Source organism: Ochotona princeps, chromosome 10 (assembly GCF_030435755.1).
Source record: "Ochotona princeps isolate mOchPri1 chromosome 10, mOchPri1.hap1, whole genome shotgun sequence".
Taxonomy (NCBI): Eukaryota; Metazoa; Chordata; class Mammalia; order Lagomorpha; family Ochotonidae; genus Ochotona; species Ochotona princeps.
In genome coordinates, this window is record NC_080841.1 from 10,896,625 (window position 1) to 11,184,982 (window position 288,358).

A 288,358-nucleotide genomic window follows, 5' to 3' on the forward strand; every position below is an offset into this window, starting at 1 on the left:
ATTCAGAGGTTGGTGATCCGACACTGAATCAGCAAGAGACCAAGAATGAGCAGCTCATAAAACTGGGGAAAAATCAGGGAAGTGTAGTATCCTGGAAACCAACCACACATAACACTTCAAGAGATAGGAAACAACCAATCATATTGGGTATTATTGAAAAATAGTGAAAGAGTAAGAAGTGAGAATTGACACTGGGGTGCTTAACATGCAAGTCTTTAGTGAGTGCTCCTTATTATTGTCTTACAAAGCCTCCCATATAGGGGAATTCCACGTATTAAATTAAATTTTAAGAAGTATTAAGGTTCACAGCACACATGCATCATTTACTTTTGGGATTGATTGAAAGTTCTATTTTGTTCTTGTCCATGTTTAAATCCAGTTACCCTGTGTTTCTTCATTTTTCACAAAGCTCAGTTTTGGGACCCAGTGCCTTATCATCTGAGAAATGATCATAGCCTTTTAAACACTACATTTTTTCATAAGTAAATCTATTTGGAAACTAATGAATTTCACCAATAGTTGATGTGTATAATTCAACATATTGATTTAATTTGAATTTTACAAAGGCAAGTGATTCACTGAGGCATGACATTCATCGCATCAAAGTGACCATACACTTCTCAACACATTGGCACTTTTTAATTATCTAAATAACATTTAGAAGGGTTTAAGTCATCCCTGAGACATTTCCAAATCAGAATTTCCAAATGAAGCAAGCTCCTTGCTTATCTGACTGAATAACGTCCTTGCAGAATAAGTTCTACAAGAGCTGTCAGGAAGAGAGTGGAAGTGGGTGCTGAGTATCAATGTGCCACTCCGTGCCCGGAACCAAGGGCCCTGGAGTAGGTTTTTTCACCCTTAACAGCGACTCTCAAGGGAGCCACTTGATTGTTCTTCCCATATTTGCAAGATGAGCATCCCAATTATCTGATTGTGAAGTGGATAAAAGAAGAAAATGGGAAAAAAATCTCTTGCATTTTTAGCTACATATCCTTGTACTTTTTTAACCAATCATACTGCAGTGTGATGTGAGCAGTGTTTTAAAGAATAGTTCAATGACTTCCCTCTGCAAAATGAAAGAAATAACTACTCTCTTAAGTTAACTCTTTAGTTTTTCATATTAATAAATAAATAAATTAATTTATTTATTATAATGTTGCCTTGTGGGAGGTTTGACGTGATAGCCTCATGGTTAAAGTTCTCACCTTGCATGCACTGGAATCCAATATGGGCTCCAGTTCCAAAGCCAGGAGCCAGGAGCTTCTTCTAGGTCTTCGATAAGGGTGAAGGGTCCCAAGATTCTTGGCTGTCTTTGACTGCTTTCCCAGGCCACAAGGCGCCCAGAAAGTCGCCAGCTGGGAGGGGACAGAAACAACCAGGACATGAACTGGAAGCCCATAGGTCTTCTCTCCTTCCTGCATGTTTTTGCTTAGTTGGGCCAATGGTGTATCTATTTTGTTCATTTTTTTTCAAATACCATCTCCTCAGAGCCAATACTGTGGCATAATGGGTAAAGCCACCATCTGTGACACTGGCATTCCTTAAAAACACAGGTTTGAGTCCTGGTTGCTCAACATCTGATCTAGTTTCCTGCTAATGCATCTGGGAAGGAGAGAAAGATGGCCCAAGTGCTTTGGTCCCTGTACCCTTGGGGAGACCCAGAAGTCACTCCTGGGTTTTAACAATTACAACCCCAGCCAGTTGTGGCTATTTGGGAAGTGAACCAGCAAATGGGGGAAATATTAATATATATCTTTCAATCTCTCTCTTCCCTCAGCCCTTTCTCTCTTCATTTTTGTCTTCCCCTCACCTTTGTAACTTTGCTTTTCAAAAAAGAAGAAAATTTGTTCATCATTTAAAACAAATAATCAAATATAGTTTTTAGAAGAGCAAAAAGCTTTAGTCAAAAAAGTTATTTGTTTTCATCTGATTTCTATTTTTTTTATTTCAGTTTTACTTATTTTTTCTTGAATTTGCTAATTCTTTCCTCCTACTAATTTGTTTCTTGTTTTTTGGGGGATGGGGCTCTCGAATAGTTTTTTTTAATGATTTGATGTACACAATTTGTTCGATGCCAGTCTAAATTATTGACATACACAGTATAATTGCTAATGAAATTCCCTGTTAGCATTACCTTTGCTGTATTCCATAATTGTCTATGTATTGTGTTGTCATTATTCATTTCTAGAAATTTAAAAAAATTCTCTTTTGATATTTTTCTATGACTCATTATTCGTGAAAAGAGCATGTTCAATCCCCAGATGTTTGCATATTTTCTGTGATTTCTGAAGTTCTTACTTTCCAGTTTCATTCCATTGTGGCCAGAAACAATACATGATGTGATTTCAGTTTTCTGAGTTGCTGACACTTGGTTTATGGCCTACCATATAATCTACACTAGAGAAAGTTCCAGGCAGTGAGAAAAACTATGTGTATTCCTCAGCTGTGGGATAGAATGTTTTGTGGTTGTCAATTAAGTACATTTGATTTGTAGTGTACTGTAGTGCCATTTCTTCGAGTTTTTCATCTAGTTAATCCGTCCATTGATGAAAGTGAGGTGTCAGTGTCCTCCGTTATTAATGTACTGAGGTCCATGTCTTCCTTTAGGTCCACTAACATTTGTTTCAAACAGCCATGTGCCCTGGCCTTAGGCACATATACATTCAGTATTGTTACTTCCTCCTGTTGAATTGATCCCTTTAATTGTCATGTAACTTTGTCTCATTTAGCAGTTTTGTGTTAAATCTAGTTTTTCTGATATTAAGATGGCTACCCCTGTTTGTTTCTCTTTTGGATTAGCACAGGATTTTCTCCTATTTTTTCACCTTTAGGCGGTGTATATCCTTGCTGGTGAGTGTTTTGTAGGCAGATCCTTGATTCTTTTTACTTTTTCATCTAGTAGGTAGCTTTAATTGGGGGATTTATGCAGTTTACATTTAGGGATATTGTTCATATATGGTGACTTTGTCCTGTCATTTTCCCATAAATCTTCCTACTATTTTTTTTTTATTTCTTTTGTTCTTTTACTAGATCTTCTGACTGAGTTATCTGGTCTGGTTGAAAGCACAACTGCAGACATGGAGTGCTGTAGCAGGTGCAGAGTGGGAACATGGGTAAGCAGGGCCGACCGAGGCTGAACGAGCCCAGAGTGAACTGAGCATCCTGGGATAGAGCTGAGTGGAGGAGCAGAAGAGCCTCACTGGGACATCCAGAATGTGCGATTAGGAGCTCTTTGTTCTGCTTTCCTATCCCACCTGTTGTCTCTCAAACACCAACATCAATGGACACAGAAACATACTTCACAGCTTCTGTGCACTGAGATTCAGTACCTGGTCTCAAAAAGCTTGAAGCTAAGTTGATTCTGTTACTGCTCTAATTTTGAGAGGAGGTATTATAATAAGGACACTTTGACTCCCTCTCTCCCTCTAAGAAAATACGTACAAAAATATAACTGTCATATTAAATTTTGATGATTGTGTCTCTGGGTGTGGAGTGGTTAATATTAGTGCCTTTTTTTCTACCGGACATTTCAATGTGTATTTTAATATTGGATTCAAGCTGTGAATTTGTGACAGGCACTTGATGCTCAGGCACTCTTGAGCAACTGCTTGCTGTAACTGAAGTCTTGTGCATTGTGCGTTTTACAGGCATTATTTAATAGCCAAAACAGCCTTAGGTAGCTGGGTTATTGTCCAGAGGTGAGGAACAGAAGCACTAAAGGTTTAGGCAACTTTATCAGAAATCACAAGTATAAAATATAGAGAAATAAATTTTTATTCAATTTTTGTTTGCCAACTCTATTTATCTATACCAATCTGCTTTGCCTGTTGAGAAATGAGTATAACCTAGAATACTCCAGTTTATTCTATTACAAGCTATCCATTAAGACTGTAGTTAAGATTTTATTTAATGACTTCTTCCTTTTTCCCAGCCTTTCCATTTGAATATTCCACTATTAGCATGAGTTGATTTGTGATATAAATCCCTGCAAATTGTACCTTCCAACTTTGAAGTCTCTTTTTTAAAAAAAAATCCTACAGTAGGTGATTTCAGGCTTGATTTATTAGAATCTTGGCTTGGCACCTTGTGATTCATTGGGATTTGTTAATGCTACAACTCAGAAATGATTTGTGGCTTGCAACCACGTTTAATTTATTTCTGTCACCTGAAATTGTTCTCTACAATTCACGCATTGGGAGTCTCCCCATTGCAACAATATTGGGACTTGGAGCTTTAGGGTTCTGTTTAGCTCCTGAGTGGGTTTACTTTCATGAACGGATTAGAGTTTTAAAATGTGAACTGCATGAATGAGTCCTTTCTTGCCCATCAGCATTTTTTCTGTGTGTCATCAGACATCATGCTATTGATCATGGACTTCTCACTCTCCACAACTCTAGAAATAAGCTTCTATCTTACACATTTATACAGTTTCAGGCATGTGGCAATAGTAACATGAATGTACTCAATCTAGCCAATGTAATGGTAGGGTGATTCTGGCTTAGGCAGAAACAACCAAGCTGTGCTTTTAACTGGATACAGGTTCATGGCTCAGCCATCAAAGGTCCTAGGCAAGGAGTACGCTAATATCCGCAGTAGAGGCATGACAGAAATAGGGAGGTAGTTGGAGGGCGTAGGATGGAAGGTTAGAGGAGGTAGAGAATGTGGGGTAGAGAAAAGAAAGAGGATGCTTATAGGACTCCCTTCCTCACTTAGGGAGCATCTGCTCCAGAAGCATCTACAGCAAGGTGATCTCATTCACCTGTGACTGGTAGTAACAGGTCCATCTGGCAGTTCTTAACTCTAAGGGAACCTGTAAAAACACAGTTTCTGAGTTTTTTGAAAGTAGTTGTGAAAAGGGTGAGGAGATATGGATCCGTATAGCTTTACCAATTATAATGGCCACAGGCTTCCCACTTGATTCTGTTCAAAGTAATACATGACTTCTATGAAAAATTCATTCCATCATCCAGTTATAACATATCAGATAGCCTTCACTTCAAAATATTTTATCATTTACCTTGCCAAAAAGTTTTTCCAGTTTTGATATTTTCCTTTGGTTTCCTTACTAAGTGTGCTGAGATTAACTCTAATTTCACTGTAAAGATCCTATCTGTTCTGAACCATTCCAGTTCCAAATCTTATCCCGATCCAAACCACCACCATGATATTCAAGCCCTTTCAATTTTAACTGAATCTGAGCTTGGAGTCAGTCCATTTTTGTTCACCTTCCTCTGACTGTCCTTATTCCCAGGCAACTTTAATTCTAATTTTGAACACTGCAATAGAATCCTAGCTTATTTCCCCACTTCCAGTCTCAGTTCTCTATAATACTTGCATAATATAAGTCAGATTAAAATGAAAATGATTGCAGGAAAAGAGAAGAATGAAAGCAGAAGTCAAATTTAGTTACTCCTTGCTGAAAACTCTTTATGAACTTCCCATTGTGTAACTCCCATACTCTTTAACTGGACCACGGCTTACCAGAGTAAAAATTTTTAATATTTGATTTAAAGGGCAGAGGAGAAAGAGGCAATCTTCAATTCATTGGCTCGCTGAGCAAATGGCTGTGATGGCCACATAGGAGGAAGCCTGGAGCTTTCCACATGGATGCAGGTGTGGGGAGCGGGGTGCTAAAGTCACTCCTGGGATTGGTAGGGGCTACTGCAAGATGGTGGCTGGCCCAGGGCCAGGAGATGGAGTTGGTCTCGCCAGCAGGTAAACAGGAAGTCACAGGGATAGGCTAATGCCCTCACTGTGATTACTGGCCTATCACATAGTGCCAAGTGGACCCACGGGGAGAAGTGATTGGTGGAGAATGGTATAAAAGTAGCCGGTAAAAGCAAGGTGAGGGAGGGACAGACGATAGACAGACAGACAACAGATGGACGGACAGATGGCGGACGGAGAAAGACGGGACAAGGGAGAAGAAGGATGGGTGGGAAGAAGGGTGGCGGAGACAGAGCTGGATAAGAGGGATACAGACAGAAGCAGTAAAAGCAGTACAGAGAGACGGGGACAAGAACGGAGAAATATAGCAGAAAGTATGGGAAGAAATATGGGAAGAAGGGTGACGGAAAGAGGGCTGGAGAAGCGGGGAGGAAAGCTTAGATCAACGGGGACCAGAGCAGTGGAGATAAGGATTTAAACGCAGCCACTTTTGGCAGTGAGGAGTATGGTTTTGGTTCCGGCTTTTCCCAGACCCTCAGAGTGCGCCTTGTCGTTTTAGTGTCGCTGCTGCTGGGCTGCAGCAACATGCAGGGGCCAGGTATTTGTTCCATCTTCTGCTTCCTCAGGCGTCCTCACAGGAAGCTGGATCAGAAGTGAGCAGTCAGTATTTACGTAATCACCCATACAGTATGGAATGCCAGCGTTGCAGGTGTTGGCTTAACATACTACGTCACAAAGATGGCCTGGAAGCTATCCTACTTCAAGGGAGGAACTGTAACTAATAACATCAAACGTATTTGGCCAATGTAATGCCCTTGTCTCTTAGCTCTCTCTCCATCTCTGTTTCTCTGTCTGAGTAGGAAGTATATTAGATGATGGAATGAATACTAGATTTGCTAAGCTGTTGTCATAAGCGTTTCTAAAATGCTTATATTAGGAACTCATTAAACAAGTTGTTTTCTTCTGAGGAAAACATCCCCAAGTCACTTTTGACATATTATTTAGTTAATGTGATTATTTTTCCAAAGACACAATCTAGAATTGAGTAAGTAAAACCATGATAACCTTAAACTTTTCCAAAGAGAAAATCTAGAATTAAGTAAAACCATGATAACCTTGAGATAATGTATATGGAAATAGAAATTATCTAACTAAAGGTTATTATCACTTATGCAATTTTTGCAGCATAGTCCTACTTTAAAAATCAAAAATTTTATTGTATATGCTCATAATTTTATAACTGATTATTCTTGAAAGCTATTCTTTTAATATTTGATTGCATAAAGCTAAGTAAATAGTCAGAAAAGAAGAAATCCTTATAGAAAATAATACATTTGACTTGCTAGACACTTAAACCTAAGCATAAGAGTACATCTATCATCTGGTAGTAATATTAGATGTTTGCAACAATGTTTTCTCTGGTAGTTTCCATTTATTCTTACTAATTATTCATACAGCTTTAATGGTATTTTCTTTGGTTTTGTGTGACTTTTTTTTTAATTTGACTTTTTTCTGTTCATTTTTTTGTGCCTTAGTCTAATTTAAAATCCATGCTAAACTGAGCTAATCCATGTGAATGGTGATAATCCTCAAAATTGATGAACAAATTGGAGATAATCCCTTGTCTCCACATTTCACTCCAAGACTAGTCATTTGAAGCAATGTGTTTTAATTAAACTAGAGTCACCACAGAGTTCTTCTATTTCAATCCATGTTTACAGCTCATAGATTCAGGCAGTAGCACCCCTCAAATCGTGGTTGCCAGTTACGTAATGCCTGCAAGCCATCTTGCCTTTCTTTAAAAAATTTACACAGCAGGAGAGAGCCTGCTGAAATCAATGCACATTTGTGATGCTAACTAGACGTGGTCCTGAAATTCATCAAGAAGCCTGTTGTTATCCTATTCTATTTCTTTTCCTCTCTTACATGATACAATTGATCCTCCACATCCTATCACCTTTCCTGGTAACAGTAACATGAACTAAAAACTGCTGGAATTATGATCCCTGGTATCTTCTACTTTACTCTCCCTCATATAATGCCAAATTTATCCTCCAAAACCCAAAGCTACAAAGTGTAACATGCCATTTTAGTTGTATCTTTATTTTTTTTTCATTTTGCTAATTATTCTGCCTGTTACACAGCACTTTTCTACTCTCCATGAGGGTTTTAATTATGAGATTATTACAAATAAATCTTACTTGGATAAAAAAAATGTACATACACGATGGAATATTATTCAGTTACAAAAAAAGAATGAAACTTTGCCATTTGTAGCAAAATGAATGTAGTTGGAGGACATTTTATTGAGTAAAATGAGTCAGATACTGAAACACAAGTACTACATATTTTTCCTTATATATACACAATGAACTTTTTTCTTAAAAATTTAATCTGAACATAGAATGTTGATCACTAGAAGCTGGGAGTGATGAGAAGGATGAAAGGAATTTGGATAAAAACATGGGGAAAATTGAATGTGGTGCATTTATTGAGATAAAGGTACTAATATGAGATGTGAATAAGGGTGATGATGTGAGGGGGAGTACTGGCACTTTGTGAGCTGACAATTTTTCTTCTGTAAATCTACTATTCTTTTAAAAGAAAACAGTGCTTAGTTGCACTGATGCTTATATCATTTTATAAAACTTAAATGTATTTAGTAAAAATTACAGTCTTCTTATACTTCTTCTTTTGCTTCTGCTTCTTCCTATTATTTTACAATTTCCCTTATCTCTCCTCCAATTCCCCCCACCCCATGTCCGTTATAGTTCCTTATAAACAATCATAAGTCCATCATTGTGGGCATGGACAATGGCAGAGAGTCCAGCATCCTATTGTCAAAATATATTTAACAGCTTCATTGGGAGTCCATCTTTGATTTGGAAGTAGAAATGCGTACTGCTTTGTAGCCTCACATCTGGATATGCTAGTATCCAGTTACTATATATATCCTTAACTGAAAAGACACAAAACAAAATCAATAACAGGAAGAAAAAGAAGAAATTTACAATGACATGAAGTTAAATTACATGCTAATGAATGACGGAATTAATGTATTTTCATAATTTTGTGTCAATGTCTTAGGCTTCAAGTTTTATTGTTTTAGTTAAAAAAACTATTAGCTATTATTACTAAGTACTAGAAAGCTTTTGATATTAAAGTTTTGTTTCTTGACACGTACTTTTTTAATAAATTAACTTATAGAAGATGATCAGATTCTCATACATGAATGTATTTCATGGTCATATTTACATCTTTGCAAATCATATAACATCAAGTAACATTAATGTCTGAGGGCCACCTAGACCTATTTTAACCCATAGCATGCCAAAGTAGGTATTATTTTCCATATGGGACCAGTGAAATGTACTGAACTGGAAGTGAATTTGTTCCCAGCTCAGCACATGTGCAACTTGTTACTGTCCCGCCAGTTTCAAAGCCTTTGCCACCATATACAAAATGGTACCTGATGTGCCATTGGTGGAGCTCCAGATCTGCTGACTGTTAGGTCTTGGGGCTACCCAGACCTATTTTGGGTGGAACCTGTGGGAAGCCATGTGGGTGCAATGCACTGAGCTAGAAATGAGTTTGCTCCCAGCTCAGTGCAGGCATAGTCTTATACCATAGCCTTTACCTTCCTAGACAAAATGGCGCCCAATGAGGCTCTGGTTGTGGTCTGGGCTGCACTGCCTGTCTGGAAGCTGCTGTTCTGTCTCAGCTCCTGGTTGGATCAAACAAACCAGCATGATGAGCATCTCTTCTGGATTCACCTGCTAAGCTCCCAATCAACTCCACTTCCCACCTGGCTGCTGGTGGAGTTCTTACCACCAGTGGAGTTCAGATCATCACTTATTGACTGCCACTGGGGTATCTGATCATTGCATCACCACACTATTGTCTCCACTGCTTTCCCTTGTCCGTCAATCTCGAGGTGCCCCTCTGCCATCAGCTTGTCCTCTCCCATTTCCTGAAAAGTGCCCTCTCTGCTTCACCCTAGCTAATGATTCTATGTCTGTTTAAACATGTCATTACCCTATTCTGCCATCTTGAGTCTTCAAAATGTTTTTTTTTAAAACCTAATGCTTTTGAGGCCTAGTTATGTAAAGATCACTTTGGTTGGATTTTGAAGAGTTTTGTTTAGTGTCTTTTGTCAGTCTTTGCCTTGACAATCTTCTTTAAGGTTCTTGATTAGCCTATCACAGCTGAATGATTGACATGACCCTGCTTTCTGTTGCTTTTTGGAGCAGAGAGGTTTAGGACCCATCATAAGAAAATAGGAAGAAGGCCTGTGAAGAGCTACTACAGGCTGCCAGAGGCAACTGTCGTATTTCTCTTGCCTCTGAAAAAAATCTATGTAGCCTTTAAATCATCCACACAAAAACCAAAATGCATGGTTTAGCAGTAAATGGATTTCTCTCCATCTCATACCTATCATGGTAATGGCCAAGTTAAAAAAAAAAAAGGGCAAGTTTCTAAGACTTTTCCTTTTGGAAAGAAGAAAAAGCAGTGGATGTTGTAGCTGTAGCTCTTTCCAGAAGTAACTAGATGGTGTTCCTCTAGTTCTAGCAGGTAATCCAGTGATGCATGTGACCTCTGTGCAGTGTGAGATCCCGTCTGGAGCCATGCTTGGTGCCATCCTGGGGGTGGTGGGCAAAGCCAGAGGTGGTGGTGCGTTCTATGTTCAATGATGACATGGACAGGCTTCACAACAAAGGATACTCATCCGAAAAGATCCAAAGGGAGAAAAATGTTACCTGAGTAAACAAAATGGAACCTTTTCAACCTTCAAAAGGACTCAGAAACTTTTGGTGTTGTGCTTATCCAAGTGAGGTTATTCAGATGACTGTGTTTCATGAACAGAGAACACTTTGGTGATGATAATGGGGTAGGGAGTGGGCTGTGATAACTTTTGGGGTGCACACGAACAGGCACCCCTACATTCTGAAGGGGGAGACAGCTCCACAGGCAGACGGCAGGCAGCTCATTAGTGCTTTACAAGACCCACCTCCTCTGGGGTTGGCAAGACAGGAAGGAACCCTCAAGGGGTGGCAGAGGGGCGGGCAATTTGAGAGCCTGAGAAATACAAATCTTTGAGATGATTAAATTAAAAACATGCTAGGAAGCTAGAAACTCACTACTGAATCGGTGACCTGGGGTCACAGTCCTTGCAGGGGGGCCTCTGCTTGTTAACATGCCCTGTAAGGAGCATCCCAGAACGAAGTCAGTCCTCAGCATGTCTCTGCCAGGCCACAGCAACAATGACAACAAGCGGGCAGGTGATAAGGCCCAGGTGGGAGGTTCACCCCAGGTGAGGATTCTGCCAAGGTACACCCCAAGAAAATGGCCTGGTTGAAAATCACTTTGGATGAGGCAAAGGCCATTGTCTTTTCATTTGAAAAGCTATCAGCTTCTGCATTTGCACATCTAAGAGATTTTCCATGGACCACAGAACAAGTCACCCAGAGAACTCCCATGGTTATTTTCTCCTCAACAGTGATGTAGTACGATTGTGTAACCTGCCAACCTGCTCTCTCCTGAGGGCACTGTGAGTGCCCCCCTTCTCCTTAACAAGACCAAAAAATGCTAAAGCTACTTTTAAACTCCTCTGAGGCAAAAAATATTGCTCTTTCCTCTTGTTTTTCTGACACCCAATGCGAGGGTTTCCTTGGAGGATATTGGTAACAGCTGGGGACATTTTATGGTGCTGAAACTAGAAGGCAGTGATGCCACCTGGCGAATAGATGCCGGGATGCTGCTGGGTATGTTTGAATTCCCAAGACAGGCCACACGACAGAATTATATATGATTAAAATGCCCATAGTGTGGATGCTAAGGCACCTTGACTTCTTACAATGACAAGGGCATACGTGGTATCCAGTTCTTGGAAATTTTGAGCTATTACTATATGAAGTCTTGTTACAGCCAAGTGCTGATGATCTTGATCATGAAATGATGTTGCTTCAAATTTCCTTGGGACTTTTTAAGCTAATTATGTTGTAAGAATTAGAATATGAAGTTAGCCGAGAATAATTTGCAGCATGCACAAATATACACACACACACACATTCAGCAAAGCATATTGGTCCAAAACAGGAAATAGATTTAATTATAATGAAGTTTTGAACAGAACCCTCAAGTGTCAACTGAAATGTACAAACAAAATGAACACAACAGCTTCTGGATGAATGAGTTATTTTGCAGAAGTTAGACGTGGCAGTTTGAACTATGCCAGCAATGAAACAAAAAATCCCTTTATTTCGAAATTGTTATGGTTAGACTGAAAAATCTCAAATGTTTTATTTTTTGATTTCATTTTTAATATTGTTTACAAAGTTGAGAGGGACGCATGCCCGTGTGAGGAAGGTCAGGTGTGGAGGAAGCTGCGTGGGACACATCCTCCAGTCTTTTTTTTTTTTTTTGTTCTCCTGTGTCTGCCGCGGAGGCAGGGGACAGGGCCATTCCTTGCTGTCACGTTTCATTAGCCTCTCGGGGCCTCAGACTCTTTAAATACACTTACCTGATTATAATTTCAGGACATTCATGCTAAACCTTGTGAATAAAAATGTCAACTTAGAGTAAGTGGATACCATGCTAGTGTGCATTTGCTGTATTTAGTTGTTTTAAAATAGTCTATGTATATTTTCTTATTGCAGAAAAAAGCTCAAGTTAAAAGTCATTTCAGAAATGTGCATTTTAAATAATTTTGATTCAAGGTTTCTGCATTTTTTTTTAGCTTAGCAGAGAGTCTTGATTCCATAAAATCTAGAACTCAGCACATGGCCATATTCATTGCAAATTATGTTAACTGAAGTGCCCTGATGGTACTATTTTTTAAGGTGGGCAGCATTGGTCATATAACACTGTATTCAACATATATACTTTTTGTAATTCACCGATTTCTGACTATTTCTTATCTCTAAGTGTTTTAACTTTGTTATATTTGCAAGTGCTAAAGTAAACAAGTCACTTTAGGGAGGGCCAGCTATAGCAAGTTCCCAGATAACGGCTTCTGTTACAGGATGTAAATAAAGTGTTTGTATCAATGAAAGATGCAGGAAACAATTTTCCAATTTCTACAGGCAGAAACATGTTACTTAATAGGATATTTGAATCTTCAAGTCTGTTAAATTGTTGCATGCCATGTTGTATAAGTAATACGACAGCACTAGCTTTGAAAATTTAAGAGCTTTTTTAATGGTGTTGTTACCCACAGACTGTTTTCAAAGTTCTTTCAGATGCATTGTTTCATTAAGTGAGTGCAAGAGCAGCCAAGAGCTGTGATAATCGTGGACCTCTGGTGCCACTGGGCCAAGACGGTAACCATCTCCATTCAGAGTGATCCCAACCTCTTGAGGGAGACAGGTCTCTCCAACTAAGTCAAAATAAGTGGAAACTATTCAAAAAAATATTTTTTAGATAAGACTTGGATATGGTACCCTAGAAATGTGCCTCAACTTCTAGTCTTGGTGATTGATAGGCACTAGTTATGTGCCTCTGGGCAGACAAAACCAGGCTTCAGCTACTGCCTGTCTGAAATGAGAGGGTTGTCTACGGCCATACCACCCTGAACACGCCTGATCTCGTCTGAAATGAGAGGGTTGTGTACATCAGTCAGTTTAATTCATTAAGAAATTCCTCAGAAAATAAAATATCATTTTTTAAGATTTATTTAGTTTTTGTTGGAGAGGCAGATATACAGAGAGGAAGAGAGACAGAGAGAAAGATCTCCTGTCCAATGATTCACTGCTTAAATGGCCGCGATGGCTGGAACTGAGCCAAACCCAAGCCAGTAGAGAGGAGCTTCTTCTGGGTCTCCCATGTGGGTGCAGGGTTCCAAAGCCTTGGGCTGTCCTTGACTGACCTCCCAGTCCACAAGCAGGGAGATGGATGCGATGCTGGGATTAGAACCAGTGCCTGTATGGGATCCCATTGTGTATGAGGCAAGGACTTTAGCCACTAGGCTATCGTACAGGCCCCAAAATAAAGTACATTTTAAAAAAGATTTCGTATCTGGGCCTGGCATTGTTGCAAAGCCAAGGGATGCTCATCGTGTTCCAGCTACCCCGCATTCAGTCCCACTCCCTGGAAAGCACCAGAAGATGACCCCGGTGTTGGGCCCCCTAATGATAACAAAGGAGCTCTGCACAGAGCTCCTAGCTCTGGCATCAGCCTGACACAGCCCAGCTGTTGCAGTCACCTGGGGAGTGAACTAGTGGATGGAAGATCTTGCTCTCTTTAAAGATGGTTGAGTATTTAGAAAAATGTTTGCCAATTTTGTGATGTTAATGCTTTTCTTTTTATTAAAGATTTGTTTTTATTTGAGGGTAGATTTACAGAGAGGAGAAAGAGAGAGAGATCTTCCATTCACTGGCATGCTGTCTAAATGGCTGCAGCAGCTAGAACTGAGCTCTTCAGAAGCCAAGAAGCAGGAGCGTCTTCTGTGCCTCTCACATGGCCACAGCGACCCAAGGCTTGGACCATCCTCAGCTGCTCTCCCACACTGTAAGCAGGGAGATGGATGGGAAGTGGGACAACTGGAACATGCATTGGCACCCATCATGAGATGCTGGTGCTGCAGGCTGAGGATTGGTTTGCTCCACACTAACCTCCATTTTGCAGTTCTTTCTAATATGTTGAAGCACAGTTGATGTTTTGCAGAGAATCTCAACCTTAGAAGCTTTTGATTAAAATTTTTTTAAAGAAATGTTATTTTTAAAATATTAATACTTCTGTTCTCCAGAGATCAAAAATATTTTTTAAGAATTTATTTACTTTTGTTGGAAGATCAGATTTACAGAGAGAAGAGAGATAGAGATGAAGATTTTCCACGTGCTGGTTCATTACTCAAGTGGCCACAATGGCCAAAGCTGAGCCCATGTGAAGCTAAGAGCCAAGGAATTCTTCCGGGTCTCCCACACGGGTGCAGGGTCCCAAGACTTTGGGCCGTCCTCGACTGTTTTCCCAGGCCACAAGCAGGGAGCTGGATGGAAATTGGAGCAGCCAGGATACAAACCAGCACCCATATGGGATCCCAGGGCATGCAAGCTGAGGACTTTTTTTAAGGGTTTTATTTTATTTATTTGTTTTTTCATTGGAAAGTCAGATATACAGAGAGAAGGAGACACAAAGAGGAAGATCTTCTGTCCGATGATTCAGTCCCCAAGTAGCTGCAACAGCTAGAGCTTAGCCAATATGATACCAGGGGCCAGGAGTTTCTTTTGGGTCTCCCATGTGGGTGTAGGGTCCCAAGATCTTGGGCCATCCTCGACTGCTTTCTCAGGCCACAAGCAGGGAGCTGGATGGGAAGTGGAGCTGCTGGAACATGAACTGGCAGCCATAATGGGATCCAGGTGTGAGTAAAGCAAAGACTTTGGTCGCTAGGTTACTGTACCAGGCCCAAGGCAAAGACTTCAGCAGCTAGGCTATTGCACCTGGACCTGAGAAAATATTTTATATGAACCATGCAAATATTTGTGACCACTGCATTGATCTCTTTACTCATAAAATATAAGCTAAAATTTGTCAGTCCCTAGTAATTAAACTTAAGCTTCCAAAATAACTTAATAGGTAAGTGTAAAAAAGGTGAGAACATTCAATTTTTTTTAAACTTTTAAACTAGAACCTTTTGAGTATGTTTTATTATGATTAGTGAATAATGGATTACTTGATATTACCAAGGACAAAACTACCTTTTGAGAATCACTGTATGTATGTAAATATGTAAGAGGAACCCAAAACTAAACTGTAAACAAAAACACAAAGGGAAGGAAATGGCAGAGAATTTCAGGAACCGCAGTCTGAGTGGAAAGCCTTCCTATTTCAAAATTTATCTAACTAATATTATTTACAGAAGGGCATGTGAAACGAGAAAAACATGTAATACATGCTATTTGAGGTCTGTACCTTCTAGCCTATAACCCTTGCACTTGTCTGCAGCAGGTAAGTGCTTTAGAGAAACAGTGTGTGAACTGGTATTAGCTCCCTTGTTCTTCTTACACACATCATGGCGACGTGGCTTTTGCTAGAAGGCATCTATCCACCACGTGTCTCCAGGTGGAACTCCATGAGGTAGAGCTTCTGGTCTGCTAAAACTCCTTCTCAACTGAAGAGCAGCAGAGCGGAAGTCTCTGCTCTTGTCACACTGTTCTTCCTGAATCCACAGCTACTCACTTGGCAAGAGGTGAGGGGACTTTCAATGGGAATTCTGATGAAGGAGAGACACAAGTCTAGTGGTGTAGACACCAACAACCCCACAGACCCCGTCCAGAAGTGTTTGAAAACCTCCAGGAGAGCAGTGGATAAAAGGCGTAGGCAGTCTGCCACTCGTGTCAGGCTCACTCCTCCAGGTTTCACTGAAGGGAACATTCGCCTTCAAACCTAGTGTCTCCATAAAGGAAGATGTCTCACACCCAGCATCTTTCAGGAATTCAGATTCTTTTTTGAAAATTTCCTTCGGGTCACATTTTATGAATGATCGCGGTTGATGCTTGCTGGCCGCTTTTTCTGTAGATTTCCACATAGGGACCTATTTAGAGCTGTGCCCAGAGAATGTTGCTATGTCGATTCCGAGGTTTTTTTAAATTAAATTTTGTTTTTTAGAAATAGGTGCTTAGAAAAAGAGTAGTCTTTTCCTTCTGGCACATAGCCCAATATATTTATAGAAAATAAACAAATTTCATGGAACTAGTAATTTGTACATTATTTAAATATTTTTGTTACAGAATACCAAGAGAATACTGACACTGTACTCTCATAATTAAAATTCTTGAATTCCCAAAGTTTGTCATTTTCAAATCATTCAGTGTTCAAAAGATTATTAACAGTGTTGAAAAGGATCATTTTTTCTTAAGCTAGTACAATTGAATTGCGTTGAGTATTTTATGTCGAGGAAGATAATTCTACTGGTGAACCATTTTCTGAAAGGTCTTTTTAGTTGGATGTCAAGAATTCAGGTAAACTGAATTTCCTGCTACCTGGCAAAAATTTTACAAAATATTTTTTCCCTAAGAAATGGTCATTGGTATTTTTTGAAAGTGCCTACTTTGTTGTGAAAGTCAGATCTTTAGAACATACATAAATTCAGTGTTGTTCATCCTTTTCTCAGTTTCTATGCTAGTTCTCTTTTGCTTTCACAGTAAGAGCATAAAGCTTTTTTATAATTTGGCAGGTCTTCTATTTGCAAAGGAATACAAAAAGTTCCAACTTCTACAAATTTCATAAAAGCAAGCTCAAGTAATCATTTTGCTCAGACCTTGAGAGGGATTTGTGTATGCCAAAACCCTACAATATTTCCTGGTTTCACATCTGAGCTCTTTAAACAGCCTCATAGGAAACCTGCACTGATTCCTCCAGCGTGAGAAGGCTCCTGCTCACTCACTGGGCAAATGAACAAAGCACAGGATTCGGATGTAAAGTGCCTTCGTTGTAGACTTCTTGATACCAGATTGCAGGCTTGCCTCTGCTCTCCCTTTCCCTCCAACATCATCTGCCTCCCATAAAATCATCCACTTGGTTTGTTAGGAGCAGGTATCAATGGAGACGGGCAAGAACTTTCATTGTGTTAGATGACGGTCCAGTTCTGAATTCAATGTTGATGTTTGATGGGGAAACAACATTAACCACACAATCACCTCCCAGTTAAGAAGCCCTCTACAGGAAAGTAATAAAGAAAGAGGCTACTTTTATGACTGATTAGACTTAGATCAAACTGGAAACCTACTAGGAAATCTCATAAAATGGCCATGGTGGAGAGATTTCATGGCATACACACTCAAGCAGAAACAACCCACGGCAAGCACAGTTTCAAGCATTTTTATTGTTTAATAACTTGTCCCAAAACAAAACATTTTTATCTTTACCATAGTTTATATAACTGAGAGGGATACATACTCATGTGGACTTCTGAATAGAATGTGGAAGGTCAGGTGTGCAGGAATATGGGCAGGGTATATGTTCCAGCCATTTTTTTCCTTGTGTCCACAGGGGATGAGGGAGAGAGAAATGGTCATTTGATGATGCTCTAGATGTGGCGAAGAGTGTTCTGAGAGTGTTACTTGAGTGCTTTTGATAGTTCTGAGAATTTGGTTTTCTTGCTCCAGAGTTGAGAGAATACATGATCTACCGATTGACAAAGTCTACCTTTGGGCAGCAACAGGCCAGGAACATGCTGCAAAGCTTGGCCAAAGAACTGTCCAACCTGTCTTGCTTTCCATCCTCTGATAAGGCACTGGAAGTCCTCTGCTAGTCTAGATGAGCTGGTGCTCAGGCCCACCATGTACATCTTGACACGCTGTCCAGTGCGCAGGCATGAGTGACTGGGGATACCCAGTCCCAGTACATGCACTCCAAGGTTGGACAACAAATCCCATGATTTTTCCTTGTGGCCAAGCTCTGAGCCTAGCAGTCCAGTCAGGGTGTCGCTCCAAGAAACCTCACCTGGGGTGACCTCAGACATATGACTCTGTGTGCACCCGACAGTGCAAGTTTGGGTGTGCTCTGTATAGTTTATCCAACTCCTCATAGTAACTGATTCATCCAGAGGTGAAACAAGATTCTCAAATTCAGACGACAGGCAATTTTGCAACCTGGAGCAAGCGGCCTACAGAAGGCAGCGTCCTATTTCACAGAAACTGGAAGATACAGATGTCATATCTGTATTTCAAGAGATGGGTCTTAGGGCCTGGAGAAAGACAGCCTTTGGTCACAAAGCTGAGAAAATGTATGTCAAATTTTCACAGTTCTGGAACCCAGATCCCTGGGTGGCAGCAATGAGAGCTCAGGACATTGAGTTCCTGCCTTTTGCAGGTGAGCCTGAATTGAGCTCCTGAATTCTGTCACAGGATTTGCAGAATTAACCAGTGGATCAGAGCACAATAAAAACACACCTTCTGGCACATGAATAAATATTCTGAAATCTGAAATCCATGCACAGTTGTTTTCATGATACATATTTTGATTGACGTTTTGAAGTACTGGTTTGTATGTACATGAATATTCACTAACATTATTTTGCAGCAGCAAAAAACCTACAAATTAACCATTTGTCTTCAGGCTTATTCAACTTTTTTCTTGCTAAGTACCCTAGCCTGAGTCACTGACAAAGAAGAGAAGTTGGTGTGGTTCACGGTTGTGAAAGCACGGAAGTCCATGAACCTAGTGCAAGCATGTGCTCGGCGTCAGCGAGGGTATTCGTGCTCCCTAACAAACAGAACCTCTTGCACAGGAAGTCAACCAGGTGGTGCTCACCTTCAGAATGGTGTACTGAGAGCAAGTACCAAAACATGGGCTCTTGAGAAACTGGTTTTGGATCTGAGTATTTATTTCTTTGTGCTAACTTGGTAAAATCAATCAAATTGATTATAAGATTTTTTGCATTGTTCTGCTTGTGGGTACATGAATAAAATACTTCATGAAAAATATATTAGTTGTTAGCCGGGTTTCTTGTTTAGAAGGCCATGCATTATTCAATTTTAGCAAGCCAAAGATCTTCTCAGAATGCAGATCCCCAAACACTCAGTCTCCCAGATTTAAAGACAAGCTAAAACATAAATACCTTTTTATTTCTAAACGTTACTCACTAATTTGGATGAACACCGTCACATCAATTACATGAGCAACATTTTTTAAGGAGCCACAGGTTTGAAATAATTGAATTCAAATGCATCTCCTGAACTTTATAAGTATATTGCTTTGCTACATTGATGTCAGTACTTTGATGAAATAATGTGTATAAATTATTGATTAAAATGCTTGATGTACAGAAAATGTTTTATACATAGTAGTTATTGATGCATCACCATTTTTAAAATTATTGATACTGGAATCAGCTTCTTAATTGTGCTTAGGTTTGTTGTACATTTTTATTAAACAATCACTGCATCACTGCTATAATTCTAAGTAATATGTGATAGATATTCAATAGATATGTATGTCTTAACTTTATGTGAATCAGTGAATGATAGCCTATATTTATACGCTTTATAGTTCTAGCATGGTTTTCAGGTAATTACAGTAGCATGTATAATAATATCTAATGTTGTACGTAGGATTCTGCATATCATGTGAAATTTAGATACCAATAATAAATTATTTATATTAGTTACAAATGATTTGCAGGAAATTAGAGTTAAGCAAGTGTGTGGTTAAAATAGTTGTACATGTAAAATGTTCAGGTTAACACTATCCTTTCTGCCATTGTGAATGGTGGCCTTTCTTATGCTCCTTCAAGCATACTTCTGCACATCACCTGTGAGGACAGAAGACGCAGCCTCACGCTTGCAGCGCCTGGCTCATCTTCTTCCACCACTTCTTATCAACCTGTTCTTTCTTTTCAACTCTTACTTTAAAGCTTATTGAGAGTGTCGGTGTTGCTCATATGGGATGCAACCACTGAAATTAGTAGATGTAAGCATTGGGGAAGCTGATGTATGTCGGTTGAGGATACTAATGCCTAGGTCACGAAAGCAGATCTTATCTCACCAGAAAGTGTTGAGTAAGGGGTTGCCAGCACCAGTGCTTTGGCACCTTGCATTTGTAACTTTCAGTGGCACGTTAGTTTTAGTCCTCCTACCACATACAGGAACACAAAGAAGATGAACTCACACTAGTTCTGAGAGATTATGCAGGTAAGAGGAAAATGACAAGAGTGAGAAGCACAAGAGGGAGAGGCGACGGGAAACCTCACAAGCTGCTGGGGAGAAAATGGTTTCACACAAAACTTGAAACCATGCCCCTATATATTGACTTCAAGCAGGCTCCTGACTGCCATTGTTCTAAGCAGCCACAGAGAAGGGATCCTTGAGTCTTTTCCAAGCACACATCAATATAGAGAAGACACCTGATAGCGTCAGGGAAAGTGATGTGTCCCTCAGGGCGCTAGAGAGCAGCAGAGCTAGGGTGTGCTGATCCCAACCCCTACATCATGTCCTTCCACTGTGGACAAAAGGCCTTCCGATAAGGCAATGCTTTCCCTATCTGAACGTTTTCATTAAGGACCTCAGAGTTTCCTAAACTCAAAACATTTGTTATGCCCATTAAATAATAGAAACTTTTGAGACTTGCTCAGAGATGTAAATATAATGAGTGTCTCGCTCATTTGATGAAAGAAATAAGTGTAGGACATTCCTTCACTTGCTAATGACAACATCCATTCAGCGCTGGTTCATGACTTGGCTGCTCCCCTTCCAATTGAGCTCCCTGCTTATGGCCTGGAAAAGCAGTGGACATCGGGTCAAGTCCTTGGGTCCTGCCACCTACACAAGAGACCTGGAGGATGTCTCCTGGTCCTTGGCTTTGGATGGGCACACCTCTGGCCATTGTGGTCACTGGGAGAGCAAGCCAGAAGATGGAAGATCTTTGTATCTCTGTAAATCTCCCTTTCAAGCAAAAATAATGAATTTCCTAGGGAGAATGAATAAAGAAAAAAACAAAAATAAGCAATAAAAAGGAAACAAAAACAAACAAAAACCTACGCTAATAATTGTGGCATTCCATTATTGTTTTTTATGAAGTACACTGAGTACATTTCCAGGAACCTAGACAGGAGAAGGGTGAGACAAGTTCTTATTTTTTTTGTTGTGTATTTTTATTTTTAAGATTCCATTTTATTTATTGGGAAGGCAGAGTGAAAGAGTGCCGGAGTCCAGCTCCAGCTGAGTTCGGAGCTCGAGAAGGGTGCGTGGTTGACAGGGCTGAAGGTGCGGGATAAGGCTCAGGTCCCACATCTAGTGCCTGCTGTAAAACATTCCAAATGGCATATGCAGAAGATGGCATGCCCACTAGTCCATTACTCCGATACCACCTTTTCATGTCATTCCCTACTTGATCCCATGTGTGTAAGTCTAAAGTGCCCTACTCAATAAACCATGGGCTAACTTTTTGTACAAACTATAAAAATTCTAATAATTGCTTCTTGCTAACTTTAATGCCCTTCTTCTGTAAGGTGTCAGCATATACGCTTATTTCACTAGAATCACTCTGGCCCATTTTTAAGCACAGAGGGCACACAACTTCTCAATATAAGTTTTGACTATTCACCCCTCCTAATCTGACCTCTGTCACGGGGCCTGCAGCACCCTGGGTGAAGTCCTATCCACGCCACAAAGAGCAAGAAAAAAAAGACCTAGCTTCATCGAGCACTCACGTTGGGCACCACTTGCTGGAGTCCAGCTCCAGCCGAGTTCAGAGCTCGAGAAAGGTGCGTGGAGTTGGCGATAAGAAAAGACATGGACACTGTCCCTTGGTGCCCTCTTGCTACAGCTCAAGAAGAAGTTGTCCTTTTTATTTACTTAGACACATCACACAGTCATTTGATTTTATTTTTACTTCATGACTAAGTGAGTATGCACAGATGTTTAATTATTTTATTTTTTTACTTCATGGTCAACCTGGTGCTCTTAAAATTAATTCTGTTAGTTAGTATAATCCGTTTTTTTAAAAACAAGCTGTTATTCATTACTCAGAAGCAGCCATTAGGTGACAGTTAGAACTCCAATGCCAAAGTACAGATTGTTGTCTACTAATCAGTAAAGCATTCCTACTACATTTTATTTTCACAACTTATCTATCACTTAGTGGGAGAAATACAACAAAAGAGTAAAAAAATAAAGATCCAAGACAAAAAGTTTCAAACATTAAATCCCCCTGCAACTGCAGTCTCTACAACCTCATAAACAATCAAACAATAATCCAAAGTATATCCCTATGATGTTAATAAAATAGCCCTATATTTCCTATAGTTAAAAAAATTATGAAAGCAGTTAAAACAACTACATTTTGTATGCTCTAAAGAGTTGCAAGGACAGGCCTCCTTTAAGGTCGCTTTAACCATATTTTTTGCCATAGCAGTTTCCGCTCATACTTCCATCACTTCCATTAGTTTGTAAAATTCTTATCAAGCCATTTCCCAGAAGGCATGCTATATGTCTGGGCCAGATTCCAGGGCAATGGGTAGGTACACAATAAGGTGTCTATAAACGGCATGGATGTAATTGTACTCCTGTGTGCAGTTAAAGGCCCACTCACCAGAGCATTATCAGTAACATTAGCTCCCAAGTTCATATCAGTTACAGAAGCCATCTCACAGGGGGCAAACAATGCCTCAATGGATTACAAAATTCTTAGTGGGGTGGTTGAGTGTCCATGCAAAAAGGGGGTGAAACCGTGTCAAGGTGGTCAGAGAGACATCTGCTGGGCCCTGCCAAACAGCTGGAAGCTCCCCCCCGGACCCTGCCAAACAGAGGAGCTGTTCTCTTCACACCTTCATGTCATCCACACCTACTGCACAGACCCCAGCAAAAAGAGAGCAAGAAGGAGAAAGAGATGGAAAAACAGAGAGAGAGAGAGAGAGAGAGAGAGAGAGAGAGAGAAAGAGAGAGACACTGAAAGAGAGAGACACTAAAAGAGAATATAACTCAGCCACTGGTTTACCCTGCCCTCCAAATGGCCTCAACAACCTGGTCTGGGACAAGTTCAATGCAGGAGTTCATAACTCCCTCTAAGTCTGCCACTAGGGCAGTAAGGACCCAAACCAAAGCACGTGTGCCGTCTTGTGCTGCTTTGCCAGGTAAGTTAGCCAGGAGCTGGGTTGGAAGTGAAGTACCTGGAACTCCAACCAGAGTTCTGATGTAGCATACTGTTGTCACCAGCAGCTGTTTGACTCACTGTGTCATAATACTGGCCCCAGTGAAACCTCTTAATTTATTTCCCAAATAATGGTCCTGATTTATTCTGAGCATTGAATGCCACTGATACTTAAACAAAACTTTACAAAGTGTTCCATGTTTACCCACAATCAACAATGAAAAAAATGGCTATAGATATTAAAAATTATGAAATTCTTCTGTTTCATAAACAGGGGGAAGAGTATACACTACAGTAGCATGATTATGCTTGTGATCCTGTTCCCTTCTGCGACAGGGAGTCATGACAGTGAACACTCTGTGTGCAGAATGTGTCATGAAGGTTCAGTGAAAATCCTGACAGTCCCTGGGTACATTATAGGCGTGTCTTGCTGATGATATCTTAAAGAAGGAAAAAGGGAGTGGTTTTTTCTTTGTTTATTTGATTTGGTGCTGCTGGTAGTGGCAAATGTTAATATTGGCAACCTAAAATAGCTGAACAGGGAGCAGGTACCAGGACACCATGCAAAGGGAATTAACAGAGACATCTTTAGTGGAGATTGAACAGAACAGCCCAGAGACTCTTAGGAGCAGTGAGAGGAGATAGCAGACATACAACTTCCAGCCATGTGCCACCATGGCTTGGGCACATTATGTCGCAGACCAAATGAAATGAGACTGCCTCGGGATCCTCAAATCCTGGTGGATTTGACTGACAGAGAATTCCAAGGTCCTCACTGACTTTGAAACTGGTTGGGGCTGAGGAACTACTTCATTCCAGTCATGGAGACTTCCCAGCAAAGCACCAATCTTGGTTTTGGTGAGGTGAGGTTATAGCAGCTCTGTGCCCTCACTCAGGGTCTGACGGGTGGCCAGCAGGATGTACCCCTCGCATCCTGTGACTCTGAGAGTTTGGGGCATAGGCTGTGGAGATGAGACGGAAAGGCCTGCCTGCAAAATCTCAGAATTTTTCATATGCTGATGACAGATCTCACTGAAGGCTTAAGCCACTTGCCACAAAATAACCCAGTGTTCTCTCTGGTGTGCATGTTTGAGTGGGTAGTGGGTAGTGGGAGCAGGCTCAGTGAGTCTGTTCTAAGCTGTCGACATCGACACAGAGAAGTGTTGGCACTGTAAACATGCTAACCAGTTCCAAATCCCCTTCGCCTTCGGACTGTAGCCAGTTTTGCCTCCTGCCCCCTCCTGCCCCCTCCTCTCTGTGAAGGTAGAGCTCCCTGACTCCGGTCAGCATTTACTGCTGGAACTCCCTTGCAAGTCAAGGCATCTCACCAGTTATGAAAGAACCATTTCTAAGATTAAAACCCTTAATAGTAATTATTATTCTTTAACATTCCTCAGAGGAGGAAATATGTGACTAGTTTGAAAGCAACGTAGCTTCAGATTCATTAAAACCAGCATTGATACACAAGTAATACTAACAAGGAAGACAACATGACCTCCTGTTTGGTCACAGGTATATGATGAAGTTGGATTATAAAGAAAAGGAGATCAGCAAAATGCCTGAAAAGAAACCAAAAGAATGAGTGTATGGTTACTCAAGAACACAGAGAGGGCCTGACATGGTGGCCTAGTGGCTAAAGTCCTCACCTTGAACATGCCAGGATTCCATATGGATGTTGGTTCTAATTCCAGCAGCACCACTTCCCTTCCAGCTCCCAATTGTGGCCTGGGAAAGCAGTTGGGGACAGCCCAAAGCCTTGGGACCCTGCATCCATGTGGGAGAGCCAGAAGAAGATTCTGGCTCCTCGCTTCAGATTGGCTTAGCTCTGACTGTTGCTGCTGCTTGGGGAGTGAATCATTGGATGAAGAGCTCCCTCTCTATCTCTCGTCCTCTCTATATATCTGACTTTGCAATAAAAATAAATAAATTAAAAAAAAAGAAACAGAGAAAGAGTTATATGAAATAAAGAAATTTATGCATGATATGGACATGAAATTCTGAGAAAAGAGCTATTGAGGAAAACCAAAAGTAATAGAGACGATATTTAGTACATGAAATCAAATCAAATAGATCAGAAAATATTAACAGCAGACATGGTGAAGGAGTCGAAAAAATTTACCTGATTTAGAAGATGGGTCTTCTGAAAACTGTTTAAAATTTATCGGGATACTCTGGTTTCTCTTCAGAGCAAATAAATCTTTTGCCTAAAATTGATGGGAAACTATCAAGCAACTAAGCATGTGAGTTTCAGGGAAAAGAACATCTTAGAAAGTTACTCAGTGAAATGATAGCAGAAAAGTTCTAGAACTATAATGGCATGCTGCCTCATGAAGCACACAGGATACCAAATAAACACAATCAGAAAATGTCTTCATTGTGTCACATTATAGTCAAGCTTTCAGAGTAAAACATAGCGTATTCTAAATTATAGATCGCCATTAAAGGATTTCCAATCAGATTAATGTAGATTTCGTAACAGAAACACTGAAGGCCAGGAGAAGTTAGAGAGATACAAATTCTAAAAAAAGTCCTGTCAAGGCAGAATACTCCACCCAATGAAGTACTCATTAATACATGATGATGAAATACATACCAAGATGAATGAAGCATGAAAGATTTTGTCAGTACCCAGCTAGACTTAAGGAACGATTTAAGAATCACACACACACACACACACACACACACACACACACACACACACATGCGATCTTGGAAGAACATGAAAGCAGAAAATCTCTTAGCAACAGAACAAAAAAGGTTCAAAATAAGCAACAGGGGCTATTCATTAAAAAATGACAGGACCAAGTCACAATTTATCAGTGATAACTTTGAATGCAAACAAGCTAAATTCTCCCAGTAAGAGATACAGACTAGGCGAATGGATTTAAAAACAAAGCAGCCCCGTTTGTATACTGCCTGTAAGAAACACCCCTCACTATGAAAAATACATGCAGGCTGAAGGCAAAAGAACCGAAAAACAAATTTCATTCAAATGGAAATAAAAATTGAGCAAGGCTAGTTATTTTCACTTACAATATATTTATTATTTTCTATTGAAAAGGCAGATTCACAGGAAAGCTCTTCCATCTGCTGGTTTAATCCCCAAACAGCTGCAAGAGCCAGAACTGAGCCAATCAGAAGCCAGTCATGAGCCAGGAGCTCTTTGGGGTCTGCCATGTAAGTGCGGTGACCATCCCTGACTGCTTTCCCAGGCCACAAGCAGGGAGCTGCAAGGGAAGTGGAGCTGCCGGGACACAAACTGGTGCCCATGGGGATCATTAGCCATCCGGGAAATGCAAATAAAAGACACAGTGAGGTATCACCTTACTTCAGTCAGGTTTGTCATCATCCAGGTATCAAAACAAATGACAAATGCTGGTTACGTCACAGAGAAAATGGTGCACTTATACTCTGCTGGTGGGGATGTATAATGGTGCAACCATTATAGAAGACATTACATAGAATTAAAACTAGCTCTATTATGTAAAACAGCTATCCCACTCCTTGGGAAATATCCAAAAGAAATATCCAAAATATCGAAAAAATAAAAAGGAAAGCAGCGTATGAAAGTGTTGTGGAAACCCCTGTGTTTATAGAGGTTCTGTTCACAATAGCTGAGAAACAGAATCCACCTTTATATCCATCAACTAAACTAGATAAAGAAAACATAGGATATAAAATAATGCAATGTATTATTGTACTAATATGAGATATCAATATATAATAATGTATATGTATGCATACTTGTAACAACTCACCCATAAAAAATTAATTCCTGAATTTTCAAGAAAAAATGATTCAACTAGACATAACTTTTGCTGAGTGAAATCAATCAGTCCATAAAAGAAAAAAAAATCACATTTTCTCTTATTCGTGATAGTTAATATAGAGCACAGAACTGTATAGGTGTCATATCAATTGGCAAATAGCTTTAATTGCTGCTTTACTGAATTATGAAATGCAAATGACCATATAAGCTTTTTTCACATATTGAAGATGACACGGATGAAGGGTGGGGATACGGAGGACTCGGGCTGCTATCGGCTCTCTGTTCTTTTGGTTATTGATTATAAGAATGCTAACATGACTCAAGACTCATTGATCTGTATGTGTCAGGAAATTTCTAGGTGTAAATAATGTATGTTAATCAAACATCTTTTAAAACTAGAGAATCGATGGAAGTAAAGAGAAATAAACAATAAGAAAAAAAATGTTCGTCCGTGGGTCTTGTATTTTAGCCTAGCTACAGCAGATGAATAATTCTTTCCTTAGCTAGAGAGGAAACTATGGGGCTAGAAGAAGTTATTTACTGAGAATTTCACGTCGTTTGAAATAAAAACCACACAATCAAATTTTATCCCAAGTGGAAAATTAAAACAGAAATATGAGAGTATTCACAAGCTAAAAATAGCTAAATGCCATTTCATTTTTTGTGAGAAACTCATTATAAGTCATATACACTGAGTATACAAACTATGTTTCTGCTTAGCTGTAACTTCATGTAGTTCTCAGCCTGGGACTCACTGCTGCATCACACCGCTGTATTTGCAGATGCTATCGCCGTCACTGTGAGTAAGAAATGCGAATAAGGGCACAGAGACCGTTACCATCTGACTCGCAATACCTGCCTCTTGGCAAACCTGTTTCCAGGCATCTCTTGGCGTTTACATTCATCTTCCCTCGCAAACACACAAATACGCTGTTTCTTCAATGGAACGCAATGAAAGGTGTTCTACAGAACCTCTGTTTCCATCCATCAGCAAATTCGCTCATTTTATAGGAAGACGAGTGAGTTTCTGCATGAGTGTGCATGTGAAAGTGTCCTCTTCCCAAAACGAGTTTCGGTTACACAGACGTTTTTAAAAGTAATTATTAACTCATTTTCATTTATTTGAAAGTCAGAGAAGGGGTTGGGGAAATATGAACGAGAGAGAGAGAGATTGATAAAGAACAGAGAGAGGGAGAAAGAATGTTCGATATGTTGCCTTATTACCCAAGTGCCATCAATAGGCACAGTTGAACTAAGCAGAACCTAACAGCCCAGAACTCCAGGTGGGTTTCCCACCTGGTGACAGGAAGTCAAGTTTTGAGCCTTTAGCTGGTGTCTCCAATGGTGTACATTAACAGGAAGCAGAGTGGAAAGGACAGATGGAGTTAGAGTCCAGAGATGACAACAGGTATTTCAGGTGGTATCTTGACTGTGGCCTCAGGACCACTCACACAGTAGCAAAGTGAATAATACTGATTAATATAAGATAGAACCTTATTTCCCAGGATGAATTGCAAATAACTGTAAGACAGCATTAACTGGAAGCACAATGTGTTAAGCAACTTTTTTTGCTTATTGTGTTCACGATTTTAATAAACAATTCAATACAAAAACTTAAATAAGGTTAAAACAATTGTACAGGGGTCATTCATGTAACTGAAGCAACATTTTGTTGTATTATGGCTCTTTAGTGAATTTGTTAGTATACTTATCAATCTGTCAACTTAATTTTATTTTCTGAAGCATGATGATGCTGGATGCTACTCCTAAAAACTTCAGTCTGTCCAAAATTATGAACACTCTCGTACATCCACATTCATTTTATCATATACCATTGCCTTTATAAATTGAGAATTCCTGATTCAGAAATCTGAAATTCCACTCCGCTAAAACCCCAAATTGTTTGAGTATGGACATGATGCCACAAGTATAAATTTCACAGTTGACCTCAGGTGGCAGGAACACTAAAAAGACACTTCATGCCATGTGTGAAACAGGTATATTAAACATGAAAGAAATTTGTGTCTGTACTTAGACACAAGATACCTCATCATGGATTTAGAAATATTTTAAAGCTTCAAAAAAACCTAAATCTGATACACTTTTGATCTCATTTTATTTATTTATTTAAAAGATTTATATATTTTTATTGCAAAGTCAGATATACAGAGAGGAAGATCTTCCGTCCAATTATTCACTCCCTAAGCGGCCACAACGGCTGTAGCTGAGCCAATCTGAAACCAGGAGCCAGGATCCTCTTCTGGATTTCCCACACAGGTTCAAGCTTCAAAGGCTTTGGACCACCCTTGACAGGTTTCCCAGGCCGCAAGCAGGGAGCTGGATGGGAAGCGGATCTGCTGAGATTAGAACCAGTGCCCATAAGAGACCCTAGTGCATGCAAGGCGAGGACTTTAGCTGCTAGGCTACCACGCTGGGTCCTGATCTCACTTATTTTAGGTAAAAGAATACTTACACTATGCCACAGTCTTTAGACAATTATCACAAATTCCCTAAGATTATTTTACAACAACTGGTGTATTGTGAAGGCCTACTTGTAGTAACAGAAAATTTCTTTTTAATTATAATTGAGCAGCTCAGTTCTTTTCATACAAATTGTTGTATTAACAAGTAGTCTTTAAACGGACATTAACGATTTTCTCTTGCAATTGGTTATGCAATTTTGGTGTTACATACATACAAATACAGTAAAATGTAAAATAATAAGCCTATGTAGAAGATTATCACAATATGTTTCCTTTCAGAATGAAAAGTCTTAAGGGTGAATGCTGGTGTGAATTTGTCACACAACTTAGTGTGTCTGTAGACTATGTGCACTACCTTTGCATGCATCAATCTAAGAATTGTTCCTGTCCACTTACAGGGAGCACTGTCCCTTAGACTAGCCCCTCAGTCTTGTGGAAAAGCATACATTCACTTACATCTCTTAAAATCTATCAGCACAGTCAGCACAAGTTCACTCGTCGACACTGTCAGCATGAACCTGGTTCTTGTACAGCAAAGAAACAGTGATTGGAGAAAGCAAAAATAAAGGCTGACTTGGAAAGAGCAGTAGTGATCAAAAGGGAAAACCCTCCACAGTCTTTAATCAGCTGAGGAGGATGCACTTTCCTTTTAAAAGCTCCTTTTGTCATGGACCTTTTTTTGTTTGCATTGCAATCAACCTCCTGGGGGATTCACTCACATAGCTCTGGGCAGAGCAGACACCTTCAACCCAGCCACGTGTCCTCTCACCGTGTAATCTGTGCTGAAATGAAGAACGATCCTGTGCAGAGTTAGGACGTACATATTTGTCATGAGCGGGATGTGTGTGTGGTGCATTGGGGAGATGGATGTTGTTGGCTAGGAGGAGCTGCCCCGATCTAAGGCACAGACAGGCAAACCTGTACGTTTGCAGCTCACCTCTGAGAACCACAGGGGGCTGTCATCTGAGCACTGCACTCAGCTCCCATAGGTGGGTGACAGCTGGCAGCTCTGCAGCACCTCATCCGGTGTGGTGCAACTGAATCCACTGGTGCCTGGCCCAGTGAGCTCCCCTCTAACCAGACACTGGAGAGAAGGGCAACAGGGAGGCAGGGACGGCAGAGTGGGCAGCCAGGGTATCTTACTGAGCACGCAGAGGTTATGGACGAGAGTTGTGGAAGACTGAACTGGGAGCAGACATTGTTAAAAAGGGAACCGCTAACTTCCTGTATGCACGGGTTCAGGCCTCACCCCTACTCGGCAGAGCGGGCTCTGCTCAGTTCATCAGAGAGGAAGTGTGTCAGCTCCTCTGAAGGTGCTGCCCCAAGGTGCTTTCAGTTGTGGGTCAGGAGGGTGTGCCCTGGTAAAACAAGGGGCTGAGTTCCTATTGTTAAGGTCTGCCTGGCTCCTCTGGTTTTATAGGCTCCCAAGTTATGGCCACAGGTCATGGTTCTGTGGCTCTCAGATGTGAGCTCACAAGGTTCGGAGCACACGCTTTGCAGCTGCGCCTCCCAGCGAAGGGGGTGAAACCAGTGGAGCATTCTGGGCTGAGTTCACTTCCGCCCACATCAGAAGTGAGAGAGAAGTTTGTGCAGAATAGCTCTGAGCCCTCCATGAGCTGCTTTACATCTTCTAGGCCAAGATGCCACTCCCGAGGCCACGTGTTGGTGGGAGAGCACATGAACAGAATGGTGGAAAGGACGCTGCTCTAAGAATGCCTACAATCTTGGCATTCTGTCCTTGGCGACCCTCACTTTGCAGTTACAGTTCTCTTTTCATCTGAACTCTGCTCTATCACCACCACACCCAGCTCATGCCCAGGCTTTTACGGTGCTGGACATAAGCTTGAATGCATGGACCAAAGTCAAAGAAAAGAGTGTGAGAGTAAGAGCAAGCGCGTGAGAAAGAATGGGACGGTACCAAGCTGGGCTTTAGCATGGAGGGGTAAGAGAATCAAATTTATAGCAGAGGGAGAGAAAAAGGAGAAATTTGTAAGACACAGGTTGAAGTTGGAATTGAATGAAAGTAAGAATTTGCTTCTATACTTTTCTGCTTTGTTTTACAAGTTCGACTCATATCAATACTAGGGAATCACCAGGTATCTGTTGCTTTCGCCCTGTTGGTGCTTCCAAGTACATTTTTGAGATGTTTGTCGTGTCTTTTGCTTCTGGGTCCTGCTGCAACCTTGCTGCTGTTTCCTTGTCTTGAGCTTTATTATGATGTGATCATTGTCAATGACATTCACTGAACAGTTTCATCAAACACCCATTGTAGCACGTGGCTCCCATGCTCAGGAGGTTCTGATGATCCTGTATGGCCCACAGAAGAGCAATCCAGATGGCTGAGTACCCTGTCCAAAGCTTTCGTGTCTCTCTGAATTCCTGTACATTGTGACCTGCAAAGTTGAACGACTTGTAATTCTTCAAATACCACGTTTCTCTGGCCATGTCTGTGCATCCGTTCCCGCTGTGGCTCTGTTTGGCATCCAACAGGTGTCCCTCCCCCACCTGAGTGCCGAGTCTCTGGGTGAACCTCTGCTGTCTACTCAAGCATGGTGGATCACTTCCTCCTTTGGCCACAATGCCATCCCACTTTAATCACACTGCATTTTAATTATTTGTTTATAAGCCTGTTTTCACTGCTAGGTGGTGAGCTGCTGGTGGCTATGGACTTTGTCCCTACTTACTTTTGTTTTCTGAGATCCTGTCACCAATACTTTGAATATACCACACACCGCTTTAAAAATACTTACTAAAGGGTAAGCAAATGCATATTGTCATAGAAAAAGAAGTCTTTTTCCAGGTGGAGAATCAAGGCACTTTCTGAGTAACTGTTATTAAATTTATCCAGTTTAATAAAGAACCAATTTATTGGATGAGGCAGATAAAACATTCAGGGTAGTCACTAGATTAGATACTACTGGAAGGAGCATACAGTGTATTTCTCTACTTCCCTTAAATTCTCAATTCCTTGCTTGAAGTTAAGCTACTTTGTCTTTAGACTTTGAATATGTATGGCAGCAAGAGAAGACCTGAGATTCACTGTTTTTCAAATCTTACTATTTGTCAAATATGGGAAGGGAAAACATGCAAGGGTCTCCTTCCCAGATGCCCCAGTTTAAATTCCTTGAGCTGCAATGACCGGCGTTTGTGTCCATTGAGGAAACAGCTTGTGAATGTGTCCTAGGCCATGGGAATGCTCTTCTTTGGTGTTGTAGGTCTGAGTCGTTGGCTCCATCTCTACCACTAGCTTCTCCAGAACTACAGGTCCGGAGAGATGGAGGACAGACTCAAAAGGCTTACCAGGGATGGGAGCATAACTGCTGCTTAGCAAAACAATAGGGAAGTTCTAGAGGCAAGTAAGGAAATCATTTATCCCCTTAAAACTCAATTTAAGATATCAAGGTCTTTGTGACCTAATTACAATGACAAAATCAGAGAACTTGCTTCCCATTTGGTTTTAGAACAACTCAGACCTTTTAATGTCATGGGAATTTTGCTCACTTTGACAATGGAGCTCTATCAAAAGTACAAGGAAAGTTAACCATTGACCATCAGTCAAAGCAATCAGACTGTTGATTTGTAAAGGCCACTATAACGTGTAAAACTAGTGACGTGATCACAGAGTTAAACATAAAACTACATGTGTTTTTTTATTACTCCCTTTTCTGTAAGAATCGTTATAATTTTTCTTTTTATGATTTATTTATTTTACTTAGAAAATCAGCAAGAGGTGCAGACAGAGAGATCCTCTATCCACTGCTGGTTCACTGCCCAAAAAGTCACAACAGTTTTATCTGGGCCAACCTGAAGCTGGGAGCCAGGAGCTTCTTCTATGTCTCCAAAATGGGTGCCGAGGCCGAGGATGTGGACCAACACCTCTGCTTTCCCGGACCATAAGTAGAGAGCTGGATCAGAAGTGGAGAAGCCAAGAGATGGACCAGCTCCCATGTGGGATTCCTGTGTGCCACCATGCAGGCTCCTGACTTTTCTATTCCTATTCCCTGAATTAGGACTTAATTACTATTATCATTTCTGATGATTCTTGGGAACAATAATGTACGTAGTGTTCAGTGTGTGCACCTTACCTTGCCCCACAACTGGGACTTCACCTTGCATGACAACAGTTTTGGGGACTGGAACAGTTGAGAACCAGCTCAATAGTACTTTTGCTCGTTCTCTGTCAGATCCAGTCTGCCAGCTATTTTTGTGCAATCCACAAACAGGAATGTTTTTTAAACCTGAAGAAGAATAATACTTCATGAGGTGTGAAACACTAAATTGAAACCTGTGTCTCTAAATAGATATTTAGTGGGGCACAGCCATACACATTGGCTTAAATACTGTTGATTTCTACAAATTTAGAGTTGAATAGGCACAATAGAGACCATACATTCTGGAAAACCTAAAATGTTTACCCTCTGGCACTTCACTTGAGACAGTTTGCCAAGTGATCCCTTCTTTACGGGACTTTGCTATGGCCACTTATTGTTTTTGCTTCCTCACGGCCTGGCAGTCAAAGGGTAGTGAGAATCCTAACATGGAGTTTCAAGGCTTTGAGAATCACCCGTTCTTTTTCAAATGTCCTTTTTGTTCCAGGTTTGTCAAAGAATGTGCGGCTGTCCTTTTTATGATTGCATGACGTAGTAAAGGTGATTACAGCTCTTATTTAGATTTCAAACTTGGAGAAATGCTAATTTCATATAACTCTGAGATGGAAAATGAGGATCAAATATAAACCTGAAGACTTAAAGTTCTTTTTTTTAAAAAAAAGTATTCATTTTTTAAATTAAAGTTAGAATTACAGAGAGAGAGAGAGAGAAAGAGAGAGAAAGAGAGAGAGAGAGATCTTCCATATTCTGGTTCACTGCCCAAATTGTCGCAATGGCCACGGTTGGGCCAGATGGAAACCAAGTAGTCAGGAGCTTCAATCACGTGGGTGCTGGGGTCCAAGTATAAACCATCCTCTGCTGCTTTCCTAGGCACATTATCGGAGAGCGAGATCAGAGTGGAGCAGCTGGCATGGGATGCTGGCATCGGTCAGTGGCTTTATCTGACACAGGCCCCAGGAGTGTCCATTCTTGTAGTTCTCCATTTTCTTATCCTGTTCTAACAAACCTTAACAAGTCCTGGTGCTCGCTTCGGCAGCATATGTACTAAGAAGTTCTGCTTCTGATCTTACCATGGAGTAGATTCATTATTTCCCCCACATATTTCCAAGCAAAGATGGTCGATTTCTCCTTCATGAAGCAGCTGTGGATTATAAACTGTCAGTTCCTTGGATTTTGTGGTTCATGCCAAATCTCACACAGTGGGATATGAGGAGCCAGGAGCTCCTTCCTGTTTCAGACAGCAGAAGCAAGTGTGTGATAATTACCTAGATTCTTTGACCTTTTCCCCCAAAACTTAACATTCCTCTCAAAAGAACCAAAGGCCTAAACCTGTTAAAGTAAATCTAGGTGATCACTGGCATATGAAAACTAAATCCATCCATCTCCAAGCAGGTGCCATTTCCAGGCCTAGTGGAGAAGGGTCAAGTTGGTGATCCATGAAGACTTGAGACCAGCTTTGATTGTTAACTAAGAAGCCAGGAAAGATGAGTTTGTAGAGTTTTCAAGGTTTTGGCTTAAAAATCATTGAAAATTATGGGTTGAAGTAGAAAATGGATCGGAACCATCTTTGATAAAAGGGGAATATTTGACATTTTTTCCCCACGCAAAAACTAAGTTTCATATTTTTCCAATTGAAATGGTAATAAGTTCTATATTCATTAGCCGAAGGAGGCTGATATGTGAGCTATAATTTTGTATGCAGGAAGAAGGGGGTTAATTTCCTTAATTAAAGGCATTTTTTTTTTTTTTTAGAAAAAGGGTGGTTAAGTGGTTAGAGAGCAATGAAGAACAAAACCAAAAACAGAAATAAGGTCCTTCTGGTTCAGGCTCAATATCACAGGCTTTGTCCTCTGAGGGGCTGACACTCCAAAAGGCTGCTGTAAAGAAAACATCTTGCTGGATACTTGATACAGCATTTCATTAATTCACACTCCAGCTCTACAAAGTCAACCTCCCCATTTTGTATTTGAGGGAAACTACTCTAGGCAGAAGTCATGAACTTTCTGCAAGTTCTCTAAAGTTGGTGATCGGAGTTCAGTTTTTAGAAAATAAAGTTGACCTCAAAGTGTTGGCCCTGTACATGGTATCCTGCTCCTTATCAAAGAATATGTGGTATCCTTACTTATGAAATGGAAATGCCTGTGTTCATTCACTTGTTAATTCATCCCACCATTATCTCCACCGCCACCAGGTGTTCACTGGAAATCTACCAGAAGACAAGGACTTCTCTTGGCAACAGCAGTACAAAGACATGCAGCGGACGACTGTACCCTATAAAATTTACATGCAATCGAGTCAGATAAAAATTAGCAGATGAAAGGATGAAGGAATCACTTTAATTGAAAAATACAAAGGAGTTTTTTTTTTCATTTTTATGTAGTTGAGAGGCAGAGAAATGGAGAGAGAGGACTCTCTCATTTGCTAGTTCACCCTTCCCACTCCCTAAAAGCCCACAATAGAGAGAGGCTGGGCAGGGCTGAAACTAGGAGCTGGAAACTTAATCCAGGTCTCCATGTGGGTGGCAGGGACCACTCTGCTTTGGCAGGAAGCTGGAGTCAGAAATAAAAACCAGGCAATCCGATTTGGAGCTCAGATGTCTTCATATGCAGGCTAATTGGGCAGTTAATTTTTCAAGGAAATGATTGAGGCTTTGGGATGTGGGAGAGAACCAGAGTTGGGGATGCTCTTTAGAAAGGCTGACCTGGGAAGGCTTTTCTGAGAAGATAATTGTGAAGCAGTGGTGTCAAACTGCAAAGAATCTCATTGAGTAGTTGAAAGAAATGAGCTCGGTTCAAGCCACAGCACCATCATGGGGTTTATGTGGGATCAAATAGTATAGAGAAAAGCTGCAGAGAATCACATGGAAGGCTCAGGCTGGGGCTGGAATTTATTAGACCTAACTGGACTGTGTAAGACCTCTCATCCCATCTGAATTGCAAACAGAACTTAACAGCAGATTTAAAGGACATAGAGTGCATTTGCTTATGTTTTAAGAAGCTCTTGTTGCCGTGTGGGGAATGGTTTCAGAAAGAGGCACAACCAGACCAGAGAAACAAGAGGCCATGCTGGTCTCCACAAGGCACATGGCAGGAGCAGAAATGAGAGGAGGCTGAGGAAGTTGATTGAAAGTTTAAAGCAGAATTGCCAGGTCTTGCTTTCTAAATGGGCTTGAGGAAAAACTGAGGTTCCAGGGTGACTTCAGGGTGGCTGGGGCGATGGTGGTGCCCTCATAATGGCGGGGGAGTAAGGCGGTCAAGAACTCAGCCTTGGCCATGATTGTGAACCAGTCACATGTTGGGTGTCTCAGGCAGTAAGAAATAAGGGCACACAGGTGAGGTTTAGGCCAAGGATAGAACCTCTGAATGAATAATGTAATATGTGGAAATCAACAGCGTTTCTAATCATGAGAGCTGATACAGTTATCTTGGGAGAAGGTGGAGAGAAAGAATAGCCTACGTCCCCTGATTCAGAAGTCCAATGGAAGAAACAGGAAATCAAACCCCTGAAATGACAGTGGCTTTTATGCTGTGTTTGCCTCAACCTTTCTAACTTCTTAGAGACCAGGAATGTATATTTGAAGTTCAGTTCTGAAGTATTTCTTTTTTCCACAGAGTTACACAGAATTAAATCCTTTTGTAAGTGGAAACCCTTAATAGAGACTATTTGGGGGCTGGTGTGGGTTTAAATTCTTAAACTTGGGTACTAATTTGAGTTCTTTATCACAAAGAAAATGAGCTGTGGAAAGTTGCTTTACTAACCTGGACCGCTTCACTAATCTGAGAAATGATATCAATAATGTTGATCTCATTCATTCATACTGGTGCTGTGATTAATTGAGAAAATCTGTGTTAATGCTTAGCCAAGTGCCTGGCATACAGTAAACCACACATGTACTACTACCACTATTACTATCTTTTGAAAATGAAAACATAATTAAAACTGAAACCTCCCTCTTGCTACTTTCAAACTTAATCTTGTCCTATGGAGTTGTGTAGGCACCTGATATTTTTTTCCATTTTCATTCATGTTAACTACTATAGTGTCATTGTTAAACTGTTTAGCTTAGAATGATGTTTTTCATCATGAGAAATCACCACCTTGTGAATGAACATCTCAGTAATCCATTAAAGTAAAATGTTAAGAGCATTTAATAAGTAATAAAATGTCACAAATGCTGTGCATCACCCATAAAACAAATATTAATTTACTTATTTTAATTTCATTTATTTTTTATTTTTTTTAAAGATTTATTTATTTTTTATTACAAAGTCAGATATACAGAGAGGAAGAGAGACAGAGAGGAAGATCTTCTGTCCGATGATTCACTCCCCAAGTGAGCCGCAACAGCCGGTGCTGCGCCAATCTGAAGCCGGGACCAAGGAACCTCTTCAGGGTCTCCCATGCGGGTGCAGGGTCCCAATGCTTTGGGCCATCCTTGACTGCTTTCCCAGGCCACAAGCAGGGAGCTGGATGGGAAGTGGTGCTGCTGGCATTAGAACCAGCGCCCATATGGAATCCCGGGGCGTTCAAGGAGAGGACTTTAGCCGCTAGGCCACGCCTCCGGGCCCATAGAAGATAGCAACAGGTTGGAGAATTGGTGTACAAGTAATCATTTCATTTACAGAAGTTCTCTCTGGAAGAAGAGTAGAAAATGGATTGGCAGATGGGAAAAAATTAAAACTGGGGAAGATACCTAGCAGTAGGCCATTTGAAGGGTTTATTTAAGAAATGCTAGTATCCTAGAGCAAGATGGTAGTGGTATAAATGAAGATAAAGTGATAAACGCAAAATATATTTCAAAAGAAATATGCAGAGATGCTAGTGATGAGTTGCGGAAACTGTTTCAAGAATGATGCAGATTGAGAGAGAACTGTAAAACTCCGTCTCCGCCAACTTCCTCACATCCCAGATACTGTACCCAAGTGTAACAAAGTTAGAGAAGCTGCACATTACACCCAACTTTACCAATCTACAGACAAACTCAAGGATGCGTCTAGCAAAGCATAGCCAGAGCTCACACACTAAAACTAAGCAGATTAGGAAAGACAGCAGGTCAACTTAACGTGTTTTAATCATCGGCGCAAGTAATATACAATAATTTTGGAGTATAATCATTGAGACTGCAATAGACAAATTAATTAAAATGTATGCATTCTCCCCTTTGTTTGGCTTTTGTTTTATTTCGTGCAGTTTTGATTCCTTTGGTGGCGTCCACTACACAGCTCCTCCGACACTCCTTCTGTTGTCATTCGGAATGAAAAGCAAACGCGTGAAACACGAAGGAGGAATTGCTTCTACAGCTTTATGAGCAGATTAGAAAAAAGTTTTTATATTCTGCTATTTGTGTTTTTACAAATTTGAGTATTTAGCAAAGAAACCTACGTTGTGTGTTGAATATGGCCCTCTATATTTGTACAAATAGAAACAGAAGAAAAACCAGGTCTCCTAGCGCCAAGACACATGCAGGGTGACTTGGGGATGCTTTTGTCCAATTTTCCTACCCTGATTATCACATCTGTAGTTCTGCTGGTTGTATCAGAGTTTTCTTGTATCCCTGTGTATTAGTGATCAATGCCAGAACTAAAGTGTTTTCAAATGAGATTTTTCCAAGGGATAACATTGATTTTGGCATTATTTATTGATTAGAATGTACATCAAATATTTTAATTGCTAATGTTAACTGACAATCATTTAATAATCTTTTATTTCATTGATAACCATTTCTACTGTGATTATCTTTTTTTTTTAAGGAAAATTTATTTTATTTATTTGAAAGGCAGAGTTACGGGCAGGGGGGAGGCAAGAAAAGAGGAAGAGAGAGAATCTTCCACTCACTGATTCACTTTGCAATGACTACTGGTAGGAACTGGGCCAGGCTGAAGCCAGGGGGCAGGAGGCTCTTGTGCGTCTCCCACACAGGTGGCAGTGACCGAAGCACTTCAGCCAGTTTATGCTGCTTTTCCAGGCTTGTTAAGAGAGTCTTAGATTTGCAGTGCAGCAGCTGGGACATGAACTGTTGCCTATATGGAATTCTGGGCAACACATGCAACTGTTTTATCTGTCATGCTACCACACTGCCCCCGCCTCCCGCCATCATCCTTTAACGAAGCTGCTGTTCTACAGTTCGAGTTTCTCCACTAATCTGTCAGTTCCTGCTCTTGTCAAAGTCTAAGATGCATGTTGTCTGCAGTACATCATTTGGTCATTTATTTTTTAATAAGGATCTCATGTGGCAACAGTTATACCAAATACCTCTTGGACATAACGGTCTACCCTCTAGAATAGGTTTATCTTCTAGGGAGGGGAGTAGGTATGAGTGAACAAATATATAAATATCTGAATACGTAAAAAAAAAAGTTCTGAAAAAGAAAACCTAGAGGGACTTTGTTAGGTGGAAAGATAAGGTGAATTTCTTGAGGAAGTAACACTGAAGCTATAGAAGTCAGGTCAAGAGTGAGTTTTGGAGATGGGATAGGAAAAAACATTCTGAACGTGGTGAGGGGCAGAGCTTGATATTGCAAGGAACAGAAAAGAACCAGCATGCCTAGAACACATGTAGGGTAATGTGAATGAAGGCATAAAATGTTTTGAGGAAAACATGTACAGCTTTTTATTAAAAATGCAAAGACAAAAAATGATGACTCTTGCACAAGACATTCATCACCATCTGGTTTGTAGGTAAAAAAATCAGTTTGATTGCTCCTTGGAGCAAACTTTGAAGGGAAAGAAGACAGAAGCTTGAAGATCAGTAAGTAGACTGCTTTCACGGTGGTGGCGGGCTGATACCAATGCTCCAACTGGAAATGGAGCACGATTTTGATAGATGGAGTAGAAGGAACTAGTGGGATGTGTTAATGATTGCGTGTGGTTACCACAGAAGAGAAGAAATACAAAAGAAGGCTTAGATATCTGGCACAAGCCACTGTGTAAATGTTGTTACATTTACACATATGAGTAAGATGTGAATTTGCAGCAGACTTAAGAAAGGGAGGGTCGAGATTTCCACACTCTCTTGAATTGGTTGTGAAGCAATTTGGCGGACATGCTAATAATGGGATACAATATGTGAGCTTCTAAATCTGAAATATGGATTTGGCTGTAGATAAAAATGTGTGTCATCAGCATGAAGATGCTTACTCCCGGACGTGGGGCCAGGTTTGAGCTTTTTAATTGTCTTAGATGTGCTAGCAAGTCAGGCTGAGAAAGAGGACCCACCATGGTAACTGCTGAGCAAGTCAAGGAGAGTGATGGCAGATCAGGAGAGAGCGGTGGTTTGGATGCTGACAAAAAATCAAGGCTGGTGAAGGAAAGGCTGTGTGCTTAGTGTTGTGAAGAAGAGACTGAGATCAGAGAACTGCGTGAGGGCAACAAGCATATTCTTGCAAGGAACATTGAAGACCAAGTCTGTAATACTTCTCCAATAGCTTTCCAGTCTCTCTCAGGATCACACTGTGTCTCTCAGAACCTGTAGAAGTGGCAAAGCGTGCCTGTCCTTTCCCAGACTTGCTTTTGGTCCTTACCAGGCACATTAAACTTTGCATTCCCAAAATCCACTTACTTCCTGAGACACATTATCCTTCCTGCCCAGGGTACTCTTCCCTTCTCTGTGTGCATAATTGACTTCTATCATTTCAGGCCTTGGTTCAATGCATCTTATTTCAGACCAAGTTTCCAGCTCACAATCAGACCAAATCTCTGATTACATTCTTAAATAATGGTTGAAGGATGTCTTGTGTGCTGAACTTGTCTTGATTATTAGTTAATTAATCTTTGTGTCTTCTACTAGGGCAAGGAGAATGTCTGTTTTGTCATCATTTTTCGCCATTACATTGGGTGAGATAATTGTCTTATATCGAAAATTTACTCTCTATGTCTTTTGCACAAAGATGAATCAATGAGATCTGCTTTTGCAGTTACCCTCCTATCATCTGTTTCTATTTTTCTATAGCTTTTGCATAACTGAAATATCTGGAAAACAGCTTGATTAATTTAAATCACATCTTGTTCAAACTTATGGTTATAGCTTTAAACATTCTACTAACAAGTTCTGGATCAGCTTTTAAGCCTATTTTGAGTGTGTGCTCTCTTCATCTGCTCAGGAAGTACTGCTACATTTACAACATATGATGTCTGCTGTCATTTCCTGACCTTGTCTACCTTTTTTTTTTTTTTTTTTTTTTAGCTGAATACTCCTGTTCCCTTACCGATACTGAAAGTGGATCACATCAGCATGTCCTCTGTGAGGCTTTTGTGTGGCTAATGCCAAGCTCCCAGAAGCCAGGCTCACTTCTGACAAAGTAGAGATGCCTCAGACACTCTGTGGGACAGACAGCCAATACCCAGACACCTGCCGGGGTATCCATTTCAGCATTACTGGCTTACAGGAGCTGTGTTCTGCATCCTGAGGCTGCACTAGCTTTCCCTATTTGCCCTCAGGCATAACAGACTTGTGTGGTTCCATTGCTTCTTTTCTGGGGCCATATAATATTCACTTGCAATTGTCACTCTATGTGAGACTCCATTTGGCTATGCGTTTATACCATACAACACAGATTTTGTTACCCAAAAGTCAATTTTCTGTTAACACTAACCTCAATTTTAACACATTAGGATAAAATGTATTTTCCAACCTTATGCAGAAGGACCTGTGCTCACCTGCAAAGAATGGACTGGAAGTTCGTAATTGTTCGGTATTTTTTCAATGTCTTGCTTTGAAAAGTACTATTTAAATAACGCTTTCAACTTGTCACATTCAGCGTTTTCTAAAACATGCTTTAACCACTTTTTGACTTTTTGAAGACTATATGTCATATACTTTTTTCGTAACTTCTCTGCTAGTTTTGGCATATTCAACAGTCAACAAATATAGACATCTTGTTAAAGACATTCAAAGCTAACACCAAAGAGTTCTCCCTTGTAAATGTATTTTTTTTAAACTAAGGGACAGAGTGCTCCAAACCGTGAACAGTGATACTTATTTTCCATCGGATCTACCCAAATAAAAGGCTGTGCGTGCCTTCAAAGCTATCTTGGTTAAAAATGCATTTGTAGAAATACTCATGTTTACTTATTAGACTGCTTTTCAAGATATTTAAAATAAAGATAAAAATAAACAACACAAAAAGTTTTGGGAAATGGATGAGTAAATGCAGGAGAATAGTAAGACAGTAAGATGAAATGTGAATGCTAAAGCTGAAGTCTCACTGTCCTAACCTCCCGGAACCACACAGGTTAGAATGGACAATCACAATATTATCTACTTCAAGGACGTATTACAAATTAGATAAGGATTGTAAGGCAATAAGCAGAGTTCCTACATATACAAAGAACCCCATTAGGTAGTTATGATCATCATAATAAAACAAGTCACAATTATCTTATTAAATTTGTCAATTAGTAAGTCCGTGAAGTTGGTAAATAGCAAGTTATTTAATTGAACGAAGGAACCATAAAATAATGTTTCTTAAGAGCAGATTGTAGTCACTGCAGAGAGTCTGTCTAGACAGCCACCAAGAATTAACTACAGCTCAAAGTGATAATGAAAATGTATTTTCATTTTTAAGTGCAATTAAATATTTTGATAATGCTGTCAACTCATTTAGTTGTACTGCTGAATTTGTAGTGTATTTACAACATGAAATATTAATGTTGATGAGTTAATATTTTATTGATCATTAACTGTCATTAATCATTAAATTAATATTCATATTTACTATTTATCGAAAAACACTGGGACCATGTTGCTGAGAAAGAGAAGTAGTTAATTTTCATAAAACACAACTGTTTGATTCCATTGCTCATCTCCTCCTCATCAATATCACCCCAGTACCCGCAGCCACAGCAGCTCGTGTTTTCAAGCAGGATTTGCTGTGGTGGAAATGACGTCTCAGCTACATCTCTTGCTTCATAAGGATACCTCTGAAGGATCTGGGGCAATCTGCTCGGCCTCGGAGAATGATTTTGCACAGGAAATGGGTTTTTCTGCTAAAATTGTCATCACTGGATTGTGGATGCCCTCATGGCAAATGGTACTAGCTGCCAAAAATAACATGACACTTTATTCATTCATTCGATGAACTTAACGAATCACATGAATGCTAGCTTGGTTTCTCTGTCATCTTCACATCCCCCATTTTGTTACACCCACATTGAATCTGTTTAATTACCTCTTAGGTAAGCAAATTATTGATTATATTGTGGTAGATTCGACATTTTTAAAAGCTGTCTTGGAACTTGTAGAGGAATATGTTTTGGACTGTTAGAAAATCCTCTTCCTTGAGTGGAAAATGCTTTTTTAAAAAACCTACGAACAGTGTAGGTGCTTGAATTAAGGAAGTAAAGTGTCATTGCACTGACTTTGAACGACTCTTTTGACTTCCTGCAAAGAGAACTCTTTACAGTATTTTTGGAGAAGTTAGTAAAACCGAATCTGACATCACCACGTAGCAGCTCTTGTAGCTAGCTCGCGAGTGGTTTGTTCTTAGCCTAGCAGAGGAGGAAATCGCTCCTGTCTGATAAGACAACGGGGAAGAGTATGCATTTGTTTCTTTTATTTTGGATTTGATTTTACAAAGAAAACCTTTGGGAGAGATAACCATTATTTTGCCTTTCAGAAGGACGCATGCTGTTTCTGACGCATCCAGCTGATTCCAAGATTTGACCATGGACTTGTGGCTTAAACTTTTGGCCTTGGGCTTCGTTTTTCTGGATGCAGAAGTGTTTGTTACCGGTAAGTCTAATTAATCGCTCTTTACTTTTCATTTTGTTTTGTTTTGGAGGAACATTGGTTTGGAAGAGTCATTAAAAAAAAAAAAAATGGGGTTACGTGAGTGAAGTGATAAGCCCACCATAAAACGGTGCTGGTTCCTGTGGCTTAGACAGACATGGCTTGCTGTGTGACAAAGGACATTGCTCCTCTATGAAGAGGTGCAAATATTGCAGAAAAAAATCAGAATTTAAAACTAAAACATTGTCTATCGAGATCTTTGATCACAAAGTGTTCAAGGCTATTATACAATCAACCTATTTATGAATCCCTAAAGTGACATGGATGTGCTTATGAAGTCCGAGGATTTTTAAAATGAAAAAACATGTAAGATTTTAACAAAGAAATGCACTTTTGAAAAGTCATGAGCCGGCTCTGGCTGCATCTAAACTTCTCTGTATTTTGAAACCCAGAGTTTGCTTCCTCAAATTTCGATTTTTACTGAAATATACTATTAAATATTTAAGTAGATGATAGTTAAAAAGCAATCAGATATTTAATAATATACTATAGTTCTGTGTATTCATATAGCAGAATATGCTGTAAATCAAGTTTTTCATTCACTGATAAAAGTTTCTATGAATTTTTGCTTTGGAAATGTTTCTGGGGTTTGGGGCCGCCGCCCTGCTTGGGTGATGGGTAGAATTATAACTTTGAACAGAAATAGTTAAGTTGTGAAAATCATGCAAATGCCATGTCCTGTAGGAAAATGTAACTAATTGGACTTTGGGCTGCTACTTAAGTTTGGCCCCTTTGTATACATAGAATCTACTCAATGGACATTCCACAATTTTAACTTGGGTCATAGCACATTCTGGTGATTGTTATATATAACCAGTAAGTGGGTGTTTAATATTTCTCCTTATGGTAAAGCATAAAGATTTTTTTTAAAATTTAAGTGACATTGAATTGTAACTATCGCAGAAATTTCAGAAAGGTTAAAAGGGGAATTTTTAAAAAAAAATTCTCACTGGATTTTACTTTGAAATCTTTCATTTTTAACTCCTTAATATTCTCCTTTCGCTTGAAAGACGCACATTAGATTGTTAATTAATAAATAAATTAATTAATTTTTTAGTAACCAGAGTTGAAAGAAAAACATCGTGAAGTAGAATTTTTATTGGGGTGGTTCTGTAGCATATTCAAAAGATGGATTTAGAACTATGTGGAGATAAAGATATTTTGTCTTAGTAAAAAAGTGTGTGCTAAGTTTTCATCTCGTCAGTTTTTTTTTTTTAACCTTAAACAGAAACAAATTTTGAAGAAATCTAGTTTTAGTAAGGTGGCATATGTGTTTTACAATAAATAAAAGCATATGCCCATCAAATATTCTCACTCAAGGAATGTTACAAATCATTTATAGGTGAACACACACAAAAAACCCACTAAATTATTTTTAGAACACAGAATAAATCACTGTAAAACTTCAGTTCAGTTTATTAAAGAATTTCACTGTAAGAAATATATTTAAGTTCATAATCAAACGAAAAGCATAATGGAATCTGGAAACCTGTAAATTAATTCTAATGAATAAGAAATGGGTTAATGTACATGCGCTTATGTTGAAACATCACACTTATTTACAATTATTCACATAAATATTGAGGGAAACCCTTTTTCTAAAAGGCATTGATAGCTTTGTTGATATATAAGTTACAACAATTATTCTTTGATTTAGGATATACGTTGAGAAGTTATTCACACTTAATATATCTTCTTTGTTGGCAAAAATAACTTGGATTGCATAGTTTATTTTAATGTGTTGAATTAGTTTGTAACTACAGGAAGTTTGTAACTATATTTGAGCAGCGAAGCTTACATCCAAGAGCTGGACATAGAGTCTACAAGCAGAAAGAGACTGAGCTGAATGTAAACAAATATCCATGAAAGACAGATACTTCAGGAGTTTTGTTTCCTCTCCAAACTGCAAATGCAGACTAGTCCAAGGTTAAGCTTGGCTAGGGCACCGAGGTTTCTGGGTTCTGTTTCCCACTAAAGTTCCTGCTTTTCATGCTCTGCATCTCCTCTCTATGACAAACAGAAACTTTGTTGAAAATTTATCCAGTGTTCTCTTGAATGATGATGGTTTTGAGACCATACAGAAGGAATGATGTTGTTTGGCAAGTGATAAAAATGCAACACAGGCAAATCCACTAATCCATCACATAATAGTTAAGGTATATTGGTTTGAGGTGTAGCTTATGTTGTGAATAACGAACCATAACAGTTAAGACTCAGTTTTAATTTTTCCATCTGCATTAAAAAAATTCTAGTAAACTTGTGCCATTACTAGCCAAAGTGTTCAAAATACGTTTTTAGTTGAATTTATAAATACATTGACTTATGTATAAGTCTATATTTTAGAGATGTTGTGATATGATTTCTTATTAAGGCTTTAAAATATTTTGCCTTGAGTATTTGATGCTAGAATTTGCAATGCCTTTTTGTTGAAGATAGGGTGGAGTCATTGGGCTGTGTCTTATTGTCCTCTTTCGCCGTGTTTAATTAAGTACAGAGAGAGTAGTGAACTTGAGCCAGCTTCTTCACTCTCTTTGAACTCCATTTACCAGTGATAATTAACTAGTGTAGGAATACAGATATCCCTACACTGTTTGTATGCATATGTGACTCTACATATGAATACATGCATGTAGTAGTCATATGTATTTGAGTCTGATGTAATGTTTCTTTTCTAGGTAATCATCTGCCTATTAGTTTTTCACATTTGTCCATCTTTTAAATATTGGAATTCTAGGAGCTTCCTTTCTTGACCAGTCTTATTTTTGTTCTGCAGACTCTGGGTTCGTTAGCATTGCTCACTCTGTGTTGATAATCCTGAGTTTTCCATCTCCTGAACCATTTCTCAGAAACAGGAAACGTATTCGCATTTCTAAATTTGAGCAACGGCATGCCCACCAAGTTCTGAAAATTGGCTTCATCATATTTTTAAAAATCTCTCTTTTCTGTATCTTCAGTGCAACCACCTTACTCTACTGCTCTCCTATCTTTCACTTAGTGTATTTCAGTGCTTTCCCAACTTTGGGGATGCATTCAACAGCTTAAAAGAATAAAATAAAAAGGGGTGTGCTGATATTTTCTCATTTCATTTCATGAAGATTGTGCTATTCCTATAGCAACAGGTCCACCAAAAACTAGAGGCTAGGTCTGGAGCTGGTGTGGGATGTGTTTTTCTTTTTTCTTTGACTGACGGAAAGAGAACCAGTGGGAGGCGTCGCCAACGCCCAGTTCCTCTGAACTTCCGCAAGGCCTCTCAGGCACTGTCGAATCCTCTCTCCCTTCTGACATCCTGTCCCGTCAGTCTTGTCACAAAACTACCCCCTGGCATTGTTCACTTTTTTCCATCTTCCCTTTTCATTTTGCAAGTATTATGTCATGTGTCCTTGTTAGAATGACCTTGATGATGGTTCATGAAACAGTGGATGTTTTGCTGTTGTAACTTAAATGAAGCTGGGGCTCTGAGATTCTGCATTTGGCCAGAGGATGGAAGATCTCTCTTGCTCTCGGTCTCTCTCTCGTTTCTATGTAACTTAGCCTTGTAGACAAATATATCCTTTGTTAAAAAGTTAGTTTTGGACCGATCTACATGTTTATAGACTTTGGGCCCCCTCCATTTTTGTTTCTGTTCTTTTCTATTTCTCTGTTTTATTTTCTGCCTCACCTTCTTCTGGGAAGATCTTGATTTCTCAAAAATCCATTGTTTCAGAGTATCACGCTCCACTTAGCCTGACCTCCTCTTTGGGTTTTGATGCTCATGTCAGTTGTTTGGCTGGCTTAGAGAAATAAGGAATGGGGAAGGCAGTGCGATAGCAGGACTAACCCAGGGTGTCAGGAACCATCCGGGGAGGTACTGAGGAGGACGCTGGTGCGAGTGTCCCGGCCGTGTTGCTATGTACAAACAGAGGGTGCTGTGTGTGTGAACCAGTAGAAGGCAGACTGGAAAACACATCTTATGACAGTGATGACGAATGTCGGTGATCTGACACAGAGTCAGGTTGATTCATACTGTGAGCACACACCATGGCTGACCACCAGCGTTCCCACTCAGATCATGTGTGGATGTCAAGGTGCGCAGAGAAAGACACTCGTCATCAACATGGACCATTGGTGCTTGATAGCATCTTATAAGCTTTAGAGGCTATTTACATAAGAGAAAACCAGAGCAGAAATGTAACGTAGTTTAACTGAATTTCAGTTTAGTCTGAATACATTTCTCAGTAATAGATACCCCCCTGGGTACAGAATTAACATCATGATTTTTGCATGCATAAAGATAGCGCTCTTCAGTGAGTGATACATGAAAAAATGAAGTGATGAAGAGTATTCATTTATCATGTGATGTCCATTTGTACATAAGATGCCAAAATGCAGAAATTGATATTATAATAACCTTTGAAATTTTGTGTGCATGGTCCTAATATTTAGGTAGAATAATAATCATTACCTGAACTCGTTCTTAAAGATTTATTTCATTTATTTGAAAGGTAAAATTTTCTCTCTGTATATATGTATATTTATATAAAGAGAGAGAGAAAAACAGAGAACAAAAGAGTTCCTCCATCTGCTGTTTCACGCTCCAAATGCTCACAGTGCTTAGGGCTGGGCCAATCTAATGATAGGAGACAGGTGCTTCTTCCTGTATGAGTGCAGGAGCCTGAGGACTCGAACCATCCTCCACTGCTTTCCCAGCACATTAGGAGTGATGGAAATGGAGCAGCTGGGACTCAAACTGGAATGCTGGTATTGCAGGTGGCCGTCTAACTCACCAAGCCACAGCACCAGGCCCAGACATCTCTGTTTAATCTACATTCCTGTTTCTGTACCAATTTTCTATTTCAGTATTACTCTGTTTGGAGAATCTGCGGAATGACTATTGTGAGCAGAGAATTATGAATCAGGGTTGCCAAAACAGTGACGAGGGCAATAATGAAAGAAGCAAAAACTATCCTACAATTTCATAAGGAGGAAACATAAATATTCACAAAGTCAATGTGAGTGAAGTATGCAAGCATTTTCTATGGTCATTCTTTGTAGCTTCAATCAGCTCATTTCTAACAAGAAAACTGGCAAGACTGTCAACATTTTACTTTAAACTTTACCAAAATCTCAACATAAAGTTAATGCTAACATATTGTATGGTGATCAGTCATATAGTGCTTTAAAATCACACATTTGTTTCCTGATCAAAATTAAGTATCTGAAACTGAAAGTCACTTTATGAAAGTTTTAATTTCTTCTATCTATGTTATTTATAGTGTACTTTCAAAATTGATGCAAAGTGGATTTAAAACTTTAGTTTTTGCAAAAATGTTTTCAATCTATGCCTCATATTTCTTAATACACCTTTCTATGAACATATAAACCCCTCCTACCGCATTTGGGAAATTAATTGCAATGTCCAATAAAAACAATGATGTGTTTATATGAGCCATGCTAAGTTGAGGAATATCACGGCTGTAGGAATAAGAAATATGAGGTCCCTTTAAAAGGTCATTGGAAAAAAAGATAGTTTAAGGTTGTGTGGCAGAGGCTTTTGCATTTTCTTAACTTTCCATTCCCTGCTTTGGGGCTTAGGAGAATGCTCTGCGTTCTACCATCTGTGTGATTTCCAAGGCCAATGTCATCTGCACGCTTTGCTAGGACCCCTAAGCAATGAGCCATTGTAACAGCAGCCTAAAGCTTCACCTCCGTGAGGCCCTCCTGGTGTCCTTGGCTGCCACCCCCAGGCCAGTCTTTGCTGAGGTCCCTCTGTCCTGGGATATCCCTGCAGCCACATTTCCCAGAGCAGCTTCTTTCATGACTTAGATACCAAGGGTGTTTTGACTGAACTTCAATGAAAACATATGTCCAATTAGAATTCATCGGTATTTTCAAGAGGAAAAGTAAAGCAGTTTAATTCTCTCCACCTTTCTGTATAGCCCAATTAAATCATCATTTTTTAAAAATTGCATGCACTGAGCTAGTATTCAGCAACCATTTCAGTTGTACAATTAGCTATACTATTGGACTCACGAAACAACTCCCAATACATCCAACTTCACTGATTTTACTTTATAGACGTAATTATATGAATGTAATTTTCCTAGAGAAACAAAGGAAACTTGAATTTTTGAAAGCACTGTATTTATTTTGTTTAACCAGAAACGTTTCCTTTATGTAGTTTTAGTGCCATCTAGTCTAATTATTTTTCCAAGTTAGTGTTACTTTGAATAGAACTCAAGCAAAATAGCTTAATTTTGTCAAGCTTAGATTTATGTTGGCTATTCTCACATTTGTATTGCATTGATATTTCTGTCAGTAATATTCATTCTGAAATGCAGGGCTCTCACTTAGTTTTACTGTGAAAATTTGAAATTTTTATTAGTATAAAGAGAACAAATTTTATACATTCTGTAGGTTCAATTCCAAGAACATAATTACACTTTTCTCACTCCCTGCTTTCTCCCCCCCATCCCTTCTTTCCTGCAAACAATTTAAATTCACTTTTAATGCACAGGGTTAACTAGCCACTAATTATAATATTCAACAAGTGAAAAATGAGAGTCTTAAGTATTAGAATGCTGATAAACTCTTTTTTAAAAAGATTTTCTTTATTATTTTTATTGGAAAGTCAGATATACAGCAGAGAGACAGAGATAAAGATCTTCTGTCCGCTGATTCACTTCCCAAGTGGCCACAACAGCCAGAGCTGAGCCAATCCAAAGCTGGGAGCCAGGAGTTTTTTCCAGGTCTCCCATGAGGATACAGAGCCATCCTCTACTGCTTTCCTGGGCCACAAACAGGGAGCAGGAAGGGAAGTGGGGCAGCCAGGACAAGGACCGACACCCAGATGGGATCCCAACGCATGCAAGGCGAAGATTTTACTGACTGGGCTACCTCACCAGGCCTAAAAACACTTGAGGGACTGGTCCACATGTAGAATTAATCCTGGATTTTACAAAGTTTATTATTTGATTTTATTTGGTGAGTGCAATGACAAAGAGAGTCCTTTCATCTGCTGGGTCACTCCCCAAATGCCCACATCCTCTGAGGCTGGGCCAGGCCAAAGCCATGAGTCTGGAGTTCCATTCAGGTCTCCCCCACGGGTGCACACTCCAACCATCACCTGCTATCTCACAGCACGTACCTTAGATTCCTGGCATCAGCGTATGGGATGTAGTTGTCTTAAGGGGTAGCTTGACTCATTGTGCCACCATAAAATTATGTTTCAGAGCTCATTCATTTGCATGTTATTTTATTGATCGTTGCACATACTTTATACCATTTTCTTACCAACTAGTGGAGCCAAAAGTAAGAGATAAAATTAAAGTCATGCTTTTAAAATTTTATCAATATAAAATGATGAGTAGGGAAAATGTCTACACACCTTTCTTTAGTTTCTGTACTATGACAACAAAACGAACTCTCCACATTTTTCCAGCATAATATATAACTATTTTGTGACATGTATTACTCTTGTAACTTGTGTTTTCCTAAAAGTATAGTATTTTCCTGTCTTCAGAGTGTTAGTGTGCTTCCTTCCACAGCTTTTTTCTCAGGTGGGAGAGTTACACTTGCTGCTGAAAATTTCGTTAGCAAGCCGTGCCCTCCTGCTTTCTCCCTGTTTCACAGCAGCGCAGGTTCTGTTCTGCTGCAGCCGCCATGCGAGTGCTCTCGGAGCTGCCTCTCGGGGAGGCCATTTCAAGCATCACTGCCACGGTGCTGGTTTCACGTTGTCTGCTGGTCCCTGGGGCTGAGGCACAGAATTAGCGTGTCATTGGCATGGTAGAACACTGGGAAAATTTCAGCAAGTCAAAGAAGTAGTTGCACAAAGCCTTCGCTAGCTTTTGCTTCCTCCTTGGGTCTTGGTTACAGGCTGAGTATGACACTGTACCTCCCTCTTTTCACTAGGGACATTTTGGTTGTTCTAGACAGCAGGAGTAACATAGACATGAATAAATAAATAAAACCTTACAGATTCCTGGTATGTAAGATCTGAGACCATTCTGAGTATTTCATGTGATCAGACCACTTAAGTCTATTGACTTATTCATAAATGTGTTAATTATTTCATGAGCAGCTATTTTATGAATGCAAGCTGAGATTACCACATCCTCTGCCTATCCTTGAGAAACCTGTCATCTCTTTGTGGCAGTGGCTACTTGGAGAAGGGATTTTAAAACTTTCTGAAGTTCCATCATTTCCCTAAATTTCCTTCCATAAAAAAATATTATGTCTTGTTTCATGTAACTATCAGAATGCCAATCTTTTGTAGATTAAAATAAAAATTACTTTTGAAAAATCTATGTCTAATACAAAGGAAAAACTATATTTGCAAAGCTATTTCCAGATTGACATTACAAGCAGATTTTCTCTGAAATTTTTCAGCCACATAGGTTCTGAGCTAACACTATGTAGATTATTATTCAATATTTTAAAACTAAAGCCATATACAAAAAAGGCATTCACTAACAATCCTTATTCGCTTTGACTGCTTTGCAACTTATACTGACGATGAAATATTTATTGGGAAGAAATGTTAAGATATATGTATACACACACACACACACACACACATCACACAAACACACACACATCACACAAACTTATTTTTAGCTTTTAAGGAGGTTTTGAAGGGTAACGTTTCAGGTCAGTGGTTCATACCGAATGGCGATTTGAGAGAGCAAGAGCTGGGATTTTAACTTGGATCTATTTTATTATACTCCCATTTTTTTCCCACTGGGTTTATCAGTCTGGTTAGTGGTCAGTTTAGTAATTAGGGAGTTGCAGACATGACTCACTAAGACAGGTAATCGCAGCAGGACAGGACCCAAGCTAAACTGTAAGAAACTGTATGGAGAATAAATGTGAGTCCACACACTGGTGTCGACTATTTATACCCACCATGGTGTAGTAAATCTCTTCCATAACTTTAGCAAGCTCTAATTCCTTTAAGAGTGTATATCTTTAGACAAAGTACTGAAATATTTTTGATTCATCCCTAGCTATACAAGTAATGTGTGAATGATATGTTAGATTATTTTGAAAAGGGGACTAACCAAGCAAAGGGAAATCTGCATGAAGGGGAAAGATCCAACGGAAAGAATGGATTTTCCCCCACCTAACTTGGCTTTTGATATGATACAAAGTGAAAACCCTTAAATAATTCACCAAAGTATCTAGATTTTTCATTATTTTTGAAGTGTAAGGGAAGTAACTTGACCTTTCTTGAGCACTTTGATCATGGAAAATGTATGAGGTTCTCATCTGATTCCAGGAAGTGTAGAAGACTGCACATCTTATTCTCATCCAAGCTAGGTCATCAGGTGCTGCTCTGTTCCACAGAGAAGCTAGATTTAACTTTAGAGACAATTAAAGAAAGCATGTTTTTGTTGTTGCTGTTGTTAATCCTATAAATGCAAACTGACAATGAGATATTTAGGCCAAATGTTCTCTTGCTGGCTGCTTAGATGTCTAGATACTCTTTTGGCTTTTGAAGTCAGATCTTAGCTATTGTCTCATAAACACCAAGTTTTTGCACTTCTAATGATTCATGTTGTTATGTTCCATATCTCCTTATTGGTACTACAATGATGAACAAGATGGAGTGAATTAGTAGACACCAGCTCAGAATTTTGACTCTAAGCAATAATAATCTTGGAAAAGAACAACCAATGAAAGTGATTTGAAGAATGGCAGTAATTCTGGTTTCAGAAATATTTTACTTTTAAAGTAGTAAAGTGGTCGATGTTAGAAATCTTGTCTGTATTCTTGCCTATGTTTCTTTCTGAGACTGCTAGTCATAAAATAGTGAGAAAATTAGCTTTCAAGGCCTATGTTTCTTTATTTGCAAAATGGTGATAATAGCAAACTATACCAAAATAATTTTCTCATTGGGTCTATAATTGTTTATCAAACCCAAGTGCGTGTCAGGAACATAGTAGGGTGATATAGTGTAAATAAAAGTGGAAAGGCACCCTCTTTTGTGAAACTGCATCACAGCAAATAAAGACAACAGACAAGAAAAAAAAAAACTGAGAAAGTTTCAGCTACGGATACATGCTGTGAAGAAAAACAGTGCTACTCAACTGAAACATGCCTGATTCCTTGGTCAGCGCCACTCTGCAGGGTGGGATTAAGGAAGCCATCGTTGAAGACATGATTGAGACTCTTGCTGGCTGGGAAGAACATGAAGCCCCTGGGGAAGAGCAGCTGGCTCAAGGTCCTGAGGCAAAATGAAGCCACCCGGTAGGGTGAGAACCAGAAAAGTCAACTGTGCATCATGATGAGTAGAGAGTAGGCAATCTGTGTTTATGTGAAGGCAGGAGGAAAGGCCTGCAGAGCCTTGCTGGAAATAGAAAGAACTCGGACTTCATTCAAAGTATAATGAAAAGAAACCATTTGGAAAGTCAGGCAATGGGCTTGTTTAAGAGAGACTGTGGTAACTGCTGTGCATTTAATCTATTGGAAATGAGCCTGAGTTAGGAGCCAGTTAGGAGGGGACTGAGTTGGCTATAGGCAGAAAGGAGATGGTAACTTGAACCAAGTTTCTACCTTCGGGGTAGAATGATTTACACTGTCAAGATGAGTTGTTGCCTGAAAGGGAGAAAGAAGTTACAGAGGATGACAGTTGCTATTTTCCCTGTAGATAACTACAGTGAGAAAGAGTCAGGCAAGGAGTAAGCAACTGACGGTTCTGTTTGTCCATTACTAATGCCTGAATTCAGTTAGAGACCTGAGGCAGTCCAGGGTGGAGCAGGCATGTCCTGACTGGAGACTGAATGTGAAGGACAAAGGGGATGTCTAGACGGAGCAGAGCAGACGATCTGCTTCCGAACCCAGGGAAGCTCAGTATCTGGAGGGGCAGGGAAGAGGGATACCCAGTTAACGACTGTGGCAGGCTTAAGGGACATGCCACATGCAAATCCAAATCCATGTCTTGTCCTGAGAGGCTGGGCACCGAGGTTGAAGGTCCTTGCTGTGGGCACTTTGACAGTCAAAATCAACTATGAGGGAATTTATTAAAATAAGAATTAAATACCTTTAACTCATACATTTCTTGTTAGCTTAACTATTTCAAAATATGATTTAGCATAATTTGTGCTAATAGAAATTGTACAAAGAGGACTGATGAATTAAAAGCTTAGCTGAAAATCCCTTCAAAAATGATGTTTTTGAAGTCACTTAGTGATATATATTTTGTTTTCTGCCCGTGCACAAAATAGTATGAGATATTTTCTTAGTATTAAAGCCAATATTTAATACAAGTCTAAATATTTGCTAAAACTTAATTTTTCTTTGCAAAGAAACCCTGTCTTAAAAAATTTATATATTCCATTTTTTTGATCAATTAAAAGCCAATTGGTTCAATTTGACAGATATTGGGTAGGTTCTACGCCCTTTACAATCTTATAGCATTCATATAGTCCTCTCAGAAACATTTTACATATATAAATATTTACTTTCTATATGTCATTTATCATTTGTATACTTATATGTAATAAGTAAATTTATGCAGATTTATTTTGAATTCACTTTCTACATATCATTTATCATTTGTATGCTTATATGTAACAAGCGAATTAAGCATATTTATTTTTTTATTCAGTCAGCATACCATATTAAACTAAAAGTATATCAGCTTCTGCAAAAACTGGTAGCTGATATGAAGAATAACATTTACCACGTGCTATCTCTGATTGCAATAGTTTGCAAATGATATCTCAGATATCTAAGTAATTATGAGATCTGGGTTAAGCTTGCCCTTTACACAAACAAATTAATTTTTGTTTTCAGATTTTTATTACAATATTTACAGACTATTATACCCTAATAGTTTAATTTGCCATGATCGAATTGGAAGTAGCAGTGTGTCTTCCATGCAACCTCACACTGGAACACACTTCATCCTCACTGTGTTAATGGGGCTTGTATGTGTTCCTGTATTGTGTTTCTATTCCTCAGATTATTGAAGGAATATACAAATAATTCTTGAGCACTAATCTTAGTAGGGGAAGCAGAATAATGGTAAAATCACAGGAGTAAGAATTACAAATCCTGATGATATTTATATTGTATTACCGTATTTTGTTGTAATTGAAAAACCGGTGTTCTCAGTCGCTTCGACACTTTGGTGTGATCTCAACAATGAAGTAGTGAAGAGGCTCCAGCCCGGAGAAAGTTGGCAGCCTTCTCGCCTGCTTCACACAGATCTGAAGCTGCACCGTCAGCAGGTCTCCACCCTCATTTAAACAGTGACTCTGAGAGCAGGCGCGATGGCCCAGCAGTCTGAAGCAAATAGCTTCTTCGTGTGTGAAAAACATAGAAACATGTGTGTGAGCACAATCTGTGAATCCGAAGGCGTAATTTGCTGTAATGCAGGAAAAAAAATGCATTTAAATATTAGGGAAATGAAATTCTACTAAAACGAAATAATCTATTTTCAGACAGGTTAGTTCAATTATATGAGTAAATACTACTTTTTTGATCCACTGTTTCAAGAAATGAAAGTTTGATGTGGGAATGAGAAACCAAAGAAACCAAAAAGAGAGGAGAATCACTTAGAAGCTGCAGTCTCCTTGCTGAATGGCCATGTTAGAGCACACGGCATTCACAGGTTCTCCCTGAGGTTCAAGAAAGGAAAGATTCTCACACTGAGCAAGATGAAAGATACTTTTAGGGTGACCTACAAGAGAAAATCACCAGCACCTTTGAAATGAAAGCAAAGCTTCCCTTCTCTAAGAATACAAGGGCTGGTGTTATGTCAAGGGCAACCACAAGTTGTGGATAAAAGGATGATTGGGAATGGCCAGTGAGCGATCAAAGGCAAGTGGAACCTCAAAATTCTGGAAGTGGAACAAGTCAGCTACAGTTTAAGGAGTACTTCAAAGCCAAGGAAATAAGAATATAAAAATAACTTGAGTTGTTGAATGTAAAAGCTGTGCCAGATTCGTCACATTCTATTTTTTCGGGAGCTCTGTGAAACTAAAAACAATTTCAATTAATATCAAGTTAAAGATAAATAGTTTCTCATCTATCTTAGTCAATTTTTAAAAAGAAAAAACATCTGTGCTATATTCAAAGAATCCCAAATGATTTTCTTGGTTATCTTTAGTACGTTCTCTTAAGTTAAACATTAATGCTTATAATTGTAAGCGCAGGGTGGTAATGGAAATGAATGTGAAACCAGTTCATAGGCAGTGGCATAAAATAATATGAGCTTGTTATATCACTTAAACATTTGGAAAACTGTAAAACAGCACTCAAATCTTGTTTTTACTGTGGTAATTGCCTTATTTGGAATTTCATCTTAAGAGTTGGAGTAAAAATTGAAACTTGATAAAAACAAATAACTCAAATATCATTCTGCATATAAAAATACATCAGTATGGAATATTTGAGCACCATCTGTGTGGACGCCCATTATTGATTAATCTATCCTGATCACCTTTGTAGTTGCTGAAGAGTAATGAACTAAGGAAAAGGAAAAAACAAATGTGATACAAAAAGCCAACATTTGTGAGATTTTGCCTTGAGTTTATGTCTCATTACTCATTAAAGAAACATGCTTATCATACATCTTGTAAAAAAGAAAAAAAAATAACCCTTACGTTTTAGAGCAGAATATTTACAAAAATGATTTTGTGGAAAAAAAAATGAAGAGCCTTTTAAGTAAAGCATAATTCATGAAAAGCTCTATTTGGCTCATTGATTTTTCTGAGAACCAGCACTCCCTAAGGATCCAGGCAGTATAACTTGCCTGTCCTCCAGGCTCCGTTTCATGGGCGGAACATCTGGGTTTGATGGGCAAGAAAACCTTTCCTTCTTTGGCTTTTCCTTGCCTCACAGATGTTCGTGCTTCATGTGTCTCAGCAAAATTGACAGCATTTTAATATCTATTGTTATGGGATTTTCAGTAGTATTTTAGTTAAATATATTTTAAGTTCCTTAAAAAATAAAATAAGAGCTACCCTAAAAAAAAATTAGGATCTCAGATTTCTTATGCTGTTAATTGGCTTAAGGACTATCAAAACATTGTTCAAACCTCCCTAGGCTGACAATGATGATAGCACATGGGTCAGACTGAAATTCTTTTTGTGAGAAACAAAAGCAAAATAGCTTTCTTTCCTCGGACTGAAAAAAAAATCTTGAACTGGATTGAAACAGCGATTTAAGATCTAAGACTTAATTCTCCCATTTTATTGGTATAATGAAATGGATTTAAAATTAGAGATTGTGGTACACCAGAAAATACACAGAAATTACAAATGCTGGTTTTGCTTTTAGTGACAAGAAGAGATTCCATTTTCCTTTTTATCAGTTGCATTATTTTTGTAATTGTTTTTTTCTTCAACTGACAAAGTGCACCATGAAAACTTTCCCTTCCCTCCCTTTCAGCATATTATACCTACTCTCTGCTCCATTTGAACCTTTCTTATTAAAAAAATATACTTTGTAATTTGAGAAAATCATGTCAAGAGTTTTTAAAATTCAGTTAATGTATGTGTAATAATAATATGTTAGCAGAAAAATTTAAATTTCTATAGATAACAGGTATCAGATGAAAAATTTAAAACATTCATCCCCTTTTTCTATATTAAAATTGGTAATTGTGAATCACAGATTTATGATTACTTTGGGAGATGTTTAACTTAAGAAACAGGGAGGGAATTACAAGTATTTATTGAAACTGGCACTCAAGTTTATTTGCGAGATGAGCAAAATCTTCTGAAAGTTTTGAAGCAAAGGGTCTTCAAAAAGTTCATCGGAAATTGCATACTGCTATGTGGATTTCAAAACTGTTTTCAGCAAATTAGCCTATCTTTTTTCCAGAAACATTTAAAGTAAACATATATCCTGGGTAAATCTGTCAAATCCATTCACTTAATTCAGTAGCAAGACTTTGCTTTTCATGTGGCTAATTTAATGTATAATCTAACACAGGTTGGATAAATGTGTTAGTATTTACAAAGAATTTAAGAGGATAAAAATGATCTTCCTATTCATTAAGGAGAAAATGAGAAAGCCTTTTGGTCAGGTCAGTTTATTTTAAAGCAACACATTTGCATTTTATTATATTTTAATTGTTTACATAGAGCCAACTATTGTTCAGAACATTGGGAGTTTGGTATTAGCCACAATATTTCCTGCCTATACTTGGACAAGAATTCCTGTAGATGTGTAAAAAGAAACTTGGAAATTTGGAGACTATGGTAAAGTAAGAACATTATTATTTGCACAATAATGCAATGGTAGAAAAAAACAACGATCTTTCAATTGTCTATTTTAACTAATCTGCTGTAAAAATGAGAAAACTGAAAGTAAGTGATGGATAATGATTCATCCTGTACTATTCTAAAAATGCAGTAATTTGGTGTAGAATTTTTTAAACATATTATGGCCTATTTAATATTCATTTGCCTGGTACAAGGAAATGGATACTGAATTGGCTCTTATGGACACCTGCTGAACCTGAGCCCAATCACTAGTTCCTTTCCCCTGGCTTGGATTCCTTCTTGTAAATGGTGGTGGGTCAATCACTGGACTCCTTCACCCTGAGTTCCTTGCCAGAAAGATAGAGGACTTTGTCCATCTTCTCTATGTTGGCCCCATTGGCATCCAGCTGGAGAACTGAGCTGCCCTGTGCGCTGTCAGAAGTGTGTTTGCAATCCTTGCTTGTACAACCAGAGGCAGCAACATCTTTCCTCCAGGAAGACAAACAGATGCCTCCAATGACCAATATGGCCTTCCTTCATCAGCCTGTCTCAACAACTACTAGCTTAGTTGAAATGCTTTTTATAGGACTCTTCGCTGGTGACACTGGGCTATTCTAGGCCATATAACTACCAGATACTTCATCAGAAAGCACCCACTATGCATTATTCACCACAAAATTGGCTGGGTACCACACACAACGAGGAGCTATCATACAGTTTTCAGAAATTTAACATGAAAGACAGAAATATTTAAAAGATTAAAAATTAGTGAGATGCCAGTTTTTCTAAAGGCTTAAGACTATTTGAAAAAAACAATATAAATGTGTAGTTACTATAAGGGTAGAATTTCTTTTATTTAAGAATTCTTCATATATCAACTGTACTAAAGGTATATGAATAATTCAGTCACTCCTGCAGAAGGTTCATAGGGTCTTGTCAAGATCTCTTACCAGTTGTTTGTTTTTAGTATGTATTTTCATCCTTTGCATCTGGAGTAAATACAAACCTGTTTTCATTTTTTAAATTAAAGGATATTTTGTCTCTCTTGTTTCCTCCTTCATCTTGCCCACCACCCCTCATTGGATCCAGACACCTGCCAGTAGGAGATGCAGTCTTACAAAAAGAGACAGTGTACTGTGCAAGAACTACTAAGGGGCACCAGAAACTTCTCTTTGGCAGTTGATGCCAGATGAAAAAGCCAGCCTGTTGTACTTAGGTGCAAAGTACAGGGGTCCTTTCTTTGTCTTGTGTTGCCACAAGCTCCATAAGGAAACGTGTTTCGTGCTTTGAAGAAGAAGTGCATGACTTTAAGGTGGAACAGAGGAGCAGATACACAAAGGAAGCTGGCTTGCAGTAAGTGGGAGGTGAGAGCTAACACAGTTTGGTTATGTTCTGCCACAAGGAGACAAACTCAGGCAGCCACATCCTGTGAGCAGAAATTGTTCAAGTAGGTGGACTTGTATCAGAGTAGAAGCAAAGCTAATAAAAAAAAGAAGACTAAGTTGAGCAAAAAGAAACTCAATGTTTGTTTAAAATGGATTATCTAGTTCTTGTGCTTTTAGTGCATTCAAATTACAACAACAGATGAGCTGAAGAGCATCTATGCCTACTGTGTGTATGTATCAAGATTAAATACTTCAGTAGTTTACATTGGAAATCAAAACATTCAGTTCCTAGAGAAAACCAACTGAATATTCTTGCTGACCCGAAAATTAGATAATTAATCTTCCTAAACATAGCTTTTTAAGTTCAAGTTGTAAAGTGTTAATGGAAAAAAGAAATTTTCCTACTATCTTTACCAATAAGCGTAAGTTGTATTTTTCCACTTTTTTATTGAATTCACATATTAATTTTAATTTCTTTATAAGCTAAGAGATATCAAGAATACATCACTTTTTCATTTTAAATAAAAATTGACCCAGTATAGAAAGTCATCAGAAATCCCAAATATACTTTAATTAAGCACACTCAATTTTGTGGGTACTGTTGCCGATTGACATTTTTTAAAAAATAAACTGTGTTTTTCATTTTTGACTTTCTTGTTACTTCTGGATTCTGACAGAATCCGGAAGCAGAAGTTGCAAAATATTGTGAGAAAACTTTTGTTCTGGGTTTTGAGCTTTTTGTTTTTTAAATCTCCACCCAGATGGAAATACCAGAAGTCCCCCATTCTTGCTAAATGCCCATTTCAGCTTTGCGTTTCACTGCTGGCCTTGGTTGGTCTTTCTGCAGCCAGCTTCCATCTTCCCAGAACTCTTCCTGGATGAGCATAAACGCTTATAGGTTTCTTCTCATTGATTTCCTTTTTTTGTTTTAAGATTTATTTATTTTATTACAAAGTCAGATATAAAGAAAGGAGGAGAGACAGAGAGGAAGATCTTCCGTCTGATGTTTCACTCCCCAAGTGAGTGCAATGGCCGATCCACGCCGCCAGGCCCTCATTGATTTCCTTTTTGCCTCCACTACAATATGTACTAGCAACAACTTCTGTAATTAGACAGCAATAGTCTAATTTTGATTGACGCTCAAGTGAATGGATTAAGTTACACTGGGTCCAAACTCTGTTACATAGCATAGCTTCTCTCCACCCCACCCCATCCCTGAAAGAGTTGTGTAGTACACACAGATTACAATCATTTCACATGCCTTGCATTGAAATGTCATTGCTAAATTGTTCTTTTCTTTCTTTAGTTTCTTTCTACTGCATGCTTCTCTAAGAAAGAGGCTTTTGCCTGGTGGCGAATTCCAATGTTGTTTATAAGCACATGTTTGCGGAATTAATAATGAAATGGATGAATGAATGAACCCTTATAATTCTTGGATAAAAACTGGTAGCATGAGGACTCTTTAACCATAAGCTGATAACCATGACTGGTTGCCTTAGTAAGAATGACAAACTGTAAAGCTTGAGTGTTACCTCCTTGTATGAGGTTTGGATAACGAAAGCAGTGGGCTTTCCCCATAATTGTGCTCAGGAAAGAAATTTCATATACATATGTTTTACTTCTTTAAAATAGAATAAGGATAGCCTAGAATGTTTACCGTGACTTCTCAATCTTCTTGGGTGAAGATTTTATTTGCTTATTTGCAAACCAACATAACAAGTGTTTCATGCCTCTTCCACACTTTCCTCTTGTTCTCACCCCCAAAATGTGGTTAATGCATTGGTACTTGTGATCTGAAATCTGAATGTAACAGGCATATGACCACTTGATGAAGCTGCACTTCTCTTCGTATGTTGCTGTTTTCACGGAAATTATAATTTCAAGTCCCAATAGAAGATTTTATAGAGTAGTTCAGTTTTCTGATTGCTTCTCATAATCATTGGGAAAAACTTAGTTCTGCATTTTGAAGTAAAAAAAAATCTGTGGAAGAAAATGTATTCTTAATTATTAATTTGAGGATGTTGAGTTGACAAAATGACATGGCAGTGCCTCACAGAAGCATGTGGAAAATGCACGTGTGGCCACCAGTCTTCTGACTTCCTGGCAGTAACTGAGAAAGGCAATTTTCTTCCCCCACTCATTTTTTGAGGTGATTATTAATTAAATATCTTCACAATGAATTTTAAATTGAGGACCAAGTCATTTTAGGTGAAATCAAACTTTGGGGAGGTTTGAGACTGCATTTTCTTCTTGTTGGATGCTTGGATGATTCATGGAGCAGTGGAGTTAACAGGGCCAACGTCTGTGAGAGGAAGGAACTTAATGTTTTGATCTCTGCTTTCTTCTCTTGTCTACCAAAAGTGGACCTGTATGGTTTCATCATAACTTCTTGCTTGTTCTGTAAGAAAGCTGTTTGCTTGCTCTACCTGTATTTAACAGGAGTTGGTATCACTGAATGCCAATGATCAGGAGAATTTATATGGGTGAGCCATGTAGTCCCTCCCCATGGGGAACTCCCTGTGCTGGTCCTGCACAGGGAGGGCCCTCATCAGCAAGTGTTCAGAGGACTTGCACTTAATCTAAAGACACAGTCATTGAGGCTGTTAAGGAAACAGACACTGTATTATCAAATTACTGTGGTCCTAAAGGATATTTTTCATAACTTTTTTTGTGAACTAGATATTCGTTTTTGGTCAAAGAAACATAGATTGATGATTTTTCCTTTATAATACATATTCTTCTACAGAAAGTGTCATCCTTGTATCCAAACGGCCATTCAGTTAAAGTGGAGTCCTAAAAAATTTGTGAAGCCAAAATGACACAAATGAGTGGCAGTTACAAGGTCATCAGCTGTGACACAGCAGGAAAAGGGACTGTGTGTACATCCACCCAGTTTTCTGCCTGAAGGAGTCTTGTCTACACCTCTTTGGAATGTTCAGAAGAGACTTGTTAGGCCAACATGGATACCAGTCTCCATGCTGTAGGAGAAGGTCCAGTCATGACACTTTGGTAACTTTGAGCCTCCATGCCTTCTCTGTCAGAGAACCGGCAACTGCACCATGATTCAGAATGCACTGTGACCTTGCAAGGGTTTCTCACCTTTGGCTTACCCCCTACCTCCCATCCTAGCCACATTTTTATCTGCTTTCACACCAGATCCGTGAGAACAGTACTTTGGGTAAGCTTCCCTTTTTGGTTACTTTCACATTGGATCTGAGAATTCAAGCTCAAGAAAATCTTGGACATCTTTAGGTCAATGCAAATATCCTTTTACCATGCATCCTTATGGTTACAATATTTTCTAAATTTGACAACAACTGAAACAAAACAAAACAGTTCACCTGAACTGCTCAAATTACTTAAAATTCGTGTTTCCATATCTTCTATACTGTACTTGAATCCAATGGTTCTCAAAATTCGATCTCACTTTACAGGAATAACAACTATGTTTGCCATAAAAGAACATAAAATGTAAGATATATATTTTATTTAAAATATTTTAAGTGAGATTAATGCCAGCATGTATTAATATAACTAACAACTGTTATATATAAAGCAGTCATGCAATCATAAAATTAAAAATTAATAGAAAATGTGATACTGCTTTGCATTTTCATTAAAGTTTCTCATATCTATCTTGAGAGATGTTATCCAAATTCCATACCTGGTTTTTCATTCCATCTGTTGTGTTTTCATGTAGCATTGACTCTGCAAAATCCAGTGTCTACGGAAGAGAGAGTGAGGAAGAAAAAGGAACACAGTATTTGCTATAATCATGGAAATTATAACACTGATTTTGATCTTCAAGACTCCTTAAAATGTTCTTGGAGAAAACACACCTTATAAACACCAACTTAGGCCAATAGGTAAAACTTCCTTACCTCAACACAGAGTGGAATAGGACACTGCTATTTTCCCTACACTAGTGCCGTTAGCATATAAAAGTATTCAAGAAGTTAGAAAAAGGAAATTAAAAGATTTGGGGAGAGCGTGAAAATTGTTTTTGAAATCTGTGCACACTTCAGAGGGTGTCAAATGTTCACAGAGAAAATTTAGCATTGATTTGTGTTTATTCTGTTCCAAAATGAACTTAACTTTAAATTCCATCTCTACAAATGTTTTGAAAGACCTCTATATTTTCAGCTACATTATTTTTTCCTTAGGACCAAACAGTTAATATTCTTTTACATTTTCTGTATTTACCGTGCTATTGCACCCTCCTCTACCTTCCATTCCTCAAGGAAATTTCAGTATTTTTTTTAAGTTTCATTTTTAATTTTAATTGGAAAGGCAGATTCACAGAGAGAAGGAGAGGCAGAAAGATCTTCCATCTGCTGGTACACTCCTCAAGTGGGGCAACAGCCGAAGCCAATTCAAAGCCAGGAGGAGACAGGGGCCTGCCCGGGTCTCCCATGCCGATGCAGGGTCCCAAGGCTTTGGGGCATCCTCTGCTGCTTTCCTAGGCCACAGGGAGGGAGCTGGATGGGAAATGCAGAGCTGGGTCACAAACCAATGCCCACATAGAATCCTGGCATCTGAAAGGGAAGAATTAACCAGTTGAGCTATTGTGGCAGGCCTTCAGTCCTGTTCTTAATGTATGGTGTTGGGCTAACTAAAGACTTTCAGGGACACAGCACCTTGGATTAACATGCATGTCTTCCAAAAGATGGCTATTGAGATGTTACCATGTCAAACTTGTTGACCAATTAATACTATTTTAAAAATTGTTATTGACACATAATGGTACATATTTATGGAGTACAACCTGATGATTTGATACATAAAGCCATTATGTAATGCCTTTCTAACTTATCAAATCTTTGTGGTTAAAGCATTCAGAAACCTGTCATTTAGCTATCTGGAATCTATGACATGTTGTTGTTAATTATAATCACTAGCATTTATTCCTCATTGCTTCTTGTAACTTTGTACTCACTAACCAACATCCCCCCCCACTTTTCTCCCCTCTCTCCACACCAATCTTATAACCACTATTCTATTCTCTACTTCTGTGTGGTCAGCTCTTTTTAGATTCCATAAATGATTGAGGTCATACAGTATTTATGTTTCTGCATTTGACTCATTTCACTTAACATAATGTCCTTCCAGTTCACATACAGTGTTGCAAGTCACAAGATTTGCACATTTTACAATTCTTAGAGCATGTGACAAGGCAGGGATTCCAGAGACAACCTAATTAGACAGTGCAATTCCCCTGTGCTCTATTTGTTGTCGTATAATATTATCAAGAAGAATAATCATTAGAATAACTAATAATATCCAATACCTAATAACTTGATCCGAGAATCATTTTGACAAAGAGTTATATGATATGAGCATAAATACTAATGGTTTAAACTGGAATGTCACAAGAGGTGTGGCTTTTTCCATATCAATGAGAAGGATGGAGGAGGACAGAAAGAGGGTACAAAACCACACAGAATATCCAGTCTTCATGCTGGTTCCCTTGCCTCTTCTCAGCTTTCAGTCTGCCAGTGACCTTCCCCACACGACCAGCTGCCCTTGCTCTTGTTTGGGACAGCCTTCCACAAACCGCAAATGCTTGCAGTGGTTTGACAGTGATAGTTCTGTTCTGCGAACATATTTGCCTCTGTCACTGTCACATCTTGAGAATTGAAAAGGAAATATGAAAATTATGGTTTCCCCTTTGATCTGAGTACCACATGTCAAGCCTTCACTCTAGAATGGTCATTCCCTGTGTGTGACTGATGTAAATGGTCAGCTGTCCCTTGGCCACAGCAAGAACTGCCTGCCAAGGAGCAGATACAGCATCTGTGTCTGACCTCCAAGGTCCCCGTGCTCTGTAACTTCAGTAGATTCCTACACCTCTGATGGTTCAGGACTGAACCTAAGACTCTGTGTGTGTGTGTGTGTGTGTGTGTGTGTGTGTGTGTGTGTTTCCGAATTCTTTGCTTTGCAAAATTTTATTTCCAGATTATTAACATAGTCAAACCAAACTGGTAGTATTTAACAAAATAAATGAGAGTAGTGTTTAACTCTCTCTTTTTATCTTTCTTGTCTTCAAGTGCAAGATTCCTTTAATTAAGCATGCTTTATACTTTTGAAGTATAAGTAGATAACGGGTGTGTTTGTGGGAATAGAAGAGGGCAGTTCTGAACAATTTTCAGTCTGGAAAGCTTCTGAAAGTAGTTGTAGGAGACTTTAGTTAGAAGTTCATTCGAAGGAACCAAGTCTTGACCTGAACATTGGAGAGTTATAGCCTCTTGCTGAGTTTGTAGCTGACCCAGGCACCTTCATGTATAATATTGCTTTCAAGGTCATGTGTGGTGGTTGAGATTGCAGACTTTGTTGATTTATATTTGAAAGGCAGAGAAAGACATCTTCCATTCACTGATTCACTATACAAATACCTGCAAGAGCAGGCCTGGGTTAGGGAAAAGCCCACCCAAAATACAGAGTAGAGAGTGGAGCTAGAGTTAGGACCCCAACTCAGGCACCCAGTATGGACTCTGAGTGTTCCAAGTGACGTCAAAGATTGTGGACATTTGTTACTAGACGTTCCTTATTTAAATCCCAGCTCTGCCACTTTCTTTGGCAAAAGTAAGTTATTCGTGCCTTAGTTTTCTCACCCATAAATGATGATAATTAAAGTATTTACCTGAGAGTTACTGAGAAATTATATTGGCATATAAAGGGTACTGTGTGTAGTTAGCAACTATTACTACCATTCTTAAAGTTTTATTGCTTTTCAATACTATTGTTATGCATACCTGCATATTGTTTGTGACAAAACAGAGCATAAAAACAAAAATACTTCCGATATTTTCAAACTACATCTTTAAAAATTGATTTCAGTTATTTCAAAGAATAATAGAGAGAAGGGGAATGAGAGAGAGAGAGGGAGAGAGAGAGCGAGCAAGATTGGGCCATTATTTGCTACTTTTCCAGGTGGATTAGCATGAAGTTAGAAGCAGCACAACTGGGATTCAAATTGCAAGCGATGGCTTCACCTACTGCAACACAACACCAACCCCACACTTGTGGAGTATTTTGGCAGCAAAAGACATTATTTGGATAGGAAAATAGACTCAAAGATGTATCTGTTGAAGAAAACTATGTCCCTCTTCACCTTCGGAACATGTCTCAGAGGATACGGCAGGGCCCTGTCTATCTGTAAGTGTCTCTCCAGGGCATAGCTCACACATGGCTGCTTGAGTCCCTCTGGAAAGCAGAACTGCCCTCTCTGATTGTCAACTTATATTTTTAAATTAATTCAATTTCTATCTAACGTACTTGAGAGTAGGAAACAGAGAATTAGATGCTTTGCTTGCTGGCTTACACTCCTAAATACCTATCATCAGCTAACTTGGGCTTGAATGAGCTGAAGTTGGGAGTCAGGAACTCAGTCTGCAGCTCCTCCAGCAGGGCAGAAGCACAGTCTTGAAGCAGCACCTAGAGCCTCTCACATTGTGAGTTGGCGGAAAACTGGAAAGCAAAGCAAAGCTGGAGCTCAGACCCAGGAACGCTAACATGTCTGCTAGGCCAAAAGCCCATCTTAACTAGTACAAAGTCACTTAAATTGATTTCAAAATCAGGTAGCATTCTTTAACGGAAGTGAATGTTTTCCTTAAAATTTGGAAAACTCTAAGCCACATATGCCCAGACCTGTCCCCCATTTCCCTCTCCCGCATGCACTTCAGGTTTGTGAAACTGGACGGGTTGTTTTGGAAGCTGCCAGATCGCACATCGGGAACTTGCTCTCCTAGCACCCTCGGCTCCTCTGATGCTTCTAAAGGACTCTGGCACTGAGGTGATTCTTAAACATCTCTTTCTTCTTCACCTTGTGACACCCAAGTGTCAACAGTGGATTATGACAGAGACAGAAGCCATTGTTGACATCTTGTTAATGTTTCTGGCACTGTGATGAGGTTGTTAGAGAAAGATCAGCCTGATCTCTCCGTACAGTTGTGAGTCTCCAAAAACAGACCATGTGTCCAGTACTTGTGTCTGCGGTTCCTGAAGATTCACATCCTGACTGGTAAACACAGCACATCCAAGTGTATTCGGGGCAGTGTCTGGCAAGAAACCTCAACACACACAGACAGATGACTCTATTTGGCCAAGGTTGACAGGTGAATTCCTAACAGCATATAAACAGACAAGATGACATGGAAATATACAGAGGAATCTCTTCCAAGTTCTGGAAAGACAACTCAGTTGTCACATTTCTATATGAAGGCATTGGTATATCTTCACCTACAAATGAAATGTTGCTCTCTGTACTCAAGGGCTTACATATGAGGATTTATGGAGAACTGTGAGTATTCAGTCATAGATGTTTGAATATTGGAGGAAACCGTATGTATGACTGGAGGGTTTTTTTTTTTCACTTCTGTAGGAATGAAAAAGAAGGGACAGTGGGGTTTTAGTGTTGATTACTGAGCTTAGGACATGCTAGAAAGACAGCCTGTGCACAGGGCCACATGACAAGTGATGATGGCCACATTTGATCCCACTTTAGTCCTTGCAGATGCTTATGGAATAAAATATTTAATGAACACAAGACTTCTTTTTTCTCTTCTCTTCTTCTCCTTTATTTTATTTATTCTTTTCTTTTCTCTCCATCTCTATTCATGAAAGATTTTCCACTTGTTGGTTCACTCCCCAAATGGTTGCAATGACCAGAGCTGAGCTAATCCAAAGTCAGGAGCCTCCTCTGGGCCTCCCATGTGGGTGCAGGTCCCAAGGCTTTGGGCCATTCTCTGCTGCTTTCCCAGGGTGCTTGAAGGTGGATCCAGCTGAGCTGTAGATGCCCTTTTGAAAATAGTAGATTCATTTTAACTTGTCTGTATTGTTTTTTTTTAAATTTATTCCTTTTTATTGGAAATGCAGACATACAGAGAGGAGAGACAGAGAGGAAGATATTCCATCTGATGTTTCACTCCCCAAGTGGCTGCAGTGGTTAGAGCTGAGCCAATCCGATCCGAAGCCTGGAACCAAGAGCCTCCTCCAAGTTTCACACGCAGGTGCAGGGTCCCATGGCTTTGGGCCATTCTCCACTGCTTTCCCAGGCTACAAGTAGGGAGCTGAATGGGAAACAGGGTCATCTGGGTTAGAACCGGCTCCCATATGGAATCCCAGCACATTCAAGGTGAGGGTTTTCATCACTATGCTGTTGCGGCAGGCCCCTGTATAATTTTCTTGAATGCTGCATAACATTTTAATAATGATCCTATAGGTTACTGAATCAGTCATTTATACTTAGCTCTTAGACAAAGTAAAATGTGCTTATTAGTAGTCCAAATAAATGAGAAGTAAGCTTAAAAAGATGAAATCCATGACTGGTGCAGACATCAGGATGCACAAAGCAGCCATGATTTTACGGCCTTGGGCTTGTCTTCCCTCTAGTTTCTATTGCAGAATTAAACAAGGAGCAGAGCAGTTATCAACAGCTTTGGAATATTTATTGTATCCAACAGTGATAGCTTCCTATAATGAATACCGATTAGGCCATTTTTTTCAGACAAGCTTCCTAATGTGCAAAACAAACAAACAAACAAAAAACAAAGAGAAAATACTGAGCTTGTTTCAGTAGCGACGCCTTGGCTGTGGATTGACAGGATGAGTAGCGGATTCACCCTTCCTGTCAGAAACTCCAACCATGAATCTCTGTAGAGCACTGAGCTAGGTACTTGGGAGAGCACAGAAGAGAAGAAACACTTTGGTTCTTAAAACTGTATTTGCTCAGGCCTGGCACGGTGGCCTAGCAGCTAAAGTCCTCGCCTTGCATGCACCAGGATCCCATATGGGCACCGGTTCTAATCCCGGCAGCTCCACTTCCCATCCAGCTCCTTGTGTGTGGCCTGGGAAAGCAGTCGAGGATGGCTCAAAGCCTTGGGACCCTGCACCCATGTGGGAGACCTGGAGGAAGTTCCTGGCTCCTGGCTTCAGATTGGCTCAGCACCGGCCATTGCGGTCACTTGGGGAGTGAATCAGTGGATGGCAGATCTTCCTCTCTGTCTCTCCTCCATGTTTATCTGACGTTGCAATAAAAATAAATAAATCTTTTTAAAAAAGTATTTGCTTTATTCATGGAATGAGAAGTGGCATTGGTTATGCAACCAATCAATTTCCAGCATGCCATGGAAATCACAGAAACAACATCGGTGAAAGCCAGTAGGCTCAGAGCAAGTTTCAAATAATGAACAAAATGCAAATAGGTAGAAGTGTGTCACAAACACTTTAGACATGAGGAAAGATGGTGATAAAGATGGCATACGCAAGGGAGCCTTTGTTGTATTGTTTGCAGAGTAAAAGAGGAAGACCAGGAACTAGTTTGTAGCTAATCCTGAATGCTAATGTGAACATTAAAATATGATCTCCTTACAGTGGAATAATGATTGTTTAAGTGGTTCAGGGTAGCTTTGTGCAAACAGGGGACAAAGAGAAGAAATGATGAGAGCCAGCCATATGGCTACACAGGGAAGAATATTCCTGAAAACTAAGGAGATGAGCATTTGTTAAAAGCTTTTGCAAATACATACACAGAATGACATGGTAGCAAAATATTATCTTCTAACTATGGGCTTCCAATGATATTTAGGAGGGCAAAAGGTGACGAGAGCAAAAGGAGCAGCACACAGAAGAAATAGAAGACATTAAAATATCTGAGGTATACAGAGGCCAATTAGCCCACAAGTTAAGACACTCACGCTTTTTTATTGAAATGCCAGAATTTGATTCCAAGCTCTAGCTATTGCTTCCAGCCTTTGGCAGTGCAGAGTGTGGCAATCTGTGACAGTGGCTCAAGTAATTGGGTTCCTGCCATCCACCTGGGGAAACTGCTGTGTCTTCAGTGCCCAGTTTTGTCCCTGGAGTCTTTTTGGCCATTGAAGCCATTTGGGTTGCAAACCAGTGCATTGATGTTCATTTTTCCATCTTTCTGCTTTTCAAATTGATTGATCTCCTGAGATATGGACTTACACACAATCTGTGAGCTTATTTTGCCAAACACTTTTCAAACCTCTGCTAAGAATAGGTAGAATAGGTAGTATTGGGCAGAGAATTAGAAGAGAGCTGCTACATCCAGAAAGTACATGCAAAGTGGGAATGATTCCAACAGCACGGAATGGATGAGCGACACGAGATCACAGCGGAGGTAGAACTGCCCTGAGTTCCCTTGTCAGGAAAGGCCACTTAAAAGTGGCAAAGAAAAATACGGCAGCAGCTAAAAGATGCTACAGAAAATCAAAGCTTTTTTGTCATTAGGTGAAAAGTGTGCGTGTCTAAAAGCAAAAGTAGAGAGAAGACTAAAAGAAGATAAATTCTGAAGGAGCAGATAAACATGAGATTATAGATATTTAGGATTCTAAAGGGCATAGGTGCGCATCTTAGCCTTTTGGTACTGGAGAATTCATTCATTCCTTTGGAAATATTAGAATCCTTTGTTGAATGCTTTTATAAAAGAAACATTAAAATGGTGTAACAGAAGTCCAAAATTTCCCATTTACTTAAGCAAGCAAAAAGAACAGTTGAAAGAGATGGCACATTTAGTCAGAAGGTGTTTTTCAGTGAAACAATTGGTGACAAATAACACAATAATAAAAAAACATATAAAACTATTCTATTTGTACACTGTTGATTTGCCAGAGTAATTATTATTTTATGCACCGTAGACATAACAGCAGTTTCAAAGGGAGGGCTTGCACAAATAATATGACTTGAAACAGTATCCCAAAGTAGCACACTTGCAAACGTTTGAGAGACATATCTACCTGGTTGTATAGTAACCACAAAAATGAGCACTTGTTTTCATACTTCAAATCGTGGAAGATATGACAGTATTTTTGGAAATGACTAATTCTTAGTGTTTGCTCCTATGGATTCCTGTGTAGGCCTCTTCATCTCTGACTGGTTACACTCACATTGGTTCCCTGCCAATCTTTTCCAGTTCTCACAACCTGCCCACCTGCCCAAAAACTTCCTCTTATACTCTCTGCCATTCTATCTTGCTTGCAATGTCTACCATTTTATGTACTCATGAAGCTACTACATTTTGTTAAACTGAAATTTAAATGCTACTTTTTTTCTTTAGTTTTTAAAGCTCTCACGTTATTTTCATTTCTGAATCCTACATCGTGATATTGTAACAGAATATGCGATAGATAGACCTTTGGTTTATACTTTGGTTTAGCAGAAGAGCCTGAACCTAATCTAGGGATCCTGCCAGCCATACCAGGTCTCCATTTCTCAAAATAAAGGAAGAAACTACTTTTTAGTGTACACAGAGAAAATGAAATTTTAAAAAATAAAGTTTTATTTTTTTAACTTATAATTTTTTAATAGACAGACATACACATAGACACATACGCACAGAGAAAGAGAAAGACCAGCATCCAACCAGCTGGCCATTCCCAAAAGGCCTGCAGTGGCTAGGGCTGGGTCATGGCTGAATCCCACATGGTGGTTTCCATTGACCCAACCACTTCAGTCATCACTACGATTCCCAGAGTATGTGTTGGCCAGAAGTCAGAGCCAGGAGTAAAATGTAGGTACTTCGGTGTAGAAGAAGATCATTGTAACTGCTAGCCTGAACAACCACTCCATGGCTTTTTTTTTTTTTTTTTTTGTAAATTGAACTAATAGCCTATCTTTGAGTCATAGAGTTCAGTAAATAATGGGTCACTTCTTCCAAACAACAAAATTTTCTTCCACAGTTCCCAGCCTCATCGCCTTGAAAATTACATTTGTAAGATCATGTATTTAAAGCAGGTGTTTCTTTGGCATCAGCTAAGGCAGCCTAGTGAAGAAAAACAACGGTAACTCATTTTCCTCAGTTCAGAACTGTGATGTTTCCCCTTAATAATGAGGTTTAAAGGCATTCTTAATTTCTCCCTTAAATTATCTTAGAGCTTTAAAAGTGGTATACACATTTTGTAAATTGCATCTTCAGTGAAATGTACCCCTGGAGGAGCTTGGCCAGGGTCACATGACAATGTTGGGCCTTAAGTATGAACTATAAATGGTCATGTTGTTTTCTTCCTTAGAATTTTCAAAGAAAGTTATGGCAGACCGAACATCTCCAAGAGAAAATATAATTACTTATCACTGTTTATGATATTGTTAGCTATGAAAATCATATTCAACTTCTGAAATGTCTAGCATTCAAATATTAGTGCTATAAAGAAACAAGACTAAAGAAATACAGAGAAAAGTGTACATAAACAGCTTTAGATACTTAAAAATAGCAAATACTTAAATTTTTTAAAATGTTCAAATGGATTTGATATAAAATATGTTCCAGAAGCACATTATATTTTTGAAATTTGGAACACTTCTCCCATATACTCCCAAACAAACACTGTATACCATCCTGAAAGCAAAATTTTGACAGAATAATGACAATGCAATTAACAGAGACATACCATCTATCCACTGCAAGTCTCTATAATTAGTATCCTCATTCAAATCTTCCATGCCTCACTATCTTCTGAAAGATTTTTTTTCCAGTTTCACAATCTACCCTCTCTCACTTCTCCCTCACTCCTCTGCCTGCCGCCTCCTGATTGCTCCTCTCAGCACCAAGGACATCACTGCCTCTGGTCCCCAGTTTCAAATCAATGAAATCCATTCGCCCAAGTTTGCGCTTTCACCGTACCTCACCCATCAAAGGCGTGTTTGTTATTACTGATGGCTTCCTTCTTCCTGACAGTTCCGCCACACATTTGTTCCCAGGAATCTTGAAACCACGCTCCCACTTACTCACTCAGTCCCCTGCCGGCTCTCTTTGCTAGTTCCTTAAATGTGGCGATTGCCATGTGCTCATTTCTACTTCCTCCATGCTGTCTCTCTCGATGATATCACCCGCCTCATTGCTCAATTTGTCTCCCGTAACTTTGTGACTTCTACATCTGAAGGACAGTTGTATCTTCTCCTTCTTTCTTTTTTAATTTAAATATTTGTTTATTTAAAAACCAGAGAGAGAAGGAAGAGAAGTCATCCATGTACTGCTTCACTCTCCAAATGGCTCCAACATCCAGCAGCCAGGCATTCTGTCCTGGTCTGCTACATGGACAGCAGTGGTCCATGCACTTGGGTCATTTTCCACAGCATTCCCAGGTGCACCAGCAGGGACCCAGATCAGAAACACAGTAGCTGGGGCTTGCACTGGCCCTCCAATGTAATAGGCCATAATTGGAAGCAGCAGTTTAACCTGCGGAGCCTCAATGCTGCTTCCTGTGTCTTTTTTCTTAAGTTCACATTTGTCTAACTATGTACTATACATCTTCAGTTGGTATTTTAATTGGTACTCATGCTGCACATTATCAAAGCAGAATGAAAAACCTACTCTATTAACCTACATTGTTCTCATGGTCCCTCTGTCAGTGAATTATATCAGCTACCATACACTTATCCAAACCAAGATAGGACATATTCTGCATTAATCTCAGAATACTTATTTATTTCTATTTCTATTGCAACAACTGAAATTGTCATCCTCAATACATTTGTGTTTTTCTTTATTTCAAGTTTATTTAGATGCTTACACCTTTCTCAGGCGATTCTCAAATTCAGTTAGGTCTCTAAAATAGGTCCTGATTGATTAAAGTGGTTCCCAGGCACTTAGTGATGCAACTTCAACCAAAGAAACATAAAGGGGGCTTGGGAAGATTCCCACAGGCATAAAATCATTCCAAATGGGGAAGATACTGAACCTTAAGCCACCTTGACACCATCCTATATCAGAGTACCAGTTAGGGTCTTGGATACTCTGCCTCTGATCCAGCTGCCTGTTAGTGCAGCCAGGAAGCAGCAGCCAGTGACTGGAGCACTGAGTCCCATTACCCACATGGGAGACTTGGATGAAGTACCTGGCTCCTGCTTTCAGTCTGTTACAGACCTGGCTGTTGTAGCCGACTAGGGAGTGAATCAGTGAATAGGAGAGATGTCCTCTTTCTTTCTCCCACCCAAATTTCCTTCCCTCTCTCCTGCCCTCTCTCTATCATTCTGTCTTTCTAAATAAATAAATTTTGTGAGAAAGAGACACAAAAGTAAGACAAGCCTCCATTTATATCTCCAGTTGTGTTTATGAGAATGTGAGATCTGGATATTTTGACGCTATTGGAGAGCCAAGCCTGTACCTTGTGGATGTCAGACTGAAACATTGGAAAGAATCATGGCCCTCATACTTTAGTTGAGACGTGGAATTAACTCTGCTTTGTGAGATAAAATGTTCCCTAATGTTTTGTTTTGCTGTTAGTTGCAGCTGACACTATTTGAACAGCATCTTAACCACCCTGACTTGGACCCCCACGTCTGTTTCTGCTCCCTGAACCTGACTCTACACACCACACCTACGCAAAGCCCTGCACTGTCTGCTTCTGCCTCACACTCATTTTCCCACAGTGCCATCTGCACCGGGAGCACCTTTATCAGCACCCGCCCCCCTTTGGAAGCATTTCTGGCACCCTCTAGTACGCATCTGGAAGCACAAGATTTATTTTTAGAAGTCTTCTCGCTGCTCAGTGCTGGCTAACGAACACAGCTCACTTTTTTCTGAGCTCTCCTTCCTGCTTAACTGCCACATGCCCTTCTTAATTTGCACACGGCTGTTCTCAGGAAGTCTTCCACGGTCACCCCAACAATTGTGAAGTTCTACCTCTCCCTTCTCCCATGAGATGTAGGGCATGCCAGAGCTCTAGCATAGTGGAATGCAGACGGTTTGCAAAGAATAAAAGAGCTAAGTGTGGGTCACACAATCTGAGTCAAAATCCTGTCTCTCATGGGCAAAACATTCATGTCCCTTATTGTGTCTTTCTATTTCTAAAATAGGGGTACTATGATACAGTTATAACCATGGACCCTCAGATGATTACAATGATTGAAGGGATTAATATGTGTCGGTATAAACATCTATTATCCACGTATTAGAGTGTTTGTAAACAGTAAGTATTGGTGTGCATGTTAGTGACTGCAAAGACTGGCTTGTGTATTTCGCTCCTCTATTAGCTGGGAGGTTCCAGTGGCCCAGGACAATATCCACAATGTATCTGAAGAGCCTTTTACACAATGGGCCTTAAACACTTTTATGTAAGTAAATACAAAGTGTTTTTTATTAAATACATGAAGGTATTGCTTTGCTTATTTCCAGTGTAGAAACAAAACCCCAATCTCAGTTTGTCGTGAAGAGAAACGAAGGCATTCGCATTTCGTACAGCTCAGAGAAACGAGGGAGGCCAGCCCTCAGGGAGGTAGGAGAGGAGTGAGGGACAACCGTGCAAGGTGCTGCAGGTGCCAGTGCCAATGTGGAGCTGACAGGAAAAAAAAAGTTGGAGTTTCATGGATACTTTTCCATAATATATGTGCAAAGTGAGCGATTTTTCTTGAACTTTGAGGGAATCATTTGGAAAGCAAAGCTCAATTTGAGAAATTGAAATCATGAGGTGTTACTAATACGCTGCTTCCCCCAAATTGTTTTAATTACATGATTTCTGCCATCAGGGTGAATTATATATGCCCCTGGAGGCTTAAACTCCTAAAAACAAGCATCCTTAAATTATTCATGTCCCTCAGCGTGTTCATGTGGAACCCTATAAAGTAGCAGTCACCAACTTCTGAAACATGTTATATTTATACACTTTGAGATAATTCAGATTTACCTTGTTAAGGCAAAAGAATTTTTTAACTGCATTTGCTCAGCCTCAAAAACTAGCTAGAGATTACAAACAAGGTTTCTGAACTATTTGTAGTCATTTGAATTTTTCAAAATCAGCCTTTATTTGAGTATTACAGAAAAGTTGCCAGGATGATATAAGGTTAAATTTCCTCTGATATTAACGTTTATCAAGAAATGCATTTGTTGAAATTAAAACTAATCATTGGGCCTGGCAGCGTGGCCTAGCAGCTAAAGTCCTTGCCTTGAACGTGCCTGGATCCCATATGGGCACCGGTTCTAATACTGGCAGCTCCACTTCCCATCCAGCTCCCTGCTTGTGGCCTGGGAAAGCAGTCGAGGACAGCCCAAAGCTTTGGGACCCTGCACCCATGTGGGAGACCTGGAAGAGGTTCCAGGTTCCTGGCTTCGGATCGGCGCAGCACCGGCCGTTGCGGTCACTTGGGGAGTGAATCAGTGGATGGCAGATCTTCCTCTCTGTCTCTCCTCTCTGTATATCTGACTTTGCATAAAAATAAATAAATCTTTAAAAAAATCTAATCATTGGAACAAAGATATTAATGTGGATTTCTCTTGTTTTCCCGTCAGTATCTCTTCCTGCTAAACAATCCAGGATGCAATGGCGAATCAATTTCTTATATAATCAATTTCTTATGTCTCACTAGTCGTCCTTGATTTTTGAGTTTTTCAGTCCTTTGCTCATTTACTTGACACTTTTAGCAATTACAAGTTGAGTATTTCACAGTATGAACTGAATTTTGATGTTGTTTCTTGAACACAAATTTTAATCACAAAATTTAAAAGTATTCAAATGAATTTTATCATCAACGATAATTTCCTTTTATAACTGAGTAATTTCAATACCTTATCACTAGTAGTATGTCACTTAGTGTGCAAATAACATTGAATCTCAGAGAAAGGGAAAAACACTGTAGTAGCAATAAGGCATTATAAAAAGCGTCCTATTAAAAGGACTGAAACTGAGGGGGCCATGCATGCAGCATGGTGTGGCTAGGCGTGCATCCATCATACCACGAACAGCCTTCTGCAGACACTAGTGGATACAGGATGTTCTGTAGAACCTTGCAACCAGTAGTGGCAATGGCCTGTCTGAACTTGTCCATTTCCTACTTCAAGCCTGTGCCCTGGCGTTGACAACTGCTGCCTACTACTTGGAATGTTTACGTATGTTTGATGATCTTACGAATCTCTAATGTTTACCATACTATATGAAGGTAGAGATTATTTATCCAACCAGTTTTCAGATGAGAAGGCAAGGCTCACTCTCTGGGTCTGGTTCAGATAGCTCAGAACCTGAATCTGAAGTTGTTTTGTGGCCACGCAGCGTGTAGGATAAACTTAAAATATTGCATGGCCTCTCATAGGATCTGTAATAGAGAAATCATGGTTCTGAGGAGAGGATGGATTTGCAAAACATCAACAAACTCAGTAGAGAATGTGCAGAGAGCTGGGATGTTTTGTAAGGGAGGGTTTATTTACTTGAGTATTCCAGAATGTAGTCCTGCAGCTTATTATTATTTACTCAGGTATTATTATTGTTATTATTATTAATGAGACTATTTCAATTACCAGAATGAACCCCCAAATGATTTTGATTTTGATTTTTCTTATGATTTTCCTAATTCTGAAAAATTGTCTCAATATGTACAAAGATAGTGGGACAACTACAGATGTGTTAAAATATTTTTAAATATACATGTGTTCAGATATTTTACGTGTGCCTTGCTCTAAAAACACAATATAATTTCTTTAACAGTTTGTTTCAATTCTTGAATCAAAAGTAATTTGTGTAAAATGTATAGATAGAAAATGATTTGTAATAAATTCATATTCCCATCTCATGGCTTTCTAATTACAAATGTAACAGATCTATTATAATAATAAATATAACAAGATATGTGTTCTTGAAAGGTAATAATGTTAGTGTTGATTGATAGTTAGTACTGACTGTTAGTAACAGAACGCTAATACGAGCTTCTATTTTATCCCTCTTTATGCTCCAAGAAAATTAACTCAATTCATAGTTTTTAATTGCATCACATGTTGTCAAACTTCTGCTAGAATTTCTGCCCCACTTTTGAGCATAGATTGTATTAGTCTATGTTTAGTCTGCATAGTCATCAAAAATACTAATCAAGTGGCTTGTGAATTTTATCTCTGAAAATAAAAATATCTGTCTGACTAAAGGCTTGATTTCAAAAATCTGAAGCAAAGAAGCACTGTAAAAAGTTTTGCAATTATTTTTGGACATTTTAAACTATTTCTCAATTCTAGTCATTTAGTGAAAATAATAATTGTATTATTTCAACATGGAATTAATGTTGAATTTTAAGTATAATGTAACATCGTTAAAGGCTATGAAAAATATCTATCATAAAGTTATATTCCGAAGATTCATTAATGTGGCTCAAGCTTCCATTTGGCATGTTGCCAACATTTAGGGGTTTTTGTTTCAAATATATTCTATATATTTATTATATATTATATAATTATACATATTTATATTATGTATGTATTGTATATTATTTATAGTGATATATTTTAATATATAATACACATTTTATATATATTGACAATATTACATTAATGATATGAACCTTATGTTAGACCGATCATCTCCTTGACTAGGTTCAATTGGATTGTATTATAAAGAGACAAAATAATGTAAACATTTAAACTGATGAACTGTTTGTAATATTTTCCCTAAGAATTCTCACCCAAGTTTTCTCTGTTTTACATCATGAAATGACTTGCTGTGTCAAGAACTGGGCTTCCTTTCTTCTATTTCTGTAAAGTAGGCACAGGTTATGAAAGTATTAAATGGACTGAGAGTTTGAAAACAGGAACCCATTTTGAAGATTTTATTAGAACCATCCTTTCATTAATGCCTGGCGTTATTACAGCAGTAGCCAGATTCTTGAATGGGTGGGAGATTTGTGTTCTAAGTGCTAATTTATTTAAAATAATAACTGGGAGTGGCTGCTTGGCACAATGGTTAGGACTGCAGATTGCATCCCATTACAACTTAGTCCCAGCTCCATTCTACATTGAAGCCTTCTGCTAACACTTACCCCTGGGTGGGGGCAGGGACAGCAGGTGATCGCTCAAGCATCTATGCCTGGATTGAGTTCAGAACTCCTTGCTTCAACCTGGCCCAGCTCCAGCTGTTGCATGCATTTGAAGAGTGAACTTGCACTGGAATCTCTCTCTATTCTTTCCTTAGAAAAAATGAAAATAAATAAACATGAAAAAATAACAAGATTAAATGGCAAGTATTATGTGCTTTATTTTAGATCACTGTTGAGACCAAAATATCCTTCCCTCCTTAAAATATCCCTCACAATTGAGACTATGGTGTTACCCAGGTTTCAAATGACAGATTAAACTTTAAAATAAGGGAAACAGATTGTTGAAATAAGCCCGGTAATGGTTCTGTTACCTGTGTCGTTAGACACCCCCTCTGTTTATGTTGCTGAATAACATTCAGCATTTTCAAATAACTGCAGTGAAGATGTGGTGTCTGAGGACTCAGCTGGGCCCTGGGCACTGCAGAGACCCAGGGCTAATCTGCCCTGCCTCCACAGCTTTCACAGGATGGCCATTTCAGCCTGATTTCATATAAACAAAAGCTATTCTTGGGACTTTTGAAGATCCTTCAGTCAATCCTTTGGAGAAGTCTCCTGAATATAGCCTGAAAATGTGACCTGTGCTTGTTCCTTCCTAGATGAAAAACTTCTTTGGCTAACTGTTAAACCTCGGGAGTGAATATACCGTAGCTCTGCATCATCAGTCAGAGAGGGGCTTCAAGGTGGTTTTCTGGATGGTGGTTAAGAGACTGGGTTCCTGGAACTGCCTGGTCCTGGTGTTGCTCAGGCCAGCTGGTGAAGGGAGAGCTGGATTTAGTGTCTTAGCTGCATCCTTTCCTGCTGCCTGGCTCAGAGACAGAAACACAGAAGATGAGTCATGGGAAAATCGTGCGGTTTTGATGGTGATATATTACCCATCACTTGTCACTTGCAAACCTTGCCTTTGAATCCCTCCAAAGAGGGAAGAGAAGTGCCAAACGGATGTGATAAAATACAGTACCGAAGGCCATGGAGACACCCTGAATACTGCAGTCTGTGAATAAAAAAATCTCTTTCCTTCTTATTCAACACAAGTTGCATAATCACAGAAATATGATGCAGAAATCAAAACTCAATCCAGGAGGCACATTTAAATTCTTACCTAACTCAAACGCCACTGTAAAGAAATTCTGTGTGTCAATTAGAAGGCAATCCTAACATCCTCTTAAAATAAATTGAATGTTATGAATTCGTGAATCTCATTTGGAAATTACTACCACTGATGGTTGTAGAGTAGAGGTGGCAGAGGAATCCATGAACATGAACTGAAGGGGAATATTTACGTAGTATCATGTCTGTGCCTGCTATCCACATTTTTAAAGAGATAGCAAATATTATTTTATCTAATTTTCATGTTGGCTCATACATATGTCTTGATCCTAACCTACAGCTGTGGAGACCAAATTCACAAACATAAATTTTAATTTTAACTTTTACTTATTGTAATAGTTTGAAGCTATGGGGTACAATGTGATATGCTAATATACTTATTTACATTGTGTATTGATCAAATCAGGATAATTGGCCTTCTCATCATTGCAATCATTTGTCATTCCTGCATGATGAAACACTCAAAAAATATCCCTCCTTCTAGCTGTGTTAAAATCTATGAGACGTTAGTTTTGACTGTTGTCATGCCACTACAGAAAATCAGCTTTTGCTTCTCTGAACTAACCATAACCTCACACCCACTGAGCAATCTCTCCCTATTCCTCCCCTCTGACTTCTCAGGCCAGCCCCTTATTCTCTCTACTTTAATGAAGTCAAATTGTCTAGATATCACGTAGGAGCAGGGTTATGCAGAATTTCTTTCTGTGATTGATGCATGTTACATATCTCTCGTCAATTGATTGATTTACAACGGTTCCATATCTTGCTTATTGTGATTAGTGCCACAGATAAACATAAGAGCGCAGGCATCTCCAACATACTGATTTCCTTCAGTGTAAGTGCAGTAGTGGAAGGACTGTGTTAATTTGCACAAGGTCATGCTGGCTGAGCTAGAATTTAAAACTGGGTCAGGCCGAGTCTAATTTGAAATCCAGCTCTTTCTTCATCACACATATTTACATTTCTGAGTGCATTTTGCTTTTTGTTATTTATTGTAAATAGAGACATATAGAAATTAATGACATTTTGAAAGACTTGGGGGAAAATATATCACAACAAACAAATTAAAAATACAAAGCCTAGGAAAGCACCTACAGGAAATGCAATATTGTACCTCATTAGGAAATGTGGACTTACACATGCCTTATATCACAATGAGTTTCAACATCAAATTTCTCAAAGCTTTGTTGTTTTGTGACCGAAGGCACTAAATGCATTAAGATTAAATCTAAAAATATTTCTTATTATCTGATTTGTTTACTCTTGCTCTCTTTCTCTGCGACTTGGCCTTTTAATTCTTGCCAATCCCCCACCCAAATCAAACAAACAAAAAAACCCTACAACTTGAGTAACAAAATCAAGTGTGATGCTTATGGAAAACAGCACGAAGCAAGTCTCTGGATGAGGGTGAGGGCAAAGAAGGGAGAGGAAGCAGCGACGAGGTGCCTGGAGCTCAAGGTTCATGGGGCAGCGACGGGTGTGGGAACCGAGGCGTCTGCTGGAGGCGGCCTTTGGAAACTACTAGGAAACGCAGGAGAATCATTCTACATTTGATGCAGTTAATTTAAATGCTCAGTGACTTCAGTGCTGGCCACACAGGAGTATTACGTTACTATGAGGATTGTGTAAGATAATGTATCAGTATGTATTCAGCAAGGGTTCCTTTTAAAAGCCAAAAGGAAGGAGCCCCCCTTTTTGTTGTTTTGTTTTGTTTTTTTTAAGATGTATTTATTAATTAGAAAGGTGGAGTTACAAAGAAGGAGATGGAGAGACAGAGAGAGTTTTTTTTTTTTATCAACTGGTTTACTCCTCAAATTGTTCCCTTGGCTGGAGCTGGGCCACTTCCAGGCCACGAGCCTAGAATTCCATCCTGGTTTCACACATGAGCGTTTTCAAGTTCGTATCAGGCAGCTGCGTCATTAAGTGGAATAGCATGGATGTGAACAGTGCTCACATCGGCTGCTGGCATCGGCTGGCATCGGCTGGCATCAGCAGGCATCACAGACATCAGCTTAAGTTACTGTGCCATGACACCCACCCTCTGCAGTTTTTCTACTGTAGTTGTTTATGAGTGTCAGTTTATTATTTTTCTTAGTTTCTATATCATTGCAGAGTTACGTAGTCAAAACGTAAGACAGTTGGCAGAACTACTCCACATGGAAGCTTGTGACCAGCCAGGGCTAAAGGGTGTCTGTGAACGTGGCTGGATAGAAAACTGGTGGGACACATGTGTTGGTTTTTAAGCACTGCTGTTCATGAAGAATATCAAGTGTGACAGCAAGGAAGTCACCCAACTTATTTATTTCAGTACATTTGTTAGGAAAGTGTGCAATGTAATGCTTCTCACAGGTGGAGCAATGTTACACCTGTGAGTGCACAACAACTCAAACATTGTTGTTACATGATCTTGGTTTAGCATCTTGAGGGGGCGTTTGAATTGTACTTGCCCAGTCCCTGCAGTTTTTCCCTTTTAATCTCTTTTCCCCAAGTCTCATTATGCAATTCACTCACAAGTTGTTGCTGAGCCAAAAGGAATGATATGTTATCAAAGATTAGGTTTAACTTTTTTTTCTCATTAAAATATGCTTTGCAAGTGTCTTTTTCAAAAGGGGTGCTGCAGAAATCGGCAAAATAACCCTCCCCCCCGAAAAAATGAACCTTGTCTTTGACACTTTCAAAGAAGCAAAGCAATAAATCGAATAGAGGCCAAGCATTTTGTAGTCGTTACATCTAGAATCTGGCAGCTTCAACGCTAGAGAAGTTGCGGTTTGAACCCTAGATGGGGCTGATTACGTGGGTGCTATGGCAACCGTTGCACCATTTGGAAGCCCTTGTGCGCTTAACCGCACGAGCTGCACCTCTTCCTTTCCTATAAAGACTTAGAATAAGAAAAACAGAAGTACACGGAGGAGAACAAACCACAGGGGCAGCGTAGACACTGCTGTTAGCAGAGACACTGAGCTGTGCAAACAGCAGGCTCAGGAGAACCACACACTGAGAATTTGTATCAAAACGTCGATTTTCCCATTGTGCCTGGGTTCCTTCATTCAGAGATTTTGAAAGTTAGTGCAACATTATTTTTCAAAGTTTTCATGAAGGGGAATGGGAGGTAAAGGGTTGTGCATCTGTCAAATAGCCTCACTAGTGACAGACAGCGGATCTTGTCTGGAGGACAGGCACCTCCTGCCTATTGGTTAGTGTCTGGTATTAGCTGGCACTCATACAGATTCACCTGTAGCGTGCTGCTGTCTCCCTCTTGGTTCAACCAGGCAGGCTTGACAGTGCTGCTGTAAGCATCATGCGCAAAAGCAAAGGAGACATGCCATTCTCAGGCTCTTTGCACTGGAGCTTTTCTGACCTGGGCCTCGCTCACCTGTTCACTTCCCGCTCCGCCTGGTTCAAATACCCTAGGTTTGAACCTTAGTAGCCTTTGCTCAATTGTTTGTTGCTTTGTTTGGTCTTGAAGCACAGATGTAGTAAAACTATGACATTTTTAAGCATATTATGTTTTTCTTTCCATGAGGATTTGCGTAGGCATAAACAAGGACATTTAACTTTCATTTCAGTTTGTCTGGTCCTGCTCATTCCCAACCCCCCTCCCTTTGTTCTCAACAGTAAGAGTCTACCTCTTTCACAGTTACAACTCCATACATTTAACAATACATTTAAGGTACGGTTTTCTGGATTCCATTTAGATGGGTCATATTATATTGTACTCACCACTATCGGATACATTTTAGCACCAATATTACATCTGATATTAAATACTTTCCCACCACAGCAGAGTATAAGAAGCACAGAGATTTTTAGTTAGAAAGAAATGCATTTTTGTTATGAACTTACGTATTAAGGCTCTTGAGCCTTCATTTGTAAGAAGTTGATACTATCGATATTCACAGGATTTCTTTGGGGGTTAGATAGAATCAAAACCACCAGTACTTAGAGCGGTGTCAGCCACACAGTGGCTGCTTATTCAATACCAATATTATTCGCAACACTAAAACCTTGATAAAACAGTTTTGTCACTTGCACAAATATTCTTTAACTATGAAACTATGCAGGTAGAAGAAAAAAAATTATGCTTACTAAAGGATTGATATAATTAAATGGATCATGCTCTCTAAAGTGTGTATATAAGTCAGGTATATTCTTAAGTTTAGAAAAATGAAGAAATAATATGTTAATCAACTTATTCTGAAAAATGTTTCAATAAAGAATGAGTCCAGAAGCATCTTTTTCATTTGTTCGTGACCTTGGCGCTCAACATAGTCATTACTGGCACTTTAACAAAACGCCAATGTAAGCCAATGCATTGGCTCCACAGGCTAATCCTTCACCCACTATTGCTACCATCCTCTAGGAGCACCAGTTTGAATTCTGGAAGCTCCACTTCTGATTCAACTTGCTGCTAATGCACATGGGAAAGCAGTGGAGGATAGCCCAAGTCCTTGGGACCCTGCAGCCATGTGGGAGACCCGGAAGAAGCTCCTAGCACCTAGCTTAGTATGGGTTCAGTTCTGGTCATTGCAGCCATTTGAGGAGTGAACCAATGAATAGAAGAGCATTCTCTCTGCTCGTGTGTGTGTGTGTGTGTTTCCTTTTCCTTTTCTGTAAATCTGCCTTTCAAATAAAAATAAATAAAATCTTCAAAGAAAAAAATGCCAATTATAGAGATCACTGCTTGGCATAAACATACTGAATTGGGAATTTCCAGCAGTGGAACTGAGAAATCTGCACTTTGAGCACAATATACAGAAAGCATGAACACAAATGCAGGACTGAGCTTTGTATTAATCAGGATTATGATTCTTGTGTCCCATAGATAGAAACGTGTAACCAATAACAAGGCAGGGTTGCATAAGCTGCATCCTCAGAAGCACTAGGGCTCCCGGTGCTCCTGTTCCATGAGAATGCCTTCTATGTGTCAATGGAAAAGTTGAGTTTGTGACAAACACTTCTGGGAGATGCTGAGCTTGATAAAGCTGCTTAGATTTTCCTCTGCCTCCAATAAGTTAACATACTTTACAGATTTCCCTGGGGGTTCTTTGAAGTTAACTATATCCAAAGTAAATTTGATCATGGGATTCTTTTTCTTTTAATTTAGTTTTTTTTTTAAGTTGTTTTTATTTGGAGTGCAGAGTTGCAGAGAGAGAAGGAGGCTCATAAGAGGGAGAGAGATCTTCCATTCTCTGATTCACTCCACAAATGGCAGGAGCCAAGAGGTTCCTCCAGGTGTCCCTGGTGAGTGCAGCAGCCCAAGGACTAAAACTGTCTCTCACCGCTGTCCTTGGACATACAAAGGGAGCTGGACTGGAAGTGCAGCTGGAACTCAAAAAGTGGTGACATGGGATGCTTGTACCTACGGCAGGGGCTTCACTTACTACACCAGGATGCTTTTAAGACTTGGGAATCTGAGTCAAAGACCTCAGCTTGGTCATCTGTGATAATCTAGTCACCCTCTCCCCAAATTACAGATAGTTCTTTAACATAAGAAAAGACAACTTAAGAAAATTTTCACAGATATTTATCTAAGCTTTATCAAATTGCATTGCTCTTTGTTTAGCCAGTCAGCATGCCTGAAACTTACTACATGATGTTTTAAGCTAAACTCAAGTGATCAGCAGTTGCATGGCAGACAGAAGTGATGACAGTATTTTAAAATAAGAAGCCCTTTGCTTTAGTTCCATACTCAGGCATGCACTCCTTACCTTCCACTCCATTTTACATATCGATGCCTTTATGATGTGTATTTTTTAAAAGTGTGTGGGTATGATTTGAAAGTTTGGATGGGGCTGTCGGTCCCACGGGAAGAAGGCTCATCCTTTGCTTTCCCCATGTCCACTCTTGACGCCTCATTGTCACCAGGAAGCACATTGATGTTGTCATTATCTTGCCAGCTTCCACGATTTTCTTTTTATTATACCCCTTTTTCTTCTTTGATTTTTGTAAAGATTAGAGCCACTATCTACGCACCTCACTTCTCGATCTTGAACTACTATTGTTTGCAACCTCTTGTTTTTGGCTTATGGATACGGAGGTGTCCCCCATCTGAGCACTGGCGTTATGGTTGGTTTTGTGATTTCTTCTGTTCTTGGTATTGCTTCTGCTTCTTTCAAGTGCTATGGTTGGTCTTGATCTTGTCTTTCTTTTTTAGAGGCTTTGGAATCGTGTGTCTTGGGTACTCATGCGTATTTATGAGACGGGGCCCAAAAAAGTGGCTGTTGGAATTGTCCAGGCACCGTTGGAACTTGTAAATTTAAGGGTACTGACGGGATTGAGGGAAATCGGAAGGGCTGTTAAACCAATGAATTTTAGCTTCCTTATAGAACAGAAAACTGTATATCAAAAGAGATCAATAAAATCCTGATTTTCTCTGTTAGCAGAAACTTATGGAGTAATTTTTTAGTGACAAGTAGTTAAACTTTTACCCACAGAATCCCAGGTATCATAGTTTTAGACCCATTTTTGACATTGAGTTGGTATGAAGATTAAGATAAATACAGACAATATTCAAATTCACACGCCCTGTCTGCGTGTCTGTGAGCAGATTCCTTAAAGCCTTACTATTACTCCCCACAAAAAAGTTAAAACATTCACTAATTCATTGGCTTGCTGCAAAGATGAAGTGAATAAAAAACAGGAGCATGATTCTACATGTTAATAGTAATAAGTGGAATTAAAATATGGGGCTTAAGCAAAAAATATTTAAAATTCATGTATAGAAGAGGCTATCAAAAGGTTCATGGAAAATGTGCATTAAGAAACAATTCTGCATAGATTTCACAACATTTTACACCAAAATGAACTTATCCTAGAATATCATTCTCCACGAATCTTTTGGAGTCTCCTTTGTGAAGAAACATGCAATGCCTATAAAAGATGTCAGACCGCAGTGGTTGTTACGATATTTACTGATAAACCAAATAAAAGAAGATTGTTCCTTCTGCTTCACTGAAATCCTGATCAATTTTTTCTTTGCCAGTTGCACAGAGTGACAACCCTGTAGGTATTGATTAATTTGATATGATTTATTGGATTTATTGTCTGTGGGTTCACTGTGTTTTGGGGTTCACCGGGTAAGTAAATTCTTTCTTGTTCCTATTTCTGTTTCTTGTTATGCATCATGTCTTCCTCACTAAGAGGGAAAGTTGCATGTATCTGTTTGGTTGACTCTGCCTTTGCCCCTGATTTGCCTTCTCTTCCTGTGTTGATCATGTTTGTAGGAATCCAGCCTACATGCACGGCCTGGAAACCACACCCTCCTTCCTTCTGGGGCAGGTGTGGGGAATAAGTATCCATTTCATCCTCTCCATTTCCACTCTTCCGTCCTTGTACGTTTCTTCAATCTGCAGAACAAGACAGGTTTAAATCCCCTTGGACATGGCACTCCTCTTGTTTTAGGGAGGGAGTGTGCAGTGGCTGGTATTTAAAGACTGAATCTGGCTTTTGAAATGCCATTTTCACTCAGATTGATTCCCAGTTTTTGCAGAAATCTCTGATCAGGGACTTCGGGGCGTGACTTCAAGGTAACTTTGATTTGCAATCATTTAAGCATTCTGAGTTGTAAAAGAAACATATTGGGAAAGGTAAATTCAGTAACAATACATGTGTTACCAGAACACAGCTTTCAAGATCAAGCAACCTGTTATCTACATTTTCATCTGTTTAATCTACTAGTAAGTTCCATGGGTGATTTGCCACAAAAGAACCCCTTGTTGGATTATTTATATATTTTTGGTGCTTTGGTGCCACCTACTGAAACTTAACTAGAGATTCCTTTTCATAAATAAAAACAGCATTTTAAAAAAATATTTAAAATGTCACTAGAAGTATAAAGCTAAAATGTTCTATTATATATATAGACATACTATTTCTTTGATTGATTTTGATATATTTATTTGATATGTTTCTAGAATATAAGAGAATGCTCAATGCTGTGCACATTTTAGAAAGCTTGATTCCTTCAATGTATTGTCACACACCTGTACATGTGCTCTCTTAATTCCCAATGACAGTTCCTGTATTTTTCCTCATCTGTTTTCTACACCCTCCAGATATTGTTTTATCTGTAAAATTCACAGATGATAGTGATATTATTTAAATCAATATAATCTCCTAATAGAAAATAGATTATGTTCTAGATATTATATGCTTCGTACAAAAGTTTTGTATGAAGTTTGTTTTATCAAATATATAAACATGATAAATGAATTTTGATAATATAGTTCCCTTTTAAAAATTACAACAAACGTGGGCCTGGTGCAATAGCCTAGGGGCTAAAGTCCTTGTCTTGCATGTACCGGTGAAATCCCCGTGGCCCCACTTCCCATCCAGCTCCCTGCTTGTGGCCTAGGAAAGCAGTCCAGGACAGTCCAAAGCCTTGGAACCCTACACCCGTGTGGGGGACCCAGAAGAGGTACCCGGCTCCTGGCTTCAGGTCAGCTCAGTTCTGTCTGTGGTGGCTGCTTGGGGAGTGAATCAGTGGATGGAAGATCTTCCTCTCTGTCTCTCCTCCTCTGTGTATATCTGACTGCCCAATAAAGTTAAATCTTTAAAATAAAAAAACATAACAAACATAATATATGTTTTATTTTCTTTTAAAAAGTCATGATTTTTGAACCATTTGGAATAATATCCATTTTTCTAACACATGTAAGATTTATGTAGCCTGATGCATAGCATATGAAAGGACTTCAAAACATTTGTGGAAAATAGAATTTATTTTACTACCAAAATATTTTGAAACTCAAGGTGTCATTCTTTTTGTGAAAAGATTTATTTTTGTTGGAAAGGCAGGTCAGATTTACAGAGAGAAGAGGGGACAGAGAGAAAGATCTGCTACCCGCTGCTTCACTCCCCAAATGGGAGCAGCACTCAGAGCTAAGCTTATGTGAAGCCAGAGAACAGGAACTTCTTCCAGGTCTCCCACACGAGTGTGCAGGGTCCCAAAGACTTGGGCCATCCCTCACTGCTCTCCCAGGCCGCAGGCAGAGAGCTGGGTAGGAAGTAGGGCACCTGGGACAGAAACCAGTGCTCATCCCAGATCCCGGCACATGCAAGGTGAGGATTTAGTCGTTGAGCCATCACACCAGACCTGCAATAAAAAGTATCTTTATGAAATTCATGAGAATACATAGTATTAAACAACTATGCATGAATTTTTAAAACACAATTTGCAAAGTTTTTAAATTCTACAAGTGTATGATCTGTTATAAGTACCCTCATACTGGTGATAAACATTTCTATCAAGAGAAGCAGCTATACAAATAATGTTAAATTACAACAAGATAATCGTGTGATGCGTAATGGCATACTGTTTGATGATGAACAACAAACATCACGGTTCCTGCAAGTTGTACCCCCTAATGAGGTGGCCACTGCCTCAATGGGTGTGAATGCACTCTGTGAGGCTTGCACGTTGCTTTGCCTGTTGATTAATACCTCAGGCGCTGTATATATGTGTATATACACGTGTGTGTGTTTATGAATATATATATATATACATATATATATATATATGTGTGTGTGTGCCCATGTAACATGACTACATTTAAGTGTAAGGGATTAGGAAAAAAGTAGAGAAACAGAAGAAAAAAATTTCAAAAACTACATGCCACCTAAAAATACATATTATTTCAAGAAATAAGTCAAGGATGGAACCATAGATGGCAGCAGCCAGAATTCTGGGTCCTGCACTTCTGCTTTCACTCTTGAGAGGAGAGTAGTTTCCAGATGAGTGTGTGCACAGAAAACCTCAAGGCAGGACACTGACTCAAATACTAGCCAATTGCTTCTTCCCTTTGGTGCTTGAGTGCCTTTCCTGTATCCTCAGTTTGCTGTCTTTTAGAAAGAATGAGGAGATGGTCTTTTCATGCAAGAACGGGTAGGAAACCTGACATCGCTTCACTGTTGACTAAATGCAGCTCCCATCTTCCCAGTAAAGCCACTCTGTACAACTTTCCTACAGATGAGCTAGATCTTAGTAAATCCCCGGATCCTGTTGGTTCTCCATTTCCTTGTTTATACACCCTCACCCCTTCAGCCTTGTTGGTTTCTTTTCCTCCTATGAGAAAGCAGTGGTCACTGTGGCTCTCCCTCTCCCATATCCTTTGTAGATCTTGCTGCAGACGCCCCATTAGGTCATGTGGGGTCCTTTGGCTCCTGTCTTCAGGACCCACCTCTGCTCTTCAAGCACCTCGGCCCCAATATTTACTGTGAGCCACCAGCCTCTAGATCCACAAGTTGCTAAACATTTTACATGGAATCCAAAACATACTCAGTTTTTCAGTCCCACACACTCATTATTTCTTCTCCAGCTCAGCTTGCGTTTCCACAAGCAACCTACTACAATTCATTCGAATGCCAAACTATCCATGTGAATGTTTTTCTTCCCACTTTTTCTCCCACTCACCCTAACAGTCATCATTTCCTGAGATTTCCAGTCTTGATATCCACTGCCTCGGTGTTACATGGACCCATTTTCCAGGATGGACCTGTCTCCTTTGCCTCCCTGTCCAGACGTCCTTATCACAGCCTTGTCACCTAAAAACCCATTTTCCATTTCACAGAAGAGGCTGATATAGATTTCTAGCGTTTCCTCATTTGACCTTCCCTTAAAACATTCCTGTTTTGGCTATTTGAAATTTGCAAGAGAAATCTCTATTTCTTTTCTTCTCGGACTAAGTTAGGTACATGAAATAGATTAAAGCATCCGGTACCTGCATGGACACCTGCTACAAGGCCTGCAAACCACCTAGAAGCCTCTGCATGGGTTTTTGGTCTCTTTTGATTAACCTGAACTCATGGAGAAAAACGGGATTGCTGTGTATTGGTCGCATTTCATTACTAGCAGAAGATATAATGTTCAGCGCACAATAGGTGTCCAAATAACAACCATTATTTAAATAGGTGAATAGATTTGGAAACCATCTTTCCAGAAGTCTTTTCAGAGACTTTACCAGCTAGATATTGATCCCGATAGTTACAACTGAGTATTTCCTTTTTTTTACTCTGCCTAAAAATTCAAAAATTTATAATGTAGTTTTGATACACAAAAGCGTTGTCAACTTAACATGAAGTGAGGAAATATAATTTCATTGGAGTAAAAAGGATTGAATTTTGCTACTTTATTAAAGTTCTAATAGAACATGATGGACATGTAAAACTCTGATTACATTTACACTCACATAAAATTCAAAAATTTCTAAATGGCTTCTTTTTTCCTCTTTTTCAGGGCAAGCTACAAATCCCCCTACAGCTGGTAAGAAATAATATTTGCATTTTTAAGTATTTTATTGCTATGAAGTTTATATATTTAATGCTAATAGATTTTTTCCTAATCCAAGTAACTTATTTAAGAACAAATTTTATAAAAATAAAGACTTATTGAAATTTATCCATTGTAAAAATTCCTGCTTATAAAATACAAAGATTGAAAATCATCTGTAACTGTTATTGAATGAGTATACATCACTGTGTGCAAACAGCTACTACTCTCTGACTTGGTAAGCAGGATTTCAATTCCCTTTGAAGATTTTAACAAAGAAAAATTAAATTTAAGCACACAAAAATGCTGTCTAAATGGATTAAGAAATTTTCTGGGAAATTAGAGAAATATAGATGTAAATAATCTTTTCATATATGCATGTTTATGTAATCCTTTAAGAAATTAAGATATTCTTCTAGTAACTATTTTGAAATTCAAATGACTCAATTGAATCAAGTCTGAAATAAAAGGGTCCTATTCCTAAAATACACTAAATTTAATCAATGAATATGCTGCGAATAAAACCATATGCGTTCTTTACCAAGAGAAATTCATTGTCTTTACCTAGACAAATGAAAGTTCACAGAAAGATAAATCATTTCACTATAAGGTTTCTATTACTCAAAAGATAATTATTTCACGATTAATCATATAGTGAGAAAAATGCTTTAAATGGTGAATAAAACCATTGAGATAATTATGATTTAATAACGATAATGCATATTTATAAATGAGGAATATTTGACATATTCTGAAAATCAGATTTTACCGAAATCATTTTGCCACTGAATAAAACTTTGTTTTAGGTGATACAGACACAGAGCTATGTAAATATTGACAAAAACATCCCAACATTTGCAGGAGTCTCACATTCTGCTCTCTTAAAAGAGGTCAAATATTTGAACGTTAGCATCTTACAGGGTTTCATAAGGAAGTGCAAGTCACTTGTGACAGCAGATCATGATTTTTATGACTTTTATTCAGACGTGATTTACAATCTCTACCTTGTAAGGATTCAGTTCACTTCGGCCGTCTCGACTGGCGATTATTGCAGGACAGGGGTGGGTATTGGCAGAATCAGTGGGGAGTGAAGTTGCAGATTCCTCTCACCACCTTGTTGCTTTTCACTGACTCTACACTGACTTTGCTATAACCGAAAATGCAAATGAAAAGTGTCTCCCAAACATGACCAATAAGAATGCAACTAAACTGGTACATCTCCAAAGGACTTAGGAGAGCTGTTCAGGCTCAGTGTGGAATTGGCCACTGCAGCATGCATGTTATTTGTGAAGTTGAGAAATGTGCAATGAGCTTAAGGTATATGCAATAAATTACTAAGAATTCTACATAGGGAAGAAGTTCCCTGAACACTGTCTCATTTTACATCTGGGACTCCATATGTTTGAATAGAATCAATCATTAGGAATGCCGCTCTTCAAAACAACACAAAGCTATGAAATGTTGTACTTGGAGGGAGTTTACCTCTCATTTCTTTCTATTTGTAAGCAAACTTTTTTTAGAGATTTATTTTATTTACTTGAAAGGCAGAATTACAGAGAGAGAAGGAAGGAGGGAGAGAGAGATCTTCCATCTGCTGGAGTGAGAGATCTCTGTCACTACCCAGAGGGCTGTAATAGCCAGGACTACTGTAGGCAGAAGCCAGGGGGCAGGAGCTTCTTCCCACATGGATGCAGGGCCTAAGAATTTGGATTAGCTGGATCAAAGAAGAGCAGCAGGGACTCGAACCAGCATCTATATGGGATGGCAGTATTGCCAATGTATTGCTGGCCACAGTAGCATTTTAAATACCAGAAAATTACTCTTGTAACCGTGAACTGAGGGACTAGGCTTTCATGATAATGTGGGAACAAGTAATGAGAAGAAGTATATGGGAGTGAGGAAGTGGGGGGTGGGGGAGGCAAGGGATGAACTGTATCAGAAAATTAATAAACAAGTAAAAATCAAATCAAATAGAGAAAAAGTTGGGCCATTGGAATCTTGCGACTTCAAGCTGTTTAACGTAAACATACCAAGTTAGCAAGCCTGTACAATAATGATAATTAGCATTAATGAACAGAGTTTGAAGCTGTTGCCTATCCCTTCCTTCCTTCCTTCTTTCCCTCCTCTCTCGTCACTCTTTTTCTCCTCCTTTCTGCACTCCCTGCCTCCCTCTCATTTCCTATCATTCTGCCACCTTCCTCCCCTTCCTTTTAGTCAATGTGTAGAACATGAGAGAATGTTAAACGTCTGAGTTTACACAGAAGACTGAAGACAGCTGCTTGACTATCATTTAAATGTGTTTGCATATTATTGTGGGTAAATGTGTGTTAAGTGGATTTGATTGTGAGTTACTTGGTTATAAAGTTCTAGATATTAGGATTTTTCACTGTAACTATTGGATAATCAACTGAGATTTGTGAATGACAAGTGGGTCTTGTTGCTTGTTTTATGTATTGGTACTGTGGCAATTTGATATGATTCGGATGAGTTTTAGCTATGTTTAATTGCAGTTCACTTCACTTCTGCCTCATAATTAATGACTGATACTAGATTTCTCTGTGTCGCTTTTATTTAAATTTTCTTAATTTTCCGCTTAGTAATATCTCAGTTTTAGTTCTCAGTATTTTCCTGGTCCACTGCTTCTGTTTCTTTTGTAAGTGTCTGATCCCCTCTTTGCATACCGGTGCCACTATTCGCTCCATTTTGTCAAACTGAATTAAATAAAATCTGTGTACTATGTAAGTTGTTCTTGAATTAATCAAATACTGTAAGATGCACAGTTTGCTATTCAAAGAATTGTAAACATGTACAACCCTATACTTGTTAAGTCCATAGAGCCCAAGAGATTTTCAAATTAACAATTCTGTTGCATTTTCCAATTCATTTATTTAAAAATAACTTTCAAATAAAGTAACACAAAACACTGGAAAGATCTTTAATTTCCGGTGTTTATTTGCCCTATGGAATATCTTTACATATCTGCACACTCACATTAATGTGCAAGTGCCTGTTTAACTGCCATAGGGCCATGTTATTCCCCTTTTGAGTGCGAATTTGAAATGTGCCAAAATTCATTTTAGCCTAGCAGCTTAAGTCCTTGCTTTGCATACACTGGGATCCCATATGGATGCCAGTTCCAATACTGGTGGCCCAGCTTCCCATCCAGCTCCCTGATTGTGGCCTGGGAAAGAAGTTGAGGACGGCCCAAAGCTTTAGGACTCTGTATCCCCCTGGGGGACCCGGAGGAGGCTCCGGGCTCCTGGCTTCGGATCAGTGTAACTCCAGCGGCCGCTTGGGGAGTGAGTCGATGGATGGGACTCTGTCTCTCCTTTGCTCATATGTCTGACTTGCCAATAAAAATAAAAATAAACCTTTTAAAAAAAGATGTTTTCAGTGCCGTCTCTAGCAGCCCTGCTGTGGTGATGGCGATGAAGACAGTGTGTGAGTGTGGGTTATTTGTATTCCTGTTTGTTAACTGTGCTTTTCAGGACTTTACCCACATTTCTCTTACTGTAATTGAAATCATTCACAACAACAACAAAAAGTCAGTACCTAGAACTGTTGTTTCTTTTTTCCTTAGAACTATATCTCCTCTAATTTACCCTCTGAATTTACCTTTATTTTTCCAATTATGTTTATATTTTCTTTGTAAATGTTTTACGTTTTCTTTAATCATCTACATGTACTATGGGCCATCCTTCTGTGCCCAGTTGACTTTGTGTTGAGATGCAGCAGTTAAACGACAAGAAGATACTAGTGTTGAAGTCCACTTTCTCATCTTTATTTTAGCCAACTATGTATCTATGTGTATATATTTATGTATGACCATGTGCATTAGAATTTTTACATATGTATTCACACATCTGTGTATCCATTTACAAATCCATAAGTACACTATACTTCTGCAAATACATGCCTTTTGTCGTGTATATGTGGAATGCATGTGTGTGTGTGACTCTGTGGTATATTTATTTATTAGTAAACTCAGATGAGCATACATTTCAGGATGTAATTGATACATTTCTTGTCTTCTTCCATCTCCCGTTAACCTGACAGGACTGCCCTTAACAGAGACACCCAGTGCTCTGGCTTCAATTCTCCCCTCACCTGCTCGCACCACTGCATTCCCACTCACCAGCATCTCTGAAAGAGACAATGGCTCCTCAGAGGCCCCGACTCCGCTTAGTGCAGGTAAATCTTCAAGCCAGTCCTCCCTCCTGGACTGTGGACCACACTGGTGCTCTGGAGGAGACAGGACAACTCAGCATGGAAAGGTGGTCCATTCAAGCGGTTTCAGGGTACACTTGTCATTTGCAAAAAGAAAATAAAGTGATCAGAAAGTTTCCCTTTAACTCAGTTGTATGTGCAGTTTCTAAGGATGTTATTTTCTTCAGGTGCATAAAATGTACAACATATTAGGTGTCCCATAAAGTAGTAGCTGAGTGAAGTAATGCAGGCCTGTTGCCAGGGGACAAGAAGGTGGAGGAGGAAGGATACCCAGTCAGTTCAGGCAGTCAGGGTTTCTCCAGCTCCCTCTGACTCCTGTATCCTACCCATTCGCCCGGGGACTATGCACACAGATCTCTGGCAGGCCCACACTGCTCTCAAACAGACTGGGAATCCTACTGAGAGGCTCTGTGAAGCTCCTCTCCCTGGTAGGTCTCCTAAGTGGAGTCCTCCCATTTCTTTCTTCTGGCCCGGAAACTCATTATCAGAAAACTATTAAAGATAGAAAACTTAATTTTAAAAATTCACTCTGAGGATGAGCATTGTCATTTAAAATGACGGTACCTTTGATCTGGATTGCTCCAAGAATATTTGCTGCTTGAATTGCTTCCTCAGAATGTTGACGCTGATCATTGTTCATTTTCGGTTTAGTGGTAGGTTTGTCTGTCTGTTCAGGACTGAAATCTGTAGTTGTGGTTGCCCATGCTTTTACAAAATATATGCTAAAATGTCACCTTGCTGTGAACAGGTTTGTAGACAAATCCTGATAAAACAGAGAGGAATTTGAACAATGTAGCAATGCCAGTTCTCTTAGTTTTTCAAACAGTCACATATAACATCACAACAGAAATTGTATTTAGACTGCATGACAGTTCTTTAGGCACACACTCTGGAAGACAGTTGATGTAGTACGCAGTTCAGTGTCCTTCTTACATTGATTACATCATGTGCCCAGACACCATAGCAGGAGAGTGGTTGCTATCTGTGTAAACACAAACATTTCAGTCACTTGCTGAAGTGTATCCAAAAGGAATATAAGCAGGAAAGAAGATGCAGTAGAACCTTTTTTTTGTCGTTTTGTTTCGTTTTGTTTTGTTTTTGATTGGGGCAACTGAGTTCTTTATTTTAATAGTTCTACATTTCCTGATTCATACACAAACATTTTCATACACAGTTCCCTTTAATTTCTACATGTTAAAACTAATAGCAACAAACTCATAAGTTTTCAGATAAAGTTGGAAACTATAATTCAAGTAGAACAGGCTATACATCAGGATGCACAATAATAAAATGCTGAATTTAGAAATGTTTGTATACCTTCAAACCCAAGAGTCTATTTTATATTTTATGTTCCAGAACATGATTCTGTTATCAAGTGTTATTACTAGGATAGAACCTGTGTTTATTATTTTCTTAAAGGGGAAATAATTTAACTCACTTGTCTAATAACACACATCAAAGTAGTTTCTCTTAAAAAATTACAGTCAGCCCTCACGAACATAACATGAAACTTACATACGCAACATTTTTCCAAAAATACTTTCTGTATGTTGTGAAACATTACTAGTGAGAAAGTATTTTTGGCATGTATTCATGAAGAGTGTACACACACAAACTTCAACCTTTACACACACTTCACATGTACAATGGAAATGCCAACCTATCAATTCCTGTTTCTCAAAAGTAACCCGTTGTCTTACTGTACATCCTCCAGGCACTGGGCAGGACTCTGTGTGAACTTTGTGTGGGCTGATGTGTGTACGCACACCTATGTGTGACTGTTTCCACATCTCTTTCATCACTTGGTATTACTAAGCTTTTAAAATTCCAACAGGAAAATAGCAGATTCATGTTCTTCCTAATGACAACCTCCTTTGCCACATTACCTCTTGGCCATTGTATGTAGTAAATACATAATTTGTTGGATTAAAAATATATTTTTGTGATTTGTGAGAGACACTTGCATGTTGGAGAATTTCTCTTGTTCTGCCTTCAGAGAAATGTCCTTTTAGTTGTCAGGGTGGAGAAAGAATGACAAAAGCTTGTAGAGCGCTGGAGAAAGGCGGCCTCTGACTGTAAGACCCGACCTGTAGCTCCCTCTGGATGGGGAACGGAACTCCTAAAATGGCGGTGATGCTAGAGTTGGGTGGAGGTGGTAGCTGAGAGCTGTGAAGTCAACCCACGTGTCCCAAATGGGTGACAAAAATACAGCCCCTCTTGAGATGTCACCGCCACTCCCGGGATCTGTGAGAGTAGGAGGCTAGGATCCGAAGCGGAGGCAAGTGTCTTAACTCCTTCTGATATGGGACGATTGGGTCTTTTTATGGTTGGGTAAACTCCAGTAGCCGTTTCCTTCTAATAACCTCGCAGTGCTTGCATTTTTCATCTGTGGTGGGACAGAGACTAACAAAACCATCTCGCTCTCTCGCCGTAGGTGTTACACCAGCATCGGTGCCCCAGCTTCCCACGCACTCTGACTTGCAGACGACTCCTCCCGGAGCTAACACTCAGACACTCAGCACAAAAGCTGAGCTCACCACACTCACGCCGGTTGCAGACAGCAATGACACATCAGGTTGGCCGGCCCTTTAGAAAACCGTGCAAATACCAAGAGTTTTACAGCTGCCTGAATTTAAAAGACAGGAAGCCACTCAATCTGCTAGCACTCGCTAGTTTGGGATTTTGTAGCTACTGTTAGGATGTTAAACCAGACAGCAAGTGATGTTCTATTGTACACAAACTTTTAAAACACTGTGAGGTTAAAGCAAGAGCCCTCTTGATGCGAGGATATTTATACATTTCTTTATATTTGGGGTAGTTACTATGCAGTGAGAACTTCTTTTTGCTTGTAATATAAATAATGTATGACAACATGAATCTTAATATTTTAGTCCTGTCCTTGTATCAGCTAACAAAAGAGCTGAGTGACTAATATCAAAGAATATTAGGAAATGATTGTAGCAATGAAATTATTCTTTAAAGAATGAAAAAAAAGATGCTCATACTCCTTTGGTATCTGTGTAACATAACAATGCAAAAATATTTCTTTCCTGTCTTTGCAAAGTCAGTGACCAATTGACTTCATTTTGCCATTTTCATACCAAAACAATGTGTTCTACTACAGGTCAAGAGTCCACACAGTCACATAAATGAGTATAAATGTAGTTAAAGACATAAATGAAGATAATAAATGTATGAATTACTGGAACCTATTGGTCATGTTGAGCTATGAATCAAATGTGGAAGTCAAACCAACTAATTAGGATAAATATTATTTTGGTGGATGAATACTGTTCATTTGGCATAAAAACGTTTCAGGCAATCCACACGTTTTCTGTAACTAGCCTCCCCTCCTGTGTTCATGCCACGTACTCTAACTATGAATGGGAACCGCAGTCAAAAGACTTGGAGCCGAGAGTTCAGAAGCTGTGAATGGAAAAAAACTCAAACAATGAAAGATGACTGACCTCCACAGCTGGTGATCATAGAAACGACTTTGATTTTCCCTGATGAAGGAATTCCTCTTATAATGACTAATTTCATTAATTGCAAAGCTTTAGAATTGATTCTCCTAATTCCAAGTGTAAATCCCATTTCTAAATAATCACTGAGGTTACCTATGTAGCTAAAAATAATTTTGGAAAACATGGGAATGCATGCCAGGGGCTGCATGGGCAGGGAGAGTGGAGCAAGCTGGTGAGAGAAGAAGGGAGACGCAGGTTGAAGGGCAGTCAAGCAGATCTTCCTTAACTTCTGTGTGTTCTCCTGCATCTGGGGATCCGAGGTCTATGTCATTCATTCTGTACCATGGTTGACTTCAACCTGAGAGTGGAATGTTTTTTGAAAACTGAGCAGAGAATTCTAACTCAATTTTGGTGGGAAGTGCAGTTCCAATTCTAATGGAAAATGTCTATGAAAACTTAGGGACTGCTCTCTGTCCCTGGAAGATGCCTGCCTGCTCCCCTCAAAGCCCTCTTCATCATGCCTCTGCTGCCCGGGAACGTGGCTTCAAATACAAGGCTGATTTCAAATCATTGTACTTATAAACCCAGGGATATTCACAGTAAAATAGCCATGCTTCTCTTGAGTAGGGCCTTTTCCATGGCCACAAGCCAAGTCCCAGTAACGGAGTAGGCACCCTACGATTGCCCATCCACTGCCTGTCTAATTCTGGAAGGAGGAGGTGGACTGTGGATGACGTACCATGCAGCGGGTGCCCTAACTAAGTACCATGTCCTTTTCATCAATGATGACACCAGATTCTTTATCAGTTTGTAGGTGATTGGATAATAGAGAGATTATGACAGTGAAATGTGCTTTGTTGACAATTTTTTTTCCTAGCCAGGAGAGTGTGCACAGTGAATGTAGAATTGTCACTTCAACTGAGAAGGAACCAAGTATTCTGAACTCAGCTGCTGCACAGGCAGGGGCCTGATCAGTTTTATTTTAAGAAAGTGACCATTGAGCCTCTGTCCTATAGTTTTATCCTCCATGGAGTTGCATCATAGGAGGCTGTCAGCAGGTGCCAGGTTGCTCTTAGTGCTCTGCTTTCAGCTGCATGCGCTCAGCATCACGGAGGCAGCTCGCATGCTCATGCTCTGTTCCTTTAATATCACTGAAGGCATCCCTGAGCCAGGAGGCTGAGACCTCTGAACTGTGCAAGCCATTTTTAATATACCAACTTTTTTTTAATGTGTGTGCTTATTGTAATACAGCATAGGTCACCTGTTGTCTGCCTTTAAATTCACCTTCCACATAAGCGCTTCTGCTGGGAGTACAGTTTTGTGGGATGTATGTACTGTGATATAGAAATTCTTGGCTGGGTATCGTTCTGTCTCAACTGCAGTCATTATTTGTGTTGGCTGCCTGGCTGTTAACCTTGTGTGGCAGGAACCAGTGACAGTACTGATGGCCTTTCTGATTGCAGATGTCTCAACAGGGTGGACTATGCCCAGCACCTCTCCCACAGTCCCAAGTTTCACCTCCGTAGCCATCCTCAGCCCCACATACAACAGCTCTGCTGCCTTACCTGCACGCACCACGCACAACCTTTCCCAAGAGAACTCCTCAGGTTTGGTCACGATGCTCTGTATATTTTAGACTGTGGAAAATGAGATGGAAACTCAAAACTTCAATAGCTCCTATACTTCAAGCTTGATGTTATTCACAGGTTTTCTGAATTACAAACTTTCACACTGACATGGAATTAGGTGGAAGAAATGTGTCCCTAAGCTTTTTCTGTGTCATATGTTAAGAAATAAGGATATGAATATATTCTATTTTATTTTGACTTTTACAAATGTTTACAACACAGCTGAATAATCAGCAGACTTGGGGGTCAGATGGCCCTAGAATCAAATCCAGAGTCTTCAGATTTCTAACTGATTTTGGGTATTATTAATACTAGGGCACTTCACAAACTCTGTGGGAAAGAATAGATATAAAACTTAAGTTTATTTGAATGCTCTAAAAGTGTAAAGTCTATGGATAGCACAGCTTTTTCATAGCATGCGTTTCCATAGACTTTCTCAAGAGCATTTGCATACATGCAGTTAAAAAATTGAGAACAAAATAAAGCTACCTTTCATTCAGTTTCCGTGACCCTTTTAAATTATCCTGGTACATTCTGAGATTCAGTTTTCCCTTCTGTAAGCATGAGTATAAGGTGATTTGTTCTGTAAAGCTGAGAGGAGGACTGAATCTATGAAAACTCTGGTATGCAATTCATATTACAAAAGAGTCATTATTTAACATTCAAAAGAAATAGAGTGCTTAATAAGTGAGAACGAATAGTTTGAGGATGATTGCACATCAGGTAAGAAATGTATCAAAAAATGAATCATTCCCTCTAAACACAAAATATTTAGTTAAAATTAGGTGAGACTCTTAATCTGAAAAGGCTAGTTGTCGTTTTTGATTCACTTTATTTTTGAAAACAAGCAAATGTTGACTCAAGTGAGGACCCACAGAGCAAGGATTCCGTTAGGAAATCATCTTTGCTAACAAGTTTTCTCTGTTCTTCAGTATAACAAGGTCATTAACTTTTCCTCTTGTGTTCATTTCCTTGCAGATTCCAACTTTACATCCACTTCACCACCCACTCAGACCTCTGCAGCAAGCACTGTCACTCCAACTGCAACAATAGGTGACAACCTGACCCCCAGTCATGCAATCATACTACCACCATGCACCTGGGCTGGGCTTCCACAATGGGCTCCAGCCTGTTCTACCTGTGGCTGCTTGGAAAAAAATTCTAAAGCCGCGCGACAGCGGTAGCCATCTCGCCAAGTGGCAGTGCAGCTACTGTTGAGATCAGGATGTGATGTTGTAACAGCAGTAGCATCTTCCCAGACTGTGTCCTTTATGAAAATGCCCATGGGAAAGAACCAAATCCACTAGAACTCTCGTCTCTATGAGTGGGCTTAGGCTGGGGCATGGAAAGCGGGCTGCATATTCCAAGTGCGAGGGAGCAGGGCACTGATGGCTGAGCTCCATTTAGGTAGTTACAAGGCCTGGCAGTCAAGGAGATGGGCCACATGGGAGGGCCCCAATAATCAAAGTGTTGGTGGGCCAGCAAAGGCAGAGCCAGCCAGCTCACCAACTGAAGATGAGATTATTGGAGATAATAATCCACATTTGTATTTCTTGCCAATTCTTCAATTGAACACATCTGCTCATACAAGAATCTACTGAATGTGTTGAGACTACATTTATTACCCTGGATCTAATATATAAGTAACAAGCTTGCAAATGTTAGAAACTGAAGCAGTCCTTATCTATTGCCTGAATGTTTTTCACAACAAAAATATGAACTTTAGTTTTCAGGGACTGTAATCATAGGAATCTATTTTGAGACCAACCAAGGAAATTAGGATTTGATTGTATGTATTGTCATGACACAGTGAGGTATGCACCAAAGAGATCCACTATTGTTATGATCACAATTATATTTATTGTATAAAGTCATGAAAAAGTAGTATAAAACTTACTGGTTTATAATATTGGAAGCATTGAAGCCAAAGCATTGAACTAGGTATACTGTGCATTATTTATTAAACCTAGTAAAAATAATTACTGCAGTTGAAATATTGTAAAAAAAAATACCTTTAGCAGACATATTTTTAGATGACATTTTAATCATTTGTATTCTTTTTATCTCTATTACAGAACCTACTACACCTCTGCCAGAATGTGGTAAGTTTGCTTGGAAGACACATGCATCCCTCTGATTCCTCATTCCAAGCTTTCTAGATCCATTACCTATCTAAATGGTCAGCTCTTAGTTCTCACCAACAAATGACTGGCTCTACAATTTAATACAAAAGTTTTATGTATCTGTCTTATTTATTGGAAAGGTAGAGTTATAAAAAGAGGCAGAAGAAAAGGAAAGAGAGAGGAAGAGGGAGAGAGAGAGGTCTGCCACCTGCTGGTTTAGTCCCCAGTCACAACAGCCATGGCTAGGCCAGGTACAATCCAGGAGTCTGTAACTCTATCCAGATCTCTCATATGTGTGCAGGGACCCAAGTACTTGAGCCATCTTCCATTGCCCTCCTAGGCAGATTCGCAGGGAGGTAGATTGGAAATGGAGCAGTCAGAAATCCCATCAGTGCCCATAGCGTGATGATTACTTTTCATGGTGTTTAATACATATTGCTGCTTTCTGGCCAGTCTGCTCTCCAGGTTTCGTTTTGCGCCAGGCCTCCTGGCAGTCCTAACTCAAGTCTTCATGGATAATGGGCAGTGTTCCAAACGCATGCTGAGTTTTCCTGCTTCTGTGTTTACTCCTGCTTTTTTCTTTACATTGGGATTCTATACTACACTCATTCTTCAACCCTTGTTTTTTTTTTTTTTTTTTTTGGTATGTCATGCTTTATCTTTTAGACACAAACTTTGTCCAATTCTAAAAATGCTATCCAATTTGAATGAATCTCTATTTGTTTTTCGCATATTTTATATTGGGCATCTGCATTTGTTCTGCATTTCAGTCCATGTTTGTGTTCATGCTGAACTGTACTTTTCTAAAAGCTGATCTTATCTGACTTGTCCTTGTATGCCCCGTGTTTGGGACAGTCTAAAATATTACAAGGCTTTCGTCACTTCAGCTAAGCAAATTGAGTGGACAAATGAATTTTTAAACAAAACTATCTCTACCTGTCAGTTGAAATTGCTCAAAATAAAGAAAGGTAATTAGCAGCATTTGTTATCAACAAAAGTTTACATAACAAAAGCACTGAATGAGGACTTGTGGTCTCAGAGTAATTACTGTTCCATGTATTTGGAGCAACATTATTAGCTGCATTTTAGAAGACAAAGGAGATTATAAAGCATCAACCGCTAACATATCATATGAATAGAACCAAATTTACAGGCTCAGTGTAGCTTGGACTTCATTCTCATGGAATTTATAATGCATTTTGAAAGAAAGACATTGATGCAATAATCATCTTAATATGAGCTTACACGCTGGTATTTGATAGGTAAAGTAACGGTCATTATGAAAAAATGATAGGGAGATACAGGAAGTATTTCTTCTGTGTGTGTGTGTGTGTGTGTGTGTGTGTATTCCTGAGTACATTTTGCTAGTGACTGACTTTTGAAAATAAACATCAAGACTTTTGCATTTCATATAGTATGAAACTATATATAGTATGAAACACTTTGAAAAAAAAAGACAATCTTTTGTTTTGCTTTCTTTCAGTTGAAAAATATGCAAACATCTCTGTGAATTACAGCCAAGACCCAAACACCAAGTTATTCACAGCACACCTGAATGTTAAAGAGGAGGTGGAGTGCATACCTAATTGCACAAACAAATCAATACATGAACTGAAAGCATGTGACGATCGCACGGTTAGAATTTCTCACTTATGTACTGGACCACCCAGGGAGTTAGACTTGAATGTACCACCAGGTAAATATCAATTTATTCCTATTTGTGTATTTGCAAAAAGCAGGACAATTCCACGCGTGCATGTGGTAGTGGTCACAGGAACCAGTTTGATGGGAGACCTGAGCTGAGAAAAACAAAGCCAGCACTGAGTTCACTTCCTGCTCTCCAACTCTGGTAAACATCAGACAGTAACTAAGGTCTCATGGTCTTTAGACCTCTTTGCCTCTCACGCTGCCTTTACAGAAAACTTCAAGTAGATTAACTCTAACTTGCCCCAGTGGAGATTGTTCATGATCTCTCAGACAAATATGTACACGTTTATCCTGTTAGATAGGATAGCTGCTCTCGGCTACATTTAGGAAAAAAATACAAATTTAAGGATTTGATGTTTATGGTTAAAAATCATTTACTTTCAAAAGAAAGCAGTGTTAAAATTAACTGAAGGTGAAGCTCTATCTGCTGGTTAAGCCATTGCCTGGCAGGAGAAGGGGTGTAAGGTCGTGAACAGACTCCTTCAAGGAACCTATGTTTAGAGAGAAGTGTTTTTTTTTTTTTTTTTTTACTTCATTAATTACATTGTATTATGTAACACAGTTTCATAGGTACTTGGATTCTCCCCACCCCTCCCCAAACCCTCCCACCATGGTGGATTCCTCCACCTTATTGCATAACCACAGTTCAAGTTCAGTTGAGATTCCCCCATTGCAAGCGTATACCAAACATAGAGTCCAGCATCTTATTGTCCAGTCAAGTTCAACGGCTTCTTAGGTATAGAAGTGTTTTTAAACAGGTGTCAGGTTGCTGTGCAATTGAAAAGTATTTTGCAATCCCCAACTCCGGAGGGATGGTAGGGAGGAGAATCCCAGATTCTGTGTAATTACAACACAATGTAATTAATGAATAAATTTAATAATAAAAAAAGAAAAGTATTTTGCATCCTTTGTCAGTTTAACATCACTGAATAACATTTATGCTAAGATACATCTTAGAACTACGCATTTGATTTACTCATTTCTCCCTTAAGTAGTACTGAAATAAGTCATCTGTTGAAAATAGAAAATGACAATACTTAAAAATTCATTCCCCAGAAAGAAATCTCTAATGTTCTGAGCAAATAGCCATTACAGTAAAACCTAAAGGGTAAATAAAAATTGAAGCATAAACACATAAAATTAAATGATTGTTTTAAAACGTGCCAAAGCTACAATTTTCTAGATATTTGCTTGAGTTTCATTTTAAATATGACATAAATTTTAAATACTGTCAAAATAGATGGTATGAGAAAATTAAAATATTTTAAAGAACCTATGAAACATTTCCATAGCAATGAATAAATATCTGAAGTCATAGATCTGGTAATTATCCTTATTTGATCATTACACAAGGCATGTAAGTATCCAAACATTACATTATTTTCATAGACTTGTACAATCATTATGTGTAAGCAGACTAAAAGTAATAATAGTAATAAATTGAATAATAAAGGAATACCAAACCATGAGTGCCACCATATTAAAGAAAATCACAATGCTTGCCAAATTTTATGTGGTGGGTATAATGTTAGTGACTTTTAATTGAGAAGATGAACAAGTTGTGAAATATTAATCAAGTCTATTTCTGTGTCTCCTTCACAGAGCGTGAAATGTTTCAGTTACATAACTGCACCGCAGCTGAAAAAGCCAATACAACTATTTGTTTACAGTGGAACATAACCAACAACTTTCGGTGTTACACAAATAAAATTAAGTACAGCTTTAAATGTGGTAAGAACATTACACTGATCAGATCATTTCATGTGTGGTAGGTGGCTGTTTCTCTCTCTCTGCCTCCTGTTTTACTCCCTCTCACTGATGCAAAGGAAGACCTGAGAATATTTACAGTTAAGTAATTTTATTATCTATACCACTCAACCAAATTCACAAACTAGATAAATATTCATCTTGACTTGTGGATCTTTAAGTTCGTTTTTCAACATTTTCTTGGTACTTGCCTTATGCAAGCACTGTTGAAAAATGATTAAAACTGTTGTGTGAGAGGGATGTGGCACGCATTCTGTGTTAGAAAAACAGTGTACTTCATCAATCCGCCATCAACAAGCCACACTCAAGCTCAAGAAATCTGGCGCCAAAAAAATAGGAAAAGAATCCCAAGTGCTTCTGGTAATGAATTTGGTTTTATGAATTTTCATTGAATGAGATGAAGTCTCCTTTTGCATGGCAGCAAACTGCCTGCCGGGTTATATTTGGCAATGTATACAGATGTGATAATAATAGTAATGATAATAATAATGATTTTCACTATTTTGATTTATTATTTGGACAATTTTTATAGGTTTTCTTCCTGAGAGATATTAGAATCCTATAGATATGAATTAAAAATTAAGTTGTATGAGATATTATACTAATATTCTAATATGGCATAATTAATTTCAGATAATATTGGTTCATCTGACAAGAATAAAATTGAGTTAACAGCCCTTCAGCCCAACAACAACTATACCTGTGACTTACAAGTATCTTATGATAACTACCAGCTTATTCATGAACAAACAGTGATTAAAACAGATTTTGGAAGTAAGTATCTACTTTCATTGTATATAAAACTGCTTTCTGCTTTATCACCATAATTATTTTGAAATCACGGAAAATGAAGATACAGAATGGGAAAACAGATTTCAGAAATCAAAATTCTAACAGCTGAATTTCAGAACTAATTGCGCAACTCCCAAGCAGTTTTTCTTTTTTGCAAATTGTAGGCTGTTCAGAAATTGTGTTGGAAGCAAAATTTTGAGAAAAGTAAAATGCTTTGTTGTCTGCCTTTGTTCACCTCCCTGGTCTTGCGGTGGCTTTGTTGACTTACGTACACTTGCCACCATGTACTCGCCAGCATGTCCGATCCCGCCGGTCTCAGAGTGAGCGAAGAAACTAACCAAATACAATCATAAATACAAGCATTGAAGGGACAAAAATCACTACCAAACATTCCAGGAGCACAAATGAGAGTATATTGCTTACAAAATACAGTATCTCAACATTGAAATGTTTAATGACAGCAGAAAAATAACAGACTCTTGGAAGATCGAATAGGGAAAAAGCGAAAGGCTCTAACATTCTAGTTTCCATTATAAATATAGAGATTACAATTAAATGAGTATTTTGATGGAAAAATTCTGTTGTTAATGTGATGACTTGTGAATAGCAACTGTCCAAGTAGAAGTGGATGGTATTGCTGATAGGTAGGAGACTAAAGTCATGGAGTGAAAGTTTATCTGTACGTCAGGAGGAGCTGACACTGGAGGAAGGGCGGAGAACATAGACACGTGATGACAGCTGTATAGGCAGATAGACAAACGATAGGCAGAAAGAATACTACGCAAACAACAGTGGGTAAACGAACAGGAACATCACGGTATGCCAAACATCACAATGAGTGCGAATTACAAAGGTGCTTAGATTTGACTAAAATACAAACATATTCTTGCAAGCATCTGTAGCCTTAAGGAAGATAACATGATATTTTGGAAATTATCACTTTGCTACACAGTCATTGAAAATCACCAGAAAATACTTGTCTAACAAATGCAAAGATAACAAAAGGGAGGAAAAAAAAATTGGAGCACAGCTTACCGAATGAGGAAAACACTAAAGTAATAAAATTTCATTAAAAAATCCAAACCAAATTCAAATACCATAATAAAGTAGCCAGATATTTGGTAAAACAGCCTTTCCCTCCATCCACCTATTTCCTAGGATCAAATACCCTTTAAAACAATCAAGAAAAGGCAGCTTTACAGAGAGTGGAGCCAACTGCTCAAGAACAGATCATTTTTATCTTATCCAAATGTTTCCACATTATAGAAGATAGATGATAGATAGATAGATAGATAGATAGATAGATAGATAGATAGATAGATAGATACTTTTAGTTTTGGGATGAAACATGTGAGTCCTTCACTTTTGCTTTTCTATAAGTTCATTTTAAATATTCAGAGACCCATGATTTCATAGACACTTTGGCATCAACGTATCAGTTTCCACAGAGGTAAGCTGGCATTCAGAGACAGTGTTGAGGGTCTGCACCGAGTTGGAGAGTATTTACACTTAATGGTGATAGTCTTCCACTTTATAAACATGGAATGTGTTTTCATTAGTTTAAGTTTTCCTTAGTTTATATAATTATTTTCCATGTTTTTGCATTTCTTTCAATAAAATTATTTCTACATTCATTTCATTGTCATATTTTTCATTAATAGAGTATAGAAATAATATTGATTTCTTTGAATCTGTAAATGTACTTTATTACTTCACTTATTCATTATATTTTGTAAGATTATGATACATCATATAAAAGTGATTTTACATTTAATTTGTATGGGACACTTGAAGACTAAAGAAAATTGTTAAATTTATGTCTCCCCGTACTCTTCCGAAATAATTCAAACTCATAAGGGGAGTAATGTTAGACAGATAGAACTTTGTGTTAAGAAATAAAAGTATTATGGTCTTTATAAATCAATGTAAAACATTAGAAATCCCAGAAAACTTCAATATATTTGATAAAAATATGAAGATATTTCAGTGGGGGCAGGACAGCCTTTCCAACAAATGTCCATGGTATCCCCAGATGGCAAGAGAGTCAACCTTTACCTTTCAATTAGCAAAAAATTAAATAGAAACTGGCCTAGAAGTTGAAATTATAAAATGTCTCATCAAATACATTGGAGAGTAGTTTGCTGTCATTCTCACGGGCAAACGCTATAGGATACACAAAACAAGAACATCAGTAGAAAAACCTGACAAATTGAACTTCAACAAAACTCAAATTCTTGCTGTTTGAAAGCAGCCACTAAAGGAATAAAAAAGCAAGCCTGTAGATTACAAAAAAACAAACAAAACAAAGTGAAAAACTATCTACACTTAATGTTTTCAACAAGATATCTTTTTTTTTTGAAAATATATTCAGAGCTGTTTCAGGTCTGAAATAATTTATCAAATTAGCCATTAACAAACAATACAAATACTTTACATTTATACCTCACAGAAGAAGATACACATCTGCCTAGAACACATCTAAAATGAAGTGAAGTGTCGTTGTGCATTTTGGAAAGGTAGATTAAAATGAGCTGATAACATTCCACATCCACTCAATTATTAAAATTACAAAAGTGAGAACTAATGAACCAGAAATTAAACTACAATCACAAAGGACAAGCAGATTAACCTATCAAATATTGGCACCGACCCAAATGTCCATTTATAGTTGAATCATAGATAAAGCAGGTATAGCTTCACAATGGACTGCTACTACCCAGTGCAGAAGTGATTCTTGAAACACACAACGAAATAAATCCAGGACATTATGTGAAGTGCTAGATATCTACAAGTGTTGACTGTTGGTTTCATTAATCTAAAATGTAGGAAAGACACATGGATGTAACACAGTGGGATGCAGGTTAGCTGGGAAGGGGTTGCAGACGTTTTCAGGGATGACAAATGTTCTCCACTGTGGTGGTGGAAACCCCACGTTGCAGGAGCAAACAGAAGCGACCAGCAAATCAGTGGAATTAGATTCCAAAAGGCTGCCACACTGGAATGACATTTACTCTGCTAAAGTAATCTACCCTAAAGCAAAGCTAATGAGAATGGTACTTTTTATTTACATTTCATTATTAATCAAAATCTGGTTACTAATTATGAATGCCATTAATAATATTTGCTCCTTGTCTCACTTTTCATATTCTATATTCTTACACTCTTTACAGTTCCAGGTCAGCCTACAATTCAAACTTGTGAGGAGAAAGGTGCGCATGAAGGGATGATGACCTGGACTGCTCCTCAAAATGTATTCCATGGATACAAGCTTTGTAACGCAACAGGTAAATGTGTCAAGTTTAATTGATGGAGAAATGAAGAATTACTAGAAATGAGCATTTAGCCACAGAGCCGGGGAGCTCTGGGCATGGACTGTGGTGGGCACCCTAATACCTTTGGTTTTACAACCACTTCCATGTACTAAGGGTTTTCACTCCCATAAAAGGCTGCGACTCAGGTCTCTCATGCTTACGTGCCTTTCTTAAGATGCTCTGAAAGATGGTGCTCGTTTCTGGCTGGTAGACATTCATCTATCAAATCAGAAAACGCCTTCCAAATCTTCAACTATGACACATGTGGGTATGTGTCCAGTGTCACAGAATCTTGGAACATAGTTTATAGTGAGACTCCTGCAAAAATAAAGAAAATAAAAAGTACAAGCTATATAAACTATATGCATATACATCTATATCTATACAGTTTTATATACGTATAAACTAGTCTGATCGTGAAATCTCCTTGATGTATCAGCATAGACATCTGCTGGAAGAGAGACTCATCCACATCTTTCAGAAACAAGCTTGGGCCCAGCATGGTAGCCTAGCAACTGATAGTCCTCGTCTTGCATGCACCGGGATCCCGTATGGGTGCCGGTTCTAACCTTGGCAACCCCACTTCCCATCCAGCTCCCTGCATGTGGCCTGGGAAAGCAAACGAGGATAGCCTAAAGCCTTGGGACCCTGCACCCATGCAGGAGACCCCGAGGAGGCTCCTGGGGGGAGAAAGAAATCTTCGAAGGAGATAACTTAGGAGAACAAACTTAAATTGGTGGCTAACAGTGGGAGTGTCTGTGCACCCTCAAGGCACCCTCAGCTCCTTGGAGAGCCCCATCTTCACCTACACAGTGGGAGCAGGAGAGCGGCTCTTGGCACTGTATACTTGCACATGGTGGGAAGGAACCAGAGATTCAAAATATGAGAAGTTAAAATACTATTTCAGTGTGCTGTTTTATATGTTTTTAAGGATTTAGTCATTGTTAATTTTAAAAGCAGAGTGACGGGAAAGGAAGGAGAGTGGCGGCGGGGTAGCGAAAGCACAGCTCCTTCCGCCCTAGGTTTGATGATCAAACTTACAGCTTCCTACCTGCAACACTTGGAGGGGGCTTGGAAGGAGAGATGATGGAGTTATATCTCTTTTGCCTTTCAAGTAAAAAGAAAAAGATTTTCAAAAACTTAAGGGGCTACGCACCTTTAAATGGTTCCTACCAGTCTCATGCCTCCCAAGCCAACCAGCACCCATGTTTCTAAACTTCAAATCCTCTTTCGTTCATTTGCAAGAAACAAGAGCATTTCTCTCTCAACACCTAGTCAGTTTCACATGATTTTCAGCCAGCCTCTCAGATACCAGCGCCAGAGTGAAGGTTTGCCCCGTTCTCAGCACTGTAGTGATTAGGTGAATGTAAAGTAAGCTTAGTTGTTGATGAAAACAAGGATACTTCACCTGAGGCCCATGATGGTGACTCCTGCCAATGCTCAAAGTACAGAGTTTAAGTTACAGAAAAGTGTTCTAGAAAAAAACATCACGACACAAGACTACGTGGTATTCACGTGAGCTACGTTGTGTCAAAGAGTGAAGAGTTTGTCCTCTCAAAAGTGTCTGAACGTAGATTTTATGTACCAGACTGAAGATTTGAAATCACGATTTTTGAAACCGTGAGTTTATATAAATATTTCAATGGAGCTGCTTAATTAATAATGCGTGCTTTTTAAGTATCAAGGAAGAATGTATTTCTCAATTGCTAATTAATTCAGAATTTGTTTGAAATCGTATTGTATAGACACCAGACTGATTTTGTGGTGGTTCTAGCTTTTAATTGCTTGCTAACTCTTGATTCCCTTAGATCCTAACGACTGCATTGATCTGACTGATCGTGTGAGCCAATATCGTTGGCAAGGATTGAAACCTTTTACAAATTATTCTGTAACATTATATGCATATGTCCATGCAAAAGTGTTACGCAATGGGACTGCTATCAGTTGTAGTTTCAAAACCAGTGAAGCAGGTAAGCCACATATTGCAATATTCCTTCCTGTGAGGGTGGAGGAAAACAGAATCAACCTCCAGCCTACACACATCTCCCTTGGAGACACACGTGGGAAACATACTGACTTGGCATAGTGGCTGACAGCTAGGATTTGAATAATTCCAAATAAAACAATTCTAAACTGTTACCTGAAGGTCCTATTTTTTTGGTATAGAATTGCAAGAATGGAGCGCAGAAGCATATTCTACAATTTGTTAGCTTTCAGGCAATGGAGTATGTAGCCAGGTTAGAATTAATACACATATATTAAGATATATAGGTGTGTGATTGTCTATATATGTGTATCCATTGTCTTAATCATCCAGAAATAACGAAATACAATGAGATGCTTAACACTCTGCCACAAAACTGCTCTTCATTTGACAAAATACTTCATAAAATACAGTATTTTGTTAGCATTTTCTTCTGTTGATGACACTGATCTCCTCACTACTTTCTGTCACATTTTCTATTTGCGATTTCTTTTCAGTAGCATTTGGCTCTTGCCACCCTAGGATATCTCCATGGTGTCCGGGCCAAGGCTAGATCTGTGGTCAGAAGGATGTGAATGTTCACCAGGGATGGTGGGGGGCGGGGGAAGGCATGCCGTGAAGCACAGCGCATGTATGATTCCACAGAGCTGGGAAGAACGGCTGTACCATTCTTTGCTGAATGTCATGTAAATCCTGGCTTAGAGAGTCCAGGTCCTTGATGGAGCTCTACACTCTTGTTGCTTTTCCAAGTTTCAATGAAATTCCAGAAAACAGGAGTGTCATTGCTCCTCAAGAATCTAGCCAGGTGTTTAGATGTGTTATCATCACATCTTCATTGATGTTCTCTCATAACTTCTTTGTCCATAACCCCGGAATAAATACTTAAGCTCCCCCATGTAGTGCACATATCTGCAACGATGTAAGTATGCATTTACTGAATGATTAAGATACATTTTTCTTCATGTTGATAGCTCCAAGCGAGGTCCAGAATGTGTCCATCACCCAGAAGTCAGATAACAGTGTGCTTGTGAAATGCCAGAGGCCTAAAGAGATTAATGGCCTCAAAATAGAAAGATACTATTTGGAAGTCCTAATTGGAAACAGCCTAGTTAGACATAAGAATAATACCAACTGCATGTTCTTGGTAGAACATCTTCACTACTCAACAGACTACGACTTTAAGGTAAGGTCATGTTGTCTAGAGCGTTACACTACCTGTACACCACCTTGATTAGAACTTTGTGATTGAACTTAAAATAAGATCACTGCCTAGGAAGTTAAATGTGACCCAAAGCATTCCAGACTTAAGGAGTGCTGATGGAAATACTCAAATATTAGAAACAACATTTTAATGTCAAAATTTTTTGCTAGAATATCTAGAAAACCAAGATGGTTAAATTTGCCTACATTTTTGTTATTTTGCCAACAGGCAACATTTTATGCCCAATAGTTTAGTATTTTGTCTTTTTTATTAACCTTGATTTTTCATGTTGATTATTGTGAATTTTTGAATCGGAAGAATAGTACAAATATCACAGGAATATAAAATAATAGAAACAAATTATAGCATACCAGTGAACAGAGAGAATTAAAATTATGTATAGGGCCTGGCACAATAACGTAGTGGTTAAAGTCCTTGCCTTGCCCTTGCTGGGATCCCATACGGGTGCCGGTTCTAATCCCGGCAACCCCGCTTCCCATCCAGCTCCCAACCTGTGGCTTGGGAAAGCAGTGGAGGATGGCTCAAAGCCTTGGGACCCTGCACCCGCATGGGAGCCTGGGAGGGAGCTCCTGGCTCCTGGCTTCGGATTGGCTCAGCTGTAGCCGTTGCGGCCACTTGGGTTGTGAACCATCGGATGGAAGATCTCCCTCTCTGTCTCTCCTCCTCTCTGTATATTCGCCTTTCAGATAAAAATAAGTAAATCTTTAAAAAAATTATGTGTAATTTTACTGTTTACTGAACATATTTTACATATATAGATGTACTTTTATAATATGAAATATATAATTATATTATCAAATATATTATTAAAATTATAAATAATTTTAGATACAGCCTGGGAACCTTCATTTTTCATAATCTATATAACATGCACAATTGTCCCCATGTTAAATATTTTACTATTATGTGCTTCTCTATGAGTTTATAGGGCTTTATCACAAAGTTTTATCACTTACCAGCTAAAGTGATTGCTAAAACAAATAACATTCAATAAATGTACCAGCTGATAAATACCAACATTTTAACATCTTATATTAATTGTATGTGTAATTCTGTAAAAAGCATGTAGCTGGATTTCCTTTTAAAACAAAATGTGAAAGTATAGCCTACTTATTAGAACAGTTTAACCTTAAAGTATGAATACTTCCTGTGCCAGATTCTGTTTTATCATCTAGTTTCATTGATTTCTGCTGTTTATAACCGCTGTTGCTACTAAATAGCACAGTATTTCTCATGTTTTTAGGTCTTTTGGAAATATTTGAAAACAGAAAATGACATGTCCTTGGAATTCCACCTGTGAATCAAATCTATTCAGTGCATCTTAATGAAAATAATAGCCTTGTGTGAGATGTGTGCTTTAAATTAAGATGAAAATATTTACTTTGGGAAAATAATTTTTATTTTTATTACTAATATGCAGGTCTATTGTTCCAATGGCAAGTATTCCAGTTCTAAAGTCAAAGTGTCTCAATCAACATCTTGTAAGTCCTTACTAGGTCACTTGTTATGTCCATATAATGTATACATTAGCTCCTATAAAGCAATGTTATTTATGCATGCTTACTTACAGTTCATTGTTACATGTTGAAATGATGGGCTTTCTAGAAATACAACACGTAAAAATTTTATAATAAAGATAAATAAGTCACACATTATGTTAAAATGCATTTTCTGAAATTCAGACTGGGAGATAATCGCAAAAATATTTTTATTTTATAAAATACTGTACACGAGGCTTTATAATTATTGCAATATAATTATGCTTATAACATTTTTATGCTGGTGCTTTTGTGTACTATTTTAGACATTGTTGCCTATTTTTTTTGAAACATCTTTTGAAAGACTTATTTTACTTATTTGAAAGGTAGACTAGTAGAAAGGGAACAAGACCAAGATTTTCTGTCTGGTGGTTCATTGCCCAAATGGCCACAACAGCCAGTGCTGAGCCAGGCCTAATTCAAGAGCTTGGAAATTCATCGGGTTCTCCCCTCCTGAGATGCAGGGGTCCAGGCACTTCAGCCATGTACTGCTGCTTCCCAGGCTCATTAGCAGAGAGCTGGATGGGAAGAGAAACAGCTGGGACCCAAACAGATGCTTTGCAAGGGCTATGGACATCTCAATGAACAGTTTAACTCTGTGTCACACCAGCCACCCCCCTCATCCCATCACCACCCCTGTCATTTCTATTCCATTTTGCTTGCCATAACTATCCTGAAACTGAAATCTTTTCTGATTTAAAATAGGATGGGAAAAAATCCTGTAAATTAAATTTCATTGTAGTAATGAAAATAATTGTGATTGTGTTCTCCAATCTTTTTTTTTTTTTTTTTTTTTTTTTGCTTACCAGAATAACCACTATTAGCCATTTTGTTGTTCTCCATGTAATCTTCTCCATGATTGTACGAACTACTCCTCTTGGCTTTCTGGCATGAGCAGACACAGTTAGTTTTCTGAGCTCAGAGTCACTTGTGCTGCACAGTATTGCCACCAAAGTGAAGAGTCCAGCATCCTGAGTGGCAGGTGTCTGGCCTTTGTTCTTGTTGTTTAGGTTTTAGCTTTTCGTCCTGTGTTGTCTAGTCTCTGAAACATGTGAAACCTATTATTCTAACTTACCTTGTGTTATTTTGTCTGACAATATGGATTTATGCTCTTTCAGTGTTCTCAAATTGAATTTTTAGTTTGTATTACAAACAAGACCTTATTGACCCCACTACATGTAGACTTCATCATCAACAACAACAAATTAAAAGTATATTCACCTGCAGAAAAATAAGCAAGGGCAGCAAAAACAATAATTAAATAAGAAGAAGGTCTAGTTGGCTCTTGAAGTAAATTGTGAAAGTCAGAAACCCATTAAAATGATAATAGTGTAAAGAAGAGATTGGATAATTACATTTCTGATAAAATGCTGTCCACAAAATCTGGAACTAATCATCTTTAATTAATTAGACATACACAGAGGTGCATGAGATATAAATGTGCCACTATAACTGACATAATTTGACAATTTTATTGAAAGGAATTTGAGATAGAGGAAGACATGAAATACTTGGGGTTATCTCAGAAGCCCTTTTCAGTACAAGCATCTTCCCTAAATGCTTGCATTACAGTCCATCCCTTGACATCATTTTTCCATGTGTGCAGCTTGCATTAATAGTCCCTTAAAGAAGACAAGGGAATTTCTATTTTATGGACTAGCAAGCAAGGCTATATAATTTAATCAACATGCTCTCTGTGCTAAGTGCCAGAGAATTGGTAGGGTCGAACAAAGTTGAATTCATAAATTCCAGTTTTCATGCTTCTTGTGATAAAAATTTTGAGCCTGAGGCCATCGGCTCGGCAGCTGTTAGCTGCACTGTGTCATTTCCACCTTTCGGACTATAGAACTACTTCATATTCAAGCCATTCCTTGATTACATAGAAAACATCTTTCCTATTATATTCTTTCCACCTATTTTCTAGAATGAATGCGAATATGTGTATATATATATATAAACATGTAATGCAAATATGCATATTGCTTTGTTTTCACTTGTTTGCTTTCCTCTCTGTTGTCTGCTTCTTAGAGTTTTGTGACCTGGAATTGCCTTCCAATTTGTTTTTCTACTGCCCTTCTCATCTTCTAACCTACTTACCATTTGTTTAGTCTTCTCAGTGTTAGTAGTCTTTTTTTCCTCGCTAGTAAATAAATGTCACAGGCACAGAAATCTTTGTTTTTCATAGTGTCCTATTTCTAGATCCATGTTTGACAGACAGTGTGTGTGTGTGTGTGTGTGTGTGTGTGTAGTGAATAATCAATATTTAGATTCTATATCCCAGACACTGTTCTCTATTCTCACTTTGGACCAACTCATTTAAACTCATTTTAGAAATTAGGAAGCAAAGGTACAAAGAGAAGGATCCCAGCCAGGTTCCCAATTTGAAAGAGGCTAAGGCCCCAGGCAGTATCTGCACGTTCCCTCAACGTATGGGATGTGGGGCACACTGTTACAGTGCAAGGGATGATTCAGACACACTGTGTTGTTGAACTCTTCCTCAGAAAGGGGGAGGCTTCGCATTAACCTTAGAGGAAACTGAAGCCAAGGTCTCATTCTAACCGCAGAACAAATCCATTTGTCTCTTGGTCAACTGATTCCCCACCTCAGTGTCAACACAGGAGCATTTATCCCTGTTTGTGTCGCCTTTCTGATACCCTCAGGAGGCTGTTCACTCTATGCATAAAGTGCAACTGAGTGACTTTCTCTGAATATTATAGTACATTATCTCCTGGATCCCTTCAAAATGGAGTGACTGAAAGAGAATGCCATCTAAATGATAGCATGTTATAAAAAGGCATTGTTGAGCAGAGGAAGGCGAGTGCTGGCTTCCATCCTAATTACTCTCTTTTTATACATGATCTGTTTATTGGTTCCAAATAACACAGAAAAATTGCAGAGGCAGGAATTTATTGATTTCATCTTTTCCAAAGAAGTGTGGATCATCTCACACTAATTGAAAGATAATAAGTTCATCTAATCTGACTGCATAAAGAATCTAGCAAATATTTGACATAATAACCTCTCCTTATGTACCATTTTAAATTTCTAGACAATTCTAGAGCGCTGATTGGTTTCCTGGTATTTCTGATTATCGTGACATCAGTAGCACTACTTGTTGTGCTCTATAAAATCTATGATTTGCATAAGAAAAGATCCAGGTAAGAACTGATCTGTGAATGTTGAAATGATAATAGTGATAGATATTGATGCAGGTGCATATCCATAAGGCGTCTATAGAAAATGAAATACAGGAATGGGGAAGGTGATGCGATATTCAATCTGTGGCAGGAGTCTTGAACTTAAGAGGCAAAGAGACAAAGGAAAGCAGACATAGCCAGGTCCACTGCTCCACTGCCCACATGCTCACAAAGACTAGCGCCAACAACTCCATCCAAAGCTCCCATAGAGGTGGCAGGCATCCTGCTGCCTCCGTGGTTTACCAGCAGCAGCAGGAAGCAGGAGTTGGGATCTGGTACTGGAAATTGAACCTAAGCCCTCTCACATGGAATGTGGTTATCTCTGTCCCTGTCCAAACGTCTACTGCAGTGACTGACCTTTGGGTCAGGGACTTCAGTGTGGCTGTATAGATGCCATATAAGTATTAATACTTGATATACATTCCAATGATGCTATAAATGTGTTTTACCAATACATAATGAGAAGAATTCATGTCTGTCATGGCACAAGAGGGTCAGGGGCATCTATGAATGATGAAAGAAAAGCTAGGAGGGCAGCATCTGGGAAAGTGTGTGTATTGCTTGGCTAGAAACAACCATAATTGATGAAACACGGGGTTGTCAAACAAAATTGCTTGGCCACTTCTCTGAGTTTAGTAGATGACTCTGGGAGTACTTTACCTTATTCTGTTCTTCCTCCCCCTCTTATAATAACTCCCTCTTCTCTGCTTGTCTCTCTTCCCCCTCTTTCTTTCTGGGATTTGTTCCCTCCTCCCTCCAACACATTCATTAAATAAAATCAATTCCATTATAATTGAAGGTCAACTGATTTGTATGTTTTTAAGAAAAATATAATCTTGTGTTTCTTTATTTCATAGCAACTTAGATGAACAACAAGAGCTTGTTGAAAGGGGTAAGTGTGTGCATTTTTACTGGCGAATATTCCATTCCTTGCATTTGTGTCTATTCACCTTAAATAAGAATTGGGTACTTTAAAAGGAATTTCCTCTAAGACAATGCTAAAACTAAAATTACTCTGCTTGCTCAGCAAAGATCGGTGAGATTCCCAGAGTTGGTCACATGTTGTGCCAGGCACACAGTCCTTGAAGGGTTAGGGATTGAATCAGGAAAGGCAGATAGACACTGACAAATAAGATAGTATTTTGGCAAATGTCCTGGTGACTGAATGATGATGATGACCAAGACAGAAGAGAAAACTGGATGTGGGGAGGCAGAATGTTGTCTGCTGAGGCTGTGGGTAACCAAAAAACCCATAACCATCGGAGCGGTGGAGGGAAAGGTATGCAAAGCCACGGAGATGCAGAGATGCAAAATGATCCCACTGTGGTGCCACGGTGCCCACTCCCACCAAAGAAAGATTTACGCATGAGGAAAAAGAAGAGCAATTTGACTTTAGAGAAGACAGCAGAGTTCTGATTATCTCTTATTTATTTTCTACCTTGTACATTATTTTTCTCATTTCCTTAAAAAGTGTGAGCCAGTAAGAACAGATGGCATCGAAGACACTGAAACTATGTTTGGAACAAAGAAAATTAAATCTGCTCAGGCTCAAGATAGGATAAACTTCAGAATTCTTATGTTACCTTATGTTTGAAAGCTTTCCTCGGGCAATAGCAATTCTGTGAGGCGGAACATCAGGGCTAATTCTTGGGAGCTTCTTCCCAGACTTTAACTTCCTTTGCAGGATGTGCCTTAGTGATATAAATTTCCTATCTTTTGCTAGCTAGGATATAATCTGCATGAAGGCAAAGAAGCTTTTCTTTTAAACTCACTGCTTAAACTCAATGCCTAGTGAGTGAGTGAGGAACAATGCAAGTCATGCGATCATCTCTCCCAAAGATGAGTTTTGATCTGCTGAAGTTAGAATGCAGGATGAGGGAGAAAGAAAGAGAGAGCCAAAGCAGATTAGGGGGTGTCAAAGACATAGCTTATCTCAGCATTGATACTGGCACCGACTGCAATGGGAAAGCAAGCAGACTTCACTGCCCAAACCCCATAAAAACCCAAAAGTGACCTTTGGTTCAGGATGAATCAGGATCAGAGACCCTGACAAGCCAGAGGATCATCTGTATAAGGCCACTTTGCTCACCATACTTGGATAAAGAGCTTCCATGGACAGACAACATGATGGTCTATCTCCATCTTCTCTCTTCCTCTGAGAAATGGGAGCAATTGATACTTACTAAAATAAGTATCATGAGCAGTACCCTGAGAAATACAGCTGTTTACTCTCCAGTGAGTTATTTCACAAATATGGTACACATTGGGCTTCATATTTGGAAAGTAGAATAATTGAATCCCACTTTCCTCCCAGTTGGATAAATCTTGATGATCAAATTAAGCTAAGTCCTTTGTATAAGCACAATTCTCTTTACTTCAGTTATATTTTTACATTATTTCACCAGTTCAAATGTAAATATAGGGAAACAGTCATTAATAACATAATATGAGTACATGAGAACGGTAATTGTTGTAATAAAAAGTTTTCAGAAATGTGGATTTTCTTACCATGGGATTATTGCCCTGAGATCTTTGTTTTAGTCATAGAAAATGTCAAAGAACATTCTAATAGAAAGAACAGTCCAAAGTCTAGAAACAGTCTAGGTCTAGGGTTTAAGGCATTTATACAAGGGAGAATGTTTCTGCTTGTATGAGGCTTCTTCAGCATAATGCGTGTAAGAAGAAATAGGCTAATCACTGAATCTGAAATATTGATTTAATGAAATATGAATGTGTATTTGAAGAACACTCGTAACACTAGGCCTGAATGTTTGATGTCTTCTAGATGATGAAAAACAACTGATGAATGTGGAGCCAATCCATGCAGACATTTTACTGGAAACTTACAAGAGAAAGATTGCTGATGAGGGAAGACTATTTCTGGCTGAATTTCAGGTGTGTATGATTCTTCACATGTAATAACAAATATTACTCGTTGATCAAGTGATTCTATTTTATATCTATCTCTATAACCATTGCTTTTATAATTTATTCTATGTAATTTTGTAACATAATTGAAGCAGAACTTGTTTCAGACATGCACAGACCAGAAGACACTCTCCTAAAAGATTGACAAGATCATAATATTTAGCAAGTAAATGTTTAATGTGATGCTTTATTGCATATTTGTCAATGATGAAGTTGTGTTGGAAAATGTATTTGGTTGTTTTGTGCTTCTATTCTAAATAATCATCCAAGCATCTAGTCTTATACACATTTTAAGGGCTACATTAATTAATTCAAATTCATTCATTTAAATTTTTTCTGAATTAGGTCTATCACCTGTCTTTAAGGAAAAGCATTGTTGTGCTTCTACTTATAAATGTCATATGGAACTTGTTTGGTACTATCGAGATAATCTGGATGTCTTGTTTGCTTAAACTGACAATAGAAGAGGGGAAAGTTAATTGCCCTGAATCTGTTGTAATTTAAGAAATTTTTGTGTTTTGCAGAGCATTCCAAGAGTGTTCAGCAAGTTCTCCATCAAGGATGCTCGAAAGCCATCAAACCAGAACAAAAACCGCTATGTTGACATACTTCCTTGTGAGTATCCCCTGGGAATCGAATTTCTTCTTATTTTGGCTGCTGCATCATTCATTTATTCTCTTGTTTCTTTTATTTTCTTTAAACAGATGATTATAACCGTGTTGAGCTCTCTGATATAAATGGAGATGCAGGGTCAAACTATATCAATGCCAGCTATATTGATGTGAGTTAAAGTATACAGCTAATTCCTTTATATCCTTATCATTTGCCACTGCTAAATATGCATTTTCCTGCATTCATGAACAATTCTTTTACTTCCCTTGTGTCTTGGTAAAACTTAAATGCATTATTAGAAGCATTGTGAACTAACTCCATAATGACACTGTTCTAAACAACAGTTGGTAATGTCTGTAAAATCTGTTATTTGCCATGTGCCTGTTGGTACTAGTTGTAGCTATGAAACATTGAAGTCTTCTAGTTCCTATTAAGCACTGGATATCTGGTTAGTGATTGGTGAGTTTATATCCTGTAAGAGCTCCCAGTTTTTCCTGCATAGTAACTGTGCTCATTGGGTGGTGGATGGCGTGGAAGGTTGTCAAAGGTTTGAGTTGAGAGTCAAGTCAGGTTTACTAGATATCGATCTATTCAGCTTTGAGTAACCCTGCAGTTCAGCAGTGATGGATTTGACTGACACAGGCTGTTTCTTGAATTTACTCCAAAATATAAATATATATACATGGTCAATTAACCAAACATCTCTAAAGATGAAATCCATTATAATGTATCACAACAATGAAATAATCTAATAATGCAAACAATTTAAAATAGTACAAAAATATACAGAAACTTAAAAATGTCTTCTCACCCAACCTGCCCTTTGCCCAATGTCCTCACTCACCACACAAGGCAAGCTCTATGGGAAGTCTTTTCATTTATCAATCCAGAATTTATGTTTCTGTACGGAAGAAAATACCAACATTTTTTCTTCCTTTTTTAGAAAAATTTAACATGACATTCACTGTATTCTCTGTCATGTATTTTTCACCTAAAACATTAATATGGATTCTAGGTAATGACATCAGAGCTAGGATCTCCTAGAAAGCAAACATTTTTGTCCATTCACTGAAGAACTGTTGATTCCATTAAAGTATGAGTGAATAATACTGCCTCATGAGAGGTCCTGGAATTAATCATGAATTCTTGTAGCTCGCGTGCCGCATTTCATTCAGAGGGACAGCCTACCTGTTTTCTGCAGCTTCTATCATTGCTGAGATGAATGTGAGATAATTCTGGGACAAATTAGTGTAATCTTTTCTGTCCCTGTATGCTTTCTACAGTGAAAGCAGGTATTGTAGATAATGAATTGTATGCTACTGCATCCCTTATTGTAAATGACACATAAGTCGTCTAGGAAATCAACACTGTGTTCCAACAATTTGGAATTTTGGGTATACTTCCAGAGGTATTTGTTCAAAGAATGAAATAGAGTAAGAAATAACTGATTAAGAAACTGCATAGCTAGTAAGGAGTCTGTATCATTGGGGGACAGTGCCCTAAAGGTCATCAATTCATCAGCTGTTTGGAGTATTTGCACTAGCTTTGTGAATTTCTATACTACTCAGATGAGGCTGAAGTCTAGTTTTGAAAGTTATTTGGAATACACAATAGCACATAAAAGTCATGGATATTATTTATAAATGCTAAAATGATTGATGTAATTAAATACCTGATCATGATTCAAGAAAATCCCATAGTAATCTTAAAAATGCCCATGGGTAATCCAGAACCAAAAAGCATTGCATCTAGAGCAATTCTTCTAACACAACGTTTTGTATGGGTGAATAATTGAATGATCTCCCCATGACCTATCTTTGTGTATTTTGAACAGGGTTTCAAAGAACCCAGGAAATACATTGCTGCACAAGGTAATATGGCAGCCTGCTATTCTTTTTTGAAAAATTGCATCATTGTAGTTTTACAGAGCTCTTTCTGACCAGCCTTTTCATTTTTACCTCCTAGGTCCCAGGGATGAAACTGTGGATGACTTTTGGAGGATGATCTGGGAGCAGAAGGCCACTGTCATTGTCATGGTTACTCGCTGTGAAGAAGGAAGCAGGGTAAGGACCTAGAAGATTGACAAGGCAGGGTTTGGGATTGGGAAGAGAAAGTGTTAAATTGCATTTTTAAAATGACATTAGCTTGATGAACAAAACAAGATTCTCTATTTTAATCTTTAAACATTCAATTAAAATCACAGACATGTAGAAAATTGAAAGCATATATACATATATATACACATATAAATGTATATATAGCTTTCGAGATTCATAAAATGCTAAGGTGTCTGTTAATCATCAGATTTCTATTTGAAATTCTTGACATTTTTGCAGTTTCGTTATACTTGTAAGTTCAGTACATTGTGATGTGCTACCTTCAAAAGTGCTTGTGAATACGTGAAACATAACTTACTTTGGCTAGATGGGTGATATCGCATGCTAAGACATCAGGAGATTTGACAGCCTTTCTCCCATTGCAGACCCCAGAGGATATCCTTTTTAACTTGCAGATTCACAAAGGGAGAGTACCCTTCTGCTGAATAGTATAAAAGGAAAGTCCTCCTTAATTAGTTAGCTTTTTATCACTATAATGAAATACCTGAGACTGTTTCACTTTGTAAAAGAAAGGATGGATTCAGATCCCAGTTTTAGAGGTTCAAGCTCAAGATTTAGTGGTCCTGTTGGTTGGACCTATGGTGAGGACAGCAGAAAATAATGGAGAATGTGTATGTACAGCAAGTATCACTTGGTTTAGTCAGACAACAGAGGCACAGTTAGACCAAAACAAGGCCTTTACATGAACTCTCTCAGGAGAACTGACTTCAAGGGCAAGCCCCTAGGAACATTTGGATCTCCCACAGAACCCCCTGCCCCAATACTGCATACCAGGCTGGGACTGTGTGTCTGTTCTTTATGACACTGGAGATATTGAATGAGTTCTTTGGGAACTCACATTCAAACAATAAAATTTCTGTAGATATTCATGTGCGTTTCAAGGATCCCAAAGTGTAATTGTGCTGCTGGAAGAATTCATACATGTTCAGAAAATTTCAGATGAATACACTTTTTGGCTGTGGTTTTTAGAAGTTTTTCAATAAAATATTTTTTACATGAAAAACCAGACTCACTAACTTATGTTTTAAAATACAGAACAAGTGTGCTGAATACTGGCCCTCAATGGAAGAGGGTACCCGGGCTTTTGGAGATGTGGTGGTGAAGATCAATGAGCGCAAAAGATGCCCTGATTACATCATCCAGAAACTCAACATCACAAACGTGAGTGTGTGCTAACACGTGGCAGCCGTTTGGGTGATGCTTCGTGGCAATGCAGTTGTGTAATAGGAACATGGAGCTTAGAACACTTAGGGCCTTAAGGTGGAGAACTGGACTAGAGTAATAACCCAAGTTCAGGGGATCAAATTTAAGACATTGTTCACAAAAGTTTTGCTCCAATCCAAGCCAGAAATAGGTGTTCTTGGACTCTTAATGTATTTTTAAAGGAGAATCCATTAAATGTGTTGAATGAAAGGTTAAAGTGGTAACTGAATCAATATGCAGGTCTTACTATCAGTGAGTTCTTGCCATTATGGAAAGAGTAATTGTATAAAGGCTACACTACAGACCATGTTAAGAATTCAAAGGTTCTGACTTACAGTGGAGATAGAATGTTTAGGTCGGAAAATAAAGAAGTCCATGTACCTTAGGCAACAGCCAGAAATGGAGGTCATTGCACATATAATCTGATTTTGTTTATATAAAAATGTTTCTATTTCTACAAAAATATGGGAGTCCATAAAGAAAGTAGATTCATGGTTGCTAGAGACTGATAGAGTTTTTTTAGAAACAGGGAGTGGCAGCGAATGGGCTCAGAATTTCATTTTGTGGTCACAAAATGTTCCATAATGAGTGGTAGTGGCTGCACGCCTGTGTGGATGCAGTAAGAACACTTTGAGGGGGCGAAGGTTGGTATGTGAAATGGACCTTAATAGCATTGTGCAAAGCATACAGGTCATTAAATGAGAACTGAGCCCTTTGATTTGTTGGAAGGCATTCAGGGATCTAAGCTGTCTTCCTCTATTGTTCAGAAACAAACAGCAACAACAACAGGCTTGCTGAGTGTTTCTCCTGATGATTCTGAGCCTCACACAGCATTTTTGCCTGCTATACCCGGAGGGTTATGAAGCAATCCTACCAATGGTTCCTGATGAAATACCAAAGGGCACATAGGGGACAATGTGTAGAGATTGACGCCCAGTTGGTTGTATTGATTAGTCCTGGGTTACTGTCCTTTATTCCTGTCAGCAAATTGCAATCAACATTTTTTTCTATTTCTTATTCATTGCTTTTTTTTTTTACCCCAAAATGTTTGTGTTTCCCCTGTTATGCACATGTAGGTTTTCCCTGTTACGTGCATGTTGGTTGTTCTTCACACCTGGTCGCAGAATTGTGATTGAAGCATCCTCTGATGGTCACCCTGACATCGGGACAATTACGTACAGAAATCGGGGTTGATTTCTCTCTATGTCCTCTCTGCATTCAGAGTTGATAGTTGTGCTTTGTGAGGGACTAAGGAACGTGTGGACTGAGTCCCTAAACATACTTTCTGCACGTCCTCTTGTCTGACTCTAAAGAGAAGTATTTTAAACAGCTGTGAGAATGACCTTCTTCGTTTTTCTCAGACCCCTCCTCGCCACGAGCAGCCCCCTTCTCCTTGGTGTGTGCTTCCGGTTCCTTTCTGGGCTTGGCCGCGTGAAGGTTCCCATGAGTTCTTCCCTGACTTTGCCAGTCAGCAACTGCTCACAGAGCGGTGCGTGCAAATCCTGCAGGACATTGTAAACACTGTTGATTAACTGGAAAAGAAAATTCAATTGACGTTGAAACAAGCACAGGATGCCTGCTCCAAAGAGTGTTTTTGCATGAGGGCTTTTTATGTATTGGTACTCCCACACAGTTATTTGTGTGAACTTTTTCTTCTTTAAAAAATATTAATCTCAGCTAAAATTTTGTTTCTTGACCAGAAAAAGGAAAAATCAACTGGGAGGCAGGTGACTCATATCCAGTTCACCAGCTGGCCTGACCACGGGGTGCCTGAGGACCCGCACCTGCTCCTCAAACTGAGAAGGAGAGTGAATGCTTTCAGCAACTTCTTCAGCGGCCCCATTGTGGTGCACTGCAGGTAGGGTAACACCGCAGGGAGCTGGCCTGTGCAAATCAAATAACCCGGGGCGGTTAGAGACATCTTCCCCTTAGGACACGGCTGCTCTGGAAGACCTACCAGAAGAAACTGCTCTTTTCACCTCTGCTGCCCTCTTGATGGCTTTCCACTCATTTCTTCTTTCATTTTCTTCCCCAGTGCTGGTGTGGGGCGCACAGGCACCTACATTGGAATTGATGCCATGCTGGAGGGCCTGGAGGCAGAGAACAAAGTCGATGTTTATGGTTACGTGGTCAAGCTCAGGCGGCAGAGGTGCCTGATGGTCCAAGTGGAGGTACGGTCTGGCATTTAGGAACAGTTTTTGTTTTTGTGGTTAAGTTTTCCAGAGTAGTAGTAATGATCTTAAATAAATAAATAAATAAATAGGGCCCGGCGGCGTGGTCTAGCAGCCAAAGTCCTCACCTTGAATGCACCGGGATCCCATATGGGCACCGGTTCTAATCCCGGCAGCTCCACTTCCCATCCAGCTCCCTGCTTGTGGCCTGGAAAAGCAGTCGAGGACGGCCCAAAGCCTTGGGACCCTGCACCCATGTGGGAGACCTGGAGGAAGTTCCTGGCTCCTGTCTTCAGATTGGCTCCGTACTGGCCATAAAGGCCACTTGTGGAGTGAATCATCAGATGGAAGATCTTCCTCTCTGTTTCTCCTCCTCTCTGTATATCTGACTTTCCAATAAAAAGAAATAAATCTTTAAAAATAAATAAATAAATTCACCATATCTTCAAACTTGGGTCAAAACCACGTTCTTTCAATTTTGTGAAAACTAAAACATTATGTGGTCATCATCAAGGTTAGACACATTTTATGTTACTAACTAAAACACAGTGCAAGAAGGGAGGATCACAAATATTTTAAACAATAAAATATTAGTTACGGGGAAAAATAAAAATTCTTTAAGTAGCTTTGACAGCATCTCAAAATATTAAAGCAGTGAAGACCACATAATACAGTATACAGGAGCAGACTTTCGGAACTAGATTTTCATGACTAAAATATTAACCTCTATTTCCTTATAGACTTTATCCCAGGACAATCTTCAGTCCTCCTAAGGCTTAATTCATTAATAAGTTATCCACAAAATGGAAATAATGATAGTACTAACTCCAAAGATTTTTACAAGAAAGGCAGTATAGGTAGATCACTTATATTGCTGGCATGTACTCGGGGTTGAAGGACTGTAAGAGAAAATAATTACTGAAAACGCCTGTTCCTAACACAGCACTAGCATATGAATAAACTCAACTGAAACATTTGTAAACAATGCACAACCAGACACGGGGACAAGAATGTATGTTGCACTGAGCAGTCTTAGAACAGTAGAAGACTGAAACCGTTTCAAAGATAGATCAGCCGAGGAATGGGCGGACAGGTTGTAATCATGTTCACTGCTAAACGTGCTTGCTGTGATGTAACAGAAGAAGGTCGTCAGCAGAGAATCAAATGAAAACTTGAATGACTGAAAGCATGAAATGAAACATGAAGGACATCACACATGAAATTTTTACAGAAACACACAAATATGTGCAATGTTTATGGATACATTGGTATGAGTGTGGAAAATTGATTGTGAACCAAAAAACAAACTTTTTGTTAGGAAAGTTAGCATACAGAATTAAGCTCAGGGAACTAGAGGCATTAAAGGTGCTTATCAGATTCATGTAATTTCCTCACAAATATTCAAACACGATGCACTTTGTCTCAATATAATCCAGTACATACAAAAATAATCAAATAGGATGGGAGTTGGAGATTGCTAAACTTTGTATTTCATTGATTTTTATTACAAAATAACTAAGTATTTAAAAAGTTCTGGAAAACCATTAAATATGTTTCTTGGAATATTAACATGCTTCTTTTATTTCAGACATACTTTAAAGTATGCTATGTAAAATAGACACATACATTATATAAAATATGTAAAATTCAGTATAAAATGCTAAATATTATATGTAGTTTTGTTTAAGAGCAATTTGACTTGCTAATTTAGTAATTAGTCACTGAATGAAATAATATACATTTTTCCTTAATTTTGTCTCTGCCTCTGACATAAAACAAACAAACCAAAAATACAGCTAAGCACGCATAGACCTAGTTCATCTGCTTGACAAGCTATTCTATTTTTCTGTATTTCAGAGAATTATGAGGACCACGGTCCAGTTTATTTAAATACAACCTATATCAATTATCCTTTGACATATACTGTCCTAATAATAGTATGAGCCGAATTATGTTAATGTGCATTTCATTTAAATGTGACTCACAAAACTAGATTATCAGTTCATTAATTGAATGTTTCCTTGAAATTGTAGGCACAATACATCCTGATCCACCAGGCTTTGGTGGAATACAATCAGTTTGGAGAAACAGAAGTGGGCTTGTCAGAGTTACATCCCTACCTCCAGAACATGAAGAAGAGGGACCCCCCCAGTGAGCCCTCTCCCCTCGAGGCGGAATTCCAGGTGCCTGTAGGAATAACGGGAAAGGGGGCTTGGATGGAATGGAGTGCTGTCTGCTTGCCAGTGCTTGCCACGCACTTGACCCAGGTCTTGAATTTGGTCCTGACCAGAAAGAAGACAAAATGCCTAAAAGAATTGAACAGGATGTCCGATTCTCACAAGCATTGTATTGGAAACTTGTTCAAACCCGAAGTGTGATTTTACCAGTAGCGTTTTAACCATTCCTTATTCTACCACTAACACTTTGAAGCATTCCTCATTAAACTGATATTTTCACAAAGTGTCAAAATAGCATAAAGCCTCACAATTGTTCTGCTAAAAACAATGTTGGATCTCACTTTTAGAAACTGCATCTGGTTTTGATTGGTAAAGGAAACAATTAGAGGAGTTGATGATTGCTAGGAAATTGATCAGGCTGGAGCTGGTAGACAAAGTCAAGGATAACTATTGTATCCCACCTACTTTGGGGGCAATTATTCTGCCTGCTAGCTTAGGGTATAGCTCACTGTTACCACAGGATTGCAATAGTGGCTCAATTGCCAGAAAACATTTTGTAAATTTTTTCTTCCATCTATAAAGTCTAGTTTTATTGTCTTTCTGTAAACCCCTGGACAGACCAATTCAGAGAGCTTTCCATAAGGCAGGAATATGCTTTTAGTACATCACAGAACGAGTTAGATCAAACTGGGACTAAGGTAGTTCAAACCTTGCCTGAGGGAAGCAGGGAGATTGTTTTATCTAGGCTGAAGGGAGATGGAAAATGAAGGTAGAGATTCAAGTTGGCTAATAGATTTGCAGAGGAGATGTTAGGGCAGCTCTTGCCTCATAACCTGTGTTTCTCAAGAAGATAGGAGGTGAGATCTCACATCCTGTTCACAGCAGCAGGTGCAGCTGCAGCTGCAGGTACAACAGTGAAGAGTTCAATGCTTGAAGAAGAGGAGGGGTGGGGTGTGAAATGATTGCCTTTAAGTAGGAATGAAGTCTCCCTACACAAAGGTAATGAGGTTGTCAGGAATTATTGTGACTATTCAAAATACAAAGAATGGCCCATCAGACATGTGTGTGGCTTTTTCTATAACGTTGTGCTTTCTGGGTGGAGAGACTGTACAACTCTAGGTAGTGGAGTTAAACTCTTCTGGATTTTGAAAGGTAGCTATTGAAAAATAGGAAGCAAAGGGGTAGTAGGTGTTTACCAATGATGATAGCCGTGGATAAAGAACAGTGAGTTGTTCAAATGAAGGACAAGAGGAAATTTTGATTGAGTTGCAGATCATAAGGCTGAAGACACCACAATAAAGGAGGAAGAAAGAGTAAGGACATTTTCCATGCTAAAAGTGGTCGGAATCATGATTTCAGAGTTGTTGTTTAGAACAAGACTGGCAGGTAGAGAATGGTGACAAGGCGTGACTGCAGGGAGGGGGAAAGGCCGTAGCAGGTGGCGACTGTGGGACACGAAGGGACTTGAGTATAGAGCAGGATGCTTTAGACCTTTGGAAGAAAGTAAGAATGTAAGCAGAGAATGCAGTTATCCAAGTCTAAACTAAATGAGAGGAAGTGATGCAGACATCACCGCTGAACACCAGCGCCTGACATCTCTGGGTAAAGGGCAGCAGAGAGAAAGCTGTGCAATGTAAGAGCAGGAAAATGAAAGTTGTTCTGACTTTTGAAATAAAAATGAGTAGAAATAGTTTGCAAGTGGAAGCAAGGAGCTCTTTGAGGCATGCCAGCTTTTTCCTAAAAGGGCAACGGTTCTGGTGGTTTCCTCAGATGACACCAGAGTTCATTTATTGTAAAAAAAAAAAAAAAATGAGAAAGGGAATACTGGGATTTGATGATCAGGGTTTCTTAAGGACAGACCCCAACACCAGTGGGCAGAGACAATGGTACTGATTAATGAGGTGTACTTGAAAGTGCAAGAAACCATTTAGGAAAACAAAATCTGGGTATATGGATGCACTGAGGGGCTTAGCCTTGTGGTGGGGAGCTGAAACAAGCCAGGGCTGAAGAGGGAAGATGAGCTGTTCATTTTACTGGTAGTCAATGACAGTAGCAGGAAGCTGAGGTGACATGGTGGGCAGTCTCAGGAAAGCACAAGGTTGATACTTCACTTGGCATCTTGCCTTGTACATAACTCACGGAGATTGTGCAGTGACCTGGCGTGGACTCAGTGGTGATATTCTCATTCATTCATTGGACTGCACAGTTATTCTGTAGGGTTTGAGAAAGAGTGCCTTTTTAAAATTAGAATGAGGGTACCACACTAAATATGAAACACATTCATACATGTGTGTGTGCAAAATCATGCTGAATTTTCTGAGAGATTTATGTCTAGATTATTCATAATGATGCATGCTATCGTTATAAAATATTAAATATCATCCACTTGATGAAGAGGTTTTAAGAACTATTGGGAAGAGAGGTCTGCAGACATAGAGGCTTTCCTGAAGAAATGGCCATTAAACGTGATATCAAAAGTGAAGGAAGGTTACCAAAGTAGCCAAAAGGGCAAGAGTTGTCAGCCAGAACAAGCATGTGTCTACCAGGAGTTCACAAACAGACTGGAGTCTTCTGAGTATTAGGGGAGTTGGTTTGGCTCAAGTGACGAGACTCCTAATAGGGACAAGGCAGGAGCGAGAGTCAGGGAGCATCCCGCGAGACTTTGGTGCTGCGAGCCTCGCTGTTTGCTCACACTGATGGGAAGTTGCAGACAAGCCTGGGAGGAACACATCCTGTTTTGTGTTTTGGAGTGATTAGAACAAGCATGGCAGAGAACTGACTCTGCTTAAGAAACCTAGATGTTTTTCACATGACAGTGAGGGTGGACCAGGCTAAGCAGTAGGGAGGGAAGTCAGAATCTGTACGCTGAACCAGGCGAAATGATTGATCTTGTTGGCTGATTGGTTACTAGGAATGAGAAGGACAACAATCTGCGGGGGGGTGGGGGAAATGCATGGCATGTTCACTTTCTAAGCTTGCACAAAGTCTCCTTAGAGTTATTTCTGGCCAGTCAAAATAGTTTACTATCAGTTTTGCGATGGGGACAATAATCAACATTGATACAGCAGTCTCAACACACATTCCTACACTACTTTGTTGTCAAGAGCTGTCACATGGGAAACATGTTCTGTGTATAGTTGTGTGATTTTAGTTAAACCTCATCATGTCAAAACTATTAAATTCTTGAACATTTAAAAGGAAAAGTTCAGAGGTAAACTGAAAAAAAACTAGTGAGTAGTATGTGAAATTTTCACAAAAAAAGATGAGATGTTTTTCTTTGGGGATTGTCTTATCTTTCAATAATAAATAAAGTCAATATTTTGATTTTGAAGGAATTTCCTATTCCATTTTTTTCTCAGAGACTTCCTTCATACAGGACCTGGAGGACACAGCGTGTTGGAAATCAAGAACAAAATAAAAATAAAAACAGGAATTCTAATGTCATCCCATGTATGTAGTTTGTTACATTTTTTATTTCTATTGGATACAATTAAACTTTGTTTAATGTGAGCCATAGACATAGAGAGATGATCTTGAGCAGAATGAAGCCCACGTCCTGTGTATGCCTGGACTTTCCAGTCCCGGTTCTGGTCAATATTCCAGTTTCCTGCTGAAACACATGCAGGAGGTGCAGGAGGTGCAGGAGGTGCAGAAGGTGCGGGAGGTGCGGGATGTGCGGGCGGTGGTGGTTGAAACACGAGCATTCCTTTCACCGATGTGGGAGATCCGAATGGAGTTCCTGGCTCCTACCTCCTTGGTTTGAAGTTGGCTTAGCAATGAGTCAGCAGAACGGAGCTCTTTCTGTCTCTGTGTGTCTCTATCTCTTGCCTTTTAAATAGATAAATTAATAGAAATTGTAAAGCAATTTGGTTACAGCAAGTGCTTTGAACTCCAGACATTTGCAATGGACTTTGGAGATAGGTTGAACATTTCCTTCCCATCAAATAATTCAAAAGTACATTGTCAAAGAAAAAGTTCTGAAATTGGGAGAAAAAAAGACCAAATCCCCTATCCCAATTCGATCTCATCTTCTGTTTGTTTATACATACTTCCTTCAGAGTGAGTGTCCAATTGCAAACGTTAATCTTGTTTATCTTCTTCTGCTTTCTGTTAGTTCCTATATATGGGAGACTCAGTATAAGGAGTACTCTGTTATAAACTTTCAGTCTTAACATTTAGCAATTCAAACTTGTGAAGTTTCCAAAACTTTAATTGTACTATTGTACTATGTAAGCATATTGATAAGATCCCATCTGGTACTGTTGCAATTTTGTTCAGTTGCATACAGTAAAATTAGCATGGAAACAATAGAAACCCAAGTAATAGGCCAGGTAAGCAAATAATCAAATCAGTGCATGGTTGGCCTAGTTATTTTCTGCCAAAGTCCTTATAAATGAAGTGTAAAATATGGAATTAATGGTGACATGGTTTGTCAGATAACTTGTCCCATTATTATAAAGAAATGGAGAACCTATGAAAGAACTAAAAAAGTAAGAAATGATGGCCTAGACAACTTTCTGAACTAAATAATGATTAACCTGATATATCCACTTAGCTGAACTTATTAACTTAATGGAACATACCTGAGAAACAATAAAATCTAGGACACTTAAACAAACAAAAAAAAACTTTAATCAAACAAAATGATGCTATCCCAAATAAAATGGAAGTATCTGTTTCCAGGATTAAACTATGATTGGGAGTCTTCTGGGTTTTTTTTTTTTAAATGCAATTAAAATACATGCATTTTCCTGGATTTATTTGATACATTACTTTTCCTTGACTTGCTGTTTTAACAATTTCTGACTCAGTCAGTCTTGAATGTTAGGTAGGATCACATTCCATGCCGGCCAATAAATTCACATAATGTAGTCTGTCTGTTCTGAATGACTTTTTAATTTCCATCCAGCAATCAGGCAGAAATCCAATTTTTTAAAGGAGGACTTACTACTAATTTATCTCTACAGATGACTTTAACAGAGTGGCACTTAAACACGAACTGGAAACAAGCAAGGAGAGTGAGCACGATTCAGATGAGTCATCGGAGGATGAGAGTGACTCGGAGGAAACAAGCAAATACATCAATGCCTCCTTCGTAATGGTGGGTATTGAGCTCGACAGTCCTATCTATGTCATGAGGCCATTCATTCAGCAGTCCTAGAACACACTGCCTGGGACAAAAGTTTCCATTTTTAATGCTGTATTTTAACTATGAAAAGATGTGAAGTATAAAATTCTATGAAATTGACTCAAACTAAGACTTGGCTATTACTGATCAGTTGAAATGCCAAATTTACTATTATTATATTCTTTTTTTTAAAATTAAAAGTTATGTATTTAAAAAAATGTTTATACTTAACAACCTGAACTATAGACAAATCCAAATTTAAGTATTCATATAGTGAAAAATCTTTTCATTCAGGGCAATTCAATACATAGTGTAATTTTAAGAAATTGAGAATTCAAACAAGAAACTTTTTTAGTCATTTAAGACATACTAAATAATAAAAATTGCACATTTTTCTTTTTCACATTCATAGAATACCAGTTCACTTGGAAAGTATCATATGCATATGTAGAATCAACTAAAGACATAATGATGACAAAATGAAAAGATTCCCTACCTACCATTTACAATCACACGCATTTTAATTAGGGTAAAGATGGCGGGTTTTATTGGTAAATAAAACATGCTCATTTTGTAAGATAATATGTCTTCATTTTGATTTCATACTACTAGAATTATCATGATCTGAAAACACATATTAAACATAGATAGCACATTGCATTTTGGACCCCAAATCTTAATATTTTTGTATATCAACATCAATGTCAAGCTGTGTTTCTGGATGATCATTCTAAAATCCTACTGCTCTCTCTTCCCTTAGCAGTAACACCAAAGTTCTAACCACATGAACCCTTGCTATTTTATTTGCTTTTTTTTTTTTTTCAGAGTTACTGGAAACCTGAAGTGATGATCGCCACTCAGGGGCCACTAAAAGAGACTGTCGGTGACTTTTGGCAGATGATATTCCAAAGAAAAGTCAGCATTGTTGTTATGTTGACAGAGCTGAAGCAGGGAGACCAGGTTTGTGTGTTGAAGAACTTTTTTTCTTTTTTATTGCAAAATACCATTCAGCATCCTAGATCACTTTCTTGATCGTTGTATCTGCATCTTTGCTCTGCAGCACAAATCCACATGGTCAATCTTACCCTGACACTGGAGTGCAGGCTCTATGCCCCTGGGTCTCAACTCTGCCAGGCTTCCTGTCCTTTTCCAGAATGGCAGGCTGCTCACCACATTTCTAGTGTCACAATCAAACAGTAACATCATCCTTGTATTTTCTCCCAGATAAAATCCCAATGCCTTGCGTCACATTTAAAATCCTTGCTAATCAGGCTCTCGTGTAATTTTCCACATTCTGTTCCTTTTTATTTGTTAAGGTATCTCCACTTTGGCAAAGGGGTTGCCTGGGTGAATCACACCTTTCAAATGCTCCTCACTGAAGATGAGTTGATGTCCCAATTTATCTAACTGTGCTTTTTCTCCACATTTTCATAATATTCTTCTAAGAAGAAAGACGTATCGATCTCTTTTATTCCCATGTGATTTTTGCCATAATATTCTATAGTTGGAAGCAAACCTAAGCTACCTGTAATCTCTTAATTAATGCCTGTGGCATGTGTTTGATCCTTTTCTTAATGCTTCAAATAATTATTAAGTTTTCCCTGGCAGCAATGGCTATTGTTGTGGGGCTGTGGTCATGGAGAATATTGTTTGTAGAAAACGGTAACACCGTGACCATTCATCTACCCTCCAGACTAGGCCTGTGCTTACATACTCAGTCAATTGACACAGAGCAGCTCAGGCTGTGGTCACCAAGACAGAGACAGGACTCTGAAAGGGGCAGCCTTCTTCCCCAAAGGTTTGGAAGGACAGTGGGATCTGGGTCACACAGGTGCTATGAGCAACATCACCTGTTCATGTCGTTACAGACTATCCACTGGGCTGAATGGAAGGGAGGAACAAATGTCAGGACCCGCACAAGCGCAGGCAGAGGTGTCTCTTCATGTTCGGCTGCCTGACTTTTCCTGGACTTCCTCTAATTTCACAAGAAAAAAGATATTTGATAAGTGGGCCTCCAATGTGCCTGAAAGAGAGTTGGAATTTTTATGAGGAAGTTGCTGTTTTAGGGAACAACAATTTTCATTTAATAGAAAGGCAGGAAGGGGCAAAGAGGGAGATGGAGAAATAAGGAGCAAAAGAGAAGATTGATGTTTGGAGTACTTTAAAGAATGGAATATTCACATCAAAGTTGTTGAACTATCGTGTTTCTTATCCAGGAAATCTGTGCCCGGTACTGGGGAGAAGAAGGAAAGCAAACATACGGAGACATAGAAGTTGCAGTAAAAGACACAAATAAGTCTTCAGGTTATACTCTCCGTGTATTTGAACTCAGACATTCCAAGGTAAATAAACATTTCGGAAACACGTATCTTTGATGTAAGGGATCTGCTAGCAAAATTCACATGCCCTCTGCAAGCAAAGCCACCACCTGTATAAAGCCTCATTTAAAAAAAATTAGCAAAAACATATCATCACAAAGCAAATGTGCCTAGGAAATCACAAAACAGTTCAGACTTCACTCAATGCTGCCACTGCTTCTGCTTTCAGAGGAAAGAGCCTCGCACCTTGTACCAGTACCAATACACTAACTGGAGTGCAGAGCAGCTTCCCGCAGAACCCAAAGAATTCGTCTCTATGATGCAGAGTCTCAAACAAAAACTCCCCAAGAAAAACTTCGCTGACAGGAACAAACACCACAAGAATGTGCCTCTGCTGATTCACTGCAGGTGGGTGGGTTGGAAGATGACTCTAAGAACCCCCAGGATGGCCTGGCTTCTTTTTCCACATTTATTCTTGCATTGAACTTATACTGGCCGACACAGCAGGTGATCACAGGGGAAATGACTTGTGAGATGAGTCGTTCCCAGTTCCCATAGCACAACTATTATAAATATAACAGAAAAGATCATATTTTAGTGCATTGCTTTTATCGCGATGCCACATTGTCTTCGATTCTCATGTTCTGGCGGTGAATCCAGAATGTCACTGGCATGATCTGTCTTACTGGTTGGAAGAATGCATGAGCACACCAGTGAATGGGTGTTACAGTACATTCCTGCTCCTGTGTGCTTCTCAGCTCCGTTAGATGTCACAACAGCTAGACGGCTGATGGCTTTGCCTTTGATAATCATTGGTCAAATATTAGCTAAAATCCCAGTGCTCAGCAAATCTGATTTGATATCTGTAATTGGATGTTTAAACAGACCCAAAACGCAAACATAGAAACATGAAAAGGACTGTGTTCACTAGGAATCCCACAAACTGGAATAGTTGCCTACTTATCCACCTTAAGGAAAAAGAGTAAAAGAAGTATGCATGATGCTAAAAAGTTTGCATGGGGGAAATATCAGAGGAAATCAGAAGTAACAGTAAAGTAAAATGGAAAATATAAATCTAGTGAAATGCTTTTAGAGTTTTTGAAAATGTCCTGTTAGTGCTGGAATTACACATATTAGAATCCAGATGTTAGAGACATTACTTCTTGTATTTATTTGGCTTCCCACATGTGAAGCTCAAGTGCAAACAAATCTTAATAATGAAACTTTAGTCTCTCAAACGATGTATATTTCATTGGACATGGTTGAATACCTACTGTCTGTTTCCCAGTATATATGATGAAATCTACTGCAGATGACATATAAATTAAATATTCATTATGGTTTATACCCTCCATAGCTTAGTAGTTCATTTGATGGTTCTTTCTTTAATGAATAAATCTGCTGGGTATCGATTTTTTCCTGATGCAGAAATGGAAACATTTGTAAAACTGGTATAGAGAGGGTCCGGCATGGTAGCCTAGTGGCTAATGTTCTTGCCTTGCATTTGCTGAGATCGTGGATGTATACAGGTTTGTGTCCTGGCTGCTGCAATTCTCTTTCAGTTCCATGCTTGTGGCCTGGGAAAGTAGTAGAGGATGGCCCAGGGCCTTGGGACCCTGCAGCTGCATGGGAGACCCGGAGGAAGCTTGTGGCTCCCAGCTTCAGATTGGCTCAGCTCTGACCATTGTGGCCGCTTGGGGAGTGAGCCAGCAGATGGAAGATCTTTCTGTCTCCTTCCCTCTGTAAATCTGACTTTCCAATAAAAAAAAAAAGAATAGAATGTTTAAAAATCAAAAGGTGATATAGAAAAGCAGACAAAGGAGAAAAGGTTATGAAGTAATTTACAAATATATGCAGCCTAAAATTTCCAGTCTCATCAGTTCCTAGCTATCCCTTATCCCCCCAGAAAATCATGCTTCTCCGTTCTATCAAATTGGTATTAAGATATCAATCCTAACTACTTCAGATGTCAAGCAGAAAGCGCTGAAATCCAAGAAGCACATGTAGTAAAGGCTCAGACAAATATTTCCTAAACAGGATTATCAGAGTCTCAACTTGAAAAGCTGTTCCCTTCCAACAGCATTTAGCAGATGGGACTCAGCTCTTCAAAGACGGTAATAAAATCATTGTAATTAGTGAATAACTTTTAATAAAAGAATATTTGTTCCCTATTTTTTTTAAAGATTTATTCATTTTATTACAGCCAGATATACAGAGAGGAGGAGAGACAGAGAGGAAGATCTTCCCTCCGATGATTCACTCCCCAAGTGAGCTGCAACGGCCGGTGCGCGCCGATCCGAAGCCGGGAACCTGGAACCTCTGCCAGGTCTCCCACGCGGGTGCAGGGTCCCAAGGCTTTGGGCCGTCCTCGACTGCTTTTCCAGGCCACAAGCAGGGAGCTGGATGGGAAGTGGAGCTGCCGGGATTAGAACTGGCGCCCATATGGGATCCCGGGGCGTTCAAGGCGAGGACTTTGGCTGCTTGGCCACGCCGCCGGGCCCTTGTTCCCTATTTTTTACACAATATTCTACGACTACTTTTTGCTATCCTCCATAAAGTGTAAATATTTTCTTTGTTGTTGGTCTTTTTCTTCCTCTGATAGAGATGGGTCTCAGCAAACAGGCATATTTTGTGCCTTGTTAAATCTCATGGAAAGTGCAGAAACAGAAGAGGTAATAGATGTTTTTCAAGTCGTGAAATCTCTACGCAAATCTAGGCCAGGAATGGTTTCCACATATGTGAGTATGCCTCTTCGCTTTCGGCATGTGTAGTGTCTGTGATTCAAGGGTGCCTTCCTTCACATCCTCCCCTCCCCTGCCCTCCCTCCCTTGCCTCCTTCCCATCTTCCGTTTCACATTATAACCCACGCCATTTATTTTCACTATAAATGAGAGACCTAAGTCAGCTTTGTCTGCGGTTGGATGTGACAGTTCTTGAAGAGCGTTTCCTGAAATGCTCATGACTTTGTTTTCATCTCCTCCGCTTTAGTCCTGTGTCCATTTATGCTGTTGTGTAAGCAGTGGCCTCGATGATTAGGGACTTAAATGGGTAACATCAATTAGAATTCACTCATGTGTAGTTTTGCTGGATTCTCAACCTGATCTTCTCAGGTGAGCCAGTCAAGAGATGCCTACTCCTACAACTGTGACAGTTGATGGTCTGCAGGTGTCTGGCTGGTCTAACCTTTCCTGCCAGGAAGGCCAGCAGTTAGCTGCCATCTAGCTATGCCAACAGGGTTAGAGAATCACCTGTTTCTCTTCTCCCCAGAAGACGAGCAATGTCTTCTGCAGGGACAAGTAGCAGAGTTCCAAGCAGGAGAACAGATCCAGCTGACAGTCCTGAGGCTCAGGCTTCCACATGAGCCATGAGTCTCCCTCTAACTTTTATTAACCCAGCGCATCTGAAAGCCAGCCCAGATTCAAGTCTGAGAAATAAAGTCTACCTCCTGGTGCCAGGGCCTGCGATCACACTGACAATACGTTTGTACACAGCTAGAATAATCCATCTATCTTTCTATGCGGTGTTAACTGTAGATGATTGTCAGGGAATTAATCAGTATCCACAATATAAGGGTAATTGCCCATTGGAATATGTGAAGAATTGAATCCTTTATGATATTGAGCATGTGCACATGGACTTTCACATGCATTAAATGTCTATGCTGTGCTCTTGGTATTGTGAGACTCATTTGTGTGGAGAAAAGCCAAACTACATGTCCACTTATTAGACATGTAGTGAGTAAGGTACCAGGAAAACTACAAGAACGTGAGTGGGGCACTGGGTGTAAGATAGGAAGCAGGAAGGGCGTCTTCAAGCAGATAATTCCCTCCTGGAGTCCTCAGTGATGCCCTGGCATTGGACAAGGGGATGAGCAAACAACTGGCGCCGTGGGGACAGGTGTGGGGCTGATATAGACAGTAGCCTGCAGGCAAGGGAATGACACCAGTTGGGTGTCACGGTAACACACAATTTGAATGATCTTCCACAATTTGAATGATCTTTAGACTTGTAAGGAAACCAATTCATCTGGAGTGTTCTTACGATAATATACCTGAGTACTTTTATATCAGTCAGGGTTTCCACCAGTAAATGATGTGTTCTTGTTCATTTCTACCTGACAAAAAGTAATGCCATCTACTTTCTTCATGTAATTTTTGGCTGCTTTCTCTACCAGGAGCAGTATCAGTTCCTGTATGACATCATTGCCAGCACCTACCCTGCCCAGAATGGACAAGTCAAGAAACACAGCAACCAAGAAGATAAAATCAAGTTTGAAAATGAGCTTGACAAAGCAAAACAGGATGGGAACTGCATTAGTTCCCCAGATGTCCAAGATAAGACCCAGGAAGGGAGCAAAGAGGCTGAAGATATGGAGACAACAGGCAGCCCTGACGAATCAGAACATTCTGCCAATGGCCCTGCAAGTCCGGCTTTAACTCAGAATGCGTAGGCAAAGACATAGGTGCAGTATCTTAAACAGGAGGGCAGAATAGGTACAAGTGAGTTAGTGACGTGCAGCGGACTCACGTGTGCAGGAAGCTTTGGTTTTACTACTTCTGGAAAAGTATTTAAGATAGTTTTGCTAAGAAGTTTTGTACAGGCTTTTGCTTGCTTTTAGATTTTGCCTGCCACTGGGCAAACCCACTTCTCTGTGGTCTGCATGTATGTGTGTGTGTACGTGTGTATGTGTGTGTGTGTGTGTGTGTGTGTGTGAATATAACTTTCAAGCAAATCCCAGTGTGCTTGAGATACTCTGTCTTTTCATTTTTTGAAGGAAAAAACTCTCCAGTTTTATATAGAAAGTGTTACCTACACTTGAAGGATCTATTTTTAAATCATAACTTTCACATGGACTCTTTCAGAATAACAACATGTACGTTTCTAGAATGACCTCAAGATGTCCTCCTTGTTCTGTTCATATCCATCTTTAAGTTTAGACTTCCAGAAAGTGTCTATAAAAGTAGTATGTGTGAATGCTGTTACTATGAAAAATTTAACAGGGTTAATATTTGGCAATCTTATGTTCCATATGTTATCTTTTAGTTCAATAACTTTTAAGCATATTTAATCTAATTTTAAAACCCTAAATGGCTTTTTTGCTATATCACCAGAGGTTTACAATTTTGCCACAGATATTTTCTGTACACATATGAAGTTTATTGCTTGTTACTTTTGACGAAAAATGATGCTTATTACATAATAAGTTTCAACCTAAATAAATATCTTTAAATACATGTAGTAAATATTGAAACTTGTAGGATAAAAATATAGCATGAAGAAGTTTTTGCATCTTACGTATTTTTATAGATATCAACCTTGGTTTGAAAATACATTCTATGTGTATATTTCTCGTGTCAAAATCTGTTCTTTTGTTTTGTAAGTACTTTTACTTCAGACTTTCCAAATGTTTAGACTACTTTATCAGGAATTAATATCAATTTTCATAATAAAATGCTATTATCTATTCTTATTTATAGTATATCAAGCATGTTACATAGTATTATGGTAAATAGCACGCACCTATAAAAAGGCAGGTTTAATGCAATTAATGACATTGGCAGAATGATTTTGCAGTAAGTTTTTAAAGATATATTCATTTAGAAGAGTCACAGGAAAGGCAGACTTGTAGAGAGACAGAGGGAAAGTTCTGTCATCCACTGGCTCACTCCCCGAGTGGCCACAATAGCCAGAGCTGAGACCGTCTGAAGCCAGGTGCCTCTTCCCAGTTTCCCACATGGGTGCAGAGTCCCAAGGCATTGGGCCGTCCTCGATTGCTTTCCCAGGCCACAAGCAGGGCACTGGAAGGGAAGTGGAGCACCCATTTGGGATCCCAGAGCGTGCAAGGTATGGACTTTAGCAGCCACTAGGGCCCTGCTTGTTTTTAATACCCTCACTGTCCAGACTGATTTTATATGTCTTCATTCTACATCAACCAACTGCTCTCTGTGGAACTAACAGTTGTTTTGGTTTCCGACTTCTAATTGTCTCATTGTCATAAAACACAATTGACAATCCTTAGGCTATTATATAGGGAATTTTGCATTGAAGCACCACTTTCTGCTTTATATTAAGGTTACTTATGAGGTATTTACTGGGGGGGGGGGGGGGTAGGAGGTGAGAACCACCAAAATGGGCATCAGAAAGCGACACATCTTACTTTCCCTCCCGTCAGCCATGAAATCTTTCATGCCCGTTTCTCCCGTTGGAGCTTCGTCCACTGTCACTCACTGGGTGGCTTAGTGAACAGATGCAGTTCTGTTGTCAGAAGACACCTAGGAAGGGTGTCTGAGCTGTCCGAATTACTGCAAGACACAAATAGCAAAACTGCTAGATTTTAAATAATCTCTGTGCTGTTAGAGCGTCGAACTGCAAATAACACTTCCTAAAAGTGGATGCTGTGTGTGTGAAAGCGGCGTCTTTCATTTGAGGCTCCCGCGTCCTAGATGCAGGAGCCACATGCCTCCCTTAAGTTCTGTCCTCTGGGAAGCAGGTAGGAGATATTTCCATTTCTTTGGCCAGTCAGAGGCCGTGCTGGGGCAGTGATACAGTGGCAGCCCCGAGGAAGGCAGCTCTGTGGGCCTAGGCCAAGCATGGGGCCAGTACAGGAGGATGTGGCAATACCTGTTTATGAATTTGATCTTCAAAAAATGAAATAATACATGAACTATAGCCCCAGTGCAGCGCCTGTGGATTGCATTCAAGGGAATCTATTGCATGATATAAAAGCTTTCCTTGCTGAAGTTTGGCACTGGCACGGTACATTTCAAAGCCTAGTCAGAAAAATTAAGCAAAAGTTCCAAGCTTAAAAATTGCAGTACATATAGAGGATGAATTTTTGAGTCTCAATTCAAAAGTCCATGAAAAATGAAATGTAGTTATTTCTTCACAAAATTCTTTGGAAATGCATGCAGAGGTTCTTGGTAATACGCAGTTCCAAAAATTTTTGAAAATCTCTTCATATGGTTAATGGCACAATTGCTATATTTCTGTGAAATTTTATTACTTTCTGGTACTAGAATTTGTTGAGACTAAAAGGCATATTTAATCATCTTTTCTATCTACCCTTGCAACAGTATTCTTTTTCTCTTTGGCTTGTTGAACATTATGGTTAGTTGGGCATTAAACCTGTCATGACAAAGTTAATTGAAAAGCTGTTGTAAAAATTAACGCAGAAAAAGATAGAAGGAAGAGATATTGTTGAGAGAGGTAGAGAGGAAGCAAAATCATGGTTTTTTTCTTAGAATTATACCTAGAAAATACATGAAGCATATTCTCTATATTAATACAACATTTAAAAATTCAGCTCTCAAGCCAATAACTTTGTACATAAGTGCCACAAGTTTTATACCAGCACATTTCCACGCAACAGTGAGACTACGTGAGGTAACTGGAGAAGTGCCTACACAAAGGTCATTTAGAAGTGCAGGTTGCTCTCAGATTTCTGACATTTGCACAATAAAACTTCTATGTCTACTTTTGCATTTTTCTACTAATACATTGAGTATGAAGTTCATTATTTGTTACAACTAAAATTGACATTACTATTTATTCTATACTGGAGACTTGTTGTAACATGTTATATAGATAAAACATATAGATATAGCTATATAGATAGATAGAGATACAGATAGAGAACCCACAGCTTTGAAGGAAATGCAGAGGGAGCTGGCGTAATTGCCCTTACCTAAATGTGCCACACTTCTTGATATTGATGTATTCAAATGCACAACTTTAAAGCATATGAGCTAACGTTAATATTAACAGGAAAGGTTTCTCTTTCTTTCTACAAGTTTGACACCTGCAATGAACTGAAGATTCTTCAGAGACACATCAGAAACTGGGTCTTTTTAATTCCAAATTTTAATGAAAATATTTACTCCGTAAGGGTTCAGTTTTGTTTGTTTTGTTCTATTTTGTCTTTTTTATGGAACTCTCCATTTTTCTTTTTACAATTATCCTTTCCCTGAAACAAACATTTTTGTAAGATTTTGATTAATATATTTAGTACAATTCAATGTTTTCAACCAAGGAACTATTTTTCCCCTAAGATACACCAAAGATAAACTCTTCTCAAGCTATCCGCCGTTGCTTTCTTTGTGACAACTTGGAATTCAGTAGTTAAATAAAATATAAGACACTCAGCTAAAGCTGAACTTCAAATAAGTAAGAAATAATGTTTTACTACAAATACATCTCATGTAATACATGGGACATACTCCAAGCAAGTACTTCTGTCTACCTGAGTTTTAAAATATCAGTTATATATGTATGTATTATGTATATGACATATCTACATCTACATATATATGACATTTTTTTTACAAAATATTGCAACAATAACATGAAAGGACCCACCAGAGCTATTTCATTTAACAGAATATCAGAGACTAGCTTTAATGTTTACCTGTAGTGAAAACAGTATCTTTATGAAACAGCTAGAAATACAGTTCCTCTTCCTGCTAAGCACGCTGCTAGGATGACAAGTATGAATAAAAACAACTCGATCAGAGGTGACATCCTCTCTTACCACTTATGAATAAAACGTAACAATAATAATTATGAGTAACACTTTGAGGCCCAAGACTAGTGCAAGTCAGATAGTTAATTTCTCTAAGCTCTGGGCCACACAGGACAATGGCTGATGGTCAGAACAGTCTGGAAGCTTGCTGACTAACAGCAGGTCTGTGCCAGAGCCCAGATTTGAGCCAGCTCCTACTGGCCCCATGATCCGTGCTCATGACCTCCTGCACATCTGTCTTTAGGGGATCAACTTGGCTTTTGTGCTCTGAAAAATGAGTGTACAGAAACCAATGTGACTGTGCTTTCGTTGCTGTGTGATTAAAACAAAAAACCGTGGGTACTTCAACAACATTGTGCAACATAGTAAGCTTATCCGAATTCACGATGTGGAATTTGTGACATGAAGAATAAACACACTGTTCAGCATCTATGGGAAAGAATTGTTCTCCGAATGCACATAAACAAAAATCACCTCATCACCAAAGAGGGTGCCAGGAAATGAAACACTAAATCACAAATGTCATGTTCCATTGTCTCACAACGTGGTAATCAGCGAGTCCTTGCTGTTTGGATCACATTGCAGTGTGTTTGTCAGAGGATACATCAATCAGCATTTAAAACGAGTTTCTAGGACACCACAAGATGCAAACTACGTCTGAGGAGTGTGTGACTCATTTACTCCAGCTGGAGTAGGACCCTGAGTCCAGGGGACCTCTGTTCTCATGAGCGAGCTGTCCCCAAAGCTGGAATGTCAAGAAACTGGACCTAGACTTCCAATGGAAAATACCACACATCTCCCTCTAGAAAAATCACGTTTCTTCACTCATGTGTATCCTTTGTATGCAGTACAAGTAGGACACGTGGCAAACTACAACCTCACTTTTCAGAAAAGAGGAATTTGCTTAGTCAATAACATTTCTCATATCTAAGCAACGAATCAGATGCAGATAATCAGATATCCTCTTGAAGAATCAATATGGTCTTGAAGCTCGGTGGGTTGTAGTACCTTAAATTATCTGTTATGCATACTCTGTGGAATGGGTAGCTTGGCACTAGGAAGAGAAGAGGTTGCCCATTGTAACACACGGAATGACAGATGAAGAACCTGCTTCCTCAGGTCCTGTCCTCAGCTGCTTAACACCAGCCTGAGTAGGGGCTTTGTACTTCACTAACTGTGAAGAATTATTCTGAGTAATTGATATTTCTGACTTTTTTTTCATTCACACAGAGTACGTACACAATTCCTCATGAATGGTATTTCGGGATTCGTGTTATATGTTAAAAATTGTAAAGCAAGAAAGAATAAGATATTCTGTGAGAACGAAAAGTAACACATCATTTTAAGAAGGGACATCCATTTATGTGTAGGTGTTTGTTCTCATTGCCTTGATCAATGAACCTGAAAGGAGATGGAAAACAATATGGTGCAAAAGAGCTGAAGCTGAGAGCAAAGATGCTTTGTCATAATCAGCAGAACCAAAAAGCCAGAGCCACTCAGTGCTTGTCTGGACTCTGCATTGAGTTATTTCGATTGATTGGGCAAGTGAATCTGCCATTTTGCATGCACTGTAGTGGGTCCTAGTGGGTAATGACGGGTAACAGAAAAGAGTGGCTAAGTCGCCAGGGCCACACTCCACGGGACAGCTTGGCACTGATACCTTCCACATGCCTTTTTTAAAAGCACTGCTTCGCCTTACATTCTTGCCACCCAAGTGCGTTCTAGTGGGTTACCCAACTCTTCACCTGACTGTTGTCCCAGCAGCTGCATCCCAGCCTGTCCCTCCCACTATTAGTGGCCCCAGTGACCCTAAAGAAGGATTCTGCATCCATCTGGAAGGAACACATGTACATCGTGTACTTTAACAAGCAAGCAGCGGTTTTTGCTCCATCACTAGGGTCCTGTGACTTACAGGAGAACATGCCTACCAGCGACGGGAGTGCGGTGACCAAGAGTTTGGATTGTTCAATGTATGTGTAAGGCTATGGATTTCCCCTAAGACAGTCTGATGTTTCTCATCTGGCCTCACAGTCGGTTTCAGCTTTAGAAAATGACTTCTTAAATGAAACAAGTTATTTCTGTAAACAAAACATGCTTGGCAGATTTCTCTTTGTTTGAAGTAGCATTAAATCATGGAAGTCAACTTTCTCTTTGATGAAAGTCAGTGAGAAATAGACTTTATTTTTTCTTTCAAGAGGTAGCAAAATATTTGTTCACAGTTTAAATGCAGGAAGTTAAAGCAGGTCAAATTCACTCAATCAATGACAACTCCAGTTAAACTGCAAAAAATCCACTAAACTTCTCTCCATAGATTTTTGTAATGTGTTTTAATTCAATGCCTTGTAGTCATTCAGTGGATGTATGATTTCAGAAATCAAATCAATGCTGGATTTAGAGAGCATTAAAGGAAGAGATTAGTTTTATTTAGCATTGCAAGATGATACACGCTTCAGGTTATTTGTTCTGTAACGGCATTCTACAGAGATTTACATAAAAGACATTTATCAGATTTATATTTAGTGTTTTTTTGTTGTAGCTAGCTATTTTCAGTGTAGGACATATTTTGATACTAATTTTACAAAGGAATGAAGAAAGACTGTGTATGACCTGCAAGTCTTAATTTCTCAAGGAGAAATTCCAGTCCTCACGCCCTTCTGTCCCCTCGCTTCAGCGCTTCGCCCAGCTCATCAGCAACTTTCCCCTTTCGGCCAGTCTCTCACCCTCACAACCTCCATGGCTGTGTCCATCACATGCCACTGACTGCTTTACTTAAAAAAAAAAGACACCGAGTTTCTTCCTGTTTATTAAAAATACATCCTACCTTTTGATTCTTAATTTTTCTGTAGAAGTTCCCTTACCCTTTGTTGAACCAAACTTTCCGTCTGTGGTCTTTTTGTTTTTTAGGATGATGATTACAAAACTGATGTATTAATTATATAAGTATATGGAGCCTTTCCAAAGTTTATGGAAATGTGTATTCTGGAAAAACGCATGGGTTCCACTTTTGTTGTGCCCAAACATACTCATTTTTTTTCATTCTATTCTCCACAAAACTTTTGGAGGTATCCTTGCAAAAGCAAGGAACACAGAGGACTATCCGTAAATAAGTACAAAGCCACCACATAAGCAGGCCGGAGGTGGCCAAAGGAGTATTGGCTTCATAGAACAGAAGTAGGAAGGGCCCTAAATACAGAGATGCAGAAATTGATCCCAGGAAAAGCAAATCAAAACTACACCAAGCTGCAGTTCTGGAGAGCAAATACATGAAAGCTTGGCCACATCCTGTTGTCGGAATTTCAGAGAAACGAGGACAAATACACAGCCCCGCAGATGGTAATGGGCCTGCAGCTGCGGAATTACACACGTGCCTCTCCACTGTCAAGCAGAAACTCTGGCTCCAGCAAATTACTCTCCAGAAACACCTATACAGTGACAAAATTTCTCATTTCAAAGTACCATTTCTCACTGGAAGGGAAGATTTACAGAGAGAAGGAGTGACACCGAGAAAGATCCTCCATCTGCTGGTTCACTCACTAAGTGACCGCAGTGGCCGACCTGAAGCCAGGAGCCAGGAGTTTCTTACAGGTCTATCACAAAGGTGCAGGTTTGCAAAGCATCAGGCTGTGCTCCCCTGCTTTTCCAGGCCACAAGCAGGGAGGTGGAGAAGTGAGGCGGCCAGGACACAAACCGGTGCCTCTGTGAGATTCCAGTGGCTGCAAAATGAGGATTTAGCCGCTGAGCCATCACACCAGGTCCAGAAAGTGTTTCTTACACTTAGAAATTAGAGATTATTACCAACAACCAAAGGTGACCAGCTGGTTAAGGTATCTCATGCAACCGAATATCTTGACCTTACCTATGGGGGTGATGGGAGGTGTATTTCTGTTATCAAATTGCAGTGAATCTTAGAATGCAGATATATTACCGATTAGTAAGCCAATTAAAGTTTAAAAATTCCCACACAGATTTTCAGATGTAAATATCACTATGCTTGGTGGGTATTATTCCAATCATGTTTCTGTACATACGGAAGAAGAAAAGGGATGGTAGAAGCAGATAAAGAAACGGGGGGAAAGGAGAGACATCAGGAAGAAGAACAAAATCAATAATGATTATATTATACATAGATATGTTTTCAAAAAGTAGAAAAAATTAGAATACCAAAAATCTAACATAAAAAACATCGCACTCTATATCTTCTTTTAATTTTAAAGAGATTACATTAAACCCTTAAGGCTCAAGAATTCTAGCAAGCTGAAAAGACCTTTTTAACTTACAGCCAAATTTTCTTTTTTACAACCTATGTTAAATGATTTACTTGATGCTGAACTTCAGCCAACAATCATAAAATCCACAGAAGATTTTAACTGCATTGTCATACAGGAGGTCGGTGCACCAGAAAGCCCTTCCGTGTTGTTTTCCATCCTTGCTGATGGTTTTCTCATTTCTATTGCTACCTTTGCAAGACGGCACTAACTAGCAGCGCATTCAGCCTCCATTTAAATTGAATCAGAGTCTAGAATCCTCTCGAGGGCTTACCGTTCTTGCATGCTCATTTGCATCTGTTTCTAATTAGTCTGACTTCATTATCAGACATTCTGTCTGACGCTTTCCTCCCTCCCTGCCCCACCATGAGAACCTGGAAATATCTATTGCCCTTCTACGACTCGACTGACAACACGAAGAAGGTACAAAATCTGGGAGTCACATTTTTCTTCCCAGGGAAACCTGCAAATTTCATCTCGCTGAATTCTTCCATTTACTATTACTGGGGAAGGCTGCGCCCAGCCTCCATTTCCCCTTGTCGGCATTACGTCGCGTTTTCTTCCTGGGTGATTTCATGATTCATTTTTTTCATTTTTATTTATTTGTTTTTTACCTTTCCACATTAAAAATTCCTTGCTGCTCCACCTGAGTATGGATCTTTCTCTCCAAATTCTGGCCAGAACACAACAGAAAGTCTTGAGAACACAATAGAATTGTTAACATTAGATTTGAATTTATAGCATGATAATTTGAGATCCGTTCTATCTTTGCCTTCCCGCTTCATGTTCAAACGCACACCACTGAGTCTGAAACATGGCACCTTGAGAACTGGCACGGCGCACACAGCCGAGTGTACTGCAAGGTGGCTGTGGTGGCGCTGAGGGGCAAGGTGAGGTCTGGCTGTTGGTCTTCACTGGTTCTGTTGACTGCACTGTCACTATGCAGCGCATGGCTGGAGATGGCTTCCCACCGGGACGCTTGTTGGAGCCTTCCCGCAAGCAGATTCTTCCCCATCCTTAACTACAGCTCTCTTGTGCTTTCCCGCATGGAGAAATCTGATACAGTTCAGTTTCTAATACTTGGTTTCTGAGCTATTTTTGTTGGCATGGATTCTTTTTACCTCTGTGCTGGGTCCTCAATAGTGCATTATTTAAGATACCATTGCTCAGTTTGAAGAGAGGTTCCTAAGCTATTTGCTTGATCATTTTATCCCGCCCCCTTTTTTTCATTCTCCCTCAGTGCACCCCCCACCTCTTTCTTTGCACCTGTGAACCACGTCGGGTCTGCCTTCTAGTTGCGTTGAACCTCCAAATTCTCTATTTATTGTTTGCTTATTTTACTATGAAGCATTTCACTGTCTTTAAGTTCTCCTCTCTTAGAATCTTCAGCTTTGTTTTTCTACCTTACTTTTTTTTTTTAAGATCTATGTATTTTTATTGGAAAGGCGGATATACAGAGAGGAGGAGAAACAGAGAGGAAGATCTTCCGTCCGATGATTCACTCCTCAAGCGGCCACAACGGCTGGACCTGAGCCAATCTGAAGCCAGGAGCCAGGAGCTTCTTCTAGGTTTCCCACATGGGTGCAGGGTCCCAAGGCTTTGGGCCTTCCTTGACTGCTTTCCCAGGCCACAAGCAGGGAGCTGGATGGGAAGCAGGGCCGCCAGGATTAGAACTGGCGACCATATGGGATCCCAGGCATGCAAGGCGAGGACTTTAACCACTACACTATCGTGCCGGGCCCTACCTTACTTTGTTTTATTCTTTCTAAAGTATAATCTTATTTACGAGAATTCTTATTTCTTTATTCTCATGACATTCATATTAAATCACCTCCAGCAGACCCTATAGAATGAGACCGTCACTCTGATTGGAAGAGCAACATGACTTCATTACTTGAGAAACAAAACTGGCATTCAATCCTTTACAATCATAGTAGCTTCAAAGAAAACATGAAAATGGCCAAGAAGTGTGGCTGCTGCAGGTGAGTGAGACCTGGAGTGCCTGGGACATTGTCGGGACACAGGATCCTGAAACAGTTCATGGGAAACGTGTGCTGGAGAATATGCTGGGATTGCAAAATGCTTTCATCAAAACACGCTTATCTTCTGCTTCTGCGTTCTCCATGAACTTTGAAGGACCCTAATACATTTTCCTGTTCATTTTCCTCAGACTACAAAGAAAATCTTAAGAGAAGATTAAAAAATCTTTAACCTCCTCCCCCCATAATTTATATTCTCTAGATGCTCTCTGGAAACTGAATCTTCCCTGAGCTGGAACCCTGATTCCTATCTTAACCAAATTGACTATCTTCACACATTTTAGTGGCTATTTTAATATATTCTTGTTTTTTTTAAAAAAAAAAAACTTGTGAACTGCATTTACAATGGATAGGAATTTGTTGGTGTTACACTAGACTGAGATATGAGACCAGTAAATTTCATATTTACTTAATAGCTTTTTACTACTCTTATTCGGGTGTGTGTTTACAAGTGAAACAAAATATTCTATCCAATCAGTGTTGAATCGTAAATGATTCAGACTTTTTGTATGCATAAACAAATTCTAATTTCTTCCAAACCCCCCATTTTTCCTCTATGCTCAGACTATGAGTGTCTTAAATAATTTTTAAAAACTAACCAAGGTAGGCATAGATGGAAAAATCCACAACATAATTAAAGCCATATATGAAAAACCCAACGCCAGCATCATACTGAATGGAGAAAAGTTGGAACCCTTCCCACCGAGATCTGGAACAAGACAGGGATGTCCACTTTTTCCACTACTATTCAACATAGTCCTAGAGGTACTCGCTGAGGCCATAAGACAAGAAAAAGAAATCAGAGGAATCCAAATGGGAAACGAAGAAGTCAAACTCTCACTATACGCAGATGATATGATTCTTTATGTAGAAGAGCCAAGAGACTCAATACAGAGACTGCTAGAACTTGTACGAGAGTTTGGTAGAGTGGCAGGGTACAAAATTAATGAACAAAAATCAACAGCCATAGTGTATGCGAACAGCCCCAAGATGGAAAAAGACTTAACCAGCAAGATACCATTCAAAATAACAGAGAAAAGTATGAAATATCTGGGAATAAATCTAACCAAAAATGTAGGAGACTTATTTGAAGAAAACTACAAACTACTTAAAAAAGAAATTGAACAAGACCTCAAAAGATGGAGTAACATCCCATGCTCCTGGATAGGTAAAATCAATATCATTAAAATGTCTATACTACCAAAAGCAATATATACATTCAACGCAATCCCAATCAAATTGCCCAAAACATTCTTCATGGAACTGGAAACAATGATCCAAAGGTTCATCTGGAAGCACAAAAAACCACGGATAGCTAGAACCATCCTGAAGAACAGGAAGTTAGCAGGGGGAATCACAGTTCCGGACCTCTGGACATACTATAGGGCAGTGGTTATCAAAACAGCGTGGTACTGGCACAAAGATAGAGAGGAAGATCAATGGAGCAGAATAGAAACACCAGAAGGAAACCCACACAGATACAGCCAAATAATCTTTGACAAAAAGACAAACGACAATGCAGGCAAATGGGAAGTTCTGTTCAATAAATGCTGTTGGGACAACTGGTTAATAGCCTGCAGAAACAAAAAGATAGATCCACATCTCTCACCATACACTAAGATCAGATCTAAATGGATAACAGATCTAAACCTACATCCAGAAACCTTCAAACTTTTGGAAGAAAATGTTGGAAACACACTGGAACACTTAGGGGTAGGCCCTCACTTCCTAAAAAAGACTCCAAATGCAGTAGAAATCAAGACCAAAATAAACTATTGGAACCTCATCAAACTAAGAAGCTTCTGTACAGCTAGAGAAACAATCAACAGAGTAAAAAGGCAACCCACAGAATGGGAGAAGATCTTCGCACACGATATAGGTGATAGAGGGCTGATCTCCAGAATATACAAAGAGCTACAAAACAACCAAAATGTCAAAACAAACAAGTCACTCAAGAAATGGGCACGGGAAATGGGCAAACACTTCACAAAGGAACAAACCCAAATGGCAAATAAACATATGAAAAAATGCTCAAGTTCCCTGGCAATAAGGGAAATCCAAATTAAAACATCAATGAGGTACCACCTAACGCCAGTAAGACTGGCCCACATGAATAAAAGCACCAACAACACTTGTTGGCGAGGTTGCGGGGAAAAGGGATCCCTACTCCACTGCTGGTGGGGCTGCAGGCTGGTACAGCCTCTATGGAAGTCAGTATGGAGAATATTCAAACAACTCAAATTCAACATACCGTATGATCCAGCAATAGCACTCCTAGGAATATATCCAGAACACTTGTTCTATGAGAAACCAACATGCACTCCTGTGCTCATAGCAGCACAATCAGTAATTGCAAAAACATGGAAGCAGCCAAAATGCCCATCAACAGAGGATTGGATAAGAAAGCTATGGTTCATCTACTCCATGGAATACTACTCAGCTATTAAAAAAAACAAAATGCAGTTCTTTGTGGCCAAATGGGCCAAACTGGAAACCATAATGCTAAGGGAAATGAGCCAATCCCAAAAGGTTAAATACCACATGTTTGCCTTAATTTAAGATGATATGATGTTATGTATAACATGTTATGTTTTGAATGTTATATGTTGTGTATAAACTAAATTGAAGTATAGGTGAGGTGGTCACAGAAGGTGGCTGGGAACTCGCATTTACTTTTAACATATTGGTTACTCATTACTATGTCAATTAATTCCATAATGATGTAAATTTTTGCTGATGGTATGTTGGAGCTTTCAATTGACTGGGATGATACTCTGCTGGCTCTGTCTTCAGACCAGAGAGGGTATACCTAAGAAGCCGTTGAACTTGACTGGACAATAAGATGCTGGACTCTATGTTTGGTATACGCTTGCAATGGGGGAATCTCAACTGAACTTGAGCTGTGGTTATGCAACAAGGTGGAGGAATCCACCATGGTGGGAGGGTTTGGGCAGGGGTGGGAGAACCCAAGTATCTATGTAACTGTGTCACATAATACAATGTAATTAATGAAGTTAAATAATAAATAATTTAAAAAAAAGAATCACAAAAAAAACTATGTTTTGAAACTGATTCTACAGAAATAATTCTCTGAGCAAAGAAAAATACAATGAAAGCTGGATTTCCAATCCAGCACATGTTTAATATATATGTATATGACATTTCTGAATAAAACAACTTTGGAAACAAATATTGCTTACATCTTATCGATTTTTGCCTGTGTAAGGTAACATATTTTTAACAATGTGTGAGAGTAAGTTTCGTGGGACCATTTGTATTTTTTTCCTGTGTTCTGAAACTTAGGAATGTGTGGATGTTTGGAGAGCTCAATGTCCACCAGGTGGCGCAAACACCTTTGCAACAGTTTTATTATCCTGGGGTGGGGCTTCTAACACTGCAGTTACAGGTCAATAAATTGTACAGTCAGGTGTGAGCTGCTGTAAGGCTCCAAAGCCCTTCTCTACCGACACAATCTTCTGGCTGTCAGATGGTACACTGTGAGTTTAGATTCTCCAACTTTTTTTTTTCCTTTTCAAAAGGAGAATTAGTTGGTAAAAACCATACAGGAAAAAAAATACAACGGTATACTAGGAGATACTTAATAAAGAACATAGAAATAGATTTTAGAAACATACAAATGCATAATCTGTCCATAATGATAAGAAATACAACTGTTAGGATTACGTCTGAGTAATGATATTTCTTTACGAAAATTTCCTTTTTGCCAGCTGGGGTCTTGTTTTCACGTGTTCTGTTTTGGAACCCAGGCCTATCTCAGCTGGACCTGTGGCCCGTAGAGCTTATACCTCTGACAACACTCCTTCCAGATCCTCCCAAAACAAATCAAGAAGGAGCGTTTGCAAACCCAAATATCTTCAGAGCTTAGGAAAACAACATAGTTGAATGAGAAAGGTTGATCAAATATTAAGTGGTGGCGGCTTCAAAAACGTGGAAAGTGCATGCTCTGGGGAAAAGCACTCGAATTCAATTATTTCAAAAACCTGAATCTTGCCTGGCACAGCACACTCGCAGCCTGGACACGGGTCAGCTGTGGCCTGCATTTACCGGGCCTGTTTCCATTGTACAAAGCTGCCACGGCCGGCGTTCCGGCCTTCTTCCTTGTCTGCCTGTTCCTTGGCAGTGCCGGGAGGGAGAGCCTGTGTCCTCCTCCACTCAGGGAAACAATGACTTCCCTGTACTTTGTATGTTGCTCTTGTGAAGTCCCTTTAATCTTTGCTGGGCTCAGTTCCTCTTTGCTGCTGCTTCCTGTTTCCCATTGAACCTTGACCTTCATTGACATCCATTGCTCTCGTAGTTAGACTCCCTGACCGAGGAGATCTTCAGAAATCTCCAGCTATTCCTTAAGGCCAAACTTCCCAACCAGGTGAGCTTAATGAACGCCTCTCTGTACCTTCCCATTGATCACCGTAATCCCCATAATCCCTCCCAGTGTGCCAAAGCCACCGGAATGCTGAGGCTGGTTACCTGCAGTGGTCATAAGGCTCTTGGGAAGATCCTGTCTTCTCCACTTACCTCTTGGTTTCCGTGGTCCTTGTAACCACTGTCTTTTTATGCTGTGCTCCTGAAGTGATTGACTTTGAGCAGCACCTCCTTAGGGGAAAACTGTGCCTCCTTGGTCATGTGACCACGCATCCCTGGGAGCAAGTGTTTGAGGCCCTCAGAGTCTCTTAACAGGACCCATCCGCTGGTTCTCACCACCTGCATGGACACACTTGCCACTGCTGATTCACAGAGTCCAACAGTGTGGATTCTATGGCAGAGCCCACCGTGCCCCCAACCCCTGCCAGAGACCACGGTGTCTCGGCACTCCCTGCCGGAGCCCACCACACCCTACAGGTCCTGCTGGAGCACCCCCCATGTCCCCGCACCTCCTGCCAGAACCCACCGTGCCCCCCATCCCCTGCCATGCCCTAGTGCCTTAAACAGCTGCTGGTTCTGCTTTCCCAGTTCAGGAGACAGCAGATTGTCACCCGAGGGGCACATCCTTTTCTCCGGGGTCCTTCCTTCTTCCTCTGGCTCCCCTCCATGGAGGGCTGCAGAATGGCCTTGGCTTTTCTACAAATGCCTCTCCTGTTGTTTGAGCTGCTGCTGTCCCAGCAATGGAAGCTTCATTTTATCAAATGTGAGTGCGTGGGGTGTCCTGGATGAAGCCCCAGCGGCCGGCAGCTGCGTGCGCAGCATACTGTCAGGGCTTCCCACTGCTGGCCTCTCTGGGTCTTCCCTGCTCTGACTTCTCAGTTTTGTCTGTGGGTCTGGTCATTTGTTACTCTTTTCCAGCTACTTCCCTGCCCATGCTCATTTAAATACTTGGCTTGGTGCTTTTTTGGGCTCCATCTTCGCACTGATGTTTGCCTCTTCTTGGGTCGCTTGCCTGTGACGATTGCTTACCCAGAAGTCTCTGGTTCTCCTGATTCGACACTGACCCCATCCACCTTGAACTCCACTCTTGCTTTTCCAACATTTAAATGAGGATAAAAGAGACTTGCTCTCTTCTCTTTCACATTTTAATTTTCTTTTTTTCTTTCTTTTGGTGTATTTATTCATTTGGAAGTCAGAGTTACAGAGAGAGAGAGAGAACTCTTCCATCCACTGGTTCACTCCCCCGGTGGCTGCAGTGCCAGCACCGGAGTAGGTCACATTCCAAGAGCTAGGAACTCCATCTGGATCTCCTACATTGGTATCATCAGCCCAGGCCCTTGGCCATCCTCCACTGCTTCCTCAGGACATCGGCAGGTAGCAGGACAGGAAGCGAGCAGTTGGGTTATGACCTGGAACCTATGTGGGATGCTGGTGTCCAGGCAACAACCTCACTCACTATGCCACAATTCATTTTTTTTCTCTTTTACCTTCTGAGAAAATGCATTTTATTTCAAAATGAGATATTAAATCCTGTTTTCTGCTTTTGGGCCATTCTCCCCTGCAAGTGTCAGGGGCCAGGGCTGCCCTGCCTCCTGCCCAGCCAGTCCTTACAGGGTCCGCTGGAGGGGAGACATCCTTCCTTCTCTACCTTCCCCTCCTTCATGAACTTCAATGATGTGGCCGTTAGCTCAGTGGCGTGAAACTCACTGATCTCATTTTTTCAAAGGGGATGTGACTGTTCAGTTCTCTTCAGAAAGTGGTGAGATAATAGGTGTTTATTTTTCTTAATGTGGAGGCAAATGTGAAGGTCTGATATTAATTTTAAGGGGTATTGCCTTTTCTACATTTAAGGATCTCTTCTTTTTGATCCATGTAGCCTTTGATTCTTAGAGAGTTTTCTTGGCTTTCCTTCTCACCTCTAGCTAAAAAATATGAATAAATAAGAAAAATATAAATAAATGAAAGAGGCAGTTCCTCATCTCTTTCCATAGATTTTTTTTTCCTTTACCCTCAGTAGTATATCCAGTGGCCTCTCATCCAAAAGAAACCCTCGAGGGGATCTAGATGAATGCCAGCCTACTGTTTTGCTTTCTGAATCCAAACCAATTAATCAGATGATATCAAGTTGCACACGCTAAGCGAACAATCCAAGTGGGCTGCATAGAGCCATCCCAGCCGGCTTCTCTCCACCGAGTTTATCTGAGGTTCTTTGGCAGGAAGGAGTGCTGGATGAGGCAGCTTCTTGGATGCTTTTTCCTTGCAATTTGACACCTAATGGTTTTCCTCTTGGCTGAGAAACTTCACAAACAGAACTGAAACTGTGATCCCTTGATTCACACCCCAGGGGCTTCGGGCTGGGGGAGGACGGTGTGCAGGGCCACAGGCATGGAAGCTACCTCTGGCTTCTGCCCTGAGCCTGCAGCGAAGAGCAAAGAGAAGGATTGATTGGGCACACCCTGGGAGCCTGCAGATGTGAGTGCCCATCCCAGGTAGGGACAGCTTCCAGCTAGCTGCCCACTTGCAGGAAGGCGAAACATGAAGTTACAACCTACACTTTGCTCCACCAACCAAGGCACACGTATGGGAACGTTCCTTGGCTGTTCTGAGTCTCGTCTTTTCTATTTCTAAAATCGGGGTCGTAAAGGTACTACTCGAGGCACTGAGCCGAGCACCTTGTTAAAGACTTCAAGTTTTCTTGTTTAATCCTTGCTGCAAAAGCAGCATTGATGACTCGGTCAGAGGGAGGGAGCCCATTTCCTTGCTGTAGCGTGCTAATCACAAGAATTCATTCTAACCCCTTGGAGTTGTTGCGAGGATTATCTGAGATAATGTAAAATATGTTTGCAAGAATGAATGGCCCACAATAGAAACTTAGTTGGTGACAGCAAAGTGGCCTAAAATGTAGTTATCAACTCTACTTGCAAGATGTGGAAACTGGTACCACGAGTGGCTGTGAGACTCCAGCTTAGGTGCGTTGGCTATTAAAGCTTAGCCCAAGCCTCCAGGTTAGCAGAAATGCCTTGCTTGAACCCACTATTCCCTCTTTGTGCCTCTTTCCCAACTTTGCTGCACCCATGGGTCTCTGCATGTCACACAAACACTAGGTTCTGTTTGTCCAGTTCCCAGACCAATTCTGACCTGAGAGAGGAAGTTCCAAACCAGACTCAGCTGCTCCATCCTCCGAGGCAGGATATTGAGTCACGCTTCCTGTTACTGTTGGCTCGGGACAAAGAGTCCCAGCACAACCACAGAGCCCTGTCTTGCTCACTAAGGAATCCCCCACAGTGGCCACACAAAGCAGTGGAAGGCCTCAGTCTCACCCCTTACAGTCCTTTGTACCCTGCAGGGCACACACCCAGATATGTGGCTGTTCCTAGTGGCAAGCCTGGGATGGGCACTTCACTTGTATTCTGTCTGAGGATTAGCTCTGTCATGGCAGATATTGGGTCTCAAATTTCAGCTGAGGAAACAAAATGACATTGACTAATGTGCCCCGAATCATACAACCATTTGCATTTATGAAATAATGTTTTGACTGTGTTAACAACACATCGTGGTACCTAAATAACTTAGCAGGAGTTTTGTCATCCCAGCCCTGGGAAGCAGAGGAGAGAAAAGTGTGCCACTTCCTTTGCTAAAAGCAATTTTAGATCTATCTTTGTTTGAGAAAGAAGAGTGTTCTTGGGCCTGGTGTAGTGGCCTAACGGCTAACGTTCTCGCCTGCACTGATTCTAATCCCGGCAGCCCAGCTTCCCATCCAGCCCCCTGTCTGTGACCTGGGAAAGCAGTTGAGGACGGCCCAAAGCCTTGAGTTCCTGCGCCTGAGTGGGAGACCTGGAAGAGGGCCCTAGCTCCTGGGCTTCAGCTCAGCTCAGCTGCAGCCGTGGCGGCCGCTTGGGGAGTGAATCATCAGAAGGAAGATCTTCCTCTCTGTCTCCTCCTATCTGTATATCTGACTTCCCAATAAAAATAATAAATAAATCTTTTTTAAAAGATTACTCTCTTCTGTTGATTCACTCTTTAAATACCAGGGCCAAACCAGGTGCCAGGACCTCAACCTAGGTCTTGCCCTTGGGTTGGAGCAGGGGCTAAACCACATGAACCACAATCACCGCCCACCCCCAGACTCTTTTGGCAATCACTTCAGTTAGGAGCCTATGCTGGGCCTTGAACTCATGGACACAGCAACTCAACTGCTAGATAAAATGTCCACTATGAAACTTACCATCATTTCATTCCCCCAGTCCCCTCTTGAGAAGGGGGCTTTTGACTTGGGATCTGAAAGTGTCAGGTGTTGTGCGGGTCTGCATTGTTCAACGCAAACTCTCTGTCCCCAGTTCTCTTATCTTGTTTGCCTCACTGATGGAAAGGGGGGATGCTCTCTAAATTTCATGGAAATAACAGTGTTCTTTGAGTCTCGCCTTCCACCACCGCTACTTAAAAGTCAGGGCTAAGGAATGGTAGAGGAAGAGCCGCAAGCTCCCGTTTGGTGGTCTGAATGACCCACTGTGCATCACATAACGGTCACCCCTCTGCTGGCACTCTCGGTCCAGCTGAGGTCCAGGCATAACAGGCCCGCCCTGCTGTGCAGCCCGAGGTGGATTGAAGAAGACGCGTGTGGGTGTTTACACAGGGCCTGGGAGCTGGGGCCTGGCTCGCACTGGACTCTCCTTCCCACTTCTCTGAGAGCTGGAATTCCCCAGGTTTTCCCCCCAAATTAAAAGAACCAACAAACTGTATTACAAAAACAAACAGAATTTGTTTTTCTTTTAACAAATAAAAACTAATTTATGCTGAGGCTTTGTTGTCTTGAATCCAGCTAACTGCACCATCTACTGCCAATGCTCTCCTGTAGTAACTCCTCAAGTTTGTCAAGCTTCACCCTTGCTGGAAAAAGCATAGGGTTTGCAAGCCACTAATCGGCCTAAAACACTCCTCTATTTTATATAAACACACAGCATAGTATCAAAAATAGAGTTCCATTCATTAGCTTAAAAATTTAGCTTCCCATGTGAGATTGTTTTTTTATACCGCTTAAGATGTAGGCTTGCCTTTAGAGTTCAAGGGAAACGTGTTGTTTTAAGCTTGTGCTCTGTAATTTCACATAAAAAAGTAAAGAGAGGGTTTGGATTTCTCTTTCTGCATATTAACATGTTTTGTAAGTAGTGAGGTAGAAAAGAGAATCTGTCCCTCAACGACGTGGTGGTAACACGGTAAGGAAAGCACGTCCGAAACGAACTAAAATCACCCCAATCACAACAGTGGTAACAGTAAAGCAGAACTAGATATGTTCTATAGGTTTTTGTACAAATTGATGATCAAATCTTGACCACCTATTACATAACCAGTTCCTTGCGTTTCCTCTGATTTTTGTCTGGTTACTGGCTATTTCTAGCCTGAATTATAACATCCCTTAGTTTAAAAGAAAGTTTGGTTATTTATCTGAAAGGTCACAAGTTAGATAAATAGAGACACACAGAGAGACATATATGGAGAGAAATATCCCATCTGCTGGCACATTCCTCTTTGTCAGGGCTGAGCCAGGGCAGACACTGGGGGCAGGGAGCACAATCTCCGTCTCCCATGTGGGTTGTAAGAAGTCATACACCTAAGCCCCTCTGCCTCCTAGGGTCCACGTTCACAAGAAGCTAGATTCAGGACCAAGGATGAAATAAAGCATTTCCATGTAACATGTGGTGCCTTCGCCACCGTTGTAATTACATTGCCTGCTTCGTGCCTCATTGTGACGCTGCCAACTCATTCAATTCATTTGTTCATTTCATGCATAGTTCTGAAGTGCCAAATATTCTCCAAATCCAGAAAAGCAAAGGCAAGATTCAAAGGAAAATTCTTTAACTATGATTTCTGTCACACTCACCAGGTTCCAGCCAAGTAAATGCAAAAAGAAACCCTAGAGCACAGTATAATAAACCAGAAAATACTCATTTCATGGTTAAAAGCTAATTTGTTAAATTTCACTGCTATTTAAGTCTGTAGACTGCTGAAGTAGTTCTCAACACTCAGAGGACTAAGGATCCTATTCTGTTTCTGCTGTATTCTGGCCAGCATGAAGGCAGAAGGGCTCAGGAGAGCCTACCATCAACCACAGGAGATGACCTGGAAGACCCATCCCTGTCATCACACTATAGGCAGGTCATATGGCCACACCTAGCTGAAAAAGTGACCTTTAACTAGGTGACCCTGTGCTCAGTTAAAAGTCTGTGACGTGTAAATGGAGAACAGTGGGTTTGAGGAACAACAGTCATCCTCCTGACCGGCGGCCGTCGCCTTTAAGCTCCATAATAGCTAATGTGAGAAGTGTTAGATGGTGAGGTATGTTCTTAACATAAATCTTTGGAATTAGGAAAGCATCTGGATTACATCTATGTAAGTCAGGAATCTTATGATACGTGGGACTGACTTAAATAAAAGGAGAAGTGAAGGTAGAGGTAAAAGGAAGAACACGCAAGCTGAGGAAGTGAAGACAAACACGGACATTCATGGAAAACTTTGCCCAGCGCTGGTGAGTGCTGGTCCCCTGCACGAAACAGACACTCAGTGTGTCTTGCTGTGTGAAGTAGGGGAATAATCCACTGAGCTCAAATGCCACCACCTTTGCAGTATTCCTGACAAATGATTATCCAGTTTCTGAATACCTACAGTGATAGATAAATCAATATTAAAATGTTATTTATCTATCCCGTCAACAATGAATCATTTGTTTAACTAGCATTTATTGAGTACCCAATATTGAAAAATATTGGAAGTCTTGAAAAACAAAATAATAAGCCAAAAAAGTGAGCTCATTCACATTATAGTCTATCCTGGAAGAGGAGAGATAAGAATTGGTTAAATTCAACCTATTAGTCCATTCAATGTATGAAATCGATACTATAGCCAAAAAAAAAAAAAAAAGCCCTAAAACATAATTGTACTGTAAGGTGTAGGATTCAGACAGGCAGAGAAAGAAGGGTTTCCTGAAGAAACAATTTTGTGGTACATGTAAAAACCCAGTTTTGACAAAGGAAAGCACATGATATATCATGAGGATGGCAGAATAGAATCCGGATGTCATGTCAGAAATGAAGACAAGTGCATTGGATTGTGGTTGCAGAACTAGACAGGAAAGAAACCAAGGATGTTCAGTAGTGAGCTTGTTAGGTTGTCTGACCAAGTCGATCGCATGTCCTCCAGTCCCCCATACACAAGAATATGGTTGCGTGACCTATTTGATCATAGGATAGTGACCAAATAGTTTTAACCAAGCTCGCAAGTGCAGGTGAGCTCTTGACTCTTCTAACCATGTACCTGGAAACACAGCATCCCAGCTCCAAGTAGCAAGACTGAGTAAGCCTAGGGATTCAAGCCCCTGTAGATGGAACACACTAATTTTTCTTCTCTTTTCCTACTCTCTCTGACTTAGAAGAGTCTCTCCTTCCTTGTCAACTCATTGTCTTTTTCAGTCTGGAGGCCTCCTGGGAGACCTGATCTTATTGGAGATTCCATTAATTTAGAACATCTTCACAATGGTTCTTGTTCCTGGCTTCCTCCTCAAGCACAGCATACAAATGATGCTGGCAAGCCATGTTATAGAAGAATCTTTAAAGGCCCTCACCAACTGAGTGAGTGAGGTGAAGTGAGGGGAAACCATTCTGAATCCAGACGTCCCATTTTGATTCCTGGCTGTTATCTCGCCTCACTGTGCCATGTTGAGTCAATGACGAAGCCTCCGTAGGTCTTGGTGCCCACCCTGGAAAAATCCCAACAGTAAGCGTAATTGTTTCATTGATGTGAGGATTACATCAATTAATATGTAAAATGATATTAGTAGCCCAGTTCCCAACACACCACAAACTCTCAATAAATGTTAGCTGTTGATATCACTTAGTGTCATGACATCACATTAATATCATCTTCTTTATTAGACAATGTTGAAGAAATAAAGCAGGAATGGAAACAAAGCAAATAAACTCAAAACTCACTTGCAAGCCTAGATAGGCTGTTCCTTTCAGGTGAAATCAACATTTCTCTTGTGCAAGATTTCAATATTTTCTGGACTGATATTAACCTGAACCATGTAATGGCTATTCTTTATCAAAAGATCTGTCATGATTATTTACAGGAAAATTGCCCATTCTGATATTCTCAATATCCACATCAGTTCAGTTTACTACTTTTTGCAAATAATTGAGTTGTTTTCTTCCAGTCAATCATCTCAAGGTCAGTTAATCACTGACCCCATGATGGGTTTTCTATTCATGTGGCCCTGGCTCTCCTTGCGTTTTGGCTCCCCCGACATCCCTGAAGCCTGTACTTGTGGTGAAATATGGCATCCTGGTCTCGTGTGTGTGGGAAGAACAGATGCCTGCCTGAGTTTGAGAGACAAAGACTGCATGACACTGAATTTGTAGTACTGCTGAGCAAAACCATTCCAGAACCTTGGCTTCAGGTAAGGTTGTTTTCTATTAACAATATGGACTCTATGTCAAAAGATGGAAGAATTGGAGGTCATTTTCCCAAAGATGGCCTTGGAGAAGGACCTGGGCAAACTTTAGAGAGAAGTGACATTTTAAAACTGATGAGTTTTGTTAGAAACAGAAGGAAGCACCTGCAGACAGAAGGTCACCAGGATGACCCTCTGCTCTCCGACAAGGTGGGCTGCCTCTGAGGACCTACCCAATAACTACCCTCTGGGTAACCCCGCCGGGCCGGATCCGAAAATGGGAACTCAGCAGGCCAAGACCACTGCTGAAAGGCAGTGGCTGAGTCCTTGGCTTTTTCCAGGCCCAAGAGCAACCTTCCCTCAGGGTAAGCATGCCACAAGGGAACCTTGGGAATGGGATTATAGTCCTAGCTCCGCCCTGCTGCCAAAAGCCTGCAGCGGGACGAGTCTGGGAAGATTCGGGGGCCTTGGGGTTGGGGACAGCTGGCAGCCCCCCACAGGGTGGCATCTGTGGGGGTGCCCCTGCCAGGCCGGATCCCAGAATGGGGGCTCAGCAGGCCAAGATCACTGCCGAAAGGCAGTGACTGAGTCCTTGGCTTTGGGTGGCCAGTGCACCTGGTGGCCGCCCAGCGGTGAGCTCTGGGGGTCTTAGGATATGAAATTGCTGCTTAGGGACTCCTATGAATAATGCCAGCTTTAATGTATGTGAGAGATGAGTTCTGGGTGATTCCTGGTTACAGGTTCCTGGAACTTTCGGGAAAGCATGGGGACTGACACCTGATGATTTGGAGGGGAGGGTCCATAAGATCTATTTGAGCCAGACTAAATCACCAGCCAAATTAGGAATCCTGAGAAGGGCTATTAGCATAGAGCATCACTGACTTCCACACACACGTCCACACCAAAGCTATGGATGGGGGCCTGTCTAGCTGGGCACCATTACTTGACTGGGTGGCGGAACAGTGGACTGGTCACATTCGGCAGAGTCAAGACACTTACCAGCATGCAAGAGAATTTGGTCTGGGGGTAAACTCTATGGGGGAAGTGTGGACCTAACCCTGTGGAAATACAAGTCCCGCAGGTTAGCTCGCAAGCTGGGTGGCAAGGGGCTAAGCTAGGAGTGACCATGGCACCTGCCATCACTTATGGGTAAAGGAACCTATGGCATTCTGGGCAGGTCAAGGCAGCATCACCTGAAGGAGTATCCTAAAACAGGGTGTGGGTGGGCCAAGCTGCAACTGGAAGGGGCTGACTGGGCAGGGCCAAACAAATTTCAACTCTGACAAAATAGAATAGAAATCAGGATGGAGCACATGTCATTCCAACCCAGGCTCTTACAATAACTCGTCTACAGGAGGCAGGGATACTATGCCACAGCATTGAAGGCAAAGGCTGAGACAAGTGAGGAGACCACCTGTGGGCCTCAAGTGAGCTAGATCAGGGAAGGGCCTGAATGGGCTGACTGTTGCAAATTGTGCAAGCAAAATTAGAGTGGGCAAGGGTTGGTAGGGCTTTGCCACATCATCAGATGGTAGAGACTGGCATCAGGGGCAAATACTGTTAAACTGAATGCCAGAACCACCTGGAGAGTGCACAATCCAGAAGTTGGAGTGGCCTAGTAGGGAGATAGTAGGCACCTCCCTTGTGGGTAACCACTCCCATTCAAAAGCACGAAAAGCAGGACAGGGGCAGGGGTTGCTAAACAGAAAGGCACCTGCCAGTATGTGTGTGGGCTGGATAGTAGGCTGATTGGGTCAAACTAGGCTTCAATGCCCCTTGACAAGTACCAGAGTTTAATGGGAGGTAGGACAGACTGAAAGAGCTAGCGTTGCATGCTTGCATGCATGGGAACTAGAGAAGGGAGCAGATCTGGTTATGGGGAGTCACCCCAACTAGGCTGCAGCTCCCACTGGTTTGCATGAGGACCGAGTATGAAGTGGGTAGGATTGAGCTAGATCACAATACCCATTGGTCCAAGTGGATGACAAGGCTGGAAACAGAACTGACCCAGCAGAGACCGGTCACATTAAGCAGGGCTATGCCATCAACAAACACACTAGAGAACCATATCCAGGGGAAGAATCTGTGGCGGATGTGTGGGCCAAACCTTATGGATAATCTAGCCCCACAGGTTACTTCAAGAGATGGAGTGGTGATGAACTAAACTAGGTGTGACCAAGGAGCCTGCCATCAATCACAGATTAAAGAACCAACAACAGTCTGGACTGGTCAAGGTAGGAGCACCCGAATGTGCATCCTGTATAGGGTGTGGGGTGGGCTGAGCTGCTAGGTTCACCAGTTCATGCAAGGCCAAAAGGAAGGCCAGACTACACCAGGCACTGGCCTAAAACCCAATGGCATGTATGAGAACTAGGTCTGGGAGGCGATCAAGGGGAGAAACTTGGGGAACTCCCCTGGCAAGTCACAGCTCCCACTGGTGAACAGGTGGTCCAACAGGTTGGACAAGCTGGGCAAAGTAGCTCCAACTGCTCGTCAGTGTATGAAAAGGTGATGGAATGGGTGCACTGGGCAGTACTGAGCAAACCTTAGCCCACAAGTAAATTAGAAACCGGGATGGAGCACGGAACATGCCCAGCTATGTTCTTGCACCAACTGGTCTGCGTGAGCTACGGATGCTGAGCCAGTGTCTAAGGCAGGGGTCTCAACAGGTGACGGGCCATGTGAAGCTGAGTCAGAGCAACCACTGGCATGCTGAACACTGGCTGGGAACAGGCCTGGTTGGGGAGCTAAGTGCACACCCTAGCTGGGTGGAGGTTCCCATTAAGGGGCGCACGAGCTGGAATGGGGCTGCGTTCTGATCAGGTTACAGTTGTAGTCTCCCTTGGCACAAGTGTGGACTGGGACTTGATGCACTGGGCTGGGCCAGACTGCAACACCTTCTGGTGTTCTGGAGGACCAGGGTAGATGTGGGACAGACTAGGCTAGGTCTCAACCCCTACTGAGCCATGTATGAGCTATATGCAGGTATGGACGAGCTGTGGCTGGGCTGAAACACCCAACAGCAAGAACCAGAATGGGTTGAAGGCCAGTTAAGACAAGCCACTGTTCCTGCTAGGACAGGAGGTGAACTGAGTAGTGCTGGCTCATGGACCCACTGGTATACGTGAAATCTGGCACTGGGAGAGGTTCTGATGGAGGAGCCTGGGCAACTCCTCTGACAGGACGCAGACCCTGCAAGTAAGCGTAAGAAGCATGAAAGGAAACAGCCCAGAAGAGATTATGGAAAGTGTCCCACTGGCATACATTTGGCATGAATCGGGGACAGACCAGGCTGAATCAGTTCACGTCATCCACTGGCAAATCCGAACACCGGAGCAGAGTGTGGGTCGAGCCAGGTTCGGTCGTGACAAAAGCAGTACACAACACAGAATGCCAAGGTGAGGTTGCCTGTGCCAGATGTGACTGCAGCACCCAACCAGCACACGTGAGAATCAGGAACAGAGGGGCAGAGCCGGCAGGGGTGGTTCCCTTGCTGGACAGCTATTCCCACTGGAGAGCATGAGCTGGTTTGGGGACAGACCAGACTAGGCAAGGCTACAGCACCTGTGCACCTCATGTGGACTAGATCAGGGAAAAACCAGGATGGACTGATTATTTCTACTGGTGCAATCTACAATTAGAGTGGGTGAGGGTTGTTTGGGCTTAGCCACAGCATCAGCTACCAGAAGCTGGCACTGGGGGCTAGTTCTGTCAAGTTAAACCACATAACCACCTGGAGAGTGCATAATCTGGGAGTGGGAGTGGCCTGGGAGGGAAAGAGTGGGCTCCTGCCTCTTGGGTTACCACCCTCTACGGGAAGGGTATGAAAACTAGGACAGGGGCTGGGGTGGCTTGAGAGACACCCAACAACATTTGTGAAGGCTGGATAGTTGAGCTGGTTAGATGGAACAAGTTTTTAACACCCATTGCCATGTATGAGAGCAGAAGGGGAGTGGGACAGACTGGATTAGTCTGTTGCACATACTGGCAAACCAGGGTAGGGGGTGGGCCTGGTGGGGGTTATTGTGGGTCGCTCCAACTAGGCTGCAGCTCCCACATTGGTTTGAGTGAGGGCTTTGTATGTGCGGGGCAGAACCAGGATGGACTGCGACACCCATTGGTTCCAGTGGAAGACAGTGATGGAAACAGAACCAACCCAGCAATTACAACCACCAGCTGATTGGGGCAATGGACTGTGCCGGGCCCTGTGCTTGCTAGTACATACAAGAATCTGGTCTGGGAACACCTCAGGCAAAATTTCTTTGGGGATCCTCCCAACTGAGCTTTCGGACTCAGAACCCTAACCATCAAAAGACAGAGGACAGAACAAGTCAATCAACCACCTCAGCTATATGTTGGCAATGAAAATACTGGGCAAACGGAGACTCTATGATGGACTATGTCAATCAGTGGATTCTCCAACGACCACATCATGCTTGGAGTGGTGACAGTGGCAGCAATTCATAACTGTAGAACTATCAAAACCACTTGAGCAAGACCCTCAAAGCATGCCCCACATCTGGGACCTGGGGTGGGTGGGAGACTGGGTGGGGCTTCTCCCTTAAAATCCCCTTTTACATAAGATATATTAAGGAAACAATACGGAACTAATTGTCTTGCCCATCTTCCTGTAGTGCTTGAACCTTTTTACCCTAATTAAAAAATTTTTTCTTATCAATATGAATTTACCATGTAGTTTCATGTGTAAGAATGTTTTCAAATATGCTTGTTGACATCATTCTGATCTGTTGCTGTTGTGATATCCTAGCAGCTATTACCTTTTCTATACCTAATAACACATATCTGATATCTGCAGTATTATCATCCCACACGTGTGAGTGGGTTTTAAAGTGGTGAATCCACCAATCTAAAGAGGGAACTGCTTCACACATCTGGCTCACTAGAGAAGCTCCGGAAGAGAGGCTTCCAACATACTGCTCAAGTCTGCTCAGTTTGCCTGTCCACATGCCTCCACTTTCGCTCCGTGATTTTCCAAGTTTTTTCTGTATTTTACTTAGTTGACTTATTTTGAAAGACTTGATACATGTCCAGGTTGACAAGATGGGCATCCAAACAGCACAGAGCCAAGTGTGTTAACTTGAATATTACCAATTTTATTTTGTGACATGTGCACATTTGTGACTGACTGCTGAACTTGCTTGCTATGGTTAGGCAAGAGGTGTCCTCAGCTGACGTCACAGCAGCACGTTTGAATGTGTTGTTTGTGTTGTTTATCAGCAAAAGTAATACTATATAGTCTCAGGAAGCACTTCCTGTCTTCTGGTTGCTGTTTGCACATTGGCCACGTCTGGGAAACTCTCAGGAGATCAGTTTCTACTCTTTTTTGAACTTGCAACTGCAAGATGAGCCTACTTGCGTCTTGCTGAGATGGGACCCAACGACTGTCCATCCACACGGGGATGCAAGTGATGCAGATGGCCTTCAGGCTGGCCTTGTCAGTTGCTTCACGCACATGCTCCTCTGATCTGAGCCGGTGCTGCATTCACTGGCCAGAGCATCTTCAGTGAAACAGAGATGGAAAGACATAGTCAGAACTTCACAATATTTGTTAAGATCAGACACTGAAATTTTGGAGTATGTTTCTTAAAGAAGCATTCATTACTTAACCAGTAACCTATTCCTACGTCTGTTTTAAGATCTAGACTTACATTTCTAAATACCCAAGTAACATATTCACCATGGAGACAAAATTCTTCATCACTGTCCATTCAGTTTAGCAACTTGGAGAATTTGGAGCACGGTGTTTCTACCCTGACACACAAATGTGTCTTCTGGCAACTAGCGACAGGTCTGATGCATGCCCTCTCTCACTCACCCTCTGTCCTGGTGGCTCTGACTCAGGGCATCTGGTACCAGTCCTAGGATCCAGGCGATGTGCCGCTGTCAGTGCTGGGAGCATTTCCTGCTCTACTCACCACCACCTGCACACCTGGTGACCGCTCCCCGCTGCTCTGATGTAGCTTTAAAATCCTCCCAGTTCTTTGTGCTTTCAGCTGGCCCGTTTTCAGTTCAGTTTGTACTGTCACGTTCCCGCTATTTCTCCCAAGTGTGAAGAGAGCCACTGTTGGTGGAAATATCAACCGTTCCAAGCATCATGGAGAACAGTTTGGAGATTCCTCAGAGATCGTCAAATCCATCTACCATAGGACACAGCCATGCCACTCTGAGGAATTCACAAAAAGGAGTCAGAATACAGGAGAGGTTTATGGTACACCCATGTTTATTGCAGCTCAGATCATGAAATCGAAGATATAGAACAACCCAGATATCCATCAGTGGATGACTGGATAAAGATGGTGTACAGAATACTGATCTTTTTAAAGAAAGAAAAAAATACTGTCTTTTGCAAAAAAAAAAAAAAAAAGGATGCAACCAGAAACCACTATGCTGCATCTGCTTTCCCTTGTCTGTGACAAATAACACTTGAGTACAAAGATGCCGTCTACATGAGCAAGAATAGCATTGTGCGACTTGATTATTGTTAGTGGCTTTTTGTATGCTGCTGAGGGTCAGTAGTTCTTTTCTTTCTACTTGGCATATGCTGAATTTTTCTGCCTACAGAATGTTAAGCCCATGTTTGTGAGGTTAACTGAACTGTGTGTGTGTGTACAATTTAAAGAAAAAAAGAAAGAAGAAAAGAAGGTGTGTGGGGAATGAGGGCAGAAGGGAAGATGGGGTGTTAAGTGTCTGAATGTGACTGAATCTAGCCTGTGAAATTTGTGACATTTGTTCATTTTATGTAAATAAGTTAAAGTTAAAAAACACCAATTTTTAAGCACCTTCTGTTGTTGCCTTGCTTATTTTCCCTTAAGCAGCAGAACTCTGAGATTTGAGTGGGAATTGGGATCCCGCAACCCAGCTCTTTGTGGTGGTCCCTGAGGCATGTCTGGGTGCTCTCTATGGCGCTCCAGGGCAGAGTGTGAAAGTGATTGGTTCGGAAGGCGCCTCCATGTTCACATATGGCATTGTAGGCACTGTTGACTGCCCAGCTCTAAGTCAGCTGTCCAGTTTCTGTCCCACCTCTGCCTGTCACTCTCTAAGTCTGAGCCGTACACAGGAGCCATGACCACCTAAATGTTGCTATTTGTGTTGAGCTTTGGACCTCCCTGTGTGCATGACCCAGCTTGGCACAACCAGCTTACCTGTAAAGACCACTCCTGGAGTCAGCTCTTTCTCCACCCACTCAAGATGGAAGTCTAGTCATGTGTCACACAACTAAGTTCCGATTTATGATGAGTCTCTCATAGCGTCCCACTGTGCTGAAGGTTGTAGAATAGTATAGCAGTATAATTATATGCATTGCAATGGAAATGAATGCCCATGCTATTGTTGCTTTTTATTATTATTATTTTGTCATTTAGAGTGTACTTGTATTTATTTAAAAGTGGCTGCTGAAGGCACTGTGCAGCATGATACAAGTAGCAGGTTCCTGATCTCATTTTACCACATTACTTACAATATATTTTTAACTAATTAATTTACTTATTTGAGAGACATATGGAGTGAAGTGAGATCTTCAGTTCACTGGTTCACTACCCACATGACCAAAACAGCCATGACATGACATGGCCAGACTGAAAATGGGAACTGGGGATTCAGTCCCACTTTTCCGTGTGAGTGGAGAGACCCAGTAACAAGAGCACTCAGTGCTGTTCCCCAGGGTCTGTATCTGTGCAAAGCTGGGGTCAGGAGCCAGACCTGGGCAGGTGTGAAAAATGCCTCACCTTGACCAATCTGCTGACTGCAGCAAGGGCTGGGTCAAGCTGTGGCCTACACTGTCCAAGCTTGTGTCTCACTGCGTGAGACTTGCATCGTAACCACCTCACCCAGTGGCCTGGTACTCGGGACGTGTCCTCATCATTGCATGATGCAGGATGACAGGTTTTCCTCTCAGTTTCCATTTGTGTTCTGGTTTGCAAACACTCTATGTTTATTCCCTGACTGGACCCAAGGAAAGAAAAACGGCATGCCTTTGTGTTCTTCTGTTTAATGCCACTTTGAATATTTGATACTTAAACCTAAAACTCAGTCACATATGTCTTCAATAAACGTGTGCTCCAGAGCAGGATATGATGGCTAGCAATCGTGATTGTGCTCATAAATCTCGAGGGATATAATTTAGAATCATTAGGAGAAATAAATTGCTGTTACAATAAGGAAATTTACTACCATACAATGCACAGGTGTGTGATTCTTCTCTTTTATTTATAATCAATAAGAAATACATAGGAATATAAATTAGTTGATTGGGTCATTTAAGGGGAACTCTTTGTGACTGAAAAGGGACATCTTCAAAGGGAATTCAATTGCAATTTATTTTAGCCATGGCTCAAGAAGCATCATTGCTGCCACAGTTTCAAAGGACAGGACACTGGACATGAACACTCCTCTTCCACACGCTTACCAGTTGCATAGAATTATTTTGCTTGAGAGGATCGCATATAGACTTTTAAACTATTTTTTAAAGATTTATTTATTTTTATTGGAAAGTCAGATTTACAGAGAGAAAGATCTTCTGTCCACTGGTTTACTCCCCAAGTGGCCACAAAGGCCAGAGCTGAGCCAATTCGAAGCCAGGTGCTCCTTCCATGTCTCCCACGCTGGTGCAGGGTCCCCCTGGGTCTCCCATGCCAGTGCCAAGTCCCAGGCTTTGGACCATCCTCGACTGCTTTCCCAGACCACAGGCAGGGAGCTGGATGGGAAGTGGAGCAGCCAGGAGACGAGTTGGTGCCCATGTGAGATCCTGGTGCATGCAAGGCGAGGACCAAGCACTAGGCTTTTGCTTTGAGCCCCTCACATGCAGATTTAGTTCTCTTCCCATCTTTTTTCATAAATTTTATCTATTTATTTGAAAGACAGAGTGACATGGACAGAAACAGAGAAAGTCTGTCCATCGGCCAGTTCACTCTGTAAATGCCCACAGAAGACAGGGCTGGTCCAAGCTGGATCCAAGAGATTCATCTAGGTCTCCCGCCATGGGTGCTAGCATTTCAAGAATGTAGGCTGTCACCTGCTGCCTCCTAGGCACATTAGAAAGAAATAAAGGAAGCACGGCTAGTTCCCTGCATCACCGCATCTTTCTCTTCTCTCTCTCTCTCTCTCTCTCTCTCTCTCTCTCTCTCTCTCTCTCTCTCTCTCTCTCTCTCTCAATGTTATTGGCTACCAGGGATCCCTCTGGGACTTGCTCTAGGAACAAATGGTTGATGTATTAAGCAATATCCTCTCCTGGATGTAACTACATTTTTTTTCTTCAGTTTGGAACAGCATGCCCTACTTCAGTGTAGGAATTGTTAGCATGCTGCCATTCTGCCTCGGCATGAAAAGGTGAATGGCACAGACAAGTCTCCCCCCAAGAGCCTGATGTGAATTCAAACCAGGAGTAGCCTCTTGTCCAGAGTATGTGAAATGAATGCAGTCCCTGCTCTCAGCGCCGTGTGGATTGCATCTAGGCAGGGACAGACCTTCAAAACTCTGGGGCCCCCTTCTGTGCAGTGTTTGTTGTGATTGAAGTGGGTGCCACTGTGGCGCTTTCTTGGCTTCCTGTGATTACAGAGCTTGATTGATTTTCAAATACTCTTCCCATTAGAAGTATAATTGTGAGTAGATGCCACAACTTGCACTGTTTTCTTCCGGCTTTGTGACACATGGGACCATTTATGCCTTCATAGCACAACGCCTTACACAGGAACAGGACTCAGAGAGACCAGGAAAGTTTTCTTGTTTAAATTTTGAACCTGCTGTCTGTCCCATGCTGGTGCGTTCTAAGAAATAACTTTCCATCCACTGATCCAACAGCATTCTTTTTCCCTTTTGAAAATCACGGCTGATTAACAGTCTAATGCAGCAGCTGCTAGTGATCTTGTGATGGACTGTTTTTAAGGACAGATGTTGAGTATTAAAAGCAGAGCCCCTCAGATTTCCCAGCAGCCTGTGAATATTTTTGAGTGCTTGCTGCTCTCTATTCCACCCCCCTGTTCCATATTTCTCTTGTCTCCTCCATTCTCTTTTTCTTTTCGAGCAGAAGATAGTATTACTGATAATAAATTATATGGAAACAGACACAATGGGCAGGAGGGAAAGGAAAATGTATCTTCAACAGGAAAGGGTTTTATACATTCCTATGAAACAAATCGTGGAAATACCTTCAGGTGCTGACTGTAGCATCGGGGAGAGTTTATAGATGACCTGTGTCGTCTCAGATATAGTTCATATGTCAATGAGGAACATCTCTCTTAAAAAAATGAAATTAAGAAAAGAACATAAAATCCTCTGTTTTTCATTGCTAGTTTTCTCACCATTACTTTTCACAGATTACCTTTCACATAGGAGTAAGCTTCAAGACAGACCTCTGTTGAACTCTCAGCGTTAAAGACCTTCGTACTTTAACTGCCTTCACGTATCCTTCTCTGTCAGGGCTCATCCAGGAGGCTCTCCTGACTTTCTGCGCCTGAACTTGTGACAAGAGGGACTTCCTAATATGATGCTGCTTATATCTCAGGAAGTGATCCATCTGGCGGGAGCCAACAGAAGGAAAAATCCGGGCTATATGCAAGAGAAACTGTGTTACTTACAAAGAAGTATTGCACTTTAGAACTGCAAGGTGCTTGGAAAAGTTTTCAGAAATGGAGTATTTGAAACACTTGATACGAAATGTAAAGGCTTAGGAGTGAAAGGTGAAAGGTGATTAATCAATGCAAGCCACAAGGCCCTCCAAAGGATTCTAGACAGCCAAGTGCCTTTACCACTGTGGTTGGAACCTTCTAGGTTATTCCAGTTTGGGTGCTCCCCTAGGATCCAGTACACTTCCACTGGTAATCCAGTGAGAATGGAAAAGCCATTAGCGAAGCTCAAGCGAAATCACTATGAAAGCTGTAAGTCCCAGTTACCAATGAATACCATGCATTGATGCGGTGCCTCTCCTCCAGGATTGTCCGGGGCAGTCCCGGCATTAAATTCATTCTGTAGTCAGAGCGAAACAGTAATTTAGCAAAGTGATTGAACCAACTTCTCTGTGAATCAAAGCATATTAATGAAAGGCAATTTGTCGATTTTGCTCAGCTCTTAAAACCTGATTTCTCAAAGGAAAACAACTATGTACACCTCCACCCCAGGAGGAAACCTCTGTGCTTTTCCACTCTTCCCTGCTGAGCATTCATAAGCTGTGCTTAATTCACATGGATCTCATGTCACTATTATTCTAGCTTCAAAATCAGCGTTCATTCAGTCTGCATGAATTCAGAGTCGTTTTCCAGAACTTCCAACGCCTTTTAACATTTATTGGCTTTGTTTTGAAATGTGCATTATGATGTCTGGATACAATAACTTCGTCTTGTTCTGCAGATACAAGCAGAAAGTAATTGTCAATAACACCATTTTCAGTAACAAATGATGATTGAGTCGGACACTGCACGGGGCACATTAGGGAAGCATGTCTCCGCGGGGCACGTGAGCTGAGTCCAGACGTTGCAAGAAGCAACTTCCGACTGGCTAGTGAGTCTGCTTTATTTTCAGTGTCAGTTCATGTGCCTTAATTTCTGACCTTTCTGGTGAGATATGGATCTCCTAACCCACATGAGGAGAAATCAAATGCACACACTTTTGATTAATATTTAAAGACTTTGCTATCTTGATGTTTTAGATAAGATGAATTTAAATACAGTCCTACAGTGCAGCATGCTGGCCACAGCTAGCTCATTGCACTGTAACCAAGGAAGATTTCAAAGCATCTAACCCATGAACTCGAAGTGAAAATATTCCACTCACCAGTAAAGAAGTTTGAAACATCTCCCTCCAAATAACATTGCTTGAAGATTTATTTTTATTTTTATTTGAAAGTCAGAATTACAGAGAGAAGGAGGCCAACAGAGAGAGTTTTGATCTGTTGATTCACTCCCCAAATGTCCGCAGCGGCAGAAGCTGAGCTGGTCAGAAGCCAAAAGCTTTGTCTGGATCTTTGGCATGTGCGCCGGGACCCAAGGACTTGCGCCATACTGCACTGCTTTCCCACGCCATGAGCAGGGAGCCAGATCAGAAATAGAGTAACTGACAGACAAACTGGCACCCACATGGGGTGCAGTCCTGTCCCTCCAACAACTTTATGAGTTTCCCTTCTGAAATCCATTCAGAAATTTAATTGCTGTGAAAGCAGTAGTTAAGATGTGAAATCCGTGGCAAGTGAGTAAGCCACATAGGCTCCACCAAAATACGTGGGAATGGAGCCACTACTGAAAATGAGTCTAGTCTGTGTGCTGCCTTGGCCTTCTTTCGCAATCTGTTCTGCAGTGTAAGGAGGGGGGTTCCTCCCTATGCAGGGTGCATCCTTCCAGACACTGTCCTGGAAGCAGAGCCGGGCTGCGCCACTCACCAAATCTGCCACATCTTGATCTTGGAATTACCAGCCTCCAGAACCATGAGAAAGGAATGGCCTTTGTAACCCACCTGGTTCAGCTATCCTGTTGTAGTAGCACAACACAAACCAAGACACATGTGCAGAGATTTAACCTGACAGTTTTAAAGTGATGATTATGTGTTGAAACTGGTTGAACTCCTAATACTGTGTGCAGTATTATAATACTGTGATGTGTGCAGGATTGGTGTTTGGGGCTGGTAATGCCCTGTTATCTGTGTGTGTAGTTAGGTGTCCCTGCATGTCGGGCAATGTTTACCTACTTCTTTATCCTCTGGTTGCTAAATGCTGAGGACACTCTCAGGCTGTGTGGGTCAACAAGGTCTTCAGATTTCAGCAAAGCCCTCTGGCAGCAGATCTGTGCCATGGCTGAGAACCCTGGAGTTCAGGACCCCTGGCTTTGACCAGTCCAGTGCTGGCCTCGCGGCCATTTGCAGGTGGACCAGTGAATGATGGAAGACTTCTCTCTCTTTCTGCTTTTCTAAGAAATAAATAAATGAATCTTTTAAAAATTTTAATAAATTGGGGGAAATCCTTACTAAATAGTTATATCCTTATCTTTTCTCACAGTAAATACTTATAATCCAGTGGAATTCTGTGAGGTTTCAGCCTCATGACTTTTTATTAAATAAATGTGTATAGTGTGGTATTCTAAAACGTATCCTATTCCAATTATTCTTCTGAGAATTTATTTTTATATTGATATAATAGTAATAGAAATAGGACAGATTCAATGTAGTTTCATGTCAATTTTCATCACTGAAGCTAATCATTAATAAACTTTCCCAATTTTTGAATGTATTTGCTTTTATTTGAATACTGGAATGACAGAGAAAGATAGATAACGGAAGATAAATTGTTAGAAGACAGATAGAGATCGATAGATCTTTCAGTTACTCCTTCACTCACCAAATGCCCATGGCAGCCAGGGCAGAGCTGGACTGAAACCAAGAGCCAGAATGTCCAGCCAAGTTCCCCAGCCAGGCACAGCCCCAAGCACTTCAGATATCCTATTCTGTGACGCAGGGTGAGAGGTGGAGGCAGACCTCCAGCCCGGCTCTCAGGCATGGGGTGTGGGACGGCCCAGACAGAGCCTGTCTACTGTGCCACACACCTGCCCCGTTGTTTCTTACACTGTACCCCATGTTACGTTAACTTGATATGCTTGGATACAAAGAGCATTTTGCCATTTTGAAATTCTCCAACAAAAGATGCAAGTAAGCCTTGAATAATAAAACAGCATTTTTGAAAAGCGGGAATTCGAGCGCCTGGTTTGCTGGAAGCCAGCGCATCATAGACAGGACTGCAGACTTTTGGATTCTATTACTTAATGTAAAACGAATCTCAGTTTTTCCATCTGTGAAATGGTAAAATATCTGTTTTGGATATGTTTAGAGTGGGTAATGTGATCATTGTAATATGTGAACCATGCTTTAAAACTCTTTTGAAAAAAAAATAATAAAAGTTTTGGCCTGGCGTGGTAGCCTAGTGTTGAAGTCCTTGTCTTGAACATGCTGGGATGGCATATGGGTGCAGGTTGTAATCCCAGAGGCCCTGCTTCCCATCCAGCTCCTTGACTGTGGCCTGGGAAAGCAGTCAAGGACAGCCCAAAGGCTTGGGATCCTGCACTTGTTTGGAATACCTGGAAGAGGCTTGGGATCCTGACTTCAGATCAACTCAGCTCTGGCCATTGCAGCTGCTTGGGGAGTGAATCATCGGATGGAAGATCTTCCTCTCTGTCTGTCCTCTTTGTATATCAGGCTTTTCCATAAAAGCAAATAAAATCTTTAAAAAATAAACTAAAATAAAAGTTTGGCTCAATTACATTTCATTTGTTTTTACACATTGAAATAATCCATCAAACTGCTGAATGTATCTACTTAATAAATATCCTTTGATAACTCAAAGAATTTGAATCAATTTGAAACATCAATGCCCTTGTGTTACCATACATTTCAATCGTGTTAAAATATTGGTTTATATTTCTCGTATGGATTCAGAGTAGGATGAGAAGTTTGCTTTCTTGCATTCTGGAGCAATAATAATGGAATCAGCTTTAGTTTATGTCCTGTAAACCAGGTCTTGTGATGGCTTGCCTGTTGCCTCTTCAGCCCCAGCCAAACAGCTTTTGTCTTGCCCTGTGATGCTTGTGTTCAGTTTAGTTTGGGAACAGAGCTTTCAGGTGATTGCTATTCAGATGTCATGCAGAGAGACATGGGTCAGAAAAATAGTTTGGGGTTTTATGGGGAAGATAGTGATGAAATGAGACGTGGCCAACATTAAACAGATATTTTATATATGTTCAAAATACAGTAATGCCCAGCAGGTGTCTTGGTATGCCTCACAGTAGCTTACTGAATGCTTGTTAAAATTATCGAATGAATTAGAGGTGAAGGATGAGCATGCTAATGGAAAAGAATTACAGCAACGTGAGAATCCTTCAAAAGTTCAATATGGAAATAGTTATGCATTTATTTTGGAGCAAAAATATTGAAATCTTTTTTTTGTAACATGCATTTTTCAAATGTTAGCAATTATTTTGCTCCAATGAAAGCTCATTCTTTTTAAATTTTCTTTCTCCTTGAGCTTTCTGAACTATCTTTAAAATAAGTGAAAGATTCTGTGAGGCAAGAATATACACCTTGGATTTGATCTTGATTCTAGAGTTCAGTCCTTACTCTGGAGTACACCCCTTGTTCTTAAGGTACCACGTTTCTGAAATCTCAGCTAACGCATGATGAGTGCTGCAAGCCTCATCCCCTTTTCTCGAGCCAGAATCCCACATCTTCCAGTGCTGTGACAGTGTCCTGAACCTTCGTGGCCTCTCGTATGCCAACCACTCCCTATGAGACTAGGATGGCTCCCATTCAGTGTCCTTTCCCCCTTGCCAAAATTGTGCCACAGACCCCAGCTGTGCCATCAGCCCAGACTGCAGCCCCCGCCTCCTTCACAGCAGGGGACACTGCTCACCATTCCTGCACCACCTCCTTGCACTGCTGTCTGCCAAGTCCCTCCAGGCAGAAACCAGGGCTGGTTCTGCAAGGATCATGGCACTGTGTTCACTGCTGTGCAACCCCTTTGATCCTTGCCTGGCATATTTTAGTTCATTTTAAGACTGTTTTCATTTTTTATTTATTATTTTACTTTACATGATGTTTACATAGTTGATCAGAGTGCAAAAGATCCAGGGTTAGGGGGAAAATAGGTGTGATCAATGGTTCCAAACTTCCTATTTCTTCTTCCTATTTCTTGGCGGAAGTGGGAAGATAAGGGAATAGGCCATACCCAGCCTCACAACCATCTGAGTACCCAGGAATGCGGAACGGCCACCTCATATCAACCCAGGGTCCCAATGTGGTGACCGCTCGGAAGGCTCTGCCCACATGGCTGTGATAGTTTTGAAATGCTGTCAGTCTCACACATCTATGGATGAGGGAACCCTTCCAATGTCCATTGGCTGCCACAGTGCACCTTAGCAGCTCTATTCATGCAGATATTTGCTGTCATTGTTTGGCTGATACAGTTGTCCATATATTCTGATCTCCATTCTCTGCTGTGGTACCAGATGTCCTCTGAAGGCCTCAAAAGCCTGCCATATCCTCTGTCCTCTATATGCACCATAACCTGTCGCCCAGCACTCTATCCTTTACAATGAGGAGGACCAGTTCTCATAGGTGGCCTCATGGACCTTGGGCCGGGTGACCCTGGATTCTTTGGATTCTCAATCTTGTGGCTCAAAGGCCCGCCACCCACCTGGCAGGTGGGCCCAAGGATCCAGGTTAGGAAACCCGAGACCTGCCAGATATTCTGTTCCCTGGCACACACCACACAGGTGGCCCCAAGGACCCATGCCAGGTGAGCTGGACTATGCTGGACCTCCTGTCCCTACGGCTCAGGGATCCATAACCTACCTTGGAGCAAGGCCAAAGGACCTGGGCCAGGTGACCCAGGCACCACTGGATCTTTTACCCCCAGAGTTCACAGACCCCATACCAACCATGCAGGTGGGTCCAAGGACCTGGGCCAGGTGACCTGGACTGCACCAGATCCCCTCCTGCCACTTCCGGGTCTCACAGATCCAGCACCCACCTTGCAGGCAGACCAAAAGGCCCTTTCCAGATGACGCAGGCCCTGAGAATCCCCTTCTTCCCCAGAGCTCACAGACCCAGCACCCACCACTCCCAGACTGGTGTGGCTCATCTCACCTTGGCATCCACCAGTTGGTGCTTCAACTTGGTTCAGTCCAGCCTGCCTCCAGTTCTTGCTCCTGCTGGTTGGTACTGTGCCCTAGTCTTGCCCAGTTAGCCACCATTTCAGGTGCAGTGTGAACTGGCTTGTGCTGTTGCCCAGTTTGGCCTCTCCTGAACCCCATCCTGGTTCTTAGATCAGGCAATGGATGTTAGGAACTGTCCTGGCCTGGCCCACTCCCAGACCTGACCCACATGTATGCTGGCAGGTACTATAACCTGGCCTGATTTGGGCTGCTCCTTACCTTGGTTCTTGCACTTACCTGTTGGGACTGCAACCTGACAAAGGAGTTCCCCAAACTCCTCTAACAGATCTCCTTCCGGGTTGGTTTTTCTACTTTTTGTTCTGTTGGGGAGAATGTTCTTACCTAATTGGCCCATATCCTTTCCAGTTCTTACTGTTGTGTGTTACAGTCCAGCCACACATGTTCCATGCCCAGACATAGGTCTCACATAGTTCAGTGGGAGCTGAGACCTAGTCCAACCCATTCTACACCCACCCTGACTTTCATGAGTGCCAGTGGGTGCTGGAGTCTAGCCCAGTCTGGTGCTCCCCAGAACAAGTCTACACCCATGTCGAGGAAGATTGCATTCATATCCAGTCCAGTCCAATGCTCCATTCCAGCTCTCATGCTCTCTAGTGGGAATTCCAACCCAGCCAGGTATCCCATTAGCTTCTCAGCTGGGCCTATTCCCAGCCACAGATCTTGCGCATGACACAGAAATTACTGTTCCACATGGGTGAGCCCACTTACTCTCCTACAGATTATATTCCAGATCTGATTCACTCACATGCTTGTTGGCCTCATGGCCCATTCCCTGTTCTGACATTTGATGGTGGGTTGCCTGATCTAGCCCTGGGAGTACAGAGAGCTTGTCCAATGAAGCCCCCTCAGGGGCTTCACATGAACGTGAACCCTCAGGGCCCTGCTCACCCCCACCTGTGCCATCCCCGAGACTCCTTGTAACCCCACACCAACAAGTCCCCAGAGCACACCACTGGGTGGCCCTAGGACTTCGTCCAGCACCATTGGCACATGCGCCTATCCAGAGTTTCCACAGTCACAGCCATGCAGCCCAGAGCAGCTCGAAATCCACTCACCACAAGGTAGCAGTGGATGGAGCTAAAACCCCAAGCCTCCAGCCCCGCCTGGCCCAAGCTCCCCTAAGATTGCTTTCTGTAGCAAGCGATGGGCGAGGGGGAAACCCAGCAGCAGTTTCTCCTCTAGGTCTGGAAGCGGAATCGCATACATGATTTTGTCCTTCACCTGATAGCTTGAACCATGACGACTCACCTTTGCATGAGACTGTCAGAGGGGTTTGATCTAAAGTTTGTTACTCCATTTTTGCCCTTTCTCCACTCCACCCCCTTTTATTTTTTCCTCTAAAATTTAGAGTAATGTTTATGTCACTGCCTTTTGGTAAGTAACTAAGTTGTTTATATGCACATTTCTGTTCCAATTCATTCAAGTTGATCTTCTTGTTTATTTGAAATGATAACTAAGTATCGCCTTTGAGCATAAAAATAGCAAGAAGAGGGCACAAAATAATGCAAACTAGAGGAAATAAAGCTGCCAAAAGAAATCTGATTCTTTAAAAACAAATTACATAAACTTTTCATAACAAATGGAAGCAGAATACAGTGTTTCAGTAAAACAGTCCAAAGGGCATTCTGGGGTTAACCTCACTGAACTGTTCCTGATCCCCACAAAGGCAGCAGTGGTATTAGAATGACTATTACATCTGAAGATTTGCTCCGATATGGGTATTTTAATCGCAAATTCATTCATTTATTCACATGTAAGCTCAGCTTAAAAATACTCACTATACTTGGCTGATGTAGTTAAATATATTCAGAAGCTGAAAGGTCTATTTCAGATTTCAGGAAAACAAGCTCCCATTAGGAGTGACAGATCTTAGAGCACTTTCCACAAAATGGAGCTCTTTTTTAGACAGTGAATTGCTTCTTCTTGCTACTCTTGATAACCTTTGAGGAAGAAAATATTGCAACTAAGTTGCCAAGAGCAGCTCAAATATCGTGATCTTTCCCAGAACTGGGTATGAACTGGAGCCCATACCCACTTGTTTCAGTGAATCTATGCAGATCTAGTGACTTCGCCTCAGAGCATGGAACACAAAGCTTCTTGACCCACAGTGCAATAAATATATTCTCCTGAATGTAATAATTTCATGTAATTAGAAGCACAAAAAATAATCAACTAAAAGATCAGATGCGGTGACAATTGGTTCTCACTGACTTGAATGACATTTGTTGATTGTGTGAGAAATATTCTAAGAGGTCAGACTCCAGCATGGCCAGATACTTAGTTGCTAAGAGTCAGGCAGATTGAGTCAGTAGAAGCTCTTAGGCCTCTAATCTAACATTGTAGCTGCTATTTCCTTGTCAGGTAGCCTTCAGACCACTTTAAAACTTGTGCATAAACATTGATCTTTTTTTACTTATTTTTTATTAATTACATTGCATTATGCGATACAGTTTCGTAGACTCTGGGATTCCCCCAACTCCTCCCCTACCCTCTCCCCATGGTGGATTCCTCCACCTTGTTGCAGTATTACAGTTCAAATTCAGTCAAGATTCTTTCATTGCAAGCATATACCAAGCATAGAGTCCAGCTTCTTATTGTCTAGATAAATTCAATGGTTTCTTGGGGAGACCATCTCTGGTCTGAAGGCAGAACAGGCAGAATATCATCCCGATCAATTAAAAGCCACAACATAACATCAACAACAATTTAAAACATTATGGAATTATTTGACATGGTATTGAGTATCCAATATTTTAAAAAATGCAAGTTCTTAACCACACCCTGTGACTACTTCATTGACATTTCAATTTTGGCTTGCATACAACTGGCTTCTATACACCTTAAAATGGCTATAGGGCCCTACCTAATAAGGTATGTGTGAGTCCACACTGACCGTTTCCTGTCTAGTTCTAAGCTTTCCTTGTTGTTCTCTGTTGATCTATTTTAATTTTTTTTTTTTTGGGGGGGGTAGGGCAGCCTCCAGAGCGACCCTGATGGTCATTGCGAGAGAGGGAAGGGATCCAAAGTTGAAACTAAGTAAGGACCAGAGAAAGCTCCTCTCCCTAGTCCCAAAGGAAGTTTACTATAAACACTGATTTTAGCCTGTGTGACCACCCAATAATTCATGATGCATTTCAAAATTTAGGGAAAAAATTATCAATGTATCATAATCTATGTCATTTAGGAGAAAGAAACTACTAGAAAGTACTGAGATTAATTCAGAACTGGTATTCTACTTTGCTCATCTATCATATGGACTTTAATCATGCATATCTTCCAACATTTTGATATTATTCTTCAGATCATTTGATTTAAGGATAAAGTTTATGTTATCTTCAGTAATTAGTGAAACAACTGAAGCTCAGTGATGTGAGAAGCAGACATGTTTCCTAGAGGAGTGTAAGGCAGAGAGGGAATCAAGCCCATGATCTGGACGTTCACCTGCAAAAGGTGCCTGTGACATTCACAGAGCAAACTCTGCATGTGACCCGAGTCCCAGTGCTGCCTCTCCCAGGAAACAAATGTGGCTCTGTCCCCACTCAGACCTGTTCACACCAGGCTCTCTGAGTGCAAACAGTGACAGAAGGGAGTCAGCGCAATGGCTCACAAATGCCAGCACCCCACGTAGGCACTGGTTCATATCCCTGCTGCTCTACCTCTTCTCCAGCTTCCTACTTTTATCCTGGGAAAGCAGTTCCCAAGCCTACGAACCCTGCACCCACATGGGAGACTCAAAGGGTTTCTGGTTCCTGGCTTCAGATTGGCTCAGCTGCAGCCACTGTGCCATTTGGGAAGTCAACCAGCAGATGGAAGATCTTTCTCTGTTTCTCTTATATGCTGTAAATCTGCTTTTCCAATTAAAATACATAAATCTTTTAAAAAGTAACAAAAGCAGGGCTTTGCTAATTTCCATTTCAATATTTGCTATCCCAGAAGCCACTGATCCCAGGTACCACACAGCATGGTGAGCAATTATGGTGAAGACTTTGGTAGCAGAGGCCTGAGTCTAAGTTGAAGGTTTTTCCTTCATCAGCTGCATTACCTTCAGAAAGTCCTCTAACCTCCCTTTATTCTGGTTTCAAATGAAAATAATGACTATACTTAATTCCTGGAAAGATACTATGTGCTAACTTCGATCATTCATGCAATTGGAATGGAGTATTGGGTAAGTAGTAGCCACTGTTGGTTCATTGCACAAAGTACCAATGGTGAAGGGGTTTGGGGCATGGTCTCCCCCAAGGTAAAATGGGTAGCAGTTTTCTTCTTTACAATGAGAGGTCTTCACAATACTCCATCTTGTTGCAGCAGTGTATGGTCAGAATGTCCACATAGCTAGAGTCAAGAGGAAGGAGCCACCCTAAGCAAGCAGTTCACACAAAGGATACAGTTTGGCTCACACTTATCTCTAGGATAAATCCCTATTGGTTGATATAGACTGTTTCCTGACTGCTCTGACTTAAATGCTCAGAGCCAAGAAACCTTCAGACAAAAGTATAACATGCAGCTAATATAAGAAGCTTATTCTTACTCTCTTGGGTTGCCTAACAAATTTATGATTCTCTTGGCAAGACACTTTCCTTTAAATACATGGCTTTTGGCTAATACTTAAGACCCCAATAACACCATACGATAGAAGACTGTGGTCATTTTAGCACATAGTCATCGATTAACCACATTCATTTTTGATATATTATATTTGTATTTTTATGTTCATCCAAAAAGACCGACAGTCTCTGGTCACAGCCTGGAACACATGGCTCTAATAACAGCTGCTGCTGCGCTTTTTTTTTTCACATAAAGATACAGGGGTTGTTGAGTAACTCAGATATTCTATGATTAAACTGATGAGCTCAGGCAAGCCCGACTGCTTTGTTTTCTAGGAGTCAAGCAGACTGCAATTTTACAGGATGTAAATAGTTCAGTTAGACTGGGAGGCACCACCAGGGAGACAAATGCTTATTAAGTTTATGGATTAATGCAGAAGGAGTGTGCGGAGCACAGTCTTGGACGCCGTGGCTTCTGCAGTGTGATTTGGACACCGCCATTGTGGTTGCTGTGACAGGCTCCTGGCTAATGGAGATGAGGCCAGTTGTGGGGTGGTTAATAAAAACTCTACCAATTGGCTTTGTTTTTGTTTTCTTGTTGATTGCTTTCTGTACACAGAGTTAAAAGATAAATTGCTCTTGTTTCTCCAATTGGAAAACAAGACTATTTAAGACTTAGGTAAATAAACTATTTAAATAGAGCTGAATAAGCAAAAAACCCTGGCCGAAATTACCTTCTGGCCTAATTCTTGGGTGATGACATCTAACAAACTTCCTTTGCATGTGTAAGATAATTTTTTTTAAGAAAGCGATCATCTGAAGGTACAAAATAAATCGTCTGGTAGATCTTTTTTCTTTTTCATTAGATAACTTTTTCTGTTACTTTTAAGTCTGTATTTCATGGATACTGTTATCTCTACCTTTATTCTATGACTTTCTATGTTTGTATTTCACAAGAAAACCAATTTGCACTGCACACTGCTCTCATAAACGCATACCCACAAAGGAGAACTGAATCTGATGGCTACCGAGTCTGCTTATATCTTTTATTCCAACATGAGCAACAAGTGCCGTGGGTGGAATTAAAATCATCTGAAATTCATATGTTGAACTTCCAATCCCCGTACAGTATAACATATGATTATGTTTAAAGAAACTGGGCCTCAAAAAGATGAGTAAACTGAAATTGACATCTTTAGAGAAGTCCTTAATCCCAGATGAGTGGTTTGTTTATATGAAACAATTAAGTCACAGATGGAGGAAGAAGATGACAAGGGAGATGACAACCACCACAAAGCAAGAAGAAAGGAATCTGTAAGAAAATGCCTCTTGGGGCAGGTGTGTGGCATCATGGTACACACGTCACTTGAGAATCTCACACCCCATCCTGGAATTCCTGAGTTCAAGATCTCACTCCTTCCTGAGTCAACCTGTCTTCTAATGTACAAACTACAAGATAGAAAGTGATGGGTCAACTCCTTGAGTCCCCATCACTAACAGTGAGTCTTGGGCTGATTTCCTGGCTATTAAATTTGGCCTGATCTTTCCCTGGTCATCAGGAGCTTTTTGGAAATGAACCTGGAGATTGGAGATCTCTGTTGTCTGCCTGTATTTCTCTTTCAATTAAATAAAAACCTAGAAATAAAGAAAATAAATAAATTTTGCTGGTACTCTGATCTTGGACTTCTAACTTTCAGAAATGTGAGAAAATAGTATCTGTTCTTTGAATCATCCAGTCTGTGCTACATCAATAGAGTGGTTTGGATGATCGACATTTCTTCAATCTTCATGGTGGGAAGGATTAAATGACATCATCTGGTTTGTACTCAGGCAACAGCAAAGATATCTCAACACAGTGATAAAGAAAGGAATCAGAGATCCCTAACCTTACCAAGTGTCCTTGGGTAGAACGTGCAAAACTATTTTGTAAATAAATGTGCTAAGTACATTTATTTTATTAATGGAAATATTATTTAATTTTCAAAGACAGCACTGAAAAGTATTGCATAAGTGGGGAAATGTGTTTCTTAAATTTAACCTTCTTGCAAATATTCTTCTCCAAAGTAATAGCACCTATTGAACATATATTTTATCCCATATGCTATTACAAGCATTTTGTTAGATCCACAAATAGGTGGTTACTCTTACTTTCCTCATTTTTCAGATATGAATCCTGGAGCACAGTTTGAAGTAACTGGTTCAAGATCACACAGCTAAAAATAGCAGAAGATAAAAGAAAGATGAAAGGAGGTTAAAAGAAAAATTACAACATAATAAAGCCAGCAAGTCATAAGGAGCTTTTGGAAATAGCAGTTGGGACTGTTGGACTTCAGGCAGCCTTTCAGTCTTTTAGTAAGCAAGTTCTGACCTTGACCTCAGAGGCAGAATACTCCAAGTACATAAAAATGGAAAAAAAGTATAAAAAAAAGGTTAGGGCACATTTTTTCTGTTGGTATTTTTTTTTTAATATGAGAAGGGTCTTCAGAAAGTTAACAGAAAATATATATTAGGAGAAAAAAACCTGTGGTTTAAAATGTCTTTTCACCAAAATAAGTTCTAACTCCACTTCCCATTTCCCTACAGACTTTCTAAAGTACTTATATCTGTGGGAGGAGTTGAGGAATAAAGGAGATGAAACCTAAGGATGTGAAGGGAAGATTGTGAGTAATCATTATTGGCAGATCTAGCACAAAGAGCCATTTTCCTATCCCCACAGAACTGAAATCAGGGTCATCTTTAGGACTTGATTAAAAGTGGAAGCAATAAAACCATTTTCTCTAAAGAACTGCTTTATGGAGGAAGTGAATTTTAGTTATTGCATATTAGTAATTGGCTAGTTAAACATACAGGTTAACATATTTTGAGTGGAAAATCTGGTGAAAAAGTAGGTGACATTAAAGACCTCTGCTTTGAAACTGTATCATGAAATTAACTCAAAATATATTTGAAGAAAAAACAGCACATTGCAAAAAGTACTAATCAAAATTTTCATTACATATAATATCTACTAAAAAAGAGCTCTGCTAGAAATGTGTTTTGGAGTGCATGTATGTGTTTATGGATTTTGTTTTCCTTCTTAGAAAGCAACAAATATTAAAAGTAGCTATTGCTTGATTTTTAAAATAGAAAACATTTTCACTTTCCTTTAGAACAATTTTCATACTCATTAAACTAAATAATATATTTGAATCTTTGGAAGACTATCAAAACTAAAGTGATCTAAATTATCTTAATTTCCAGTAGCATATAGCATCAATATATGATATTGATGTTTAAAATCTCAAATATCACAAAACTAAAGCAATGATTTGTAAAACAAGCTACACATTTTTTTTCTTTTGTCAAAAAAATTGTCTTTTTACGTGAACAAGCTTCCTGCTGCTTTGTAGAAAACCATACTTATCAAATACAGTGATTGGTAAATTGTTACAAGCTATCAAATTTTCAGCTTAAAAACCATACACAATTGTGGTTGCAATAATTCAACTAACTATAACAGGTAAAAATAGAACAAGAATAAAGCTATTAGTGAAGGAAGAAGTCAGACTTAGTAGGGGCTGTGGAACAGCTATGGGCTACACAACGAGCAGAATATGACTAGATTTGTGTACTGTTTATCCAGAATCCGTGTGGGAGACGTACAGGGAAGACATTTGGTCAAGCCGATCATGATCTGATATTTATGCAGAATGTCGGCAGTTAGAGGTCCTCCCCTTCCTTGTGAGACTAGGAAGTTTTGTCTAATGCTCACAAATAAAAAATTGCAGTCAAGTGATAGTTCCTCACTGTTTCTGCTCTCCTCATAGGGTTGTACTTTGAGCTCCATTAAATTCAGGTCTGCCACGTGACTTGCTTTAACACAACGGGAAGAAGAGTGAACGTGCTCATTCTCGGTGGCATCTTTAAGAGCCTGTGTGAGGTTGTTCATGGCCTTTCGTCTTTGGTTTCAAGTAACACAGCCTAGGTGGAGGCTGCTCCTTAAACCCAGGACCAGGAATGACCGTATTTGGAGTCCAACCAAACTATGCTGGATAGGTGATGTAAATTAATACTGTGTAGGACACAATGGTGTGGCGTTTGTTCTGCTTTGAGTTGGCTGATGCAACATCCTAAATGAAATCTCTTATTTAGCTGAAGCACGGTTCCAATACTCAAATGAGTCACCAGATCTAGCTTACAGCATTTTCTGTAATCCTTCCTTTCCCTTCCTCCTCCCTTGTCATTTTCCCTCTGAGTTCTTTCAGGCGATCGCTATGATGAGACAACTGAGCGAGTATGTACAGAATTCCTGAGCACATTTAACAAAGTGACACAACATTCCTTACAGACACACATAACAGACTCATGGAAATGTGGGTAGAGGTCATCTAATCCAATGCTCTCATTGCCCGTGGGCCTCTAAGCTGAAGACCAGAGACCCACTGGCTTGTCAAGTGCAATCAGCGAGTGACAAAGTGAGCTAGAAAGCTAATATCAAGGTTTCTAGTTCAGGCCGGTTTCCATCAGACTTCAGCCTCTTGAGGGAATTTCAGGATGCTGCAACGAGCACTAACATAATATTTTTGTCTTTTAAATATTTGGTAAGTGACTCACATCTATATAACAGACACAGCAGGAAAACAGGCATGAAGCACTTAGGGAACAAAATTATAGTTTTTTCGCCTGTTTCCAAGAACTGTGGGGAGGTACTGAAAAAATAGGACGGCCAGTGATATTGGCCACCTACCCTCGCTGAATCAAACTGTAGATCTTCATCAAAACACATTAGGCAGAGCCAGTGAGGCTGTGTGTCTCCCAAGTTAACATGATTTCTTTTCCATAAAAGAAAAAAGAGGCAGCAGACGTAAACACACAAGGAAGATTTCACTGGATTCCCTTTACTTGGGACAATGAAACTCTGTTAAAATAAGCATGCCGGCACCATTATAATCCCAACCCTTCTTCATCCCCTCATTCCTCGTAAAATGAGTGGAGCTGCTTTTAAAGTTTGTGCATTACATCAAAAAGATCAAAACATGAGCCCCACTATGATGATTCCCATGGCACCTGCGGCCATTGCTCCCAAACACTGGCAGTGGAGGCCATAGTTCTGGCTCACCCTGCTTTGTGGCCTTGCCTTCCAAGGTCCTGCTTAGAGGTGAAAACAGAAGTTAATGTGTTTTGCAGAGGCTGCTTAGTCATCACCCTTCTGACTGTCCAAGGACCCAGGCTCATGCTGTGTCCTTCTTCACCCCTTGACTTGTGAGGATCTGGCCTCAGATTTGACAAGCAAAGCAGACTGGTTTTATTGCTCTGATGGTGGATACAGTAGACTGAGGTCCTGGTTCTAATGACACTGCTAACTTAAGAAAACATTTCTCACTTAAGAAAAGTTTAAACCTGATAGGCTAATATTTGGTAAGGGTACAAAGTGTGTGCTTTTCCTGCACATTATATTATTCTGACCGTACCATTTTACACACCCCTAAACTGCAAATGACCTAACCTGTCTATGAAAACCTGCACACCCTTCTCATTTTGGCATTCGGAAATCTCCATCATGTAACCTGTTTGGTTTCTACATGCCTCCACTTTCTCAGGCTACAGTAATGTGCCATTCTGGATTCCCGATTCTCCCATAACTTTCGCATTCACAGTCTACATCTCCGCAGAAGTAAGTGTCTTCTTTATTTTTCTTTGTACTCACTTGCACGAAACACACACACCGCTGTATTTTATCTACGACACATGAGAAACAATTTTGTCCACACCAAACCTTGACCCTTCTAATAGACATCCAATCCATAGACTCATCTTTGAAGAACGTGATTGTTGTCATGCCAGACTTTACGAAAGGCCCTAAATCTCTTCCTGAACATATGAGCATCAAATCCTAACTGTGGCCTCCTGTGGTGACTGCAGGTCTTTTTTTCTTTTTTTTTCCCAACACCGGCTTCATTTTCCTTCTCTCTTCTAAGTCCTAGCAATGCTGGATTCCTCTCTCATCTTCAAACCCGCTGTTTGCTCCCACTCCCATACTTGATTTCCTTTGGCTGAAATGCTCCCTCCAACAACGTCCTCAGGTTTAGATTCTAATTTCCTCTGTGCATCCTGGCCAAATGCTTCACCCAGCAGAAGCTTACACTGTCTCATTGCATCCACCCCATTCAGGGCACTTTCTTATTAGTGTGGATACGAAGTATTCCTCTTGTCCATGGCTGTGTCTTCGCAATAGGCCTAAAACGTAAGACCATCCAAATGTATACTTAACATCTAACTCTTGCCAAACATCTTCTTCATATTTCCTTATTGATACACTCTTTTCGTGGGAGTCTTTGCAAGGAAAAAAAAAAGAGGTGAAGGTGTATTAGAGCAGCAAAAAAAAAAAAAAAAAAAAGGGCATCTGGGTCTCTAATGCTAAAGATACAGAAGAATAGAACAGCCAAGTCTAACAAAATATATATTAGGGTAAGTAAATTTTCAAGGGAGAAAGGGAGAGGACAAAATGCAGAAAGGGTTGGTTAACACAAACTGAGGGTGAGAGAAGGAATTTGAGGGAAAACCCTTTGACGGAGTTAACTGATTGAAGTGGCTCTTGTTTTCCCTAAGAAACTTGAGCAATGCTCCAAAATCCCCTAGGAAGAAACTCAGTGTTCCAGGCCACTAAATAGAGGTTCCAGGGGTTTGGGTCTGTTATGTGCCCACATGCCAGACTGGAAAAATATAGTCAGAGAAGCACAGGCTGCTCTCCAGCTCATCAGGCATGACATGGCCGCCAGCACTCCTGGGATCGCTCCACCGACAAGTGAAGCAACCGTGCTTGTCCGAGATGGTCATTCTGGGCTGGGCGAGTATCCTGGGTGTCTGTAGTGTTCTACGGGGTACTGAGCACCGAGGCAAGCTGGTGCAAGTTTCACCACGCTTCTCCAAGATGCCCATGTTTTAACTTCACTGTCGCAAGTGCTCCTCGAGAGGTTATAATGTCTCCACGCTGCCTTGGAGGACAGGGAATCCTTTACCTGAAATCTGCGCATAGAAAATACTTGTCAAAATCCATGTTTGATCTGTAGAATATTATTGTAATAAAGCAGAGTTAAGAGAGAAAGAACAATTGTTCTGCACATATTTTATGGCTAACACTATGCTGAACACTGCTTACATCTGATGCTAATTACGTATCTTTGATGCGATTTTGATTCTGTTTTTAAATATGAACACTCAGACTGAGACTCAACACTGTAAGTCTGAAATAATCTTGAATCAGAATAAAACTGAAGGACTCACAGCTCTCAATTTCCAAATGTGCTTCAGAGTAACAATTAAGCTAGTATAACAATGACATGGAGTTAGACATAGATGAACGGATATTATAATGCCAGGCCAAATTCAATGAATGGCTAGATGGGAGGCCCTACAAAGTCGTATTGCTGAGGGCCTCAATAGAAGGCAAGGTGAAGAATGTGGGGCCTTTTTCTGTCACCAGTAGACAATTGTCCACTCTTTGCCGCAGCTGAAATGCTACTCCCTTCCACATGCAAAATTTCCTCATGCCAGGAGTTTCTCCAGGTCTCCCATATGTGTGAAGGGGTCCAAGGAGCTGGGCCATCGTCTGCTGCTTTCCCAGACCATAAGCAGAGAGCTGCATGGGAAGTTGAGCAGCTGGGACACGAACTGGCATGTGTAAGGGATTTTGTAATTAAAGGTAGCTCTTGATTCCTGATTTGGATCGGCTCAGCTCCAGACGGGCCATTACTGCCATTTGGGGAGTGGACCGGCAGATGGAAGATCTTTCTCTCTTTCTCTTCTTTTCTCTGGAAAATCTACCTTTCCAATACAAATAAATAAATCTCAAAAGCAAACAAAATTTCCTCATGCCCCCACAAAATGTAACAAAATAGCACCCTGAAACTCTGAATTTATGTCTTGAGTTGTACATCAGGTCCTGATAGGATTCTTCCTGATCCAGAAATTCGAGGAGTGAAATGTGAAACTGACTCTCACGTACTCTTACCAGAAAGACTGGCAACCCTGACGCTGTCATGTGCAAATGAGGCAGGAGCCCTAAGCCAGGAGGGCTTTAAATTCCTCTGAATGAATGCGCACATCATCCATTGCCCTCCTCTGAGTAAGGAGAGTGCTTCTAGCTCAGGGCTGGGAGTGGTCCCAGTCTTTTTTTTTTTTTTTTTTTAATATCCCCCTTCTGAGGGCGACATTGAAAAACCTAACCTTTGGTACTTTTCTGTAGTTATGTATAGAAAGTTGTAAGCCAGAAACTTTTTGATTCACAGATAGCCTCACTTTCCCATCTGGTAACATTTCACCCATATAACTCCCTTAAAAGAAAGTTTTCTAGCTTTCCTATGTGTCTGAATACATTCAAGTCTAATTATAGCAGCAACACTGATAGTTCTTTGAGAAGCACAATCTTAAGGTTCCTATGGACCGTTATAATTTCTAGGATGGCACCTGCTGGAACCTCTACTCTTCAATTGGTATTTAAGAGGAGCCATTAAGCAGTAGACACCCCAGGTTGTATTTTACTTTTGTTGTCTTTTGTTGGCTGTAGAGGCCTGGGGTAAAGGTTTCATTTTCCAACTCACTAACTCCTTTTTTTACTATAATTTCTCTAGATGAATACTTCTTACAAACTGCTCAGTTCCATCTTTAACTCTTTTGTTTGTTTATCATGTGTAACTAGAAGCAGCCAGTTGTTACTAATATTCTGTCTGAGGTTTTCAATCAAATCCAAACGTGAACAGATTTCTTTGCTATGAAATATTCCAAATGTCCCGTTTTCTAGTCTTCCTGTAGCTGTAACTGGTTGGCCACTCTTTACTAATGAGCTGCTGGCTGTTTAGTCAGCTTCTTTCTACCATCAAGCATTGAAGCCAACACCGTTAGTGTACCTTAGCTTTTATTATAGTTTTACTCTGCTGGACATTGATTCTGGTATCTAATATTAATTGCTACAATAAGTCATAGTGACTTTCTCAAAACTTAATAGCTTAAGTAGAAAACAGTTTTTTAGAGATTTATTTTATGTTTATTTGAAAGGTAGTGTTACAGGGAGAGGAGAAAGAGAAAGTTAGAGAAGGAGAGAGAGAGAGACACCTCATTCATTGGCTTATTCTCCAAATATGCACCATACCCAGCGCTGAGCCAGTCTGAAGCCAGAAACCAGGAGCTTCTTCTGGGACTCTCACATGGTGCATGGGGACCAACTACCTGGGCTGTCTTCTGCCGCTTTCCCAGGTGTGTTAGCAGGGAGCTGGATCAAAGTGAAGTAGCAGAAATTAGAATAGGCACTGACATGGAAGACTTAGCTTACAATGCTATCATGCCAGTCCCACCATCTTATTAAGTCAAAACCTGAGCTGATTGATAACCTCACCCATGTGTCTGTTATCAGTGGCCAGGTTAGCCACCTAGTTCAGGGCATCTTTGCTCACAGATATAAGTCCGGCTGATTTTAGCAGGGCTATGAGGGTAATAGGATTATGCACGTCTCATTGTCAGCAAAGGATCCTTTTAGTTAAGGTTTTCCATTAACAATTGTCTTAAGATTTTTTATAACTACCAATTTTCCATTTATTAAATCAGTAAAAAAAGCTTTACATTATTTATGCCCACAATAATTTTAGGCCCACCATAACTTTGGGCATCATTAATCACTAACTAGATATTTATGAATTAATAGCGACCCAATCTCTATACCACCTCAGGAAGATTTTTAATCTGTATTATATATAGATTGCAAACCTTTTGAGGAGATTGTCCAGATTGTAATAGCAAATCACAAGACGACGCCAGGTTGGTATTGCTGCTGTGGAGATGCTGTTCAGGTGGCGACCTCCATAGTCACATCATCGTCCATCACTTACAAGCACAGGGATGCCTCTGACACCAACATAGGAGACTCCCCAGCTACTAAGCCCTTCAAGAGCTAAGGCAAAGGGAAATGGAAGATTCACACATAAAACTCAACTATTCAACACTTTCTCTCCTTTTACCAAAGAGGAAAAAATTGAGGAGAATATTATGTTTTCTTCTTTCACAGATAAGAAAACAGATTTTTAAAAAATTTAAAATAATGTATACTTATTTAAAATGGAGAGAGAAATGAGAGCCTGAGAGAATGAGAGAAACGATAAAGAAAAGATCTGCCATCCGTTGGCTTATTCCGCAAATGCCTGCAACAACCAGGGTGAAACCAGAGCACAGCCGTGCCCAGGCAGAATCCTCCAAGAAACCAACCATCTCAAGTGCCACTTGGTGCCTCCCAGGCACATATCAACAGGAACCTGGGATTGGAAAAAGGCCAAGGAATGTGGCATCCCAGGAAGGGATTTGTTTGCCCCAAGTGATATCCTTAATGTTACAACAAATACTAGTCTCAAGACTGGAATCTAAAAACCCAGAGTGTCTAGCCAAAACTGCTAAAACTGAAGGACAATGTGCCTAGTGCTCAAAATTAAATAGATTATAAACTCATATTCAGAGATGGCTTTGTGCAAGGGGTTAACTGCCGCATGCAATGCTAGCATTTCCCCTGAACACTGGGTAGAGTACCAGCTGCACCCTTTGGCTCCAACTCCCTGATCATGTGCCTGGGAAAGAAGCAGAAGATGTCCCAAATTTGGGGGGACTCCACCATTCATTTTGGAGACCCGGCTGAAACTCCTGCATCATGGCTTAAGCTAGATGTAACCCTGGCTGTCACAGCCATTTGGGGGAGTTAACCAGTAGATGGAAGATCTTGCTCTTTTGCTGTCTCTCTCTTTCTCACTATAACTCTTCCTTTCAAATAAATAAATACATCTTAATTTGTGTGTGAGCTGTTGTGTTTAAGCATATTATCTAGTAAGAGAAATATTTAGGGGAATTTTTATAACCTGAATAGTAACTACAAAATAACTTCACAGTAATAATCTCAAAATTATGTTTTTGATCATAGTAGAGTTGGTTACCTTAACTTCTCATTCCTTTCCTTCAAAATTCCTTGTGGGCTCTCCTATTTTTCTGAACTCAAAACACCAAGTAGGCCCAAGTTATTGATTCGTCTGTCGTCTCTCCTGTCCATCATCTGCATCATGCCTTGACTTACCGATGACTTAATCCAGTTGCTCAATTTCATTAAAACCACACAGGAAATTCTTGCATTTCAAATTTAAGTACAATTCCACTCTTTCAGATCTCTTTGTCCCCCCAGTGAAGGACTGAAGTCATTCTGGGCTCGTTTTTTGGAGAAGTTTGTTAGCTGACCATAGGATCCGCCAGACCTCTGCAAGAAAGGCAACCAAATAAATAATGTTCCTAGACATCTTGAAATTTATCCAAGAACAAGAGACATTATCCCCATGCCTTCAGTATCAATTTTCTGTCTGTCTAATCATTTTTAAAGCATTCTTATGAAATCAAAATCAATGCAATAAATCTGAATTTATTTTGTTGTAGCTCTGCTATACGCCTATGCGAATGGCTGCAATCTTTCAGTAAGTGAAATATGCTGAGGGGATTTAAAATGCTTGACAATAACTTGTTGAAGAAAAAACATCTTATTGGGCAGATATAAGCACTTATTGAGCACTATTTCCATTAATACTTTTTAAGTCTTGGGAGCATGTTGAACTAACAGGGTCCTTGCAAATGGCTGCGTTTATAATTCTTTCGAATCAATCAACAAGCTTATGAAATTTAGAGGAAGGGAGACATAACATTTAGATGACGGATTCGACGAGTGATTTTTCAAACAGTAGATTAAAGATTTCCACAGACATTCACACATATTTCTATTCCTTGTGGTGAGTTTGAGAAGGAAGTTGAGCATGCTTCTGTATACCTAAGCATTTTGGGAAATCAGCAAAAGAAGGGGAAAAATGGGTTTCAGAGGCAGGAAAAAAATGTGAGCGAATATTTTTGAAATACCTTTAAAAAAAAACCAAGAATGCATATAAGGCATGGCTGAGTGTTTCATATTCTTGCAACTATCTTCGGCAAAGAATACCTATGAATGGCTCAAGTTTGGCTGTGTCTGCACAAATCCTGCCTGGGGCACCTTGCAGGTGGTCATGAGGAAAACTCAGTGACACAATGCTCGACAAAGTGACAGTTTATTTATTTGTATTGGTGTGTTTTGCAAAGAGGGAATTCATCTGCCATGCATGTCTGCTATTTAAAATGTAATAAAAGTTAAAATATTACAATTTGCCTGATGATATTTGTGAATTTTCATTATAAATAGGACTATTTTTTCTTGAAATGTTGGAAAGCTTTAAGTTGTGTCCTTCTAACCTTGTATTTACCCAATAAAATCCCCAACTTATGTAATATTCTTTTTTTAAGATTTATTTATTTTTATTGCAATATCAGAGATACAAAGAGGAGGAGAGACAGAGAGGAAGATCTTCCATCTGTTGAATCACTCCCAAGGGTCTACAATGGCTGGAACTGAACTGATCCAAAGCCAAGAGCCAGGAGCTTCCTCTGGGTCACCCACGTGGGTGCAGGGTCCCAAGGCATTGGACTGTCCTCGACTGCTTTCCCAGGCCACAAGCAGGGAGTTGGATGGGAAGCAGAGCTGCCAGGATTAGAACTGGTGCCCATATGGGATCCTGGTGCATTCAAGGAGAGGTCTTTATCTGCTAGGCTACCATGCCAGACCCTGAATTTGGGAAATACTCTTCCTGTGTCATCTTTGTCAGGGATGGAGCAGAGGAGGTCTTCTAAGACACTTGGAAGGTGTTGGGATCCTAGCAGGTTTCAGTTGCTCTAGACGCAAATCCAGACCCAATCGTTGGACCAGCAGATAAGGGATGGGCACCTGCCACAGTGATTGAGGTGCTACTTGAGATGCATGTGTCCCAAAACAGAATGGCTGAGTTCTTCTCCTGGCTTGCTTTGTGCTTCCAAGTTCCTGCTAATGCACACTCTCACAGGTAGTGGGTGTTGGCCCAGGCCCATCTGGGAACATGAGTGGGTTTCTGCTGTTATACATCTCATTCTGCCTTTTGGGTATAAGAAAAGCAATTGACATTAATATGAAAAAGTAGCAGAATAAACCCTTTGGGGATAAAAACACTTTCCATCACCTCATCTGACCGAATAAACACACATTTCATCTTCATTGTATCTAAGTCAACTGGGCATTCTTGCCCTTCAATTTAATTTGTTTTACTTTTCTTGAGAGGAAGAGAGACAGAGATCACTTCCATCTGCTGGTTCACTCCGAGTTATCTCCAGCTGCAGGGACTGCATCAGATTGTGCTGCACCTGTGGGCAGGGACACAAGCAACAGAGCCATCAGCTACCGACTACCTGTGTGTGCGTTAGCGGAAGGCTGGACCTCAACGGGAACTAGCAGTCAAACCAGTTGCTCTGCCTACCTCAATTTTCTGCCTTTTACATTTCAGAATGTGCCCCCACCTTATTTATTTTCTTTTCGTGAACTCACTCTTCTGGTCTTTCCACTGAATGTTAACTTCAAGATTCCATTCCAAGTAAACTCTGTATAACCTCCCCGTTATGGAAGAAGCACATGTACCGATTTAGTTACAAAACAATTGAAATGCATTCGTTTAAATGTTGTATGTCAGAGTTGGAGAATGGGACTCCCTGAGCTAAAATCCAAATGTCAGCAAGGCTGAATCCCTTCTGTGTATCTTAGGGTAACATCTCCTGCTAGAGGCTACTAGCATCCTTGGCTCCTGAAGTGGAAGAACTACATGTTTGATCCTCAAAACCAATGTGTGACATCTTCCAAACATGTTCTCAGCCTGCCTGTTAGATTCTTCTACTTACAGGTTCTCTTGGAATTTCATTAGGTTTATACAAGCATCCAGGACAGTCATCCCATGTCCATGTGCTTACCTTAACTGTATCTACACATTCGCTTTTTCCCAGTAGAGGAAGATGCTCACAGCTTTATAAATCAGTATGTGAATATCTTTGTAAGAAGGACACTACCATGGCTATATAACCCCTCAAGAAAATTTCCAGTTTCATGCTTTTGATTTCATTTTCATTTTTTAAAATTAGAAAATCAACACTTATGAGCAAAACTGGCTTCTCTGTGGCTCATTCTTTCTGTAGTAAGAAGTGAAGACGTAGGCAGTCCAAGGCTGGTGAAGTAGCATGGTGATATCCTAGTTAAAGACTTTTGGATTCTCTGGACTTTACCTTAATTGCAGGTTCACCTGCAGTCATCATGTTGGCATTTCAGAAAAACAAAAGGACATAAGACAGTTATCTCTTAAAAGGCTCCTTGCTAAACCCTACTTAGAATTTCAATACTTTCATCCTTCAGCTCAGATTAGCATCTCTTATCTGTCAAGGAAATGAGAAGACTTGCAGGATTTGGGGCTTGAGGTTTTTTTTTTTTTCCTTTTTGGGCTCATGGCTCTTTATGAATTTTCTCATGTTCTTTGAAACTACACACCTTGACGTACAGTATCTAGGCTCAACTGCAGAAGGGAACAATCAGTTAAACTAGCAATTTGCCAAAGATGTTTTACCCTAATGTATCCTAGCTTCTAATCTTGACAATGCAAAGAGAAAATAGGCAAGGGAGGGCAGCTCCAAGATGCCACTACTTGGGAAGACTTACTGGGTGCCTTGGTTTTTCCTCGTTGTTACTAAAACAAGGGATTTTGAATAATAACACTTTTTCTCTCTCTGCAATGGTTGCTTTATACCTAGGCAAGTTTAACACTGGGAGAAAAATAACCAATAGCTGGTTGACATTCTGGGCATGGTTAATGACATCTCTGTGCTAGCTATACCAGTGTGTCAGCATAGTTGTCCATTCTATTCTATTCTTTCTATTCTATTCTATTCTATTCTATTCTATTCTATTCTATTCTATTCTATTCTATTCTATTCTATTCTATCCTATCCTATCCTATTCTATTCTATTCTATTCTATTCTATTCTATTCTATTCTATTCTATTCATCAAGACGGGAGCAGGGTACCATCTTCATTCCCCTGGACCCAACACCTAAGCCTCAAGGGTTGGGAGCCACACATTGCCTTAGGAAGGAGGTCTGGAACAATCAGAATGGGGGCACCAATTACTTATTTGACATGTATAGAATGACTTCTAGGAGCTTCCACAGAGCAGGCCATTGTACCCACTATTTAAGGGAACCAAGGTGTGGTCACTCACAAGGGTGTAATCCAAAAGGCCCCACTGGGTTAGGCATTGGCTTCTACAAGTACACATGAAAGCCAGGCCATGGGCAGGTCAGGTAGGACTAGACTACAGCAATCACTGACAAGTGTCAGGGCTACAGGTGGGCTAGGCTGGGTTAAGACAGAGCACCTGCTGCCAGGTGCAAGAACTGGGGCTGGGGGCAGGCATAGTAAGGGCTCATAGGGGTCACCCTGCACAGATTGCAGCACCCTCCAGTTTGCATGAGAGCTGGGGTTAGAGTGAGACTGACCAGACAATGGTACCCACCGATACGTACATTGGATGGTGCAAGGAAAGGGTTGTGACAGCAATGTCTGGGGACCTCACAGGGGAGTTCTCGGGGACCTCCCCAGCTAGACTGCTGTGCCTGATCTCTGAACTCAGGGAAAATCACCTAGATATGTGGTTCCATCCTGGAGCACATGTGAAACTGGACCTCCTCTGCTGTTGATTCCAGTATAAGAATGGAGAGCAAACCCAAACACACATCAAAGCCAAGACAGAGCTCATCTAAAGCAACAGAGAGCTCCTGGCACCTCAGCAAAAAGTTGGAAGTTGAGAGAGGTTGCCCATTTCAGTCCAGGCTCCACAGCAAGTAGAAAGGTATGGACAGCTAGCTGGCCTTAAAAATGAAGCCAACAACTTAGAACAATCAAGATCACACACGTACCACCCTTGAAAAATTCTTTCCCACACTGGGGCCTCAAAGGCGACATCACACGACACTCCTTGTCCCTGGGTGTTGATGTAGTTTGACAACAAGGATTTGGCCACTTTCTCCCCACTTCCTCTTCTCACCCATCCCATAGACACATGAGGGGAAAATGAAATATCTATATTACACACCTTCCCCACAAACCCAACCCTCTCCACCTTAATTGGAGGCCCACATGGGTCTGGCGTCCCCTCATCTTTGTAATCAATATCAAAATAAATTTTCAAAGATTGGAAAAAAATAAGTTTAAAGGGAAAGAAACTTTTCTGTAGTTAAACAGGATTCTCACTTCCACAATTTATTGTAATTGCCTGAGAGGTTTCTAGAAGTCTTTGCTGTTTGAAAGTGGATGCAGTATTTCTCTGTTGTGTTCTCTTTCCCCATTATGGAAAAGGTTTCACAGAGATGTGCTGACTAAGGATCCTCCGGTTCCATATATGATAGTAACTTTCAGTATGGCATCACTTTCATGTGCCCTTTCTTCTTTCATAGATAAGCTGTAATATTTGATGTCTCGGCATACAGAATAGTTTTAAATAAAGTAAGTTCTGCAGATTACAGTTATGTAAATTACAGGAAATTATTTTCTTCTTCAAATAGCTTACTTTTTTTCAGAGAAATAATTTATTGACATCATGTTTAATGTTCTATTCAGAAAAACTGAGAGAGTGAATATATCTTTTTTTTTCTTTTTAAAGATTTGTTTAATGTTGTTGGAAAGTTAGATATACAGAGAGGAGAGACAGAGAGGAAGATCTGTCTGCTGATCTATGCCCCAAGTGGTCACAACAGCTGAGCTGATCAGGAGCCAGGAAACAGGAGCCTCTTCCGGGTCTCCCACGTGTGTGCAGGGTTCAAAGGCTTTGGGCCAATCTCAGCTGCTTTCCCAGGCCACAAGCAGGGAGCTGGATGGGAAGTGAGACTGCTGGGATAAGAGCAGACACCCATATGGTATACAAGGCGAAGACTTTAGCCACTAGGCTATCCGTGAATCTATCTTCTAAGTAATGTACATTTCATGAAAAAAAGTAGCACTTTGAGTAGGTTATTCATACCTATTTCAATCAGCTGCCTGGGTATAATAATGGCCAATGGAATGCTTTATGCATTAACTTACCTTTTCAAAGTCTTAAGGCAGTGATACTAACGTAAGGGGAATTCTTAGTGAGCAGCCACTTAAGCCTTAAAACAATTCCTAAGTGTTGTAATCTTCACCTCCCACAAAGGGACTCAGGCACACAAATGTTACTTGCTGAAGGCCACAGAATTAAATCTATCAAGGGCAGGATGATCACCTATACTTTGAGTCCTTTTGTCTCAGCTATTGATTTGCTGGAGATACACAGTGAAAACTTCCCTCATACAACTGGGAAATCAGCTTTAAAGTTAATCATTGTCTAAAGAAGCATGTGAAACAGGCTCTTTTTGAAGTTTTATGAATCTATGCTTACAATGCTATGTTCATCCAGATCTGTGGTTTATATAGCCAGATAGAAATTTGGCTAAAATCAGTTCCCTGGATGTCCTGGATGTCATAGCCTACATATTTCAGAGATCCCAGGAAACTATGAAAGCAGCGTCAAGATTTAAAGAAATATTCAATGAAATTCTGGTATATTCTCCAAATCTCAGGCAATAATGAATTTTTTTTTTGCCTAATACATAAGCTTGGCAGGCCCCATGTGATTGCCACATCACAGGCTCAGTATCGACAATGTGCAAATAACTGTACCCAACTCCCATTATGGTCATGGATTCCATAAATAAAGACCTGCAGCATAAGGGGAAATCTTGGGGATGGGGAGGGCGTTGATTCTCTCCATATATCACTATGTGTCAACAGAAGGATTCTTAGAAGAATTTTAAAAACAAACTTGTGAGGAGAATCAAGATGGCAGAATAGGGTAAGGAAACGTTTAAATGGACGGAAAAACATTTAATCTGGATGAAGCAGAGAGGACACATTCCAGGAAATAGGAAAGGACATAGCAACAGCAAAGGGGTACCTGGAGACTGATAGACACAGGAAAGCAGCGAAAACAATGGTGTGGTGTTGCAGTGACTGATACTTCAGCGGCATTCAACTAACAGCGATCTGAACTCCACCAGCAGCCGAAACTCCACCAGCAACCAGCTGGGAAGGGACTTTCACTGGGAGCTTGGGAGGTAAACTCAGACAAAGAACTGTCCATCCTGCTGGTCGTTTGATTTGACCAGGAGCAGAGACAGAGCAGCAGATCCCAGATGGGCAATGCAAGAACAGGGTGGATTTCACAGCCCAGTCAGCACCCTAGAGCTGAATTGGGTGCCATTTTGCATAAGGAGGCAAAGGCAAGGGAAAGGACTGAGCATACACTAGGCTGGGAGTGAACTCATTTCTGACTCAGCAAACTGCAGCGACGTGGCATTCTGCAGGTTCCACCCAAGAAAGGTCTGGGTAGTGCTCAGACCTGATGGCCAGCAGATCAAGAACTCTAGTAGTTGTATGCCAGGCACCATTTTGTACACTGTGGCAATAGCTTTAGCACCGCAGGGGACAACAGTGAACTGCGCATGTGCTGAGCTCGCTAGAACTCACTGAGTTCCATGGATTGCACTGGTCCCACAGGAAAATAATAGTGACTATGGTCAAAATAGGTCCGTGTGGCACCCAGACCTAATGTCCAACAGGTACTGACAAGATCAGCGCCACCAACAAGCTAATTATATAGAACCTCTCTAATCCTGGGACCTGCTCCAACCGAAAGTGGGAGAAAGGTTACAGAGACAACAGTGCAGCCTCAGCACGGTATCACAGGAGGTGGAGAGTGGTGAGCCAGGAGCTGGGACTATGGAGACCACGGTGGAAATCTAACACAAGAACCCAGACCTGGAACTCGCTGGAGGTTGTGGCACAAGTGGCTGCAAGCAAAAAGTTGTGTACCAACTGCAATAAGTAAAATCGCATTGTAGACCTGTGGGTGACACAGCTTAGAAACCTGCCCCAAGGAGAAGACTCTGCTAACCAGAAGTGCAATGACCAAGAGCAAAACAAGAGACAAAAGCACAACGAATATTATTGAAATCTCCCTGCAATGGAGCAAAACCCTATCCCAACCTCAGAGTTAACTGGGGAAGACAGAGAAAATGGGGCACACAGAATTCATAAAACTCATTTTAAAGCTTCTGATCAACAATGAGAAGCACATACAAGAGTTCAAAAAATTTAAGGAAGTAATAAAGCAAATCAAGGTTGATATATCAGAAATTAAGAACACAGTAGAGCAAATTAAAAGTACAGTGGAGAGTCTCCAAAATAGAATGAAGCAAGCAGAGGGAAGAATCTCAGAATTGGAAGATATTTCCTGTCATCAGGGGGAAGCAAACAAAAAGCTGGAAGCAGAGCAGGGTCAGGCCAAAAAAAGGATTCAAGAATTGAAAGACACTATTAAGAGGCCAAATATAAGAGTTATGGGAGTCCCAGAAGGTACAGAAAGAGAAGTTGGTTTTACAAATGTATTTAATGAAATAATAAAGGAAAATTTACCTAATCTAGAGGAAGAATTGGGAAACAACATCCAGGAGGGGCACAGAACTCACAACAGGCCTGATCAGAAGCGATCTTCACCAAGACACATGATCATCAAGCTCTCTTCAATTGAACATGAGGAAAAGATCCCTAAATGTGCACATGAAAAAAATCAATTGACATATAAAGGAATGCCAATTAAGCTCACAGGAGATCTCTCACAGGAAACTCTATAGGCCAGAAGAGAATGGAGTGACATATTCCAGATTCTAAAAGAAAAAAATTGTCTGCCTAGGATAACATATCCAGCAAAGCTTTCTTTTGTCTTTGAGAATGAAATCAAATTTTTCCACAATCAAGAAAAGTTAAAAGAGTTTGCCTCTTTCAAACCTGCCCTACAAAGGATACTTCAAGATGTTCTCATGACAGAGAAGAGGAATAGCACCTACCAAAACCAAAGGCAAATGGGAAGAATATCCCAGTAAAATGACAACAGAAGACTAAACCAATGAACAACCCATTCCTAAAATGACAGGACCAAAGTACCATCTATACATATTAAACTCTAATGTAAGTGTCTTAAGCTCAATCAAACGTCAAAAATTAGTAGACTGATTAAAAAACAAAACCCATCTATTTATTGTGTAGCAGAGACACACTTCACCAACAAAATCAGCGGAAACTATATCACATGGGCATTGTTGTTTTCTGTTAGTTTCATCTCTTCAAAACATTTTCTTCTGGTTAAATTCTTCAATGACTCATAGATCATATAGTAGCATCATTTTCTGCAAGAAGGTTCTTGATTTTCATTTCTTCAGCTACATGTTAGTCATTTAGTAGCATGTTATTTAACTTCGTGGTGTTGTTAATTTCCTTTTTATCCCTGATGTTGATTTTGTTTTGTGGCTCTTCATTTAAGGGGATGTATAGTAGCTGTGTAATGGAGACTGTCATATCTAGTAACATGTCATTTAACTTCATGACATTGTGAATTTCTAGTTTTCTTTCTATTGTTCATTTTGTATTATGATTTTTCATTTGAGGGGATGTACAGTAGCTGTGAAATGGAGACTATCGTCCAGATGTGAGGATACAATGTAGTATGCATTTCTACTACTGGACAAAGATGGACTTAGAATGAAACTGTTCACTATATCTTGACAATAAGATGCTGGACTCTCTGTCATTGTCCATGCCCGCAATGATGGACATATGACTGTGTATGAAGAACTGTATTTTAGTAATGATATAGAGGAACTAGGTGGGGGTGAGAAATTGTGGAGGGGATAAGGGAAATGCCAGGAGCCTATGGAACTGTATCATAAAAATGATAATAATAATAATAATAAAATGTAAAAAAAAACAATAAACTTGTTTGACTTAGAAATTTTCATTGTTAGATAATAATACATTATTTTTGTTAAATAACAATGCAAAAATAAATCCAGAAGATGCTCAAAGAACTAAAATAATTTTCAATATAAATTTTAACATAGCCAAAAAAAAATACCTGACACATAACACTACTGCAAATCCCGTGAAACAGGGTCACTTATTGAAGTCTTCATGGGTATTTTGCAAATGGACATTTGTGATTTGATTTTTAAAGAAAATCCATGTCTGAAGGGAATAAAAGAAGAAACCTCAACCCATTCCCCTCAGAATCTGCGACACTTGATTAGCTGTGCCTGTGCTTCAGGAGAAGGTAATGGGATGCGTTCACAGGTTTCACCCATCCGGTGGCGGCTTCTAATCCAGGCTGATCCTACAGTACCATACATCTAAGCTCAGAACATGGAACCTCCGCCTGTGGTCTTTGTTTGTGATTCAAACAAGGGTGAGAGGCCTGTCTCTCAATGACACCTGACTCCTGCTTTATGAAAAGAAACACACGTTTAAATTTGCAAGAATATACAAAATAAATGCAAATGTAACACGATGGATTTTGTTGCATATTACAAACAGCAATGTAAAAATATGATTTCTAAAACATAATTGGAGCAACTGGCAATGGAGAAGACAGTATTAAAAATATTAATTACTTTGGATGCAAGCAGCTTCATGAACAAGCTAATGCAAAATCTTATAAGGACAAAGGTTATCCCTGAACCAGAAAGGCATAGGATTCTAAGAGGAATAGAAATGGAAGAAGCAGGATTCAGTTAATCAACCAATAATATACAATGAGTGAACGAGTAGTGCTCACAGACCACGCTGAAAAAGTAAAAATTAGGTAACCAGATTGGAGAGCATCAGGAGTAAATCATTTTACTTTCAGATGCATTTATTCAAGGTTCTCTTGGAGTATAAAAATGACAATGAGACAGCTAACAATTTCCATCTTTTTTTTAATTTTTATTTTTTCCCATTAATTACAATGTATTATGCGACACAATTTCATAGGTACTGGGATTCTCCCCCCTTCACCCCAAACCCTCCCCCCCCCCCAGTGGATTCCTCCATCCTGATGCATAGCCACAGCTCAAGTTCCGCTGGGATTCCCTCATTGCAAGCATATACAATACATAGAGTCCAGCATCCCATTGACCAAATTCAACGACCTCTTAGGGAGGCCCTCTCAGGTCCGAAGGCAGAGCCAGCAGAGTGTCATCCCGATCAACTAGAAGTTCCAACATATCATCAGCAACAATCCAGGTATGATGAGGCTGGTGCAGAGTCCACTGACTGATATAGACCATCATAGCGTCTCCCCTTGTCCAGTATTTCGCTGCCAACATATAACTGAGGTGGTTGATTGATCTATTCCATCTTTGTTCCAAAATCTATCATTGGTGTAAAGAGTACCCCCACTCCAATTCTCATTACCCTAGATAATAGCATGACATTGACTAGCAAAGGGTAGAGCATCTTCTTTTCTCAATAGTATTTCAGTTTCAGCAAGAACTCTCACGTCATGGTAGAATGTTCATTGTGGACCATCATCAAAATGTAAATGCATGTGTGCACACACATGTGCACATAAGACGTATACATACATGTTGCATTAGGTTCAAAGGGGGAAAGATATATTGCAAAAAAGCTCTGACTTGACTGTCTCACAAATTGCAATATTGAGTTAACTGCTGCCTCTATATAAAAGGTATTGACTTATTTCAATGTTCACCAGTTTTACCAAGAGCTGAATAGATAGTAGTTTTCATTTTTAGTTAACACCATATTAGGAATTATTTCCATGAAGCAATAGTTGGATTTTTGCTGTCTGTCATGTTAAGCCTATTACCTCATAATGGAGAGGTCAGTTACCATCTCAAGAAGTGTGGTGCTAGTTCCCTTTTCAATGAGGTCTCTACATGCCAATGGCTAGCTGCCCACTTTTTACAAATCATAGTTGACTGGTTCCCTGGAAGTGCTGTCAACCCCAGTGGCTCTTGGGAGCTTTTGGAAGCCCAGAGGGACCAAGTGGGGTAGAGGAATGTAGATGAATTAGTGCATGTGTGGTTTAGTCCCTTACAAAGGGGGCAAGGTGGGATTCAACAATACCAGTTTTCATCTACATTGCAGTTTGGGACTATCCAAGGTATTTATATATATATAAATAAATGCCAACACCAGATTAACCCCAAGTTTGCATTTCAAGCTTTATATGACTTAACAAAAGCTCGCCTGGAAATATGCTACAAAGATCAACCTATTCTGAATCACATACTGTTTTCATCATTTATTTAAATGTCTGGGTTCTTTTGGTAATGATGGCTTCCTAGAATCTCATTTTAAGACGCAAGTCTTTGTTTGGGCTCACTGAAAGACAGGAATTGGGTGTCATTAACAGGCCTCTCACACTTGTTAGAATCAGAAAGACAGACCACGGGTAGAGGTTCCCTGTTCTGAGCTTTGGTTTATGCTTCCATAAGATCGGTCTGGATCAGAAGCAGCCACCAGATGGGTGGAACCCAATAAGCCATCTCATTATCTTCTCTTGTGTGTCATTTTGCACAGCATCTGCTTACTCAATCATTTTCCTTTCCATTTGCATGCAGGTGTTTCAGTACCCACTGCTAAATTGCAAAAGGCAAGTCTTACCACAGTAGTAGAAATTTCTCAGAAAATTACAAGAATTCATGACCTGGAAAATTGTTGCTGCATCATAGAGACCTGTCGATAGGGTCATTTGCAGGTGCATAGTTCCTGGAACCACTCAAACAGAAAGTAAAAACATTGAACAACACTTGAAAGAAAAGGACACTTTGATACAGACAGAAACAGGCTCAATGCAAGGCAAATGTCCTGTCATACTTCAGACAATAGCAGTAGAAAAAAGAGTTTAAACTTTTTTACAGTTTTCCCTTTCCTCTGTGCACAAAGTCTGATTGTTTCTACCGGATCCACTGCAAACATGGATTCAAATCTCATAAAATCAGTTCAATGTTTTACAATTAAACAAGCTTAATATTCTTCAAAAAAATTTTTTTGGGGGGAGGGTGGGGTTGAACTGTACCTCCTGACTCCCAAGAAAATTCTTCAAATCTGTAGACTTGGCTTCTCCCTGAAGCAGGCATTGCATGTGGTAGCACCTCAGAATCCCACTAAGGGAGTCAACGGTCAAATGCTCAGGCTTACTAATCAGCTGGCATGTTAGACACCCTGGGTTCTTCCCCTTCATGTCATTCCTGACGCTTAGGTTCTGTGGTTGGTGTTTTTCTGTTTTGGATAGATGCTTCAATTGAACTTTGGTATCTGCAAGAGAAAAGGAAAGTAGAGTAAAAGCAAATACACACAGTGGAGAAGAGGGTTTTATTGTTTGTTCTTTTTGTTTTTGTTTTTAGACTTGGATAAAAGCATCTAGAGAGACAAATTGGCCATTTATTTCAATTACTCAGATTTTCCCTGATGGTTCACCACATTCCTAGCCAACTGAAGTGACCTGCTGCTGTGAATTAGGAGCCAAGCAGGAACTCATTGAAAAGCATCAGCAATGAGTGATATTATCTGAAAAAAGTGGCCTCATTATCGTTAATGTTATATACACAATATATAATGAGTTCTTATAACTATTGTTTTATTTGTCAGAGTGAGTCAGAGCAACACTGACCCACAGGAGGCAAACAGGAGCAAGCAAAGAAAACCTAGGGTGATGATAGGATTACAAAGCCTGTGTTCTTCCAGCCTCTACACCATACACACTGCCAAAAGCAAATGGAGATTTCCAACAGTTCTGTGGGCTTCTCAGCCCATGGTCAATGTTTTAACAAATTCCGTGTCTTATTAAAACTGACTCTTGGTTGCAGACAGTTGTCTTTGGTTTTGGTGGAGTGAAGAAAGAGAAAGAAGAGGATCCCCCAAGTTTCTAACTAAAGGGAACTAATCCCATTCTTAGTGATTCTTGTTACCCTCTACAGTTCTGGCACTATTGTCAATACCTTGAGGGTTAGAGCTTCAACCTGAATTGCAGAAAAACATAAGCATTTATTCAAAATCAAAGTCAGTAGATGCATATTCATGTTTCTTCCCCATGGAAAGATTTAATACAACAAAAATCTAAGTATACCAGTTTTCTAAGAGTAATGGTGTAGGAAATTGAACTATTTCCCAGAAAGCAATTGTTGAGTAATGGAATGATTCATCATTGAGCTGTATGGTTATTTTTAAATATATAAATGAGCATTTATGTAGTACTAAGCATTATGTAAAGTTTATTTAATTTTTACTATTTTAAAAGAACTCAAGGTTGAGAAATATTAAACTATTTGTTCAAGTTGAAATAGTTCATAACTGGTGATATCAGTTCTCAATTCTTTTTCTTTGCAGTTTCCAATCTACGATAACCCAAGCTAAGTACAAAATAAAAAGTTTATTTGAGAGTTGAGCATCGATTTTTTGTCTCTAAATCCTTATCATTTGCAAATATTTGTATAAACTATGTTTATAGCTCAAACATTACTGTAGCTTTCAAATCAGTTATTGGGTATCATCATTATTGGTTAAATGTGGAATTAACATTTCAGGGAGAAGGGTTGGCTTTCAACTACATCTGAAGGGGAAAGCGCCATTCATTTTTTTAAAAGACTTATTTATTTTTATTACAAAGTCAGATATACAGAGAGGAGGAGAGATAGAGAGGAAGATCTTCCATCCGATGATTCACTCCGCAAGTGGCCTTAATGGCCAGTGCTGAACCAATCCAAACCCAGGAGCCAAGAACTTCTTCCAGGTCTCTCACACAGGTGCAGGGTCCCAAAGTATTGGGCCATCCTCGACTGCTTTCCCAGGCCACAAGCAGGGAGCTGGATGGGAAGTGGAGCTACTGGGATTAGAACAAGTGCCCATATGAGATCCCGGTGCGTTCAAGGTGAGGACTTTAGCCGCTAGGCCACGCCGCCGGGCCTGGAAAGCACCATTCTTGAGATGCTTCTCCCTTCCCAGGATAATGCTTTGCTCACTGCAAATGTGTTAAATGAAATAATCAGTCCACAGAAGTATGTTTATTAAATTGTATTGAAAGGTGAGATTCATGCAATAAAAATGTCTTCATGGGAAGAGTAATCCATTTATAGCTGCAAATTATTATGCAATTTATAATTTGTGTAACTCTAGTTTTAATCTCTCCTGTGATACTGTAGGGTCTTAAGTTTCCTCTAAATTTTTATTCAATAAGCTGAGGTGTCCCTAGGGTAAGTTATTTGTGTCCAGTCCAGTGCTATGGTATCCTTTAATATTTGCCAACTTCTTCATCTCCTGCTGATGTCCCTTGAGGTGATGAAGTTCATAATATCCCCGCTGCTTGCTAAACTCTGGAAAATATTTCAACACTGACTACTATTGGCAGAGGGAAAGGGTTGAGGTTCCTGACAGAGGTCCTACCTCCTGAAGCCACTGCCAGAAATTTCTGATGCTGAAACTGGATGTTCTGGACACACCGAGTGACACCTATCTGCTGGATAAGCCTTTGAGATCCTTCTGTGTTCCTTGTTCCACTATTTTCTTTGCCAAGAGAAATAATCATGATAGACTGGTCTTCTTCCAAGTCACTGATTTCCCCACGTTTTCTACTAGTGCATGTTGTAATGAAAATAAACACTCTTCCAGTCATAGCTTTTATTACTTCTCTGATTCAACCAATGCAGAAGCTAAGATAATTCTGCCAAAGAGATGTGAGTCATTATTGCTTTGACTAGAGGTTGCCTTTTTGACCCATTTGGCATCAATGCCAGAGTTCTTGTTAACTGGGCTTGTAGACAGGAAGGCATACACTTGTGTCTGTCCTCTGCCTTGTTGTCTTCTGTCATTGGTAGAGAAATTTTGACTCAACCTGATGTTCTGTTGTGGTGGCAGAATGTGAAACCCAGGTTTGAACTGACAAGACCCTCTGGTCTTGGCCATTCTAGTCAATATGCTTAAGATTCAGCTGAAAGAAGAATGAGATAATAACTTGTTCACAGCAGTTCTGGATTAGCACTCAAGTCCATAGTATACACTCAGTGATACACTCTGAGTCAATAGCGTTTATCTTGTGCTCACTGTGAAACTGAGGCAGATGCTGCCACAGGATCAACCTTGCAAGTATTTTATTTGGGAAAATGGCTGTGTGAAGGAACCTGAGATGGTGAAGGAGCAGAAACGGCTTTAGAGCAATCAGACCGTGATGCAAGTTTGAATCTTGGGAGGAGAAAGGGAAGGGAGAATAGAGGAAAGTCCCTAGGCTGTTGTACAGTTTAAGGAAGCCTCAACAGAGCTGGGAAGGCTGATCAGGCCAAAATCGGCCATAAGCAATTGTCCCTCATTGTTCAGACATCTATATGCTGTAGGATCCAAGGTGGACTCCTTAACTGGCAAGAGTAGACTCTAGAAACGCATAGCTTCATTGCAAAATTAGAGACTGATTTCCCAGTGCAGCAGCTGGAGTCTTGCACTTAAATGTTGAGAGGCCTCTTCCTACCACTGCCATACAAGCTACCACAATGTGTCCATGTTCCCTCATAAGCTGGTCAGAACACCCAATAGATGCTAACCCCAGTTTTGCTCCCTGATGCAAGAATGAGCCCCTATAATCCAGGCTCCTGGAACCTGTTTTAACAGCTGTCATGCCTTCCAGGCCTCTTACGAGAAGAAGCCAGCATCTTCTCCTCCCAGGCATCCTGGGAGTATGACAAACCTCAACTGCAGCTGCAAACAACACCCATGTAGTACTTCAGCACAGTTCTGCAAGTCCAGCACCTAGGAGAGCTCAGCCGGGTTCTCCATTTAACAGCTCCCAATTCTGAAACCGAGATGTTGACCAGAGTGCCTCTTATCAGGAGCCCTGGAAAAAGAATCCACTTCAAAACTCTCTCAAGCTGTCAGCAGAATGCGGTCGCTTGCGTTTCTAGGATTGGCAGCTCCATCTTTTTGCTTGTTTTTAGCTGGGAGTCATTTTCATTTTTTCAATCTTCTTTTGGATCCTTTACTTGTCCCCCTTCACCTCTGCAAAGACCCTGCCTCAGGTCTGCGTCACATTTTCTCAACAGTGGCATCTCAGTATACTTGCCAAGGATTATCTTAGGTGCTGCATCCATTCCAAATCTGTTAAGATCTCACCCAACGTAGCTTTGCTCATTTCCTTATTCTGTGTAACTTTTCTCCTTTCCTTCACACTACTTTATCCTGTAGTAAACACAACACCTTTTCTATAATTCACCAAGAGTATAACAAGAGTCTGCATAGCACACTTCACAATCAGTCGTGATGTCACTAGCAAATTATATCAAAGGATATGAACATTTCAAAATGCATTTTATAAAATAAAATTCTTTCTTCCTCATTGATTGATTGACATTTGGCCCAGCATCTAGCTTAATAGATTGTTGCATTTTCCTTTGTGCTGCCAGCCTATGACATCCTTAGCATAATATACTATGGCTCACCCCAAATTATGTCAAACTGCCCAGGTATACACGACAGATTTTCCTTTAGCAAACGAGGCATTAGCCAGGTCCTTGTTTTCAGAAAACCTCTTTCCCTGTCCTCGCCTTTTCCCATGTCACTACAGTCAGTAAAATACAGAAAGGAGTCTTAAAAAAACAGATTATAGCACCTCATTCAGCTAAATGCCAGAAGGGCTAGACCATTTTGTTCAATTCCCTGTGAACACACCGTCAGCCCCAGCAATCACACATCACACAGCACAAGATGAAATCGTTCTGCACCAAAGCCTTACATTTGCAAGAGCCCTGGAAGACTCTTCTCTCTGTATCGCAGTCTAGCATGCAGCCCAGAGGAGCGCTGCCTGGGCCCTCATACCTGGCTTCCAGCATGAGAAGCGCTCTGCCTTCTACAGGAAGGCCTCTCTCTTGCTGGGACACAGATAAATCTTTTGGGTCTGTGGTAGAGAGGAAACAAAAGAACATGAGTTTCTGCTTGCTCCATACAATAGTCGCTTTAGTACTGTGTCCCAATCCATAAAATGTCTTTCTACTCAAAGAGCTTCTCAGGTGTCTTGTGTAATCAGGCTCTTTGTGGGGCCACCCAGCAGTTGGCCAAACATGCGCAAACATGTCGGAAACACCGCAAGGAGTGCAGATGGCAGCAGTTCTGGGATCACCTCCACAGAGACATTTGCAGATAGCACCTTTCCCCATGTGCTATGCCACAGAGTCTTCTAATCCCAGCATGGGGTTGCTGTACCAGTTTTATTGGTTACATTTGCAATCTCCTCTTTCACTTTTGGTTTATATGGTTGAGGTCAGAGTGCTAAGTTTTATGGGTTAAACATAAGAGACGCTCTGTTCCTTCTTGTTTTTCTTGTCCTACATAGTACAGTACTGGAGTGGCAGAGCATAATGAATCGAGGCTTTAGCCTGACACCCAGAGCAGCACCTGCTGGCAGCTGGAAATGACACGGCTGTAAACCTTCCGCCCCATGGTTAAGCTGTGTGTGCACTGGAGCCTTGTAAACTCTTTTCCATGTAAACTGATAGCAAATGTTCTTGTCAGAAATAAGGTGTTTTAGATCAGAATTTGGTTTTCCACATCATAGATGGACATTTGTGCAATACTAGCTAATGATAGAAAAGCAAAATCCAGCTGCTTTTTTGTGTCTCTTCATGGAAGCTGTGTGGATGTTATATAGTGTTATCTGCTCTGCCAGTATTATGCTAATCCCTAAAATAAACATAGGAATTTGATTCACTCATAAAAGTCTTCCATATGCTAGGAAGAGGAATAGTAAGTTTCTAACTCGGAAACCAAAGGCCTACAACCTTCAGAAGTAATGTTAGAATGGATGACTCCTGCATCATAAAGCAACACCCGTAATAAATAGTAAGGGATGAAATAGTTATGAATTTAAGAAAACCCTTTTTATCTACAAAAATTTAAAATTCTTTTGTTAGTCACCAATAGACACATTAGTGAGAAAGATGTGACAGATATTTCTAGAAGTCTTCATAATAAATTATGATGATCCTCCAGAGACACTGTCTTTAAAACAAGTGTGGAAGAAAATCGCTCCATGTGGGGAACGGCTTCAGTATGATGAGAGATGCAATGATCCAGTGTCCTTGGAAGTTGCGTGAAGCCCTTAAAAACAAAAGCACTAAGTGGTTAGTAACTTCTCAGTGTTGGGGTGGTGGTAAGTGATATGGAGTAAATTATTTCATTTAAGCAACACACATAATTTCAAAATAAGTATTCACTCAGCCAATCAAAATTATGTGTGTGTATAAACTTATACTTTATTTAAAATCAGTTAGAGAGAGAGAGAGAGAGAGAGAGAGAGAGAGAGAGAGAGAAGCAGATATTTCAACCACTAATCCCCCAACCCCCAAGATGGTCACAGTGGCTGGATGCATCTGGGCCAGGCCAATGCTGTGCCCAAGGGTTTTATCTGGGTCTCACACACGGGTGTAGGGGTCCCAGCGCTTGGACCATCCTCTGCTGCTCTCCCAAGTGTATCAATGGGTTGATAGCGAAGCAGTCTGGATCCAACTGGCTTCCAGGGGTGGCAGCACCGCAGCAACAGTTTAACGTGCTGTGCAGCAGTGTTGACCCCAGAAATCCAAACTGTGCTGATATGATGCTGTCTCTGACTAGAGTGGAAATATTCTAAGGAGTAAGGCACCCCAGATCAAAACTTGATATGGGTGTGAAAGGAAATGATGAAAAAGTTATGGCTTAAAGCACTCCGATGATGAAGCTGTCTTAACTGAGGTGTGAGTGTGCATATGGAGTGAATATGGGAAACAGGAAGGAACTGTGATTCTGACCTGCTGCAAGTGTGACATCCAGTGGACATTCAACCAACATTAAGTACAGACTTGGACAAAGTCTGGAGTGCGGAAGAAAGAGTGTGTGTGTGTGTGTGTGTGTGTGTGTGTGTGTGAGAGAGAGAGAGAGAGAGAGATAGAGATAGAGAGAGAGAGAGAGAGAGAGAGAGAGAGAGAATCTATCCATCAGGAACTAACTCGCATGGTAACTAAGTCACTACCTCATTGTTAGCCAATAAGAGTCTAACACATAGGCTTCAGAAGAGTTCCAGCCATAGCAAAATGACAAAGGAGGTGGAGGGCGAGCTGAGGAGGATGAAGAAAGCATACTGTCTGAAAGCCTACTGAGTACAGTGGAGGACGTGATTTAGGTGTTCATGTGGCTCGAAAAGTTGAACACTTTTGTTAAGTATCGTGGAATTGGTAGGGATGGAAATCTGTGTCGGAAACATATTTGTGCCTTCCTCATGATTTAAAATGCTTTCTTGGGAGTGTCCTAGTGGCTATTCTGTTTAAAGCAATTAGCACATATTTTTAAGAACCTATTTTGAGAAGTAAAGTACTTGACTGAACAGAAGTAGGCCTGGGCAGTCCTTCTGTGCAGTGCTGTCTGACTGCGCCAAGGGATGTTCAGGGTTCCACCATCTCTTCTCCATTTTAATCAAAGAACAATTATCTTCTCTGTTTTATGCACAGAGCTTCCTGATAATAGGACTAAAGAAGCTCACAAAAAAAGGCAATTTTGATTTTTACCAACAAGAAAAGTAAGGCCCCAACAGGCATATGGCAGGTTTGAGATCATGAGTGCTCAGTGTGTGTGTATGTGTGTATGTGTGTGCTGCTCTATTTCATGATACACGAATGGGGGAAGGTCTCTTTGTTTTTCTGTTAAATGACTCATGCTAAAGTGACTTATGGATGAGTTAAGTCCTGTCACTGCTTCACTTTCATCAAGGTTAGTTTCCGCTTGTCACTACAACAGAACACCAAAACGTGCTCACTGGGTCCTCTTTAGGCTCTAGATCTTCCCTGCCTTTTGGACTTTCCCCCACTGCTGGACTCACCGCTTCTGTGTCCCTGCTTTCTGCCGACGATAAGCAGTGTCTCTGGAGTTCTACATGCTCGACAGCACTCTACAGCTCGTGAGGGTTCGGAACAAAAGGCAATAGGAGTCAGAAGACCTACTTTGGATGATGTGGACTCCACCACAAAACTTAGGTTATCAAGATCACGGTGATGCATTTGCTTCCAACCGAACCTGGGAAAAACACATCATACTATTTGAATTTCATTTTATAACTCAAATACAGTTTTTCACGAAATAATATATAGTCAAAGCTTACGATGATGAAATCAAGCAGATAGCCTTCTAAGTTTAACTATAATCTCCTCCCCTTGACCTACTTCTCAGAAAAAGTAACTTCTTTATTTTATTGTTTTGTTCCTACGCATCAGATAATATACACAACTAGTGAGTTAGCCAGTTACGACATATTTGACGGATTTCATGCTATGATTCCTCCTATTGTTTCCAGACCCTTTCAGCATATGGCTTCTCTATTTGCAACTGCTTAGCTTCCAGTAACACTGAAACAGCTTTCTCTTCCTCTATTACTATTAGCAGTGCACCTGCATGACCCACATCACAAGATGAAGAAAGAGACACCTCTGTGATTCCCCCGTGCCACCCACCTTGTGGCAGCTTTACCATTATTTTCTAAGAAGAAATGATAGGGATAGGTCCAGCAGAAAGACGGAGGGGGTGAAATGAAGCAATAAACTATAGGATACTATTCAGCCATAAAAAGAATAAAATCTTCTCTTTTTCAATAAAATGGGTTGAAATGGAACTGTTTATGCTTAGTAAACTAAGCCAGCTACAAAAAGACAAACAAGCATATGTTTTCCCTAACCTGTGATGATTAATACAGAGTAAAAAAGAAAAATATCATCTGTTTGAGCAAGATTGACATTTAAAGATTCAATGATTGTTTACAGCATTTGTCTACACTCGCGAGGACTGACAGGTGTGGGGATGTATTTTGTCCACTTGGTATGTGCTGAAATCTTTTCCTAATGGAGTGTTACCCCTGTGTTTGTGAAGCGAAATGAGCAGGCCATTGTAAAAACTGAAAAAAAAAAGAAATAAGAAATAAGGAAGGAAGAGGGTGGGTAGGGAATTCTGGCGGGAGGAAGGACAGGATGAGATGAACCACTATGCTCCTGAACCTGTGTGGTGAAGTGCAGGAAGTTGGTGCATTTCCTTTAAATAGTACTCTGCTCGGTCTCTCTGTCTCCCTGTCTCTCTTTCTCTGTAACTCTACCTTCCAAATAAATGGAAAAAAAATCAAATAATAGAGTTTAACAAGACTGCCATCATTTCTAGCTTTTGCAGTGACATAACTGTGAAATACAAGCTTGTATTTGAAGCTACAAGCAGGGATGGGTGATTACGATATTGCACGGGTGCAGCATCCCATTTTGGAGTTTCTGGGTTCACATCCCAGCTCCGTCTCTGACTCTAACTTTCTGCTGGTGCTCACTGTGAGACAATGACAGTTACGGTTCCAGGACCTGAGCCCTGTGACTCACGTGGGAGGGCTGATGTGGCTCTAAGTTTTGGATTTGCCAGATGGTGCCTGAATTGTTTGAGGCATTTTTGGAGTAAACCAGTGTAGGAAAAAAATCCCTTCAATATTTCTCTCGCAATTGCTCTCTCTTCACCTTTTAAATTATATAAAAATAAAATAATATATTTCAAAAATACACATTTAAATGGTTTTCAATTACTATCCCACTTTACTCAAATATGCATATCCTATTTTTCTTGTACTGAATATTTTGATTTTAGTGGTTTTATTATGCATTATTAAAATTTAGTTACACTAGCCTATAATATACACAAAAGAGTTTTATGGTATCCTGACTGAAGATTAAATTATTGAATTAAATTTAGCACTTATTTATAGGTATTGCATTTTTGGTAAAAGTAATATCTTCATAATAATATCATGCAAGTCACTTTGGATAATTTTTCTATGCATAATGCAGATGGGACATTCCAATCTACATATTTGCATAATCTTCTGTTCATTTTTAAACTTACGAATGCCACCATTTTAACTAAAGTTAATTTTTTGAACATGTAAAGTAACAGGAGGATGTGTTCACAAAGTTGGATTAATCCCTAAGAGACATATTTCCATCGCTTCTCCCAATCCCCTCCAGGTAAACACTGGGTTTTCCTAATCCTTCTGTTGTTTTGTTTGCTCCTCTTTAGCCTGATACACTATACTCACAGTCTCTTCACAAAAGGTGGCATGGGCTAAAGCAATCTGTATCTAGTTTTTTGTTTGTTTTTACCTAACAAAATGGTCAAGACATCGTATCATTTCATGAAATAATGATTTTTCATATTTAGAGATTCTGTTATTTCATTTTTAGGAGTTGGAATCATTTATTCATTATTAGGAGCTGGCATCATTTATTTATTACGCACCCTTCTGACAGCCATTGGATTGCTCTTACATCTTTTCCCATTCAATGGTCTTGCAACAGAACAACTTTGACTATCTCCTTCCTCAATTTCTTCCAATTCGAATCCGGTAGATTCTTAGAAGAAAGGTTGCTCAATCTAAAAGTGGACACATTAGATGCTGCCAAATTCCTTTTCACTGTAATTTTACCAGCAATGCTGAAGGCTGCCAACCTCTCCTGAATCTAAGCTTACCAACCTATATTTAGTAAAGGGATTCTCCACAGATTTCAAAACACAAACATTGCCCTGCGTTGTTCTCTCAACTTTCCTGTATTGTTAGTTTACCCATTTCGGTGAACAGTTGCAAGGAGGACAGGTAATTTTTGTGGCCTAACAGTGCCATCTTACTCTTAGGGCCAGGAACTTCCTACTGACAACATTGCACCAAGTAAAATAGAAGACACATAGTTTCTATTTACCTGAAAGATCTTTTATCCCCTTGCAAATGCTACAGAAAATCAAGTAAATGTTTAGTCATGCAATTGTCTTTTCTGATTGCTTGAAGGCAGAAGCATCTGACACATTGTGTTTACATCAGGATGCTCTTAGGAAAACATGACTTACGTCGAGGTAAAGGCATGGGGAGAAAAGCTGAGTGCCATTGCGAAACACTAGAAATCTGCTTTAGTCCCTCTGCATTTTCAGTTGGCTTGGAATGAGATTTCCACCTCATTGGGAATTACCAGTGTGAAGGAAAACAGCAAGCAGCCTTACCTGCTGTTGACTTCCTCACAGAGTGAACAAAAAGCTGGAAACATTCGGATTGCCATTCTTTCCTTCTCTCTTGTATCATTTGCTTCTTGCCTTCTTACATTCGCCTTAATGGACGTCATCGTGTTTCTAAAGGCATGTTTCTAATGTGTTCCCACATTCTTTCTGTATTTCAAATAGATCAATCTGTTAATGCAAACCACCTATGCTTTTACCTGCTTTATATCTCAATCAGGTAAGTATCGTAAGTGATTTAAAATACTGACCATTTTAAAATCCCCATATTAATTAAAGTAAATGTAAATCAAAATTCTGGCTGATATCTATATAATTTTTGGCTGATTTTGTCATTCCCCACCCCTGCATTCAGTTACAGATAGCTTGGGTTACGAAGGACTATAGAAATCAACTATTTCAAAAATGTAGTTAAGAGATGAGCAAATTATTTCTCATGGAAGATTCAGGAAACACATCAGCCTGGTTTAAATTCTGAATGGTAGCTCATGGTAAGACTGAGTTGAAACATAGATTTTGCAATTATGAAATTTTCTGTCTTTACCACAAAATCTTGGGACATTTGTTAATGCCTGCTGTCATGATAGCTGCTGCTTGTAACAGTAGTAAACAAAAGGGCAGCGAATCAATGTACTTTGGTGTGGCAAGGACCCAGCAAGGCCAAGAAGCGATCCTTGCTGGAATCTGCCTGATTTGGGACAAGGCCTCCCTGGCCACTGTTTGAAGAGTTCCTTAAACATAGCTTCCCCTGGGAGGAGTGGGGCATGGGTCAGCAGCAAGCAGGGTTTCAGCTCAGATCATTATGAAGACTAAGCTACTATGACAGGTGATTCTGAATTAGTTCATCCAGGCGCTTGACCTGAAGATGGGTCAACTCACTGTACCTTATAGATTAATGCTTTATTTCCTGTCTAAACAGAATCATTCTATTAAAACTTTGTGGGCTATAAGAATTTCTCTTCTGATTCCCCATAAGGAGACACACTGGCAACTTGGAGCAGCACCACAGGGAGGAGCCCAGAGCAGCAGGGCTTGGCAGCCACATTGTTGTTACCCAGTGTGGCCACTCTGGCAGCAGAAGCAAGCGGTGCCTGCTGGGTGTCAGTCCATTGAGCCAAAGAGCAGCATGGTTGAGTGAGGAGGGTTGTCGTCCAATAGGAAGGGCGAGGGGAAGGCAGCGGCTGGTACAGTGTCCAGGGTGATGGGGGAACTCTCAGACACTTGGGGAACCAGATGTGGAGTCGGAGATGGAGTTGCTGGAGTTGGAAGTTCTGCTGTGTCCACGCGGGAGGTTTTCGCAGTGATCATATTTTACATATATACTCACTGCTCAGTCTGGTCTTGCATGTGTCAAGCTTTTTTCCTGTCACTCTATAACATCAAATACTTGAACAGGTATCTTAGTCAAAACAACCGAGTTTTACTAACATTGATAAAACATAGGATACATACCTGTTTTTAATTTTTATTATATTTTTATTGGAAAGGGAGATATACATAGAGGAGGAGAGACAGAGAGGAAGTCTTCCATCTGCTGATTCACTCCCTACGTGGCTGCAAGGGACACAGCTGAGCTGATTCAAAGCCAGGACCAGGAGCTTCCTTCAGGTTCCCACACGGGTGCAGGGTCCCAAGGGCATAAGCAGGGAACTGGATGGGAAGCGGGGCTGCGGGGATTAGAACCAGTGACCATATGGGATACTGGAGTGTGCAACACAAGGACTTTATCCAGTAGGCTACCCTGCAGGCCCGGTTGACACTTTTGATAATTGCTATGGGAGTTGTGTTTTTCAGTTGCAAAATATAGTTAGTGATTTCGAAAAAGGAAATCTCTCCTCCCTGTTCTGACACTGCCGTGCTGTGCAACATAGTACAATGTGAACAGAAATTCCTTTTTTAAAAGCACAAGTGATCCTGTTACATTCTAAAATCTGAGCTCTGATCACTCTTATGCTAGTAGCCTGATAAGTTACACATGTCATCAGTTGTCATTAAATGACCCAGAATGCACTTCTAAAGCAAGCCAGGCTGACTAAGCGATCTCGCAGGGCTATAAATTCCATCGTTGGAATATGAGTTTTCGTGGGGATGTTTGCCTTTTGACCGGCACTACACGCTCCCGCTCTAAGAAGGGCACACTAAGGAGAGCAGAACGCTAACACAAGACTTCTAAGGGAAACTTGTGGCAAGCTAAGTCTTAGAATTCAGTGTGTGTGAGCATCAGCATCTCCAGATTGCCTCCTCTGCTCCATTTACTCTCCTCATGTGTTTTGCTGTGTTCAAGCAATTTAATTCTGCGTCTAATTTTAATCTGGAAGCCATATCCCTTCCATCAGTAATAGAGCAAGTGGTAACATTTAAGCAGCAGGAGGGGTTGCCTAAGGTGAGGGGGCTGATAGCACAGCCCAGGCATCTTATAACAGTTCTGTGTGATGTGACGCCACTAACGCCAGCATGTGCTCTCCCGCCCAAGCTGTCTGACCAGGCAGTGAGCAGAGTCATCCTTTATTCCTAGTAGTTGGTGTTGAATTTTTAGGAACATTTGCATGACACGGTGCTGTTTAAAGGACACTGCACATATTCACAATCTGCTTTCCAAGAGGAAGACTTTGTCGAAAGAGGGTAGAATGGTGACTCGAAAATATGACAAAATCAATTTAGCGTCAGATTGAGATGATATCGCCTAAAGTAAAAGGGCTGCCGCATGAATGCTATCTGTCCTCACTAGCTTTACTTTACTGAAATTACAGCCTAAAATTAAAATTTTTAATCTTAAGTTCATAGAATTAAAGTTTAAAGTTAATACTTAGGGTAAAAATCAAGCCCATGTAAAATAAACCTGAAGGATCTTTAAATGCTTGTAAAATTCTATAATCCATTTTGTTGGTGGTTAACAATGGGGGCAAATTGAAATGATTCTCCAAACCTTTCTATAAATATTTATTTTTATTTGTATCTTATGGTACTTTGAAATTGCAATGACAATGGTCCTTTAATTCCTTCAATTGTGATTTTTTAACTTTTAAGAAATAATACTAGCTAAATTAACATATTGTAGACATAAGACGCTACCACTCCACGTGTTAGAAAAACATGACCCTGTTACGTATATACTCTTCTGAGATATATACACAACTCAACTTTGACTCTGCATATGGCCTAAAGCATTGATTAGATGGGGTATTCATTGGAAAATACTGCTTGCTCAACCAGGTATGCTTTTGACTCATGTATTCACCTAGTATGTATTCCTGTCATAATCTTTACATTGCATTGGGGCTGGGTTTCGAGCAGTGATGACAACAGCTAAGGCTTCACACTCGTGGGGGATCATTTCCTCCACTGAACAAGAGAAACCAGGTCTCAAATCACTTGAATTCTAGTGTGATCCTTCAAATTACGGAGTCTGGATACCACCCTTGTTGTTGGAGCAGGGCTTATTATTGCATCTTCATACCATTGAAATAAAATTCAGGCTGAGCCATTACTTGGAAAAGAACATTACTACTCTTGTTTTCTCAGAAATAGTTCTTTGCTAGAGGAAAGATACTCAGATTCTGAATGAGACGATTCGCCTGGATCCTGGTCTAAGCTCAGGAGAGGGCAATGCCGTTCATCTGTCTTTTTGAAAATCGACCAAAATAATTCAGTATAATTTATGTTACTTTTTCTTTAAAAAGTAAGACCTAGAGTCTCTCAGGACAGTAAAGATTTTTTTAAATGCAAGACACATTAAAAGGACAGAAAATCAAAAACACAAAAATTAGTGATAAATCTAAGGATTTAGCAAATTTAGTAATGACTGGATTTAAAACTCTTAAGTCAATTTAGTTCAGCTCTTCAACCTATTCAGAAAAAGAAGATGGCTTTTCAAACAACCCCACTGCAGCTTGATAAGATAAAGCTTTGCCTGGAGTCACTGGGGCCATGACTGCCCACCTCCAGACAGGAGCAGATTGGAGCCTATGCATGACAGCCTGAGCATCACTCTCTCTATTCAAACACTGAAAAACGTGCAACTGAGGGCTCGGCGCAGTAGCCTAGTGGCTAAAGTCCTCACCTTGAATGTGCCCGCATCCCATACAGAACTGGTTCTGATCCCTGCAGCCCTGCTTCCCATCCAGCTCCCTGCCGATGGCATTGGAGAGCAGTCAAGAACGGCCCAAAGCCTTGGGAGCTACATCCACGTGGGAGACTCAGAGGAGGCTCCAGGCTCCTGGCTTCAGTTCAGCTGAACTCTGGCCATTGTGGCCACTTGGGGAGTAAATCATCAGACAGAAGAACATCCTCTCTGTCTTTCCTCCTTTCTGTATATCTGACTTTCCAATAAAAATAACATAAATCTTAAAAAAAATGTGTAACTGATGAAGTTTGATGTAAAGGGGAGAAAGGCCATTCATTTCCTGTAATGACAGTCAATGTAAATTATAGGAAATCAGGGAAGTCAAATATGTAGTTAATGAAAATTTTAATGGATTATTCTACTATGAGTGCAGCCTAGACATGAAAAGAACGTTATTAAAAGGGCGGTGCAGGAAAGAACCTTGGAATGAAGTCTTCTTAAGTCTCTTTCTTCGGCAAGACAAATGATAACAATAAGTGGCTGACAAACTTTGAAGCTAGTTCTTCACTGTATTATATCTAGCTTAATTTATGATAAAGTTGGACTGCAAATTATCTTCAGATTAGGACTAGAATAAAGTGCTTTTATCAAGCATCTCATTATTCTCTAAGTTGACTGTGTTTAAATTGGAATAAATACTCCTTTTGTAACACTGAAAATTTCAAAGGCTGTCATCAGCGTACTGGAGTTCCAGTGATCTGAAATATTCAATTCTAACAATTAAAGATATTTGGAATTTAATAGTAAACTTGTTGAAAAAATAAAGCAATCTTTTAGTGGCTTGACACTAAAAGGATATAAGTAACAGAGTTTTAACTTACAAATAAAGACAGTATAATCAATATGAGAAGGAAAAATAACCCAAAACTAGAATAGTCAGCTAAACAAAAATAGTATTTTTCATAATTGGGAGTTGAGTTTATTCTTCCTTATCCTAAATATTTCATGTATCAGACACTATGAAAAAAACTATTCAGTAAATGATTTAATTAATCCTGAATGCAACAATATCAGGTAGGGGAATACTATACCAAATATACATACATTTGAAAACTGATGGTTAGGAAAGCCAATTAATTTCCCAATGCTTACTTCTTTAGGAATCTGGAATGTAACCTTTGCCCTGAGTTCCAAAAACTTTGAACTTAATTATAAGCAGGTGCTCCTTTCACTAAAACATTTTTGAGTTATTACTACTACTATTTCTTATTGTATGGTAGATTACCTCTATTTTGCACAGTGTCTTGCTTCTGACATTCATTTAAAAATAATCCTATGCCCAGCACGGTGGCCTAGCAGCTAAAGTCTTTGCCTTGAGGGCCCTGGGATGCCACGTGAGTGCCGGTTCTAATCTCGGCAGCCCTGCTTCCCATCAAGTTCCCTGCCTGTGGCCTGGAAAAGCAGGGGAGGATGTCCCAGATCCTTGGTACCCTGCACCTGCATGGAGATCCGGAAGAACTCCTGGCTTTGGATCAGCTCAGCTCCGACCGTTGCAGCCACATGGGGAGTGAATCAATGACAAAAGATCTTCCTCTCTGTATATCTGCCTTGCCAATAAAAATAAATATAAAACTTAAAAAATATAACGATCCTGCTTGGGGCCAATGTCATGCTGTAGTATAAGCTCCCACCTATGGAGCTAGCATCTCATATGGAAGCTGGTTCAAATCCTGGTTACTATCCTTCCAATCCGGCAACCTACTCATGATCTGGGAAAGCAGTCAAGTCCTTGGGACCCAACATCAAGTGGCAGACCCATTAGGAGTTCCTAGCTCCTGACTTTGGGTTGGCTTAGCTCTGACTGTTGTGGTCATTATGGGAGTGAACCAGTGAATGGAAGAGCTCTTTCTTTCTCAAATAAAAATAAAATAAAATCTTTTCTAAAAATCCTGTTTTAATTTCCTAATATATGTCTACCTATGTACATTAAAATGCATCACATTTTCTTTTTTCAACATAAAAATGACTATAGTTTTATCAAGCATCGTACTTAGATGAAAACAGAGATTCTGACCAATGAAACAGGATAGGAAGCTGAGAAATTAACCCAGTTAATTTCAGTTGATTTTCAACAAACTTGACAAGACCACTCCATGAGGAAAGGGCAATCATTCTATTAAATGTTGGGAAGCTTGAAAAATCATCATGTACAAGATGAACATTGAATCCTTATCTCATTCTCTTTGGAAAAACCTCTCAAATGGCCAAAAAAAAAAAAAAAAAAAAAACAACCCTCAAACACGACACATGAGATTATAAAACCACTGGAAGAAACTTGCAGAAACCTTCACAACCATCAGTCTATGCAATGACTTCTTGTGTACAACTCTAAAAGCCTAGATAGTACAAATAACTATAGAAAACTTACAACATAAAAAGCTTCTGCACAGGAAAGAACTAACAGGAAGAAATCCAAATATTTGGCGAAAATACACATGTGATAAAGAGCTAAGATCCAAAATATATAAGGAAGTCAAATAAGTTAGCAGCAAAATAATAATAATAATAATAATAATAATAATAATAATAAATGACCCAATTTGAAGGTTGGCACAAGATCTAAAGCAATGTTTCTTACAAAGAGAGAGGAAGATATGCAATATCAGCGGATAAATGAAAAGATGCTGATGTCTCTAATCACAAAGAAATGTAAATCAAAATTACAGTTAGAAATAACCATATACCTGTTAAAATTATCTCTGAACCAGAGGACACATATAAGTGTTGAAGAGGATTTGGACAAAAGGGAACATTTGCACACTGTTTGTAGGAATATAAATTCAAACTGCTATCTTGGAAAACAGTAAGACAGCCCAAAACTAAAAGATTAGAAACAGAACTATTACAGAATTCAGTAATCCCACATCTGGGTTCATATGCAACTAATTTGAAGTCAGGGTGTCAGAGTACATCTGCACGCTCCCATTCTTTGCAGCATTGTTCATGACAGTTGAGATGCAGAATCAGTCACTGTCTATCCATCAGTGGACAGATGGATGAAGAACAGGTGCTAAACAGGAGATACATTGGGACGTGTTAGTAAATCACAACAAAACAGGAAATTCTGCCATTCATGACAACATGGATAAAAATGGAAGGCATCATGACAAATGAAATAAGCTATACATTTAAAAAAAAAAAAAAAAACAGAAGAAAAACCAATGCTGATGATCTCAAAAACGCATGTCCAATCAACAGGAGCTGGAATTGTAGAAATTAGTACCACGAAGACTATCCCTCAAGGCAGCGGGACGGGGAGAGGGTGGTGTTGCTCAGAGAGTCAACCTTTCATTTGGGTGGGAGGACTAAGATGTAGTGATGTATGGTGCTGTATGGTGATCACAGGTAGTAACAATACTTTTCATAATTGATAAAAAATAGATTTTTCAGGTTCCTGGCACAGAAATATAAGCTCACCCAGTTAATGGGCATGTTTGTTAGCTTGATGTAATATTTCTGCAATGTATGTGTGGATCAAAACAGCACATTAGACTTCAAAGCTATGCACAACAACCATTTGTCATAAAAATAAATAAGTAAAAGAGTTGTAGAAATAGAATTGCTGACTCAAAGGTTATGAGTATTTTAAGATTCTTTGTAAGTCATGCCAAATTTTTTCCATAATAAAGTCTGTGCAAGCTCATGTGTACATGAACATCTGTAATGTTTCAGAGGAAAAGATTTCAGTCTTTGCTAACAAATTAAGGTTTATTTCAAGTCACCAAAAATCTTGCCAACATCCAAAGCAGATATTCGAAAGCAAAACACTGATAGCTGAGAAGGTAGGTTTTGAACACGGAACTTTTTCTTTTTTAAAATATATTTGCCAGTATACAAACCACTTTGTCCTGCTCTTTGGCAGCTGCAGAATCTTATGTTTGCTTCTTACAGCAGTTCTTTGGCTGGCCACCACACAAACTGAGAAAAATGTGAACCACCCCCAGAGCTTCATGACAACATGCATCTTTCATGCAGCTGCAGCTTCCTGAATGACTTTGTGTAGTTCTCAAGAATGAAAGCAGTGGGAGTCTCTTCTAACCCTCTTCGTTCATTCCCTTGGGCACTGAGATGCGCCACCCTTGCTCCAATCAAGCCCAGCTGGGCAGCTGTGAGGGCACATGTCCGAAAAGCAGGGATCGCGCCTAGACAGTGTCCGCAGGAGCGGGCGACCATGTCTCACGTGGTTCCATGGAAAATCACGGCAACAGCCCAAGATTGATGCTTTCTCCATCAGTTTTCTAGAATCTCATTAGATTTCATTGTTTCGAGTTTGAATTTCCATGAGTGCAGAATTTTACATTGACTTTGTATGACTGTTTGCATTATTCCAGGATCACTCATTTGTTCTCCGTCGCTCATGTCCTTCTGATTTGATAATTCTTCCATTGCCATTTTTATATTAACACTGCTTAAATTTATATTTAATAAGTGATTTATCTTATTTTTTCTCTCTCTTTTTTGTCATTTGATCACCTGCCTTTTCATTAAGTGGTTACTTTTGACATGCTGTAGTTTGAAATTTAATGCAGTCAAATCATTTTCATTATTTTACTCTTATTTGATTGTGTCAATATAGACAAAGTCATCACTTCAATAATAGTAAATCTTCAACTACATATATCTTCGGAAAAAAAGTTACATTTAATTCAGGGAAGACATTGTGGCACAGTGGGTTCTGCTTCTGTTTGGGACATTTGCATCCTTTTTTGGGAGTGTTGGCTTGAATCCCAGTTCAAGTCTCCTGCGTGAGTCTGGAAGACAGCCAATGACGGCGTGTGTAGCTGGGTCCCTGTTGCTCGTGCTGGAGTTTTAGGCTCCTGCTTTTAACCTGGAGTGAACCAGCAGGTGGACTCTCTCTTTGTTTCTGTATCTTTCCCTCTAATCCTTTGCCCCTCTGTCTCTCACTATGCCTTTCCAATAAATGTCAGTAACCTTTAAAAAACTGTACACTACAGTTTATTCATTAATACACTGAAATAAATATTGGCAGGTTATGTGAAGTTCTAGATAAATTTTCATTTTTTAACTATTATTGATAGCACTTTTCCCATCAGACCAATCAATATATTAAATGCATAAGGACATTTTATCAGAGCTTATTACAGGGTTTGATAATGTATCAAATGCTTTTCTCAGAAATTGTGAAGAAAATATTGAACAGATGGCTGATGGCAGATACAGAGTTAATTAGAATAGTCCAAGTGACAAGAATCCATTTATGAACTAAAGCAGCAAAAGTACACACAGAAATATCAGAATATTAGAAACATATAAGAAATGAGTACTTTCAGGAGTTTCTGATGATATGTGCAGGAAAGGGTAAGAAAGGAGAGGCAGGGGCACCATGCAGCTTTCAGAACTATGGCTTCAGGGGCCTGGTGTGATGGCCTAGGGGTTGAACACCCTCCCTGCACGTACCGGGATCCCATATGGGAACCAGCTGGTGTCCCAGCTGCTCTTCCTTCTATCCAGCTCCCTGCTGGTAAAAAGTGATAGAGGATGGCCTAAAGCCTGGGGACCCTGCACCTTCAGGGAGAGCTGGAGAAAGCCCCGGCTCCTGGCTTCAGATTGGCTGAGCTCCAGCAGTTGCAGCCACTTGGGGAGTGAGCCACTGGATGGAAGAGCTTTCTCTCTGTCTATCCTTCTTTCTGCAAATCTGCCTTTCCAATGTAAAAACACATTTTTTTAAAAAAGAGGGACTTTGGAGACAAAATGAGACAACTGGGGGAGCAGACACCTATTGGTTTCTAGGCTGCAAACCAGGGACTTGAAGAAAGGATCAAAGGGACTAAACTCTTCATAAAAAGAGGTCACTTCCTCCTCCATGCTGAAACGGGAGAAAGTAGCAGCCAAGAGAACGCATCCAGCACTCAGCTTAAGACCAGTGGCTGAAAAATACGCTGGAATTAAGGATGAGGGATTCAGGTATTCCCAGAACCATACACACATGCGATTATGAACCAATATGACTGAGACTTTTTTCCAGCTACACTGAAGGACACAGGACAGTTGCCTCTAGGAATGGAACATGCAAAATTGAAGTGATAGAAAATAGGACAGTGAGCCCAGCATGGTAGCCTAGTGGCTAAAGTCATCGCCTTGCACGTGGCAAGATCCCATATGGGTACCAGTTCTGATCCCAGCATCCATGCTTCCCATCCAGTTCCCTGCTTGTGGCCGGGGAAAGCAGTGAAGGACAGCCCAAAGCCTTGGGACCTTGCACCTGCATGGGAGAAATGGAAGAAACTCCTGGCTTCGGATCCGCTCAGCTCCGGCCATTGTGGCCACTTGAGGAGTGAATCGGAGCAGATCTTCTTTTCTGTCTTTCCTCCTCTCTTTATGTATGACTTTCTAACAAAAATAAATCTTAAAAACAGAAAAGTAAATAGGAAAGTTGGATATAACAGCTAGAAGATTAGTTGTGGTGAAATAATTTAGTGTTCTGATAAGACGTAGAACAGGAACCCCATAATGGGTTTGTAGAAACTGGAGCTGAAGTTAAGTGGGATGAAAATTTTAAAGTAATGGATACGGATAAAAACATTTGACATGCTTCAAATGAAACACAATGAAGCCTTTTGACTACTCTGACATAACACTCCAGAAGCATTTTCCAACTATAAATAGTCATATAACTACTATTGTTATTATAAATGGTAAATTTAATATTATTGATCAAGTTCTATAAAATATTATTTTAAAAAATATAGAGCATTCCTTAAAAATAACACATGTAACTCTTTACAAGAAAGATCAAATTATTAGATTGCAAGGCTAACAATAATGCATATAGGCTCTTGGAAGAAGCACAAGAAAATTGCTCAAATTTTGTCTTAAAGGTGAAATCTGATTTCAGAAATCCATCTTTCAAATGTTAGTTCTACTGTGTTCTCAAAGTTAGTTAGCCAACTGTATAGTGTACATTCACTTCCTTAGCAAACTCTACAATAAGCGGAAGTACTATTTGAGTGAACTCTTGCTCAGAGATGAAGATAAACTTCCCTGTTGCTATCCCACCTGACCAGAAAATCCAGGAATGCAAGAAACTAGGTGTGTGGAACTTGCATTTTCCAGTATTGTTATAAAGGTGTGAATGCCAAAGGCTTGCATGCTGCCATGTCCCTCTGTGTCTCCTTTTCATCCATTCTGCAACAGTAGTACATGTTTGAGGACTATACTGTGGATCCCACTGTCAGATCTTATTCTTTTTATAAAACAAATACAGAACACATATATCACATAGAAGTATTTGCCAAAACTAGTGTCCTTTTCACTGAAGGCTGAACACATGATATAAATTGCATAAATGAACGGAAAGACTTGGATTGAAAAAGTTCAAGAACAATATTACTACTTTCAATCATCTTCCAAAGATGGAGCATCTGTTGATTGTGACAGCCAAAGGCGGGGCCACAGTTGCATTCATTGTTCAGTGAGCTTGCCCACAGTTCAACCCACCGACAGCAATGAATGTTGATTGTGACCTTGTAAAAGCAGTCTCTTCATGGCAAAAGAGGCGCTCCTGGTGTGTCTTGTCTTGGTCTCCTGCCCTCAGCAAATTCCGAGAGCCACGAAGCAGATCATGGTTAGCCATAGGGTACAATCAACGGTCGATGGTTTTGATTTTAATTTCAAACTCACCGACAGCGTTGAATGTTCACTGAAGCAACCTGTAAACTCTGAATTCAGCTGACTTTCATAGTATCCACACGTCGGTGAAGGGGCGGGCGGCAGAAACAACAGAGGACCTTGAGCTGTACTTTTTACATGTTGCAGGCAAATAGTAAATAGTAAGAAGAGAAACACATGCACGAGTCCTCCGACCTAGAGCTTGGCAACACTCCGCTTTACATTTTATGTGAGAAAAAGATCTGTATCATTGAACTACAAAATGCCAATCTTGGCCTACTTGCGAAGACGAGAACTTCTTACTGTTAATGCCGGGGAGAATTTGTTATTCAAAGCAATTTTATGTAGCAAATGAGAACAACATCTTATAATTTCAATCCCCTTATGCTTATAGTGGGTTAACTATGGGATATACATTAATGGCATGGAAATAAAATGCTGTGATTTCCTCAGGTTAATGTCAATGTTACCTTATTATAATATACATTCAATGTTTTTTATTCTGTAGGATTTTAAAATTGCTTTCTAAAAATGTTATTTAGAAAATACTGAACAAAGCATACATGAAGAAACACACTTAAGACAATGAATTTGTTAACATAGTGAAAGAGAAGCAGAACTGATGTATGTTACAAAACCAATCGTTTCCCATTTATTTTGATAAAAATAGTCCTAATAAAGTATCAAGGGTAAGTAGGTGGGGGATTTTTCTCACATCACTCTTTCCTAAGAGTAAGTGATGATGAATATTTATTTTTACACTACTGTGAAACCCATGCACTATAATTTACCGTAATTATATATCACAAATTAAAAGAAAAGTCACTTTGAAATATCAAAACCAGGATAGAAATATTACTATACTATGTACTCACCCGGCCTCCAAGATGGATACAATCACCTGTGGATGAGACAACTGGCAGTACTGTAGAACACCATTTGTGGAGGTGTTCGTGGTGTATTTAAAAACAAGACAACTGTCCTCGGCACACTAGTGAAACGTACACTGTAAATTCTTGTACGTCCTGATGTTTCATCCACTTAGAGCACTCTAAAGACAGTAATTACTTACTACCTTCTGCATAAGCTGTTTACATGGAAACTCACAATGATTTTGCTAGGAGAGGCAAGGATTCAGGAGCTACTGGTATCACGTACTAAGGCGACAGTCATAGTAGCACAGAAATCCATGATTAATCTGAATTTTACAGTGCTTAATGATTTTGAAATAAGCAGTTTTTTTTTCAAGAGAATACAGAGCTTGAGGAAAAAGTACTTATCAGAAGGCATTTCTCTGTTACTGCAGGAAAGAGTATCATCATGAGACTAAGGACTCATTTGCTTGCATTATCAGTTAAAATGGAAGGCACCTTACTCCTGTACTGTTGTCTGCCTGCCGTGGTATTAGCATCAAGTCAACATACAATTGTTCTCACTCATACCCGTTCCTCTCTTGTTACATTTGCTAACATTTTTACAGTAGAATTGTTGTGACAAAAGTTTCTAGACCATGAATTTTTGCTTTAGTGCGAAATATACATTTGCTGACTACTAGGCAATGCTCTAGGGTGGCCCAATTAATTGCAGTGCATAAGCATGTCAGTATTAGCTTTTGAAAACATGTTTCTTGAAATTTTTGCAGAATATGATTAACTTAAAGCCAAAAACCTTAAATGCTTAAAATAAGAATCTTAATACAGTTAACTTAAAATTTATGATTCTTACAAAGTTTGCAAATCAAAGATCTATAGCTATATGAAATTACAATTACTCACAAGACAGCAATAGTAAATACAATAATTATATCTTCCTTGCTTTCCCAAATGAAGCTTGATGAATGTTAACAAAGCCACACTCTGTTGAAGATAAAATATCGTCTATTAATGGTTCCAATCGTCTACAATGGAAATAAGACTTCTGTGTTCTTGCTTGCATTAAGTCTAGTGTCCAGGAAGAGAATAAATTTCTGGATTTTACATTTGAAATTATTTTTGTCCAATATGTGCTGTGTGTTTCATGTAACTGTCTCTTAATTCATGTGGGCTTTTAGCCACTCTCCCGTATCTTCCACTTGCATGTGGTTGTGATCTTATCCTTCCTCTAAGTTATTTATCTTCAAAACATTGAAATTCAATATTACTGGGAAGCGCATTTTCTGTAAGAGTGTGGGGTGTTTATTTAGTATATATTGTTCATAATCCCACAGGTGTAAGTGAGTGGCAGGGACGTGCATTCTTGCACAGTTCTTCACTGAGGAGAGCCACAAACCAGGACCACTTAGTATCCACTTAACGTAGCACCTTGCACCTCTCTCCTGGATTTTGGAGGGTGGTGTGGGCAGGATAAAATCAATTTACATCAAGGCCAGATTTATTTTAGCTGCTACTTTTCCTCCTTAGGCTTGTGGGGACATTAAGCATTTCAGCTTTGCTTAAAGTTAGTAGGTCATAAATAAACCAAAGTTATTTGCTTTGCTTTGAACAAGAGGACTACAGAATACACGAAATGCCACTTTGAAACAAAGCACACTCTAACACGAGTTGACAGAGGAACATGAAGAAATAGTGCAATGTGCCCCAGTAAAAGGCCATGGGGATTCGGGATGTTCGAGTTGTCTGTTTCAGAAATAGATGATGTATCTTGCTTGATGACCTGTGTTTAATTTAAGTGACTGTCCCTGCAAGTCCTTCCAGAGGGCAAGTGTGTGAACTAGAGCGTCTCAACGTCAGTCTCCAGCCTGCTCCTCGGCCTGATGCCTTGACCTAAATTGGGCCTGTGGGCACCGATCTGGACAGAAGTAGAGGGACAACACTGCTATCACGCCCATTCTATTCTTCATTCCAGCTCACATCTGTAGAGCCATAGTTTTGTTACATTTCTTTTCTATCACAGAAATGATTGCTTTCTTTTTCAAGTTTAGTTTTTATTTCATGTATTTATTAATTTTTTGTGTTCTGTTTTGTGTAAAACAGAAAGAGAAAGGAGAGAGGGGGCGAGCAGCTCCTCCCACTGGCTCACTTCCCCAAGGCTCACACAGCTGGGGCTGGTCCAGGGTTGAAGCTGACAGCAGGGTGCTGGATCCTTCCCATATGAATGACTAGAAGCTACCTACTTGAGGCATCACCACTGCCTCCCAGAAAGTCTGCACTGGCAGCAAGCCAGACTCGGAAGTCATGGCTGGGTCTTTGATGTGGGGTGTGGGTGTCTAAACCAGCATCTTTACCACTGAGCCAAAGGCCACTCCAGGAAGTGAACCTTTTCAAAATGTAAGAAGTGAAAAAAAAAATTCCATTAACCAAATACCACTGCTGCTTGTTAGGTTGCAAAGGAAACAACAGTGTTTCTGAAATCCAGCATGAATGAAATTCCAGCTCAACTGGGATTTGGGGTTCCCAAGATCCATTTGTCAAGTGTGTCTCCATTTGCTTAGGGATTTCCTTCTCTGCCAGGGCATGAAGTTTCTGGAAATGCCGCCGTACCGGCACTTACACCTTCCCAATTAAAGTCACAGTGACCATTACCAAAGACTCCTTTGGGGTAATTACAGTTGTAGTTATTGGGGTTTCCGGCAGCTTAAAAAGCAGCAGGAACATCAAAGAGGTCAAAACTGACTCAATACAACAGAAAGCCAAGCTGAGCACTTGGACATGGCTTTCCATTGAGCAAGAAGGAAAATTAGGGCAAGTTGTGCCAGGGCTTGGCTCGGATTAGACAGCTTTTACTATTGAAATGTTGGCATCCAAGACCCCTCTGTTTAATAATTCTGTTTCCCAATAGCTTTGTAATTACTGATAACCCTTGCTCCCACTGACAGCAAAAGGGCTGAAAATTTCTGGTTTTCAATCCCTGAAAACTGTGGAAATGAAGTAATACTTACTTTCTAAAATGTCTGGCAGATTTGCTTTGGAGAAAGGGAGAATTTCCAGCACAGCTTTTGGACTATTCGGTAAAGTTGCCAATGATCAAAAAAAAAAAAAAAAAGAAAAAAAAAAGCACTGATTGATTTCAGTATACATATTAGCTGAATTTACGTATAAGAAACTTATAAATATATATAGATTGTGATTTAAAAATGATTTCCAAGACAAATGCATTCATTTGACATTAAGCACTGAACATCTGAAAAACAGCTTCAAGCTTTCAAAGATTTGGTTAAGTACTACCATCATTGTACTCTATTTCTGTTAGGTACAGAAAGACATAAATTATTACATTGGTTTAAAACTGTATACAAACTCAAGTATTTGAAAAGCCTGATAGGAGAGATAAGACTAACCATAACTACAATAAAACATCACTTTGGCCTTCTTTCATTTATTTGAAAGGGAGGGAGGGAGGACGGAGGGAAGGTAGCACGGAGAGGAGAGGGAGAGAGGAAGGGAAAGAGGAAGGAGGGAAGGGGAGAGAGTGATCTCCCATCTTGTTTCACTTCCTTGACGCTCCCCAAAACTTGGAGCTGGAACCCAATGCCAGGTCTCCCATGGGAGTGGCAGGGACCCAAGCACTTGAACCATCACCTGTTGCCTCTTAGCGTTCTCCTTAGCAGGAAGCTGGCATGGAGGAGTTGGGGCTAGGTCCTTTGATGGAGGATGTGCGTGCCCCAGTTAACATCATAACTGCAAACACCAAAGGACTGTCCCAGGTCTTTGAACAATAGCCCGCATTCTCTCTTTCTCTCCATGATCTCTCTGCCTCTCCAATAAGCACAAGTGAAAAGTGAGTGAGCATATAGCCCAGTGATTAAAATACACGTTTGACACATTGAGGCGCCTGGGCGGAAGTGTCGGATATAGCTCCTATTCTGAAGTTTCCAGCTAATGCAGACCATGAAGAGAGGCTCTGAGGACCCCAGTCCTGAACCAGTCACCGCTGGAGTTGGCACCCAGGGAGTGAATCAGCAGAAGGCAGCTGTGTGGTGGTGATGGTGTGTCCTTGTGTGTGACTACGTATGCATCTACCTCTCGCATATAATGAGGAAAAATCTTAAAAGTTGTTTACAATTTTTCGCTTTTGATTTCCCTACTTTTCTCATTTTAGTCATTTATTGTCACATTCTGAATTTCTGCTGCATATTAATCACAGCCATCAAAGAGGTGTCCTTTTTACTCGAAATAACAAAGTGAAGACAATGCATCTGGATTCTGCTGCTCAGCAGTGTCCTGGTAAAGTCAGGGGACATCTAGGGCTCAAACTTCAGAAGGGAAATCCATCACCTATCAATTGCACATCCCTGTGGATGCCACAACAGTGCCCAGCCAATTGGGCTGCTGCAAAGAAGTACAAGGGTGCTTGGAAAAGCTCATGGGAAGCTATGTAAAACATAAGTTTATTTGGGTGAAAAAAAATCTGAAATCCAAGCATATTTTTATGATAATATGCATTTTCCAGGAATTCATATTTGAAGCTTTTTTACATAAAGAGAACTGATTTGATGTAGTTCATCTACTCAGTTTTATTCTCCTGATGATATGCTCTAGCTTTCCTATTTCCCTTCCTCCCCTTCTCTTCCTTTTAATTTTTAAAATAACATACTTTCAATTTATGTTATTGCTTGTAGTAATGGGAATGGAGCATGGGAAACTAAAAGTAATATATGTGTTAAAGAAAATAATCATTTTCTGGCACAAATCAAATAGTCTTTGAAAAGAGGCAGACTCCTTTTCTACACAAAGTGTTACACCAGTGAAAGAAACCTAAAAAACATGATAACACTTCATTGTTATACTGTGTTATATTATAGGACAATCGTCTATAGTTGTGTCTAGACTATTGCAATGTTTTTCACTTTCTATGCTCAAAATTCAATCTACAAATAAGTCTACTAAGCTTTTCATCTGTGTTCTCCACTAAATGTGTTACTAGAATACCTGTTTGGGGAAGATATCATGGATGTATTTCTGGCTTCGTGGTTTATACAAGCATCTGTTCCTTCAATCAGCAGGATACCAAATGTTTTCCACATCAATCTGTGTGAAGCAATGCATATAACATTATTTTCCATCAGTGTTTAGTAAGTACTGAGTCTTCAGTTCAAAAATGTTTGAGTAACTAAGATGGAGGCAGTACGAGATGAAAAACAGCAAGCAAAAAAATCCAAAGGAAAACACATGGGAATTATTTTTAATTTATGATGCAAAAATAATTGCAATACCTTCTTCATTTCTGCTTATACATAGGAAATTTTCAATCAGTTAGCAGAACCTGCAAAGTTTTAAGTGAAAAATTATACCTCTTAAAATTTGTTTATTATGCCTCTAACCTTATATAAAGTAATATTTTTGAAAAAGTAGAAAATATTCTCTTTTATGTTTTGATAGTTGATACCTTCCAAGGATTGTGGCCTGCTCTAGCAAAACGGCCTCAATAAGATTTCATATTTAAAAATAAATAACCTAAGTAAACTTGAATATGCAATAAACAATAACAGCAACAACAACAAAAAGGCCTTCTAAAATTTTCCTGTTGCAGCAGCTTACTCTGCTCTGTCTCCACGGGTGACTTGTGGGCTGAGCAAGCATTCCAGTCGAAGGCTAAGACTCCATTATAGCTAAGTATCATATTTCTCAAGAAACCTCATGAAAATGAAATACCTTAACTCAAGTTATTCATCAAATAGATGCCGTTAGGATATGTTCCTATTAATTGTTTGAATGATTTATGCATTGATTTTGGACTCTGATAAATTACCTCTAGTCTCAAGACCACATATTTTTTCTTTATAGTTTCTGTTCATTTTATTATTATTATTATTATTATTATTATTATTATTATTTTGCTTAGTCAGAGTTACAGTTATGAAGAGTTTAATACTTCCTCCAGAGTATATTCTAAGAGGGCAAACAGGCAAAACTGCAGTGTTGGGGTTAAGAGTACATTTTTTTTAGTAGATACTAACAGGTCAGATGTGTGTGTTTTTTTTTTTTTAACAATATGATCGTGAAACAATTTGATTTACTGAAATCGTAATTAAGGAAAGAAGAGATAAAAGGTTTCATTCATATTATGTTTCTACTGACAGCAGGGTATTCTTTACTGAACATGTAGTAGTAAGCTAGATATCAACAATGTTAAAAAATAATTATATGTTTTACAACTTTGTCTCCTTCATCAAAAGATCCTTAAAAATTATGTGTGAAAACATGTTTCTAAAAGCAGATACAACAACTTTTCCGGCTTTGGGCTAAGATCAAGTGTAAAAGCAGATGTTTACACAGGGCTGTAGGAGTGAGCTTCTTTACGGTAAGGGACTTTCCTTCCGTCCGAATTTTAAAAACTTGACTCTTGGGCAACTTTTCTAAAATGAGAATATATTGGTAGAAAAAAATAAGTGACATAATGTCCAGAAATATTCTGTGGTTAACGAAAGTCTATCAGAGATGGAGGTAAACCACCTTTGACATTGTTGGCTAAAAGTTGAAAACAGTAATTTTCTTTAAACAATTTTCACATTTTTTTTAAATTATAGGAACAACCTATGTTACCAGTAATCCAGCTGGAAGACACTCAGTTCCTAGGAAATATAATATGTTACTACACTGTATTTTTCAGAATGATTCCACTTGAACTTAGCTTAAAAGCCACTTCTCTCCCTCTTTCTTGTTTCAATCATAATAGTTATTGGAGCTCAGGGCAAAGGAAAACTACAATAGCCATTTTAGAACCGAGCTCAACAACTTATTTACCATTAAAAACACAGTTGCTTTGGTGTTTATATTTTTAAATCAGAGAGCGTATGAACTGGATAATCTTGGATCAAAGTCCATCTAAGGGCCTTTTTTATATATGCCCCCTGAAACACCAATTAGTACACTACTCTTCCTAGTTTCCTGTCTTAAAACCAGCTTTTAGTGTTGCCTGCAAGCTGTTAACCAGCTGCAGCATTCCAGCCAGGAAGCTAATGCGCTTTGGCCATGTAGGAACTACAGAAATGCACCCACAGATCAATTTCTTTTGAATTAAGGTCTGTGAATGCATAGATTTTCAGCATCATGCTTGGTTATTTCAAATATTTCAGACATAGGTAAGTATGTACCTCAAATATTTTATGGAAAAAGTGATGATGACTGTGTAAATAAACATGTCATTCAGTCAAAGGAAGATGACAGAGGTATTTATTTTCAAAAGATAATGAATGACATCTCCAATTTGTACAGACTCAAAAAACATGAAATCATCTGGAATACCATTCAGCTAGTCGTGGAACTCTCTGGTGACTGTCCCACACCTGCTCTGTAGCACTCTATGAACACATTGGATTAGCTGCCATTTTGAACACTTGTTTGATTTCAGCTGTTAGCTAAGAAATGTTTTCCAAAAGTTTACAAGGAGACAATTATGTTGCATGTACTCTGGGTTATAAAAGCCATCAGAGGATTCTAGCTGTTCATTAAAACGAGAGGGGACTAAGATAGTATAATTAAGGGCTGGTGTGATAAAATGACATACTCAGAATTCTAATTCCATTGCTGTAGATTTTCACTGGGGAATTCTTTCTAAAAATGGAAAAAGGGCCTGGCACTTTGGCCTAGCAGCTAAAGTCCTAGCCTTGAATGCACCGGGATCCCATATAGGCGCTGGTTCTAGTCCCACCAGCCCTGCTACCCATCCAGCTTCCTGCTTGTGACCTGGGAAAACAGTCAAGAACAGCCCAAAGCCTTGGGTTCCTGCACCCACATTTGAGAAGCAGGAGAGCTCCTGGCTCCTGGCTCCTGGCTTCGAATCGGCACAGGTCTGGTCATTGTGGCCACTTGGGGAGTGAATCATAGGACAGAAGATCTTCCTTTCCATCTCTCCTCCTCTCTATATATCTGACTTTGCAATAAAAATAAATAAATCTTTTTAAAAATGAAAAAAAAATCAGGAATTTTCACCCAAGTGTCTCTTCCTTGGTCTTTTCCCATGAGGCAGAGACTGTCGGCATCACCCCTGGGCCTCCAGGACTAGTGCTGATTTCTAACACCAAATTTCAGACATATCATTCTTTTTCTTTGGTATAGTGCTCCATTAAACTAAGAATTTTTACGCTCCTGTGCAAATTGAACTTACGTATCATTCCAACAATATTAAATTATCATGTTTTAATACATTATTTTTCGAAAACTTTAACCACCTGAAAAGACATGTGAATACTATGGAAAACAAAATACTTTGCCACTCACACAAAACAATGTGCATCGATTCACTAGGTCCTACTTCGTGCAAGGACGGCAGGACAGGAAAGCGCTCTGCTAGACAGAAGACTTTGCCAAGGGATTCGACTTCTTATATTCAAATCCAAATTTACCTTTAATTGTGAGTTTACCCCTAAATGTCCAAATTCTTGAACCACATACTATTCCCTTTTGGAGGAAAGTTCTGATTGAAACTACTTCTTTATTACTTTTCACGACTTTCTTGAACTGGATTCTTAGGGCAGACATGCAAGTAAGCTGATTCTTTTGCAACAAGAGCTTCCCGGATAGGTCACTGAGCGTAAATGAGAAAGCCGGGAATGGCTCAAGGAGCTGCAACTCTGAGACCCACATGGGAGACCCAGAGTGAGTTCCAGGCTCCTAGAACCTTAGTCTGGTCCTTTCCTGGCCTTTGTCAATTTGGGGGAATGAAACAGTAGATTGGAATTATTCTCTACATGTCTCTCTCTTTCTTTCTCTGCTTCCCAAATAAATAATACATAAATAAAACCCAACTTACAGCAATGTCTTCAGGATTAGTAAGTATTCTTCCATTGCTTTGTGGCCTCTTGGGTATACCTTACTGGTTGAGATTCCCACCTACTTACAGCTTGAGGGCATCACCTTTTGACTAAAGCTCCACTTTTAGTATAATGTTGGATTTCTGTTGATTGCCCAAAAGAAGAAATTCTGACCAACAAACAACAAATTTAATTATATAATCATGTAAAAGGCTAAGCACCCCTCAAATAGTTTCAAACATATTGATTAACTTGAACAATTCAATTAGTTTCTCTCCACAGCTTATAGCTGTCTACATGGAAGACACGTTTTATGTAATGAGTTTTAAAGATAAATTTTCCCATTCTGGAGAGAGAGTTATAAAAATGTATATTTTTAGGTTCTTCAGGTTATTTTTGGCTTTTATTTTCTGATAAAAATGGGAAATAATTCTGGCAATAATATTTCAAATATCCTCCTGAATTTTATTTCTTTTAAGGCAAAAATGTACACTTATGGGATATTTTTACTTAAATACTCACATTCTCAACCCTACGTTCTGCCAAGTAATGTTGTGATCATGTGATGCTACAGAATTTTGCTAATGTATGCTGTCTTTGGAACAATCATAAAATACCATTTATGGACTCAAACAGTGAGACTGTATCAAACCAACAAAACCAGTTTCATGAACTATCTTTTAAATACTTTTGAGCTAGCATATTCTCTCATACTACACTGGAAACATTTGGGAGACTTCCAGAGAGACATTATCATCTCTCTGGGATAAAATTTAATATCTCAAAGCCAAAAATGTCAATTGAAAGCAAAATACATCAACAAATAAGCTTTCATTTCTATTGTGGGAAGCAGCTTGAGGCATTGGCAGAAATAAGGGCAAGAGGCTCCGTTTTCCTCTGCCTTTAAATATGACTTTGACATTAGCTAAAATAGCATTGTATTAAATTATAACTTTGTGAGGCATCTTACTGGGTTGGACATTAACTGTTAAAATTAGATGTATATTCACTTTTACAAATTTAGAATAATTTGACAGAAATAATCATATTAAAATATACAGAGCATGCTGAGAGATTCAAGGCAGATGTCTCTTCAAATTCAGTCTATTTACATGCTTGTAAATAGCATATCTTTTCAAAACCTGACATTTCTTCCTCTGGACTCACATGTGACTGTGAGGGAGGGGGTGCATTTTATTTGAATTTCTACATTTGGAGAAACTACACAAGACTGAGTCTTTATATTTATTTTCTATGTATCAAAATGTTTCTATTTAAAGAAATGTATCAGTAAATAAAGTTTATTGATTTGTTTTAAGATGATTCATTTTTATGTCATGCATGTACTGTAGAACATTTACTCATCCTTCACTGCTTGCTTTTCAAATTTTTGATGATTTTAGATACTGATAAGTACATAACAAAGTAGATATCAGAGCATTTCCAAACCTTTTTTATTTTCCTGCAGAAATACAGTAGAAATTGGAGGCTACATCAATTGTCTCGTGGGTGGCTTTATATTATGATGTGAAAGTCCTAGCAGAGTGTACTCAGACAGTTGTTGCAAAACATTGGAAACATGAGGGACTCTTCTTCAGGGTTCTGAAGTTCATATTTCCTAACTGGAACAACTCATTCCTTCTTAGCTTTAGAAGTAAACATAAAAACCAAAGGCTTTACTTCCATTACTAGTTCAGCAATTACCCATCAAAACCCCAATACAAACACGTACAATGCTTTTGCTGTCATCCCAAATTCCATGGAAAGCCACACTTGCCTCACTTTTTTTGTTATTATTAAAATAGAGATATGGAGGAAGGATGGGGGGATGGAAAGAAGGCGATGGAAGGAAGGTGGGGAGGAGAGGAGTCCTCTCCCAGCATTGCGCCCAGTGAACATACCTACTGGCCAGACAAGACAAGGCCACAAGCAACAACAAACAGAAGGGCCAAGTCAAGCTGGACTTCGAATCACATTTTCATTTAGTTTTCTGAGACTGAATTCCTGCTTCAGTTTTGAGAATATTATCACTAACTCTTGAACATGCAGTTAGTTAGTGGAGACTTGCTTGGTCTGTAGCTTCAACAATAGCTTTGTCAGGATGGTATTTGATTTAATTTGATTCTCTTGTATTATTCTACATCTGTAAAATTGTGTAGTTGGACAACTGAATAGTGCCTGCATGTCTCATTCACTGAAAAGTTGCATTTATGGCAAAATAAGGAGATACACCGAAAAGTTTATGGAAATGGGATTAAGGATAGCTTTATTTTAGTACAAGAAATTTGAAATTATATGTATGAACCAACTTCGTTAAGTTTACGCCAAATGCCTATCCTGATATTTTTGCACATATTTCTAACTTTTTGCACCAAGATAAGCAACCCTTAATTCATTTCCCACAAACAACTCAGCTATTTTATATTTTTTATTTTTTGAAAGAAGATTAATATAAGCAATAGCCACCCATTAAAACCTGAGTAGAACAACTTTGATTTAAGATGCTTGGCTCAAAGTGAATGTAAATTTAGATTATTTTCTATTTATTTAAAGCACAAGAATATGTACTCTGTGATAAGAAGAAATCTTAAGATTTAAGTCTAAAGTTAAAAATTATCTCAGTAAGTAATGGGAAAGAACTTTTCAAGTTAATTATATTTGTTTTCTTATAACAATTATCCTTTTATTTTCTGTTAGAGTAGATAGCACTTAAATTTTCAGGGTTTTTTGTTAATTTGTTTATATCATTTAGCTTAATCATGTCACTTTATTTAGTAAAAGCATCAATAGGAATTAGAAAACTGAACTAACTGCCTTAAAAAAAATCCCGTAGAAAATTTAAAGCCAGAGCCTGTAGACCATGAATAATCTGATTTCATTTCAGATCATCACTTCCTCTTCTTTCAAACACTCAGAAAATCTCAAGAGTCACATTATAGTTCTCTCCTCTACCTTCAAAATTGATTTTTGTCCTAGGTCTTTTTGCATGATTTTTGAGTTTATTTCTATTTGATTTTACTTCATAGCTAGCACTTAGGTTTTTGTGACTCATTAGAGCAATATCTACTCCTCCAATGACTTTTCTGTCTGATTTGTTTCCTTCTTGATCAATGGAAGAGTGTCGGAATCTAAGCTACGCAGTTGGTTCTGAGCTACAGGCAGCCCTTCCTCCCCACTCTCAAGGAGCCACAGGCAAATACATTTGATCTCAAAATGTCACAAAACATAAATGTCCATTCATGGGTTTTTTTCCTGACAAAGACAGCTAATGGATTGTTTTCTTGGTCATAGCTTTGTAGGACAGGGAGATGGAAGCTTTTTACTTTGTAGCAAAACTTCTCTCTTCTTTCATCTCTGCTTGATGTTCCTCTCCTTCCTTCTCTCCCCAACCCTCTCCTTCTTTTCTTGACTTCTTCATTGCTGCACTGCTGCTCTCCTATCATGCTTCCTTCTCTTCTTCACCTTCTTCTCGAGGGGAATATTTACCTTATTTTTTAGTATTTTAAATGGAAAAAGATAAAGATTTGGATAGAGAAGTAAATTTTACCTACATATGTATCCATAGGTAAGACTTCAAATTTTTCTTTTTCTGTTTCACACTTTGCAATTTTTAAATCATTGTTCTAAGCAAACAAAATCTAGTGGATGCATGTTAGAAATTCTCAACAACATCGCATAAAAGATGCTGGTGAGAGTTGTTACTTGATTCTTTAGTCAAATGCTTGAACTATTGCACATTCAGGATTGTTCAGCTTAGGGATTTCCTGTTGTTCTCTGTCCCCAAATCCAGTCTTTCTACAACTGCATATAAATTGCACTCTTTGAATCATTCTATGCCAGAACAAGAGAAAATGCGAAGTTAAACATCCATATCAAATTGTTTGTGGCACCAAGCTCATTTCGAAAGTCTGCAATTCTCTGCGAAGTTGGCGTCAGCATCAGCCTCGATGCGTGTCTGCACCTGTAGCACCTGCACGACCCTGCTCTTCCCACCACATTTAGGGCAAGAACCGGTGAGCAGAGCAAGGGACTAGCTTGTACTCTCTGATTCTTGATAACTACGATTTAATAAAGAGATATCCTAGAGGAATAAATGAAGTTCTTTTTTTATTAATTATTTTGCATTATGTGACAGTTGCATAGGCTCTGGGAATCCCCCCCACCCCTCCCCATGCCCTTCCCCCCGGTGGATTCCTCCACCTTGTTGCAGTATTACAGTTCAAATTCAATCAAGATTCTTTCTTTGCAAACATATACCAAACATAGAGTCCAGCTACTTATTGTCCAGATGGGTTGAACAGTTTCTTGGGGAGACTATTTCTGGTCTGAAGTTAGAGCTGGTAGAATATCATCCCAGTCAATTAAGAGTCCCAATATAACATCAACAGCAATTTGCAACATTATGGAATTGACATGGTTTTGAGTAACCAGTATGTTAAAAAAAAAATGCAAGTTCTTAACCACATCCTATGATTAGCTCATTGTCATTTCAATTTTAGTTTATATACAGGACCGGCTGCTATATACCTTAAAATGGCTATAGGGTACTATTCAGCTGTCTCGTGTCTATTTCATTTTAGTATTTAGCCATTTGTTGTGTTGAAGTATAATTTTGCTGATCTTGGCAGATTTTAGGATAATCTAGACTGGCTTGTAACTCTAACAAGACATCTGTCGACAATTAAGGTGCAGAACATTTTTTTTTGGGGGGGGGTGTGCAGGAAAATCCTCAACACATGGTGAGGAGTGACTAATCTTTGTGTTCCCCCCAGCGAGGCATGAGCCAATCCACACCAGCTCTTTCCTGTCAGATTCCAAGCTCTACTTTTTGTTGTTTGTCTATTTATTTTAGGTTTTTTTAGTTTGTATGATTGTTTGTTTGCTATGAGGGGTTTTCGGAGCAATCCCGATGGTCATTGTGGGGGTCCAGAGCTGGAGCCAGGCTAGCAGCACTAGACAATAGTAAAACTACTATACCAATGCATGAAGGCGGAATCGGGTACGATCCTGACAACCTCTTAACAGGAGGTCATGTGCGTGGAGCAGGGGGACACTCCAGAATGGAGCAGGTGGTAATGAGGAAGCTTGGATCCCAACCATGAAGACTCCCCGACCTTCACCACAAACTATTAATACGAGCAACAAGGACTATATCCCAACTGCCAAGGAGGCCACAGGGAATTGGATGCCCTCGGAGGCCGAGAACTCTGAGGTCACCCACCCCCAACCGGAGCTTCTGCAGGGGATGGAAGAAGTCCAAACACTACCGTGCAGAAACCAACGTCATCGGAAAGACAACCAGAAGCCCTGAGCGGTCCGCAGAAACAGAAAAACAATAAATAAATGAAGTTCTAAGAGACATTTTCTCGCTTTTTCAAACATACAACTCAATGCAAGTAATTTCTCTGCACTAAATGAAAGATAAATAAAACTAAAAACTCAGACAGAATACCGTTAGTTTACCTTTCAATTGAAGAATAACCTAAGTTAAAAGTAATTTTCCAATCAGGTGAGTTCTACTGTAGAACTCTGACTGCAGATTGCACAGTGGCTGCCGCGACCCTCACTGCCTCTAACTCAGGGCTGTGAGTGGTCACAGCTCTCCCTTGGTTCCAGGCTCTTCAGTCTCTACCTAAAGCATGGAATCAGGGTCTTAGCTTGCAGCACCCTTCCCAGTGCAAGGATTTGAAAGAACAGATGTAACCTGAACATGCTGATTGTGGGGTGAGTTTGATTCTCTACAGGAATATCTCTATGGACCTCTTAGCTCCCTGCCAGCACTCTCAGGTGATGTAGCCAAGGACTAACAGAATCATGTGTCTTAGGCTGCACATTGTCCCTACCCAGGCACCCCTGTGGAGGAGGATCCACACAATCCATCAATCAGAGATGGAAAACCTGTCTCAATGGACGTGATGCAGCAGAGCCCGCCATAGCCATGGTCTACAGCACATGACTCGTTGTTCAAAGTGTGGAATGAGCTGGAACAAACGGAGCCTGTGCAGAGGCTCCACTCTGAATTATACAATGGCAGCAAATTGGGGCAGGTAAAATTCAAAGAAGGAGAATCCTGAACAAGCTCTTAGAATGAATGCAATGACGTTGCAGAGCAGATAGTGTGTCCAATTGCTGTGCAATTTGGACAAGGAGAAAGAACTTAACGTGTTTTCCACTGGCCAATTTCTGCAACCCCATTTGCAACTAACTGCAGTTTGTGGTTTTCAATTGGACAGATGCCATTAAATATACCGGGTGTGCACTGTTACACCAACCATTGAACTAGGTAATGATGTTTGCCTAAGAGAGTTTTTAAAAATCCCCTCCAGTTTACGTTTTGAGCCTTTTGAGAAAGCAGTTTCTCCTTTTTCTGGTAAGAGTGAAAGAAAGTGCTGTGGTGCTTATTTAAAAACATCGTTTCATAGGTAATGAGTTACTGAGTTATTTGAGAATGTTTTCATTGCTCAAGAATTCCATCATATTTTGAAAATACTAGAAAATGAGCTGAATGTAGAAAATCTTAGAAAATTCCAACCAATAAGATATATAATGAAGCACAATTGCAAATTTTATCATTCATTCTTGCTTAGGATGAATGCAATTATCGTTGAATTTGGTTGGAGATTATCAACAATAGTAGGATATTTCCTCCAAAAAAAGGCACTTTAAATAGTCAAGTGACCTTGCTAACACTTGCAGTGAGGTTGGAAGTTGAAGCAGTAGCTTAAGATAAACTAATCATGTGATTGGAAATCTGCTATTTTATCGACTGATTATTTAATATCACCCAGTTATATATCATAACATAATATAAATGTTCAAGGATTTATAATGTAGATAAGGACTCCAGGGTTTCAGGTTCCAGTCCAGTGCAGCTGCTACATGTAATACACAATAAATAAGAGAGGAAGAGAGGGAGAGAGAGAGAGAGAGGCTTTCCATTTAATAGTTCACCACGAGAATGCCTGGGATCTAGGAATGCAGTCTAACAGGAATCCAGCTCTCTACTCCATCATCATTGCCTCCCGCTGTGCATATTAGCAGGAATTGAGAGCGCAGCTGGAACTGGAATCCAGGCACTTGGGCACTGGACATTTGCTTCCCAGCCAGGGTTTTAACTGCTGACCAAATGTTTGCTTCATTGAGTATTCCTAACACCAGGATTATTATCCAGCTCATACACAGCCTTAAGCAAAACCATCCACATGCTTCCTTCTGTCCTAAACTGCTTTCTTTGTGTTTTCTTGTTCTTGCCCTAAAGCACCCAGCTAGGGAAAAAAATGTGTTCATTTATCTTTTCTTGGCTTTTAGCATAATTTATTCATGTGAATCAATCCAATGTTCATCAGATACGGTGTCCAGTGTTCTGTGAAATGGTTCCTCCTGGTAGCTCTGCTCATCTCCATTGGGGATGCAACCTTGCTTTCTCTGAAGCTGTCACTGGGGCTTGCAGGAGCAGCCAAAGCCTTTGCTCTCATTTCGTTTCCTACCCCTCTTCTCACTCTGCTTCAGGCCTAATCGCTTCTTTGTCATCAACAGAGCATCCTAACATGAGTTGGCCACAGGACCTTGACACCTGCTGCTACTGTGGTTCAACAAACTTTTGACTCGTTTCATTCATATCTCCATTAGAAACTTTTGCCTTTCCTTCCCATTTGAAACAGTATGCTAACCACCTTCTCACTTTACTTACTGCCTTTTATTTTGCTTAAATGCAACAATCAACACAGGACATTATAGTAAGTATTAATACTAAATATATTAAACATTACTATACTTGCATAGTAATGTATATAGTATGACATATAATAGGAAATAAATATTAAGTACCTGAATAAAATTTTACCAAGATTTCAACAATTCTTATCCATGAAACAAATGGGCAAAAAATTATCAATGAAGTTACATAAAGGCATTCCAAAGAGCAAAGGATATTGAAGGAACCATTCATAACTGTTCATGTGTTGGGAGAATTGTATAGAAATCTTGGGAACGGTTCTTGGAGCACAAACTGGATGTTTCATGTTATGAAATTATCCAGATTTAGACTAGGAAGGCTTTTTCCAGCATCACTTTTGATGAGATTGGGTAGCAGATCTAAGGGGAGCAATGTCTGGGCAGTTTCTGTGCAGTTACCACAGCTGCTGTGTGCATTTCATATGGGTAGCGATACAGGAACAGAATGGCCCACAGGAAAACTCATCAGTTTCCTATTCAAAATACTTCCCCTTATTTGATTTGAAATGTTGAGAAAGGTATGGTGGAGAAGAAAAAGACAAAAGTTTTAAAAGGTTATTGGAAAAAAATGACAAATATTCCTCCACCCCTCCGTTTCCCCCCTGCTTCATCTGCAGCTCCTCATGAAGTTGCAAGCAGTCTAAAGCAACAGAATCTCACTTCTGAATCATTTGACATTTTTTCAGGGCATGTCAAAAGTGTTCAATTACAAAAACAATGTGTACATGGGATAGAAACTGTATAAAAGTATTGTAGAATTTATTTAAGTAATTATTTTAAAAGTTAAGAAGTTCAAGAACAATGAATGGCTTATAGCAGCTGGCCTGGAATGCAGTGGGTTATGCTGAATCTTGGGAGGCCTGCACTCCATTTAGGAGTGGTGTTTTCAGATCTGGCTACTCACCTTCCAATCCAGCTTTCTGTTAATTCCCCTGGAAAAGCAGGAGATGATGTTTGAAATACTCATGACACTGCCACCCATATGGGAAAGCCAGATGGAATTTCTAAATCTTGATTTCAACCTGTCTCACTTCAAATTTGCAGCCATATTGGGGTGTCAACCAGGCACAATTAATTATTTTTAAATTTAATTCAGCAACCATTCTTTGTAAATAAAACTGCTATAGTAATAATTCAGAATGCTTGTATTTTTGAGTTAGAATTTCCAAAACGCTATGTTGTGTATTTTTCTCTGGTGAATTTGGCTTTTCTGCACTAAGAAATAGATTAACATGATTATCACTAATAAATATTTGTTCTTCATTTTAGCCTTAAGTAATCGTTAAGTTCTCTTAAGTAATCGTTAAGTGGAGGAGGTGAAACCAACTGGGCAAAAGCAGAATTTATCCAATATTTGGTGCTGCAGGAGACAGGACCTCTGTGCATGCTGATGACGGCTGGTGGGAGCGCGGGCATCGCTGACAGGGTTGTCTGTATTTCAGCAAAATGGGTTACCCCGCATGATAACAATGCGCTCCATTTGGGGGGTTGTCAATAGATACATGATATTTCTATTCATGAAAATCTAAAAATGGTTCAACTGAAAACATGTCCTGGTGAGGATTACAGAACTTCTTTGCGGATGAAAAGTTGGCACTTTGGAATCTGCTGGAGTGTGTTAGCATCTACAGCTATTCATTAGAGGAGCTCTGGGGAAAATCACAGCCAAACCCAGGTTGGCATCCCCTGCTCCACTCCTACCACTCCATTCAGGACAGGTAGGAGTACCACCTAAGATGAAAAGTACGTTTTATGTTGCAAAACCACAACATATATCTTTCATGCAATAATTCTTAAAACAATGAGATTCACATACATACAATTCACAGCTTCTCTCAAATCCAGCAATCTGGAGGCCAGTGCCATGCAACAGTATGTTAAGCATCTGCCTGTGGTACCAGCATCCCATATGGGTGCTGGTTTGAGAGCTGGCAGCTCCATTTCTGATTCAGCTCTCTGAAAATGGCCTGGGAAGTCAGCAGAGAGGTGCCTGAGCCCAGGAAGGAGCTCCTGGCTCCCAGCTTCGGACTAAGCCAGTTCCAGCCATTGTGGCCACTAGGGCAGTGAACCAGTGGATGCAAGATATCTCTTTCTACTGTTTTTCTTCTCTCTAGCTATCAAATAAAAATAACATAAATCTTAGAAAATTAAGCACATCTAAAATATAGTACTCATTCTCATAAAAGAAGTATGAACCCTTGTTATGTACTTTTCTTAATTGTTAGAAATGAAATGAATGCATGTAGTGTTGATTTATCCTTAGGAAAAATAAGATATATTGACTTCAACAAAAACCAGTGGTGGGATGTGTTGTATAGTTTATGAAAAAACAAAATATAAATGAACAGTCAGAAATTTTACTCTACCACATTATCAGCAATGAAATTCTGAATATGGTTTCATCTCCCAGATAAAGTAATCCGGTCCACGTCATGGCATTTTGGTGAAAACGTCCTGAGAAAAATCAGAATCCATGCGTTTTGATATCATGAAGATGCATTTTGTTATCACAGAGTTCCAAGATGGGATTTGGACTTTAGCACTTTCTAATTCATGGATTCATTGCACGGAATCTCTCAAAACGTTAATTTTATCATCTATAAAATGGGCCACAAAGGCTTGAGTGAGACTAACTTATCTATTAATTGACCATCACATTGTTATTTTGCCAAATATTAATCAAATATTTCAGGTGAGTATTCCATAAAAATGTAACACATTGTTAATGGAAGTGAAGTGAAGAAAAGTTTACAAATATTCTCTTGAAATTAGCATTGATATTCATAAAATCCTTAATTACATTTAAGTTCTTGAAGATAAAATAGAGTGATTTGCATATTTTAATTTTGAAACAACTTAAATCACTTTCAGTTTTTTGGATGGACTACCAGGAAAGAAAAGACACCAACAGAAAATGTGTCTAAATGTGAGAGAAAGGATTTCATTTGCACATCTATGTGGTGTGTGGATGGGATGCCAATGGACTTTTAAAAACTCATTACTCCTGAAAAGAGTTGAAAATGAGATTGAAAATATTCTCGTGTGTCTGCGCTCACAGCAACATTATTTACAATAGCCAAAGGATAGAAACAATCAGTGGTCCTCTGAGAAAGGATGAACGGATTAGAAAGATACGATGTACGGGCCCAACATAAGTCACACACAACAGGGCGGCTTCTAAGCAATGTGGATGGATTTTGATGACGTTATGCCAAATGACGCTCGTCACAAAAGGACACGTTCTTTAGGATTTCATTGATAAGTAACTGGAGTAATTAATTCATACACATAGAATCTAGAATGGTGACCGGGAGGGGTTGGCAGGAAGGGTGGTGGGAGTAGTTATGCTAACAGGTGTGACATTTCAGACTAGGAGAAATGAAAAATCTGGAGACAGATGATGAAAATGGTTACTAAAGGATATAAATGTATTCAAAAGCCCTGAACTGCACACTTTTAAGATAGCTCAACCAACCAAGGTCCAGTGTTGTGGCTCAACTGGATAATCCTCCACCTCCAATCAAAATCCCAGATGGGTGCCAGTCTATATCCTAGTAACTCCACTTCCCATCCAGTTCCTTGCTTGTGGCCTGGGAAAGCAGTCGAGGACGGCCTAAAGCCTTGGGACCCTGCACTCGCATGAGAGACCTGGAGAGTTACTGGCTGCTGGTTTTGGATTGGCTCTGCTCTGCTCATTGAGGCCATCTGGAGAGTGAATCAGTGGATGAAAAATCTCTCTGTCTCTTCTCTCTGCAAATCTGCCTTTCCAATAAAAATAAATGTTTTAAAAATGATTCAATTTTGTGTCATGAACATTTTTTTCACAGTAAAAAAACATTTTCACCTAAAGTCCTCCTGAACCTCAGTTTCATTATACCTGTTAGTATTGTATGTAATTATTTTTTTAACTTTTTTATTAATTATTATGCATTATGTGACAGTTTCATAGGCTCTGGGAATCCCCCCAGTATTGTATGTAATTAGTATCGTAATTCTAATGGTAGTTGTGGGGACTCATATTCATTACTTTCATAAATAATTTAAAAGTTTGTGAGGAAAAAGTAAGAAAGACTATTCTGCTTTGACTGCATCCTTTAATTTTAATCCCCACTTCCCAAATCCACAGACAGCCAACATGCTTCTCCAGGTTTACTTATGTGTGAGAGAATGGATTGGATTGAGTGAGACTGTTTGATTTAGCATAGCAGGGGTCTTACAAAATCACTTACGTAGCTACAAGTGTGGTACAAGCGTGGTACAGGTACAAATACTGAATGTGTTAGAGATATTTTTGATCTTTAAAAGAAATGTTTTCCTGGATTCATGTCATTATATTCTTTATATACATTGACTAGAGTTTTAAGTTTGACTTTTCATATGTGCACCAAAAGACATAGAAGACTAGCTATGTGACAGTGAGTATTTAGTAGCTAAGTAGTTCATGATTCTGCAGATCATCCTGGCATGTTTGGTGGGTTTCATGCCCAGCTCCAGCTCCTGTCTCTGCCATCCTGCTAATGAAAGCATGGACAACGATGATGGCTCAGGTAGATGACCTCTTGCGTCACGTATGGGAGACAGTTTGTCTCCTGGCTCCTTGGCTTGGCTCTGACTCAGCCCAGCCATTGTGGGAATCTGGGGATAAAACCAGCGGATCACAACACTGTGTCTCTCATGAACAAAAATAAAATTCTTAAATAACAATAGTTACGACAACTTGTGTGACTGCGGAGCAAATAACATTTCACAATCAAATGAGAATTTAAAAAAAACAGTTTTTAGAATGAAACACTATACTAAGTGAACAAGCATATGCGTATAATTGTAAGTAACAGGCACATCATTCTTGGAACTGTGACTTTGGGAAAGCTGGTTCTGGTAATACTGTATTCCAAGTATCATAATTTCTCTAAAGCTCAAAAGCAGTGAAATGATCGCACATGCACAGGCACGTACACATAATCCCAAAGGTCAGGAAACTGATAGAGGGACTGTCAAGTCTGTGCAGGTGAGCCTTACACTCTTCAAGGGCCACGGTTGGTATCAGGCTGCATGTAAAGGCAGACGTCGCTCTAGCCGAGTCAGCACACACGAGGCACAGTTTCATGCAGAAGTCCCTGTGGGAACCACCTCTGAGCAAGTGATGCCCAAAATGCTTGTCGATTCTGTTGCTGCTCCAGTCCTTCAACTGGTAACAAATCTACAGGTGATTGTCCTAGTTCTTATGATCTTCATATTTTCCAAAGAACACCACCCTCTAGAAATAATTCTAGGAGATATTCTAGAGTTGCACGAAAATGGAGTTAACAAAAGCAATTGTTTTTCATACATCGAGAATGTTTCTTTCGAAACTATTCTTTCATTCCTGAAAAAAACCCTTATTTTTTGTTGCTTTTAATGAAAGAAAAAAATTTAATCAATTTTTTCTATTAGCCATGTCAAATTTTAACAATAAATTATTCCATGATTTTTGTTGAAATGTCTACTACGTGTGGAGACATCTAATCCTGATTCATTGAGAAAGAAATCTGATAGTATCGAGTTAGTCGCAATCTCAACAAAGATTCTACATTTTTCTTAGCTTGTTTTTCAGGTAAATACCATCTGTTGAAGGAGCTATGGCTTTTCCAGTTGAGCAAAAGACTTCACTCCTCAAGGCTTTAAAGTGCTCAGAAGTCCCCATTACTTCTTCTTCAAAGTTGCTAATTTTTAACACACGCACACAAAATAGCAAGAATAGTAATTTGTCAATAGTATGGACATTTCAGTATCAAGTTAGCGGTGGTTGGTTTCTCAAAATGGGAACGTATATTCTGGTCTGAATATCCTCAGTTGAAGCTTAGTAAGTATGTGTCAATTTAATTTTTAAAATGCTGGAAGAAACTTCCGGTTCCTGGCTTCAGCCTAGCCCAAACTCAGCCTTTGTGGCCACTTGGGAGTGAACAGGCAGATGGGAGAACTCTTTCTTTCCTTCCCTCGCTATTGTAAAACCTTATTTTAAATATAATAGGTGAATATTTGAAAAGGAAGTGACTTGTATCTCAACCTTAAGATGACAATATAATTTTAAAATGTTTAATTTTTTCTAATTATGTACATACTTTTTCAAATGTGTGAAATCCTGTGTTGTATTCTGAAGCATGGAAAAGTTACCTATTAGTTACAAATGTAACTTAGAAAAAAGATGATCTTTGCAAATCAAATAAATCTACCTATAATTGTGGAAAACATGCAAACATAATATAATTGATTATTACAATTTTGAAAAAAGTTTAATGCTATACCAAATGTAACAGTTTTGTATGTGCAAGCATGTTCTAAGTGTAATACTGATTTTCAGAGAGTTTTTACTAGAAAGTCACTATCATAAACATTATGTTTAAAGTCTATATTTAAATGAAAACATTTTTTCTGTGACATTTGAAACATCCACATGGATAGTGTGTTATGCTAGCATTTAGTGAACAGTTACCTTGTTACAAACCAGTTTAATATAAAATGCCTTGAGGAAAAAATCTATCATTTTTCTAATGGACGTAATTGTTTACATAAAAAATAAAAAACCTAAAAACTAAATTTTTGTGGGGTCAACAGAAAATCTCTTTAAATTCTTTAAATTAAAATAATGCAGAATGCCATTTGTCCATCTTGGTTGAGTCAACTCATAAATCTATTTGAGAAGACAATTGGCTCAATTTTTCTAGCAAAAAAGAAAAAAAAATTAAGGCTAGGATATAGAGACGAGCTTTTAAGTGGGATGTCCTGACAGATTATAACACGGTGCCTCATCCAATGACATGTGTTTTGACTGCCTGGCTACGAGGGCTGTAATTTGAATGCCAGTGGAGACATGCAAGCTCTCTTGTGGAGCCGGAGATACTGTAAAATATTACAGTGTAGATAAGGTTTTCCCTTTGATCTTGCTAGGTCCAAGTCTGTTCAGAAGAAATATGGCATTTGCCTCAAACAAAGGCACATTTCATTTTCCGTCTAAATTATTTTGTTAGCATCAGTTTTATCAAGCAGAGCTTGGCTTTCTTACATTATGGGTATGCAGCGCTCCAAAAATGTGCCCAAATACATGTCTTTTAGGCTTAACGTTACTAGACTCTAACTTCAAATATCCTGATGTGGACAGTGCAGTGGCATTCGATGAAGTTCTCTCCTCTCATTCAAACTTTTTCCTAAACAATAGAGAACATACATTTTTTTCCCCTATAAGATCAAAAATCACCTAAGCACACACATTTGACCCATGTAAAGGAATGCTGGGACCAGACACGCACTGGAGCCTTCCTAAAACCACAGTGATTGCTCTCCAGGCCAAAACTCCAAATGACTGAACAATTTGAAAATGCTAAGAGTTTTGTCTTTCTATAATGTTAGGTACAAAGATTACAGTTTCGAAAGAAAAGCTGTGATGTCAGACATCTTCATAATAGATCCCTGCTTTCAATATTATGTCACGTGCCACACAAAAACCAAAAATTCTGAAAACAAGCAAACAAAATTGGGAGTGAGGTGGGGAGGCAGTGCATTCTAGAAAAAAAAAAGAGGGGGGCAAAGAAGAAGGATCTCTAAACTTTCTTTTGAAAATCAGATAAAATCCACCAGCTGTGTGGTATGTGCCCCGTCTTGGTGGCTCCTTGCATCTGACACTATTAAATTTATGGTAAAAGCAGAGATCATTTTGGAAGACAAAATGTCAGTGAGAGGTTCCACAAAAGCGCATTCCTGCTCTTATTTAACTGTGACTACATTTTACACTAAAAATAGCAAGCTATTGAAAAGTAGGTATTTACGTAGGGATTTTGTCTTGTTACGATTGCACTTAGTAAGAAGAAATATGCTGGCTGTTCTTCTCTTTATACTTAAATTCTTCCGAGAAAACTCAGGGATGATATTTAATGGCTCCAATGACATTTGCATTCCATCAAAATTCATGGCTTTAGGTAGAAAAACCTTGATAATAAAATTCAGTAATCTCTGTGTGAATAGTTTAAAGGTAAGATGCCTCATAGATAAATCATTTGATTCTTTTGTGTATTGACATATGTTATTATGACATAGCGTTAATAACATTTTCTGAGTCAACTTTCTGACCCAGAGATCTTTGGAAAGTTAGAAGTGATCTAAGAGTTGGCATTGTGGGATAGCACGTTAAACTGTAGCCTGTAAAGCAGCCTAGCATATGGGCAGCAGTTCAAACCCCAGGTGCTCCATTTCAGATCCAGCTCCCTGGTGATACACCCACAAGGCAGCATGGGATGGCCTGAGTTTGGGACCCCTGCTCCAGTTTGGGAGAACTATAAGAAGCTCTTGGGTTTTATCCTGCCTCAAATAGCTAGTGTGGCTATTTGGGGAGTTAATCAGCATTTGAAAAATTCTCTCTCCTCTCTCTCTCTGTTTCTCTTCCACATAAGTAAAATATATCATTAAAATTGCCAGAAAAAGAAAAATGAGAGGAGAGTGTTAATAAACAATATATCCTGCACAAATCTGGCTCAAAATAAGAGAATTCACACACACTGACATTTCTGTAAATCACCTATGAACAAGCAAATAAATCTCAAACCAAAGTCCCTCCATTGACCTTGTGTTTCCAAATATTTGAAAGTGATTTGTATTCAGTACATGGAAAAACCTTTTAGTTGTCATTATTTTTGCCTATTTTAATTAATTTATTTATTTATTTGCTATCAGTCTCTCACTGGGGACTAATGGAATATCTTTGGTTGAAAAGCCATGGCCTGTTGTTTCTTTGTCACTCAGTTGTGGCGATGTGCACATTATGCGGAGGGGCCATGGAGAGTCACCTGCAGACACCTGAAATTCCTCAGCACCCATTGCCTGCCCCGTGATGAAAGTCCTGATTGCCTAGTACTGTGGCCATGACACTGGAGGGGCACTGGGTCCCTTTACAACAAAAAGTACATTTTAGCTTTTTATCCAATCTCTGAGAAAACATGAATTACATGTAAAAACACCATCACATGAAATCAGCCCTGCTTTATTGATTATGAAAATACTTAGTCCGGGCCTGGCGGCGTGGCCTAGCAGCTAAGGTCCTCGCCTTGAATGCCCCGGGATCCCATATGGGCGCCGTTTCTAATCCTGGCAGCTCCACTTCCCATCCAGCTCCCTGCTTGTGGCCTGGGAAAGCAGTCGAGGACAGCCCAAAGCTTTGGGACCCTGCACCCGCGTGAGAGACCCGGAAGAGGTTCCTGGTCCCGGCATCGGATCGGCGCGCACTGGCCCGTTGCGGCTCACTTGGGGAGTGAAACATTGGACGGAAGATCTTCCTCTCTGTCTCTCTTCCTCTCTGTATATCCGGCTTTCCAATAATAATAAAATCTTTAAAAAAAAAAAAAAAAGAAAATACTTAGTCTGTTTACGAATGCCCAGGAACAACCCCAGAGTGAGGTGGAGGATCCTCTGACTCACTGCAAGCTGATGAAAAGTGAATAATGGTCTAGATACGAAAGGCAAACAGCATGAACAGCAACAACAAACAACCTAGAGAATATACATAGTTTGAACTGACTTTCAAATTGCTTTAAACAAAATTCATACCAACATCTTTCTGAAACTCATAATTTCTAATGGTTACAAGTTGCAGCCCAAGGCAGAGTGCCTACCAAAGTTTTCTGTCTAAACAAGTATTGCTTTCATAGTCACAAATGTTTTAACTCTCAGTATACATGGAGATTTAAAAATAATAAAATACACAATAACTTCAGGTTGTGTAAAATTCCCAAAATGCTTAAGCATGCATAATATCAGTATTCTGTCAAAAATATTTTAGCTCTAGTACCCAACAATCTCTAAGCAGAAGATGCCAGAGATTATAGTCCCTGAATAAAGGCATAAACCCTTATAACTCACTTAAAACCAACCATTATGTTATGATGCAGATAGCAAAGAAAGAGAGGAAGAGATATTTAATGACTATAATTATATTCCCAAAGAAATCATAGTGTAAAGAGAAATATTAAAAATCAATTGACAATGGTGTGCGTAGGAATGTGCATTGAAGAATTCTGCCCTGTTTTAGAGGAAACCTGGGGAAGAGGACACCACAGAAGTCAGGAATGAAACTTGTAGACTAAACAAAGCCAACAGCAACTGTAGCTTTTGTGGTCTTCAGCCTGCTCTGCAATGAAGCCACTCGGTTTCCAGGGGGTCACTGGCCATCATTTTGATTACAAAGTAATTGTAGGGCATTACCAAAATCCATTTCATTCTTAATTTGATGAGCAAAACCACTAATGCTCTCAAAATGAGCATAATAATTATTTGTAGCCATTTCAAAAGATAAATGAACAGTAATCAATCCAGAAGTCACTCCGTTTGATTTTTTAACATATAGTAGCCATACAAATATACACTTTATAGACTGTATCAGCTCAGGAACACTAGACAGTGAAGCCAAAATGCAAACAGGCTTGCCAAAAATATAATGCTGTACATTTTTCCCCCCAAAGGTCTCCTGATTTCCTGCAAAAGTATCTAAAAAGCTGTGTTATCTGAATCACTGCATACACAATACAAAGGACCCAATTCTCCTTCAACTGTTAAAGTAGAAACATGGACTAGCTAAGCTTCTTCCATGCTGATCACTTTAGAAAATGGTGCCCTAAGTGGGGTTATACACTCAAGCAGAGAAAGCACTGTAACTATGAGCAGTATGAATTTTCTTCTCTAGTATGCATTACTTAGAATGACTAACTTTGGAATTCATCCATAATGTAAAGTTACGTACATCGTTAAAAGAAAGGCATCATCCAACACCCTGGAGTGGTTCCAATTGTGATACTTGATACTGTTGTTCTGTTGTACATGGTTCCAGAATATGGCTGGCACAAAACAGCATGTGCTCTAATATCCTGGCTGTCTGAGCTGCCAGAAAAATATCAAAACAATTGGGGCTCTTTGGAATGCACAGTTAGCTTCCTGCTATAGGACAGGAATCACAGCTGCTCCAGTAGCAGTGGGCTTACAGATGTCAGGCTGCAAGGATAGTGAGGTAATTGCAGGAAGGAAGGGATACAATTTTGTTATCACGGATCACCCTCTCCATTGAAAACCCTGGAAGTGGCATTAATGCCAGCGCTTTGAACGTGCACATTAGGAATTGGAGGTCTCTGTGTTGCAGCGCGGAGGGCTGCATGCTTTTCTTCCTCTGGAAAAATTTGTGCCAGCATTATTAAAATGTTTGAGAAATGGAGTAGGTGCTCTCCAAGCTGTATTGTTGGGTTTGTACAACTTCTGTGGCTGTCAACAGACATTAGGAGCGATGATCAGAGTATCAACTTACAGAGTTGTTGAGTTACACATGTTCTATCACTGACTGCAGCTTATCTAACGAATCAAAAGGTCACCAAATATTTGAATGGAGATGAATGGATCTGCAAAGTTAGCTTAAGGTTAGTTTTGAATATTAGTAATTGAACTGAAACATCCAAGATGATGATTTTTTTCTACCTGACAACCGACAATCATTTCTGTCTCAACTTTCTGCTATGTAGTAAGCTTATGCGAAATATCTAGATTTGTGGTTCCATATTTCTATATGGAAACTTCAAAGGGGGTCTCCATTCAATGTCATGGAGTGTAGATAATAATTTGTTGTTCTTTGTAAGAGAATGGGATAATTTTTGCCTTGGTTTTACCTAAAATAAGACAGTGTTGCAGATGCAGTGAGAGTCGTGAGAAGTGGCTAATTCTGGTCCATCAGCCATGAACACAGGAGCTTTCCTCTGCCTCATGCCAGATGCGTATCTTCTTTACTTCAACACTAAGCTTTATTAATTTAGTGCTCTTGCTTTACTGTTGACTCAGCCTGAGCTGCTGTCAACTAACTAAGCATAAATCACGCATGCATTCTCCTCCCATGTCTTCCACTCTGTGGATTGTGGAAATTAGGGCTTGAACTTTCTGCCTGCCATGTTCAAGCTGGCTGCTTACATCTGACAAAGGAACAACTATCCACAGGAGTCCGGAGAGTGGCAGTTGCATCCTTACCTCTCTGCAGGGCACGTTTGGAAGCACACGCTGCTGTGACATCAGGGCAGCCCTGTCTGGTTTTGAGGCTGCTGTTTGGAAAACTAGAGAATTTATTCAACATATTAGATACCTTGTAGCCTAGTGATTTCTTAAATATAATAAGATCCTACTACAATGTAAGTTAAAGTAATGAATTCATGGGTCCTTAAGACATATCTGAGGTATAAAACATGGTCTTCAAAGGGAGGACAAGAAGAGCTGCTGTATTTTCAGGGATAAAAACCCCGAGGAAGAGGGACTTTGAACTCTTGCACGGCAGGTGGAATAAGTATGATTAAGCAAAATCATGAACAAAGTATTGACAGCAAATTGTTTGCCAATCCAACTGTGGTAGACATTAACAGTACAGTTTTTTAGTTAATTAAAATCTCAACAGTAGCTTACCTGCATTTTTTATAAAAATGATGCCTTAATACTTCATTAAAACAATCACTTTTATCAATCATTGTTTTTGGCAATAAAGATAGCTCTATCTATTGCCAATGCCTAAATGTCAATTCATATCAATTATTTATATAGTCACAGTATTGGCCACTTTGAATAAAGAGAAAGTAAGCAAGTCCGAATAAGAAGAGGCACTTGAAACCATCCATGGTTGTGGAACGATTCTTTGTGCTCTGGGATCATCTGAGAACCTGCTAGAAATGCATGTTTCCAGGCTCCACCTATGACTCCTAGCAACCTGCTTGATAAAGTCAACCAGGTAACTCTCAGACACCTAAATTTGTGAAACTCTGACCTAAAAAAAAAAATCCACAATAGCTGGGAAGGCGTTATGGCACAACAGGCTAAAATACCACTTGGGACACTGACAACTCATGGTAGAGCACCAGGCATCCAGCCCTACTTCTGCTTCTCATCCAGTTTTCTCCTAATGTGCCTCAGGGGCTCCTGCTACTCCTATAAGAAACCCAAGTTGAGTTCCTGGCCATGCCTGGCCTAACCCCAGCTCATTTGCAAAGTGAACCAGTAGATGCAGTACAGAAGTGCCTCTATCACTCTGCCTTTCAAACTAAGTAATTTCAGAACATAAAACGTTAAACAAATAATTAAAAGAAGCTATGTATTAACAGTTGCCTTGGAAAAATCTGTTGTAAGAGTTACATAGGTCATTGTTAAAGGAGGTTGTCATTTCCTTGCAATTTGAACATAATCAAACATACCAATATTGATAAATTTTCATATCAACTAGTCCTTTGCATGTCACAATATTTATTGTCAGGGAAATACTTCACTGGAATTTAAAGAAAATTCTGTAGACTAAAGGGAGGTTTAATTACTCATAATGCTTTTATAAAGCAAACATGTAAACTACAAACGAAGCACAATTTTCCCATGACTACTTAAGTAGTCACCACAAGCTGGAGCTTTGAAACCTTCCTGGTCTAAAATTAACCTTTCAGACTCAAGTCAATTTGTTCAATGGTGTTGCAATTAATCCCTAGAGAAATGGAGCTCTTATTGTTCAACTCAGCGTCCTCAAAAGGCAAATCTGTCATTTCACCTTTCCAGTACCCGGAGAACTCACTAAGATCTCAAGTACTAAAAATAAAATTAAAAATAACCACTGTATGTTTAAATTCTAGTGCCTCCCCTAAAAAGCCAGCTCTGGGTCTTCAAGAAGATCTTCAGAAGCTTTGGGAACATGAATGAACGGCAAATCAATGACGCTTTATATTTTTGCAGAAAGGTGTGAGTCAAAAAGGTATTCTTTATTCAGGATGTAACAGTTCTGTATGTAGCATTTCTATTAATATAATTGCAGTAATCAATGTCACTGATTGTGCATATAATTGAAAGAAGCAACCCAAGCTGTCTAAATAAGTGGCTATCCACCCAAGGGAAGTTTATTCCCTCAGTGATAGGTGGCAATGTCTGGATCAACGATGTGGGAGGAAGGATGTTGCTGGCACCTAATATGAAGGGGTCACAGACACTGATAACCTTCTGGTGCTCAGAAAGTGAGGGTTGTCTGGTTTAAAGTGTCAACACTGCCACTGCTGAGGAGTCACGGTCCAGAGGGGGACAATACTAATAAATGCCTTCTCCTCAATATAAATAGATAACACTAGATTTCCATGTTACCATTTGGGGAATGGAAGTATTCCATTCTAGCTGCATTGGCTTCCCACATGACATGAATGAATTCCCTCCTCAGATTCTCTAAATCTGTTTTTCCTCTGACCCACAAAGGTCTGTGGAGAGTTTTTCTTCTCTAGATTAAAATGAAGACTCCATGTTACAGACCCACATTCAATCCCCACTGATGAGCAGATGATTCTGCACACAGCTTGTGTGAATATTCAGCTTAATTAATTAATTGGCTTCTTCTATAAAGCAATTTATTGCATTGTTTACTTGAAAAAAACATTGTGCCTTAGGAAAAAGTATATACCTCACTATCCATACGAATGAAGTCCAAAAATAGCTCAGGGGAAAATGAAATTTAAATTTGTCTTGGTGCAAAAAAATTTAAAACTCTTGGGCAGCCTTTCCACAATGATTTCCATAAAATCTTTGAGCTCCCCTTCCCCCCACAATGAGTACAGCTATCTGTACCTCACACATAAATGTATTGTTTGTGACCTATGGGCAGAAAATCAGCTCATTTCATTTCATTCTAAATCATCCTCAAGAAATAACAGCTGACAAACTACAAAAGTGCAACATGCCTTATCAATAACACTGTATGTTTGATCCGTAAATGTCTTTCGATTTGCTTTCCACAAACTCCTAAAGTACATTCTATGATCTTTTTCTTTGTTATCAAAAAGATATTTGGAGGGCTCCCTGCCTGAGACTGTTAATTTGAAATTTAGTTTAAGTTTGCAACATAAATTTAACAATGCACTAAGGTGACTGTGTATTTTGAGTTCATGTGGGAATATGAGACAGTAGAAGCATTTTTGTCCAATCTGGTTTGAGTTTCACCGGGTTCCATCTCGCAGTACTATTTGTAGGAGCAAGTGACACTGCCGCACTTGCTGGAATCAGAAGATTCCAGAACACAGGATTTGTCAGGAAGCCTGATTGTCTCTGCAGAAGAGAGGCACCAACAAAACCCACCCTCCCACAGACTCTGTCCTTAGTCCTGGATCTCTTCACACAGCAGAAGACACCCAGTAACACTGACCCCATCGCTGCGGAGTAGCCTTCCAGGAAGCCGCAGCGTCACTCACCCTCACCCATGCCGATCACTGTGCTGGCTATCAATTCACGGGACGCAACTGCCCACACTATTGGCACTATTGGCTGTGGATGCTGAACCCACTTCATGAAAACGTTCATGTTCATCTTTTAAACACTTGAATCAAAAAATTTAGCTCCAAACGAAAATCTTGACCAAATTATGATTTCTTAAATACAGTAAACTTCCATTGCTACCCTTAAGGCAGTGTGGCAAGTTCCATGGCGGGAAGACATTCTACTTGTTTAAGTTACAAAAATACTCATTCCAGTAAAATCACCACCAAATTCTCTGAAAGACAGTTCAAATATTTGCATAAAGAATGTTTTTTTTTAAATTGTTTTCTTTTCCTTGAAAAACTAGAAAACAAGATTAAAGATTTGATTAAAGCTTTCAAAGCTTTGTTTAGTATAAGTATGAAGTTTATATATTCAAACACAGGCTATTTTTCCTAAAGAATGTCATCAGTTCTCTCCAGGAACAAGCCCTAACACTTCATCTGCAATTCCCTCCCACCCCTACTTCCACTTCTTAAAGAGACACTCGTCAGGCAAAACACAATTTTCTCTTCAATTTTTAAAATATACAACACTAGTTGCAGAAAAAAAAAATCTAAACTCCCAACACAATCAATCAAATACCTTACCTTTTTGTCTTCAGGGCAACTCTTTTGTTCTGGTTAAAACTACAAAACTGTTAGTAATAAATACTGTAATGATGTCAAACGGAAATTCTAAAATAACACTTATTTTTGCATAGTGTTTGTTTCCCTGCCTTAGACATACACAGAAGCTAGCGCATTTATTAGCGATGAAAAATAAGGTTTTTTTCTATGAATAGCATCCTCCAAGAATTTGCATATACATTCTTCCCGATGTTCAACGATGTTTAACATTTAACTGTGTACATATTTTGATGATTCATTTTTCCTCAAACGTTTCCCAGAAATACTTTTAGATATTTTCTTTGTATAATTATGTGAAAAACTATAATTAAGCAAATTGCGTGGATAAACAACCTGAATAATTGAGTACAGATTATTTTCTGTCTTTCCTTCTGAGCATGATAGCTCTCTTACACAGTTTCCATGTTTTCTACTAGCTCCATGGTTTAGTTAATTACAATGAAATCATAAAGACAAACACACATTACAATATAAAAATTCCAAGATCATAACAGATGTTGTAAGATACCTATAGTGAGCCCGTTACAGCTAAAACGCATGCTTCAAATGACTCTATCAGCGAGCGCGGTTACCTGCCACTCGTATATGCACACAGATTTGGTCTTTAGTAGGGTTCCAAGGGAGGAGCGTTTTTCATAAAGATCTGCAATCGCAGTGGGTTCAAATATGGGTTTGTCCCCAGAGAACCTTCAAATATAACATCTGCTTTCAAAATACACTTTCTGTTTTCTAGGGTTGCCCAAATTACAACAGTGGTCAGAAAAGAATAACTAATATTTCAAAAAGAAAAGAGAAAACACAGAGAGAGAGAAGAGCAAGCAAGAAGAGAGGAAAAAAGAAGAGTCCGACGGAGGAAGGGAAGGCGGACATAAGCAGGAGAAGAGAAGAATTAAGAAGAAAACCAAGTTCAAACGGAAACAGGGACACAGGAATGGCAGGCAGGCCAAGAACAAGTGGACTTGAATCTGACCAGGAATCACCATTGCCTAGCGCCTGGCATGCTGGAGCTCCATTGGAGACTGGACCGCAGTGTCCTCTCCGCAGGCGCTGGCCTCCGGGAGCTGGCGCTCTAAAGGGCCTGACCCGGCAGCTGATTCAGTTGCCACCACAGAAACAGAAATTACAGCTTTCAACCCTGCACTTTGTCCCTCTTACCTATAATCGTCTAGTTCCAGTCTGTCTGACCACTCGACAAAGGTTTTTTTGGTTGTTGTTATTGTTGTTCTTATTTTCTGTTTTGCTTTCTATATCTTCTTTCATCCCCCTGAATTAGTGCAGCTTTGGAGGAACACGTAAAATGTAAAATGAGAAAGCAGATATCTTTGGAAACTCTTGATGAGTGAGGGTATATATGCTAAGAACATAAGATGGCACCCAGCACACCAAATCATGATCCTCCTAATTGACATTGTCATGTGTCTTATTAAAACCATCATTTACTTCAAGGTCTTTCTTAAAAAGAATAAAAGCTATTTCAGATGCTTTAGAAATGTTACATGGAGGTGATTTTCAAAGCCCTACTGATCTGTTTGTCTATGTGCTGTTTGGATTGTTCTTTCCAAGGCGTTAAGGGTTTATTTTTATTTTTGGAAGAGTGAAGATGAAAGCTATTATTTGAATACAACACTGCATTCAGTGGCACCAACATGCTTATTCTAACTGCCCGATGAGACAGTCCAAGCGTCTACTGGATGCTGGTTGCCCTCTAATGCGTATTTCGGTACCCTGTCTGCTAGTTTGCCTAAATGATGTGGCATGCATTTGATGAAAGGACCATAATAAACAGCATCAATTATAAAAGACATCTGCTAATGAGAGGAAGAAAAAAGAGATTGGAAAACGAGAAGAAATGATCTGTGATGAAAGCAGCAAACAAAGCATTTTGATGGAACTGACAGAGTGACATACCTCCATCATGTCCTAATTTAGGGCATCACCAGCTAGGCTGCCCTCTACCTTGGACACATGGCCTGTTTCTTCAGTGTCAGACCTGCCATCGAAGTTGTAGTTCAAATTGCTTGCAGCCTCTGTAATGGATCTGTTGGCCATTTTGCCAAGAACTCTGTAAAAAATAAAGACAGATATATGAAAATGCAGTCTATGCTAAGCGACTTAACTAAAATTGATTTTTAAAATCTTTTTATGGGGATCATTTCCTGACCAATGATCTGCAGGGATTTGCTAACTTTCACATTCTAACTTTTCATATACTAATTTGGCCTCAGAAAACATTACTTGAGGGTTTTTTCTTTGCTTGTTTGTTTGTTTGTTTTTTAATCCTCTGTAAATCAATTTGGTAAAATAACAGCTAAATACCTCCGCAAAGAGAAACTAAATAGGTTTGGCTACCTTCTGTATGGTAGTTAATGGCAAGTATTGCTTTCCTTTGAATGCATATTCCAAGTGTAAAAATGTTTACATGTATTAAATAATGATGGTGCAACATGAACACAATTTAATTTTATTCTCAAACGTCTTAAACACATTTGCTTTGTTTTTAACTATCTAATAATTTATTTAAACAGACTAATGTGTCCAATAATATTATGATACCTTTATCTCATCTTACTATGATAGTTTAATTTTCAGGGATGGGCAATAGGCAGGTTAAGCCGCTGCCTCCTCTGCTAGTATTTCATATTGGCAATGGTTTGAATCTAGCTGCACCATTTCAGATCCAGCTCTCTGCTGATGTGCCCTTCAAAGCAGCAGAGGATGTCCACAGTATTTGAGTCCTGCCCAATTAGGAGACCTAGAAGAAGCTCCTGGCTTCTGGCTTTGGCCTTGCGCAGTCCCACTCTTGTGACCGTTTAGAGAGTGAATCAAAAGTTGAAGATTCAGGCCCAGCGCAATAGTGTAGTGGTTAAAGTCCTCGCCTTGCATGCGCCAGGATCCCATATGGCCACCAGTTCTAATCCCGGTACCCTGCTTCCCAACCAGCTCCCTGCTTGTGCCCTGGGATAGCAGTCGAGGATGGCCCAAAGCCTTGGGACCCTGCACTCGCGTGGGAGACCCAGAAGAGCTCCTGGCTCCTGCCTTCAGATTGGCTCAGCTCTAGCCATTGCACTCACTTGGGGAGTGAACCATCAGACGGAAGATCTCCCTCTCTGTCTCTCCTCCTCTTTGTATATTCGCCTTTCCAATAAAAATAAATAAATCTTTAAAAAAAAGTTGAAGATTCTCTCAACTTTTTCAATTATTAAAGTTAAATTATTAAAACAATTCTTAAAAACTTAAATTTTCAAATAATATTCAAAGTGAGTTTTTCCCCTTGAATTAGGCTGAAGGAAGACAAGCTAACATATTTTTTTTACATTGGGTTAGAAAATTCTAATATTTTGTATAAAAATACAATATCTTATTGTATTTTTTGTATAAAACATGTCCATATTTTATATGAAAATATAATGTCTTATAGAATCATGTATAATATTATATTAATGTAAGCTAAATATATATAGGACTATATATATTATAGTATAAATTTATATATTACTGAACTTAGGTAAGTTCTTATATATTCTCCCTCCAGGACTATACTTCCATAATTTTCTCATTTCATAAGTGGTTTTTTTGACTACCTTGTATGTATTTTCTCCCATGACACTGTGCGTTCATTGGAATCTGAGGTGAAACTCCAGGGACTGATTAGGAACCCCGAGCAAGGAGGCCCCGTGACCCTGTCAGGTGAAAGTGGTACAAGCATGTGGATCTTCATCTGCACACGGCTCTGCCTCCTGTCTTCTGAGCTGGCGGTGGAGGTGTGGCGGTCTGCACGTGCCTGGGTGCTAGCTGAACTGTACTTTGCAGCCAGAGTTCGGTGCTAATTTGCCTGGACTCACTCCATGATTCAGGGCACATCTACTCTGCAGTCAATCGACCAACAAGAGCAGGGGGTGTTGCTGTAGTTACAGATGTTTCTTCTACTTTAAATCACCGAGCATTGGATTTAGTGTCACACGATGTTAGGACCTTCTGATAACCGAACGAAAACACGAATCGACGAGTAGGTTGAGTTCATGACCGTACAGGTGGCTCTGGGCTGGTAGACTTGTGAATTCTTCAGAGACTGTTATCTCTGTTGACCATACTGACCCACTGCGTACTTTCAACTTGAAAGTTGGGAAACATAACAGAAGCTTTCCATCTTATTCCCTCACCCCACACGATAGCATTTTGAATTAAGCATTCCCTCTGCAGGCTGATGCCCAGTTAGGTATGATTTGCAAAAATGTTCACCTTCCAAATAGCAACTGGGAAGATCAGGAACTCATGCTGATGATCAAGTGACTCAAGTTAAACTCACAAACCAGTTCCTTCTCTTAACAAGCAGGTAGATGAGACCTTCAAGCACTTAGACTGAGGATTATGAATACCTCAAATAAGACAGCGGCTTCTTACATTGTAATTGCAAATATCTTGTTCAAGCGCTTTATTGCACCCCCCTGAGCCTTTCGACATGAACACTCTTGTAGAGACAAAGAGTTGGTGGATATTGTCATGGACATAGGGTTTATTTCATATTCTCATGTCCTTCTCAGTCATCTCCTAAAGTTTATTTCTCTCTCTCTCTCATGTTCTGACTGACCAAAAAAATGTAAGAATTGCAGAAGCTTACAAGAAGGTGTGAGCGTGCAAAATGTGTTCTCAATTTTTTAAAAAAATTGTTGCAAGACTTTTTAAAATTAAAATATCCCCAGTGCAATTTCTTGGTCTATTACCTCTGACAGCTACTATTAATTATATTTTAACCTCATCATGATCTAACACCTTATAAAACATATTAAGCCAAGGGTTTGTTTCTTTGCAAGTATTGAGTCCACCTATTAAGAACACAGTGCTATTGAATGCACTGAGTGGATATGTAGGCAAGAAGAAAAGCATAATCCCCCTTAATAAGTGATGATCTTTTATCTCCCAGCCCTAGCCTTTGCCCCGACACACTGCCGACGCAGTGTGGAGATCCAATGGACAGACCTCACTGTTAGATGCCAGAAGGGACTAAGAGGCCAAGGCCCTGGGCACACAGGCTGAAACTTGCATGCTTGGCAAAGCCCAGATGACGGAGCGGGGTCTGAATTGCTAATAAACCTCTCCTTGTCTCTCCAGTAAAGATACCCTTGGGCTCCCGGGGAGGGGGGCTTCTTTTTATATGAAACACACTCATAAGGATTTAATATTATCTTACCAAACCCTTTGATTCGATAGGGATTTAAAACACACACACTCCCCCCCGCCACTTCTTTTGTAGAGCCTGTGGTGGGAGCCAAAAGTGTTAATTCTTAATGCAGTGGTAGTATGGAATCAACATCTCTCCACTGAGCCCAAGATTCCTTTTCCTCTCTAACCATGTGCTGAAGAAAATAAAGTATCTTGCCACTGAATGTCTTTTCCTTTTACAGACTGAAAAGACTTTTAGGTTCAACAACATTTGTTAGGCTTTGATGCAATCAAATGTAATTTCGATCTTCTTGAACTATTCAGCCCTGCCTCCGTGAAATTGCACATATGTGTCAGCTTTCAATTTTTTCTCACTAGTGTTTTACACGTGAAATCTATTTTCACTGAGAAAATGGGATCTTTGTGTCTTTTGTCTCGTGGCGCGCTCCTTTCAAGCATGTTCTGGCAGGGCCTTTGCCTGTCGAGGCACTGGGGGAGGGGCCTGGCAGTCATTTGTCAGCTTGGCTTGCATCTGTAATTTCTGGCCACTCAGCAGTATGAGAGGGTCTTAGAAAGGGGGTGAGTAGCGTGGGGGAACGGGCTTGTCATTGATGAAAGCCAAACCCCGAATAACCGCCGGATGCTAATGACCAAAGAGAGGGGAGTCTGAAAAACTTTTATTGTGCTGTAATGAAAAAATGTTTTTGGAAATGGCTAATTTACAAAATTGCACATGGTAACATTTTCAGAGCTCAGTTTCGAAAGCCCCTGTCCATATTGTGTTACCGATTTCATCGCTTTCAGCTTGGCAAGGGCTCATGAAACTATTTTAATTTTCCACCGATGGCTCCTGTTTATTTCTGCTCTTATTTCCTTGTAACAAAACTGACAGCCCAATTAAACATCTGCATTATTTAATCTGGACACCCCCTTCCCCACAACTGTGTTGCTTTTCTTCTAAAGCTTCCAGATGTTGTGGCTTCCTTCTCATTTTAATGCATGCAAGTATATTTGCCCCCATTTCAAAGACACTGTCAGGAAGAGAGAGAGAGAGAGAGAGAGAGAGAGAGAGGGGAGAGAAATGTAGATGCATTAACCAGATATTTCTATATAAAAAGCTTTCTGATATGCCAATAATCAGGTCAGGAATTTGTCTCCTTTTGGGTACATTCACAGTAGAATGCATCCTGCTGTCTTGGCTCTGTGTAATTTGAGTCAATGTTTGCAACTTATTTTTGTGGGCTCATTAGGGTTCAAAGTCACACGGTTCCGGCCATTGTTCTTTCTGATGAGGAAAGTCCCCAACTGTGTATCTCAGTGTCTAGTCACTGGAAAAGAAGCAGCTCCTGGTGGTTGTGTTAGTATTTCTGCCTTTTCTTTCTCTTTTTTCCCGGTCACAGAGAAGACCTGGAGTCAGTGCAGTGTTTCCGGCACAGTGCAGACATTAAAGGAATCCTCAGTACTTGCCTGGTAGTGTCTGGACAAGAGTTAAAAGAGTGTCTCGTATATTTCAAAAAAAAAAATCTGCTTCCCATAATTAATAACAGGAAGCCTGGGTAAACAGACTTCAGGGGATAAATGAAAATGCAACAATAACACAGACAGGGAAACACGAGAAAGAAACAATGCTGTGTTATGGTCCTACTGTTGTATGATTCTACTGGAAACATGCTTCAGTTTAGATACACTTGGCCAGGAAAGTCTCGCATGGAACTCCAGAGGCCTGACTATTAATTTTGCATTTCTGACCATTTAAACACATACTTGCAGAATGCAATCATTCCTTCTGTTGCTTAGCATTTTCAAGTCATCTCAGGCTAGCGATAGGTTTACCACGTAAGCAAAAAGTCACTTTGCAGACATCAAGTCAACATAAATGAAAGAAATTTTATAATACATACAGCACGAGCCTTTTAAAACTCTATTCTTGTTGCACCCTTCAGGATGCGACAACTCCTGACAGGAGAAGAGTGGAGCAGGCAAGGTAGGGAGGAGTAGGATGTATTCATGAGATCTTAGGCAAACTGAACGCAGCAGTCACCAATTAGATCAGCAAGCGGCTTGACCCACTTGCGCCTGCAGCCCTGGACAAAGGCTCGCCCTTATTTCCCAGATGTACTATAGGGTGTTGACCGTGACCTCCGTGCTGCCCTTGGCAGAGATGCTATGCCCGTGCTGCTTAGAAGCACTGAGCTGCGCTTTCAACTTCAGATTCTTAAAAGTGGAATTAGCTGTTTCATTTCCAGCTACTTTGACACATGAATTGCTTGATTTTTTTATTACATGTTCAAGGTGAATATTTTGAAATTTTTAAATGTACAATTAAGCTTAAGCTTTTTTCCAGAGTGTGTTGGATGAAGCGGAGGATAAAAAAAAAATATTGGAAAAATCAGGGTTTTGCTTTTATGGTGCTCAATTCTGAAAATGAAAGGATGTATTTGGACTGCCGAAGTATAAAAAGAAAGTCTAACTGTGTCACCTCGCTGGAATTTTGTCTTTCTGGCAGATTTCTAGTAAATCCTACCTTTATGAAAAGTCCTTACAGAAACAGGAGTATAGCGTGCCCTATGGGTCAGGGTGGCCATTTTTGGTCATACGTTATGTATAACCCAGTATGCTAAATATCTGTGTGTGACAATATTCACATGTGGCTGATATGTGTAATGCACACCCATGTAATTGACCTGTGGCCTGAAAACTGAATTCAGTTTTTTTCTTACCCAATCTGTAGGGGACATTAACACAGCAAGTTTATGCTCACAACAGACTAGCTCCAATTATGAATAAAGATGAAGTTTTCATAATTTATAACTATGCAAAGGAAGAGAAATAAAGTAAGATGGTGCACATTATTGATCATTTGTACTTTGCCAGTTGCTAGACTTTTTCTTAAATGTCCTTCACGAATCCTAAATTAAAAGATGTATCAATGCAGTAGCACCACTAGGCTTGTTGCCTGAATTATGTGATTGGAAAACTAATATTTTGGAACGAAAAAAAAAGTCTCTAAAAGTTTAGATCTTCTTGGAAGACATCTGGGTACAAACTAGAAGTTCGTAACTATTCACCACACATTCCATATGAGAACCTTTTGAGTGAGAAACAAGGCAAGAATCATTTTCACAGGCAGAGTTGTTAGAGCGCACGTATATCACGATATTTAAAGTTACTCATGGAAATGGTTTGGCATAAAATAGTGCACATGAGTTACATTCTTCAAGGCTCTGACCCCAGAGCCAGCCAAGGCCTGGTTAGGTAGGCTTCATTCTCAAGTAGGGTTGGTTGGCTAGAAATCACAGTGCCCAACAGGAGGCAAAGTCCCTTACCCCTTTTCTTTAGTGCCAATAGAGCACCTTGAATTAGCTTTAAAGGGGTCTAAGAGGAAAAGCATGCATTTATAAACAGAATAGCAATGAACTCTGTGCAAACCATCAAAGTCAGTAAATGCCCTTGCTTGGGTAGGAAGGTAATAACTAAAATTTAGTTTCTTGAAACCCCAGTACTCTCCATGCATTCCACTAAACTTGTGCCGGCTTTCTAACAGAACAGCCACAATCCACAACGCACAGGTCCAAGTGGGACCTGAGCAAACGTTCTCTTGGTCATGTCTCTTGCTTCAAGTGGCTTGTGTATGGTACACAGATCTCACCCTTCTGTTTGTTCATGCTGTAACCAAGTGTTTTAATGGGTTTTCTGTCTCTCTTCCATTTGCCATCAAGTTTTTAGTAACCTAAGACGGCAAATCTCTTCCCTGAGTTTTTCCTGCTTCCTTATTGTGTATTGAGTCATTTGCAAATTGTCTCATTTAAAACAAATAAAACATGAGTGTGAACGGAAGCTGACAAAAGCACTTCTTGACTGCCGGTGAGCCCTGCCTCAGAACGCCTTTCCAAGCTGTTGATGGCTGCCTGGTAGTGCTGGCCTAACAGGGCAAGAGGGAGACTTACTTTTCTGTGTTGAATGAGCTACGAGCTACACAGGTCCATCAACAAATAGGGTTCCAGGAAGACCTAAGAGAGTTGGAGTATTGGTTCAATTCTTTAACAGAGAACTTAGCAGTTTCAATATTTCCTCCCCTGCTTCTTTTTCAGATGCTTCACTACCATCAAACATATATACGACTTTCCATAGTGCCCTAAAAAGGGAGGTTCTTTCAAACTTGTAGCAGACATCTGAAGATCTTTTTGTCTGCATTTTTGTCTGCTTTACTTAAAATATCCCAATATATTTCCTGTCATTGTCATCCTTCCAAATACTACACCCTGTAATATACACAGAGCCCATGGGAGTCAAACATGTTATTTTCTTAATAATGTGCTAACAGCAGAAATTATTAAGATTGAAGAGTAATTTAACAAATATCTATTCACACGTGAACAAATGATGGGTGTGATATAACCTACACTGAAGTAATAATTAAAATTTTATGTGTAGTATAAATATAGGTCAAGACTGGGCATGCACATTTTTTATAAATATCAGGATTCTTGATTCTTCCTGAATAAATAACAGGACATGCCTAAAATGTAACAACAACAAAAAAAGAATTAACCTCTATCTGGATTTTTTTTTCTGCCTTACAATAAGAACTAAATAATGAAGTATTGCTGCTATCCAATTAGCATTTTCTTTCTTCTTTTGCCTGGCTACCACTTACAGAGACATAAAATCTGCTTTGCTAGAGGGAAAATTATGTTTATAAATTGTAATTTTAGAAAGTAAACGCATGACAGTTGTCTTGGTGCTTTAACAAGCATTCACAATACCTCCCACCCATAAAATATTCAGAAATTGATCTAGTTATGCTACAGAATCTGTGGATATTTAAAAATAAAAATAATTTTAAATATAAGTTGTGGGTTTTTTTTTTTAATAAAAAAGCTTGAAAGATGTTGCTTGGAAAAATTCTTGATTTTGTAAGAACTTCCATACTTAGTTACAGATTGTTTAGAAAATGTAAGTATATATGAAACACTTTATTGAATTCTACTTGCTTCCAGATAGCTTATTGAGTGTTTAAATCTGGAGCATAAATCTCTACAGAGAAGAAACTAACTAAACTAATGTGCACGCAACTTCAACGAACTCATTGTGCTTAAATCTAACTTGCCCTTTGGCACGGGATGCTCTACCTTGGAGTGCCAAGTGATGCACAGGTTGGCTCTTCCCATCCTTCTTCGTGCCCTAGAGGAGCATCCATTGTTCACAAGCGTGTGTAGATTCTATCTCCTCGCTAGCTTCCACACGACACAGGGGAGGAATGAAATCCACAGTCATTTATCTATCTGGGAAGAAAGATTTATTGGATAGGAAAACCACAGATTTTATTTTCTTTGTGGAATATTTTGCACTTTCTCTTATAAATTCTGTGGTAGAAAAGAGTGACCACGCCAAATTTGCTGCATGAGTTTAAATCCCATAATTTCAGATAATAAAAATTCTACATCTAGCAGTGTTTATGAAGCCAAGCCACTCAACATCTATCTGTTTTGCTTGTAGAACAATAACAATTTCCATTACATACAATGCAACATTTTTGAAAAAAAATAGCTCTTACTGTTTATTATGTAACTTCTCATCAGTTAAGTCTAAAAAGACAATTTCATTTTTATATTATTTTACTGCATTTCCATCTATAATTTGAAAAAGAATGACTTGGTTATGGTTTGAAGCTCCATGAGAAAATATTTCTTATGGTAATTATAAGCTTAATAAACTTAAATAACTGGGATATTTGTGGTTTTAAGAGACAGAGCAATTTTGTTAATTGGATTAGAGAATTCTGGACCCTGACTCCTAACAAAACAACCAAGTAACCATTTCATTCTACTCTCTCATCATATTTACTATTCTCATTGGAAACAGAAGAGAACGACACTAAATGGAAAACAGAGTATGCTGTATTCTAATTTCTACTCTTATATAATCTTTGGAAAGCATATAAAATCTGCCATTAGGGTTTACTCATGCCTGACTTTCAATGGTTCCCATTTCCAAAGGGGAGGACTGAGCACCAGCCAATGTGAAGGCATGTTCGTCAATCCTCATGGATCCAACATGGTGTCTTCCAGTCTAAAATAAGCCACTTCTTCACAAGCATGCAATGTGAGAGATAATCTGCATTTTCATTGCAAATGAACTTAGACCTAATGAAATCATTCTTCATCTATATACCAGACCATTTGATTGCCCTTGGTGATGCTTGAAACAGAAACCCCACAGTTCTGTATTTTAATATATCCTGAACCCAGTAACTATGAATAATCCTGGACACAGGAAAGCCCGTGATTCCCACTGATTCCTCTCTGCCATCTTCCACACTTACATTTGCATGTCTCTCTGTAACAGAGATGACAGTACTATCCTTAATAGGACAGAGAAAGAGTTTAATATTTTTTCCTTTAGATATTTAAAAACGGTCACTTTTTTTTCTTAAAGAATAGGCAAGACTAATAGTGGGTTTTGTTCAGGTTCAGTCATTTAACTTGAGTGACTGTTTAAGACTTATGTTCTTAGAAAACAGGGGAGGATCTGTGGCCAGAATAGCAAGCATTTTGGAGGACATCAGTAAGCATATTATGCAAATTAAGTTCTCTCTGAATTTCCTGAGGAAAGAGGTGGGAAAAAAGAAACGAAGGTTAGACTCAGGAATCTTGAGAGCCCATTTGATCGGAGTCTAATTCAGACAGCAAAGAAAAGAATACTGTGACGGAAAAATGAGTCAGATAAATATATGGGGGGAGACTTAATCATTTTAAGGTCCATGCTTCCTGCTTCCAATATGGGCGTTCTTTTCACTTTCTGGCATCCTAAATATAAAAGAAATTAAGAATCTCTAAGAATCCTAGCACTTATTTAAGAGCCAGAGGGAAAGGTTAGAACTCCAAGGTTCTAACAAAAATTTTCTGCAGAACAATACATTCAATAATGAAACTTGGTAGCTGATTGGCTAGTGTGTTAGGATAAATGCATGCAAATTGGGAAACACTGCAGAATTGTTAAAAGTTGGTCATTAGTTAATGTTTCAGAATAAACATATGTAAATGATTAGGATTAGAAACAAAACTCACTACTTTTTAGAAATGATTTGTTGAAAGATATTTTTAGGGACAATTTTGACAATATTTAAATTTTAAACAAATACATTTTAAAAGAAATAAAAAAACAATAAAGTGAGTAAAACAAAAAGCAACAGAAAATATTACTAATAGAATATGAGTATTTGCAGATATAATATGCTTGCTGTTCAAAAAGGAATGATTGAGTATCTGCTTAGTCTACAAAATTCATTGCTGAAAACCACTACATTAATTTTTTTTGAACTTTTAAAATCATGGCTGTTGTCAACTGTCACTATATTTCTGCTACACAATTCACAGAGACAAGGTGCTGCCACAATCTAGAATAAAGCAAATTTTTAACCAAAGAATATGGACTACATCAATATTTTGAAAATGAGACACTATACTTTTGCATGAAACTTAATATTTAGTCAATAATCAGAACTTTTGCCTAATGCTAAAAATACCTTATACCCTTTAAAACAAAACATCTCTTGAATGTGCAGAAAAACACCGGGAGAGTGTGAAATTTAGTAAGACAGTAGCCTGGGTGCCCTGCAGTCTGGCTTGAGAAGGCCTCTCTCGCCGGGGTGAATCCTAACAGATGAGCTCCCTGGAGGGAAGTGTGAGCATAATCCTCACTGTACAGATAGGAGAATCCTATTGTATTTCCGGTAGAATCCTACTTGGCAAAAGTTTTTCAGAATAGTGTGAATTTGGCTCTCATGTAAAAAATACCCAGAATTCAGCCTTCCCTAACCAACTCCGTGACTCTTGCCCTTAGCCCAAGGCACCCATGCCTCTCACCTGGATGATGGCCATGCTAGCTGCAGGTCTCCCCATGTTTCATCCTCATTCATTATAACTCTACCTGGTCCGTGTGATATTCAAGAACCAGAGTGATTCTGTGGCACTTACAGGTGAATCACATATGTGCACTGCTTAAACTCCCCAGCAGTTTCTGTCTTAACTCAGAACATCTCATTTTGACCTGTAAGTTCCATACATGATCCTCTCACCTCACTTGCCCACTGCATATCCTGCCACAGTATCTTTGTTGTCTCTGATTGAACCATACATGGACTTCTTAGGCTTTGGGTACTTACACTTGCTCTGCCCTTGATCTCAACATCTTTTCTTTCATTGCTCCCACCACCGTTTCATTCAAGGCTCAACTCACACTGTATCATAACATAGCGATTTCTCCTGAAAGACTTGGATAAAATTTCATACCCTGCCTCTATCATTCTTACCTCCTGCCACTGATTATTTTGATCTAATTAATTACATATGTGTTTACTGTGGGCAGAGAACTTGGCTGCTTCATGCTGTCTACTTAGAAACTATTATAGGTCCAGTCTTATAGAAACAGGTACCCGATAAATACTCATAGCAATCAGCACTATAAGTCATAAGAGCTCTTTAACACAACACTTACTTTTTGTTAACTTCCTAAAAAACTGTTTAAGCTATGAAACAGTATGGTTGTTTCATCTAAAGTATTTATTTCTCAGAGTTTGTTCTGTTACGGTTTCCTTTAGCTGTACTTTTTTAGAAGTTAATGCCTGGAGTGTACTTGGCCCAAAATCTGTAAAAGTTAACACTGTCTCCATGTCGGTCATTTATTTCGTAAGTGTAGCTGTACAAATCCATTGCAATCTAAAGAAAGGAAATCCATATGGCAAAATTCAACAACCAATTGAGTTGCTTCAGTTGCTAAAGTTTTAACATTATTTAAAAAACGGGCAATTTAAACAAGATAATTTAACAGAGACAACTTAAAAATCTTCACATTTCTAGAGATATTTTACTTCTATGCTGAGCTGGATTTCTAAACCCTTATGCATTAATTCAGGATTTCAGCAAATATTCGCTTTGTACCTGCTAGATCAATAACTCTCTCTTGAGTGATTGAAATCCTACCTTCATGGACTGGTCTTCTAAGCATGAGAAGATAATAACACAAGGAACAAAATGGTGTGTACGAGACGGGGCAGAAAAACTTTAGAATTTTGAAAAGAGACTAGATCCAGCAGTTATAAGACGTGTGAGGTGTACTGAGGCAGGTTGACTCAGACTGCGGCTGAACACTCAGAACATAAGGAAAAATAGTTTCAATAGGAGGAAATAACAGAAGCAAACTTGGGAAGTATAAGAAAAATCAAACAATGGGTTCACGTAATAATGGGAAATCTTGGGCTTCACTGTTTATGTGCTGAACTCCTCCATGTCAGAGTCTACTCACAGTATATGCGGTATGATCTCAATTTAAATGCATTTTCCTTTACAATACACTTGAAAATACACCTAAAATTTTCTAATTATCTACTATTTTTTCTGGTTTAATAAGTTGAAGTGAGCATCTCAATGATCCAAGCAGGTTTTTAAAAAGTCAGTAAAAATTTACATTCTGTTATGGGGAATGTATTCATCAAATTTTGAACCCTTGCACGAAAAAGTTGTTTATATTTTAAAACATTCTTGGTATGAAGTGTTATTCAAGACATGCGCTGCGTACGTGAGGTTAACACCTAAACACATTCCATTATCCAGTCTTTGCTTACGTGGTGAGACACTTGACTATGTGTGCATGTTGAAGTGCTTTTCACGTTTTGGGTGCTCAGAGAACATATACATAACAAAACTTGCTAAGAAAGTTAATAGTAACACTGCTTTTCCATTTTTTTTTTTTTGCATTTTAATGAAAATCAACATGTTCTCTCTCATGTACATTTGAAGGCTTTGGTGTGTCTTCATTCAATCCCTGTACACCAATACCAGCATGAGAAATGGGACATAGCCTTCAGCTGCCAGGTCAACATTCTCTATTTCCCACATCTGGGAGCCTATTACCCTTTACGTAATGCCTTTTGGGGATGAAAAGTATCAATAGTGCGAAGTGTGTTTTGGGCAGCCTCAACCATAGGAAGTCCTTCACCATCCAGCACATGTCCCCAGGAAGTTCAGGCTCATGATTGAGGGGTCTTACATGCGCTGCATTTGCTGGCTACATGCTTTTAAACGATAACATTAGATCTGACCTGAGCGTGTGCTCCAATTATGTGAGGATAAAGATGAAAAAAATAAATGCTTGCCCTTTTTTTGTTTTGTTTTTCCATCTTTTGTTTATAGACTAAACTTTTTTCTTTTTTTAGGAAATATACTAACTGTATTCTGTATTTTCACTTGAACCCCACAGATCACCTTTGGCAATTCTGAGAACCTATCTCATCTCAAAAGATGCCCTAGTTATCTTACTGAAACACCAATTTGATCCTGGAACGCTTTACTTTGTCACCTTAAATGATTGTTGATTGCACCATGTATAAACGCGCTTGGTGAACTGGTTATGCCAATGAACCTTGCAAGGTTCATAGAAGCTACTTGGAAATCCTAGAATAAAATAATCCATGTAAGTGGTGAGTTTCACTTTGAGAATGGGATTATACAGAAACATGTCAGTAACCAGATGTTTATGAGCGGCCTTTTCACTAGAGTCACCTTGGTCCAGAAGGAGGACTTTAGAAGCACACCAGAGGGGTGGCAGCTTTACTTTTGCATTTGAAGTATTCCAGTACCCAAGACTGGTTCTCCTGACAGTCCATATTGTGTCTGGGTTGAAAGGGGGCAGCACTGAGGCTGTTTCCACTGCAAGCCATAGCCATCCTGCTGTTAGCTGTTCTGGAGTGCACAGGGTTGCCATCACCAGAACCTGATGAAGCAAGAGTTGAGATAACCCCAAACCTGCATTACCATTTTGAGGAGAAATTGTTTCTCCTCTCTGCCATCTTCCTGGATCTGCCTGGTGCCATGGCAGTGCAGGCCTCCTCTCCTTGTGCTCGGATGATGAAAAACCTTGTACCCGGCGTAGAAGGCTTTCATCTAGTGTATATCTCTGGCAGGGAAATTTTTCGAAACATAAAATTTGTTTCTAGATATTCTCCATGTCCTATTTTTTAAAAAATATGATAATTAAGGAGATACAGAGGAACCATTGTAGAAACACACTGAATTGTAATCTCTGTCTCAAAGAATCTGCTTAATTTAGTGGTCAAACCAGAGTTGAAGCCGTTACTGAAGGAGTAGACAAGCAATGCAAAGACAGTTCTTCTGTGGTAGTTGGGTGGAAGATCAAGGGAGATTGTGTCAATCAGTAAAACCATCGGTAACTTCCATATTATCACATAAAGAATAGAATTTTAGATGTATGCTACTTTAAAATTGTCTTCGGTTTCTGGTTTGTATTCCATGGTCATCTATATTTCTTTAAATTAGTTTATATGAGTTTCAGACAAGGAGGAAAAGAAAGAGATCTCCCTTCCACTGGTTCACTTCATAAATCCCAACAGCTGGGGCTGGGACAGGCTGAAGGCAAGAGCCAGCAACACAATCCAGATGACAAGAGCAGGTGACAGGGGCTCAGTTGCACGAGCCATCACTGCTGCCTCACCAGGTGTGCGTTAGCAGGAAGCTGGAAGTAACACTAGAAACCAGCAATTAAAAATGGTGTGGGTTTTGCGTGACTTCACCAACATTCTAAACTCCCTAAGTCCATTCGTACTGCCTTTTATTTCTTCTGCACGTATTTGTGGGAAAATGTTAATTTCTAGACTCTTCACCATCTATGCTCACCAGTGCAGCACTTAGCTCTCTGATTCACGGGCCTTCAGACAGGCATGGAAACAGGAGCTGTGTGGGAGACGCTGAGCACACCAGCCTGCCTTATCTCCATACATCTCACTCCGCTCCTCCACTCCCTTCCTCTCTGCTGGCCACTCTGAAGAGTTGTTCTGCTAGCAGCGTGGGCATGTGCTCGGAGGGCTCTCCTGCTGCAATAATTTAGCCCCTGGGCCTGCAGGCATGGGCAACATTGGTCAGAATAAACCCCTGTGATAGGGACAGAGAGTTTGTGTCTTTACTTCAGCGATGCTGTAGAGACCACAGGGGACCTTTCTTGGCTACCTTAACTACTTCATGTATCTGAAACATTGTTTCAAATAACCATATCAATTGTTTTCTGCATGGGAAGGAAGGATCCCTAACACATGGTGACCTACATTCTTTTGATTGAGATGTGCCCCCCTTTTCTCTTTTTTTAAAATTTTTATTTATTTATTTATTTATTTAAAAGTCAGAGTTACAAAGAGAGAGGAAGAGGAGGAGGGGAGAGAGAGAGAATTTCCTTGTGTTTGTTCACTTCCCACATGACCACAACAGCCAGTAATGGGCCGTGTTGATGCCAGGAACCTGAAACTTAATCCAGACCTCCCACATGGTTAGCAGGAACCCATCTTGCACTGATTTTCCCATGCCATTAGCAGGGAGCTGGATTGGAAGTGAAACAGGCAGGACAAGGACAGAAACCCATTAAGACACTGGAGTTGCAAGTGAAGGCTTTACCCACTATGACATAATACTGCTAACTCCGCCTCTTTCTTTTTCTGTTTGTGACTCAGTCACAGGCGAGCAATGGGGTATATGCTGAATTTCGTATATTTTAAACATCACGGGCCAATTTCTCTAATTGTTTATATTAATACTTTGGACCTGTGAGGTAACATGATGATCTGTAACTAAATTAGAGCAGCAAAGTCAAACGGATATAGATGAAAGCTTTTCATGGCAAAACACCTGCCCTGCTTCTTTATTTTCTAAGGAATATGTTGACATAAAACAAAGCGATTCACTTCAACAGCTTCTTTTCATGTTTTGGCAGATTATGCTGACAAAACTGCCACTGGTAAACTCATCTTTGCATCTAGCAAGGTAAGGGGTTTAAGGAGAGGCTGATGATTCCAGCAAGTTCCTATGTTCCATTTCTAGAGCCCTTCCTTCAGGGGTTCTCATGGATTCCAGAATGACATTCTTTCTCTCGGAATAAAAACATCATTGAAACCAAATGCACTTTCTCTCGGAGGTTCTCAGTAATTGAAACCCCCCACTCCATACTAGCCCTCTAAACTTTGACCACTTACTAGCTGTTGCTGTTTAATCCGAACTCTTGAAATATGACTTTTAGTGCAATACTATGCCGGCTGGCCTGGGATCAGAAGATACCTGTATGCTGTGGTCAACATTTTACTGGTGGGATTGACAGACTAATTAGGGATGGCCACCTGGTTAGCAGGAAAGGGAGACACTCCAGCGGGAGCAACCTGATAACTATTACCATCAGTCGTTAGGAATCCCACAGAAGTGTAAAAAAAAAGTGGGGGGTGGGAAGAAAACTTGAGAACCACCCAGAATGCCAGGCCTGCATCTTGTAGCACCTGCAATCTGGGATCTGGAATCACCTACCTAGAAGTGCGGGCACCACGAAGTGTGGAACAGTTGTTTCTGCATGCTTTCCCTACTTCATCTGCATTAGTACTACCACCTCACAAATTTTTTTATTTTAAATGTCAAACTGCTCTGAAATAAAATGTTAAGAAAACTTCAGTAACTCCAAAGTCTCACTGAGTAATAGAAATATTAAATCATCTTCCTCCCTTCCTCCCGTCCCCGCCCTGCCCCCAAAAAGACAATGGTGATAGTGATGAAGAGATGGAATTAGTATTCAGTATACATGCTGGAGACAAGGATCTAAGAAACATGTGTCCAATTTGCAGGATGATAAGTGTAAGACGTGGACACTGGCACACAGATCCCGTGTGAGCGCTGGCTTCAGTACCCGCGGCTCCACTTTTCAATACAGCTCCTTGCTAATGTGCCTAGGAAAGCAGTCGAGCACTGATCCAAGTCTTTGAGCCCAACAACCACATGTGGGAGACACAGACACCTAGCTTCTGTCTGGCCCATTCCTGGCCTTTTAAGAGATTTTGTGAATCAGCATTGGCTGGGAGACATTTCTCTTTCTCTCTCTTTCTGCCCCCTTCCTCTGTGTGTGTGTTCTCTGTTACTCTGTGTTTAAATAAATAAATAAATAAATAAATAAATAAATAAATAAATACGTATTTGAGGAATAAAAGGGTGCCAAGTGTGCTGACTCTTGATTGGTTGCAGGTGGCCAAATGGCAAACACTCTCAAATCAGAGGTGCCTGAGCTGTCCTTGCTAGAAGACTCAAAGGCATATCAGAAACTATAGTTTGAGGACGAATTCTGTCCCTGCCTGCCTTGTTTCTGCTCTGCAATGATTCTGGGACTCCTACTTTTTTGTTTCATAGTTCTTCTGGAGAGGTTACACAGTACAGGCTATCCAAGGCAAAAGAGGAAGCCAGGTCTTAGCCTCGGATGATTTTGAGACTCTCCTGGGTGGTTCTGTACTGACCTACACAAGTTCTCATGTTGTGGCTATCTAAAACTCAGTGATACCACTGTTTTCATGAAGATGGATCCTGGAACACAGAGAATGACAGGAATGAATTATATGCTTCAGTTGCTACCTGGAGTTTTTCAGAGGTTTCCCATATATCTGTAGCTTTATGGAACAAATTCCTTAAAACATTTCACATTGTTATTTCTTTAATGACGTACAGATATGCCTCCCTGCTTGGTGGTGTCTTTGCTCTCAGGCAGGTACATGCTTCAAGAACTTGGAAAAATGCAATTTTGGTCAAATAATAACGAAATCACTTTTAAACATTGCATAAGCAAACAGGAAGCACACGACTTGATGAAAAACCCTGCAAATTGCACAAAACAATCAAATCAATACAGGAATGATTATTTTTTTCTCCTGAAGATAAACTGATTATGTTTGACATGTCTTTAGTTTCCCTTTCCTAAATAATTTAGGAATCAATTAATAAAGTTTACCTCAAAAACATTCCAGGAATAAATCAGTATTTATTTTTTATAATCCCAAATTATAAGACATTTGTCTCTGTCATCATCACTATGAACATCATTTATCTTTGCATATTATTTAATCATGTAAGTTGGAAATTACTGCTATTTAAGATTGTGTAGTCATAGAAGCTACATTCGAATATAAGTCTTTAAATAGTGGACATCGTCTTACAATATAATGAAAAATGTTCTGGTGATTTGATGTTTCTATAATAAATTTTTGCAGTGCAGTTTCACTACCTGACGTAAAATTATAAACTATTTGCTGCTTTTTCTTTTTTAAGAAAGTTGAACACTAACAAGGAACTTTTCTGGCAATGACTTACGTTTTCTCTCCAAGAGAGAAGTAAATTTGAGTCAGAGTTTCACATCTAGAAACATTCAGTTGATTAACGCTTAAAGAGTCACGAGATAAAAGGTCTTGTGAGCCAAACCAAGTCTCTGACTAGAACAAAATAGAGGTGCTCATGGAAACTTTAGAGAATGGTTTAAAAAATGCAAGGTATGAGACTTTCAGATGCAAATAGGCAACTTGTTAATGCTTGCAGCTTCTATTCACTTTGATCCAAGAGAGACACTATCTAGATTGTTTTCTTGTTGTTTAAATCATGAGAATATGAGTTCGGTGAATAACCCAGGTCTTCCTCAGAGCTACTATTTTAACACACAGTTGAGCTTGATTGTGGAGTGGCTACACTGTAGCA

At 39.8% G+C, this 288,358-nt stretch overlaps 1 protein-coding gene across 1 annotated transcript; it reads left to right on the plus strand.

The window, feature by feature from the left end:
* Positions 1-43,489: 43,489 nt before the first annotated feature.
* On the plus strand, positions 43,490-143,997 carry PTPRC (protein tyrosine phosphatase receptor type C). The gene is made up of 36 exons (XM_058669689.1): positions 43,490-43,639; positions 44,259-44,351; positions 88,038-88,145; positions 91,134-91,287; positions 93,117-93,143; positions 97,179-97,340; positions 99,811-99,951; positions 102,304-102,447; positions 103,447-103,521; positions 104,544-104,570; positions 106,075-106,287; positions 107,877-108,066; positions 108,364-108,425; positions 108,699-108,881; positions 112,028-112,141; positions 113,977-114,138; positions 115,124-115,335; positions 116,795-116,855; positions 119,962-120,070; positions 120,967-121,001; positions 122,895-123,004; positions 123,562-123,652; positions 123,742-123,818; positions 125,484-125,520; positions 125,615-125,712; positions 126,802-126,927; positions 128,670-128,827; positions 129,005-129,140; positions 131,174-131,323; positions 134,677-134,767; positions 136,285-136,418; positions 137,271-137,405; positions 138,662-138,787; positions 138,993-139,171; positions 141,366-141,501; positions 142,938-143,997. Exons 1-36 carry the CDS (start codon positions 43,490-43,492, stop codon positions 143,211-143,213), a joined length of 4,482 nt encoding a protein of 1,493 aa, XP_058525672.1. The 3' UTR covers positions 143,214-143,997.
* Positions 143,998-288,358: the final 144,361 nt, after the last annotated feature.

What these genes read in the sequence shown, in the direction of transcription:
- PTPRC (XM_058669689.1), top strand. Translation starts at nt 43,490, where the DNA reads ATGACGTCTCAGCTACATCTCTTGCTTCATAAGGATACCTCTGAAGGA. An exon ending in GCCTGATGGTCCAAGTGGAG is followed by an intron (nt 129,141 to 131,173) that starts GTACGGTCTGGC and finishes TTGAAATTGTAG; the next exon opens with GCACAATACATCCTGATCCA. An exon ending in CCCTCGAGGCGGAATTCCAG is followed by an intron (nt 131,324 to 134,676) that starts GTGCCTGTAGGA and finishes TTTTTTTCTCAG; the next exon opens with AGACTTCCTTCATACAGGAC.